At 47.5% G+C, this 233,787-nt stretch overlaps 1 protein-coding gene across 5 annotated transcripts; it reads right to left on the bottom strand.

Annotated features, from left to right (window-relative positions):
* Positions 1-5,013: 5,013 nt before the first annotated feature.
* LOC140425258 (secernin-1-like) lies at positions 5,014-164,366 on the bottom strand. 5 transcript variants are annotated; one of them, XM_072509378.1, is made up of 9 exons: positions 164,153-164,366; positions 132,511-132,670; positions 68,136-68,317; positions 45,474-45,676; positions 41,375-41,524; positions 28,113-28,272; positions 20,047-20,227; positions 10,680-10,839; positions 5,014-6,671 (listed from the first exon to the last, which is right to left on the bottom strand). In XM_072509378.1, the coding sequence occupies exons 2-8, from the start codon at positions 132,667-132,669 to the stop codon at positions 10,681-10,683; spliced, it is 1,194 nt and encodes a 397-aa protein (XP_072365479.1). In that variant the 5' UTR covers position 132,670; positions 164,153-164,366; the 3' UTR covers positions 5,014-6,671; position 10,680. The 5 variants fall into 5 exon arrangements, with proteins under 5 accessions (XP_072365479.1, XP_072365477.1, XP_072365478.1 ...); XM_072509376.1 differs by having other exon boundaries at positions 41,375-41,578; positions 164,153-164,364; XM_072509377.1 differs by lacking the exon at positions 164,153-164,366 and adding an exon at positions 163,942-164,056 and having other exon boundaries at positions 41,375-41,578.
* Between the last annotated feature and the right edge of the window lie 69,421 nt (positions 164,367-233,787).

Genomic DNA, 233,787 nt, shown 5'->3' with positions numbered 1-233,787 from the left:
GGTGGCGATTTGGCCTGTTCTTCAGCCAGATCTCCAAATGAACAATTCACCGAATGCCATTCCCGTCTTCTCCCTATAACCCTGCAGATAATAATCCAATTCCTTCTTGATGCTTTGACTGAACCCGTCAGAAATGGGGGAATTCATAACTGGGAACAAAGAAAAGGCTGAGGAACGAAATTCATACTTTGCTTCCGTCTTCTCAAACAAAGACACAAATAATGTACCGGAGGTTCTGAGAAACATAAGTTTTAGTGAGGAGCTGAACGCATTTAATATTAGTAAAGACATGGTTTGGGGAAATTAATGGGATTGACAGCGGATAAATCTCCCAAGGCCTGATAATCTTCATCCCAGAATACTTAAATGGCCTAGAAATTGCAGATTCGTTGATGGTCATTTTCCAAAATTCTTTGGACTCTGGAATGGGTCCTACAAATTGGAGGGTAGCTAATATAATCCCGCTATTCAAAAAGGGAGGTAGAGAAAACAGGTATCTATAGAGCTGTGAGCCCAACATCGGTAGTAGGGAAGTTGCTAGTGTCCATTATTAAGGATTTCATAGTGCATCTGGAAAGCAGTGGTACCATAGAACTCCTACAGTACAGAAGGAGGCCATTTCGCCCATCAAGGCTGCACCGACTCTCTGAAAGAGCACCCTCGCTAGGCTCACCCCCGCCCTCTACCCGGAACCCTAACACATCTTTGAAAACTAAGGGGCAAACAAACATGGTCAATCCACCTAACCTTCACATCTTTGGACTGAGAGAAGAAACAAAAGCACCCGGAGGAAACCCACGCAGACAGGGGGAGAATGTGCAAACTCCACACAGTCACTCAAGGCCGGGATTGAACCCGGGTCCCTGGCACTGTGAGGCAGCAATGCTAACCACTGTGCCACCATGCCGCCCCTTCAGACAAAGCATGGATTTACGAAAGGGAAATCTTGCTTTACAAATCTACTAGAATTCTTTGAAGACGTAACTAGTAGAGTTGACTAGGGATGTGGTTTATTTAGACTTTCAGAAGGCTATCGACAAGGTCTCACATAGCAGATTACTATGTAAAATTAAAGTGTATAGGATTGCAGGTAGTGTCTTGAGATGGATAGAAAGCTGGTCAGCAGACGGGAAGCAAAAGTAGGAATAAATGGGCCTTTTTCCAATTGGCAGGCATTGGCTAGTGGGGTACCGCAGGGATCTATGCTAGGATCCCAACTTCGCAGTGTATATTAATTATTTGGACAAGGAAACTAAATAAATGTATGATCTCCAAATATGCAGATGATACAAAGTTGGGTGGGAGGGTGAGCTTTGAGGAGGATGCAGAGATACTTCAGTGGGATTTGGACAGGCTTCTGAGTGAGTGGGTATATGCATGGCAGATGCAGTATAATGTGGATAAATGCGAGGCTTTCCGCTTTGGTACCAAAAATATGAAGGCAGATTATTATTTGAAGGGGTGTAAATTGAGAGGTGGATACTCAGCAAAGCCTTGGTGTTTTTGTGCAACAGTCGCTGAAAGTAAGCGCACAGGTACAGCAGGCAGTAAAGAAGTCAAGTGGTATGTTGGCCTTGATAGCGAGAGGATACAGGGTCCGAGTTGTCTAGCCGGGGTGGAAAGTTGGGGGGAAGGAACCGAGGTTGGGAGGAGGAGTTTTACAAGAGGCAGTGGACAGGAGGAGCTGGAGACCGGGGGTTTTGGGGGGGGGGGGGGAGCTGTGTAAGATTAAGGGTGACTACGGGTAATCCCTGATTCCTTTTTGTCATTTGTTTATGTAAACATGCAGGTTGAGGTTTGGGGGTTGGTGGGTAGATGGGATCGTTGTTATTATGGGGACTGACATATCTTGCTGATTATTGTTTATTGTTGATGGATGTAAATGTGGGCGAAAATGTGAAAAAGGAGAATTTAAAAAAAAAAATTTTTTTTTAAATTGATCGAGAGAGGATTTGGGTATAGGAATAGGGATGTTTTACTACAATTGTATACGGTACACCTGGAGTATTGTGCACAGTTTTGGTGTCCTTATCGGAGGAAGGACGTTCTTGCTATGGGGGAAGTGCAGCGAAGGTTTACCAGTCTGATTCCTGGGATGGATTGACTGTCATACGAGGAGAGACTAAGTCAGTTAGGATTATATTCAGTTTAGAAAAGTGAGAGGAGATCTCACAGAAACTTCTAAAATTCCAACAGGATTAGACAGGGTAGATTCAGAAAGAATGTTCCTGATGGTGGGGGAGTCCAGAACTAGGGGTCACGGTTTGAGGATAACGGGTATCATAGAATTCCTACAGTGCAGAAGGAGGCCATTCAACCCATTGAGTCTGCACCGACCCTTCAAATGAGCACTCCACCCATACCCACCCCCCTATTCCCATAACCTTTCATAGAACATTACAGCGCAGTACAGGCTCTTCGGCCCTCGATGTTGCGCCGACCTGTGAAACCACTCTAAAGCCCATCTACACTATTCCTTGATTGTCCATATGTCTATCCAATGACCATTTGAATGTCCTTAGTATCGGCGAGTCCACTCAGGTAAACCTTTTAGGACTGAGGCGAGGACAAATTTCTTCCCTCACTCTTTTAACCCAGAGTGGTTAACCTATGGAATTCACTGCCACAGAAAGTAGTTGAGGCCAAAATTTTGTGTAATGTCAAGAACGAATTAGATATAGCTGTTGGGGCTAAGGAAGTCATGGGATATGGGGGGAGGGGAGGGGGGAGATCAAGATATTGAACTTGATTATCAGCCATGATCATAATGAATGGCGGAGTAGGCTTGAAGGGCCAAATGACCTCCTCCTATTTCTATGTATGTTTCTATTTAATGTTTTATTGTTCCAAATTTGCATAGATATAATATCGATATGATTTTACCTATTTAGACGTAATTGACAAGATAAATCTCGTCGCAAGATTCCATTTTACAGATTTATCTTTTATCTCAATGATATATTTGCATTGCACAAAAAGGAAAAGTAGAGATTTTAGATTTTTTTTTAATTACAAAGTGAAACTCGGGAGCTTTGCTTTATTGAAAAAGTACCTACTGACTGAACAAACCAATGATCACATGCACCTGGTTTCAAGCAATTTCCAACATGATTCAGTAACCAGACTACCGAGGGCTCCATTTGAACATTCAACTGCTTCCCACACAGTGAAAAAGGCCCACATTGAGCAACTCTACTGCAAATGTCAATAAACTAGTCTCAGAAAAATTTCTAATCCAGATTTTTCTATCACCTCAACTCATGTGATGGAGTAAGAAAGATTGCCTACCACTGTAGATTTTTCTTGAAAACAAAAAAAACTATCAATACTTTAAGAAGTTTTGTACTTTCATTTGCTCCTCCATATTTCTATTTTACTTTATGACTTACCACTAGAGGATGCACAAGAGCAGCCTGGGGTTACTTCCCATGTTCTTCTTTCTCTTGTGAAGCTGCTGAATTCCACTTGGTGTCTCTCTATTACAGAAATGTTGCATTTAGTGCACTGTCATTACACAACAGTAGTGTTGCATTGGGTACACCTCATTACAACAGCAGTGTTGCATTTGATAGTCATATAATGGCAGTGTTACATTTAGTACACCGTCATTATCATAGGATCCCTACAGTGCCTACAGCACAGTGCCAACAATTTCTACAGCCCATCGGTCTGCACTGACTCTCTGAAAGGGGACCCTACCAAGGTCCACACCCCCACCCTATCCCCGCAAAGGGCAGCACAGTGGCTAGCACAGTTCCTTCGCAGCTCCAGGCTCCCAGGTTCAATTCGGACACTGTCCGTGCAGAGTTTGCACGTTTTCCCTGTGTCTGCATGGGTTTCCTCCGGGTGCTCTGGTTTCCTCCCACAATCCAAAGATGTTCAGGTTAGGTGTGTTGGCCATGTTAAATTGCCCTTAGTGTTCAAAAAGGTGGGGTGGGGTTACAGGGATAGGATGGAGGTGTGGGATTGGGTAGGGTGCTCTTTTCAAGGGCCGGTGCAGATTCGATGGGCCGAATAGCTTCCTTCTACACTGCAAATTCTATAACTCTAAAAAATCCAGTATCCCCACTAAACCTTTTGGACACTAAGCAACAATTTATCATGGCCAATCCACCTAACCTGCACAACTTTGTATTGTGGGAGGAAACCAGAGCATCCAGAGGAAACCCACGCAGACACAGGGAGAATGTGCAAACTCCAGACTCCCAAGGCCAGAATATAAATCTGGGTCCCTGGTGCTGTGAGGCAGCAGTGCTAACCACTGTGCCATTATACCACAGCAGTGCTGCATTTGGTACACTGTCATTATACAACAACAGTGCTGGATTTGGTACACTATCACCCCATACAATAACAGTGCTTAATTTGATACATCATCTCCCTACAACTACAGTGCTGAGCTTGGTACACCGTCACCCTATACAGCAGCAATGCAAAGATAGGTACAGCATTGTAGAGCATCGTGCATTTACATGGGAAATCTCAAAGTACAAACTTGCACACCACAAATCCACCAGAGCACAGTGGACCTATGAGCGACAGACTGTTGCACATTAATCATCTTTTCATGTTTTGCAATCCCAACAATGAGTAATCCTCAGTGAGAGATATAGAGCCCCCAATGAGGGAAAGCTGAAGTTGTGTTCTGTGGCAGAATGGCATATTGTGTTTTAAAACAATAAAATGAGGCAATAAAAAGGATAATACACATTTCTTAAAGTTTACAAATGTGTATGATGATGATTCAACAGCTTTAGAGAACATTTATCTCTTAGTTATTGGGTTTATTTTGTATAATAAATGCTGGCAAGGTTTTTTATTATAAAAGCTGGTGTATGCTTTTCAAATGTGAACTAACAGGGTGCTGAGATAATCATGAATTTGTCGTCTCAGGATTTGGTAGCTAGTTATAGAATACAGTTATACAAATTTTTGTATGAACAAAAAAGGCCTACAAATTAATGGAAGCTTCCACTGTCCATTGACCCAGGAGATGTATATATGCACAGCGGCAACGCAAAACATTAATGCTTTAATCAGTTTATTATTCTCTGCATATCACTATTCTGCCAGAGGAAATACCGTCCAATCCACATCATGGTTGTTAATAGAGAAAGTGATTCTGACATCAGTTCTAGTGAGGTACTGAAATTTCCATCATCTTGACAGACTTCAATCGTTAATTTTAAAAATGGTCAGACCAGAGCCAACATGACGAAAGAAAGAATAAAACTAATATCACTGTAATAGCCAAACAGGGCACTCAATCTTGCCACGTAGTACATATTCTTCAGTCTTGCTGTCCACAGATTGGAGCTGCTGATTATAAGTACAGGACTCACATCTCGACACGATATATAACATGCAATCCGGCTTTCCAAGTTATACTACAATTGAAAATATACTGATCATGTGGTGTTGTAAAGTTAAGAGCCAATGATGCCGGTTAACTATCGTCCAATTGAGACTGATCATTTAAAATCATCAAATGTTGACACAAAGTTGCTCATTATGGATTATTTTAGTTAATGATTAAGCTGGAACTAATTTACAAATCAGTAATCAATATAATTGCTACAAAGTCATCTTGAACTATTACAGGATTCAACTCAAATTTATTATGTTATTGAAACAATGTAACTTGGGATAATTGGGATTCAAAAGAAGAAGATCCATGGATGATCACTAATTGCGCTGGGTTCATAATTACGTGATAGCAGCTGAACAATTCATCATCACTCAACAGGTAGCTGAGAAATTAACTACATACATCATGTTTACTTGAACAGTAACCACAAGCTGCAGTTTAGGAAAAGCAATTAGTAAACCAGAAAATATCCTGAATGCATCGGTCATGGAAACGATATTAAAGAACAAAGGATAGCTAGAAGTGATGCTTAAGGGTGCAAATACATGAAATGTTGATATCAATTGCAGGAGCAAAGCTTGGAACAATTTATGAATGCAGCTGTAACCGACAGCCAGGAACAGGACGTAGCACACTCTCCCTTCACAATATATACTATGTATGGAATTTTCATTTAATTATGATATTTATCGGTTTCCTAAGTTCTGGAATTTTTATTCATATTAAAGGAATGTTCATGTCCCAATGCTGTGGCAGCTGCGATATATTGAGTGACACAAGACTCAATAGCTATTAAATGTAGTAAATAAGAAATTCCAAAGCACAACTTGTATGTTAACCATGGACAGAATGAAGGTCTGTCCAATTCAAATTTGACAAGAACCACCACAAACAAATTTACAAAACTACCATACAAAGAGCATCAATCATAGCTCAATGCAGATTACGCTGTTTCTTTGTCACCTGGCTATTATTCTTTACTCGATTAATGATTTTGAAGAATGTAAATGCCATTGTCACAAACATAAAGCATTTAGAATAGGCTGCTTTATATCTAACTGCATGCATACACTTAAAAAAACAATATTTTCTACCACTGGACACAAAGATTAGGACAATACACAATTGGATGTATGAAATTTTCACTCAGAGAGTAGCTGAAATATCTGGAAAAGGAGACCAACCAAGCATGTGTAAATCTTCGCTTTTGTATTTCATTTGAAGAGACAATATTTTGTCTTGAAGAACCCTCTCACCTTTTTCCAGAGAGGCCTATAAAGACCAATGGGGCAACTGCTACCAGCTGCAAAAGAAAAAAAGCATTTCAGAACATAATTAAAAAAATAGGGATACAGGAAGTTCATGGAGGCTCATTCCTCTAATGCGATAATGTTGGCATCCAATTGGTTTTGAACCACCACAATATTTTGCGCTGAGCATCTTGTTATATTCACCCATTCATTTGTTGCTCTTGTAGTAGACACTTTCTTCATAACTGTTAAAAATGTATTTTTCACTAATTGCTATTTATGCCTCATAGTCATACTTAGAATATTTTGAAGAAATCAAAGTCTTTTTAGGGCCCAACATGAATAAAACTGGAAATTATCCTCAGACGTTTAATGAAAGAATTTGAGTTCATCATGATAGAATTGGAATGTGCGTTTCCGAGACTTCCGGTGGCGCCCTTGAGGAAGCAGGTCGCAGGTCGGATTGCTCCCGCCCGCAATGGGCAAACGGACCTGTTAAACGGACTTTTGCGGGACAAATGACCTGGTTAGGTTGAGGAGACGAAAGGGAAGAGGCTTCCCCACACCAGAGTATGAGCAGCTGGACCAGAAGTGGTCGAGTGGAGCGGCATGGCTCGAAGCGGGAGCAGCGGGGACCACAGGCCAGGCGGCGAAACATGGCGGACGGCAGGGACCGGAGGCTCACTGGCCAAGGGAGCAGCAGATGGAGTTTTTTAAGAACTGCTTTGCCGACTTGAAGAGGGACACGTTGGACCCGATGAGGGCGGTAATGGACCGAATGGTCGAGGCGCAGGCGGTCCAGGAGAAGGCGGTCAGAGAGGTCGAGGTGAAGCTCTCCAGCCAGGCGGACATGGTGGCGGAGCTGGAGCACGAGGTGGAAGAGCTGAACGCCCGTCAGAGGAGGATGCAGGAGCAGCTTGAAGAGCTGAGGAACAGAACCAGGAGGCAGAATTTAAGGATCGTTGGCCTCCCCGAGGGCTGCGAGGGGTCAGATGTGGGTGCATACGTGAAAGGTATGCTCGAGGCGCTGATGGGGCCGGAGGCCTTCGCCCAATCCTCTGGAGTTGGATGGGGCGCATAGAGCCCCCGCAAGGAAGCCCAGGATGGGCAACCGACCGAGGGCCTTGGTGCTCCACTTTAACTGGCTTGCTGACAGGGAACGTGTGCTGCGATGGGCCAAGGCGGAGAGGAGCAGCAGATAGGAGAATTGTGAGGTGCGCATTTACCAGGATTTGGGGACGGAGCTGGCCAAGAGACGTGCAGGATTCATCAAGGTAAAGGCAGCCCTCTACAAAAAGGTGAGGTTTGGAATGCTGTATCCTGCGAAGCTGTGGGTTACGTTTGAGGAACTCCACTACTATTTTGAGACACCGGAGCTGTTTTGGACTTTTATCAAAGAAAAGAAGCTGGACTTGAACCGGCAGCACGGTAGCATTGTGGATAGCACAATTGCTTCACAGCTCCAGGGTCCCAGGTTCGATTCCGGCTTGGATCACTCTCTGTGCGGAGTCTGCACGTCCTCCCCTGTGTGTGCGTGGGTTTCCTCCGGGTGCCCCGGTTTCCTCCCACAGTCCAAAGATGTGCAGGTTAGGTGGATTGGCCATGATAAATTGCCCTTAGTGTCCAAAATTGCCCTTAGTGTTGGGTGGGGCTGCTGGGTTATGGGGATAGGGTGGAGGTGTTGACCTTGGGTGGGGTGCTCTTTTCAAGAGCCGGTGCAGACTCGATGGGCCGAATGGCCTCCTTCTGCACTGTAAATTCTATGATTCTGTGAAAGGGCGCTTGGTTTTTTCAGTGCTGTACGGTGGCGGTGGTCTGTTAACCTAACTTGCTCTGATTAGGAGTGATTTTTTTTTCTTGAAAGAAGAAGCTGGACTTGAACTAAGGGACTCTGGGCTCCCAGAGCTTTTGTGTGGTGTCGGTTTGTTAGATTATCATGTGCTGTAATGTTATATCCAAGATTGTTTTCAGCCGGGACAGGGAGCGGGGGCTGGAGGGCGCACAGTGTGGGGTGTTTGTGGGAGATTGCCTCGAGTGGGGGGGGGGGGGGGGGGGGGGGGGGGGTAAAGAGAGGGGCCCTGCAAAGGGGGTCCCGCGCTTGGTACCTTTTGGCGGGAGATCGGGGCCTCGGAGAGGGGGATGGGCTAGGGGCTGAACAGGGGACATGGAAGGGCACAGGGAGATACGATCAGGTTAATGGGTCCTTGGTGTGCGAGGGGAGGGCCCGAGCACTCAGGTAGGAGACAGACAGGCGCCAAGGGCAGGGGTCAGCGTAGCTAGCGGAGGTCAGGGGGCACCAGGGAGAGTAGGAGGAGGGGCGGGTTAGGGCCAAGCGCAGGGCTGGCCTGGCAGGTCGGGCCTCGGGGGGTGGGGGAGGTTGGGGGGGGGCAGACGGGAAGGGGAGCAGAGGAGACTTATGGGGCAAGGGGGGGGGTGTCGAGGGATCCCCTGAGGGAGGTTGGGGGGGGGGGGGGGGGGGGAGGCAGACGGGAAGGGGAGCAGAGGAGACTTAAAGGGGGGGGGTGTCGAGGGATCCCCTGAGGGAGAGAGTCGCACCGATAGCAGCAGCACCTGAGGGGGGGGGGGTTAGAGCCACGTTAGTTTAGTTGAACACATGGGGCATGGCAAACAGAGGTGATAGGGGAAATGTTTTGTTAACATGTTTATTCTTTCCCATGTTAAGGCCCTTTGCATAGGCCATGTGATCTCTCTGGATATGTTACAAATTTGTTTTAAACAAAAAATTATTAAAAAATTAAATTTAAAAAAATGATAGAATTGGAAGCGTCAAGATATACAAGCCTCCCCGACTACCATCACTGACTGGTGAAGGTCATCTTTCATCTCTTTGTACAAATGGACAGCTTTAAATGTAGAGCATATCTTTAGTTCCTCTCATCTTATGTAGTCAACGGTATGTATTACATGAAGGAAAAGGGTTCTGGGATGGCAGCTACCGATGTATTCTAACTCCTTTCAGCATTATACTTTGCAAAATAGCTGTAAGCATGGTTTGAAGAATTTTGAAAAGAATTTTTTTTTTAGATGCGTTAAACCCATTTATATTCAGTTTTCCCGATTACAAACACTTAAATTTTTAACCTGAAATCAAAAATGCGTTAGTTCACAACTGCATTCATTAAAATATAAAACCAAATCCCCAAGAATCTGAAATTATAACAGGAAATGCTGGAAATACGCAACAGGTCAGGCAACATCTGTGGAGAGAAACAGAGTTGACGTTTCAGGCCTATCACGTTATTAACTCGCTTTCTCACCACAGATGCGATCTGACCCTTCAGTATACCTTTGCTGTACATACATCAAAATCCTCCACTATACATGTTACTGAATTTCATGAACATGTTATTTTGTTATCCTGTTTCAAATACTTTTATAAAACATTTCATATTTCAACAATCTAACCTCACTACAGTTGTTTTCTCGGATAGATCACTTTAAGAATACTTTAGCATTGTGTAGAATCCCAAGTTTCTTTACCCGTCAGTCTGGCCTCAATAAAAGTCGAGATGGATTTGCAGGTACAGCATTAGTTATTTTATTTAGCTTGCAAGCTTGTTTCATTTCACAGAAGCATAGGACACATCCAGTCTCCTACATCCCGGAAAGCAAATGAACAAAGAGACAAAGGGATCTCTGCAAATCAACTCAAATGGTATCAAGTTTCACATACACGATTCCCATAGGTCAGCCTATACCCCTCCTGACCTAGTCAGACATTCTGATTGGCTCACTTCCAATCCCTTCCTCTGGCCCCTATTACCCAGCATCCTTTTCTCCTCCTATGGTGGACACACCTCTTCCTGCTTTGCCATGCGGTCTGAAATCCTTTGTCTGTGAACTCACCAGAATGAGACTGGCCTATCTCTACATTACAGTAACTAATATCTCTAAAGTAACTATTTTATATCACATTCGTCATTGTGCTCAAAAATGTTTCGCTATTCGCATTTCTATAAATAAAGTTTGAAGCACATTTGGTGCTGTATTCTAAGAACTAATTGTTGTTTGTTAGCATAAAACAAGAAGCTTGCACATACGTCACTTGTAAAATTTTATTTCGGTGTCCACACAATCATAAAAGAGGTCCACCACTTCCGAAGGATCAACAGGTCCTTCACACTTCAAGATATCCTGCATGGCTTCCACACCTTGTTTTTCCAGATCCAGCATAGTTTGCCAAAGCTTCTGTCCAGGCTCCTATGGAGAAAAATGGTTATATTGAAAAAGTTGTTTTGAATATATCGGTTTCACTAAATCAAAGTAAATTGGCTAAAGAGTGGCATCTGAGATGTTGGGGATCTAGAGGAGTTGAGATGCACCATCCATTCAGCTCTCCTGGCTGAAGATAGTTTGAATCTCGGCTCTGGGTCACTGTCCGCGTGGGGTTTGCACATTCTCCCCGTGTCTGTGTAGGTTTCACCCCCACAACCCAAAGATGCGCAGGTTAGATGGATTGGCCACGCTAAAATTGCCCCTTAATTGGAAAAAACAAAAGAATTGGGTACTCTAAATTTATTTTAAAAATAATAGGCTTGTTTCTGAAACTGATTGTAGAACCAAGCATGGCCGAAACATGAAGTGTAGGTAATTTAGCCACTCGACTCCTCTTAATTTCACTGTGGATATATTTAAACCACAAGGACTGCAACAATTCAAAGTGGCGGCTCACCACCACCATAAGAGAGCAATTTGGGGTGGGTAATAAACACTGGCCGAGCCAGAGATAACCACACCACGTAAAATAATTTTTTGAAGAAACCTCCACCACCATCCACGTCACATGCAGCACACCCTAACCATAACCATGGTCAACAATAACCAATAGCTTGGACCATGTGGTAGTCACCACTAGTGGTATACTGTGTGTATTACGGCACTGCCCGTATATTACTGGTACGACGGTAAATCCCTGCCTGCTGGCTCCGCCCAGCAGGCTGCGTATAAAAGTGTGTGCTCTCCTGCGCTGCAGCCATTCTGGTTCCAGCTACAGGAGGCACAACATCTTGTTCAATAAAGCCTCGATTGTTCCACCATTCTCGTCTCGTGGTAATTGACGGTCCATCAATTTATTGAACAAGATTTTAAAAGAGGATTTTAAAAGATGGATCTCCTCATCAAGCCTGATTGCCTGCAGCTGAGCCCCCAAACAGCCAACGCCACGTCCACCTTTGACCACTGGCTAGCTTGCTTCGAAGGCTACCTCAGAGCAGCCGCTGAATAACGCTTGGACTCGCAGAAGCTCCAAGTCCTCTACTCACGGGTGAGCCCTGACATTTTCCCCTCATCCGGGATGCGCCCACCTACTCCGAAGCAATGAAGCTCCTGAAGGGACCGGTGAATCAAGTGTACGCCAGGCACCTCCTGGCCACGAGACAGCAACTCCCCGGGGAGACTCTGGACGATTTCTTGCAGGCCCTGCAGATCCTAGGTAGGAACTGTGACTGCCAGGCAGTTTCGGCATTCCAACACACCAAACTTTTAATTTGAGACGCTTATGTCACGGGCATGAAGTCAGCGTACGTCCGCCAGCGGCTATTGGAAGGGGGTACGCCCGATCTTGCGGGGACTAGGCAGCTCGCTAATTCATTAGAAGTGGCCTCCCCTAACGTGCAGTCCTACGCCCCTGACCGCGCGGCACCCTCATGGGCATCGCGGGCCCCACCAGCTGCCGACTCCAGCTCACCGCAAGCCTGCGCTGCGCGGCAGCCAGCCAACTCTGTGGGGCCTCCCCCAAGTGTTGTTTTTGCGGGCAAAACAAACACCCCAGGCAGCGCTGCCCGGCGCGGGGCGCGACCTGCAACAAGTGTGGGAAGAAAGGACACTTTGTTTCTGTTTTCCAGGCCCGGTCGGTTGCCGTCGTTTCCAGGCCCAGCATTTCTACACCCCCCACGTGCGACCCAGGGGTGCCGCCATCTTCCCCTCCGCAAGCCACGTGCGGCCCCTGGGCGCCGCCATCTTCACAACCGCAAGCCACGTGCGGCCCCTGGGCGCCGCCATCTTCACAACCGCAAGCCACGTGAGGCCCGTGGGCGCCGTCATCTTTGATGCCGCTCGCCATGTGCACCCCGTGGGCGCCGACGTTTTGGACCGCGCCTCAGGACCTCTGCTTGTCTGACCGTTCGCCGCCTACCGCTACCTCCGCCACTGCGGATCAGCCTGGGACCTCCCAGCATCTTCCGCAGCTCGCCTCCGTCACCCTGGATCAGTCTCGGACCCGCAACCTCGCGACCGCTACGACGACGGTGAAGATCAATGGGCACGTGACGACCTGCCTCTTTGACTCCAGGAGCACAGAGAGTTTCATCCACCCCACTACGGTAAGGTGCTGCTCCCTCCTGGTACACCCCGTCACCCAGAAAATCTCCCTAGCCTCCGGATCCCATTCCGTTTAAATCCAGGGGTGCTGTATCGCGACCCTCACCGTCCAGGGCGTAGAGTTCAGCAACTTCCGGCTCTACGTCCTTCCCCACCTCTACGTCCTCCCCCACCTCTGCACTGCCCTGTTGCTCGGCCTGGATTTTCAGTGCCATCTCCAAAGCCTGACTTTAAAATTCGGCGGACCCCTACCCCCCCTCACCGTCTGCGGCCTCACGACTCTTAAGGTCGCTCCACCTTCCCTGTTTGCGAACCTCACCCCGGACTGCAAACCCGTCGCCACCAGGAGAAGATGGTACAGTGCCCAGAACAGGACCTTCATCAGGTCGGAGGTGTAGCCGACGCCCGTCGGTGAGTAGCGCCCCCCAGACCCCCCAGCACTCAATGTGCGACCCGCAGACGCCGCCATTTTGGGTCCCGACCACCACGAGGGGAGGAGGGGACCCGCCATCTTGGACCGCCCCCGACCTGTACGACGCATGGGGGCGGCCATTTTGTCCACCCCCGACGCCATCTTGTGACCCCTCATCTACGGGCGAGGTATGGGGGCGGCCATTTTATCCATCCCCGACGTCCTCTTGGACGGCAACAACGGACCCCACCCCACTACTACAACCACGGCTCGCTTCGGTTACACTCGATCAGGCTCGGCCCCGGACTCTCCAGACGACGACGACAACGGTCCTAATTAACGGCCACGAGACGCCATGCCTAGTCGACTCCGGGAGCACGGAAAGTTTTATACATCCCGACACGGTAAGACGCTGTTCCTTAACTACCTACCCCAGCGCACAAAAGATTTGCCTAGCCGCAGGATCCCACTCCGTACAGATCCAGGGATTCTGCATAGTTACCCTAACGGTACAGGGGAGGGAATTCAAAAACTACAAACTTAACGTCCTTCCCCAACTCTGTGCCCCCACCTTGCTGGGCTTAGATTTTCAATGTAACCTACAGAGCCTTACGTTTAAATTCGGCGGCCCCATACCCCCACTCACTATCTGCGGCCTCGCCACCCTCAAGGTGCAACCCCCGTCCTTGTTTGCGAACCTCACCCCGGATTGCAAACCCGTCGCCACGAGGAGCAGACGGTACAGCGCCCAGGACCGACCTTCATTCGCTTCGAAGTCCAGCGGCTACTAAAGGAGGGCATAATCCAGGCCAGCAATAGTCCCTGGAGAGCGCAGGTGGTAGTAGTGAAGACAGGGGAGAAACAAAGGATGGTCATTGACTATAGCCAGACCATCAACAGGTACACACAACTAGACGCGTACCCTCTCCCCCGCATATCCGACATGGTCAATCGGATTGCCCAGTATAAAGTCTTCTCCACCGTGGACCTCAAGTCCGCCTACCATCAGCTCCCCATCCGCCCAAGTGACCGCAAGTACACAGCCTTCGAGGCAGACGGGCGATTATACCACTTCCTAAGGGTCCCTTTTGGCGTCACAAACGGCGTCTCGGTCTTCCAACGGGAAATGGACCGAATGGTTGATCAACATGGGTTACGGGCCACGTTCCCGTACCTCGACAATGTAACCATCTGCGGCCACGATCAGCAGGACCACGACGCCAACCTCCAAAAATTCCTCCAGACTGCCAAAGCCTTGAACCTCACGTACAATGAGGACAAGTGCGTTTTTAGCACCGATCGGCTAGCCATTCTGGGCTACATAGTGCGCAATGGGATAATAGGCCCCGACCCCGAACGTATGCGCGCACTCATGGAATTTCCCCTCCCGCACTGCCCAAAAGCCCTGAAACGCTGCCTGGGGTTTTTTTCATACTACGCCCAGTGGGTCCCCCAGTACGCAGACAAGGCCCGCCCCCTAATACAGACCACGGCTTTCCCGCAGTCGACAGAGGCTTGCCAGGCTTTCAGCCGCATCAAAGCGGACATCGCAAAGGCCACGATGCGCGCCATCGACGAGTCCCTCCCCTTCCAGGTCGAGAGCGACGCCTCTGACGTAGCTCTCGCGGCTACCCTTAACCAAGCGGGCAGACCCGTGGCCTTTTTCTCCCGAACCCTCCACGCCTCAGAAATCCGCCACTCCTCAGTGGAAAAGGAAGCCCAAGCCATAGTGGAGGCTGTGCGACATTGGAGGCATTACCTGGCCGGCAGGAGATTCACTCTCCTCACTGACCAACGGTCGGTTGCCTTCATGTTCGATAATGCACAGCGGGGCAAGATCAAGAACGACAAGATCTTGCGGTGGAGGATCGAACTCTCCACCTTCAACTATGAGATCTTGTACCGGCCCGGAAAGCTGAACGAGCCGTCTGATGCCCTATCCCGCGGGACATGTGCCAACGCACAAATTGACCGCCTCCAAGCCCTCCACGAGGACCTCTGCCACCCGGGGGTCACTCGGTTTTACCACTTCATCAAGTCCCGCAATCTCCCCTACTCCTTGGAGGAGATCCGTACAGTCACAAGAGACTGCCACATCTGCGCAGAATGCAAACCGCATTTTTTCAGGCCAGATGGAGCGCACCTGATTAAGGCTTCCCGTCCCTTTGAACGCCTCAGTCTCGATTTCAAAGGGCCCCTCCCCTCCACCGACCGCAACGCGTATTTCCTTAATGTAGTGGACGAATACTCCCGCTTCCCTTTTGCCATTCCCTGCTCCGACATGACCGCGGCCACAGTCATTAAAGCCCTGAACAGCATATTCACACTGTTCGGTTACCCCGCATACGTCCACAGCGACAGGGGGTCCTCTTTCATGAGTGACGAGCTGCGCCAGTTCCTGCTCAGCAAGGGTATAGCTTCAAGCAGGACGACCAGCTACAACCCCCGGGGGAACGGGCAAGTAGAAAGGGAGAACGGCACGGTCTGGAAGGCCGTCCTACTGGCTCTACGGTCCAGGGATCTCCCAGTTTCACGGTGGCAGGAGGTCCTCCCGGACGCTCTCCATTCCATCCGGTCGTTATTATGTACGAGCACTAATCAAACGCCTCACGAGCGTCTCCTTGTCTTCCCTAGGAGGTCCTCCTCTGGAACGTCGCTGCCGACCTGGCTGGCGGCCCCAGGACCCATCCTGCTCCGAAAGCACGTGCGGGCACATAAGGCGGACCCGTTGGTCGAAAGGGTTCACCTCCTCCACGCAAACCCCCAGTACGCCTACGTGGAGTACCCCGACGGCCGACAGGACACGGTCTCCCTGCGGGATCTGGCGCCCGCCGGCACCACGCACACACCCCCGGCACCATCAACCCAACCGCCCCCCTTCCTGCCACCGCCGCACCCCGCGACCGCCCCCTTCCCAGGAGGATCAGCCCCCCTCCCCTTTGCACCGACAGCTAAAACCGTGCGGTTCCCGGAGGCGACAACGCTGGTACAAGCACTACCACCACCGCCGGGGCCGAGGCGATCGACACGGACGACCAGACCGCCCGACCGACTCGTGGCGTCGATGTAAAACAAAGATGGACTGTCCAATGAACATTTTGTTTTCACATATCCTCTGTAAATAGTTGTAACAGGACGATACTGTCCAATACGGTCCTACCATGTAACTGTTCTCTCCTCCCAGGACCAGTACTGTAAACCCTTACCACCATACGAAGCATCACCCCGCCGGGTTCATTTTTGACAAGGGGTGAATGTGGTAGTATGTATTGGGGGTCATGTGGGACTGGAAGCCCTAATGTCATTGGCTGACAGATCCCGGGTCCTGGTTGGCCGTTGACCTCATACTCCGCCCTGAAGGCGAAGTATAAGAAGCCGGTGCCTTCCCCCGCATGCCAGTTTACTATTGGGCTGCTGGGGAACAGACACGCTTAATAAAGCCTCATCGACTTCACTCTGTTTGTCTCACGGAGTCTTTGTGCGCCACAGGAGGTCCAACGGCTTCTGCGGGAGGGGGTCATTAGGCCAGCAACAGCCCCTGGAGAGTAGTGGTAGTGAAGACTGGGGAGAAGCACAGGATGGTCACTGACTACAGTCAGGCCATCAATCGGTACACGTTCCCCCTCCCACGCATATCTGACATGGTCAATCAGATTGCGCAGTATCGAGTCTTTTCCACAGTAGACTTGAAGTCCGCCTACCACCAGCTCCCCATCCGCCCGGAGGACCGCCAATACACTGCGTTCGAAGCAGATGGCCGCCTCTATCACTTCCTTAGGGTTCCCTTCGGCGTCACTAATGGGGTCTCGGTCTTCCAGCGAGAGATGGACCGGATGGTTGACCGGTACGGACTGCGGGCCACCATCCCGTACATAGATAACGTCACCATCTGCGGCCACGATCAGCAAGACCACGACGCAAACCTCCAAAAATTCCTCCAGACCGCCAAACTCCTTAACCTCACATACAATAAGGAGAAATGCGTGTTCCGCACCAACCGCTTGGCCATCCTTGGCTACGTCGTGGAAAATGGAGTCCTAGGGCCCGACCGCATGCGCCCCCTCCTGGAACTCCCTCTCCCCCACTGCCCCAAGGCCCTGAAACGATGCTTGGAGTTTTTCTCCTATTATGGCCAGTAGGTCCCTAATTATGCGGACAAGACCCTCCCACTCATTAAGTCCACAGTTTTTCCCCTGACGGCTAAGGCCCGCCAGGTCTTCAACCACATCAAGGCGGACATCGCCAAGGCCACGATGCATGCGGTCAACGAGTCCCTCCCCTTTCAGGTGGAGAGCGATGCATCGGACATAGCTCTGGCTGCCACCCTCAACCAGGCGGGCAGACCCGTGGCCTTCTTTTCCCGCACCCTCCATGCCTCCGAAATTCGGCACTCCTCTGTCGAAAAGGAGGCCCAAGCCATTGTGGAAGCTGTGCGACATTGGGGGCATTACCTGGCCGGCAGGAGATTCACTCTCCTCACTGACCAACGGTCGGTTGCCTTCATGTTTAATAATACACAGCGAGACAATATCAAAAATGACAAGATCTTGAGGTGGAGGATCGAGCTCTCCACCTATAACTATGAGATCTTGTATCGCCCGGGGAAGCTCAACGAGCCCCCTGGTGCCCTATCCCGCCATACATGTGCCAGCGCACAAGTGGACCGACTCCATGTTATCCACTATGACCTCTGCCACCCGGGGGTCACCCGGTTCTTCCACTTTGTCAACCTGCCCTACTCCATTGAGGAATTCATGACCGTCACCAGAGACTGCCAAGTCTGCGCAGAGTGCAAGCCGCACTTCAACTGGCCAGATACAGTGCACCTGGTGAAGGCCTCCCGCCCCTTTGAACGCTTCAGCGTGGACTTCAAAGGGCCCCTCCCCTCCACTGACCTCAACATGATTGACGAGTACTCCCGGTTCCTTTTCACCATCCCATGCCCCGACATGACTTCTACCACGATAATCAAAGCCCTGCACAGCATCTTCACGCTGTTCGGTTTCCCCACCTACAACCACAGCGATCGGGGATCCTCTTTTATGAGTGATGAGCTGCATCAGTTCCTGCTCAGCAAGGGCATCGCCTCGAGCAGGATGACAAGCTACAAACCACCGGGGAAAGGGGCAGGTGGAGTGGGAGAACGGGACGGTCTGGAAGGCCGTCCTGCTGACCCTGCGGTCTAAACATCTCCCGGTCTCCCGCTGGCAGTTGGTCCTCCCCGACGCGCTCCACTCTATCCGGTCGCTTCTCTGCACCGCCACAAATGAGACCCCTCATGAACGTGTGTTTGCCTTCCCCAGGACGTCGAACTCCGGGGTCTCGCTCCCAACATGGCTGACATTTCCTGGACCCGTCCTCCTCCGGAAGCATGTGCGGACCCATAAGTCGGACCCCTTGGTCGAAAGAGTCCACCTCCTACATGCAAACCCGCAATACGCCTACGTGGCACACCCCGACGGGCGCCAAGACACAGTCTCCCTCCGGGACCTGGCACCCGCTGAGTCCCCACCCACGACCCACGACCTGACATCGCTCCCCCCCTCCGGTTGCTTCATTCACCCCGGCGCCACTCACCCTCCAGCGAACCTCACCGCAGTCCCCACCCCAGCAGGATCTGTCCTCCCACTGGATCCACTCAGGGGTGATGAAGACGAGGACAACACGCTCCCGGAGTCACAGGTGACCAAGTCGCCGCCCACATCACCACCAGGACTGAGGCGATCGTGACAGACTTAATTTGTAATGTTCCCATCACCCCTGCTGGACTCTTTTTTTAACAGGGGGTGAATATGGTAGTCACCACTAGTGGTATATTGTGTGTATTACGGCACTGCCCGTATATTACTGGTACAACGGTAATTCCCTGCCTGCTGGTTCCGTCCAGCAAGCGGCGTATAAAAGTGTGTGCTCTCCTGCGTTGCAGCCATTCTGGTTCCAGCTACAGGAGGCACAACACCTTGTTCAATAAAGCCTCGATTGTTCCACCATTCTCGTCTTGTGGTAATTGACGGTACATCAGACCAAAAATCAAAGACTGAACCTTCCTGTTTCACGTGGTTCAGGCGATCACTGCATAAAGCTTTAAGATGTCAGTTACCAGAAGAAAAGGCAAGGCCAAGGTTTTGAGATTTGGAGGCAGGGACTTAAAAACCTAAAACAAAGAGACTTGTGCAAATGTTTCCATTTTTCTTAGTTCGAAACATAGTGGTGGTGTATCAGCATAACAGTTGAATCAACAAACCTGTACTGCAGAAATCAAACAGCACGACATCAGGCCCAATTTGGAGAAATAAAGCAAAGTCAAGCAAGAACAATGAGATATCTTTTCTTTCATATGCAGCTAGCGAAATAAAAGATTGTTTCAAAATCATTAAAGGCCATATCTAAAGCTGAAATATGTCAGGCAAAAGTCCACAATATTATTAATCAAAAATATAATTTCAACATAGAACATTTAAGAAGAACTTGACCCGTGACTGGAAGCAGCTATCGAATCCTCCATAACGTACATCACTCATGTATAAATGCTCATCATGAGCATTATTGGGGGTCTTTCTTTAAGTGGCACTTAAAAATCATATTTATGTCTGATCAAAATAAAATCTTAAGAAAGCTAGGAGTTTGTGTGGGGAGCAGAAACAGTATGGCGTAAATGCCATCAGGAAATCTCCTACCTCTTCAGCTTTCATAAGTGATCTGGCACATTGGTGTGCCTGGTACAGCTCATGCCTGCGGTCAGGTCTGTTCTGGAAACGAGGCTGCTGCTTCGCAGGGTCCTCATCACCAAAACTTGGAGATTGTGTCTTAGGGACTGGCTTGACATTATCTACAAAGATGAAGGGTTTGAAGATGGACCTGAAAAGGAAACCATTTTTTAAAAAATGAATAGTGCAAGGATCTCTTTTCAATCTTATACAACTTTAGGAAATGAAATGAAAATCGCTTGTCACAAGTAGGCTTCAAATGAAGTTACTGTGAAAAGCCCCTAGTCGCCACATTCCGGCGCCTGTGTGGACCCGGTTTTAGTTATCATACTAATGGCATTTTTAAATTGCAGACTTCAGCAATGTGTTATGGTTTATGGTGTTCTAAAATAATCCATTTACATTGGAAGATGCATCCTGAGTGCAGGTGCCAAAGCTGGAATAACTGTATGTAAATTCTGTTCAATGGAATGCCGGACCCCACCTGCCCTTGTCCTCCACTCAAACTACCAGCTCATCCTCGACCTTGTAGCCATCTAAAATGGCCGCCCGCAAAGGATAATGGGAATTGTGGTCAGGTTGGGACACAGACAATACACAGCCCCATGAACGTAGAGCTTGGATTAGTACTTGGAACTATGATGTTGTTGCCATTACAGAGACCTGGTTGAGGGAAGGACAAGTTGGCAGCTAAACGTTCCAAGATTTAGATGATTTAGGAAGGATAGAGGAGGATGAAAAAGGAGTGGAGGAGTTGCGCAACTGGTTAGGGAGAATAACACAGCTGTACTGCAGGAGGACACGTCAGAGGGCAGCGAGGCTATATGGGTAGAGATCAGGAATAAGAAGGGTGCAGTCAGAATTTTGGGGTTTACTACAGGCCTCCCAACAGCCAGCGGGAGACAGAGGAGCAAATAGGTAGACAGATTTTGGAAAGTAGTAAAAGCAACAGGGTTGTTGTGATGGGAGACTTTAACTTCCCCAATATTGACTGGGACTCACTTAGTGCTAGGGGCTTGGATGGGGCAGAGTTTGTAAGGAGCATCCAGGAGGGCTTCTTAAAACAATGTGTAGATAGTCCAACTAGAGAAGGGGCGGTACTGGACCTGATATTGGGGAATGAGCCTGGCCAGGTCGTAGAAGTTTCAGTAGGGGAGCATTTTGGGAACAGTGACCACAATTCAGTAAGTTTAAAAGTGCTGGCGGACAAGGATAAGAGTGGACCTATGGTGAATGTGCTAAATTGGGGGAAGGCTAATTATAACAATATTAAGCGGGAACTGAAGAACCTAGATTGGGGGCGGATGTTTGAAGGTAAATCAACATCTGACATGTGGGAGGCTTTCAAATGTCAGTTGAAAGGAATTCAGATCCGGCATGTTCCTGTGAGGAAATGGATAAATATGGCAAATTTCGGGAACCTTGGATAATGAGAAATATTGTAGGCCTCGCCAAAAAGAAAAAGGAGGCATTTGTCAGGGCTACAAAGCAGGGAACAGACGAAGCCTGTGTGGAATATAAGGAAAGTAGGAAGGAACTTAAGCATGGAGTCAGGAGGGCTAAAAGGGGTCACGAAAAGTCATTGGCAAATAGAGTTAAGAAAAATCCCAATGCTTTTTAAACTTATATAAAAAGCAATAGGGTAGCCAGGGAAAGAGTTGGCCCACTGAAGGACAGAGGAGGGAATCTATGTGTGGAGCCAGAGGAAATGGGCAAGGTACTAAATGAATACTTTGCATCAGTATTCACCAAAGAGAAGGAATTGTTGGATGTTGAGTCTGGAGAAGGGTGAGTAGATAGCCTGGGTCACATTAAGATCCAAAAAGACAAGGTGTTGGGCGTCTTTAAAAATATTAAGGTGGATAAGTCCCCAGGGCCTGATGGGATCTACCCCAGAACACTGAAGGAGGCAAGAGAGGAAATTGCTGAGGGCTTGACAGGAATCTTTGGATCCTCTCTGTCTTCAGGTGATGTCCCGGAGGACTGAAGAATAGCCAATGTTGTTCCTTTGTTTAAGAAGGGTAGCAAGGATAATCCAGGGAACTACAGGCCGGTGAACCTTACGTCAGTGGAAGGGAAATTACTGGAGAGAATTCTTCGAGACAGGATCTACTCCCATTTGGAAGCAAGTGGACGTATTAGCGAGAGGCAGCACTGTTTTGTGAAGGGGAGGTCATGTCTCAGTAACTTGATGAGAGTTTTTCGAGGATGTCATAAAGATGATTGATGCAGGTAGGGCAGTGGATGTTGTCTATATGGACTTTAGTAAGGCCATTGACAAGGTCCCTCATGGCAGACTGGTACAAAAGGTAAAGTCACACGGGATCAGAGGTGAGCTGACAAGATGGATACAGAACTGGCTAGGTCATAGAAGGCAGAGGGTAGCAATGGAAGGGTGCTTTTCTGATTGGAGGGCCGTGACTAGTGGTGTTCCGCGACTAGTGGTGTTCTGCAGGGATCAGTGCTGGGGCCTTTGCTGTTCGTGGTATATATAAATGATTTGGAGGAAAATGTAACTGGTCTGATTAGTAAGCTTGCAGACAACACAAAGGTTGGTAGAATTGCGGATAGCGATGAGGACTGTCAGAGGATACAGCACGATTTAGATTGTTTGGAGACTTGGGTGGAGAGATGGCAGATGGAGTTTAATCCGGACAAATGAGGTAATGCATTTTGGACGGTCTAATACAGGTAGGGAATATACAGTGAATGGTCGAACCCTCAAGAGTATTGACAGTCAGAGAAATCTAGGTTACAGGTCAACAGGTCACTGAAAGTTGCAACACAGGTGGAGAAGGTAGTCAAGAAGGCATACGGCATGCTTACCTTCATTGGCCGGGGCATTTAATATAAAAATTGGCAAGTCATGTTGCAGCTGTATAGAACCTTAGTTAGGCCACACTTGGAGTTTTGTGTTCAATTCTGGTCGCCACACTACCAGAAGGATGTGGAGGCTTTGGAGAGGGTGCAGAAGAGATTTACCCGAATGTTGCCTGGTATGGAGGACATTAGCTATGAGAAGAGGTTGAATAAACTGTTTGTTCTCACTGGAATGACAGAGGTTGAGGGGCGACCTGATGGAGGTCTACAAAATTATGATGGGCATAGACAAGTGGATAGTCAGAGGCTTTTCCTCAGCGTAGAGGAGTCAATTATTAGGGGGCATAGGTTTAAGGTGCGAGGGGCAAGATTTAGGGATGTACAAGGCAAGTTTTTTTTTAAAGTTTTTTTTTACACAGAGGGTAGTGGGTGCCTGGAACTCGCTGCCAGAGGAGGTGATGAAAGCAGGAACAATAGTGACATTTAAGGGGTGTCTTGACAAATACATGAATAGGATGGGAATAGAAGGATACGGACTCCGGAAATGTAGAAGATTTTAGTGTAGACGGGCAGCATGGTCGCCGCAGGCTTGGAGGGCCGAAGGGCCTGTTCCTGTGCTCTACTTTTCTTTGTTCTTTGTTCTTAAGTACTGTAATTCTAAAAGTTTCTGCAAATGAGCCCTTCCCATTGTGTGTTCATGGGCTTGGAGTTATGGATATCATTGGTAACCATTGAATATTTCCTTCTGTACAGGTTTAGCTCCAGGATCTAAGCAGACATCGAGCTGAAGAGAAATTCCAAGGTTTCTAAAGAAAACAGCTTGACTGCGTTCATATTAAGAGCACCTTTGAAAGCATAATAAACTGAAACGAACATCTGCTCATCTTACAGGCACAATTAGTTATCATCTCTCCCCACAGAACTGAGAAGCTACACTGTGCATCAGTCTGTCTTCATACAAGTTAATTTAGTTAACAAAAGACCCTAGCAGGGGTCTGGCATTAGACTGATTTTACACCCGTAAACTCTTCACAAAAAATTATTGGAGTCCAATTAATCACTGAATACAGCCCAAAATCTTAACACAATGTTGTCTTTGAAATTTAGGCAAGTGATGACAGAGGCAGAGAACAGATACTCTTTCTGGTTTGCTCAATAGATAATACACAATATAGCATAATTAGTTACACAAGAGAAAAAGTGCATCAACCTAGAATAGCTGAGCAAAGCCTAAAATATTGTGCAGACACCAAATAACAATCCAATGTGGCTGGTTAAACACATTTCATTAATAGGTTTGATCAATCTCAAATGAGGGGTGAGGGATGGGGGGTTGTCATTCTACAGTTCGGAGTTCCTGAGTTCTTTATCTTTTCTAAAGAGCCTGACTTTGAATAACTGTTTTATCTATTAAATATTGGAATACCTGTAACTTCTACAAATACGGAATTATGAAGCATCATAATTTTACTTCAAGTACCAAAGACTAAGAGGAGAAATACAGTCTCCAACAATGAAATCATAGCCAGAAATTTGCAGTGTGTGTGAGGATAAGAGCCTACAAATAAATAAATGTGGATGTGGTGTACTGAACCTCTAATACTGTAGAATATGGAACAAAGATGAGCATTAAGCAGAAATTCTTCACAGTGGGCTGGATTTACACTACGTGCAGAGGCATGTTTCAGCATGTGAATGTTTAGTTTTTGGGAGGAGGGGCGGAAAGGGGACCCTGTATCATTTTCCTCTGCACTTTCTTGCGGGTCGACAATGCCGGTGTGTAAACTGCACACCCACCCCGCTGAGTCGGATTGGAGGAGGGAAACAAAAAACAGACTGCGATTTGAATAGCTCTTGCTGGTAAAAAAAAGAAAATCTGATTTTGACACTTGGAAAAAAATCTAACCATGCTTGTTTACAATGATCGACAGGCACTCTACTTTGAATTTGAATTGAGCACCTACTTTTCTTTCCCTCCCAGAGAGTAATCAATTATTTGGATAGCTGTGGCAATTATCAATGCTTGGTTGAGTTTCAAGTGCTAATTGGTTTCAGGACAGTAGGTGTACCATTTATTAGAGAATGCAAGGCAGAAGTTGCAATTATACACTGTCCACAGAATTTCTACAGTGCAGGAGGCCATTTGACCCATCGACTCTACACCAACCCTCCTAGAGAGGGCCCACTCCCCTGCCCTATCCCCATAAACCTGTAACCCCACCTAACCTGCACATCTTCAGTGAGCGGCAATTTACCATGGCCAATCCAGCCAACCTACAAATCTTTGGACTGAAGGAGGAAACCAGAGAACTTCGAGGAAACCCACGCAGACGGGTAGAATGGACAATCTCCACACAGTCACCCAAGAATGGAATTAAACATGGTCCCTGGCACTGTGAAGGAGCAGTGCTGACCACTGTGCCACATGGTTTCTGGTTTGCTGACACAAGTTAACAGGATTACAAATATTACAAAAGTTTTATTCAGATGGCGGAATGCACTTACTTTACTCAGAATCAATGATGTGGAACCCCCCCCCCAAGAAACGCAAACTATTTTCCATTGGTATTGCATTAAATCGGAGGACTGTAAATAGTGTTTACTGAGTGAGTGTCTATGGAGAATAGATGGGAGGCATGGACAATGGGTGGTGGATGAGGTTCATGTGGCTTTAATACACTGTCAGAAGCTGGAATACTAGAGAATATAGGTCCATCTCTATACCCACGCTGCCCACACACTCCAGCCCGGCTCACAAACTACGAACCCAACCCCAGTGTGAAAAAACAAAAATGGCGCATGAAGTCACAGTTTTGAGCTGTGAAAGACCCATAATGAGACTTGGTCGAGAGCCCAGAAAAACACCAGAGCCCCAGAGAAAATAGATTCATTCACAACTCAGGCTCAGGCGTCTGGGGCGGGATTCTGCAGGAATCAGCAGGGCGGGCATCTCCAGCGCCGAGTAGTGGCGTGAACCACTCCAACTTCGGGCCGCCACAAAGGTGCCGAATCCTCTGCACCTTCAAGGGCTAGGCCGGTGCCAGAGTGGTTTTCACCACGCCGGCTGGCGGGGAAGGGCTTGGCGCCACGCCAACCGGCGGCGAAGGACCTCCACCGGCTCGAGTTGGCGCGTGCGCGCGAGTGCCAGCGTGTGCTGGCGTCATCCCAGCGCATGCGCAGAGGGGTTCGTCTCTGCACTGGCAATGACGGACCGGTACAGCCGCCGGTGCGGAGGAATAGAGTGCCCCAACGGCACAGGCCCGCAGATCGGTGGGCCCCAATCGCAGGCCAGGCCACCGTGGGGGCACCTCCCGGGGCCAGATCCCCCCGTGCCCCCCAACCCCCCCTCCCCCAAGGACCCCGCCCGCACAGCCAGGTCCCGCCGGTAAGTACCTACTCTAATTTACACCAGCGGGACCGGCCAAAAACGGGCGGCCGCTCGGCCCATTGCGGGCCGGAGAATCGCCGGGGGGGACCGCTGCCAGCGGCCGCTGACCGACACGATTCCCCCCCCTGCCAAATGCCCAGCGCCGGAGAATTCGGCAACTGGCGGGGGCGGGATTCACGCCCCCCCGTCGATTCTCCGACTCGGCGGGGGGTCGGAGAATCCCGCCCCTGATCTTTACTGTCAATTTCACAATGTTTGTTTATACAACATTATTTCTACAACATTAATTTGTTTCAAGAGTTTGTGGTTTTTGTTATTGATATTTTAAAGTGTCTGGATGATTGATACTTATTGGCCTGCAGCGAAATTACTTTTTTCAACAATGGATGAACATAGAATTTACAGTGCGGAAGGAGGCCATTTGGCCCATCGCATCTGCACCGACCATTGGAAAGACCATCCCGCTTAAGGCTACACTCCCACCCTATCCCCGTAGCCCACCCTTATCCCTATAGCCCCTCCTAAACTTTTTGTTTTTGGACACTAAGGACAATTTAGCATGGCCAATCCACCTAACTTGCACAGCTTTGGACTGTGGGAGGAAACCGGAGTACCCGGAGGAAACCCACGCAGACACGGGGAGAACGTGCAGACTCCGCACAGACAGTGACCCAGCGGGGAATCGAACCTGGGACCCTGGCGCTGTGAAGCCATAGTACTAACCATTATGCTACTGTGCTGCCCACGGTATGAATTATCTGTTTAAAACTTTTTTTCAAACATTTCTTCCTGTCGGTACGGGGCTCCTTGGTTTGGTTCTGGGCTGTGTACAACTGGGTCAATGAACTTGGAAATGCCATAGCTTGGCACAGAGTGCTAAAGGAGCTGTGGGGAGTGGGTGGAAGGGCGTGAGGTGGGATGGGCCACTTCTGCACCTGGCAGCTCCTGTGGGTGGCCTCCAAATTTCTTTCCATGTCAACTGGCTTAACACCAGCCACACCTGCCCAACGACAATGAAAATCCAACTTTTTTTAAGCACTTTCTCCAGAGGTGAGAAAGCAGATCCTGGAGTTTTCCCAACTCTGGATACCCACCTCGAGGAAGAAAATCCATGCATGAATGTTCATTTTCAATTCAAGTATGCAAATACCTTAGATTGGAATTCCATCGCCCTTTCTATTTTCCTTCAGGCAACGATTAGTTTTTGCAGTAGTGTTACACTGGTGTCCCACCAGTACCTTGTCATGCAGCCACTATTCAAACTAGCCCCCCAGGCTGATTGACTGGCCTCACCTAATCCTCACACCACAGTTTCAGGAGGGAATTATATTCAGCAACAGGAATCCTGGCTCATTTTCTCCTCCCTAATCCAAGGATGCGAGACCAGTCAGAGGTACTAACATCTTTATCTGGTTGAAAAGCAGACTATTGAACTTGGGACCATTCTTGTTTGTGTGGTTCAGTCTCCATGTTGAGCATGGAGGAGCATAATATTTATTCACCTGGGAAAACAAACTGTTTAAGAGCAGATATGGAATAACATCTTTGGTATATCTTTGCCCTTCACTCAAGACCAACCAATGATTCGATAATGTTGTCTGACAACACCAGGTTAAAGTCCAACAGGTTTGTTTCGAATCACTAGCTTTCAGAGCACAGCTCCTTCCTCAGGTGAATGGGAAGCTAGTGCTTCCTATTCAGCTGTGCTCCAAAAGCTAGTGATTCGAAACAAACCTGGTTGACTTTAACCTGGTGTTGTAAGACTTCTTACTGTGTTCACCCCAGTTCAACACCGGCATCTCCACATCATTGATAATGTTGAACAAACCTTGTGGGGTCAGGAGTGGCCGTGAAGAAGTGGATACAAGGTGAACTGCTGCTGCTCTGAGGCAGGATGGACACCATGCTCCCTGTGATAAAGTAAGAATCCAGATCCTTGTTGTCCTGGTCACGGAGCGCATCCATCATCATTTGCACAGTGATATTTCCTAAGGATATTCAGAAATTGATGATGAGCTGTAACAATCATTACCACTTTACAATTCAAACAAACAATCTGGAAACAATTACTATGTTGTTAGAAATTTACAAGTTCTACTAATATCACAACAGTCATTAATATACTTTATTCACACATAACTGTACAAAATATTCACGCAGCCAGTAATCACACGAATCCCCAAAAAGAAGACGGACCCGATGGAATGTGGGTCGTATAGGCCCATATCACTATTGAATACGGATGTGAAAGTATTGGCTAAGGTGTTGGCGGGGCGGATGGAGGAGTGTATCCCCGGGGTGGTGACAGAAGATCAAACAGGCTTCATGAAGGGCAGGCAGCTCGCGAGTAATATAAGTCGGTTGTTGAAGGTGGTGATGAATCCGTCGGGGGTCTGGTACCAGAGGTGGTGGTGTCCATGGACGCGGAGAATGCATTTGATCAGGTGGAGTGGAGGTACTAGTTCCAGGTTTTGGGAAGGTTTGGGTCGAGATTTGTGGCATGGGTATGGTTGCTGTATGTGGCACCAAGGGTGAGGGTGAGGACGAATGATATGAGCTCACAAAGCTTTGACTTTCACAGGGGTACGAGGAAGGGATGCCCGCAGTCAGCGCTGCTGGCTGCGCTGGTCATAGAGTCATTGGCGATGGCTCTCAGGGAGTCAGCAGGGTGGCGAGGGATTATGAGGGGACAGAGGGAGCATCGGGTGTCGCTCTATGCCGATGACCTCTTGCTGTATGTTTCGGATCAATTGGAGAGTAAGGGAAGGATAATGAGCCTGCTGGGGAGGTTTGAAGGGTTCTCAGGATACAAGCTGAATGTAGGGAAAAGTGAGATATTCCCGGTGAATGAGCTGGCACAGCGGGCTGATTTAGGGGCGATGCCATTTACAGTAGCGAGGGATAGGTTTAGTTATTTGGGGATTCAGATAGCGAGGGAATGGACAGGGCTCCATAAGTGGAACTTAACAAAGCTGGTGGAGGAGGCCAGGGAGGATCTTAAGAGGTGGGATATACTGCACTTAATGCTGGCGGGGAGGGTCCAAGTGGTGAAAATGAATATTCTGCCGAGATTCTTTTCATCTTTCAATCTCTCCCGATCTTTATACCACAGGCCTTTTTTCGGATAGTGGACTCGATCATTTCTGACTTTGTATGGGCGGGAAGGTGCAGAGAGTGGGGAGGACCCTGCTACAGAGGCAGAAGCAGCAGGGAGGGTTGGCGTTGCCAAACTGGAATCATTCTTATTGGGCAGCGAATGTGGACAAGGTGCGGCAGTGGTGGAGAGAAGATGGAGTAGAGTGAGTTAGGATAGAGGAGGAATTTTGTAAGGGGTCTAGTTTGAGGGCTATGGTGATGGCAGCATTGCCAGTGGCTCTGAAAAGGTATTCAGGGAGCCCAATGGTGCACTCCATAGTGAAGATATGAAATCAGCTGAGGAGGCATTTTAGGATGGAAGGGATGTCGGTGCTATCACCGCTGTGCGAGATCATGGGTTTGAGCCGGGGGGGGGGGGGTGCAGTGTATACAGGAGGTGGAGGGAAGCGGGGCTGGTCAAGGTAAGGGATTTGTATTTAGAGGAAGGATTTGCCAGTCTGGAGGAGCTAAGGGAGAGGGTAGAGCTGCCGAGGGGGAGTGAGTTCAGGTATCTGCAGGTTAGGGACTTTGTGCGAAAGGTCTGGAGAGGGTTCCCTAGGTTGCCGGGATACACCTGCTGGAGCGACTGCTGTTTCCGGATGTGTAAGTGGAGGGAAGAATTGGTGACATATGTAAGTGCCTTGGGGTGCAGGGAGGCGAGCGGGTGGTGAAGATCAAGAAGAAATGGGAAGCGGAGTTGGGAGGGGAGATCAATTGGAGAGTAAGGAGTGAGGCAGCACGTAGGGTAAACGGGACCTCCACTTGTGCAAGAATGAGCCTGATACAATTTAAGGTGGTGCACAGGGTGCATATGACTCGGGCGAGAATGAGTGGGTTCTTTCAGGAGGTAGCAGATAAGTGTGTGAGGTGTGGGCGGGGGCCAGTGAATCACACGCATATGTTTTGGGGTTGCGAAAAATTGAGAAGATTCTGGGCGGGAGTGTTCGGGTCTTAGCCAGGATAATGGAGGAGGAGGTGGACCTTGACCGTTTGGTGGCGATATTTGGGGTTTCGGAGAAGCCAGAGCTGATGGAGAGGAGGAAAGCTGTGTCCTGGCCTACGCCTTTCTGAATCCATGGCGGCGATTTTTGCTGGAGTGGCGGTCAGCATTGCTTAGTTGGGTGACTTATATGACTTCCTGCAATTAGAGAAGATAAAGTATGAGTTAAGGGGCTCTTCAGGGGGGGTTGGAGAAAGGTGGGGGATGTTTGTGACCGTGTTTGAAAGGCTGTTTTTATGCATCTGCCGTCCTTGTACTTCTGGGTGGTAGAAGTTGGGAGTTTGGAAGGTGTTGCTGCAGTCCACCTTATAGATGGCATACATTGCTACCCCATTACACCAATTGTGGAGAAAGGGAATGTTTAAGGTGGTGCACAGGGTGCCAGACAAGCCGGTTGGTTTGCCCTGGATGATGGCAAACTTTAAGTGCTGTTGGAGTTGCAAATGGTGGGGATTCCATCACACTCCTGATTTGTGACTGACAGGCAGTGGAAAGGCTTTTAGTAGTTGGTATCTCAGTTTCTCCTTACGGTTCAAGCCAATACAAGGAAAAGATGGTACACCATGAGAGATCAGCAACAGTAAATGATCATCCATCTCTGTATCATGCGAACATAAAGAGGGCATATTTCCCAATCCAAACGCAATATTGTATTTGTATGTTGCCTCCCAGTAGAGATCCACCATTTTAGGTGCAGCATTTGCTTCTTGGAATGGTGCAAACACGCTGGAGTAGCTTCAATCATTTATGTAGGAATTGGCATACTAAATTAGTGAGACTGACATGAAATATACACTCGTATTAGTTGGGTTCTCGGGCTTCATCATTCCATAAATGAATGGAGTTGGTCTGAGGTGGCAACAGAGTACATGCCAAAGCATTTACTTCCTCGAAGAGCAAAAAAGGTTTCTCGATGGGAAATCACAGCAATATTTACAGTATGGCAATAAATAACAGCGTCTCAATGGTTGATCTCCAGTTAATTTAACTTTTCCCACAAAGTGAGTTTTCTCATCTGTGTAGTTTAATGAATAGGTCAAATAGTTTGGTGGAATCTACAATTTGCCGACAGACTGGTGCATAACTATATTCAATCTGAGGAAGTCACTTTGATCAATACATTAGATTTGAAGATAGATGTATTGGTCGAATTGTCTTTCCTTATTCCTTATTGTGATTTGCAGAGCATTTACAGATTTAATAGTATTCAGTAAACAATGCGTAACCAGCTGCTATTTCTCAGCCATGTGCCGAAGAACCAACTAGAGAGCAGGTCATCCTAGACTGGGTATTGTGCAATGAGAGGGGATTAATTAACAACGTTGTGGTGCGAGATCCTTTAGGGAAGAGTGACCATAGTACAGTAAAATGTTTCATTAAGATGGAGAGTGTTACAGTTAAGTCTGAGACTAGGGCCCTGAACTTAAAAGAAAGCTAACTTTGATGGTCTGAGACGTGCATTAGCTAGGATAAGCTGGCAAAGGATACTTAAGGGGTTAATGGTGAATAGGCAATGGCAGATATTTAAAGAACAGATGGATGAACTTCAACAGTTGTATATCCCTGTTTGGCGCAAGAGTAAGACAGGGAAGGTGGTTCAATCATGGCTAACAAGGGAAATCTGGGATAGTGTTAAAGCCAAAGAGGCATATCCATTTTTAAAAAATAAGTAAACATTCTAATGAGGTATTTTTGGTATAGTAACAACAACAAAATAAATAAACATGAAACCATAAACATAGTGCAAAAGCCAGGTCTCCGACTTCGGGGGCTTTGAGTCCCTCCATGCTAATAGTATCCGTCTCCGGGCTACCAGGGAAGCAAAGGCTAGAATGTCTGCCTCTTTCTCCTCCTGGATCCCTGGGTCTCCTGACACCCCAAAAATCGCTACCTCTGGACTCAGCGCCACCCTTGTTTTTAACACCGTGGACATGATGTCCGCAAACCCCTGCCAAAATCCCCTAAGCTTTGGACATGTCCAAACATGTGGACATGGTTCGTCGGTCCTCCCGCACATTTTGCGCACCTGTCCTCCACCCCAAAGAATCTGCTCATCCAGCCACTGTCATGTGAGCCCGGTGAACAACCTTAAATTGTATCAGGCTGAGCCTGGCACATGTTGCTTACGCGTTGACTCTACAAGAGGCATATAAATTGGCCAGAGAAAACAGCAAGCCTGAGGATTGGGAGAAATTTAAATTCAGCAGAGGAGGGCAAAGGGTTTAATTTGGAAGGGGAAAATAGAATATGAAGGGGAAAATAGAATAATAGAAAATAGAATAGAATATGCAGAAAACATTAAAACTGACTGCATTAACGTCTATAAATATGTGAAAAGAAAAAGACTGGTGAAGGCAAATGTCGGGCTCTTGTAGTAGAATCAGGTGAATTCATAATGGCAAAGAGATGGCAGACCGGTTGAACAAATACTTTGGATCAGTCTTCATTAAGGAGGACACAAATAATCTTCCGGAAATACTAGGGAACAGAGGATCCAGCATGAAGGAGGAACTGAAGGAAATCCTTATCAGTCAGGAAATTGTACTGGGGAAATTGATGGGATTAAAACCCGATAAGTCCCCAAGGCCTGATGCTCTGCTTCCCAGAGTACTTAAGGAAGTGGTCCTAGAAACATGAATGCATTAGTGATCATTTTCCAGTATTCTATAGACCCTGGAAGAATTCCAATGGATTGGAGGGTAGCTAATGTAGCCCCACCTTTTAATAAAGGAGGGAGGGAGAAAACGGGGAATTATAGACTGGTTAGCCTGACATCGGTGGTGGGGAAAATGCTGGAGTCAATTATTAAGGATGAAATAACTGAGCATTTAGAAAGTGGGGATAGGATCGGCTCAAGTCAGCATGGATTCACTAAAGGGAAATCATGCTTCGACAAATCTACTGGAATATTTTGAGGATGTGACCAGTAGAGTGGACAAGGGTGAACCAGTGGATGTTGTGTATCTGGACTTTCAGGCTTTTGACAAGGTCCCACACAAGAGATTAGTGAGCAAAATTAAAGCTCATGGTATTGGGGGTAATGTATTGACATTGGTAGAGGACTGGTTGGCAGACAGGCAGCAGAATGAGAATAAATGGGTCCTTTTCAGAGTGGCAGGCAGTAACTAGTGGGGCAACGCAGAGTTCAGTGCTGGGACCCCAGCTGTTTACAATATACATTAATGATTTGCGCGAAGGAATTGCATACAATATCTCCAACTTTGCAGATGACACTAAGCTGGGTAGCAGCATGTGCTGTGAGGAGGATGCAAAGAGGCGTTGGGTGACATGGACAAACTGGCTGAGTGGGCAAATGCAATATAATGTGGGTAAATGTGAGGTTATCCACTTTGGCAGCAAAAACAGGAAGGCAGATTATCTGAATGGTGGCAGTTTAGGAAAAGGGGAAGTGCAAAGAGACCTGGGTGTCATGGTGGAACAGTCGCTGAAGGTTGGCGTGCAGGTACAGCAAGTGGTGAGGAAAGATAATGACATGCTGGCCTTCATAGCAAGAGGATTTGAGTACAGGAGTATGGATGTCTTGCTGCAGTTATACAGGGCCTTGAGTGAGGCCACACCTTGAGTATTGAGAGCAGTTTTGGACTCCTAGGGCGTCATTCTCCGACCCCCCGCCGGGTCGGAGAATGGCCGTTGGCCGCCGTGAAAGCCCGCCCCCGTCCCCGCCGAAGTCTCCGAAGGGAGAAAAGTCGGCGGGGCGTTAATGGCGCCGCTGCCGCGGAGAATGTCACGGGTCTGCGCAAGGCAGCCGATTTTCGGCCTGCCGATATTCTCCCTTCCGGATGGGCCGAAGTCCCGTCGACGTGATGACCGTTCACGTCGACGTCAATCAAACCTCCTTTTCATCGGCGTGACCCGGTGCTCCAGGCTCACGCCGACCAGCGAGGAGGTGAGTGACGGCCTGGGGGGTTGGCTCTGGGCAGGAAATGGCGTGGCCGCAGACTGATTGCGTGAGGAGAGGTGTGTCTCGGCTTGTGTGTGTGTGCGGCGGGTGGGGGGGGGGGGGGGGGGTGGTTAGAGTAGGCTGGGCTCCGGGGGAGTGCCGGGAGGGGGTCCGTGCCGGGGTGGAGGTTGGGGAGGGGGTCCGTGTCGGGGTGGAGGTTGGGGGGGGGGTCCGTGCTGGGGTGGAGGTTGGGGAGGGGGTCCGTGCCGGGGTGGAGGTTGGGGGGGTGGGTCCGTGCTGGGGTGGAGGTTGGGGAGGGGGTCCGTGCCGGGGTGGAGGTTGGGGAGGGGGTCCGTGCCGGGGTGGAGGTTGGGGGGGGGTCCGTGCCGGGGTGGAGGTTGGGGGGGGGTCCGTGCCGGGGTGGAGGTTGGGAGGGGGGGTCCGTGCTGGGGTGGAGGTTGGGGGTTGGGGAGGGGGTCCGTGCCGGGGTGGAGGTTGGGGGGGGGTCCGTGCTGGGGTGGAGGTTGGGGGTTGGGGAGGGGGTCCGTGCCGGGGTGGAGGTTGGGGGGGGTCCGTGCTGGGGTGGGGGTTGGGGGTTGGGGAGGGAGTCCGTGCCGGGGTGGAGGTTGCGGGGGGGGGGTCCGTGCTGGGGTGGAGGTTGGGGAGGGGGTCCGTGCCGGGGTGGAGGTTGGGGGGGGGGTCCGTGCTGGGGTGGAGGTTGGTGGTTGGGGAGGGGGTCCGTGCCGGGGTGGAGGTTGGGGGGGGGGGTCCGTGCTGGGGTGGAGGTTGGGGGTTGGGGAGGGGGTCCGTGCCGGGGTGGGTGATGGGAGGGCAAATGAGTTGGTCCACATGGCCAGGTGCCAGCCTCCAACAGTTGGACCCATGCGGTCCATGCCACCTGGCTGGGGGGAGGAGGGGATATGGGCAATGATGACATGTCGTCGTTCCCCTCCCCCCCACCAGGCCGTCATGTTTTCAGACCATCCAGCGATGTTGGCCGCCGTGGTGGCAGCCGCTCATGTCTATGTTGCCCTGGATGAGGAGGAGGAGGAGGAGGAGGAGGAGCGTGCCAGAGAGGCGGCGCAGGCTGCCGCAGAGGGGCAGGCGGCAGCCGCCCAGGCTGGAGGGACACCTGACCGACAGGACGAGGAGGGGGAGGAGGACGTCGTGGCCCCACGGCAACGGAGGCACCCGAGGGCGCCCCGTGTGTACCGGCCCCGGCAGTCATACCAGGATCTCACGGACCGGGAATGCAGGAGGAGACTCCGGATGAGCCGGGAAACCGTGGCACACATCTGCCACCTGCTTGCACACCTGTCACCGCGTGGCACTGGCGGGGGACACCCTCTCCCCGTGTCCGTCAAGGTTACGGTGGCCCTGAACTTTTATGCAACGGGGTCATTCCAGGCACCGAGTGGGGACCTGTCCGGCATATCGCAGACATCGGTGCATCGGTGCATCCGGGCAGTGACAGATGCCCTTTATGCCATGGCGCACCGCTACATCCGCTTCCCCGTGGACCGGGCCAGCCAAGATGCCCGGGCCGTGGGCTTCTCTGCCGTTGCGGGGTTCCCCATGGTCCAGGGCGCGATCGATGGGATGCACGTCGCCGTGCGGCCACCTGCAGAGAACAGGGCCGTGTTCACTAATAGGAAGGGGACCTATTCAATGAACGTACAGGTGGTCTGCGACCACCGCATGATGATCCTGCACGTCTGCGCCCGTCACCCAGGCAGTGTACACGACTCATTCGTGTTGTCGCGGTCATCCATCCCCGGCATGTACGAGGGACGCCATCCCCGGCTGAGGGGCTGGTTGCTGGGCGACAGGGGCTACCCATTGCGATCGTGGCTGATGACGCCTATACGGAGGCCACGCAATGAGGCGGAGAACCGCTACAATGATGCCCATGTAGCGACAAGGGGAGTGATCGAGAGGTGCTTTGGCGTGCTGAATATGCGTTTCAGGTGCCTGGACCTCTCTGGGGACGCCCTCCAGTATCGGTCAGATAGGGTCGGCCGCATCATTGTGGTGTGCTGCGTCCTGCACAACATAGCCCAGCAGAGGGGCGATGTGCCGCAGGCAGAGGAGGGCGGAGTGGAGGAGCAGCAGGAAGAGGCCCAGTCCTCCCCAGATGAGGGGGATGGGGGCAATGGTCAGGGCAGACGGGGTAGACACAGGCGGGTGGCTGTCCACCATTACTGGCTGGCCCAGCGGGCACGGGACAGACTGATAGACGCCCGCTTCACTGACTAGATGGGCGTGGGAATCGGGTAGTATGGCCACAGACCGCACACCATGACAACAGCCGACCACCCACAACCCCCACCCATCCACCCACCCAGCACCCTCACCCCCCTCCCCAACCCCACACACCCCACCCGCATGCACACCACCCCCCCACCCCCAATTGCCGATCCACCGGCGGCACAACGGGCCAGGCTCACCCAGTTGCGGGTGGACGCGTGTCTATCGCAGGCCATGGAGGATGATGACAACCCGCCTCCGATGAGCTCCTGGCTCTACATCGTTGGACTATGTCTGACCCATGGCCACAGTACCACCATCCACCCGGACCATCCCTGCATGCGGCTGTGACACTGCAGCGCACGGTCCCGTCCTCTGCCCGGGGCATGTTGATGGCGGCCCAGGGGGAAGGGGGCAGACTCACCTGGGGCTGAGGTAAGACCACCCGTCACACACACACTTGCGCTCAACGTACATGACACGCCCGCACACTTTGGACAGAGCACAAAGGCAGCTTCGGTAGGTGTAACATTGACTTTAATAACCAAAGGAGTTCATGCACGTCCCCTAGCCCCTAAAACTCATCTGTGCCCTGCACCCGTGCCAACTTACTCAGTGTCTAATTGTTTGGCCTTACGGGCCCTTTGACTACGTCTGCGTGGTTCCCCAGACGGTACAGCAGAACTGGAGGTGGACTCCTGTGATTCCTGCCCTCTGACACCGGATCCCTTTTGCGGCCGTTTCCTGAGGCGTCCTGGCCTAGATGGGCCAGGCTGCGGCCCGGGCGACTGGGATGGCGAGCTGCCAGCCTGTCCTGCCCGTTGCCCACCCGATGCACCTGGGACGGAAGGGGGGGGGGGGGGGGGAGTCCGAGGTGTCGCGGTGTACCGGGACCTCCCCTACAGAGGGAGCCGGGACGGACCACACCACCTCCTCCTCCCTCGGGGTGCCCGATGGCCCCAGGCCTCTACATGGGTAGGGGATGCGAACGGACTGGCCATCCGACGCGCCCCCGACATCTGGCGCTGCCAGTCCTGGAGGCCCGTGCTGGTATCGACAGGGGTCTGCAGGTTTGCAGCCATGGAGCCCAGGGGGTTGTCGAACCCTGTCTGCGACAGTGCGACACCAGCTCGCACATGGCCACTGGCGCCGATGCCCTCAGCGATGGCCTGCTGAGACTGGGCCATGGCCTGCAGAGACTGGGCCATGGCCTGCAGAGACTGGGCTATGGCCTGCTGAGACTGGGCCATGGCCTGCTGAGACTGGGCAATGGCCTGCTGAGACTGGGCTATGGCGTTGAGCGCCTCTGCCATCTGGCGCTGGCACTGGCTCATGGCCTCCTGTGAGAGGGCAGCCATTTCCTGGGCCACAGACGCCGCCTGCACGGAAGGCCCCAGGCCTCGCAAACCGTTCCCCATGTCTGACACCGTCGCACCCATTGCCTCCACCGCGGACGCCACCCGTGCGGTGTCAGCCTGGGTGGCACGCATGACCGGGACCACTCCCAGCTCCTGGACGCGGGTGGACTCCTCCACCTGCGACCGCAGCCGCCGCAAGCCACCCGTCACCCTATTCGCTCGTCTCCGTGTCGGTGGTTGCATCGGATCTATGTGTGGGTGTGGTAACTGCAGGAACCCGGGATCCATCTGGGCGGCAGATGTTCGCTTGGCCTGGGCTGCCCTCCGACCGCCCGGTCCCTCTGCTGCTCCTAGCTCCACCTGCTGTCCCGGGACGGCTGTGTTGTGCGCACCAGTGAGTGTACCAGACGCCTCATCACTAAAGTGCCCAACCGTGGTGAGTGTTTCTGCGATGGTGGAGGGTGTTGGTGACAGCAGTGGCGTTGTGTCGTGCTCTTCGTCCCACTCTGAGTCCATGGCACTTTGGGGTGGGGGTTCGTCTCCACCCATCCACTCTGAGTCACTGTCCGGTATTTCGTCTTCCCGGGTAGGGGTGTCCTGGGTAGTGCTGTCCCGGGTAGTGCTGTCCCGGGTAGTGCTGTCCCGGGTAGGGGTGTCCTGGGTAGTGGTGTCCCGGGTAGGGGTGTCCTGGATAGTGGTGTCCTGGGTAGTGGTGTCCTGGCTCGGATGTGACGGGGGCCTGTGGCTGCCCCCCTCATCGCTGGGTGGTCGCTCCCGCACGTGACGGGGGTGTCGTCTCCCTGTTGCTCCAGGTCTCTCCGTCTCCCGTGGTGTGCGAGGGGCATCCTGCGGGCGTCGCATGCTGGAGGGTGCGGGTCTCTCCGTCTCCCGTGGTCTCCGAGGGGTATCCTGCGGGCGTCGCATGCTGGAGGGTGCGGGTCTCTCCGTCTCCTGTGGTCTCCGAGGGGCATCCTGCGGGCGTCGCATGCTGGAGGGTGCGGGTCTCTCCGTCTCCCGTGGTCTCCGAGGGGCATCCTGCGGGCGTCGCATGCTGGAGGGTGCGGGTCTCTCCGTCTCCTGTGGTCTCCGAGGGGCATCCTGCGGGCGTCGCATGCTGGAGGGTGCGGGTCTCTCCGTCTCCCGTGGTCTCCGAGGGGCATCCTGCGGGCGTCGCATGCTGGAGGGTGCGGGTCTCTCCGTCTCCCGTGGTCTCCGAGGGGCATCCTGCGGGCGTCGCATGCTGGAGGGTGCGGGTCTCTCCGTATCCTGTGGTCTCCGAGGGGCATCCTGCGGGCGGTCTGCATCTGCGGGGATGGGTGCCTGGACGTTTGGGCCTGCGATACACAATGAAGCATGCATGGTTAGACATCAGGCAGTGATCAGGTGATACGGGGGAGGGGGATATTGGGGAGGGGGGATATGGGGACGGGCTGTTGGTGGCTCACTTGCTCGTGGGGCCCCGACCTCTGCATCAGCAACCTCCCGGTCCTCAGGTCCGCCAGCCAGTTCCAGGGCCCTTTCCTCGTGTACGGTCAGTGGCCTCTCATCAGCGGGCCCTCCTCCAGTCCTCACATGCTCCCTATTGTTGTGTGCGCGCTTCTCCTGTGGGGGGGGGGGGGGGGGGGGGGTGGTGGCAGGGGTAAAAGACAACAGTGTTAGGCAGGTATATGAATGCACGCCATCGGTTGCGCGTGCATTGCAGAGGTTAAGGTTAGGGCTGGATTCACTTGGGGATATGGGGGATATGGGGGAGGGGGGATATGGGGAGGGGGGTATGGGGGACATGGGGGAGGGGGGATATGGGGGATATGGGGGAGGGGGGATATGGGGAGGGGGGATATGGGGGAGGGGGGATATGGGGGAGGGGGGATATGGGGGAGGGGGGATATGGGGGATATGGGGGAGGGGGGATATGGGGGAGGGGGGATATGGGGGATATGGGGGAGGGGAGATATGGGGGAGGGGGGATATGGGGGATATGGGGAGGGGGGATATGGGGGAGGCTCACCCTGCCTGCTCTGACGAGGTCGTTCACCTTCTTGTGGCACTGGGTGCCTGTCCGTGGTGTTAGGGCCACAGCGGTGACGGCCTCTGCCACCTCCCTCCACAGACGCCGGCTGTGGCGTGGGGCAACTCTGCGGCCGTGCCCGGGATACAGGGCGTCCCTCCTCTGCTCCACCGCGTCCAGGAGCGCCTCCACATCGCGTGACTCGAACCTCGGGGCTGAGCGACGGCCAGCCATGAAGTCGGGTGTTGCGGTCGGGTGTTCTGGTCGGGTGGGGGGGAGCTGCGCGGCCTTATGAGCCGTCACGCCGTGCAGCGCGTATGACGCTGCACGGCGTGAACCACTGCGCAAGCGCGGATCCCGTTACGTCGCTGCTAGCCCATTTCGGGCCGCAGACTATCGGCCCATTTTTATGACGTGACGCAAGTGGGATTTGCGCCGTTTTTGGCGCCGATCGGCGGAGTTTCCGCCGATAACGGAGAATTTCGCCCCTAGTTTGAGGAAGGACATTCTTGCTATTGAGGGTGTCCAGCGAAGGTTCACCAGACTAATTCCTAGGATGGCAGGACTGACATATGAAGAAAGACTGGATCAACTGGGCTTGTACTCATTGGAGTCTAGAAGAATAAGTGAAACATACACAATCCTGATGGGACTGGACAGGCTAGATGCGGGAAGGATGTTCTCAGTGTTGGGGAAATCTAGAACTAGGGGTCGCAGCCTAAGAATAAGGAGTAAGCCATTCAGGACTGAGGTGAGGAAGAATGTCTTCCCTTAGAGTTGTGAAGTTGCGGAATTCTCTACCACAGAAAGCTGTTGGGGCCAATTTGTTGGATATATTCAAGAGGGAGCTGGATGTGGCCCTTGCGGCTAAAGGGATCAAGCGGTATGGAGAGAAAGCGGGCGTAGGATACTGAATTTGCAGGATCAGCCATGATATTGAATAGTGGTGCAGGCTTGAGAGGCTGAATGGCCTACTCCTGCACCTATTTTCTATGTTTCCATAGTTCCACAATTACAGTTCAATTGTGGATTGGTGAGCTAGAAATCATGTGGTGCTGGAATTAACCCAAAGACCAGATACCATGGGGAAGGTTTCCACTTTCAGCAGTGCGTGAACTGATTGTTACACACCTGATTGGAGTTTCTTTTTCAGCAGCTTCACCTGGTGTGAACCCAGTCAGAAGAAAAGCATTGTTGACCTAACACTGAGCTTTGAAAACTACTTTTATTGTGCCACTAAGCTGTAAGTTAAACAACTTTCAACATTCTATTGCTTTCATAAATTATCTACAACTGGGGTGAATCTTTTCTATCCAACAATCCATAACCATCTACTTCAGCCTTTTGTAAGACTTTGCTACCTTTTGGAATGATGCAAACCATACCACACCAAAGAAATAGTTCCCAATGCTGCAAGCTCCACCATGATGCTCTCACCTACCTGAGTGTTTCTGTAGGAGTTCTTTGCCAGTACAGTGGTGACCCAAAGCCTCATCGCCACCTGGTGCTGAGAACACTGCACTAAAGTTGAATTCTTCTTCTCCATTCCACCACCCCTGACTCTCGGCGTAACCTCTAAGCTCTGGGTGTTCTGCATCAATGTTGGTGGTTATAGACAATTGGTTACAAATGCTCCTTAAGCCCTCTATGAACAAATATTTACATTATTAATTTCAAAAACTTTATATCAATGGCCAATTCTTGTAACAAAAATAGTTGCCACACATTGAAAATTTTAAAAAGTACACGTTTAACCTGCTCCATATTTACTTTTCACGGTTTATATGAACTTGTTAGAAAACACTTCTCAGTTTTTATGGGTGTTATACATGGGAGACCAGAGTATGAATTTCTCAGGCTCAATTCCAGCCTATATAAATCAATTTCCTCCAGGAGAATAGAATCTTGGGGAGGCAATATCAGCATGGATATAGGATTGGTTAAAGATGAGTAAACAGTAGGAATAAACGGGTCCTTTTCAGTTTGGCAACTTGAGTGCATCCCCACAAGGATCAGTGCTGGGCCTCAGCTATTGAAAGCTTTTTTTTAATGACTCTGAGATGAAGGGACGCAATATGGTATTGTTGAGCCTCTGCTGGTCACAACTAATAATAATAATCTTTATTGTCACAAGTAGGCTTGCATTAACACTGCAATGAAGTTACTGTGAAAAGCCCCTAGTCACCACATTCCGGCGCCTGTTCGGGTACACTTGAGGGAGAATTCAGAATATCCAATTCACTTAGCAGCACGTCTTTCGGAACTTGTGGGAGGAAACCAGAGCACCCGGAGGAAGCCCAGGCAGACACAGTGTAGGAATCTACCGTGCGGTTTAAGTGTAGTCTCGTATACACTTCAAAACTCAGTGGAATTTAAGTTACACTTCTCGGATACGAAATAAAAATATTTTATTGTGTCTATTGATTATAATTGAGAGACTGAAATCTTCTTGTGATTACAAATCAAATGTTCTCAATAAAGCCCTTGCCAGCAAAAAACTTTAAGAGAAATAATTGGCTTAATGGTTTACAACAGATTTAACTTTCAAAATACAGTAATGGTTCTTGCTCAAAGCAAAGCAAAAAAGGCACAAAGTTCAAGAGTTAGAGTGGAAATATGAAAATATGAAATAAGGATAGCGAGTAGTCAGGTAAAAGGTATAGAGTGATCCTGGATGGAAAATGGTTGCCCGGACCTCCATGTTTAAGGAGAATGTTATCAGTCTGACTCCATCTGTCCCTACCCCTGCAATGTGTTGATTGGCTTGGATTGGTCTCAAATGCATTTGGTTGGATGGTCAGTTGTCAATCATCAATGTGCAATATTATCTTGTTGAACTTTCAAAATTAATATAAATGTTGCATGTGGAATTCTTAAATGTATGTTGGAATGCAAACTCTGCTCTCACCATTAAACTGGTATATGCTGAACTCTGCGATTCTGTTCATTTGAACAATGGCAGAGCTCATATGAACTATAATGTCAATTTGACCTTCAGTATAATGTTGCATTTCATTCTAGTTAGACTGTAGATGTTTCAAATCCATGCTTAGGGTCAAATGGAAGTCAGAAGACTGCATTGTGGGGGAAATCAGTCACTCGTGATTGACCCTGGAGCAGAAAATTAATGGCCAGAGGGTGAGGTCACTATCTAATTAAGGACGGTAGATCTGTTCGTCCTTCCAGCTTGAAAGCTGCAGCAGGATGCCATGGCAGGTCATTAGAGAGAGTATGCTTCAAAATGGAGGTGCATGCACTCTCCAACTTTAAAATATAAAATAAAGTGTTTTTTCAGCCAGGCCACCGCTGTGGCCTGCCTGGAGCAGGCTTCCAGTGAGAACTGCTGCCAAGAACCTGCCTTCAGGCAGTTAAACTGGCTCCCATTGCCTCTGGGAACGTGGAGGGCAAGTGGAAAAATTAAGTTGGCCTCCTTCACTTAGTCTTAAGTGATTTAATCAGACACTCACTGCATGCAGGTGGGTAGCTCAGTTGCCCCATCCCAACTCCAGGAAAATGGTCTCTTGGGTCGGGTGGAGCTGGGAAACCCAATGCAGCTCAGTGGCACTCTTTTAAATACCTGTCTTCCTTCCTTCCTGGCTCCAGCTGGCCTGAAATTTGTCCCAGGGAGTCTGCAATGGGATTTGGATTGGTATCGATGGAGTATAACGGAATTAAGTAGGGAAAACAAAATCAGAATATTTTTTAAATGGTGATACCCTATTATTATCGTTCAGATAATGTGGGTGTCCATGTACATAAAACACAAAGTTAACATGCAACTACTGCAAGCAATTAGGAAGGGAAACAGTATGTTGGTCTTTGGTGGAATACAAGAGCAAGGAAGCCTTAATGCAATTGCGCAAGGCTTTGATGAGACTATGGGCGCGATGGTCCAGCCACGCTGCAACCGAAAAGCAGCTCACCGCATCACAGTTGACCGGTGAATTCGGGAGAACCCGCTCCTGGAAACCACCCGGCTCGCAATGCCTCACGAGATTCAATGCAATCTCGCGAGATGTTGCAAGGATAATTCCGCCCGTTTTTGGCAAATTTGCATATTAGAGCGAGGCAATAAGCCTTACTTTAATGTGCAGATTCCAGAGGTACCTGAGGCTTTGGGATTCAATCCCTTCGGGGACCTCAGGCGACCAGGCAGAACGGCACTTGTGGGGGTCTCCAAGGTTACCGGAAGCCCCCAGCTGCAAGCCCTTTGGACAGAGTGGTGCCCTGGCAAATGAGCTCCTACGCCTGTTTGCTATTTATCAACTTCTGCTGGAAATAAATATCAACATGGTTCACACCTCAAATCAATTTCAAAAGCAAAAAAGGTGCAACCGATGCAGAAAAATAGGACAAACATCTGTGGACATCACCATATCAAATTTTAGAAATCACATCATTAATGGTGACTCGGAATTTAGACTGGAAATACAAGGTACATTTAGACTGCAGCTAATTGAATGAGACTGGTAGATGCAGTTCAAGTTTCAGCCTGACATCAGACTACTGGAGTTCTTTTATGCAAACTTTGACACTGGGCTATATTTGCAATCCATACCAGATCAAGTTCCCTCTTCCAGGGCCCAGATTCCAGATACGTATTATTTTAGTACTGACACAATGCAAAAATCACTTTATGCTGATACTGAAGATGTGGTGCAAGTGCTCTTTAGCATTGATTGCATAGAATCCCTACAGTGCAGAAGGAGCTATTCAGCCTATTGAGACTGCACAGACCCACCAAAAGAGCATCCTACCTAGGCCCACTACCCCACCCAATCTTTGGACACTCAGGGGTAATATAGCATGGCCAATCCACCTAACCTGCACATCTTTGCACTGTGGGAGGAAACAGGAGCACCCGGAGTAAATCCACTCATACATGGGGAGAACGTGCAAACTCCACATAGACAGTGACCCAAGGCCGAAATTGAACCTGGGTTCCTGGCGATGTGAGGCAGCAGTGCTAACCACTATGCCGCCATGCTGCCCATCCGTTGTAAGACACCCAAGGGTTGCTCCAGGGTGATCATTCCTAAAAGGTCACCATATTTAGTCTGTCAATGAATGTTTTAAAATTACGTTTTCATTAATGCTAAAAGAAAGACTCTATTTCAATCATATGTATCTGAGAACTGGTCCTTTGATGGACTCGAATGATAAAAATGCCATTTGAGGAATATACGGTTGTTGATAAGTTTGCAACTACCAGCAAAGGGCAGATGTAGGTCATGTGCTTACGGCTCAAACTCAGAATATAGTTGTTTTGATGCAAGAATTGAACCAATCACACGAGTTGTACAATCTACTCAACAACTGGCAAATTTAGGAAATATTCTTTTGCTTCCAACTATTGGGGATCGACTCTACCAACTTGCATCGAATTGAAATAGCATGATTCAACCATCTCTTAGTGATTTGTTCTGCTCAACGTGTCTGGCAAGTGTACAATGGTGAATGGAAAATGGACCGCATGGATCACACTACTGTCGTTAATCCTTACACAATGTCAGTAATTCATCCATACAAAAACCACCAACCTGTGATTTTCTCAGCAGCCCAATATCTGTCAGCTGTTTCCAAGACCCAGGCTTCTGTTCTGTCCACAATGAGGAACGTACTGTGGAATGTGTGGAGTGTAGCTCCATCTTCAAAATTATTGCCACCTTGTCCATGTTCTTCTAAAAGGGACACCATAATATCCAAGGACTCTTTTGCTGTTGTGCCTCTTTCTAAACCAAGTCTGTGAGGAAAATCCAAACACACAAAGATGGAACTGGCTTGACATTGTATATATTGTAATATTACAACACATTCATATTTGGAATGGATTTCATTCTGTGAAGGCATTACAGACAACGTTTTTAAAAACACTGTTCTCGATTGCATGATAATCAAAGTAGGTCTTGAAAATTAGGTTGCAGCTTTGAAATCAGGGTTTCAAAAAAACCCAAACACAAACATACCAGTTTATGACATTTGGTGTGTCAGAGCTTTTGAGATATTTTTCTACTCAAAAGTTAAAGAGTAGTGAAAGAGCAGTGAGCTAATTCACTTCAGACATGTTAAAACATTCATTTGATTCATAACAAAATGGAAGGCATTAAAGACTCATGAAATTCATTAAGGCAATAATAATAATCTTTATTATTGTCACAAGTATGCTGACATTAACAAGTTACTGTGAAAATCCCCTAGGCGTCACACTCCGACGCCTGTTCAGGTACACTGAGAGAATTCAGAATGACCAATTCACCTAACAAGCACATCTTTCGGGACTTGTGGTAGGAAACCGGAGCACCCGGAGGAAACCCACGGAGACACAGGGAGAATGTGCAGACTCTGCACAGACAGTGACCCAAGCTGGAATCAAACTTGGGACCCAGCCGCTGCGAAGCAACAGTGCTAACCACTGTGCCACCATAAAGAGACATTATAAAATAACCTGTGAATCAATATCAGGTTCTTTTTCTTAGATAACTGTGTATTACTATATCCACCAGGAAAGGAATTGTTTCTGGTTATAATTCAAATGCATTCAATGTAGCTCATGCCAGGAAGAATAAGGGAATTAAATAACAAAGGGTGAAGTAATGTGAGTCACATCATTCTCTTCTTCACTGACATGCTGTTTCAGTGACAGCCAGCAGGCCTGTTGGCATGGTTCTTCTCGATGGTTTTGCTTCAGATAAGAGTTGGTAAAAGTAGTGGGTATGTCAGAGACAGGTGTGGGTTGGAGGTTAAGCAGGTTCACCTTGCTGCTGCCACAGTGGCTTTTGAAGGAATTTCTATGTTTTTCTTACAGATAACACAATCCTCTTTTTCATGTTTAATTACCCATATACTTGTCAATAAATATTTCATGATTGCTTCCTCCAAATATTCACGAGACAATACGCAAGTCATATGCCACCTTAAATAATGTTAATTAAAGGAGGATTAATGACCGTAATATAAATGAACTGGAAATAATATTCAGGGGAAAGAAAAGTGCTCAGAAATGTTCACAGGGATAGTATTTTGGTAGAGTACAAAGAAAGGGAATAAAGCAAATTAGTTGAGCATAAAGGAGCTAATCAGAAATGGGAAGGTCCCAGTATCTAGGAAATGACACTTCATGGATGTACAACGGAAAAATTCCAGCCCTCGAGGCATTGTAGAGAGATTTTTTTTTAAATGACCAATTTTATTAAAGACTGAAATAGGGGAAAATATCAGAAACTTTGAACCTTCCAGCCTTTAAAAGGTGACCAACAGGATAGTCAGAGTTATGTAGGAGATTAAAATGCATTTACCCCAGATCCAATGTTGTATTGTCAGCATACCAATTGTGTTGCCTCCCTAAAGTAAAGTCGCCATAGTCCCAAATGACCATAGACTGCTATCCCCTTTTGAGAGGAAGAGCTGACTGGGGGTGATTTAACCTGAGGATCCACACCTCAGGCAAGGGGCAAGGTTGAGAAGGCTGGGCCTTCATGAATAACCTCAGCCAGTACGGGAATTGAACCCGTGCTGTTGGCCTTGCAAGCCAGCCGTCCAGCCACCTGAGCTAGACCAGCCTGCCAATTATAATGCAGTCAACCTCACTGTTCATTGAGGACCACTGCATCAGCAGTGGACCCCATATTATACATACTAGCTCTACTTTAAGTTAGCCTGTACTGCTTAAAAGCTACCACGCCCCGCACTTCTACATTGACGGGTCTTGTGGCCTCTTAATGTGCTGACATGTAATTTTGTGCAACAAAGTGCAATGGCTGAATATCGAAGATAGTGTGTGCCAAGATTTTGGATAATGTACTGGGGGTCTTGGTGCAGGAAGTGGAAAGGGAGAGAGATGTATTGTATTGTGGTAAGGAAGCCCGGACAAATGATAACGCAATGGGAACTGATAGCTACAGAGGTGAATGACATAAATCGATCTGCAGAGTTTGGACGCCATGCAGAAAGAAGTTCAGTACACTCACAACTGGACACAAGTCAGTGAATGCATTATCAAATATCATATTCTCACAACTACAACATTAGCCTGAGCCACTGCTCAATGTACCACACTGCGACTCCTGCACCGACTTTACACCATCTTTATCAATCAAGACTGGTACCCAACATTCATAGCTTCACCTCACTCCGGCACATTTTATCAATTCTACATGACACCACCCACATCACACAGCTTGCAAACATCACCAGTTATTCAACCATGCCAGCCACATCATCTAAACATATTGCACAACATTCTCTCACAGGAGATGGTGGCAAAGAACCAGAGACAGCAATAAGTAACTGGAGGGAGCATACCAGTATGCCCCAACCCACATGTAGACAACAGGATTGGTCTTTACTGGAATGTCCACTGTTGAGGCAGTGATCAGTGGTGAGGTTGAAAACAACGGGATGATGGTATTCTCATATCTAACCCAACTTCTCACATCCCACTTTCCCCTCATTGCTAAACTCTTCTGACACAAGTGCAGCAGATGGTGTAAACATGTACATTTTTACTCCCCCTCAACACAATCGTCCTCTTGTCCCTCCCCTTTCAGATATCCAAGAGCTGCAATCTGGAGGAAGACCAGTACCGATGAAGATTCTCTGGCACTTACGTTCACACTCTCTGCCACCCACTCAGGTACTGGCATTCTGCATAGTGGATAACATAGCAGCCGAGTACCTCAGAGAGCTCAGATGAATACTTTGATGGAGCAGGCTACAGAAATAAAATGGGTGTACACAACAAAATACTTGGTGCACTGGGATGCCTGCCAGAAAGTCTGCATTCAATGCTGGAAACATGGCCAATAGAGCACCAACTTTGAACAGGGCTTTGCAGAGTTTGGAGTTCATTCTTTGCAACTTGGAACTGGTTACCAAATCGCCAAGCTTGTGGATTCACTCATGTTGCAGCATCTGACGGTTGATGTCTCCGCTTTGATTGCAGCACAAGCAGTTTTCATCAAAAATCTGGGCCCTGCAGGTATCATGCAGTCTTTTTAAAAAAAAATATTTATTAAAGTTTTTTAACACAATTTTTCTCCCTTACAAACAATAACCCCCCCCCCCCTCGTAACAAAAAAAAAAAGGAGAAATTGCGCAGAGGAAGATATATACATGGCAAAATGATATATTTACACAGCTTTGTACACTGGCCCTCACCCGTACGTGCCAGACTCCCCAACCCTTCATGTTATCTCTTGCTCATCTACCCTCCCAGGCAGTCCCCCCTCCACCCCCCCTACCCCCGCCCCCCCTCCCAGGACATCCCCTCCACCCCCCCCCAAGGTTGCTGCTGCTGCTGACCGACCTTCCTCTAACGCACCGCGAGATAGTCTAGGAACGGTTGCCACCGCCTGGAGAACCCCTGCGCAGACCCTCTCAAGGCAAACTTAATCCTCTCCAACTTTATGAACCCAGCCATGTCATTTATCCAGGCCTACAGGCTGGGGGGCTTTGCCTCCTTTCATATTAGCAAGATCCTTCGCCGGGCTACTAGGGACGCAAAGACCAGAATGCCGGCCTCTTTCGCCTCCTGCACTCCCGGTTCGTCCACTACTCCAAATATTGCTAGCCCCCAGCTTGGCTTGACCCGGACTTTCACCACCTGAGATATTGCTCCCGCCACTCCTCTCCAGAACCCCTCCATTGCCGGGTATGACCAAAACATATGGACATGGTTCGCCGGGCTCCCTGAGCACCTTCCACATCTGTCCTCTACCCCAAAGAACCTACTCAACCTCGCCCCCGTCAAGTGCGCTCTGTGGACCACCTTAAATTGTATCAGGCTGAGCCTGGCACACGAGGAGGAGGAATTAACCCTACCTAGGGCATCAGCCCACAGACCTTCCTCGATTTCCTCCCCCAGCTCCTCCTCCCATTTACCCTTCAACTCTTCTACCAGTGCTTCCCCCTCTTCTTTCAACTCCTGGTGTATTTCCGACACCTTGCCCTCCCCGACCCATACACCCGAGATCACCCTATCTTGAACGTCTTGTGCCGGGAGCAACGGCAATTCCCTCACCTGTCGCCTCACAAAAGCCCTCACCTGCATATATCTAAAGGCATTTCCCGGGGGTAACTCGAACTTCTCCTCCAGTGCCCCTAGGCTCGCAAACGTCCCGTCGATGAAGAGGTCCCCCATTCTTCCAATCCCCGCCCGATGCCAGCTCTGGAACCCCCCGTCCGTCTTCCCCAGGACAAACCAGTGGTTACCCCTGATCGGGGACAACACCGATGCTCCCATTGCACCCCGGTGCCGTCTCCACTGGCCCCAGATCCTTAGCCTTGCCGCCACCACCGGGCTCGTGGTATACTTTGTCGGCGAGAGCGGCAGTGGTGCCGTCACCAACGCCCCCAGGCTCGTTCCTTTACAGGACGCCATCTCCATCCTCTTCCATGCCGCCCCCTCACCCTCCATAACCCACTTGCGGATCATTGCCACATTTGCTGCCCAGTAGTAGCTCCCCAGGTTTGGCAGCGCCAACCATCCTCAGTCCCTACTGCGTTCCAGGAACCCTTTCCTTACTCTCGGGGTCTTATTCGCCCACACAAACCCCATAATACTCCTGCCTACTCTCTTAAAAAAGGCCTTAGTGATCACGATGGGAAGGTACTGAAACACAAACAGAAACCTCGGAAGGACCCCCATTTTGACCGACTGCACTTTACCCGCCAGCGAGAGCGGTAACATGTCCCATCTTTTGAAATCTTCCTCCATTTGCACCACCAACCTCGTCAGATTCAGTTTATGTAGGGTCCCCCAACACCTGGCTATCTGGATCCCCAGATACCGAAAGCTCCCCTCCGCCCTCCTCCGCGGTAGGTCCCCTATTCCTCTTTCTTGGTCCCCCGCCTGTAATACAAAGAGCTCACTCTTCCCTACATTGAGCTTATAGCCCGAAAACTCCCAAAACTCCCTTAGAGTCTGCATGACCTCCACCATCCCCTCCATTGGATCCGCCACGTACAGCAACAGGTCATCCGCATATAGCGACACGCGATGCTCTTCTCCCCCTCGGACCACCCCCCTCCATTTATTAGACTCCCTCAATGACATGGCCAATGGTTTGATCGCCAATGCGAACAACAGGGGGGACAGTCGAAAGTACTCCGACCTCCGCCGGTTTGTCACTGCACTCGCCATCGGGGCTCTGTAAAGGAGCTGAACCCAATTGATAAACCCTACCCCGAACCCAAACCTACGCAGCACCTCCCAGAGGTACTCCCACTCTACTTCGTCAATGGCCTTCTCCGCGTCTATAGCTGCCACTATCTCCGCCTCTCCCTCCTCCGATGGCATCATTATCACGTTTAAGAGCCGCCGCACATTGGTGTTTAGTTGCCTGCCCTTTACAAATCCCGTCTGGTCCTTGTGGATTACCCCTGGGACACAGTCCTCGATCCTCGTGGCCAGCACTTTTGCCAGCAACTTTGCATCCACATTGAGGAGCGAGATCGGCCTGTACGATTCACATTGCAGTGGGTCATTGTCCTGCTTTAGGATCAAAGAAATTGTCACTTCCGACATCGTCGGGGGCAGGGTCCCCTCCTCTCTTGCCTCATTAAAGGTCCTCACTAGTAGCGGGGCCAACAGGTCTGCGTACTTCTTGTAGAACACCACCGGGAATCCGTCCGGTCCCGGGGCCTTCCCCGCCTACATGTTCCCCAAACCCTTGCTCAGCTCCTCCAACCCAATTGGTGCCCCCAAACCAGCCACCTCTTGCTCCTCCACCCTCGGGAATCTCACCTGATCTAGGAATCGTCTCATCCCCTCTTCCCCCGCTGTGGGCTGGGATCTGTACAGCTCTTCATAAAAGGCCTTGAATACCTCGTTTATTTTCGTCGCACTCCGAACCGTGGCTCCCCTTCCATCCTTGACTCCCCCTATTTCCCTCGCTGCCATCCTCTTACGGAGCTGGTGTGCCAGCATCCGACTAGCCTTTTCCCCATACTTGTAGGTCACCCCCTGCGCTTTCCTCCACTGTGCCTCCGTCTTCCCTGTGGTCAACAGGTCAAACTCCATCTGGAGCCGTCATCTTTCCCCAAGTAATCTTTCCTCCGGGGCCTCTGCGTATCTCCTGTCCAATCGCAAAATCTCCCCCACTAACCTCTCCCTTTCCATACCCTCTGTCTCCTCCCTATGAGCCCTAATGGAAATTAGCTCTCCCCTGATCACCGCCTTCAACGCTTCCCATACCACCCCCACCCGCACCTCCCCGTTGTCGTTGGCCTCCAAGTACCTTTCGATACACCCCCTCACCTTCCCACACACCACCTCGTCCGCCAGCAGTCCCACATCCAGCCACCACAACGGGCGTTGGTCCCTCTCCTCTCCCAGCTCCAGTTCCACCCAGTGCGGGGCATGGTCCGAAACGGCTATAGCCGAATACTCCGTCCCCTCCACCCTCGGGATGAGCGCACTACCCAGAACAAAGAAATCTATCCGGGAGTAGGCTTTGTGTACATGGGAGAGGAAAGAAAATTCCCTGGCCTGCGGCCTTGCAAACCGCCATGGGTCCACTCCCCCCATCTGATCCATAAACCCCTGAAGTACGTTGGCTGCCGCCGGCCTCTTTCCAGTCCTTGATTTGGAGCGGTCCAGTGCTGGATCCAACACTGTATTGAAGTCCCCTCCCATTATCAGGCCTCCTATCTCCAGGTCTGGAATGCGCCCCAACATGCGCTTCATGAATCCTGCATCATCCCAGTTCGGGGCGTATACGTTTACCAACACCACCCACGTCCCTTGCAGCCTACCGCTCACCATTACATATCGCCCTCCATTGTCCGCTACAATAGTCTTGGCCTCAAATGACACCCGCTTTCCCACCAGTATTGCCACCCCTCTATTCTTCGCGTCCAGTCCTGAGTGGAATACCTGTCCTACCCATCCCTTTCTTAGCCTGACCTGGTCCGCCACATTCAGGTGGGTCGCTTGGAGCATAACCACGTCGGCCTTCAGTCCCTTTAAGTGCGCGAACACTCGAGCCCTCTTCACCAGTCCATTCAGGCCCCTCACATTCCACGTTATCAGCTGGATTGGAGGGGCTCTCAGCCCCCCCCATGCCCCGCCGACTAGCCATCTCCTTTTCTGGGCCAGTCCCGTGTCCACACCTCCCTCACCCTCCAGTCCCCCAGAGGGGGGACCCCCGTCCCGACCACCTCTTCTATGCCCATTCCCTTTCGGTCAGTGCAGCAGCAACCCTTCCCCCCCCCCATTCCCCCGCTAGACCCCTGTCTAGCTTTTTTGCTCCCCCCATGTCACTCCCGTAAGTCAGCTGACGCCTGCTGACCCCGGCTTCCCCGCCGTCCCATTGACCTCCCCGCGTGGGAGTCTCCCAATCCATATGCATTCCTTTGTTCCCTTTCCAAAGCCCGCTCCGCCCCCTCTGGCGCAGCTCCTGTCGCGGCCTTGTCTCTCTCCCCCAGCCCTTGTAACATTTCCTGCATGTGATTGACCCCCTATATACAACAACCATCACACATCAAACCCCAAAACATCCCCCCCACCCTCACAAACCCTCAGTTAGAGTCCAACTTTTTGGCTTGTACAAAGGTCCACGCCTCTTCAGGCGTTTCGAAGTAATAGTGTTGGCCCTTGTATGTGACCCACAGTCGCGCTGGCTGCAGCATTCCGAATTTCAGTTCTTTCCGGTACAACGCCGCTTTGGCCCGGTTGAAACCTCCGTGCTCCAGTCCGGGTATATTCGGATCTCTGCATTGTCCCACTTACTGCTCCGCTCCTTCTTGGCCCATCTCAGGACCCACTCTCTGTCCGTGAACCGGTGGAACCTCACCACCATCGCCCTTGGCAGCTCATTTGCCTGGGGCTTCTTCGCCAGCACCCGATGTGCCCCGTCCAACTCCAGCGGCCTCGAAGGGGCCTTCGTGTGCATCATCGCCTCGAGCATCGTGCTCGCGTATGCCCCGGCATCAGCCCCCTCCACTCCCTCAGGGAGACCCAGATTCTTTCTCCTCGACCTGTTCTCCAGGTCTTCGAGTCTTCCCGCCCACCTCTTGTGTAGCGCCTCGTTCTGCTCCACTCTCAGCGCCAGGCCCACGAGCTCGTCCTGACTGATTCTTTTCTGTACCTCCTGGATCTTAGCTTCGTGGGCCTTCTGGGTGATCCCGAGTCCTTCAATTGCCGAAAGCATAGGCGCCAACATCTTCTTGCGCATCTCCTCGCGCTGCTCCTTGAAGCAGCGCTTGATGAACTCCTGCAGCTCCCCTTTGTCCCTGGCCACCGCCATTTTGTTTTCTTCCCCTCGTTTCTCCCCTTGCTCCAGTGCCGCTCCTTTGGCCGTTACACTTCTGGTCCGTTTCATAGAAGTTGGAGGGGGACCTCTCTCTTCCCTTCCCCACTGGCTGCGTCAAATAACAAAAAAAAATTTTAAAGTTCCGTTGGGGCTCCTCTAACGAGCCCGAAAGTCCGTGGTAGCGGGAGCTGCCGAATCGTGTGGCTTAGCTCTGCATAGCCGCAATCGGAAGTCAAGAGGGAATCCTTTTGGCAGTGTTCGCTTCACCAGCCTGCCCCAAAAGGTCTATGGAAACTCCTGAAAAAGGTCTGGGAGTCCGTTCCAGACGGGAGCTGCCGAATGCGCGACCTACTCCTCCATGGCCGCCACCGGAAGCCTCGTCCCTGCTTCTTCAATGGCCTTGGTAGATCTTTTCACAGTTGTTCCCTCTGCTGCTAGAATTCACCTTTGATAGAGTCAAGTCAGATTGCAGCTTTAAGCTTGCCCTTCCCCCGCCTGCATGCTGGAAGAGGCCCTGTTTATCCTGTTTCAGCCAAATCTTTTACTGTTTCTGCCGGGTCTGGTAGCCAAAAGACATAACATTCCTGGGACACTGTCAGGGGAATGCTGCAGTCTTCTTCCCACACCGGGAAATGTCAAACTAATGCCGTGGGGGCCCTGAAAAAGAGCCCAAAAGTCAGTTCCAAGCGGGAGCTACCGAATATGCAACCTAGCTCTGCATAGCCGCACCCGGAAGTCAGTATCATGCAAAGTCAGCTTGCTGCCATGCAAACTCTGACGTTAGACATTACGGCTGTGAGCATTAGTATTGAAAGAGGTGTACGGATTTCACAACAATCCCTCTTCTGCCTGCCAGTCAGCCACCCAGATGCAACCATTCTCACCCAGATGGTGCAGTGGTCCTGGGCCTTCTAGACACAAGAGCTTTGGAGATAGTCATCCAGAACCATCTGCAGTCTTCCCCAGTTAAAGTCAGGATCCACCATCCAAGTCACAGTCACTGCGATAGCAACAAATAACAGCATTATGACAGTACAGGCACTAAGGGAATGCACAAGGGTGAATAATTAAAGCTGAATGAAATATGGAATAATTTAATTTTAAGAATCTGGTTGGGAATACATACTTTGCCTTGGCTTTTAATATTTACATTGTTGCCGAGCAGACAATATGATGGTGCGTGGCAAGGGGTAGGGTAAGAGTGAGGGACCATTGGTGAATGGGAAACTAGGGTTGTATTTACTGATTTGACCTTGAATGAATTCTTCAAGTTGAGCTTGAGCAGTAATCACCTGTCTAGGTTGCAGTCCAACTTTCTCTTCTCCTCAGGCTCTGCTTCACAACTGCTCATCTTGTAGGCAGGGGCAAAGTCCGTACTCTTCTGAAGGCAAGGTTGTGCAGAATTCAGCATACCACCACACAATCTTGAGACCCAAGCACTGCAGCACTCCTCTCAAATAGCCGAAACCACGCAGAATCATTGCTCAGCTGGCTAATAATTTGTTTTTTTATATTTCTTGTAGCAGCATGATTCATACTCTACATATATTCTGTGTATGTGTCTATGGGTTGTGAACTAGAATATGGGTCATGTTGTCAGTGCATAGCCCATGTTTCCCATTAGCCACTCTTTGTTTTGTTGTCTGTTTGCCACAACGGACTGTTGCCAGGACACTGGGCATTATCCTGCATAGCCACACTACCCCGCCCTGGGGGCACCACACTCCCCCGCCTCGGGGGGGGGGGGGGGGGGGCTACACTCCCCCGCCATATTGGGGGGGGGCACACTCTCCCGCCCACAGTCCCCCACCCCGGGGCCACACTCCATTGAGGTAATGGAATTCTTTTCAGTTTTGTTACATGACAGAGTTGATGTGGTTCTTGCAAAGCAGTGTGCTTTGTTGGCGTAGTGGCAAAGTCACTGTGCAAGTCATCCATCTGGGACACAGGTTCACATCCCACCATGGCAGCTGGTGCAATTTAAATTCAATGAATACATCAGGAGTTAAAAGCTATTTTCAGTTATAGCGACCATTAAACCATTGTTGATTATCATGAAAAACCCATCTGATTCACTAATGTCCTTTCGGGAAGGAAATCTGCCTACCTGTGACTGCAAACCCACCAAAATCTTAAATACTGACTGAAATGGTCTGACAAGGCGGTCAGTTGTATCAAACCACTACGAAGTCAATAAAAATGAAAGAGGACAAACCACCTGGCATTCACCGAGGCACCAGAAATGACAATGGCACACACTCTATGCTATCTCAAACCACTTTTATTCTTCCTCTCCCTCCCCTCGATGACTTGTAACCCATTACATTTCTACTGCACCCTCCTTCAGTTCTGAAGAAGTTATATTCAACTCAAAGGGGGGGGGGGGGGAATGGTGGCGGGCGGGTGAATTGAGGGGAGTCCCAAAACAGCTTTCACGCTGGCAGGATTTCCCCACTCGACTGTCCCAGCCCCCTGCCAATGACTTAAATGGGGGTGCTATCATAAAAAGTAAGGAACCCCGGACTTCCGGTGGCGGCTAAAAGGGAGGAAGTCGCACACTTGGTGGCTCCCGCTCTGGCCGGGCTTTTGTACCTTTTTCCCTGACTTTTTTGTGGCTTTAAGTTTTGGTTTTGAAAGTGTGGACACTTAGGTACTGGATCCACATGGAACGGAGAACCCCAAGGGACCGTAAAGGAATAAATAGAAAGATAAGCAAGGGCTGGGTAGAAGTGGCCGCTGAAGATAACATGGCCGATGTTCGGACCCCTGCTGCGAAGGCCCAGCCATCGATGGAGGAGCTGATGCAGGTCAGCCAAGAGGGCTTTGCCAGACAGAAACGAGACTGTCTCGACCCGATAAAGGAGTCGATCGATCGGCTGGAACGTAGGCTTGACGCCCAGGATCGGAGTATCCAGAAGTTGGAGAAAGCGCTGGCGGACCAGGAGGAGCATCAAACGGTGGTCGAGCTGGAGGTGGGGATGCTGAAGGATCAGCAGAAAAGGCTGTTAGAAAAGGTGGAAGATCTGGAGATCAGAGCGCGCCGGCAGAACTTAATTGTCGGTCTCCCTGAAGGGGCTGAGGGGGCTGATGCGGGCGCTTTTGTGGTAAATATGTTCCAGAAGCTTCTGGGGGAGGGGGCTTTTCCCCGACCGTTGGAGGTGGACAGGGCGTACAGGGCGATGGCAAGGAAGCCACGGCCGGGGGACCATCCAAGGGCGATGGTTGTTCTGTTCCACAGATTTTTAGATAAAGAGTGTGTCCTCCAGTGGGCCAAATGTGTGGTGTTGGGTGCTCTGATGCACAAATGGACCAACACAGTTGTATTTGGTACAACTCTATTTTATTTTAACTTTTATATACAGTTCGTTCTGGATACTCTGCACGTGGTGTCTCCCTGAGTATGTCGTGTAACAGGTCTGTCCTTGTCCTGGTCTCCAGCTAATACCCCCCACCAGGTGTCGTGTTTGTCCTTTTATACTGTCCCTGTCTTTGTCTGTGATTGGTTGTGGTGCTGTGTGTTCTGATTTGTCTGTTGGTGTGTCAATCATGATGTGCGTGTTTGAATAACATGACATCCCCCCTTTTTACAAAGATATGTGCCTACGTGGTTAGATATATAATCGTGTCGTGAGTGCATCTAAGAGTGTGTGTGTGTGTTGTGTACAGCATGTGCATACGACGTAACTATTTACATGGGGCGATGTCGGGTGCGTCACGCTAACGAGGTTGTACCATAACAAAACATGAATGCGAAAAAAAACTTTGAATAGTGGTCCGGTCAAACGATATCTGGAACAATAAACAACAACAGGTTATAATACAGTAATGTTTAACTTTTTAAACGTATGAACAGTGTTATAAGTCCAGTCTAATGGGTGTGCGACGAATTCGGGTTGACCGCCTCAAGGGTGGGTCAAGAACCACCGGCTGATGTGCAAGCCTGGCCATGGGTGGCGATGGAAGGGGTGTGATCTGCGGCAGCTCCACAAAGTCATCCTCGGAAGCCTGTTGAGGATCCGACGTGTGTGTACAGTGTGGCTGCGAGCGTGGAAGTCGGCGAAAGGCGCGCCGATTGCGGCGACGCATCAATCCATCCGCCCTGCATACCAGGAACGAGGTGGAGTCTTTTTTCTTTTTATGTTTGTGGTGGACGGCATCTTGTAGCCGATGGGTCATTGCCATTGAAGAGGCACCATCACTAATGTCATGCAAGGCGATGAATGTGCCATATGTTGAAGTCGGCCGAGACCATGCACGCTGGTTCCGGCCACATGCTGTGCTGGAAGGGCGACTCCGCAGAGGAACGTCGAAGCATGTCGCCTTGGAGAGAGAATTGTTGCTCGCATCAACGTCTGGCGATGGCGCAAATTGGTGTGTCCGTCTTGGACCGCCGGTGCTGGTCGCCACTGCCGACCCAGTGTGACTGCCACGCGATCCATTCCCTGTCGCCGTGGCATCCGCCGTCACCCTGAGCGTGCCATCACCGAGGCCGCGACACTGCCCGTCCGGAGCAAAGTCTGGCGTACGCGAATCAGAGTCGGCGCTTGGCTGCTCCCCATCTGGAGTCCGGTCTGCCTTCTGTCGATGCTCCCCGTCCGGAGTCCCAACAGGTTCACTGGAGGCAGCCGAGATTCCCTGAAGCTGCACTTCTGGAGTCGGAACATGCAGGAATGCACCAACCAGTGGAGAGGCTCGAGTCATCGAGGGTGGAAGCCGTGCGGCGCCACCGCAGTCATCAGTGGTCCCACCATGATCGTCGAGTGCCTCTGTACGCACTAGGCGAGGTCTGTCACCTTGCACCTTTTGCATGGGAAGTGGGATGCTGTCGTCACTCGTCTCACATCCTGTGGATAGATCCTCATTAGCAGCTTGCTGTTCACTAGGGTTGGGTAAATTGTCAGAGTTTTCATCTGGTGGTGCAAACCATGTCGGTGGACTGTCATTGTTTTGCCGTTGTCCTTCATTTGGGCTTTTCTTCTTTGGAATTTTAAATCTTCCCCCAGACATTGCAGAACCTTGGGCGAAATTCTCCCCCAACGGCGCGATGTCCGCCGACTGGCGCCAAAAACGGCGCCAATCAGATGGGCATTGCGCCGGCCCAAAGGTGCGGAATGCGCCGACATTGAGGGGCTAGGCCGACGCCGGAGGGATTTCCGCCCCGCCAGCTGGCGGGAATGGCGTTTGTTGCCCCGCCAGCTGGCGCGGAAATGCGGCGCATGCGCGGGAGCGTCAGCGGCCGCTGAAAGTTTCCCACGCATGAGCAGTGGGGAGAGTCTCTTCCGCCTCCGCCATGGTGGAGGCCGTGGCGGAGGCGTAAGGGAAAGAGTGCCCCCACGGCACAGGCCCGCCTGCGGATCGGTGGGCCCCGATCGCGGGCCAGGCCACCGTGGGGGCACCCCCTGGGGTCAGATCGCCCCGCGCCCCCCCCCCCCCCAGGACCCCGGAGCCTGCCCACGCCGCCTGGTCCCGCCGGTAAATACGAGGTTTGATTTACGCCGGCGGGACAGGCAATTTCTGGGCGGGACTTCGGCCCATCCGGGCCGGAGAATTGAGCGGGGGGTCCCGCCAACCGGCGCGGCCCGATTCCCGCCCCCGCCCAATCTCCGGTACCGGAGACTTCGGCAGGGGCAGGATTCACGGCGGCCAACGGCCATTCTCCGACCCGGCGGGGGGTCAGAGAATGACGCCTCTTGTTTATTACCCTCAAATTCTCCCATATGTATGGTCTCGAATGTAGGATCCAATGTTTCTTTCGACATTGTACTATTTTCCAAAGAACATTCCGTTTCACTTTTCTTCTCAGGTACCTCATATGTAACTTTGTCTAATGTACATGCCTTCATAGTCTCTGGGTCTGATTTTGCTGGGACTGGCATGGTCACAGTCTCTCTTTTACTGTTCTCACTTGCCCACATTATACTCCCCAGACATAACTGCTTAATCTCTGGGGTTAGTGTGGTACAATGGATAATCGGGTCGACCTTATCTGCATCTTCACCATTCGTGGAAAGCACACTTGGTTCACTTGAAACTGCTGCGGGTTTTAAGTTCTTTATCTGGCTACTCGATGTCGGTGTCCTCAGGATTCTTGCTCCAATGTTCTGCTCATTTATCAGTGGAGTGTGTATAGATTCAATGCAGTTAATGTTCCCCTCAAGGTTTGAAGAGTCATTACTGACTAACTGCTGGTCTCCGAAGTTGGGACTTTGCGGTGTTGTGTTGAAGGGAGACATTTGTCCCTGCTGTAGGTATGATTCAGGTTGTGTTATTTCCATTAACTGAGGATCAATGTATTGTCCATTTTTTTTTTTGTACTAAAACACTGGCAATTCTCAGTCTGCTCCTTGCAAGTTAAACATACAAGTAATTTCTTTAGCAAATCCTCAGCATCCTTCTGTGACCGTGCAGCATTATTAATCTCTGTTCGGCTATAATGATCCTGAAGGTCAGCGCATAAACCTTTTTCCTTCGGGCTTGGAAGAGGAGATTCCTTTGGCTTGTCTTCAGTTGGGCTTGAACAGTCATCAGCGCTGTGCCCTTCATTGTAGCATGAGAGATCGTCATGGTCATGCTGCTGTGCAGTGGAGCATGGTAGGCTGTCATAGCCTTCTTGCTGTTCACGTGAGCATGGCAGACTTGCATCGTCTGCCGCTGGTTGGTCAGGAGAGGTTGCTAGACCCTCATGGTCTTGTTCCTGCAAGGACGGCGCATATGAGTCAAGCGTTTCTTCTTTCGTGGAGGCTGTCCACGAGCTCTCTGTGGAGGCTTGTGACACTGGAGTCACTTCTTGTTCATGCAAGGACTGCGCTCTGGAGTCTTGCATGTCTTCTTTCATAGAGGCGGGAATGCTGAGCGGGACGTGGACCATGCTCTGTGTGGCAGCAGGCCGCTCTCTGTGGGCTTGCACCGCTCCCTGTCTGTTAATTTCCGGCTGCGGCATCATCCTGCACTGATGAGTTGGGACGTCATATCTGCTGGGTTGAAGATCTTCAAATCCGAAAAATGAATCCGCATCTGCGTCGGATTCAATGTGGGGGTCGCCAATGTGCAACACGAAAGGTTCGTCCGAGTCGTAGTCGTCTAGGACCATGGAGCTGTCATTGGGCTCGCGAGGTCCAGAAACAATGTAAAGATCGTTATCAAAGTATTCGAGGTCGGAATCATCGGCTTGTGCGTAGGTAACTGCTTGTTGCAGGGTTCTTCGGAGGTCAAATTCATCTCCTGGGTCAATTTGCGGCAATGTGCTGTCATTCCAGGTGAGGGAAGGTTGTTTTACAGCTTTAACAGATTTTTGTTTTTTTGATTTGGGACGTTTCCCTTTTAAATTGTATTTGGGGCGTTTTCCCTTTAAATTGGTGCGGTCTGGGGCCTCTGACATCCTGACGCTCGGTATGTAGCACGTAGGAAGCAACTGCGCATGCGCAGAACGCTGTTCCTTTACCGATGGCCGGTTTCTTGACTGCGCATGCGCAGCATCTCGCGCATGCGCAAATGAAACTTCCGGTTCTGCGCACTGCTCGCGCAACTGTGCTAGCATGATACCTTTAGCAAGATGGCCGCTGACCTCGACCCAGCCCTCTCTCAGGCCCGGGATTTCGGAATCTGGGAATTCGGCCTCCGGGATCCCGGCCACGAGGTGAGTACTGCCGCTTTTCTTACCTTTACTTGCCGATTGGAGTGCGTTTTCCTCACAGTACTTGGCGAATTTGTCCAGGACTGCCTGGTAATCGTACCTTTGCTGCCTCCTGAAGAACCTGAACCTTGTGAATATTTCTTTTGCCCTTGCACCGGCGATGGTGAGGAGAAATTCAATTTTTTCATTATCATCCAGGTCTTGGAGTTCAGCTGCCACCAGGAACAATTCAAACATTTGCCGGAATTGCCGCCAGTTTTCGCGGAGATCGCCGTGGCACTGGAGCGGCTGCGGAACAGGGAGCTCGTACATCTTGACTGGGTACTGCTGGTTGTCTCTGTACACTGAGGTATGCCGGCAGGTATCGATCCACTCCTGTACCATGTGGTGTTGGGTGCTCTGATGCACAGATGAACCAACACAGTTGTATTTGGTACAACTCCATTTTATTTTAACTTTTATATACAGTCGTTCTGGATACTCTGCACATGGTGTCTCCCTGAGTGTGTCGTGTAACAGGTCTGTCCTTGTCCTGGTCTCCAGCTAATACCCCCCACCAGGTGTCATGTTTGTCCTTTTATACTGTCCCTGTCTTTGTCTGTGATTGGTTGTGGTGTTGTGTGTTCTGATTTGTCTGTTGGTGTGTCTATCATGATGTGTGTGTTTGAATATCATGACAAAACGTACCAGGAGCTGCAAGTGGGACAATATCATATTGCGTGTCTATCAGGACCTGAGCGTGGAGGTGGCCAGAAGGAGGGCAGGCTTCAGGCAAGTGAAGGAGATCCTGTTTAAGAAGGTGAAATTCGGGCTCCTCTACCCGGCGCGCCTTTGGGTCACACATGAGGACCAGCATCACTATTTTGAGTCTCCCGAAGAGGCAATTTGCCTTTTTTCTGTTTTTGAAGTGTGGGTGAAGATGGGGGAGTAAAAGTTATTTGTTTTTTGTTGGGTTTTTCGGTGTTTTGATGGGGGTGGCTGGTGGGGGCTTTTTATTTTGTATTACTTTAATTTGCACTATTGAGGGGGTTCTTTGTGGGGTCTCTGTCTCTGTTTTGGGCTGTCTCCTATGGTAATTAGGAGATTGTTCGGTTTTGGTTTGATGAGGGAAGTGGTTTTGATGGGCGGGGGGGGGGGAGTAGGGAACAATAGGTGGGAGACATTTTGCCACCGGAGGCGAGGGTCACCAAGCTACCTGGGTGAGCTAGTCTACGGAAGCACAGTGGGAGGGGGGGGGTGTATTGATTCAATACAGGGCAGGAGTTGGGTTATAGGGTGATGTTGCTAGGGGAGGGGGGGGAGGGGGGAGTTACTCTGCTGATGAGCGAGGGACCTAGGTTCGGGGACAGAGAGGAGGTCGGGGGTGGGGGCTACCTGGAGGCGGGCAGATGGAGGTGTGGCACATGAGTGAGAGGCGGGCCCAGGAAAGGGGATGGCTGATCGGCAGGTTGGGGGGGGTGGTCGCGGTGCCCCCCAACCAGGCTGATCACCTGGAATGTTAAATGGTTGAATGGGCCTGTCAAGAGGGCCCGTGTGTTCGCGCACCTGAGAGCTCTGAAGGCGGATGTGGTGATGTTGCAAGAGACACACCTGAAAGTAGCGGATAAAGTTAGGCTGAGGAAGGGTTGGGTCAGTCAAGTCTTCCATTCGGGGCTGGATACCAGGACGAGAGGGGTGGCGATTTTAATTAATAAGCAGGTGCAATTCCAGGCGGGTAGTATAGTCTCGGACAGGGGGGACCGTTATGTCATGGTGAGTGGTAAGCTGGAGGGGAGGAAGGTGGTATTGGTTAACGTGTATGCGCCGAACTGGGACGATGTTGAATTCATTAAGAGGGTACTGGGGAAGATACTGGATCTGGACTCACACAAGCTGGTTATGGGAGGGGATTTTAATATAGTTATCGACCCTGGCCTGGACCGGTCGTGCTCGAAAACAGGAGGGTGCCAGAGATGGCAAAGGAGCTGATAGGGTTCATGGAGCAGATGGGAGGGGTCGACCCATGGAGGTTTAGGCAGCCGATGGTTAGGGAGTTCTCTTTCTACTCGCATGCACATAAAGTGTATTCCCGGATTGACTTTTTCATTTTGAGGAAGGATCTGCTGGCGGGGGTGGTGGACTTGGAGTACTCGGCCATCACTATCTCGGATCATGCCCCACACTGGGTGGAAATGCAGGTTAGTGAAGAGAGCTTCCAGCGCCCACAGTGGCGATTGGACGTGGGCTTGTTGGCGGACGAGGCGGTGTGCGAGAGAGTAAGGAAGTGCATACAGAACTACCTGCAGGTCAATGACACGGGGGAAGTCTCAGCAGCTGTGGTCTGGGAGGCGCTGAAGGCAGTGGTGAGAGGGGAGCTGATCTCAATCCGAGCTCATTGGGACAGGACGGACAGGGCAGAGACGGACCAATTGATCAAGGAGATCTTACGGATAGATAGGAGGTATGCGGTGACCCCGGGGGTGGAACAGTTAAGGGAATGCCGGAGGCTGCAGGCTGAGTTCGGGGTGCTGTCTATGGGCAAGGCAGTGGAGCAGCTTAGAAAGGCGAGGTGGACGTTGTATGAATATGGGGAGAAGGCCAGCAGAATGCTGGCACAGCAGTTGAGGAAGAGGGAGGCGGCCTGGGGAATTGATAAGGTGGTCGACGGAGATGGGAACCTGGTACGGGATTCGGCTTAATGTGGACGCTAAGCTGCTGGCCAAAGTGTTGGCCTCCAGGATTGAAGATTGTGTGCCGGAGGTGATTATGGAAGACCAAACCAGATTTGTCAAGAGTAGGCAGTTGGTGGCCAATATAAGAAGGCTGCTTAGTGTGATTATGATGCCCCCGGAGAGAAGGGAAGTTGAGGTAGTTGATGCCATGGATGCAGAGAAGGCGTTTGACCGGGTGGAGTGGGACTATCTATGGGAGGTGCTGGGACGGTTTGGGTTTGGTAGGGCCTTTATCGACTTGGTCAGGTTGTTGGGCCAGGCCCCTGAGGCTAGTGTAAGGACGAACAGGACGACCTCGGACTATTTTAAGCTGCACCGGGGGACAAGACAGGGATGTCCACTCTCCCCACTGCTGTTTGCGTTAGCCATAGAGCTGCTGGCAATTGCTCTGAGAGCTTCAAGGGGTTGGAAAGGGCTGGTTGGGGGGGAGGGGGTGGAGTGGGGGGTGGAGTATAGGGTATCGCTGTATGCGGATGACCTGCCCCTATATGTAGCAGATCCAGGGGCAGGGATGGGGGGTGATTATGGCGATTCTTGGGGAATTTGGCATGTTTTCGGGATACAAACTGAATATGATGAGGAGTGAGATGTTTGTAGTCCAGGCAAGAGGTCAGGAGGGTCGGCTGGGGGAGCTACCATTCAGGTTGGTGGGGGACAATTTTAGATATCTGGGGATACAAGTGGCGCGCGACTGGGGCCGGTTACACAAGTTGAACTTGTCCCAGTTGGTTGAGCAGATGAGGGGCGAGTTTCGGAGATGGGATGCGCTTCCACTGTCACTGGTGGGGAGGGTGCAGATGGTTAAGATGACGGTATTGCCGAGATCTTTATTTGTGTTCCAATGCCTCCCGATTTTCATCCCGCGGTCCTTTTTTAAGAGGACCAACAAAATCATTTTGGGCTTTGTTTGGGCGGGTAAGTCCCCGCGGGTGAAGAAGGTGATGCTCGAGAGGAATCGGGGGGAGGCGGGGCTTGCCCTGCCAAATTTTAGTAATTATTACTGGGCGGAAAATATTGGGATGGTAAGGAAGTGGGTAGTGGGGACGGGGGCAGTTTGGGAGCTGATGGTTGCACTTCATGCAGGGGCACCAGCTTGGGGGCGTTGATAACGGCACCTTTGCCGTTCCTGCTGGCGAGATATTCCACCAGTCCCGTGGTGGTGGCGGCCCTGAGGATCTGGGGTCAGTGGAGGAGGTACGTTGGTGCAGTGGGTGCATCAGTTTGGTCCCCAATATGTGACAACCGTTGATTTACTCCAGGTAGCTTAGATGGGTGGTTTCAGGTCTGGCAAAGGGCGGGAATTGAGAAGATGGGGCACCTGTTTCTGGAAGGGAGCTTCCCTAGCTTGAGGGCGCTGGAAGAGACAGGAAAAGTTCGGGCTGGCAGCAGGGACTTTCTACAGGTGCGGGACTTTCTGCGCAGGCAGATATCATCCTTCCCACTCCTGGCACTAAGAGCGATTCAAGATAGGGTAGTGTCTGGGGGCTGGGTGGGGGAGGGGAGAGTCTCGGACATCTGCAAAGAATTAATGGGGGCGGAGGAGACGCAGATAGAGGAGCTGAAGCTTAAGTGGGAGGAGGAACTAGGGGAGATGGAGGACGGCCTATGGGCGGAGGTATTGAGCAGAGTCAACGTGACCGCTACTTGCGCAAGGCTCAGCTTGATCCAATTTAAGGTGGTGCACCAGGTGCACATGACAGTGGCCCGGATGAGCAGATTTTTTGGGGTGGAAGACAAGTGTGTCAGATGTGCGGGTGGACCAGCGAACCATGTCCACATGTTCTGGGCATGCCCAAAGCTTAGAGGTTCCTGGCAGGAGTTTGCGGATGTCATGTCCAGAGCATTGAAGACAAGGGTGGAAATGAGTTCAGGGGTAGCAATTTTTGGGGTGTTGGAAGACCCGGGTGTCCAGGAGGAGAAAGTGGCAGATGTTCTGGCCTTTGCCTCCTTGGTAGCTCGGTGACGGATATTACTAGCTTGGAGGGATCCTAAGCCTCCGAAGTCAGAGGCCTGGTTAACCGACATGGCGAGCTTTCTCGGCCTGGAAAAGATCAAGTTCGCCTTGAGAGGGTCAGTGTCAGGGTTCGCCCGGAGGTGGCAACCATTCATTGACTTCTTTGCGGCGAATTCATCGTCAGCAGAGGGGGGGTTAGGGTAGCATAGAGTAGGGGGTTAAATTGGCAGGCCTTGGAGGGACGGATGTCGGTAGTTGCATTATGACAATTGTTCTTTGTACTCTTATTTTTTTTATACTGTGGTTGTTTGTAATGCCAAAAAATACCTCATTAAAATTGTTTGTTAAAGAAAAAGTCAGGAACCCCATTACCACACATTTAATTATCTTTAGAGGGCTTCCCCAATATAAGGTTTCACGTCAGTGGGAATTACAATGGGTACTGGCAAATGGTCCCCACCAGGGAAACAGGCAAGCAGAGCCCCAGAGCGCAGAACCCTGACACTGTGGGCTGGGAGAAGTGTTCCCGTGTCCAATGGATAGGGGGAGATGGGTCCCTTTTTAAATTTAAATCTTTTCAGATTGAGGCACCCTGTCAGCAGCTGAGATTGCTGGTGGTGTGGCTCATTCAGAGCTCACCCCGCCAGGATGACGTTGTGGATCCTGTCCCTTCAATTTTTTTTTCAGAGCTGAAAATGTGGTGGAAAAAGCCAACAAGGCACTGGCCTCTGCTTTTCAAGACAACACAGTGAAAAAAGAATCAAAATTCTTCCCAAAGTGTTTCTCTTTACACAGATGATGTCAGGCCTGCTGATAATTTCCAGCACTTCCTGTTTTTATTTCAGATTTTCAACATCTGCAATAATGTGCTTTTACTACAAAACCTGCTAACATGAGGACCAAGAGGGGCAGTTCAGTGGTCAGCAGCAGAAAAGTTCAAGAGTGATTGCAACTGGACACTTGCCTTGTTCAATCGTTGCAAAGTAACAATCAAACTGAACAGAATATTTAACTGCATTGACACAACCGAGCAGGTCACCACAATGCTATATGGTGCTCTGGTCAAAACTGGAATACTGCATTCCATTCTGCTCATAAGGAGAGCAGAGAAATAGACAAGATCTGAAAGCAATGTAGTCATGGGTCAAAAACTGACTGCCCGCTAACCAAAGCTGATGTAGGGAAATGGAGTCATTCATTTTAAATCTCAAAAACAGTTGGGATTGGGTTGCGGGGAATTTCAAACACCACTCGGACGTGCTTCAAATCCATCGCTTTCATTTTCAAATAGAGGTGGGATGAGGGACAGGAGGCCATGCAACCGACTCTCAGGAGGCAAGTTGGACACTGAAACCTTTTTAGTAAGTTAAGTGGCTGCATTTCAACTAAAATTGTAACCTTGTTCATGTCAGCCAGGTTTCCCTGGCCTTGGGAAACCAGACAGGAGAAGGGAAGGGGAAAGGACTTTCCTGAGGCAATGCCAATTTTTGCCATTCTAATATATAATCAATTCCTTAAAAAGATCTGTATTCCAGCCAGTAGTTAGAATGCAACATCTCTATGTTCCAAAACAAGGCATTTTGTTAATTTTTCAGAGCAGGAAAAAAAAAAAAATCAAAGGACTTTTGCTATTCTTTCCAATAATAAATTACCTGACAAGATCCGTCCCAAGTAATGCTTCTGTCTCTGAAGCGGTCTCTCTGGTCACCACAGCCCCATTACCAATACAGACTCCATGGTCGTTGGCTCCCATTTCTGCCCCCCACATCCAGGCTGATTTGCTTAGTGTTACAGCAAGTGTCCAAGGTGCTTGATCAATAGCAATATATGTACACTGCCGAGACAAAAGAGATGAAAGATCAGTCATTCACTATCCTTTAGCCTGACATAAAGGATCAGTCATTACTGGAATGCATCCTAGGTTGTGGAGGGAAGCAAGGGCCCAAATTGCAGAGGCCCTGGCGACAATCTTCCAATCATCTTTGTATATGGAAGTTCTGCCAGAGAGCTAAAGGATTGCAAATGTTCTACTCATTTGGAAAGAGTTGTACAGTCATAAAGTGCAGAAAAGGCCCTTCAGCCCATCGAGTCTGCACTGACAAGAACTAGACCTAATCTCATGTTAATCCCATTTACCAGCACTTGTCCTGTGATGATGTTTCAAGTGCTCATCCAAGTGTTTTTAAAGGTTGTGGCATTTCCAGCCTCCACTATAATCTTTATTATGGTCACAAGTAGGCTTACATTAACACTGCAAAGAAGTTACTATGAAAATCCCCCAGTCGCCACACTCCGGCCGTGTTCTGGTACACTGAGGGAGAATTCAGAATGTCCAATTCATGTAATATCACGTCTTTTGGGACTTGTGGGAGGAACCGGAGTACTTGGAGGAAACTCACGCAGACACGGGGAGAATGTGCAGACACCGCACAGACAGTGACCCAAGCCAGAAATCGAACCTGGGACCCTGGCATTGTGAAGCAACGGTGCTAACCACTGTGCTACCTTCCCAGGAAGGGCATTCGAGATTCTCACTACCCTTGGAATGAATTTTTTTTCTCAAGTACCCGTGGAATCTCCCGTCCCTCATCCTAAAACTATGCCCCCTTGTGATTGGTTCCTCAACCAAGGGGAATAGCTGATTCTTATTGACACTGTCCAAACCCCTCAATCTTATACACCTCAATCATATCCCCCCTCAGCCTTTTCTGCTCTATATAAAACAATCCAAGCCTATCCAATCTATCTTTACAGCTCAAATGCTCCATCCCAAGTAACATCCTGGTGAATCTCCTCAGTACCCCCTCCAGTGCAATCATTCCCTTCCAATAGTGAGGTGACCAGAACTACACAGTGCTCCAGCTTAACCAACATTCTATACAGCTCGAACATAACTTCCCTGCTCCCATATTCTTTCCTATATTATGTGACAAGACTGATAAAGGCAGGTGTCCCATTTGCCTTAACTATTTTATTCACCTGCTCTGCCACCTTCAGGGATCTGTGAACAAGTACCCCAAGATAGATTACCAGCCTCTAGTGACTCAAACAGCCTTCTAATACCACACTTTGTCCTCTCACGAAGCTAGTTTTGGATCCAGCTCAACAGGTTTCCTTGAATTCCATGTGCTTCAACCTTCTCAATCAGACTCCCATATGGGACCGTGTCAAAGGCTTTGCTAAAATCCATATAAACTACATCAACTGCACTTCGTTCATCCACACACTCGGTCACCTTATCAAAAAATTCTATCAAATTTGTGAGGCATGACCACCCTCTGACAAAGCCATGCTGACACATTCCTAATCAACCCATGCCTTTCCAAGTGGAGATTAATTCTCTCCCAGATTTTCTCCAGTAGATTCCCTACCATAGACACAAGACTCACCGGTCTGTAATTCCCTGGTTTATCTCGACCTTGAAAAGCGGGACCACATTATATGTTCTCCAGTCGTCTGGCACTTTTCACTTGGCCAGAGAGGAATTAAAAACTTGCATCAGAGCCCCTGCAATTTCCTGCCTCACCTCCCAGAACAGTCTGAGATACAATTCCTCCAGGCCTGGGGATTTGTCTATACCTGGCTATACAGACAGTCAGTAATGTTGGTAGTGGGAAAACTTGACTTAATCCAGGATGGCAAAACAAATTTATTAAATGTAAATTGAGTCTGAAGTAGTAACAGAGAGTACTGATCTGTATATGGGCTTTCAAAATGCATTTGACCTAGTGCCACATCAGGTATCTTAGCAACATAAAAAGGAGCAGCGACAGTCTGGACACAAAACTGAAGGGATAGAAATTGGAGAGATGATCGCTAGATTTTCATCCTGTAGTGACGTGTACTGTGTCACCGTGCGCAGTTATGATATTACATTTTTTAGAAAAAAAACTTTCAAAGGTTCTTTGGACTGGTTTAAAGACAGTTTCAAAATGTCTCCAAGCCACCAGACAGAACTGCGAATATCAGACTGGGTTTTCTCTTCCAAGAGGACAAATCCTTAATTTAATTATGGTTCACTGTGGTCTTGTCCAGGAGATAAAGTTTTGTCGCTGCCTCATTGTTGGAAAGTAAATTATTGAGGCACGATCAATTTGGCTGGAGACGAAGTTGAATCAAACTGAGGCTTTATTAGTCTCTGAAGTGTGGCCTCCTACAGCAGCTGACGAAATGGTTGCGAGCTGAAGGCCACGCATATTTATAACCCGGCTCCTGGGCGGAGCTAGCATGCAGGGGCCCAGGTGAACCTGTAGTGCAGGTTCTACCGTACAACCCGTAATAAAGGAACACAGTGGTTTACCACAATTATGCCTTGGTCAGATGAAACGGCAAGTACCACAGGTGAGAGAAGGGCTGGTTGAAGGGCTGATGCCTTACTTGAGAGACGATTTGGCATCTTGCACAGGTCACATTACAGCGGCCATCTTAGCGTGCTTGCTAAGAATACAAAAAGGGCAAGGAGCTACAACGTAGGCATCTATCAAGAGCCATCTTGAAGCTTTAACCCAGAGAGAGAGAGATAGGCATCTAAAACAGCCACTGGTCTGCTGTCGAGTAACTAGGCAAATAAAAGTGTCATTCCTGCAGAACGGAAGGAATCCTCTCTCCATGTAAAACTTGCTAAGCTCACCTGGTAAAGTTACCACTAGTAATTCAACAGTGGAAGCCATCACAGCTGCAGAGACAACTTAAGACCAAAGAGAAAATGATGGAAAATCTCAGCAGGTCTGGCAGCATCTGCAGGGAGAGAAACAAGCTAACGTTTCGAGTCCAGATGACCCTTTGTCAAAGCTGGAGCTATTTTCTCTCACTACAGATGCTGCCAAACCTGCTGAAAATTTCCAGCATTTTCTCTTTGGTTTCAGATTCCACCATCCGCAGTAATTTGCTTTTAGCCACAACTTAAGATCTTTACTTCAACCGAATTGTTCCAATTGTTATAAATATCGTTCCATCTAATCTTTACGTATACAATTTAATTTTAATAACTTAATTTTTTTTATGTAGCTTCCAGAATATTAGAATGAAATAATCTAAACCGTTCCTGGATTCTTTTTACATTGAATGAATGAGTTACTCCCACGAGTAAAATATATACATTCGCTTAACAATACATTGTTCGTGGACAGCTTTGGAGAAACATTAAGCATCCACTTGGAAACATTGTAAACAATGATGAGCATAACAGCAGCATTCAGGAGACATATGAACTGATGAACTGGGCAGATGCAATAAATGAAATCTAATACTTTAAATTGATACATTTTAGAATGAAGAAGGGCAAAATAAGCTAAATGATGTGATGTTAAAGTGCATGCGAGAGAGAGAGAGAGACCTAGCAGTATGCGTACATAAATCTTTGAAGGTGGAAGGACAAGTTGAGAAGACTGTTAATAAAGCATACAAGAATTTTTGGGTTATTTGAGCCATAGCATACAAAGTTTTTAGGCCTGAGCTACAGAAGTATGTTCAATTTTGGGCATCACACTTTAAGAGGGATGCCAAGATCTTAGACCAGGTGCAAGAGGAGATTTTACTGGAATAGTGGGGTGAGGAGACTAGTTGGATGCAGAGACTGGAATTGGCGGGGTGGCTCTTCTTCGAGCAGTGGAGGTTGAGGAGAGACTTTATGTAAATATATTTACTGAATTTCAGGAACAAACAGCAACAACATCAACACACAAAAGTACAGAACTTATAGGTTTAAAAAAAAATCGGAAAAGTGATATACACACTGAACTGTAACCATCAAACTATTCTCATTATAATCTAACCCCCTTAAGAGTCGACCATGTCCAGCTCTGTAAAGAATTAGATAAATGGCTGCCACCTCAGGTAGAACCTCCTCACCGAGCCCTTCATGATATATTTAATTTTCTCCAGGTGAGGGCAGCATGGTGGTGCAGTGGTTAGCACTGCTGCCTCACAACGCCGAGGACCTGGGTTCGATCCCGGCCCCGGGTCTCTATCCGTATGGAGTTTGCACATCCTCCCCAGATCTGCGTGGGTCGCACCTCCACAACCCAAAAGATGTGCAGGGTAGGTGGATTGGCCACACTAAATTGTCCCTTTTGACATCAAATCATCCAACCAGATGGATGCTTTAGGTGGTGTAGGTGATCTCCAGTTAAGCAATATTCGCCTCCTGGCTATCAGAGGCAAAGGTGAGAATGTCTGTCACCATCCCCGAATGGAATGCAGGTAAGTCAGAGACCCCAAATATGGCTATTAGTGGGCAAGGATCTAAAGCCACCTGTAGAATCTTAGATATTGGATCAAAAAAGGAAACCCAGTAGCTAGCAAACTTAAGACAAGACCAAAACACAGGAGCGTGATTAGCTGGTGTAAGTGAGCAGTGATCACACTTGTTCTCCACATTTCACATCACCTGTAATTTGACTTCATTGTCTAATGTTGCTTCATATCTCCAGTGTCCCGGGTTCAATTCCCGGCTTGGGTCACTGTCTGTGTGGAGTCAGCATGTTCTCCCAGTATCTGCGTGGGTTTCCTCTGGATTTCACCCAGTTATCGGCAGCTCTTTTCTTCACCAGGTCCACTGGTCTTCGTATAGTTGAATGGAGTCACCTTCCCATTTTATCTCCCGGTGCTCCCTGGCCCAGCGAAGGACCTGTTCCTTCCTCTTAAACTGGTGGAACTTAACAATAACTGCACGCAGGATTTCTCCAGCACGCGGTCTCAGCCGTAATGACACGATTTGGATATTTTGTCTCCGTGAACGATTTTCCAATTCACTCAACTTAGTCCTAAGGTTTTTATTAGTTTCCACTGATGACAGGCCAGGTTCCAATGCTGTGACTGGATAGAGCGGTCTCCACTTTTTTTTTCTTCAAATCATGGCCCCAGTGTGATTCTATAATTACACTCATATTTTCCAATTTTACGGACATATGAGCTAGAGCTCCATCTACTGACCTCTTCAACTCATCCGCTAAACGTAGACGGTATTTTGCCAATTCAGCCGCTACATTGCGGCTGATGTCGGCGGCTGTTGGCATCGTGGTCTGTGGGGAAGGAGAGCCCCCCCTCACCGTCTTGCTAACAGAGTCCAGCGAAGCCTGTTTATTTTCTATTTTTATCTTTTTGGGGCATTATCTTGGAGTTAGGGTGCTAAATATAGGGATTGAGAGAGGTTTTATTATAAAAAACTTTTGCGAACAATCACTGGGGCTTAAAAGGCAACTTTTGTGCAGAGAGCCTCCTCATGCTTCTCCCTTCCTTACATTCATCACCGGAGGTCCGGTTGAGGAGAAACTAAAAACCTTAATAAAGTAATATCTGTGCTAGAGCACAGAGAATTAATCTGATTCCTACCTCCTTGGTGGAGACATCCAGACTGGAGAGATTGAAGAGCTTCGTAGAACAGAACATAATGTTCTGCAAATGTGTGGTGGCTTCCTTCTGCTTTGCAGCAAAGAGATTGAATCGCTGGAGAGCCACAATGCATCCTGTTTTACGCTGCTGGCTACTGCAAAGACATCAGACGTCTGACCACGGGCACAAACACATCAAATCATGTCATCGTACTGTGATATGGTACGAATTAAGTAATGGCATGATGGGAAAACTGGTCAATGGGAAGACTGGTCAAAAGGTTTGATGCTACACAAGAAAGACTGAAACTACTCATTCCAGCTCCCTAGGCCCAGGTAAAGAATGCTGCCCTAACTATTTTCAGAGCTGTATGGCCATAGGCCAACTCTGCATAACTTGAAGTCTGAAAAGATCAGCGAAGGTCGAGCCATTCCAAAACACCGGACCGCGGCAACTCCTGATAAAACTAACTCGTCATAACCCAGGGCCGTAGGAATTTAAAACAAAGATAGGTTCAGGGAGAAACAAGTCTATTCCGACCTTTCAATGTTCCCTCCGAGGACTAAATAATGGTATGAGTGACATGACCAAACATGGTCTGGTCTTTGCTTCCGTTTGTATTTCCGATCAAACTCCTGACCAAACCGTTGTCACATAATCTTGATAAAGTTAATGTATAAATATTAAGCTAATTCTCCGCAAAGCGCGGAACTTGTGACAGACTGAGCAGTTTTGTTGACACCCTCTGACTTCAAGTTTCAGCCATTACTGCAAACAGTTGTTTTCGAAAATCATTTCGATCAGTTTTTAGGATCACAGCAAAGATTGTGGGATGGACGTTCTGCAGCCTTCAACATATTGTTTCTATTTCTAATGTGTACATAGAGAATAGGAGCATTCGGCCCTTTCAGCTAGTTCCGCCATTTATTATGATCTTGGCTGATCATCCAACTCAATAGCCTAATCCCTCCTTCCCCCCTGTAGAAAGAAACATAGAAAATAACTGGTACGGTAAAGTCGCTATAATCCCAGGTGACCATGGGCTGCTTTCCCCTTTGAGGGAGAGAGCTGACTGGTGATGTTGAACCTGAAGATAACCATACCTCGGGCAAGGGGCAACATGGGCATGGGGCAAGCGGAGAAGCGGAGCCTTCATGAATCTAAGCTACACACTGTAGCTCATCAGCCTGTGTGTTGCATTAGTTATTTGGCATTTCTCTAGAGCTTATATTTAGCGCCTTTATAGACTTGATGCTTGGTTGTTGATTGTGGGGGGCTGCTAGAAGGCTTGCATGTGTAAGTTATTTCTGTTTGACAACAGTGGAAATATATCTCAATATTCTCATGAAACCAGTTTTCCTCAGGGTAAGAAATAGGATCCTTGAGAAATCGGATATATAACTTTTCGGCCTGGTAAATTGTTTCGCTGGATCTTTAGACTCAGCTTGGTGCGGATAAGGTGGTGGTCTGCCCAGTCAGCTTCTCGTATCACACTTGCCTTTGCCTTCTGTCTGACAAACAATATTCAACAAGTTGCCAGCTCTTAGATCCTGGGGTATGCCAGGTGTCTTGAAGTTTCCAGGTGGATCATGGTATTAGTTATGGCAAAGTCATGCTTGACACAAAAGTAGGACAATTTCATTTGAGTTTTCCTTTCCAACTTCAGGTTAACCGAGGATGTCTGCCCCTCTGTGGGCATGTCCAACTCTGGCAATGAAATCACCCATAAGAATTTTATTACCTTTCGGGATTGATTGTTGGAGATGGTCCAGATCATCATGGAACCTCTCCTTTACACCGCCATGGCCCGACACTGTGGGGACATTTGCACTAGAATGTTGTAATGTCTTCCATGTTGTTGCTGGGAAGGCATAGGATCATCAGTCATTTATTGGTGCCCTTGGGGAGGTTTTCCCAGATGCTTCGCAAACTTTTTCCTGAAGGCAAAACCAATCGGTGCTCCCATTTGTTCAAGCTGGCCTGCTAGTTTTGTCTCGCTAAGGGTTGTTGTATGCACACCATATCAGCCAAGTTACTGGTTACTGGAGCCGAATGGCTTTCAGGTTAATTGTTCGTTTGATGATCGAATAAGGTCAGTCGGTTATGTTTGGGGACTTGTTTTTATCATCTTCTGCAGTTTCTTGTCATTGAATTAAGTCCCTCCAGCCACTGTGTGCTGGGAAGTAATTCAAGTAGGGGACTTTGTTCAGGCCTCATTTTATCAGCCCTTATTGTCATAAGTGAATGGGCAAATATTTGGCAGATGAGATTATAATGTGGGAAAATGCAAACTTGTCATTTTGGCAGAAGAACAGAAAATCAGTATACTATTTAATTGAAGGGAGGTTGAAGAAACTGATGGTAGAAGGAGCTGAGTGTTCTGGTACATCAATTACAAAAAGTTAGAATGCAGGTACAGCAAGTGATTGGAAAACAAATGGGATGTTGGCATATAAAAGTAGGGATGTTTTACTGCAGATGCCTTGATGAGCCCAACGTCTAGAATACTATATACAGTTTTAGTATCCTTGTTAAGAAAAACATAATTATGTGAGAAGCAGTTCAGAGAAGGTTCACTCGATTTATTCCTGTGATGGTCTCTTTTTAAGGCTGAACAGGTTGAACCTACACTCATTGGAGCTCAGAAAAATGAGAGGTGATCTTATTGAAACATAGAAGATCCCGAGGGCATTTGATAGGATAGATACCGGGAGGAGGAGTTTCCACTTGTGGAAGAGACTAAAACCAGGAGACGAGGAGAAGGCTTTTCCTCCCAAATGGTCATTAGTCTGTGGAATTCTCTTTTCCAGAAAGCCTTGGAGACTGGACACTGGGTCATTGAATTAATTCAAGGCAGATTTTAGATAGACAAGAGTGTTATAGGGTTATGGGGGTAGATGGCAAAGTGGAGTTGAGACCACAACCAGATCAGCCATGATCTAACTGCATGGCAGAGCAGGCCAAAGGGCCGAAGGGTCTACACTTGATCCTCAGACCAAAGGTCTGAGGGCAGCTGCTGGGTCATCGCACAGTGCTACCTGATGCTAATAATGCTTCCAGGTACATCTAGTAACTGACCATCATCTAAGAACAACCTACCCACAGTTTTAGGACTATGACTTGCAGCATGACTGCACGTGTCACGTTGCCCACTTCATATCACTGCAGAACTTGGTTGTATATCTGTAGGCTGCACTCGAGAGCTAAACCTACACTAAGGAATTTGATTATAGTGGATGGTGTGTTTTGTAGTTTGATAGCTACAGTGGATAGTGCAGGGCATGTCTGCACTTTCACTCTTTGCCACCATCCACATTGCATTGCCATTAAGCCATGTACGTTGAAAGTACCAAATATATTTGTAGGTGCCATAATGGATTTTGTTAACCTCTACCTCACAATGGAGGGACAGATCTTGTACGGGGGTTGTGTAGCGCACAAAGATTGACTTGTTCACCGCAGTTCAGCAACAGACTGGCCTGCGGGGGAGAACTCCTGGTTCTTATACGCCGCCTTCAGGGCGGAGCTAGGGATCAACAGCCAACCAGGACCCGGGATCTGTCAGCCAATGACATCACGGCTTCACAGTCCCACATGACCCCTAATGCATACTACCACAGGTTGCCATGACTACTATTGTATGTACAGTTGAACAGCTAGATGTCAAACGTAAAATTCCGAATTCTTCAGATGGTTGACCGTCTCATCAGCTGGATGTCGGGCAGTGAGACCACCACTGAAGCACAGGCCGGGACATTTGTCGATTATATGCACCATGGTTTGCATTTCCCCACAGTTGCACAGGGGTGAGTCACAGTGTCCTCAGTGGAAGAGGTTGTTGTGGCAGGGTCTGACACAAGTGCAAAAACTGTTTAGTATGACCCAGTTGCCGCATGGGAGGTTGAAGCCTGGGATTTCCAACGTAGGATCATCAACTAAGTGCTGATTCTGGGCTGTATTATTGATGTTGTGCCACAGGTCCTTCCACAGGTCCGCAGAGCTGCCTAGCTCGGGGACATTGGTCCAGATTGGCCACCTTGAAATGAGGCATTTGCTGCATGTGTGGATGATGCGCACCTTGCGGAATACAGATTGGTCTATGGATAGTGCATAGTCCACAGTTGGTTGGATAGGGTGCAAGATAATCCTCTCCAGCAGCTTATAACCCATGGATAGAAGAGAAATTAGTCTGTAACTGGAAGCTTCTTCCAGGTCCTTGCTGGGCTTGGACATTGCAATGATCTGAATTTTCCGCCGAATGTTTGGCAGTTGCTTCTTCTGGATGATTCTTGTCAGGAATAGAGAACCATTGTCACCACAGGGCCCAGGTGTTTTAGGAATTCAGTATAGATGTGGTCATAGTCCACAGCTTTTCCACGTTTCAGTTTGCTGATTGGACCTCACCTGTGTTTATGGCTTTGACTGTTTGGTCTGATTTTCCCTTTTGGAGGATCTCCTTACATTAGCAACATTGCATCAATGACTGTGGTGGGTTAGCGATCACATGAAAATGAAATGAAATGAAATGAAATGAAAATGAATGAAATGAAATGAAAATCGCTTATTGTCACAAGTAGGCTTCAAATTAAGTTACTGTGAAAAGCCCCTAGTCGCCACATTCCGGCGCCTGTTCGGGGAGGCTGTTACGGGAAAGGTTGGATCGGATTTGAAGTGTGAGACTATAGATCCAGAAAAGGACTTCCGATCAGAGATCAACCTCTTTTTCGCTAACAAGTCATCAGCTAGGACCACCTGGTAAACAAAATGACAGCTGCTTCACACCCTGGCTAGTGTGAATATGTGGAATGCACATCAGTTCTACAGAACTTTCAGAACACTTGCTGCAGTCTGGCCATTTAAAAGGTTTAGGCAATGTGAACCAGCTGGTGTGTCAGCAGGTTGGATGAACTAGTGAATCCCTTCCCACACGCAGAACAGATGAACTTAATTGTTTCGCAGGTTGGCTGAATGGTGTGGAACTGGTATGAATATGCTGGAATCCATCAGGGAACACGAGTTCCCTCTCTATCTCACTGTTATGAGCTCACTGGCATGTTTGGAGGCTGGTTGACCAAGTGAATCCTTTGCCAAATGTCGTGCAGGTTATTGGCCTCTCCCTGGTGTGGATGTGCCAATGAATTCACAGCTTAGATGGGTAATTAAATCCCCTCCCACAAGTCCTCACATTTACATGGCTATCCGCAACATGACTGCATCTTAACAGGCCTGATGCTTGGCTGAAGCCTTGTTTACAGATATAGCGTGGGTATGGTTTGAACTCGCTAAGAGAGCTTCCATGTTCAAAGGTCGATGGATTGAGTCACCAGCAGATCTCAACGTGATGTTTGGTTCGAGTTCCATGGGTGAAAGTTTTCCCATTCTCACCTGACAGTCGCCGACTCGTGGCAGCCACAGTTTCCACAATTTTGTGCCCCAGAATCCATTTTACCCTACGCACTCATTTCTCCATATGCGGAGAAGGTGAATGCTCCCCACGGCCAACTGTGGGATACAGAGTAGTCCTTGGCCCTGTGGAAAATGAAGAAGAAGCTGGGAAGGGGTTTCCTGAATTGGGGAGATGCTGCAACATTGATTTCATGGTATCGTAGCCCATCAGCCTCCATTCCCGAAGGTTGCACTTGGTCCTGTATCGCTGCAGTAATGAGCCCTCAAGAGGAGCTCACAGTAGTTTAGCAGTCAGTTTTGCAGATGACAACTAGGATGGTGAGAAGCACACCTGGGGGGTGGGAGAAGCAGTGGTACCTACCCCATTGAGCACAAACATGCAGTCTGAGAGTCATTCGCCTTCTCACCCTTCCTCTTTGCAGTGCCCTTGTTATTTCCTGTCCTTCCACCAGCCACCTTGCAGTGCGCAGGACACAAGAATCAAGAACAACCCTGTACAGAGATTTGTGCAGAGCTCAGAGCCCATCTGTTGGATACCGGGGCTGGTTCATAAGACTCATTTATAGCTCAGAAAGAGGCCATTAGGCTCTGTAGAACAATCCGTTCTTGTGGGGAGCAGGAATTGACCAACTCCATCATTGTATTTTCAGACCCAACATCAATGGTGGTCAATGTCTCCCCTCCCGTTGCAGCACATACTGCTTCGAAATGTCTGGGTGCTGCACTGAAAACTCAGACTGATACCCTGCAAGGTCAACTTGCTGCAATCCAAACTCTGGCTGCTGTCACGATGGCTACGGGAATTAGTGTTCAAAGTGGTTTGCAGGTCGTCACAGCAGTAAGTGCAGAAATCTGTCTTCCAGGAAATTAGCAGGATTGCTGAAGCACAACTCTGAGAATTTGTGGTGCCATGGAGCAGGAACTTGTTTTACTCACAGAATGACAACATTCGTGATCCTATCCCTGCCCATCAGTCAAGTACCCAGGTGCAGCCATACAGGTCCAGATGCTGCAGGGCAAATCTGGCCTGCTTGAGATCTTCCTGTCTCCTCCATGAAAAGTCATAAATCTTCTCCTAACCATGCTGCATGGGGTAGCACAGCGTAGGAGCACAAGGGTATACAAAGGAGCCACAATGCCAGACAATGGGGCTGATTACATCATGGCTGTTGCATTCAAATTTCAATTAATGTACAAGTTTGGTTTGAAATGTTAGTTTTGCAGTGGCTTTCATTTTTGCATTGTGGTCAAGCAAACATTATGCAGGTCAGCTCCGGAGGGAAGATGAGGTGGGAGACTGTAAGTGAATGAGGAATTAGGATTGTTTACTGTTGTCACAGATTGAGGAGCTGTTCACGCACAGTCCAACCAGACAGGGTTACATTGTCTATTTCTTTCTTCAGCTCTTTCTCTTCCTCCTGCTCCTTAGGTGCTTGTGGCATGTTTAATGGGTTTGTACTCCCTTGATGGCGTGTAGGCCACCAGCACTCAACATCTACTCTGCTGAGTACTATTCGGCTCCTCCCATAATATTCCTGTCAGTGCAAATATATGTTTTTCAGCAATTACGGTGGCACTTGTGGAGACAAACATCGACTTCAAAAGTTAACTCTGTTTCCTTCTCCACTGGCGCTTCCTGACCGGAGTATTTCTAAACTATGTCCAGTATAAATTTTAAATTGCCTCCCGTCTTACTGCTGAATGTAATGAATTTCTGCAGGAAATGACTGAGACTTTGTATTGATTGAGCTATTGCAAGGTTTTTTTTTAAATTCCTGTTTAAAATTTTGATGCTTTTAATCCTCGTTAAGTGCCTCTTTGTCAGTATTATTGTCTTTTAACACATTCAGTAAAGCTAAATTAATGACCGAAATGTTGATGCATTTCATCAGCTACTAAAAATTCGATCAAAGCTATTTGTTTTTATTGGTACCACAACTATTTTATATTAAATTCATGGAATTGAAAACATCTGACTTGTTTAAATTAGCAAAAACGCTATTACTACCTATGAATATAGACGTGCAAAATTCAGACCTTCAGCACTAATATTTTGCACTAACGTTTTGGCACTAAAGTGATCTTAGGAGGTCCAAAATGGCACCCACCGTACACATACAAACCTTTGACGGTCACACCGCAAAGATGTGCAGGTTAGGTGGATTGGCCATGCTAAATTGCCCAAGTGTCCAAAAGGGTTAAGTTGGATTAATGGGTTACGGCGATAGGGTGGAGGTATGGGCTTTGGTGGGGTGCTCTTTCCAAAGCTGGTGCAGACTCGATGGGCCGAATGGCCTCCTTCTGCACTGTAAATCCTATGATAATTCTATGATAATCTATTTCCAGTTTTTAAGATTTCCAATATCAACATTCCATTTTCTTTTCCGTGTCTTTTTAGGATAGACAACCTGTATCTAAATTGAAACAGTTCAATAGTACAGATTCGCTTTGGGAACGATCATATTTATAAAACTTCAATTACATAATTCCATGGTACTTTAACAAGTTAATAGCAGTCCCTTGAATTATTTATGTAGAATGGAAGTGTAGCCATCGCAGATGCCCACCTGCAAAGGACCATGGGAATTATGGCCAACCCAGGACTCAGACACACTCAGAGCTTGTGTGTGTTTTTGCAACCCAGGTAGCTGGACGCGATCGAAACCCCCGCTCGTTTGCATTCTAATGGCCCATTTCCCCAGAACGAAAGGACTGTACTCAGGTAACCAATATAGGTGCAGACTAACCGGTGCCACTCCCTTTGCTAAGAAAGCCCAAACAGCCAAGGTCAATGACTGCTCAGGACACTCCCAGCCATCAAGGCACCCGCCCCTTTATTGGCCAAAATCGAAGGCAGTGATCGAAGCCTGTCGAATTATTGGGTCCAAAGCTAAGGACCACCCCAAAGAGTGCAAATTCCCAGAGGGATAAAAAGAGACACAGCCACGTGTTCGGTCTCTCTTGGCCCCGGCCTACGCCTAAAACCAAGTGTAGCATTACGACCAGAAGAAGGGTTCAAGACCAACGATCGCTACCAGATGGATGAGCCCAGCAGACAAAGCCACTTCTTCTACCCAGCCACGCAAGAGCCGAACAAAGGTCTTGTTCATCTGCAAAGAGCCGGGTGACCTGAAGTTAAATATAGGTTATTGTAGTTGTTAGGTGTAGTTTAACTTGTAATGTTTTATGTTACATGTCGAAGTAATCTTTGTGTATAAATAAACTATCCTTGAACTTGAACTGACTAACTGGTTGTTTGGGTAAAGCCTTGTGGTGGTATCATTTGATACCTGGCGACTCTGAAAAGCAATATTATCATTAATAACTGCCATATCTAGTTAATGTGGCAACATTATTGGTGACGCTGGTGTGATAGTATTCCACTCATTAAAAAAAGCAACATTATTGGCGACTCTATTGGTGATTGGCAACATTATTGGCGACTCTGCCGGGATTCAACCTAGAAGTGATTTTGTCACTCCGAGAGAACCCACAAAACTTTGCATTAGAAATCCAATTGAGGAAAAGTGAAAGAAACCACATGTATAAGGCCCGTATTGATCAAATCACCAAGATTCGGAAGTGTGTATTAACTTGCACGCAAACTAACAGGAATATAAGGTAAACTCATTAGATTTTGCTTTAAACTATTGGGAGTATTGTGAACCGGAAAATAGTCTAGGCCATACCCGCTGTTCGAATCACCGCCTTATTCCCTCTGTCCCAAATTAACGGTAGGAAAAGGGAAGTTAGAAGCAGAGCAAAAGAGAACTTTAGAGGTAGGAAAACAGAGATTAATGGTAGGAAAACATAGATAATAGTAGCAATAGCCACAAAAGCGATGGAACGCCTAATGAACCCGCAGGAACCCGAGGTCGCAGCAACCAACAGAGCAGAGCAGTGCCCCATATGAGAAGGGGAATTGAGGAAGTATTTGAAGGGGAAAGAGTGGCCCCTTTGGTCTGAGTTTTGTTCAAATGATGGAAAGATAGGACAAACTTGGTGGGACAACCTAACCGAGGTACACAAGAAGAATGCAGCGAAAGTTCGTAAGCCGATGGCAATCGTGTCCTGTTTGGCACAGTTGCGAGGCACAGAGGAGGTTGTGAGGACGCTCCGCAGACAGCTAGTTGAGAAAGAGGAGAAGAATGTGGGAATCTATAGTGAATGTGAAAAGATTAATGAGCAAGTTCGGGAACAGTTGGCAGCTAAAGATAAAGAGATGGCTGATGCCAAACGGGCACACCAGTCTTGTTTATTTCACCTTAGCAGCTTTCAGACCCAGTACAATAAAGCCGACCAAGATACACAGTGCGCAATTTTGGTACGAGAAGAGACAGAACAGCAGGTAGCACAGTTAATAAGACAATGCACAGATTTAAAGGCAGCTTTATGAGCGCTCCATAGCTCCACGACAGAACAAAGACAGAGCACAGTAGATCACGCGAAATGTAGACGACAGATAGAGAAATTGCAGTCACTGCTGTCAGTGCAAAACGGATTCAGAGATACCTTTGGACAAGATTTAGATGAGGAGAACGGCCCCAATTGGCAAGAACTAAATGAAACTGCCCATAGATATGTGGAGAATACCGAAAATCAAATAGAGCCCCCCATGACCTGAAAAGGAAAGCACCCCCACCACTGACTGCACAGGCAGCACACACCCCCATGAATACAGTCACCACACAGCACAAGTCATCGGATCGGGATGAGCCTGATTTCGTTTACACCACCCTACTAACCATCACCCAACTGAGAGATGCCTGCGCCAAAATTGACCCAATCGAACCTACCGAAGACCCACATAAATTCTTTGAGAGAGTACGACAGCAAATGGTTAGGTACGGTATAGACGAACCGGTGGAAGTTAAGCTTATAGTCATGAGCCTTGACCCGTCCAGTAGCTCAGCTTTACCAGAACCCCAGAATGTAGGAGGAGGAACCCTACAGGAGATGAAAACGGCCATTTAAGATGTGATCGGGTACAACAAGGGAGTCCCAGTAGAAGGTTTGAACCGTTGTAGTCAAAAGAAGGGAGAGCATCCGACTGCATTTGCAGGTCGCCTTTGGATCCATTTTAAAGCCGTATTTGGGGATTTGAACCGCGCACACTTAGATAACGACGACACAACTAAATGGGCCCGCACTTTAGTCTCCCATGCCACAGAAGCAGGTCAAAAGGCTTGTGAAAATTACGACCCCGCAGACGCCACACATAATGAAGTTTGGTTTTAAAGCTGTTCTCCAGAGCTTGGCAACAATCCCTACATAGGAAGGCAGATCAGGAAAAGGCAGAGGGGAATATGCACCCAGTCAGGACTAATCAGGACCCAGCATGGGTAAATGAGGGCAGACATGAAGGACAGCACCCCAGAGCACAAGCACTACGAGGTTGCTATAATTGTGGACACATGGGACATTACGCCCACGAATGCAGACAAAACCCCCCGAACCAGCAACGGCACTAGCAATCGAACGCCCCACCTAGGAACAATGTCAGGCCCATACATAGCATTAGCGCCCGAACAGATAATACAGTAATCAACACCACAGATTGACGGCGTTCGGACTCCCCAACTTGGGTCTGCAGCACACTCTGGGACAAATCAGGCAGACCAGTAGTCACAGGCACAGTCCGGGGACATCCAGTAGAGTTCCTTTGGGACACAGGAGGGTCCCGCACCACTTTAAACTCCTCCACAATGTTTCAGTGCGACAAATGGCCCACCACAGACACCATCACCCTTAGTGGATTTACAGGACATGTACAGCAGGGATACGTTACAGCCCCCGTAGATATTCAGAAAGGAACCATAAGCACCAGACACCCCGTTGTTTTAGTCGATTTGCCCCAAACAGCCGAACACATTCTAGGAATCGACTTTATGAGCTCCCACAACCTTTCCTTTGACCCCATGAATAAGTGGGTATGGAAAATGGCCAAAACAGCGAGAGTCCCTGCTATGCTCACAGTAGGGGACTACGAACATAGGATTTGCTCAGTAGGAGACTATTGATTTGATCCGCAAACAATTAGTACAGATCAGACAATTAGAGATGTTCTCTGAAAACATAAAGCATCCTTTGCCCAACACAAACACGATTGTGGGAAGATCCCAGGCATGGTCACAATTTCAGGTCCCGATCCCAAGCCCCAGAAGCAATATGGTTTCCCACAGCAAGCCGAGCGTGAGATCTCAAAAGTCATCAATAGCTTACTAGATCAAGGAGTAATTTGGCCCGTAGCCTCAACAAACAATGCCCCAATTTGGCCCGTAAAGAAACCCGACGGTTCATGGAGATTAACCATTGACTGCCGAGAGCAGGACAAGGTCACCCCATTAGCAGCCCCCACCGTTGCCACGAGTCCCGAAATCATACTCAAACAGGGAGTACACGCAAAGTACTTTACAGTGCTGGACATTAGCAATGGCTTCTGGTCCATTCCCTTGGATAAGGCCTGTCAATACAAGTTCGCGTTCACATTTCAAGGACAGCAGTATAGTGGACATGCCTCTCGCAAGGTTTCCAGAACTCCCCCTCCATTTTTCACCGACAATTGGCCTACGGACTTTCCATATTTACCCGCCCCGAATGCATTATTCAGTATGTGGACGACTTACTCCTACAGATGGACACAAAGGAAGAGCATGTTAAGCTTCTTTCAGAATTGCTAGGTCTCTTACAATCAATTGGATGCAAGGTTAAACCGAAAAAAGCCCAGATCCTAAAAGAAAAGGTCCTTTATTTAGGCACCATTATCACCCACGGGAAGAGAGAGATTGAACACGAACGAATTGAATCAATAGTTAAATTGCCCCTGCCCCACAATGTCACTGCACTCCGGTCATTCTTAGGATTAGTTGAATATTGTAGGAACCATATAGATGGTTTTGCCACAAAAGCAGCCCCACACTCAAGAACTCCTTAAAAAGAACGCCCCATGGGAATGGCTTCCTCAGCACACAGACACCATCGATGAATTAAAACACGCCCTAGGCACAGCCCCCGCTTTGCAAGTTCCAGGCCCACACTCTCCCTAGGCCATAAAAGTAGCAACCACTGACCGAACCCTATCAGCAGTACTCCTACAGGTAAGACATGACCGCTTAGGACCCGTAGCCTATGCCTCACGAATTTTGGATCCCGTAGAGCAAGGATTTACAGCCTGCGAACGGCACTTGCTCGCAGTCTTTTGGGCGGTGCAGTATTTTGCACATATCACAGGCCTCAACCCAGTAACTATTTTAACCCAGCACACCCCAACGCAGCTATTGTTAGATGGTAGGTTAAAGGACGATTCAGTCGACTTACGGGTGCGGTGATGACCAGCTAAGCCGCACGTTTCGGCAGCTCCCGTTGGAACGGACTTTTGGGCTCTTGATAAGAGCCCCAACGGCAATTGTAAACGGCCAAAATCACTGTGCGGTGAAATAGAAGGGAATCCCCCCCGGACGTTGATGGACAAAGGAGAGGATAGCGGCAGGATTGGAGTGGGTCCTTCGGAGCAGCGGCAAGGAAGGGAAACTCGAAGCAAGATGGCGTCGGAAGGTGGCAGTTCAATATGGGGCCCGGAGCAACAAGAGTTCCTGCGGCGCTGTGTGGAAGAGCTGAAGAAGGAGGTGTTGGCCCCGATGCTACAGGCGATTGAAGGGCTAAAGGAGGCACAGAGGACCCAGGAGCTGGAGCTTCGGGTCGTGAAGGCAAAGGCTGCTGAAAATGAAGATGAAATTCAGGGCCTGGTGGTGAAGACAGAGATGCACGAGGCGCAGCACAAGAGGTGTGTGGAGAGGTTGGAAGCACTGGAGAATAATTCGAGGAGGAAGAATCTAAGAGTCTTAGGTCTTCCTGAGGGCGCAGAAGGGGCGGACGTCGGGACATATGTGAGCACGATGCTTCACTCGCGAATGGGATCGGAGGCCCCGACGCGCCCTTTGGAGGTGGAGGGAGCTTATCGAGTTATGGCGCGAAGACCAAGGGCAGGAGAAAAACTCGAGCCATAGTGGAGAGGTTTCACCGCTATAATGACAGAGAGATGGTCCTAAGATGGGCGAAGAAAACTCGGAGCTGCAGGTGGGAGAACGCGGTGATCCGCGTATACCAGGATTGGAGTGCGGAGGTGGCGAGAAGGAGGGCAAGTTTCAATCGGGCTAAGGCGGTGCTTCACAAAAAGGTGAAATTTGGAATGCTGCAACCGGCGAGACTGTGGGTCATATACCAAGGGAAGCACCACTACTTTGAGACGGCAGAAGAGGCGTGGACATTCATAGTGGACGAGAGGCTGGAATAGTCTGGCGAGAGAAAGAGCTTCTGGGACAAAGTGGTGGGGTGACTATGTGGGACGAGGAAGGGGGGGGGGGGATGATTTTTCAATTGTTGGCTCTTTAATCCTGTAAATTTTCTCTCTTCCCCTCGTTTGTGGGGGGGGGGGGGGGGGGGGGTTGTATGAGGAACTGTGGGCACCGGTGGGTAGGAAAGCGGGGCTGAGTGGGAAATGCGGGCCTCGTTCCCGCGCTATGGTAATTATGGCGGGAACAGGGACGCAGGAAGGTGGGGGCCTCGCACAGTGAGAGGCCGAGGGCAAACGGGGAAGCCGAGGTCATCCAGAGTTCGCTGACTTCTGGGAGCAACATGGGGGGTGTAATTACGCTAGAGGGGGATCTAGCGGAGGGGGGGGGAGGGAGCTAACTGGGTTGCTGCTGCTAAGGGGAAGGGAGAGCTGTTATGGGGCGGGGTGGTCGAGGCGGGAGGGTACCGTCGGTGGGATATACGGGTACGTGGGAACCAGGTGAGGAGCTGGGGTAAAAAAGGGGATGGCTAGTCGACAAGGGGGGGGGGGGGGGGTAAAGAGCCCCCCAACCCAGCTGATCACGTGGAACGTGAGAGGGCTGAACGGGCCGATTAAAAGGGCGCGGGTACTCGCACACCTAAAGAAATTAAAGGCAGATGTGGTTCTGTTGCAGGAGACGAACCTGAAATTGACAGATCAGGTCAGACTACGTAAAGGATGGGTGGGACAGGTGTTTCATTCGGGTTTGGATGCGAAGAATAGGGAGGTGGCTATTTTAGTGGGGAAACGGGTACTGTTTGAGGCAAAGACCATAGCGGCGGACAGTGGGGGTAGATACGTGATGGTGAGTGGCAGACTGCAAGGGGAGGCGGTCGGTGGTCCTGGTGAACGTATACGCCCCGAACTGGGATGATGCAAACTTCCTGAGGCGTATGTTGGGGCATATCCCGGACCTGGAGGCGGGAAAGTTGGTAATGGGGGGAGATTTCAATACAGTGCTTGATCCAGGGCTGGACCGGTTGAGGTCCAGGACCGGGAGGAGGCCGGCAGCGGCCAAGGTGCTCAAGGACTTCATGGAGCAGATGGGAGTAGTAGATCCTTGGAGATGTATCAGACCGAGGAGTAAGGAGTTCTCATTCTTCTCCCATGTCCACAAGGTATATTCACGGACAGACTTTTTTGTCCTGGGAAGGGCACTGATTCCGAAGGTGACAGGGACAGAGTACACGGCCATAGCCATCTCGGAACACGCTCCACACTGGGTAGATCTGGAGGTAGGAGAGGAAAAGGAACAGCACCCACTCTGGAGAATGGATATGGGCCTGTTGGCGGATGAGGGGATATGTCTACGGGTGAGGGGGTGTATCGAAAGGTACTTGGAGCTTAATGACAATGGAGAGGTTCAGGTGGGAGTGGTCTGGGAGGCGTTGAAGGCGGTGGTCAGAGGGGAATTGATATCAATAAGGGCACATAAAGGGAAGCAAGAGAGTAAAGAAAGGGAGCGATTGCTGAGAGAACTTCTGAGGGTGGACAGGCAATATGCAGAGGCACCGGAGGAGGGACTGTACAGGGAAAGACAAAGGTTACATGTGGAATTTGACCTGCTGACCACGGGTAAGGCAGAGGCACAGTGGAGGAGGGCACAGGGAGTGCAGTATGAGTATGGAGAGAAGGCGAGTCGGTTACTGGCCCAACAATTGAGGAAGAGGGGAGCGGCGAGGGAGATAGGTGGGGTGAGGGATGAGGAGGGAGAGATGGAACGGGGAGCGGAGAGAGTGAATGGGGTGTTTAAGTCATTCTATGAGAGGTTGTATAAGGCTCAGCCCCCGGAAGGGAAGGAGGGAATGATGCATTTCCTGGATCAGCTGGAATTCCCGAAGGTGGAGGAACAGGAGAGGGCGGGACTGGGAGCACAGATGGATGTGGAGGAGGTGGTAAAGGGGATTGGGAGCATGCAGGCGGGGAAGGCCCCGGGACCGGATGGGTTCCCAGTGGAATTTTATAGGAAATATATAGACCTACTGGCCCCGCTCTTGACGAGAACCTTTAATGAGGCCAGGGAAAGGGGGAAGTTGCCCCCGACTATGTCGGAGGCGACAATATTGTTACTTTTGAAGAAGGATAAAGACCCGCTGCAGTGTGGGTCCTACAGGCCCATTTCCCTTTTGAATGTAGATGCTAAGCTCCTGGCCAAGGTAATGGCGACGAGGATAGAGGATTGTGTCCCGGGGGTGGTCCATGAGGATCAAACTGGGTTCGTTAAGGGAAGACAGCTGAACACGAACATACGGAGGCTGCTAGGGGTGATGATGATGCCTCCACCAGAGGGGGAGGCGGAGATAGTGGTGGCGATGGATGCCGAGAAAGCATTTGACAGGGTGGACTACCTGTGGGAAGTGTTGAGGAGATTTGGTTTTGGTGAAGGGTTCATTGGATGGGTACAGCTGCTATATAGGGCCCCGGTGGCAAGTGTGATCACGAACAGGCAGAGGTCTGACTACTTCCGTCTGTATAGAGGGACGAGGCAGGGGTGTCCCCTGTCTCCGTTACTGTTTGCATTGGTAATTGAGCCCCTGGCCATAGCACTGAGGGGTTCCAGGAAGTGGAGGGGAGTACTCAGGGGAGGAGAAGAACACCGGGTATCATTGTATGCAGATGATTTACTGTTGTATGTTGTGGACCCGGTGGAGGGGATGCCTGAGATAATGCAGACGCTCGGGGAGTTTGGGGAATTCTCGGGGTACAAATTGAACATGGGGAAGAGTGAGTTGTTTGTGGTACATCCGGGGGAGCAGAGTAGGGGAATAGAGGATTTACCGCTGAGGAGGGTAACAAGGGATTTCCGGTACTTGGGGATCCAGATAGCCAGGAGTTGGGGAACCTTACATAGGCTTAATTTAACACGATTGGTGGTACAGATGGAGGAGGATTTTAAGAGATGGGATATGGTGCCCCTGTCACTGGTGGGGAGGGTGCAGGCGGTCAAAATGGTAGTCCTCCCGAGATTCCTTTTTGTGTTTCAGTGCCTCCCGGTGATTGTCACGAAGGCTTTTTTCAAGAAGATCGAGAAAAGCGTCATGAGTTTTGTGTGGGCTGGGAAGACCCCGAGAGTGAGGAGGGGGTTCTTACAGCGTAGCAGGGAGAGGGGGGGACTGGCACTACCGAGCTTAAGTGAGTAGTATTGGGCCGCCAATATTTCTATGGTGTGTAAGTGGATGAGAGAAGGGGAGGGAGCGGCGTGGAAGAGATTGGAGATGGCGTCCTGCAAAGGAACCAGCCTACAAGCACTGGTGGCGGCACCGCTGCCGTTCTCCCCGAAGAAATACACCACAAGTCCAGTGGTGGAGGCAACACTGAAAATTTGGGGGCAGTGGAGACGGCATAGGGGAATGACGGGAGCCTCGGTGCGGTCCCCGATAAGAAATAATCATAGGTTTGTCCCGGGGAGAATAGATGGGGGATTTGGTGCATGGCAGAGAGCTAGGATTGTGCAACTGAGGGATCTGTTCCTGGACGGGACGTTTGCGAGTCTGGGAGCGCTGACGGAAAAATATGGGTTGCCCCAAGGGAATGAATTTCGATACATGCAACTGAGGGCTTTTGCGAGGCAACAGGTGAGGGAATTCCCGCAGCTCCCGTCGCAGGAGATTCAGGATAGAGTGATCTCAGGGACATGGGTGGGGGGTGGTAAGGTGTCAGATATATACAAGGAAATGAGAGATGAGGGGGAGAACATGGTGGATGAGCTGAAGGGAAAATGGGAGGAAGAGCTGGGGGAAGAGATTGAAGAGGGGCTGTGGGCAGATGCCCTACGTAGGGTAAACTCTTCGTCCTCGTGCGCCAGGCTTAGCCTGATACAATTTAAGGTTTTGCACAGGGCACATATGACCGGAGCAAGGCTCAGTAAATTTTTCGGAGTAGAGGATAGGTGTGGGAGATGCTCGAGAAGCCCAGCAAACCACACCCACATGTTTTGGTCATGCCCGGCACTGCAGGGGTTCTGGGTGGGGGTGGCGAAGGTGCTTTCAAAGGTGGTGGGGGTCCGGGTCGAACCAGGCTGGGGGCTGGCTATATTCGGGGTTGCAGAAGAGCTGGGAGTGCAGGAGGTGAGAGAGGCTGGTGTTTTGGCCTTTGCGTCCCTAGTAGCCCGGCGAAGGATACTGCTTATGTGGAAGGAAGCCAAGCCTCCGGGCGTGGAGACCTGGATAAACGACATGGCAGGATTTATAAAACTGGAACGGATAAAATTTGCACTAAGGGGTTCGGCTCAGGGGTTCACCAGGCGGTGGCAACCGTTCATTAACTACCTCGCAGAACGATAAAGGAAATGGGAAGGTAACAGCAGCAACCCGGGGGGGGGGGGGGGGGGGGGGGCGGGGGGGGGGGGGGGGGAGAGGGGGGGGCCCAGGTGGGTCCTCAGGGGTGTTTTTGTAAAGATATTGGTACTTGGTTATGTATATTGAATTGCTGATTTTATTATTTGGGAGAGCTATTATTTTTGTTATGGCAGTTGCCATTTAGTTTATATATTATTTATTTATTTGTTAAAATACGGTCACGGTTATTTATATTGTTTTGCTGTTGTAAAAAGGGGAAAAACCTTTGTACTGTTTTGTTTGGCCGAAAAAGTTGAATAAAATATATTATTTTAAAAAAAGGACGGTTCAGTCAGCCAGATTAGAACAGCTCGCTGGACACTGTTGTTACAAGGAAGGGACATTGCAGTTAAACGTACAAAGACCCACACATTTTTAGCAGACAACCTTCAGTATGCAGGAACCCCACATGAGTGCCAGATCATTGCAGGCAAACACAGGACCCTTTATTCCAAAGTCACTACACAAACGAGCAGGCATCAGAACACAGAATCCCCAGACCACGGACAACGCTTAAAACATTTATGTAGACGGTCCTTCCACCATTGAAAATGGAAAGACAATAACTGGTTGTGGAATTTATGTGGAAGATGCACAGGGACGCGCATTAGAGAAAATATCTTTAAAATTGCCCGGCCACCTAGGATCACAAGCAGCCGAATTAGCAGCTATAGCATATGTAGTGCAGCACGCAGTTTCCTTTCCGACCCCAGCGGACATACATTCGGACAGTTTATATGTCTGCAATAGTTTGACAGAATTCCTGCCCCTGTGGGAATCTCGAGGATTCGTATCCGCTGATGGCAAACCCCTACCCTCAGCCCCATTGTTGAAGCGTATTCTTAAGACAGCAAAAGACCGCATATATGGCATAATCAAAGTGAGAATCCATCATCGTTCCTCCCCACCCGGTAACGTAAAGGCAGGCACCTTAGCCAAGTCAGAGTCACGCCAAGGACAATTTTGGCAACCCCCAAAAGTGAACCGATACGCGCAGTCCAGATTTCACAGACCAGGTTTCACAGACCGATATCGAAGATTTAGCCCAGGCCTAAAAGGCAGACGACACTCTTAAGCAAGTTTTAGGCAGTAACTTCCCAGCCCCCTACGACAAATTCAAGGACTCACTGACGGTACAGGACGATATAGTTTTGAAAAATGGAATTTGTGGTCCCCACCCAGGGCAGAAACCAGATAATTTGCCAGTTTCATGACGGACACGGACATCAGGGGATAGACAATACCATTGCCCATTTAAGACTTTTGTGCTGGTGGCCTGATTTAAAAGCAAACGTCACGCATTATGTTGAGAATTGCTTAATCTGTGCACAGAACAGTCCTGACAGGTACTCTAAGAAAGGACAATTGAGACACACCCGACCTGTTAATGGCCCAAGAACAAATTTACAGCTCGACTACATTGGTCCCCTCCCCCCGTGCAGAAATGGTTTTAAATATGTACTAGTAGTAATCGACACCTTTACAAAATGGGTAGAAGCATTTCCCTCCTGGACGAACACAGCGAAAGCCACAGCTAAGATTTTGACCCAACAGATATTTACACGCTGGGGTCTTCCCCGCAGCATTGAGTCAGACAAAGGTTCCCATTTCACCGGCAGAGTTATGCAAAATGTCCGAAGGATTTTTTGAATCAAGCAAAAATTTCACATAGCGTATCACCCCCAATCCAGCGGCATTGTTGAACGACTGAATCGCACCTTGAAAGCGACCATTAGAAAAATGGTGCAACAGCATAACACCATATAGGTCACAGTCCTCCCATTCGCTCTTATGTTGATTAGTATCCAGTTCCACAGGTTTCACCCCCCACACTCTCATGACTGGACGGCCCATGAAAGGAACTGAATATTTATTAGGTCTCGATTTGGCAAACCCCACAGTCACCGCCCTCACCCATGAAATAGCAGTCCAACAAGTCACGGAAAATATTAAAGCAGCACATCTCGCTGCAGCTGTCCGACTAGGTGCTAGGAAAAAGCAGAGTAAGGCCTGCTTTGATAAAACAGTCCACCCAGTAGTGTATACAGTCAGTCAGCAAGTGATGGTTTCCCTGTACAATCCCAGTCCGTTCCTCTCCCCTAAATTTGCAGGACCCTACTCCATTTTGGACAAAGTGAGCCCCTCTGTGTCCAAGATAACGCACCCCAATGGTAAAACTGGTTGGTTCCACATCAACCAGCTCAAAGTCTATGGAACCCAATGTAGCCACTCCCACCACATTTCCCTGGCAATAGCAGACGATTCCGCCCAGCCCATCGACAACCTAGTCCAACCCTCTCCCAGCCATGACAGCACGTCCACGGCCACAGACCCGACCTTGTCTCCGTCCACAAGTGCGACTTTCCACCTTGAGGTTGATTCAGACGATAGCGCCAGCCTTCCCGTATTGACCATGATCACTGACCACTGGTATAACCTCCCCAGCCCCAGTCACTCCAGCCCCTGGAACCACGACCAGGACATGTTTGGCCCCCAATATCCCCTTCCACAGCCAGAGCCACCGCCACCACCCGACAACAGTAATTTGCCCTTCACTGCCACCGCCCCTGCGCCTCATGACAAACGAACCCCTTTTTGGCACCGCGACAACTCTTGTAGATTGGCAAGACATGACAATTCGGATTCCACACATGACGATTCGGATTCCACAACGGCCCATGCGGCCACGGCACAAAAACGGCAGACACGAGTCTGGCAACCGGGAGATGGTGACGATTCAGAGTCTGACTCCCGTTACGGTAACCCTTTTACAACGCTTTTTGATACAGAACCCGGAGGTGACCAGATGATGAGAAAAAGACCCCGCATAAGAATTACGGTGTCCTACTTTCTGATGGAGCCTGCCCGCATTTTTATTTTCCTTCCTTCTTGTTACATGGTTTTAATTAATGTCGGCCTGACACCCAATTTCTTGATACAGTCATAGTTACTCTCCCGGTGCCATTTACTGGCCAATGGCCTTTAAAGGAACAATTGTTGGATCTCACATGTGCTACAAATTCTTTCCGCTCATTTCGGTCACCCAGGTAGGGAGCAATGGCACTAATCCCCGCCCTGCCTGAGGACCCCAAATGCATCCGGTCAGTTAAGCTTGGGTAGTGGAGCAATGGCACTGATCACCGCCCGACAGGCCCACACGCACCTCATGTTCCCGTCACTTTGAGTACTCTGGAATGGCTCTTTCCACTTTTCACTGTCTTTGGCAAGTCTTAGTTTTCCCTTCTCTGCTCTTATTGTGGTTTAAAGAATGCCCTTTGCCACAGTCTGTCCACTTAACTCTTTACTTCCGCGACTCTTTGGTTGCTTCCCCACCTGCTATTTACATGTTTGACACACTTGATTGCCACGTATATGCTGCTGTACGCGAACTACCTCCGGACCCTGGGACGAAGAAACTTTGTAAAACCGGCCACCCTAAAATTCGGCTGGTTTAGAGGAGCCTCAACCTCCCATGGTTGTGATTTAAGAAAGACTGGTCGGAAAAATTGTCCGCCCACTCCAAGCATCGACCACAAGCTGCGAGAGTCTCTGTACTTTAAAAATTTGCATGTCTTGTCTCTAAAAAATGGTATTTTTTTAAAAAATGAGGGAATCACACATGGTGACGATTCTAATGGGTAATTGAAGTTAAGCAGAGCAAGGCAAACAAAACGAGATGTTAACCAACGGTAATAACAGATATTATGCTTGCACCCCCAGGAATATACGAAGAACGAAGAACAGAAGCCAAGATGAAGAGAGGACTGATGACCTACATTATGATCATCGCTGGACTCCTACAACTGCGCGCGTTACAAGCCTCTGTACCACACACCACACCAGCCCCAAACACGACCACACAACATGATACCCCGAGCCCGGACACCACACAAAGAGACAAACACTGATACCCCCACTTGGTGCGAAAACATTGTTAAATGGTTCATATACAGTAGAGGCCCTTCTGGTGATACCGATAATCTGCAGTGTCATCCAGACACTTAGACCCCACAAATGGCAAAAAAGGAGCCTCCCGCTCCCCGATATATACACTCCGAGCCCCCTTTTTCGGAATTCACCCAACCCAACAAACAATGTAACCACCGATTAAAAATAAAGATTGTACACCTCTGTAATGTTGATAAGTTAAGTAGAAATGTGATGCTGCCGTTGGTTGAAAAATTTTGTATTCTATATAAGTTCCTTTTTATATTTGCCAGCAGCATGAGAGTAGCTTAGATAGTGATAGTTAGATATTCCCTTGTGCGAGTAAGTTAAATGTGTAATAGTTGAATGTTTTAGAGTGACCCCTTAGAGATTATGAATGTATTATGTGTTAATGAAACTTAGGTAAATGCTCCAAAACATAGGACAGAGTAGTGAAGAACCTGTCTCTGACCAAGGGTAACCGGCACACCAAGGACGGATGAGGGATCAACAGTATGATCCACCATGCTTCATGTTCAGGATCAAGAGGACGGGATGTAGCCATCTCAGATGGCCACCTGCAAAGGACCATGGGAATTATGACCAACCCAGGACTCAGACACACTCAGAGCTTGTGTGTGTCTTTGCAACCTAGATAGCTAGACGTGATCGAAACCCCCGCTCGCTTGCATTCTAATGGCCCATTTCCCCAGAAAAAAAGGACTGTACTCAGGTAACCGATACAGATGCAGACTAATCGGCCCCATTCCCTTTGCTAAGAAAGCCCAAACAGCCAAGGTCAATGACCGCTCAGGACACGCCCAGCCATCAAGGCACCCGCCCCTTTTTTGGCCAAAATCTAAGGCAGTGTTCGAAACCTGTCGAATTATTGGGTCCAAAGCTAAGGACCGCCCCAAAGAGCGCGAAACCCCAGAGGGCTAAAAAGAGACACAGCCATGTGTTTGGTCTCTCTTGGCCCCGGCCTACGCCTAAAACCAAGTGTAGCCTTACGACCAGAAGACAAGTTCATGACCAACGATCGCTACCAGACGGATGAGCCCAGCAGAAACTAAGCCACTTCTATCCAGCCACGCAAGAGCCGAACAAAGGCCTTGTTCATCTGCAAAGAGCCGGTTGCCCTGAAGTTAAGTATAGGTTATTGTAGTTGTTAGGTGTAGTTTAACTTGTAGTGTTTTATGTTGCATGTCGAAGTAATCCTTGTGTATAAATAAACTATCCTTGAACTTGAACTGACTAACTGGTTGTTTGGTCATTGATCGATATCCAGTAAAGCCATGTGGTGGTATCATTTGATACCTGGCGACTCTGAAAAGCAATATTATGATTAATAACTGTTATATTTAGTTAATTTGGCAACATTATTGATGACGCTGGTGGGATAGTATTCCTCTCATTAAAAAGAGCAACATTATTGGCGACTCTATTGGCGATTGGCAACAGAAGACATGTCCAGAATCCAAAATGTAATCAATAATTCACAAGTTTAAAATATTTCTCATTCATATTCTAGGCACTCAAGTCAGAATAATAGATAACAGTTTTGTAAACTTCATGTAGCGTAAAAGTAAAAATCTCAGTTCTTGTGTACTCCGTAGCATGCGCCATCGGTTCTGATATTTTTACACTATGGTGCAACATAACTACATACTAGACTTGCATGAGGCTGTACTACTGTCCTCAATAATGACTAGGTGCACAAATGTTACAACAATTTTCCTTTTCAACAAGCCAAGGAACATATTTCAGGTTGAATATGATTTATTAATTTTTTTTAATGCATTTGTGATTACAGGGGCACGAATACCTAATATCTGATCCTGTTTCAGTCACATGAGTTTGAATTAGCTCATAGTCTCCAAGACCCCAGAGGATTGTGACTGTACAATCTTTACCGGATGCATTCTTTAAAAGATTTACAAACCAGGCGTTCCTAGACATTGTCATGTGAGAGTACCTTTAAGAAATGGGTGTTTATAAATGGGTGTGTATATAAATATCTGTAGTGAGAGTACCTTGAAGAAATGGGTGTTTATAAATGGGTGTGTATATAAATATCTGTAGTGAGAGTACCTTGAAGAAATGGGTGTTTATTACTGCAGTGATGTCAGAGAGTGGGTGGAGCTGGGCTGTCTGTCAGCTTTTTACTTTTGCTTTAGGCTTTTTGCTGCAGGGTGGGTTTGGTTTCATTTTAGTTTTGGAGAAGCTGCAATCACAGCAGGATATGTGTGAATCTCTGCAAGCTTATGAATGTCCATTTGCTGATTTCAACATGGTAACTGTTCTCAGTAGTGAATTTAAACCGGAGGTGCTTCTGTTAAAAGGTTTTGTTTTAAATCTTATGGATGTTAAAAGGAAAGCTCAAGGATTACTGAGTGTCGTATTCTTTGGGGGTTGTATTTGAATTGATGATTGCTAAGATGTTCACTGTATGTTTTAAAAAGGTTAACTGGATTTCATAGAATAAACATTGTTTTGCTTTAAAAAATACTTTTCCATTTCTGCTGTACCACACCTGTAGAGTGGGCCGTGTGCTCCCCATACCACAATCTATTAAAAGTTGGGGTCAGGTGATTTCCATGATACACTTTGGGGTTCTCTAAACCCTGACCATAACAACATAAACGTCTGTTGTGACACATGACAGTGTCTCAGAAGAAACAGTGATCTTTGGGATGTTTTACCATCAAAAGGAGGAGGAAAGATGCTCGTTTTAAGGGAAAAGTGCAAGGGAAAGAGCAAATTGGAAGCCTTTGCTATAAAAGGAAGGCATATTAGGAAATTCACGGCAAACAATAAGCATGGCCCTGGAAATTTCCATCCAAAAAGTCCGAGTGGAGAGGTGAACCTCCAGTGGTGACATGTAGGACAAGGTCACACATTGGATAGCTTCCACCAGAGTCCTCGGATTTTGTCGTTTTTCACCCGTTTTCTGGGGAGAATTCGCATGAAAACCTGCCCCAATTTTAAAGTTGGTTACGAGAGGATGTCTGAGAACCAAAGAAGAAATACTTTGAAGAAAGGTGGGAGCGTTAGTCCGCCAGCAGGATCAAGTTCAGTGAGGAGTGCTGTGGGCGGAAAGATGGTGGAGGTGAACTCTCCAGGTGGGTCTGCTTCAGTAACGATGGGTGTGCTGGGGGAGGTGATGGTAGCTGAGTTTGAGAAGCAGTTCAATAAACATGGAGTGGCATGGGAGTAAAATACTGGAGTTTTTAAGCAGTACGTGGAGGACCTGTTGGCCCCGGTAAAGGAGACATTGGAAGGACTTCTGAGACGGTGCGGGAGCATAGTATAGTGTTGAAGGGGGTGGAGACGGCGCTGTCAAGGCACAATGACCAGCTTGCATCTCTGCCGAGCTGTTGAAAGTGGGGGACAGTAATAAGGGCCTGAGAGCAAAGGTCGAGGATCTGGAAAACAGGTCACGACGGCTGAAATTGCGGATTGTGGCGCTGCCAGAGGGTACGGAGGGCCCGAAGCTGACGGAGTACTTTTCAATAATGTTTGGGAAACTGTTGGGGGAGGTGTAGCCACGTAAACTGGCTGATTCCTGATTAGAATGGTCAAACACCGATTTAAAATGGTGAACGAAAGAGGCTGATGGGAAAATCAGCCAACAGGACTCAAACGGACAGCTGCAGGTAAAACAGTGTATTCGCCTCTGGGGAAGTCAGTCCGGACCGATACCTGCAGCCATCAACATCACAACAACCCAGCCATCTGCATAGTAAGCAGCCATCCCCGGGAACAATTGCTACAAATTAGCAACTCAAAGCCGATCCAGACCTGTCGGCGCCAGTAGGGGCTGACACAAAGAAAGGTAAACGACCACCCCCCGATCAAGGAATCGCCCCATTATTGGAGCATATCGAACCAAGTGATTGGGACCAAGTCCAATCACTTGGAACTAGGTACGAGGTCCGCCCCGAGAGTCGGGAAGCCCCTGGGGATTATAAGAATAGGGGCCAAGTTCAACTCGACCCTTCTTCTACTGCTCGCAACCTTCAAGACCCTTCGACAAGAAAACTGTAAGTCTTACTCCAGCGATCGCTACCAGATAGGCGCTTCTGACTATCGACTTGTACCAGCTTTTGAATCCCGCAGGCTCAGAACCAATTCGAAAGACCATTCGTTTCCCTGACCTGGTGGGCCATTTCCAAAGTTAAGTATTGGCCTTTAGTGGTAGGTAGTAGTCTAGAAGTAGGATTATCGTATAAGTATTTATTGCTGTATATAATAAATGATCGTTGAGCTTGGACTTGAACCACGTGGCGGTATCAGAAAGATACCTGGCGACTCATGAGCAAAAGTGACAGAATAAGAATAAAGTAAACTAAGGCTTAAATGAGCAACAGAGGGGTGAAGCCTCCCCCGTCAAGTTGCATAGGGCACATCAGTCTCTCCGGCAGAAGCCAAGGACTAACAAGCCACCCAGAGCTGTGATAGCCTGCTTTCACAGTGACAGATGAAGGAGAAAGTGCTGCGACTGGCTAAGCATAACCGTGAGGAGAAGGCAGTGGTATTCCGATATACCGGGATGTCACGGTGGAGATGGCGTGAAGGTGGGCGGGTTTCAATAGGGCGAAGGCAACACTCAACAAAAGTGGAGTGCATTTTGGAGTGATCTATCCAGCAAAACTGAGGGTCACTAACTTGGGATCACTTATTTGAAGAGGCGGAGGCGCTTGTGAAGGCAGAGGGACTCAGACTGAACTGAGAATGGTGGAAGTTATTAGAAGAAACTGCAGAACACTAACAGAAATCCTCTCTAAAGTTTGTTGGGAGGGAATTACCTCTCATTCTTTCTTTCTGGATGGTACACACCAGGCTAAAATTAGGCAAAATTCACTATTTCTTCAAGATAAAGGAAACAAGCACAATCGTCCTCAAAACTGTCAGCCGTCAGCCTTAGCAGTTCTCTCTGTTCAGGAGTGTAAGGTTTCGGGCAATTCGGCCCTTTTGGAAAAACTCAGAGACTGTAAACTGACTTTTCAGCCAAGATAACAGAACCAGTTTTCCCAGCAGGCTTGGCCCGCTGAGCTGAGTAGGGACATAAGTACATAAATATTTACAAACACCCCCCTAGGAGCTACAAGGAAGAAGGAGCCAGACAACAAGATAACATCAAGACACAGACAAAGGGGCACGGGAATACACAGGAGGCTTGCATGCAAGCAGGACAATGGGATGGTCATAGCCCCATGCAAATGTAAATGACCTGGCCTCCGTCAGAGCAGAATCCAATTAACACCCCATCAACATAGCGAGGTGAGAATAGCAGCCATCTCCGGAGCAGCTGGAAGACACTGAAATTCTCCACAGAAGAGCCTGACCTCGTTAAACTAGAAATCAGACTGTCTGAGTCCAGCATATTGCGCTGGAAAAGCCCCTAGAAAATCAGCGGTAGAGAAAAACCAAGTTGGAGGCGGACCTGGGGGAGGTACTCCAATCTTGACAGGAGCTACCGGCAGAAACTCACTGGGAGGAGGGGGGCGGAGCCAGCGCCAAATTCAAATCGCGCAGGTCTGAAAAAAACCAAGTTGGAGGCGGACCTGGGGGAGGTACTCCAAGCTTGACAGAAGCTACCGGCAGAAAAACCAAGTTGGAGGCGGACCTGGGGGAGGTACTCCAAGCTTGACAGAAGCTGCCGGCAGAAACTCACTGAAAGAAGGGGGCGGAGCCAGCGCCAAATTCAAATCGCGCAGGTCTGCCTAGCTGGAAGAAGCGGACCTGCAAGGAATACCCGGAAACATACAGCTCTGACCGGCTCAAAGGGGGCGGGACCAGCGGGAACTTTAAAACTTACCTTTTTCAATGCAAAAGGGGCTGGCCGATCACAGAACAAAGCCAGGTATAACAATATAAAAGGGGCTGTGTTTTCGATTGGGGGTCTCTTCGTTCTTGGCTCGACCTCTGCACCCCTGACTTGACCTCTGCAGCCTGTGACCGTAAGTACTCTGCAGCAGCTTGCGAAACTCCCTTGACTTTAATAGTGGTTGAGGCTTTGGGGAAGGGAACTTGTTTTGTGCCTTGTGATATTGCTAAAACCTGTGTAATCATAAGAATTTTCGTTGTGTCCGCTATATTACTTTTGAATAGACTTAGTTGTGTTAGAGCATAAGATTTTATTGTGTTTCTTCTGTTGATGATTTTGACCTGGGTTTTACAATAAACCTTGATTTGATGATAATTGGAGTCGTTTAAATTCTTCAATCCTTCACCAGCGATCTCTGACCAAGTCATTGTTAAAATACTCCTCACCTTAATTCCGGGTTCAAGAATCGAGGGTCATCTTGAGCGATTCACTCAGGACAGACTGCTGGTTAGGAAATAAACAGCAGTGTCCTATTCTCTCTCTTGGGAAAGCTACTCTAGTGGAGTAGGAACCGGGTGGGTGTTGCCCCACCGGCAAGAGAGAGAATCACCTGGGTATTGGTAGGGGTCTGGAGATCTGTGTGATATAAGTCTCAGGCTGTCGGTTAGGAATAAACGGCAGGCTTGAATCAGTGCTCTCTTCAGTGGAAGTGTCCCAGTGCGACATCCCCTGGCCTCTGAAGTTTCAGTGCCAGCTGGAGAGAGACACACACAGACATCCAAACCCCAGATATCGGCCCAGTAGTGGAGTAGCGGAGATGGCACCCTCTACAGGAGTGACCCCGAAGCTGCCGAGGAAAGGGTGTATGTCTGCAGTGAAACACTGTTGAAAGTGGATGGACCTATCAAGAAGGGCGGTCAACAGATTTACTTCAATTACAAGCAGCTTGTGAATAATGGATGAGCCAAGTGTAGATATGAAAAATACAGTTTTTAATTTCCCCTTGTTTTGAGATATGTCCAGTGAAATCTGGAGCTAAATCTTGGCTGTACTGCATGAAGGCAACAACTATACTGAAATCAGTAGCCTAGGGTGAGTCAGCAGCTCCCTAGTCATGTAAAGCTACTGAAATAATAAGTGATCTCCACTGTGTCTGATTCATGGGCCTCTATATTAATTTGCCCTGGTTTTACCACCACGACCTGAATCCAAAGTTGGCTTCATGGCAGGAAACTAAGAGTAATGGCCTAGATGACTGTTACCAGTGGAGTTCTGCACGACTTATTCATTTCCTTTCTTTTCGAATTTTATATTGATGATTTAGACTCAAACAGTGGACACAATGCAAATGAATCAAAAATTGGGCTGTGTGGTCAATGGGGAGGAGGAAGGCTTTAGCCTGAAGGAAAATAAAGATGGTCTGGGCAATTGGGAAAATGGAATCTAATCTGAAGTGAGAGGTAATGCATTTTGGAATGTGGAACAATTCAGAGGAATTCAGAATAAATGGGAGGATACTGAATAGTGTGGAGGGAGAGAGCAGCCTTTAAGTGCATATCTACAGATCCTTAAAAATAGGTGTGGTATAAAGGGTCCAGCACAAACAGGGCTAATGTGGGATTGTACAGTTCATCCACACAGTAATGCAAGAAGGAACATGGCCCAGACCCAAGGTCAGCTTAGTGTTGAACAGAGACAAGTTAACATTGAAGCATGGAGATAGTAGCTCTGCACCCGTACCCTTTACTTTACACGTGTAAATAGTTCTACTTGCTAATAAAGACTTAGTTACCTTACACTATTAAGAGGCACCGCTGTAACCAACACCAGCCCAACACAATGGCAGCTGGGCATCTAAAACCCTCAACCTTGCTAAAATGCTGAAACAAGCCAAGATTCTGGAAGCCGAAAACAAAACTTCCAACAAAAATTTTGACCTGAGAAATGCATTCAAAAGTCAGCAGAAAATGCTCCAGAGAAAAAGCCTGGAAGCTGAAAGCGAGATTTTTACTGCAGCAGAAGGCGTAATCGAATTTCCACCTCCAGGGTGTAGAGACCACAAGAGCCAGAAAGGGTGAGCCAAATCTGTTCAAGTTACAGGGTTCAGCCAGCCCCGAGAACCCTTTCTCTATATTCAGTGCTAGAGGTGCCAAAACTGTTGCCCCAACACATGGCCTCTGAACTCGTATGGGCAGAGAAATAATTATCGATTGAAAACTCTCATGAACATTTTGACAGTCCAGCTTGGGAAAATGTCAAATTGAACTTTAAATTTGAATGTATCATTACTCAGCATTGCAAACTATGGAACAAAATAAGTCGGCACACAGCCAACCCAGGCAGCCATTATTAAGAATAGTCTTCAAGTGTGCCATCGCTATTTTGCAGAGCGACCAAAAAGCAGCAAGCGCAGCAAATCCCTTTTGTTTCAGAACCAAAGGTGACCCGATCTTGAAAGCTCTTAAAGCTGCGCATTCAACTAAAAACGTTTTAATACGGGTCACAATTTAACACTTCAACTCCATTTGAACTAATTCAAGGGGCAAACCCAGAAGGAAATTGGGAGAGGCGATGGCACAGTGGTGTTTTTCACTGGAGTCATATTCTAGAGACCCAGGGTGATGTTCTGAGAAACGTGTTCGAATCCCACCCTTGCAGATGGTGAAAATTAGTTCAATAAACATCTGGAATGAAAGGTCTAACGATGACCATGAAACTATTGTAGACTGTCTTAAAAACCCATCTGATTCACTGATGAACCTTCGGGATGGAAATCTGCCATCCGTATCTAGTCTGGTTTACACATGGCTGTATGAAATCGGAGGTTGGCTTCTTCAGAAGTGTGGGCAGGGGAGTGATGGCAAGAGAGGGCCACTGAACGGAAATTGGAGCGGGTTCCTTAGTACGGAGGGGAAGGAGGGCATCCAGCCCAGGTGTCTGGGGGGTGAGTCTGCATGTGAGAGTGAAAGGAAAACATGCATTTGTGCATGGGTTTGAGAGAGCGAACAAAGCGGCGAGAGGGCGAATGAGGTGGCGAGCAAGAGGCATGTGTGTGAGAGACAGCAAGAAGTGTTTGTTCCCAATTCAGTTTTCCACCATCACACCTCCCATTAAAAAGACAAAAGGTAAGACTAAACATTTTTTCATAAGAGTTTTTTATTGATCAGAATACCCGTTCCTAAAGCGGGTACTACTTCCAGGGGTTATTGTTAAGTGACATGGGGAGGATGGCTTGGCCAGGGATTAAATGTGAGGGGGCTATGTAGTTGGTGAATGCATTTGTGATTATCTACCACTTCCTAATTCCTAACATGTGCATAACATATATCCAGAAAAGACTTATGTACATTTGATTTTTGTGTTCGCACATATTCCGCAGCAAATAAGGAGCATCGGCATTGTGAGAATGCTTGGGGTTCCTTGAAGCACTTGGGTGGTCACTGAGGGTTCCACGGCTTGAAACGTTTGGGAAACCCTGTTCTACTCCATCTAGTCCTGATTAAAAAATTCTGGGGAGACCTAATGCTAACCTAATTTAAGCGCAAATTAATTTAATGCCAGATACATCCGAAAAGTTGAAGGAGCTTGATCATGTCGTCATAGGCAGAGGGATGATGTAACACAAATACTAAAATTGGCCAACAAACAACAAATTCTCAAACAAACAGTCGTAAGTGCAATTGGTCCTATTCAGAGGTTATTTAAAAGGCCAAGTGCTTTTGACTTGTGCTCCAGCAAAATTGGTGGAAGCAGAGAAACACATTGCTTGGTATAAATATGGGGGCAATGGTTGCAGTGCCACTTACCCTGCACCATGAGTAAGACATACAGAGTAGGACGCAGAGTGGGGAAGGTCTCGCCTCACCAATGTCTCACAGGGGTACCGGCTCTACATTGGAATGAGCCCGGAGCAGTTCCTCAGCAGACATTGCTTCATTAACGGAGGTAGCGATGGAGTTGTGCCATCTCCTTCCCCATGACCTGGAACCTGAAACCAGAGCGTGAATGGCCCCCCATTGACTATGATGTTCCCATCACCCTTCGTTTCTCTGCAACAGCTCTTTCCAGACAGCAGTTGGTAACATCAGCAAGTGTCACAAATCACTGCCCCTAGTATCCGGGAAGTCACAGGGACACAACGCATGAGGAGAAAGATTCACCCTCTTCTTTCTGAAGAGGGAAATCCAGGAAGAGAGAGCAGGTGGATTTGTCAGGTTAGCGAGCCTTCTGATAATGCAGGATGTCAATGACGGCACACATATGGCAGGCATAGTGGGCCTCCCAGGTCAATGGGAACAATACCGTAACTGCAAAGGCCGTCACTCGGCTAATGTGAAACAGGTGGATGACCACACCAATAAATTTATCTTGGTCAATATCTTCTATCTTTGCAGCACAAATGTCGTCATTATTCTGCGATTCAGCGATTCCACCACCTTTGGCCTCCAAGACAGATCATAGGATGGTTGCCAGGGACTGCAGTTATCCCTTTCAAACATGATCCCGAAGTATCCCAACAAAAGGTCATAGGGCTTTCAATGAGAATGAGGAGCCACCCGCAACACCATAGAGCAAGCCATCGGTCTTCCGAAGCAAGGTTTTACAACTCACCACTCTTGAGGGTTGGTATGATCTTTGCAGTACATGCCCAAGAGACCTCCATGTGGTGCGGAGGGCCCAGCCACTGCCCCCTGGGATCCTGAGGATGGAGGAAGAGGAGGAATGGAGGGAGGAAACTGCATGCACTTGACAGAGTGTCGGAGCTGCATAGTGAGGCTTCGCTTCAGTTTAAATAAGCTTCACCATCCTGAACATAGACTCCACCATTCCCTCTCAGTACCATCTATTTCAGACTCTCCATCACAAATTGCTCCTCGACCAACATCGCTCACAAATGGCCAGCAACAAAAACCTGCACACAAGAACTTTATCCATCAACACATCAATAACATTAAAGAACCACCCTTGTGCAACCTCTTCACCTCTGTCCTGCATATAACCTTGCCTATCCTAACATTTATTCACAGAGATGGGTAAGAGGTGCAGGAAGTTGAACACGTAGGAAAGCAGAACATCCAGAGCCAGTCTATCTGCATTTTCCTTTGGATTAGGATGAGGAGTTAATGGAGAAAGTATGATGCAGCAGCTTAACGTCATCCAGGATGGCCCTGGTAATGCTGGGTGCCTGTGACCCACATGGACCATCTGTATGAGGGCACTGGAGGCATCGATCCTTGGTGGGACTGCACCCATAACTTGCCTCTCTCACATGCTGTGGGCCACCTGGTCCTTCAAGAGAAAGGGCAGAATGTCAGTGGCTGTGTGTCTTGTGCAATTTGGTAATGTGTCTGCCATAGCTGAGTAACTGTAGGTTTGTCGGTGTGCTTACAGCTGGCATGATTGGTAGATGCTAGTAGGTGAAGTGCAATATAAGGATGTTAGGGCTGAGTGATGTGCAAATACATTCGTTCACCTTGACAACCCAATGGAGATAATTAAACGTCCTTCTATACTGCTCTCTCGTCCTGGGGATAACATACTGGGCATTCACTATCCTCACTGGAAATAATGCTCTTTTCTGGCCTGGAATTCTTGGCAGTGCATGCAGGTCAGCATCACAAAGTCCAGGGCCATCTCCTTCCCTTGTGGTGACATTTCTTCTCCAAAACATTTTGGCAGCCTGCTGAAACGTTCCCTTTTTAAAAGGGAAGGCTGCTGGATGAATGTGATTTCTTCAGAAGATGATTTGCCCCCTGGAGTGTACAGTAAATGCTGCACTGAAATGGATGCTGAGGTACAACACATTGTGGCCACACCACAACTCACAGAAACGGTTCAGTAGAATTGTGCGTTTTACCCAACTCCTGTCAATGGGCATGAATCATGGCCCCTGCGTCCAAATATCCACAAATATTGTGCACCTCCTATTCTGTGGTGTTGCTCGTCTCTAGAATGAATAAATATGATCCTTTCCTCAGTGTCCTCAGTAGTCAACAACTCCATGATTTTCATCTTTTGCAGCTCTCCTATTTGGTGGAAGGGGTCTCAATTTACGAAAGGATAGAATGGACGGTAAGAGCGGTGGTGTAGCTTTGTTGTTTAAGGATGGCATCCGGGCAATAGTAAGGGATGATATTGGTGCTATGGAGGACAAGGTTGAATCAATTTGGGTGGAAATCAGGAATAGTAAGGTGAAAAGGTCACTGATAGGAGTAGTCTATAGGCCACCAAATAGTAACAGGATGGTAGGGCAGGCAATAAGCAAAGAAATAACGGATGCATGTAGAAATGGTACAGCGGTTATCATGGGAGATTTTAATCTGCATGTCGATTGGTTTAACCAGGTTGATAAAGGCAGCCTTAAGGAGGAGTGTATAGAATGTGTCCGGGATAATTTCCTGGAACAGTATGTAATGGAACCTACAAGGGAACAAGCAGTTCTAGATCTGGTCCTGTGTAATGAGGCAGGATTGATTAATGATCTCATAGTTCGGGATCCTCTTGGAAGGAGCAACCACAATATGGTGGAATTTAAAATACAGTTGGAGGATGACAAGGTAAAATCAAACACTATCAAACACTTTGTGCTTAAACAAAGGCGATTACAATGGGATGAGAGAAGAACTAGCTAAGGTAGACTGGGAGCAAAGACTTCATGGTGAAGCAGTTGAGGAACAGTGGAGAACCTTCCGAGCGATCTTTCACAGTGTTCAGGAAAGGTTCATACCGACAAAAAAGACGGTAGAAAGGGGAAAGATCGACTGTGGATATCTAAGGAGGCGAGGGAGAGTATCAAATTGAAGGAAAAAACATACAAAGTGGCAAAAATTAGTGGGAGACTAGAGGACTGGGAAGTCTTTAGGGGACAACAGAAAGCTACTAAAAAAGCTATAAAGAAGAGTAAGGTAGACTATGAAAGTAAACTTGCTCAGATCATAAAAGCAGATAGTAAAAGCTTCTACAAATATATAAGACAAAAAAGGGTGGCTAAGGTAAATATTGGTCCTTTGGAAGATGAGAAGGGAGATTTAATAATAGGAGACGGGGAAATGGCTGAGGAGCTGAACAGGTTTTTTGGGTCAGTCTTCATAGTGGAAGACACAAATAACATGCCAGCGACTGATGGAAATAAAGATATGATAGGTGAGGACTTTGAGATGATTGTAATCACTAAGGAGGCAGTATTGGGCAAGCAATTGGGGCTAAAGGTAGACAAGTCTCCTGGCCCTGATGGGGTGCATCCCAGAGTGTTAAAAAAGATGGCTAGGGAAATTGTAAACGCACTAGTGATAATTTATCAAAATTCACTAGACTCTGGGGTGGTCCCAGAGGATTGGAAAGTAGCAAACGTGACACCACTGTTTAAAAAAGGAGGTCGGCAGAAAGTGGGTAATTATAGGCCGGTAAGCTTAACTTCGGTTGTAGGGAAAATGCTGGAATCTATCATTAAGGAGGAAATAGCTGGGCACCTGGAGGGAAATTGTCCCATTGGGCAGACGCAGCATGGGTTCATAAAGGGTAGGTCGTGTCTGACTAATTTGGTAGAATTTTTTGAGGACGTTACCAGTGCAGTAGATAACGGGGAGCCAATGGATGTGGTATATCTGGATTTCCAGAAAGCTTTTGACAAGGTGCCACACAAAAGGTTGCTGCATAAACTAAAGATGCATGGCATTGAGGGTAAAGTGGTAGCATTGGTAGAGGATTGGTTAACTTCCAGAAAGCAGAGAGTGGGGATAAATGGGTGTTTCTCTGGTTGGCAACCTGTGTGGTAGTATGTATTAAGGGTCATGTGGGACTGTGAAGCCGTGATGCTATTGGCTCACAGATCCCGGGTCCTGGTTGGCTGTTGACTCCTGGCTCCGCCCTGAAGGCGGAGTATAAGAACCCGAGCGTCTCCCCGCCGCTCCATTCTGTTGCTGAACTGCTGGGGACAAGTCTCGCTCAATAAAGCCTCATCGACATCACCTCTACTCGTAAGTCATTGTGCGCTACAATTTATTGAGCGAGCTTAAAGGACTATGGAGCTCCGGATCGCCCCGGAATGCCTGCGGATCAGCCCCCACGCAGCGAACTCGGCAGCGGTCTTTAAACAATGGCAAGCTTGTTTCGAAGGCTACCTCAGAACGGCCCCCGGCCGGATCACAGAAGACCAGAAAATAGAGGTCCTGCATTCGAGGGGAAGCCCGGAAACTTACCCTCTCATAGAAGATGCAGAGGATTTCCCGATGGCGCTCGCAGCACTGAAGAGCATTTATGTTCGCCCCGTGAACCAGGTCTACGCACGCTACCAACTCGCAACGAGACGGCAAAGTCCCGGAGAATCGTTAGAAGAATTCTACGCCGCGCTGCTAATTTTGGGACGGGGCTGCAGCTGCCCGCCGGTGAACGCGATTGAACACACGGACATGCTAATTCGCGATGCGTTTGTGGCAGGTATGAACTCTCCCCAAATCCGCCAAAGACTATTAGAAAAAGAGTCGCTAGGACTCTCAGAGGCACGGGCCATTGCAGCTTCCCTAGATGTGGCCTCGCAAAACGCCCACGCCTACGGCCCTGACCGCGCGGCAGCCCCTTGGGCTCCGTGGACCCCCGTCGCAACAAACCCCCCCCCTCCCTCACAGGCTTGCGCGGTTAAAGCGCCAGATCATCCCGGGGGGCCCGCTGCTATTTCTGCGGGCAAGCGAAACACCCCCGGCAGCGCTGCCCGGCCCGCGCAGCTATTTGCAAAAGCTGCAGCAAAAAGGGCCATTACACGGCTGTGTGCCGGTCCCGGGGGGTCGCCGCAATCCCCGGAGAAGAACGAGCCTAGCGCATCCCAAACGCTCCCCAACCCCCCCCCCCCCAGCGCCCCATGTGCGACCCGCGGGCGCCGCCATTTTGGGTCCCGGCCACCACGAGGGGGGGATGGGCGCCGCCATCTTGTGACTCCCCAGCCACGTGCGATTCATGGGGGCGGCCATTTTGTCCACCCCCGACCACGTGCGATCCATGGGGATGGCCATTTTGTCCACCCCGGCCGCGTGCGATTCATGGACGCCGCCATCTTGGATGACAACAAAGGACCCCAGCATCGACGGCTCCACGGGGTCCGAAGAAGACGCCGAGACACTACGACCACGACTGGCTTCGGTGACGCTGGATCAATCACGGCCCCGGACGCTCCAGACGACGACAACAACGGTGCTGATCAACGGACACGAGACATCATGCCTGATCGACTCCGGGAGCACCGAAAGTTTCATTCACCCCGACACGGTAAGACGCTGTTTTCTGACCATCCATCCAAGTACGCAAAAGATTTCCCTAGCTGCAGGATCCCACTCCGTAGAGATCAAAGGGTTCTGCATCGCGAACCTAACGGTGCAAGGAAGGGAGTTTAAAAACTACAGGCTCTACGTCCTTCCCCAACTCTGCGCGCCCACATTACTAGGATTAGATTTCCAGTGTAACCTGCAGAGCCTAACATTTCAATTTGGCGGCCCAATACCCCCACTCACTATCTGCGGCCTCGCAACCCTCAAGGTTGAACCGCCGTCCTTGTTTGCAAACCTCACCCCGGATTGCAAACCCGTCGCCACTAGGAGCAGACGGTACAGCGCCCAGGACCGGATATTTATTCGGTCTGAAGTCCAGCGGTTGCTGAAGGAAGGCATAATCCAGGCCAGCAATAGTCCCTGGAGAGCCCAGGTGGTAGTAGTAAAGACCGGGGAAAAGCAAAGGATGGTCATAGACTATAGCCAGAACATCAACAGGTACACACAGCTAGATGCGTACCCTCTCCCCCGCATATCCGACATGGTAAATCGGATTGCCCAGTATAAGGTTTTCTCCACCGTGGACCTCAAGTCCGCCTACCACCAGCTCCCCATCCGCCCAGGTGACCGCAAGTACACAGCCTTCGAGGCAGACGGGCGTCTATACCACTTCCGAAGGGTCCCATTTGGTGTCACGAACGGGGTCTCGGTCTTCCAACGAGAGATGGACCGAATGGTTGACCAGCACGGGTTGCAGGCCACGTTCCCGTATCTCGATAACGTAACCATCTGCGGCCACGATCAGCAGGACCACGACTCCAACCTCCAAAAATTCCTCCAGACCGCTAACGCCTTGAACCTCACATACAACGAGGAAAAGTGCGTCTTTAGCACAAACCGGTTGGCCATCCTGGGATACATCGTGCGCAATGGGATAATAGGCCCCGACCCCGAATGCATGCGCCCCCTCATGGAATTTCCCCTCCCCCACTGCTCCAAAGCCCTGAAACGTTGCCTGGGGTTCTTTTCATATTCCGCCCAGTGGGTCCCCCAGTATGTAGACAAGGCCCGCCCGCTAATACAGACCACTATCTTCCCCCTGTCGACAGAGGCTCGCCAGGCCTTCAGCCGCATCAAAGCGGATATCGCAAAGGCTACGATGCGCGCCATCGACGAGTCCCTCCCCTTCCAGGTCGAGAGCGACGCATCCGACGTAGCTCTGGCGGCCACCCTTAACCAAGCGGGCAGACCCGTGGCCTTTTTCTCCCGAACCCTCCACGCCTCAGAAATCCGCCACTCCTCAGTGGAAAAGGAAGCCCAAGCCATAGTGGAAGCTGTGCGACATTGGAGGCATTACCTGGCCGGCAGGAGATTCACTCTCCTCACCGACCAACGGTCGGTAGCCTTCATGTTCGATAATGCACAGCGGGGCAAAATTAAAAATGACAAGATCTTAAGGTGGAGGATCGAGCTCTCCACCTTCAACTATGAGGTCTTGTACCGTCCCGGAAAGCTGAACGAGCCGTCCGATGCCCTATCCCGCGGATGTGCCAACGCACAAATAGACCGTCTCCAAACCCTCCACGAGGACCTCTGCCACCCGGGGGTCACTCGGTTCTACCATTTTATAAAGTCCCGCAACCTCCCCTACTCTGTGGAGGAGGTCCGTACAGTCACCAGGAACTGCCACATCTGTGCGGAGTGCAAACCGCACTTTTTCAGGCCGGATAGAGCGCACCTGATCAAGGCTTCCCGCCCCTTTGAATGCCTCAGTCTGGATTTCAAAGGGCCCCTCCCCTCCACCGACCGCAACACATACTTCCTGAACGTGGTGGACGAGTACTCCCGTTTCCCCTTCGCCATCCCCTGCCCCGACATGACAGCGGCCACAGTCATTAAAGCCCTTGGCACCATATTCACACTGTTCGGTTGCCCCGCATATATCCATAGCGACAGGGGGTCCTCCTTCATGAGTGACGAGCTGCGCCAGTTCCTGCTCAGCAAGGGCATAGCCTCGAGCAGGACAACCAGCTACAACCCCCGGGGGAACGGGCAAGTAGAGAGGGAGAACAGCACGGTCTGGAAGACCGTCCTACTGGCCCTACGGTCCAGGGATCTCCCAGTTTCCCGGTGGCAGGAGGTCCTTCCGGACGCTCTCCACTCCATCCGGTCGCTGCTGTGTACCACCACTAACCAAACGCCTCATGAGCGCCTCCTTGTCTTCCCCAGGAAGTCCTCCTCCGGAACGTCGCTGCCGACCTGGCTGGCGGCCCCAGGACCCATCTTGCTCCGGAAACATGTGCGGGCGCACAAGTCGGACACGTTGGTCGAAAGGGTTCACCTCTTCCACGCGAACCCGCAGTACGCCTACGTGGCGTACCCCGACGGCCGACAGGACACGGTCTCCCTGCGAGACCTGGCGCCCGCCGGCAACACACACCCCCCCGACACCGATCATCCCCTCCCTGCCACCGGCGCACCCCGCGACCACCCCCTTCCCGGGAGGATCGGTCCTCCTCCCGTGTCCGCCCAGGAGTGAAACAGGAACAAACACCGAAACGCTCCCGGAGACGACAACGCCGGAACAAGCACCTGCACCACCACCGGGGCTGAGGTGATCGACGAGGAAGACCAGACCGCCCGCTCGACTCGTGGCATCGGCGTGAAACCAAGAATGTTGTTGGACTGTAACAAAAAAAATGTTCTCTTACTAATATTGTAAATAGTTTCACAAACCTTGTACATAGCCCAGTGTAGGGCGAAAACTGTAATGACATGCCCAAAATTTTCCTCCCAGGACCAGCCTTGTAAACCCCTACCACCATGCGAACCATCACCCCGCCGGGTTCATTTTTAACAAGGGGTGAATGTGGTAGTATGTATTAGGGGTCATGTGGGACTGTGAAGCCGTGATGCTATTGGCTGACAGATCCCGGGTCCTGGTTGGCTGTTGACTCCTGGCTCTGCCCTGAAGGCGGTGTATAAGAACCCGAGCTTCTCCCCGCCGCTCCATTCTGTTGCTGAACTGCTGGGGACAAGTCTCGCTCAATAAAGCCTCATCGACTTCATCTCTACTCGTCTCTCTCATAATTCATTGTGCGCTACAACCTGTAACTAGTGGGGTCCCTCAAGGATCAGTGTTGGGCCCGCAGTTGTTCACAATTTACATAGATGATTTGGAGTTGGGGACCAAGTGCAATGGGGCAAAGTTTGCAGACGACACTAAGATGAGTGGTAAAGCAAAAAGTGCAGAGGATACCGGAAGTCTGCAGAAGGATTTGGATAGCTTAGGTGAATGGGCTAGGGTTTGGCAGATGGAATTCAATGTTGCCAAGTGTGAGGCTATCCATTTTGGGAGGATAACAGCAGAATGGATTATTATTTAAACGGTAAGATGTTAAAACATGCTGCTGTGCAGAGGGACCTGGGTGTGCTGGTGCACGAGTCGCAAAAAGTTGGTGTGCAGGTGCAACAGGTGATTAAGAAGGCTAATCGCGTTTTGTCTTTCATTGCTAGAGGGATGGATTTCAAGACTAGGGAGGTTATGCTGCAATTGTATAAGGTGTTGGTGAGGCCACATCTGGAGTATTGTGTTCAGTTTTGGTCTCCTTACCTGAGAAAGGACATATTGGCACTGGAGGGAGTGCAGAGGAGATTCACTAGGTTGATCCCAGAGTTGAGGGGATTAGATTATGACGAGAGCTTGAGTAGACTGGGACTGTACTCATTGGAGTTTAGAAGGATGCGGGGAGATCTTATTGAAACATATAAAATTATGAAGGGAATAGATAGGATAGATGCGGGCAGGTTGTTTCCACTGGTCGGGGAAAGCAGAACTAGGGGGCATAGCCTCAAAATAAGGGGAAGTAGATTTAGGACCGAGTTTAGGAGGAACTTCTTCACCCAAAAGGTTGTGAATCTCTGGAATTCCTTGCCCAGTGAAGCAGTTGAGGCTCCTTCTTTAAACGTTTTTAAGAAAAAGATAGATACCTTTCTAAAGAATAAAGGGATTCGGGGATATGGTGTACGGGCCGGAGAGTGGAGCTGAGTCCACAAAGATCAGCCATGATCTCATTGAATGGCGGAGCAGGCTCAAGGGGCCAGATGGCCTACTCCTGTTCCTAGTTCTTATGTTCTTATTTGATCCTTCGATTTTCTATAAAAGCAGGTGATTTTAAAAATTGGGATAGCTTCTGAAATGTCATTTGCTTTCCACACCAGAAAGCACAAGTTAGGCAAGTTTGTATTTCAGTTAAGATCAAAGATGAATTTTGCAGCTCCGTTTTATAATTGTAATGGACCCGAGCTTGTTTCAATTAGGAAAGACCATTTTAACCGTACAATTTCAGCGAGGAATGGACGGTTAATTGCTCTACTGTTGCTAAATCATCAACCAACACTGAGCTCTGGGTAGGACAAACCACAATTATCCATTGTGCCCACCAGACTCCATTGCCGTTGCAATACTACCAGTTGGAAATGATAGAACATTTGCAAATATTCTGGATTAGCCCCATTTTCCTGTCATATTGATCCCAGGAAGTCAGGTCCATCAGTTATCTCTTTATGGTGCTGCATATAGAAGTATAATTGAAATATAAATAGGACATCTGCCCGATTTCATTGGAATGAAACACTGGGAATTGTTTCCATTACTTTTCATCCTGATCTCAAAACTCCCATGTACATATTGGGTAATTCAAGAGTTTTCCTTAGTTTAATCCTGGTTGAGATTCTCGCCATCTCTTAACTATCTGCATATCATTAAAATGATGGGCAGCGCGGTAGCACAAATGGTTAGCACTGTGCCAGGGATCCAGGTTCGATTGCCTGCTGGGTCAGTCTCTGTGCAGAATCTGCACGTTCTCCCCGTGTCTGCGTGGGTTTCCTCCGGTTTCCTCCCACAGTCCAAAGATGTGCAGGTTAGGTGGATTGGCCATGATAAATTGCCCTTAGTGACCAAAAAGGTTAGGAGGGATTATTGCGTTACGGGGATAGGGTGGAAGTGAGGGCTTAAGTGTGTCGGTGCAGACTTGATGGGCCGAATGGCATCCTTCTGCAATGTATGTTCTATGTTTTAAAATCACATTGGTTGTCATAGGTCAATGCTCAATGCTCTGTCCGTGCAACACACCGTGATTCAACAGTGAAAAGGCAGCTGTTTGTATCTTTGCAAATGACACAATGTTGCATTCTGGTATAAAATAAGAAGTCACATTCTGTACTTCACAGTCTCTTCACTGACGGAGGTCTTGCTGGCATCATTCTCAATACTTTCTCCTTCCCTTTAGAATTAGACCTAGCAAAAAAAATACTTGGATGCAGGGCTATCCCAATATTCAATTAAATTAAAGAGCTTGCTAAAATGTGTGACTGAAATTTGCTTCAGCATTCAGCATTTGTAGACACGCACAGAAGTCCATCTGTTTTTTTAAATAAATGTTGAGGCTCACACAATTAGGTTATGCTACCACTTTATTACTCATTTAATATGCAATTTTAAATGCTTCATAACAGCATTTGTTGGCAGTATAAGTGTAGTTACAGTGGCTGATGCATTAAAGCACAGCTGACACCTGCCTATCATTTAACTGCACCAGCACTCAAGATAATCCACTTATTTAGTAATGTCGCAACGTGGCACATCAACAATTGATGAGAACAACTAGTCCCAGTCAGATCAGACTCTCATATCTAATGCCAAGCACAGCACTATTCCAAATTAAACACCAGAATGTGTGCAGATTTCCAATAATTCTATATTGTACAAAGTTCTGTACTCTCGACTGGACCGGACTAATATTATTTGTGGATCATTTAATACAGAAATGTAGCAATTTGAAAAGAGCTTCTGGTAATTATTATAAAATCGATTTATAGGGAGGAGAAAATTATCTTGAAGTAATGGACCATTTTTGTTTATTTAAATGTCAATGGGGGGGTGCGGGGGGGGGGGCTGGGGGTTACCTGATGTGATGAACAAATGAGCAGCTGTGTTTTTGTGAGCGCTGGTTCCGCTCATCTTTTAATCCTTTACTTTCTCTTGTGAACATTTCATCAATGTCTTTTTTTGAGGCATATGCTTGGTAATATGTCCCTGTATGATCCTGACTGTGGTCCCCCCTGTCCACTGGTCTTATATTATCCTGTTTCCGACGATCTTTGAGAGGGGATGGAGGTGGCTGGTTGTATTGAGTCACCCTGCTCTCACAACCAGGGCCTAGGTTGCTGGTTGCTTGGGCACCGCAGTGACGACTTCTGTGGAAATGAAGGTGCTTCATCCTGAGAAGCGTTCAATGATCCTGTCATGGCTTTTTCAAGCAACACTGACGGGTTCATTATCCTGCAGTTCTTCAATAATCCTGGATGTTGCTCCCTTGTGATCATGTTGCTGATTATTTGTTGTCTTTTCTGCTGCTAAGAAGGCGTGTGAGCATGAGGGATAAAGTCATCTATTACCCTGCTCTAGCAAATATAGGTGATTTGTGCACAGTTTTATTCATTTTCTTTTTATGTGCAGTTATCCTTGCCGTTATGGGAAGGAAGTATGTTTTGGACTCCCCTCGTCTTGTTAATAGTGCAGATGAGTGGAGCCACAGCAGGGTGATGGTTGGTGTAGAGTTAGGTAATAGTTAAGTCCACAGTAAGATTGAGGATAGTCCTCGGTTAGAGCTAATCGTACTGGGTTTTGTTATTTTGAATTTAAGAATATATGCCTACCTCAAGTCAATGGCAGATTACATATCCTGGGGAGGATTAGGTTCCTTCTAATTTTTCTTTTGAGGTTGGTGTGCTTTGAAAATGAGTAGTGGCACATGCTGAGGTGGATCAGTTAATCCTCAAATAACGTGTTGACTGTTCCGAGGTCAATTTGGCATGTTTTCCTTAATTTCCCCCTTCATCAACAGCAGTGTGCTGTTCGGTGGGGAGGTGTCGCACTGGCTGAGGTATAGGTTTTGGGGTGTGCTGGGAGCTGCTTTTGAATCGTCAGAGGGTGCCTGGCTAGGCCCGGTGCTGTGGTTGTTGGTATGCTGTTGTCCCCCCGGAGCTTGGGATGTCGCTTCTTGAAGGCACTTATTCGGGACATCCAGAGAGGACTCTTCTGTGCACAGGGACCTGGACTGAGCAGAGTTCTGTATTTTCATTGATATTCTGTTGCCCCCGCCCCTGTGGTTGGGACACCTCTTATTTGTTTGAGCAGTAACGAGGGTCGGCGTGTGCTGGGGGAATTATAAGTAAATAAAACACCTCTTTAGAACTGGGATTCTTGTAAATGTTCTTTGTTTGGAGGGGGGTGGAATGATAAATCCTGCAGGGGTACAGAAGGTTCTGGTATCCAAGGGAACGCGGTGTGTCATTGGTGGCTCTGCCGCTGCTGCACTTGAGCGAGATGCATTCCCGAACAGGGTACGCAAAGCTTATCCTGAATTCTTGTGGTAATTACAAGCAATCAACGTGTGCGAAGGTGTGCCCCATTTTTAAATGTTTTCATGGCTTTATCCTGTTCGCCCTCCTTCTCATGGCTTTAAGAGGTATCAAATTATGTCTAATAATTCTGCATTCATGATTGTTGATCCTTTACTTTTTCTTGTGGTGCTGCACCATTCCTGTGGTTTTGTAGCTTTACTTGTTAAATTAGGTTTATGGAGATGAACTATTTTTTAAAATAAAGTCACTGTCCTCTATTTCTTTCATTTCATTCCTCAGCAACGGTCACTAGCTTATCCCATGTGGAAACTCCCAGTTGCTCCACCTCCTCTGCATTTGTTCTGATGATGCAAACTTCCACACCAGCATTGGAGATTTTTTTCCTCAATTGAGAATTTCCCATCCTGGATGTGTGGAGAGCTTTCCCGGTCTTCCTGGCATGTCGGACCCTTGCCACCATTGTCAAGGGCATAGCTGAATAGACCAACATTTATTATCCATCCCTATCCGCCCTTGAGAAGGTGGTGGTGAGCTGCCACCTTGAACCACTGTAGATCATGTTAAGAAGAAAATTCCAGGATTTTGACCCAGTGACAGTGAAGGAGCAGCGATAGATTTCCAAGTCAGGATGGTGAGCGGCTTGGAGAGGATCCTCAGGGTGGTGGTGTTCCCAGGTATCTGCTGGCCTTGTCCTTCTAGATGGTCATGGGTTTGGAAGATACTATCTAACGAGCCTTGAATTCCTGCAGTGCTTCTTGTAGATGGTGCATAATGCTGTGGTGGTGGAGGGAGTGAATGTTTGTGGAAGGGGTGCCAATCAAGCAGGCTGCTGTGTCCTGGATGAGGTCGCACTTCGAGTGTTGTCGGAGCTGCACTCATCCTGGCAAGTGGGGAGTATTCCATTACACTCCTGGTTTGTACCTTGTAGACGTGGACAGGCTCTGGGGAGTCAGGAGGTGAGTTACTCACCACAGATTCCTTGCTTCCGACCTGCTATTGGAACCACATTATTTGTATGGATCGTCCAGTTCAGTTTCTGGTCAAGGATAATCCCCAAGTTGTTGATAGTAATACCATTGAATATCCAGGGGCGGGTGGTTAGATTCTCTCTTGCTGGCAATGGTCATCGCCTGCCGCTCTTGTATGATGCAAATATAACTTGCCACATGTCAGCTCAAGCCTGGATAGTGTCCAGTTTTGCTTCATTTATACATGGAGTTGCGAATGGTGCTGAACTGCAAAATCCCCATTTCTGCCCTTATGACGGAAGGCAGGCCATTGATGAAGCAGCCAAAGATGGTTGGGCCTAGGAAACTACCCCGAGGAACCCCTGCAGTTCAGTCCAGGAACTGCTTGTGCTAGGTATGGCTCCAAGCAATGGAGAGTCAAGGCAGCCACCCTCATCTCGCGTCGAGTCCAGTTTTACAATCTGCTACATGCAGCAAATGAACATAAAAGCTGCTTAATGGTTTGTATTAGTCTAATCTTTGACATGTTTCTCTGTCTTCCTTTTGAAAGATTTGATAAATGTATGTGCTGAAGATGCAATATCCAGTTCAGGTAATCTCTGTTACACCATCTGAGTTTGGCAAATAGATAACTAAATATAGGACAGTTCAGGCACACCACTGAAAGTAAGATGCTCGGATCATTCATGGGAATCAGAGAAAGTGAAACTTTTACAATCAATTTGTTGAGTTCAGACTTTCAATTTTACTAAAGACTGGTGGATCTCTGTGGTGCCACTCACAATAGGTGAGAGGAACTGCTGTTCCACAAGGCTGGAATGATTGATAAACTAAACCATTGAGAGCATTATTAAACAAAATATGACACTGCGCCACATAAGAAATAGTGGAGCCGATAATAAAAAGCTTGGTCAAAGTGGTAGGTTTTGATTAGCATCTTAAAAAAAGAGTTGGAAGAGATTTTAGGGAATGAATTTGGTAGTTTATATATCCGTTGCAGCTGAAGGGATGGTCACCAATGGTAAAGCAATTAAAATCCAGGATATTCAAGAAGCTAGAATTGGAGGAGCACAGATATCTTGGAAGGTCCTAGGGCTGGATGAGTTAGAGATGGGGAGGGGGAGGCCAGGGAGGTATTTGAAAACCAGATGAGGATCTTGAAATACAGGTAATACCTTACTGTGAGCCAGTATCGGTCGTGAACGAACAGGATTGGTGCAACTTATAATACAAATGTTTTATATAACCTCAGGTTATGGAGGGTAGAACATGAGGAACCACATGGTTGCATTGGAATAGTTGTCTTTGAATTCACAAAGGCCGAGATCAATATTGCTTCCACAATCCGAGCCTTTAAAAAAAGATTGTTCATGCACACCATTGATCTTGGGTAATATTGCTGGCCTAGTGGCCTGACCTTCCAATAAATAGTTACTGTGGATTGTTTTTGATTCATGTGTGTATATAAAACACTCCTGAAATAGCTTAATGGTACAGTGCTATAGCAATGCATAGTGCTAAAGGATAACTTTATATTTCTGGAAAAGGTTTCATATAAAACATTATTTGAATTAGGGGTAGGAGGAGGCCATTCGAGCTGCTTCTAATGCAATTATGTACATTATTTAAAAAAGGAGACCAAAACTGTACACCCCTGATGTGGTCTGACCAATGTCCTGTACAACTATAGTCCCAAAACATCCTTATTTATATATTCCATTCCCTTTGCGATTTCATTTATTTATATTATCTTAAACAGCAATTTATTTGTTCGTTAAGCCTTCAATAAACTGAAAAAAGTAAACTTAATTGTAGTATTCTGATGTGTCACATTTAAGGGCACAGCAAGAACTTCTTACTGTGCTCACCCCAGTCCAACGTCAGCATCTCCACATCACATTTAAGGGCAACACGGTAGCACAGTTGTTAGCCCTGTTGCTTCACAGCTCCAGAGTCCCAGGTACGATTCCTGCCTTGGGTCACTGTCTGTGTGGAGTCTGCACGTTCTCCCAGTGTCTGCGTGGGTTTCGTCCGGGTGCTCTGGTTTCCTCCCACAAGTCCCGAAAGACGTGCTCTTAGGCAAATTGGACATTCTGAATTCTCCCTCTGTGTACCCGAACAGGCACCGGAATGTGGCGACTATGGGATTTTCACAGTAACTTCATTGCAGTGTTAATGTAAGCCTACTTGTGACAATAAAGATTATCAAGATTATTATAAAATGAAGTTGAACTGTTTTCAAAGCAGCATTTCTATTTGAATAAAGTAGAAATTCCTCTCGTCATTGAGCTTATGCTTGCCTACTCAAACATGCATATTGTTGATATGAGCCTCCTAGTTTTGGTCCGTTAAAAAACGGGAGGATGAAATGAGTCCAATTTGCATATCATTAAGTGGTTTGAATTATGTAACAATCTGAAGTGAAGTCATGGTACCTTTTTCAACGGTTTAATTATTCAGTTGCTTTAAACTAGTACTTTAGCCATTTTTTGTGTCATGAAAAAAGAACAGGCTGGCCCCAGAATAACATTTGGGCGCAAGTCTCATTGCCGCATGATACAACGAATTAAGTACCTATTAAATGCAGCAAACAGTATTTTGATGCTTTAGTATCTGAATTTTTTTCATGCTCAAGTCTGTGTTGACCTTGCAATAAACAACCTGGGGTAGTGATGACTGTAAAACCAGAAAGAAAACTGAGCCCACTTGCTTTGCTGGATAAAAATATATGGGAATAGAATGCACAGGTGGGGTTAAGACACGTGGGCTTGTGTGGTAATAGGCATCAATGTGATCTGGCTGGTTCAAACAACCTGTTTCTGTGTTATGTTTCCTGTGATCCTTTGCCATTTATTTGCATTCCTTTTCTAGATTTATTTTTGACATGTATTTCTGTAGTCCGAATTACCCCATTGGCCAAAACAAAGTTGCTTTTAAACTAATCTACACAGTGGAAGCAGGTTTAAATAGGGTGCTTTCTGTTTACTGATAACTGGAGGAGATCATTAGTTGCTTTTTGCCACTCTTATTTGCAGTGAGTTCATTCAATGCCAGGAATGAAGACTTTTAAATGGAGATCTTTGTAAAATTAGAATTCTCTACGTTAATTGGAAAATATTTTATTGTATTTGATCCTTTTGGCATGAAAATAAAAAACGTGAACCAATCTCTTTCAGTTTCAAATGAGCGAAAATCGCATCACATTTGTCAGGACAGAATTATACTCTGGCAGTACAGAGCAGCCAGATGTGCAGTATTTGGGTATTAAGTGCTGGGAAAAGTGTTAGGTCTGTCAGTAACATAAATCTACTTTTAATGGTGTAAAATAAAATCGGTCACTTTTTGCCACCATTCAGTTTTTAAATCCCATATATTTTCAATGAGTCAGTGGAAATATTAAAGGCAGTAATTGATGCATCTTTCACATATTGGAGTATTGACGTCTTTCCCACTCTGGTGAAATATTATTTTTTAATTCATCGGCTGGAAACAGGAATTTAACATTTAAAAGGACAGACTTTGTTGAAATAGATTTCAACTCACAGCTTAAGATGGCCACCCCTAATTTACCTGACTGTATGTTCCACCTTCCAACCCTAATGCGACTGAGACAGCAAATCCACGAACCCCACCAACAATAATGAACTGCCCCCAGCCACCATCCCGAGACCTCAAGCTACAAACTGACTTTCTGATATATGCTCCCTTACAAATGTATTTGTGTCTTTTATTATTTTAATAAAATTGGTCGTATAAAAAGAAAATCACAGAATGTAAGCAATCAAGTACTTCTAACTAAGCCCCTGTTGTAGTCAATCAATGAGGGGGAAGCCATTCTACCCCTCCACACCCCAGTCATAACACTGTTAAAATGTGAAGAAGGCATCAGTGTAATATAGTGTAACTGGATATAAAGCCCTATGAGGGCTGGTTGATGATCATACAGTTTCAATAGTGTGGAAGGCTTTCCAAAGTTTTATTAGCAGAAGCTTCATCTTGATTATCAATATTACACGTGGCCTGGGAAGTTGGATATCAGGGCATATAAAATGAAAAATAGGCTATTGCACAGCAGAAAAATCTGAATCCAAACTTCACATTTGGTTTCAATTTGACTGCATTGTCTAATGTTCCACAATACAATTCAGAATTTTTTTTTTGGGGGGGGGGGGGGGGAAGTAAAATCTCCACACTCCTTAACCAGTTAGGTATGTACATTGTGCCATCTATAAATGAATAGATTTTGCATTTATATAATTTGTTTTCAAAGATGCATTTCCAGTTTTGAAAAATATAACTGTCACCACCCTCATTTCAAATATAATATGGCTCAGCTGGTCTATTAACATCAGACCGTGATTTTTTCATTCATTCACCATTAATTTTTTTAACTTTACTGTTTAAACACAGTGGCACTTAAGTGTCATTTTAGGTGTGAAAATCAGTGTGGCGTAAATCTGAACCCAATCTTCCCACAATAAACTAAGAAAACTAGTGCAATAAACAAACCCCCACGTGAATCACACTGATTTAGCGTCCCGAGGAACCTGAGTCATCTGGCATTGGGGCTCACCCATACACGATTAACAAGGGGAGCTAGCAAAAACCAAGATGGCGTCGGAAGGTGGCAGTTTAACATGGGGCCCTGAACAACAAGAGTTCTTGAAATGCTGTGTGGAAGAGATCAAAAAGGAAATGAAGAAAGAGCTGTTGGCCCCGATACTACAGGCGATCGAAGGGCTAAAGGAGGAACAAAAGACCCAGGAGCGGGAGCTTCGGGTCGTGAAGGCAAAGGCAGCCGAGAATGAGGACGATATACAGGGCCTGGTGGTGAAGACGGAGACGCAGGAGGCACATCAGAAACGATGTGTGGAAAGGTTGGAGGCACTGGAAAACAACGCAAGGAGGAACAACCTGAGGATTCTTGGTCTTCCTGAAGGTGTGGAGGGAGCGGACGTCAGGGCATATGTGAGCACGATGCTGCACTCGTTAATGGGAGCGGAGGCCCCGGCGGGTCCGTTGGAGGTGGAGGGAGCATACCGAGTGATGGCGCGAGGACCGAGAGCAGGAGAAATTCCCAGAGCCATAGTGGTGAGATTCCTCCGTTTTAAGGATAGATAAATGGTCCTTAGATGGGCGAAGAAAACTCGGAGCAGTAAATGGGAGAACGCGGTGATCCGCGTTTATCAAGACTGGAGTGTGGAGGTGGCGAGAAGGAGGGCGAGCTTTAATCGGGCCAAGGCGGTGCTTCATAAAAAGAAGATAAAATTTGGAATGCTGCAACCGGCAAGACTGTGGGTCACATATCGAGGGAGGCACCACTACTTTGAGACGGCGGATGAAGCGTGGACTTTTATTGTGGAAGAAAAACTGGAATGAGCGGGTTATTAAAAAGAACGTTTGAACAAAGTGGTGGGGCGAATGTGGGGGGCAAAGAGGGGTTTTATGTACTAATCCTGCGATGTGGTAACTTTTCTCTCTCCCACAGGTGGTGATGGGGGGAGGAGGGGAGGTGGAGGAGATGGGGCGTTGGCCATTGGGGGCGGGGCCAAGGGAGAAGCGCGGGCTTGGTTCCCGCGCTATGATAATCATGGCGGGAATAGAGAAGCAGGAAGGAGGGGGCGTCGCACGGTGCGAGCCGAGGTCACGGGGGGAAGCCGAGGTCAGCCAGAGTTTGCTGACTTCTGGGAGCAACATGGGGGGAGTAATTACGCTAGCGGGGGATCTAGCGGGGGGGGGTGGGAGGGGGGAATTACTGGGTTGCTGCTGCTGGGGAGAGGGGGGAGCTGGTATGGGAGAGGATGGGCGGGGGGGCACCGCCTGGGGGGGATACAGCTGCGTGGGAACCGGGTGAGGAGCTGGAAAAAGGTGATGGCTAATCGACAAGGGTGGGGGGGTAGGAAGCCCCCCAACTCGGCTGATCACGTGGAACGTGAGAGGGCTGAACGGGCCGATAAAGAGGGCACGGGTACTCGCACACCTTAAGAAACTTAAGGCAGATGTGGTTATGTTACAGGAAACGCACCTGAAACTGATAGACCAGGTTAGGCTACGCAAAGGATGGGTGGGGCAGGTGTTCCATTCGGGGCTAGATGCGAAAAACAGGGGGGTGGCTATATTAGTGGGGAAGCGGGTAATGTTCGAGGCAAAGACTATAGTGGCGGATAACGGGGGCAGATACGTGATGGTGAGTGGCAAACTACAGGGGGAGACGGTGGTTTTGGTAAACGTATATGCCCCGAACTGGGATGATGCCAATTTTATGAGGCGGATGCTAGGACGCATTCCGGACCTAGAGATGGGAAAGCTGATAATGGGGGGAGATTTTAATATGGTGTTGGAACCAGGGCTGGATAGGTCGAAGTCCAGGACTGGAAGGAGGCCGGCAGCAGCCAAGGTACTTAAAGATTTTATGGAGCAGATGGGAGGTGTAGACCCGTGGAGATTTAGCAGACCTAGGAGTAAGGAGTTCTCGTTTTTCTCCTATGTCCATAAAGTCTACTCGCGAATAGACTTTTTTGTGCTGGGTAGGGCATTGATCCCGAAGGTAAGGGGAATGGAGTATACGGCTATAGCCATTTCGGATCACGCTCCACACTGGGTGGACTTGGAGATAGGGGAGGAAACAGAAGGGCGCCCACCCTGGAGAATGGACATGGGACTAATGGCAGATGAGGGGGTGTGTCTAAGGGTGAGGGGGTGCATTGAAAAGTACTTGGAACTCAATGATAATGGGGAGGTCCAGGTGGGAGTGGTCTGGGAGGCGTTGAAGGCGGTGGTTAGAGGGGAGCTGATATCAATAAGGGCACATAAAGGGAAGCAGGAGAGTAAGGAACGGGAGCGGTTGCTGCAAGAACTTTTGAGGGTGGACAGACAATATGCGGAAGCACCGGAGGAGGGACTGTACAGGGAAAGGCAAAGGCTACATGTAGAATTTGACTTGCTGACTACAGGCACTGCAGAGGCACAATGGAGGAAGGCACAGGGTGTACAGTACGAATATGGGGAGAAGGCGAGCAGGTTGCTGGCACACCAATTGAGGAAAAGGGGAGCAGCAAGGGAAATAGGGGGAGTGAGGGATGAGGAAGGAGAGATGGAGCGGGGAGCGGAGAGAGTGAATGGAGTGTTCAAGACATTTTATAAAAAATTATATGAAGCTCAACCCCCGGATGGGAGGGAGAGAATGATGGGCTTCTTGGATCGGCTGGAATTTCCCAAGGTGGAAGAGCAGGAAAGGGTGGGACTGGGAGCACAGATCGAGGTAGAAGAAGTGGTGAAAGGAATTAGGAGCATGCAGGCGGGAAAGGCCCCGGGACCGGATGGATTCCCAGTCGAATTCTATAGAAAATATGTGGACTTGCTCGCCCCGGTACTGACGAGGACCTTTAATGAGGCAAAGGAAAGGGGACAACTGCCCCCGACTATGTCTGAAGCAACGATATCGCTTCTCTTAAAGAAGGAAAAGGACCCGCTACAATGCGGGTCCTATAGACCTATTTCCCTCCTAAATGTAGATGCCAAGGTCCTGGCCAAGGTAATGGCAATGAGAATAGAGGAATGTGTCCCGGGGGTGGTCCACGAGGACCAAACTGGGTTTGTGAAGGGGAGACAGCTGAACACGAATATACGGAGGTTGTTAGGGGTAATGATGATGGCCCCACCAGAGGGAGAAACGGAGATAGTAGTGGCGATGGATGCCGAGAAAGCATTTGATAGAGTGGAGTGGGATTATTTGTGGGAGGTGTTGAGGAGATTTGGTTTTGGAGAGGGGTATGTTAGATGGGTGCAGCTGTTGTATAGGGCCCCAGTGGCGAGCGTGGTCATGAATGGACGGGGATCTGCATATTTTCGGCTCCATAGAGGGACAAGGCAGGGATGCCCTCTGTCCCCATTATTGTTTGCACTGGCGATTGAGCCCCTGGCGATAGCATTGAGGGGTTCCAAGAAGTGGAGGGGAGTACTTAGGGGAGGAGAAGAACACCGGGTATCTTTGTATGCGGACGATTTGCTACTATACGTGGCGGACCCGGCGGAGGGGATGCCAGAAATAATGCGGATACTTGGGGAGTTTGGGGATTTTTCAGGGTATAAATTGAACATGGGGAAAAGTGAGTTGTTTGTGGTGCATCCAGGGGAGCAGAGTAGAGAAATAGAGGACCTACCGTTGAGGAAGGTAACAAGGGACTTTCGTTACCTGGGGATCCAGATAGCTAAGAATTGGGGCACATTGCATAGGTTAAATTTAACGCGGTTGGTGGAACAGATGGAGGAGGATTTCAAGAGATGGGATATGGTATCCCTGTCAATGGCAGGGAGGGTGCAGGCGGTTAAGATGGTGGTCCTCCCGAGATTCCTCTTTGTGTTTCAGTGCCTCCCGGTGGTGATCACGAAGGCTTTTTTTAAAAGGATTGAAAAGAGCATCATGGGTTTTGTGTGGGCCGGGAAGACCCCGAGAGTGAGGAAGGGATTCTTACAGCGTAGCAGGGATAGGGGGGGGGCTGGCACTACCGAGCCTAAGTGAATATTATTGGGCCGCTAATATTTCAATGGTGAGTAAGTGGATGGGAGAGGAGGAGGGAGCGGCGTGGAAGAGATTAGAGAGGGCGTCCTGTAGGGGGACTAGCCTACAGGCTATGGTGACAGCCCCATTGCCGTTCTCACCGAGGAACTACACCACAAGCCCGGTGGTGGTGGCTACACTGAAGATTTGGGGACAGTGGAGACGGCATAGGGGAAAGACTGGAGCCTTGGGGGGGTCCCCGATAAGAAACAACCATAGGTTTGCCCCGGGGGGAATGGATGGGGGATATGGAATGTGGCAAAGAGCAGGAATAACGCAACTGAAAGATCTGTTTGTGGATGGGAAGTTCGCGAGTCTGGGAGCGCTGACCGAGAAATATGGGTTGCCCCAAGGGAATGCATTCAGGTATATGCAACTGAGGGCTTTTGCGAGGCAACAGGTGAGGGAATTCCCGCAGCTCCCGACACAAGAGGTGCAGGACAGAGTGATCTCAAAGACATGGGTGGGGGATGGTAAGGTGTCAGATATATATAGGGAAATGAGGGACGAAGGGGAGACTATGGTAGATGAACTAAAAGGGAAATGGGAAGAAGAGCTGGGGGAGGAGATCGAGGAGGGGCTGTGGGCAGATGCCCTAAGCAGGGTAAACTCGTCGTCCTCGTGTGCCAGGCTAAGCCTGATTCAGTTTAAGGTATTACACAGGGCACATATGACTGGAGCACGGCTCAGTAAATTTTTTTTTGGGGTGGAGGATAGGTGTGCGAGGTGCTCGAGAAGCCCAGCGAATCATACCCATATGTTTTGGTCATGCCCGGCACTACAGGGGTTTTGGATGGGGGTGACAAAGGTGCTTTCAAAAGTAGTAGGAGTCCGGGTCGAACCAAGCTGGGGGTTGGCTATATTTGGGGTTGCACAAGAGCCGGGAGTGCAGGAGGCTAGAGAGGCCGATGTTTTGGCCTTTGCGTCCCTAGTAGCCCGGCGCAGGATATTGCTAATGTGGAAAGAAGCCAAGCCCCCGGGGGTGGAGACCTGGATAAATGACATGGCGGGGTTTATAAAGCTAGAGCGGATTAAGTTCGTCCTAAGGGGGTCGGCTCAAGGGTTCACCAGGCGGTGGCAACCGTTCGTCGAATACCTCGCAGAAAGATAGACGGAATGGAAAAAAGAAGGCAGCAGCAGCAGCCCAGGATCCGGGGGGGGGGGGGGGGAGGGAGGAGGAACCAGAAGGACTCTCAGGGTTGTTAATATATACTGTATAGTATGTATAGGTCGTTGCTACAGATAATTATATATTGGACTGTTAAATTATATTTTTGGAGAGTGTTACTTGTGACAAGGCAGTTGCCAATTAGGGCTAGTTTTCATTTTTGTTATTATTATTTATTCATTTTTTGTTTATAAAATAGGTCATTGTTATTTGTGTTGTTATAATATTGTGTAAAGGATGCACAATGTACTGTGTTGGTTGACCAAAAATTTTCAATAAAATATTTAATAAAAAAAAACAAGGGGAGCTGAATTTAAATAGGGTCTCTGCATCCTCTTTCAGTTGAGCCAGTAGGATGGTAACGTGGAGCCTGCACATTGCTTCTTGGAGGGAGACCTGAAGAGGCTTCTGGACACCGTGGAGGAGAGGTGGGGCACCCTGTACCGCTGAGTGAGTAGAAGATCCAGAAGCAGCAAGGTTAAACCAGCCTGGGATGCGGTGCTGTGGCAGTCAGTACCATCAGCCTGACTGGGAGAACTGCAGTCCACAGTGAATAACCTCATTCAAGCTGCAAAGGTGAGTGACCACCTGTCTCCTCTTGGCATCAGTCCCATCTGTTACACCTGAAATGTTGACATCAATCCACTCCCTGACACCTCGCACCCCCCCGCCCCCAAGCACCTTCCTCCAATTCCCCTAGCACTCCGTATCACAACCCCTTCCTGTTTCAACCGCAGGAGACGACAGCCCATGCTAAAAGTGACAGGGAGAAGACGGACGGGGAGTTGTGTCTCCTAGTCCCCAATGAAGATGGGGTGGTAGAGATAGCAGGGGAGGCACAGGAAGAGCCATGACCTGCACCACTGGAGTGAGGGTCCACTGAACCTTCATCCATATGACCTGCTTCGAGTGAGCTCTATGCTTCCCTGACTCTTGTTCCTCCCTTTCACTGAACCATGTTTCTTGTCTTGCAGGATCACCACTGATAATACCGGGACATCTAGAGTCACCACTTTCCCTGTAATGCTCGGCACCTCGGTGGAAAGCTCGGAGGGATGCAATGATCAGGCATGACTCATACCACCACCAGCATAGAGATATGTACCTTGGTAGGCAAGATTAACAGGCAGGCTTCTTGGTCACTAACTGACGAGCACCACTCAGCTGCTGATGCACATCAGGTGGAGGTAGGAAGTTTTGATGGGATTGGGCAGTCGGAGGTCTGCTGGAACTGAGGATCCAGCTATCCTCACAGACGCCGAGTCTCTGGAGAAATTCTTGCGGAGCTGCGGGAGATGTAAAAGCAGAGCTGGGAAATCCAAATCGGGGAGAAAGTTAACAGTGTTGCCGAAGGTGAATGGAAAACTGGCCTTTGTAACTGGAGGGATAGAATACAAAGATCTGGAAGTTATATTTCAGCTCTAGCCGAATTAGATCACACCTGGAACAAAGTGGGAAATTCCACCACGGGTGGGATTCTCTCAGCCCACGCCAGGCCGGAGAATCACCGGGCAGGGCGGCAATTGCGCGACGCCACCCCAACGCCGGTCCGCTGATTCTCTGGTGAGCGGAGAATTGGAGCCATTGGCGCCAGCGCAGTCGGTGCGGCGCCAGTCGGGGGCCACTCTATGCGGCCCCCCCCCCGGCGATTCTCCGCCCGGGATGGGCCGACTGGCCGCAAATAAATCCGAATCCCGCTGGCACTGTCCAGGTGTGGTCTTACACGGCGGGACCTCGGCGTGCATCCTTTCGGATGCGGCCTGGTGGTGGGGGGCGGGGGGGCCTCCGCTGTGTCCTGGCCCGCGATCGGGGCTTACCGATCAGCAGGCCGGCCTCTCGGGCTGGGGGCCTCTTTTGCTCCGCGCCGGCCCCTGTAGCCCTACGCCATGTTGCATTGGGGCCGGCGTGAAGAAGGAGGCTACCGCGCATGTGCACCGGTCGCAGCGCACATACACAGACCTGCAGCGCACATTTGATGCCGGTGTCGGCAGCTGGAACGGCGTGTGTCGCTCCAGTGCCGTGCTGGCCTCCTGTAGGGCTCGGAATAGCTGCTCCTGGGGGCCTGTTGACGCCGTCGTAAAACCCAATACCGTTTACGACGGCGTCAACACTTAGCCTCAGGATCAGTGAATCGCGCCCCACATCTTCAGAAAACTATACTGACCTTGAAAGGAGCATATCACAAAATTACCAGAATGATAATGGACCTCCATAAATTAAACTACAGGAGAGATTAATACCAACCAAGGTTGCAACCCCTGAAATATGGAATGTTAAAGGATGGTTTGATTGAAATTGAAGATGTTAAGGGAACAGATTGGTAGATAAAAATAAATATGTTTGCTGTTTAGGCAGCCTTAGACCATGGAGATATATTCTAAAAATAAGGAGCCAGATCTTCCAGGAGTGAAATTAGGATACACTCCCACATGCAAAGGGTGGTAGAATTTTGGAACTCATCTTCAATCGCAATTGATGCTAGATCTATGTCTGTTTAAAATTGGAGATTGGTAAGCTTTTGTTATCCAAAACGTATTAAAGTATATTGGGCAAAGTTCAGTCACAGATTGGCCATGAACGATGGTGGAACAGGTTAGAGGAGCTCAATGATCTATACCTGACCCCCTATGTCACTATGAATGCTTTCCACTTTCCTTGATGACCATTTCCTCTGGAAGAGCCTATTCCCTCCACGGAATATTGAGATTTCCCAATTTAAATTTTTCAGAACAAAAAAAAATGTTTAAAGAATACTCAGGGAAAAGCTCATGTATTTCAGCAACCCCCAATACGTCCAAGTTCATCAGGTAAGAAATTAAGCTTGAATTTACCTGGATTTTACAACAGAATTTTTTAAGGCTACTCTTGATATCTAATTGTAGGACAATGGTACTTAAAACAACCTAGAAATGATAGACATCAAATACAGCATTTCCGTGATGAGCCGAGCTTAAAGCAGAAACATTCAAAAGGAACATAGGGCCATAATGTTGTATATTAAAAGGATAATATATCCTGGTACTAGTGTTTTACACTTTTCATTAGATGAAGAGAAAGAGTTATCCACTGTGAGAGCTTTTCACGGACAGAATCTCATCCAAATTCTGCTCAGCGCTGAAGTGGATGCCAGATGTCAGCATCCTACAATACTACACCATGATCTGCAGCCTTTGAATGCTCTGACAGCAGGGAGAGTATAAAACCCACAATTGTTCAGGTAATGGGCCAGCCATTTGAGAGTTTAAAACCAACAAACGAGTGCCATGTCATCTAAACTTTCTTATTTATTGAAGTGGAAGCTGGAAGCAGAATATTCCTCAAGGCAACTTTGGAAATGGATTTCTAGGATTATTTTAAATAAATGATTTCTGACATATGTTACAAGTTATTGCAAAACAAAACAAAATGAATCGGTGCATATTTTAATGATGAATTAAACGGAAAATAACTATTTGCAGATGAAAAAACAAACTATTTCTCACCTGAACCTTTGATCCTGGTTCATGAGAAGCAGTAGGAAAATAAATGACTTCTTGAACTTCATTACCAGGCCTTGCTGAATTTTTTCCAAATATCGTATATGCATCCTCGGTGGTTGATCGTAGAGCTGCAAAGCAGGAACTGGAAGGTGGCATGGCCATTCTAAAGATTGAGAAAAGTCAACAGAATCATTACCAAGCATAAATTTGCCATTGCTTGCCGTAGTAGAGGAGGGCTGATTTAGCTCAGTGGGTTAAACAGCTGGTTTGCGATGCAACCTATTGTTGCCCCCCCCCCCCCCCCCCCCCCCCCCCCCCCCCACTCGGACACACATGTGCAAGAGAAAACATTCCCAGCCCAGTTAACCGAAAGAAACAAAAAGAAAAGAAAAACCCTACATCGAAAATTCATACCTTCATTCCCTCACCAGTACAAATGCAAACTTTAACTTACAAAAGTACGCGGCGGCTCCAGGATCGATACAGAAGGCATTACAAATATAGTGCAAAAACAAAAGTACTTTTAACGTGAACACTGCAACAAAGTTCAAACACCTCAGTCCCCTGCCAGCCCTTTCCTTCTGGCAAAGTCCATCGCTTCCTCGGGTGACTCAAAATAGAAGTGTTGCTCCTCATAACTCCTCATAGGTGACCCAAAGACGGGCCGGATACAGCAGTCCAAACTTCACCTTCTTGAAAAGGGTCGACGTTACTTGGTTAAATCCCGCTCTTCTCCTGGCTTCATCCGCGCTCAGGTCTTGGTAAATGCGCAGGATGCTGTTCTCCCACTTACAGCTCCGTGTCTGCTTGGCCCACTGTAGAATACGCTCCTTATCCAGGTACCTGTGCAATCTCACTACCATTGCCCTGGGGGTCACCTACACACGGCTTCTCGCTAGTGCTCTGTGCACCCTCTCTACCTCCAGGGGTTGGGTGAACGTCCCATTCCCCATTAGCTTCTCAAACATACCAGCTATATATGCCCCCTGCAACAGCTCCTTCGGACCCCTCCAGGAGACCACTCCGGGAGACCAACGATCCTCAAGTTCTGCCGGCAGGACCTATTCTCTAGATCCTACACCTTCTCCTGGAGTCTTTTCTACTGGTCTCTCAGCATGCCCATCTCCACCTCCATTGCTGTTTGGTGTTCCTCGTGCTCGGTCAGTGCCTTCGCCACTTTCTGGATTGCCCGATCTTGAGCATCCAATCTCTGTTCCAGCCGAGCAACCAATTCCCTAATCAAGTAGAAGCATTCCTGTTTCTGCTTGGCGAAGCCCTCTTGGATAAACTTCATCAACTGCTACGTCGACCGCTGGGTCGTCGAGTCAGAACTCCCCTCGTCCGCCATGCTTTTTCCCGCTGCAGCTTCAATCCAGGCCTTCTCTGTTCGCCTATTTCTTCCTTTTGCGAGCACTCGTGGTCTGCCTATCCATGCACTGGTGTGGGACTTCTCCTCACAGTCGCCTCCATAATCGATTTTTCCGAGAAAAAAATCGGGGGAAAGGACCAAAGGTCCGTCCTGAGCGGGAGGCACCAAATGTGCGACCTACTCCTTCATGGCCGCCACCGGAAGTCTCTGTTTTCCCCTCCTTAAATCAATCCCTTGGTCCTTCTTTGCTGAATTCGAAACTGCTCCCGGACCTGTTGCTTTTCTTAGTCAATTTGCTTCTTCCTTGGATCGAATACAATCTCTAATTCCCCTTGTAAGCCATTGTTTGGCCACCTATCCAGTTTTACCTTTGCTGCAAACAGGAATTGAACAATTGTTGCAGTTCACCCACATGCTCTTTGAATGTTTGCCAAACAACATTTCTCCAATCAATCATAGCCAACTTGCGCCTCATATCATCGCAGTTTCCTTTATTTAGATTCAGGACCCGAGACTCAGAATCAACTAAGTCACTCTCCATCTTGATGAAGAATTCTATCATATTATGGTTGCTCATCTTCGCAGGGCCTCACAACTAGATGCTAAATTATTCCTTTCTCATATGCTGGGCAGGATGGTGGCAGTGGTTAGCACTGCTGCCTCACAGCGCCAGGGACCCGGGTTCAATTCCAACCTTGGGTGACAGTTTTCCCGTGCCTGCGTGAGTTTCCTCCAGGTGCTCTGGTTTCCTCCCACAATCCAAAGATGTGCAGATTAGATGATTGCCCCACAGTGTCCAAAAGGTTAGGTCGGGTGCTCTTACAAAGGGTCAGTGCAGACTCGATGGGCCAAATGACCTCCTTCTATACTGTAGGGATTCTGTGATACTATGATTTATTATACAATACCCAATCTTGAATGGCCTGTTCTCCAGTTGGTTCCTCAACATATTGGTCCAGAAAACCATCCCATACACACTCCAGGAATACCTCCTCTACAGTATTGTTACCAATTTGAAAAGCCATCCATAATTACATATGTTCCTTTATCGTATGTCTCTCCAATGTCCTGTTTAATGCCCCCCCAAGATCACCACTACAGTTTGAAGGTCTATATTCAACCCCACCCCCTTGGTGCTTCTCAACTCTGCCCATACAAATTCCATGTCGGAGCCAATATCCTTCCTCAGTATTATTACCAGCAACGCAACATCACCGCCTTTTCCTTTTTATCTGCCCTTTCTAAATACTGAATCCCCCTGGATGCTCCCATCCCTGGTCACCCTGTGGCCAGGTCTCCATAATCCTGACCATATCACACCCGTTTATTTGCAGGATCAATTAATCCACCTGATTGCGAATACCCATACATTAAGGCACGAAGCCTTAAGGCGAGTCTTTTTAACATTCTTTGTCCCGTTCCCATTATTTTTCACTGTGGCCCCGTTTGATTCTGGCCGTTGGTTTCTCTATGTATCACTTCTCTTATTTCCCTTTCTGTCTTTTGCTCTTCTCCTCGTTTCCTCTTCCTCTGACTCCTTGCATAGGTTCCCATCTCCCTACCATTTTAGTTTAAACCCTCCCGAACCACTCTAGCAAATACTCCCCCTTCATCCATCAGTCCCGGTCTTGCCCAGGTGCACCTGCCCAATTTGTAAATAGTCCCACCTCCCCCAGAACGGTGCCAATTTCCCAGGAATCTGAAACTTTTCCCCTCTGCCCATCTCATCATCGGGTATATCCGGCTATTTCTGCTCTGACAGCACTGGTAGTAATCCGGAGATCACTACTTTTGAGGTCCTACTTTTCAACTTACTTCCCAACGCCCAGGATTCTGCTTTTAGGACTTGCCCCTTTTTAAAAAAAACCTATGTCCAATGTGTACCACAACCACCGGTTGTTCACCCTACTCCTCCAGAATGTCCTGTTGCTGCTCTGAGACAGCCTTGAACCTAGCACGAGGGAGGCACTTCTGGAGTCTCATCTTTGGCCACAGAAACATCCATCTATTCCCCTTACAATTGAATGCCCTATAACTACTGCATTCCCGTGGGAGATTTATTTATAGAGGGGACGTTTGCGAGCTTGGGGGCATTGGAGGAAAAGTATAAGTTGCCCCGGGGAAACTTCGTTAGATATATGCAGGTGAGGGCGTTCACAAGACAACAGGTGAGGGAATTTCCGCTGCTCCCGGCACAGGGGATTCAGGACAGAGTGCTTTCGGGGGTGTGGGTCAGAGAGGGCAAGGTGTCAGAAATATACCGAGAGATGAGGGAGGAGGGGGAGGAGTTGGTGGGCGAATTAAAAGGAAAGTGGGAAGAAGAGCTAGGGGAGGAGATAAAGGAGGGTATGTGGGCTGATGCCCTAAGCAGGGTAAATTCCTCTTCCTCGTGCGCCAGGCTTAGCCTGATTCAATTCAAGGTGCTACATAGAGCACACATAACGGGAGAAAGACTGAGCAGGTTCTTTGGAGTGGAGGACAAATGTGGGAGGTGCGGCGGAAGCCCGGCAAACCACGCACATATGTTTTGGTCGTGCCCGGCACTGGAGGGGTATTGGAAGGGAGTGACGGGAGTGATTTCCAAGGTGGTGAAGGCCCGGGTCAAACCAGGCTGGGGGCTAGCTCTATTTGGAGTTGCGGATGAGCCGGGAGTGCAGGAGGCGAAAGAGGCCGACGTTGTGGCCTTTGCGTCCCTAGTAGCCCGGCGTAGGATTCTACTCATGTGGAAGGAGGCGAAACCCCCCGGACTGGAGGCCTGGGTAAACGATATGGCGGGGTTCATAAAACTGGAGTAGATAAAGTTTGCCCTGAGAGGATCGGCTCAAGGGTTCACCAGGCGGTGGCAGCCATTCCTCGACTACCTAGGGGAACGTTAGAGGGAAGACAGATGACCAGCAGCAGCAGCCCAGGGGGGGGGGGGTGGAAGTTTTAGTTTGTTAAATGATTAGATTACCATGTTGATTAGCCATTTGTTTATTGTTAAACTTTCTTTACTGTTATGTTTGTAAAGGGAAAAAATTTTGATCGAAAACATTTTCAATAAAATAGATTTATTTTTAAAAAACTACTGCATTCCCACACTTTATACTCCTCTCCTATGCAGCAGAGTCAACCATGGTGCAACAAATGTGGCTGTTGCTGCTTCCCAGAGGGGTAATTTCCCCCTACAGTATCCAAAGTGGTATATCTGTTTTACAGGGTAAGAAGTCTTACAACACCAGGAGTCCAACAGGTTTGTTTTGAATCACTAGCTTTCGGAACACTGCTCCTTCCTCAGGTGAATGAAGGAGGTGGGTTCCAGAAACATGTATATAGGCAAAGTCAAAGCTGCAATACGATACTTTGAATGAGAGTCTTTGCAGGTAAACTACTGGTTAGAACCAGGCAAGTTACTGGTTCTAACGGTGCTCAGTTCTCAGAGAGGGAAACCTGGTTGGATCAGATGTTTGCTGCCTTAAAAATAGTTACCGAGGAAATATGTTATTTCCTTCAGACTTCATGGAATATTCCAGTGACACAGAATAAAGAAGTCAATGATTGCCGGATTTCAAAATGGCCCAAAGACTGGACACAGGAGTCACTACAATGGATGGACAAGCAGAATGAGGATGAAAGCATCTTTAGCAGATCTAGCTATTACAGAAAATATAACAGCATTAACAATAACAAATTAATGAATATGAAGTAAGCTCCAAGGATAGATAATACTGGGGTGATTGAAGCACCATTATGCAGTGACCTGTCTAAAAATGAGAAACAGGGTCCTCAAAATGGCAGTGAATTTTGATGAATGTATTAGTCCTGGATTCATTAACTGTAGAGCTAGATTGTACTTTTACAGCATGTGGTACAGATTGGTTACAATGTTACTTTGATTCGTGAAGATTCTATTTGTCAAAGGTTAAAAATAACTTGCTAAAAGATGCAGGCGTGGTTGATGAAGAGGCTAATTGACAAGATTAGTAATAAATGTAATACTCCAGGAAAAGTAACCAGAGGACAAAACCACGTTCTATTGGAAGCCTTCTATTGTCAGAAGACTTTTAATGAGCTAGCTGTTGCTATGGGTCTAAAGGACATTCTGTAGACTTTGAAACCAGATTTAGGCTTCTTACGATAATACTTAAAAAGGACAAAAGGGTTGATAGGGAAAAAATCATAAGAAAGGGATATGGACTAGGCTCGGTGCAGTGACAAACGTTCAGACATAAAAATATAAACATCATGGTCATGAATAAAGCAGCTGAAAGTTTCTGATGATGAATGTAGAAATTTCAATATATTGTATTATATATATTTGGTGTAGTAAGGGTTAAAAGTATGGCTTTGTATGTGGCAACGACAGTCATATTTTTAAATATCCTGATTTGAAAGTCAGCTACACTTTTTGGAGACAAGAGGTGCAATTAAAGCATCATAAAAGTAAGATCATTCATTCCATTCATGGATATTGTTTCCTGAAGTTGGATGAAGTTTTGTTTAGATTAAGAGGGTTCCCTAGGGAACAGATAATAAGAGACATTGTGTTTAATTTTAGCAAGGTGTAGTTAACGGGAGGAGCCAAGGCCTGAATCAGTGAGGTGTAGAGTTTCAGGGGTTTTTCAGTTTAGTTTTAGATTGGGATGTAAACAGACAAGCTGCGCTCTCAATACAGTTCAGTTAAAGATCTGTCTGTGAGCAGACCAGTAGTTTCTAAAGAAATAGTCAGTTTAAAGATTTGACCAGCAAAGATTTTACCTGTGAATAGAACATGGGTTGCTGAAAAAGTTGGCAGTTTAAACTGTAGTTTGATACAGGCAAGAATCTGCAGCTGGTTTCTGAAGGATCTCTCTTTCTCAAAGTGATTTCTCCAAGATATTGCTTAACTGCAAGTATTCCTGGGTAGGCTAACTGTAATTAAAACTGGATTGTGATCAGAGATGGGTTTTGAGAGAGCGGTGATAAAGTTCATTGTATTGATAAGCATTGTTTGACTGGTAATTAAACGTGATTTGTCTTTGTGATACTGAAGTTAGTAATACTGTGTTAAATATTGATAATGTTTAAATATTTAAATATACCATATCCCGATTTGTGTGTGAAATCACTCAAGAGTGAAGCATCCTTTCCTCCGTCTTAGAAATTAAATAAAATATTGGGGTTTCTGCCCAGTATCCTAGCAACAGTTGGGCTCTGATCAAGGATCATAATACTCTGTAAAAGCAACTGTTCAGTGATCAATGAAATACTGCATTAAATTTTAGTTGATCAATAAGACTGCAAATTGACAACCCACCTGGCATGGTAATTCATGCAAAGAATTCACTCCAATGAGTGAAGATATAGCCCATATCAATTAGTCTGTCAGCAAAATTCCAAGTTCCTTATGTGCTATCCAATAGTTGCCCTGCTCTAGAAGTACTTCAATTAGTCCCATTTCTTTCTGCACATTTGAACACTTTATGCAGAGAGGCAGGTTTTCATTGATGCCAAAATCTTCGAGTAAATTCAGAGCGCACTAAGACAGCAGATAAATTCTGTCCCAGATGAGATGTATTCAGGACATTTGGTGTATAATAAAAGAGGATAAAAGAGTGTCGCAGAGAATGACAAGGTCCTGACAAGGTCATTATGGTAAGGTAATACTAATCAAACGTGGCAAGTTCCTCATGATGAATTGAAATTAGTTAATCTTAAATAATTAAAGATTAAATCATCTTGGGCTCCAAGGAGCTGTTTGAAGTAAATGAGGCACCTTGTACCTCAAATGCTCAAGTGCTTTATGGTGAAGTTCTTGAGTAATGGAATATGATGGATCAAGGGTTGCGTGGTGGCAATGCGAGTGATCTTAGCACACACAGCTATTATAGCAAAAGACCAATTACCAGAATAGTTATTCAGGTGACATATTCCAGAGATGGGGTATGAAACTGGAATGTGCTGAAAATGCTACTGACATACGGACCATGTTGTCTGTGGGGTTTTTTTGGGGGGGGAAACACCGTTAATGTATCTGCTTCCACAACCTCCCCTGGCAAAGCGTTCCACCCTCTGCGTAAAAAACCTGCCTCTCACATCTTCTCTAAATGGACCTTAAACCTATGCCCCCTGGTGACTGACCACCTTCAAAGATCTGTGGACCTGCACGCCCAGATCTCTCTGACTTTCTATATTCCCAAGAATTTTACCATTTATGGTATATTTACCCTCTATGTTAGACCTACCAAAATGCATTACCTCACATTTGTCCAGAATAAACTCCATTTGCCAATTCTCTGCCCAAGTCTCCAACCTATGTCCTGCTGTATCTTCTGACAATCCTCAACATTATCTGCCACGCCACCAACCTGGGTGTCATCCGCGAACATACAATCAGACCCGGAGGCCCAAGCACCGATCCCCGTGGAGTTTATTTGGAAGTATAAGAGTGACCAATTTTATCACATACGTGGATTTATACTGAAAAATCTGGCAGATAGGATATATTAGGACAAGGTGAGGTTGGTCACTAGGATATTTCACATGTTAGAGCGCACTCTTCCACAGCTGGAAAAGTAATCTTATCTTTTTAATCTCTTTTGGTCATGAGTGTAGAACAATTAAACAACTTGCATTTCCATAAGTTAATACTTTTGTGGGGGAAATAGGGGAACTATGGAAACCAAACAAATGCATCTATGGCCTGAATGATATTTCCTGGATGTGGCATTTTTAGCAAGATTTTTTTGCTGAAACGATATTGGGCCTGATTCAGTTTTATTTGAGCGAGAGTGCGACGAGGCCAGTGAATAGTGGGAGGCCTAACACAAGAACCGCGCCAGGCACCAAACTGTTTGTGATGCAACTGGCCCTCTCCCGTAGCCAAAATCGGGATCCCGCCGTAGCATGGTGAGAAACCAATCATCACCACTTACACCTGTAACCATCTGAGTTGGCCACGTCCCGCCTTAAAATGGAGAACCGCAAAGGCTGAAGGGAAATTCAGCCAACACAGGCAAAAACTAGCAGGTGCAAGCTTACTGTGTATTAGACTCTGCAGAAACCCAGACAGCATCGATACAAGCAGCCATCTGCATAGTAATGTAGCAGCCATCTACATAGTAATGAACGATCCCCGGGAACAATCGAAACATTTTGAGGTAAACAAGGCCAAGCCAGACTCCTCGGCGCCAGCAGGAGCCAACACAAAAGAGGTTAACGGACACTTAAAGACCGCCCAACGATCAGGGAACAGCTCCAGTATTGGAGAAATCAAACCAAGCGATTGGAACGAAGTCCAATCACTTGGAACCAGGTACGGAGCCCGCCCCGAAAGGCGGGAAGCCCCTGGGGGCTATAAAGTAAAGCCCCCAAGTTCAAATCGTCCTTCTTGACAGGGTCACTCAGCAATGCAAAGCAACCCCCGAGAGTGAACTGTCTGGCGTCCTCCAAGAAAGTAAGTCTCAAGTCAACGCTCGCTAAGAGATAGGCGCTCCTAGCTACCAGTCCGTACCAGCTTTTGAATCCCGCAGACTCAGAACCCGAACGAAAGGCCATTTGTTCTCCTGACCTGGTGGGCCAGTCCGAAGCTAAGTATTGGCCTGTTAGTGATAGAAATAGCTTAGAAAGTAGAGTTTATGCATGAGTAGTCATTTACTGTGTATAATAAATGTGCTTTGATTTGAATCTTACTAATTGGTGTGTTGAGTTATTGATCATTACTTGAACTTGAACCTCGTGGCGGTATCATAAAGATACCTGGCGACTCTAGAGCAAAGGTTATAAAACAGAGCCAATTGAACCAACCAAAAGTTAGCAACAAACCCCATTGCCATACAGGAGCCACCCCATATCCAACAGCTTCCATGATCCAGCCGCCTCCCCAGCAAGTGGTCACGCTGGCGCTGATTAGTACTCCTTATGAAAAACGTGAAGCTGGCCAAAGCTTCTTCAATATTGTGGCCTACCATTTGTCTTCACAGATCTGCATGCCTTTTCTCTTAATTTGATATCGCAAACATTTTAGCTAGCCATAGATGGTGCATTATTCTTGTAGAGTCTTCTTCCTCAATGGAATATATCATTTTCTACTCTCTTTCCTTTTAACCTATTTTCCAATTCTACTTTAGTGAACTTGTCTTCATACCTGCATAATTGTCTTTAAGTCACTTGTTACGGACCCACATTGCTCACTCTCAACAGAACATGAAATTTGATCATAGTGTGATCACTGATGCCTCAATGGTCTTTTAATAAGAGGTCTTCAATTAATCCGGTCTTATTATACATTACCAGCTCCAAAGGCCCGATGGGTTCCAGAACATATTGTTTGAAGAAATTGTCCCAAATACACTATGAACTCATCCTCCAAACTACCTTTGCTAACTTGAGCCTATAAACTACTTCCACCAGTGACTTCTTTCATTTGCTATTTCTTACCTCCACCCACATAATTCTACTTACTGATATTCTGAAGGATTGATCTTCTGAAAGAAGATTATTCCTTATTATACTGATCTCATCCCAACACCTTTTCCTTGCCTCCTGTCCCACTTTGGCCTGTCATGTCTGAACCAACTCTCCAATTCTAATTGTCTTTTTACCATTTTGCCCACTTTGGCCTTCATTTGCTGGTGCACTTATGGTTTTACACCCCTTCCTGCCACACTCCAGCTATTATTGTATCATTAACTTGCACTATTACCTTCCCTTCTCTTTAAATTTCCAAATCTCTTCTCACATGACCTCACCCACAACTGTTTAGTTTAAAGTCCATCTCTGCAGCCCTAGGTTTACAATTTGCCAGTACCCTGGTCCCAGCCTTTCCTCAGTGCCAGTGTTCCATCAACGCCAACATCTCTCTAAAGTTGCCCATTTCCAGGCTTATTACACCTCTCATGCAATTCGTCTAGCCACTACTGGAAAAAAATAAAATTGTATTTTCAAGCACAATAACTAGGCTTCGGGCCTCCATTCACTGCAGTACTCCTGCAACTATTGAAATGTTCAATATACTGTTTCACTATTATTGTTGAAACTGACTATCCAAAACCATGTCATTGTATTTGATTCCAAACTCTTTTTTCTCTTAAGACTCCAAATCTCTATCACAAAGATCACTTACTTTCATCTCCACCAACATTGCCAATTCTGCCCCTGCCTCATGCCAATTCTGCCCCTGCCTCAGCCCATCTGCTGCCAAAAACATCTTCCAAGTCTTTATCACCTCCAGGCCAAACTGCTTTGATGTGCTCTCGGTCAGACTTTGATATCCTTCATCTCATCCAAAACTCTTTTGCCTGCAGCAAGTCCCATTCACCCAATTTTCTTGTGTAGCAAGGCCAATTTGTTCAGCTGCACACACCCTTGAAATTCTTTCTAATGTCCATCTATAATTGATAACTTTAAAGGAACCAATTTGTGCGCATGGTCTGTGTAGAAATGGAAGGCTGCTAAGTAGCCACGTGTAGGAATGTCCTACACAGATTCCTGGTCCACCAATATCTTAATTTTAAAATGCTCAAGGCGTTCAAATGCCTCTATGATCTGGTTTTGTGACCATATCTCATCTCCTCCAACTTTATAATGCTCCAAGCTTCATGCCCTCTCATGCTGGCCTATCCCTCCATCCATTTAACCCTTCCATCAGCTCTGTGCCTTCAACAATCTCGTCCCTGAGCTCTGAAATTTCCTCCATAAACTTCTCCTCTTGAGTCCTTCCTCAAAATCTAACTCCTTCACCTAGTTTTATAATCACACCTAGTATTTCCTCCTTGGCTCAATGTCAAATTTTAACAGTTTATATGATTACCGCCACCTCAACTTTAAATCAACCTGATGTGCATTTTCAGTATAGCATCTTGTTTGCAACGAAGTTGAAATTCAATGTAACTGCTATTTAGTTTGTGTCTCACAGAATGGAAGGTAAAATGGTCAATTTTAAATTAATTAAAAGTGTCCAACATAAACATTAATCAAGTTTCATAAGAGGAGATCAATTTATTTGTAGTGCTTAAAAATCGAGCTGTTGTACTACTGCAAACAAATCCATTACTTAAAAAAATAGATGTCACCATGCGCCTTCACAACATGTGCACTTTTTGATTGATTTGAGTGCAGGTTTTAAAGCTACAAGGTGCATAGTTTATTTGGCACACTGAAAACAAAACGCAGGAAGACTCATTTTGCTCTAAAAGATCTGTGCTTGAACACTTTGTATTGCCAATCAATGTCACATCATGCACATAAATGAAAAACAAAATACTCAACAGATCGGTCAGGATCAATAGAGAACTTGTTAACTTTCCAGGTCAGCTCACTGACTCAAAATGTTAACTCGAGTTCTCTCGCCACAGATATTGCAAGTCCTCTGAATATTTACAGAATCCATAACATTTTACTGTTAGGTATAGAAGGCCAAGGCAAAAATATGGAATGGTGACTGATCGATCTCTTCTGATATACGAACTGTATGTCATGTTTCATTCAAAGTGGTGATAGGCATGTACAATCTACATTCAGTCAATAGGAGCGAATCGAAGCTTAGGGGAAATTGGCAGGGATTTGCGGTTGTCATGTCCACGGTACCAAAAACAAGGATGGCGCCGATTTTTGGAGTGTCGGAAGATCCGGGAGTCCAGGGGGCGAGAGAGGCTGCCATTTTGGCCTTTGCTGCCTCGGGAGCCCGGAGACGGATATTATTAGCGTGGAGGGACTCGATGCCTCCAAAATCAGGGATTTGGGTTAGTGACATGGCTGAGTTTCTCAGACTTGAGAAAATTAAGTTCGCCCTGAGAGGATCGACATTAGGGTTCGTCCGGAGGTGGCAGCTGTTTATCGACTTCTCCGGAGAAAACTAAACTGTCAGCAGATTCAATAAGGGGGTAGGGGGGAGTTAGGCTATCTTGTGTTTAGAGTAGGCGGGAACAATGGGAGATGGAGGAATGTATTACGCACTGTACATTTGAATGCCTTAATAAAATGTTTTTTTTTTTAAATAGGAGCGGAATGCAGGATGGGAGGCAGATTTTTTAATCTGCATTACAAAATTGATATACTTATGAATTCAGGATCACTGAAACTATACCAATTGACAGTATTACACATCCTGTAACTGCAAGAAATAAAGAGTTTTCACGTCAGTACAGTCTTGCTCAATGATTTTGATGATCCGCGTAATGATAAAGGGTCCAGTACTTGGTCAGTTTTGTGACCACTGATGTCGAAGTGCACTCAAGATGCTCTTTGATATGCATAATTGACAAAGTTTTAAAAGTTTAATATTGCAGCATTTAACTCATGCAAAACTGCCCACATGCCATCTGGATACAAAATGCCACTTACTCAGCAATCCTGTCCTCACGGATCTAGATTGGCTCCCTGTCCACTGCCTCCCAATTTAAAATGCTCACTTTCATGTTCAACTTCAATCATGGCCTTGTCCCTCCATCAGTAACTGCCTTCATAACTCGCTATTCCTCCAACTTGCAGTAACAGCACAGAAGGATGCCACTGAATCAATTCCAGCTAGCTCTATGTACAGCAATACCAGCAGCCCATCTGTTTTTTCTTCTGAAATTAATAATGTCCACTTCCACCACCCTCACAAGGCAAGGAATTCCAGGTCTTTACCACTCGCTGCATTAAAAATATTCTTCCTCACATTTCCCCTGCATCTCGTTCATCTTTAACGATGGGAAAACCCAGTACACAACAGTGCCAAGTGGACGATACATCACAATGTTATCCAAAGGTCCCGAGCATCATAGAATCCAGCCTTCAGCCAATTTGGCAGCTGAAATGGAGAGAGAGGGATACAGAGGGATCTGGGTGTCCTAGTGCATGTATCACAAAATGCTAGCATGCAGGGACAAGAGAATGTTATCATTTGTGAAGGGAATTGATTACAAAGATAGGGAGGTTATGCTTCAATTGTACATGGCACTAGTGAGACCACATCTGGAGTACTGTTTACAGTGTTGGTCACCTTATTTAAAGGAAGGATGTAAATACCTTGGTAGCAGCTCAGAGATTTACCAGACAATGCCTGGAATGGGTGGGTTGTTTTAGGAGGAAATGTTGGACAGATTAAGCTTGTATCTGCTAGAGTTTGGAAAGAGTGAGAAGTAACTTGACATGGTGGGTGTGAGAGAGTGTTTCCTCTTGTGGGAACGTAGAACTAGATCACCATTTAAAAATTAGGAGAATTTTTTTTCTGTGTCTTTGGAACGCGCTTCCTGAAAAAGGTGGTGGAAGCAGAGACTTTGAATATTTTTAAGGCAGAGGTGAATAGATTCTTGGTAAGCCAGGGATGAGAGTGCGCTGGGGGTAGGTTAGATGTAGATTTGAGGTTACTATCAGATCAACCAAGATCTTATTAAATGGAAAATCAGGCTCAAGTGTCTGAATAGTCTACTTTTGCTCCTTGTTTGTATGAAAGCATTGGATACCGTGAGGGCCATGGGCCCCGGCAACATCCTGGCTGTAGTGCTAAAAACCTGTTCTCCAGAATAATCATGCTCACATTCAAGCAGTTCCAGTGCAGCTACAGCACTGATATCTATCCTACAATTTGGAAAATTGCCTTGCCACATCCTTTCCAAAAAAATCCCAGGGCAAATCCAAACAGTCCAACTGTTGCTCAGATCTACTTTCAATCAAAGTAGTGTAGGGGAGGTTAAAGAAAGTGCTATGAAGTAACACTTAGTAGCAATAATATGCTTACTAATGCTTAGTTTGGGTTCCACTAGGGTCATTTGGCTCCAGATTACATTGTAGTTAATCATGGGAAAAAGTGCTGAATTTTAGAGAGGAGATGAGGGTGACTTGCCGTGACATCAAAGGCAGTATTTGACTGAATACAGCATTAAAGGAGCCCAATCAAAATTGAAGTCAATCGGAATGAGGGATAAACCGCTCCATTGGGTGCAGTCATACCTAGCACAAAAGATGGCCTGTTTGTTGGAGGCCAAACATCTCAGTCCCAGGAGTTTCTTGTCCTGGGTCCAAAGAATTCACCAATGATCTTCTCTACATGAGAAGGCCAGAAATCAGGATGTTTGCTGATGATTGCACAAAGTTCAGCAACATTCGTAACTTCTCAGATACTGAATGCAGCAAGACCTGGACAACAGGGCTGATAAGGGGAAGGTTATATTCACGCCACACAACTGCCAGGCAAGGACCATCTCCAGCAAGAAAAAATCTAACAATCTCCCCATGTTCAACTGCTCATCATCACCGAAACTCCCCCTATTGCAATCCTGAAGGTGACCTCCTTAAACCACAAATTTAACTGGACCAGGCACTTAACTATGGTTAGAGAGGTCAGAGTTTAGGAATTCAGCAGCAAGTAACTCACTTCTTGACTTTTCAAAGCTTTTTTATCCTATACAAGGCACAAGTCAGCATGCAATGGAATACTGTGCACTTGCCTAGATGAGTGCGGTTCCAACAGCGCTTAAGAAGTTCAACACAATTCAGGACAAAACCACCTTAAATATTCACTTCCCCTGACTGTAGTCACACTGTTCCAGCAATGTGTATCGTCTATCTGATGCAGTGGAGCAACTCGTAAGGGCTCCTTTAACGGCACTTCAACCACCTAGAAGGACAAGGGCAGCAAACGCATAGGAACACCACCACCACCTGCATGTTCCACTGCAAGTCACACATGCCTTCTAGACTTGCTCTTTCACTGGGTCAACATCCTCAAACTTCCGGCCTAGCAGCACTGGGGGTGTAACAACATCACATGGACAGCAACAGTTCAAGAGGTGGGTCACCAGCAACCTTTAAAAGGCAACTAGAAATGAGCAACAAATGTTGACCTTGCCAGTGACACTCAAGTCCTGCAAACATTCTAGTCATTCTTCAGATTGCCATCAATCTATGTCCAGGGAATCACATCGAAAAACTGGAAGGTTGGCATCATTTTTACTGATCTACCCATCGGATTGTCTTGTCTTTCAAGTATAAGATGTGAGATCATTTCTCCATTTTAAAAGCGACAGAAATGTCAAAATAGCATTGCAGTTCTGCATTTACCATCACATTATTTATATTCAAATACATTTTCAGCAAATTGAAGGCTAACACCAAGATGTTGATCCACAGTCACACATCTGACAAACAGTTTGTGGCACATTACATACACACATACTATTGGGCATCACTGCACAATTTTCTCCTGGTATGTTTTGACCTGTAAGCAGGTGCCACTAGACCGCTGATGCTCTATCCAGATATCCATTTGTCAGGTCAATGTAAACAATGATTTCCAGGAGACTATTTGATCATATAGAGCAGCAAAGCACTGCAAGGTTTATCACCAAAGGCAAGTCTGCTTTACAAAAATATTTGCTAATAATAGATCGGTGTGAAGAATTTCATTCTCACTCCCACTCTCAAAAAAGCCAGAGCCTATTGCTATCATCAACTGTGGCTATTTACATAAATCAGGTAACAGAATAGGAATTCAACTGGGAACCTTCTGGTCCGGTTACATAATAAACCAAAGGGTGTCCTCATTCGTTCATCATATGAACCCAATATAAAGTGTGAAGTGGTCAAATATTGGCAATTTCATATTTTAATATATTTTCTCCCACATAAACATAACTTAATAATATATTGGAGATGCAGATTTATCTGACAAGACCGATCCAAACAAGAAATGAAGCATCAAAATGCTTACAGGTCCATTTGGTGAATCAGGGTATCATATTTATTCAGAGTTTTTTGTTTTAGTGTTCTTTCAAGATTATTTCATGGGATGTGGATCTTGCTGGCTAGGCCAGCATTCATTGTCCATCGCTAATGCCGTTGGAGAAGGCAGTGGAAATGAGCTACCTTCTTGAACCGCTGCAGTTCATGTGTTGTAGGTACACCCACAGAGGGTTGGTAGTATTGTTTCAAGTTAGCATGGTGTTTGGCTTGGAGGGGAACTTGCAGGTGGCATTCCCTTGTACTTCAAAGTGAGAGAGGTCATGGGCTTGGAAGTTGTCAAAGAACAAAACAGCACAGGAATAGGCACTTTGGCCCTCCAAGCCTGCACCGACCATGGTACCTGCCTAAACTAAAACCGTCTGCACTTATGGAGTCCGTATCCTTTCATTCCCACCCTATTCATATATTTGTCTAGATGTCCCTTAAATGCCACTATCGTACTTGCTCCCATCACCTCCCCAGGCAACGCGTTCCATATATTTACCACCATTTGTGTAAAAAACGTGCCTCGCACATCTGTTCTAAACTTTTACCCACGTATTTTAAACCTATGCACTTTGTCGAAAGGGTTTGCTGAGCTACTGCAGTCATCTTGTAGGTGGTACACAGTGCTGACGCTGAAGTGGTAGTAGAACAGGTGCCAATCAGACAGGCTGCCTTGAATTGTATGTTTTCAATAAGGAGTTAGATATAGATCTTGGGGCTAAAGGGATAAAAGGTTGGGGGGGGGGGGGGGTGGTAGAGAAAGCAGGAATGGGTTACTGAGTTGCATGATCAGCCATGTTATGAATGGCAGAGCACGCTCAGATGGTTTAAGGTCCTGAAATACTGTTGGAGCTGCACCCATCAAGTGGAGAGTATTTCATCACACTTCTGACTTGTGCCTTGTCGATGGTGGACAGGTTTTGGGAAGTCAGGAGGAGATGCTCATTACAGAATTCCTAGCCTCTGACCTGCTCTCGTAGCCACAGTATTTATTAGGCTGGTCCAGTTGAGTTACTGTTCAATGGTAACCACCAGGATGTGGGGAATTCAGCAATGGTAAAGCCATTGAATGTCAAAAAGAGATGGCTGGATTCTCCTTTCTTGGAGATATCTACACTGTTGGGCACCCATTTTCTTGCCAATTATAAGCCATGCCTGAATGTTGTTCAGGTCTGCATATGAACATGGACTGCTTCAAAATCTGAGTCCTTGTGAATGGCAAACAATCATCAACAAACACCTCCACTTCTGAGAAATGAGAGAGGGAAGCTCATTGATAAAATAGCTGAAGATGGTCGGGCCTAGTACAGTAACCCAAGGAATTTCTGAGAAGGTTGAACTCCATAACCTCAACCTCTTCCTTTGTGCCAGGTATGGCTTCAACCAGCAGAGAGTTTCCCCCAGATTTCCAATTACTTCAGTTTTGTTAGGGCTTGTTTATGTCATACTCAGCCAAATACTGCCTTGATGTAAAGGCAGACTCTCACCTCTGGCGTTCTGCTCTTTTGTCCATTCTTGGATCAAGGCTGTAATGAGACCAGAGTGGAGCATTATGGAGGTTAGTGTTGAGTAGTACTTGATAGCACTGTTGGCCACATCTTCCATGACTTTGCTGTTGATTGCAAGTGGGGTGGCAATTGGCCAGGTTGCAATTATGCAGCAAAGGCAGAAAAATCTTTGCAAAGTCTTTGAGCATGGAGTCATTGTTCTGGTAGCACAGAGAATCAGTGTTCTGCAACAGTGATTCACAAGCACTCCTTACTTGGATCAATTCCACATTTGCATTCTCAAAGACAGAATCTGAAAAGCTGATTTCATCACATGTTATCTTATTAATACGTAGGTCCAATATCAAAAAATAGTAGCACTGTGAGAATAATGACCTTTGAAAAATTGAGGGGGAAAAAATGGATCTCAGCTGGTTCGACTTCCATCCATCAGGAGTTACAACTACATAAAAGCAAAGTCCAGCAGATGCTGGAAATCTGGAAACATAAACTAAACAAAGAGCTGGAAATACTTCACCGATCTGGCAGCTTCTGTGAAAAAAGGAACAGTTAATGTTTCAGGTCAATGATATTTCATTAGAACTGGGTAAAGTGAAGAGGTGGATGGAAATCAGGAGAGATTAATGACAAAATGGCTGGCGGTGTAAGGCCAAAGGTAGTGGTCATGGGACAAGAAAAGCAAGATAGGTTGAAAGGGGGTGTGAATACCAGGATGCTGAAATGCTTCCACGCTTGCTGCCCTACAAAAGCAAAATAAAGAGAGAAAAACAAGAGTAAACCCCAAATCAGCTAAGTAAAAGGGAAACAAAATGAGGGCAGAAGGAAATTGTTGAATTGAATGTTGAGTTTGGCAATTGCAAAGTGCCTGAACGAATGAAGAGGTGTTCCTTGAGATTGCATAGAGGCCGAATATGCAGGAGGCAGAGGTCAGATATATCCAATCAGGAGCAGAATGAATTAAAATAATAGGCAACCATATGTTTGAGGTCATGCTTGTGATCTGAACAAATGGCTACCCAGTTGTTTGCATTTGTTCTCCACAGTGAAGCAGGCAGCATTGTGAACTGTGAATACAGTATACCAAATTGAAAATACATGTAAATTGCTTTTCACACGGAAGGAGCATTTGTGGCCTTGGATGCTGAAAAGGTAAAAGGGCAGGTGTTTCATCTCCTGCATTTGCATGGCGTGGTGCCATAGGAAGGTGAAAGTATGAAGGTTGTTGGCAGTAAACATTGCACAGGATGATCCATTGAATATGAAGGTTGGTGGTGTGGAAAGTAAGGATGAGGAGTGTAGAAATGAGAGAAGTTGCACAAGAAATGGAACACAGATGCAGGAGAGACCTGTCAGCAATGAAAAAATCCTCAGTTAGAGAGAAAAGGAAGACTTAATAGCTGCATACCATCAGAGCAGAGGTGACGGAGAGGGAGAATGTAATGGGAGTCCTTGCAGGAAACGGTATGAGGAAGTACAGTTGAGGAACCTGTTGAAGTCAGTGGGCTTATAGTAAAAATGTGTTGAATCTATTTAGCCTACCCCCCCAGCAATGGAGTCAGAGAAGTAAAGGAAGGAAAAAGTCAGAAATGGACTATATGGAATGTGTGAAGGAGGGAAGACATTAATGAAGCTTTCCACTTCATTCTCCCTTCACCTGAGCATGTCCCTCTGGCCTTCTGCCCACTCTAGATCGTTTCATAGAGATCGGCTGACGTGATATTGACTGCCTCAATTTCTCAACTCTCATTCATAATTATGCCCAGTGAAGGCATATCCTGTTCATAACTTCAAACATGGACTGTGCTCATAAGGAAGCTTCTGGAACCATTTTTTGTTTATTTTTTAAAAAATAGACACTGACAAGGTGGTTAAGATAGCTGCCAAAGGTCAGCTTTAAGCCATTCTTGGGTGGAGTGTAACAGTTGATCAGGTGGCCAAAACTGGATTCTGGGGATTCAGGGGATGTCCCGGAGGACTGGAGAATAGCCAATGTTGTTCCTCTGTTTAAGAAGGGTAGCAAGGATAATCCCGGGAACTACAGGCCGGTGAGCCTTACTTCAGTGGTAGGGAAATTACTGGAGAGAATTCTTCGAGACAGGATCTACTCCCATTTGGAAGCAAATGGACGTATTAGTGAGAGGCAGCACGGTTTTGTGAAGGGGAGGTCGTGTCTCACTAACTTGATAGAGTTTTTCGAGGAGGTCACTAAGATGATTGATGCAGGTAGGGCAGTAGATGTTGTCTATATGGACTTCAGTAAGGCCTTTGACAAGGTCCCTCATGGTAGACTAGTACAAAAGGTGAAGTCACACGGGATCAGGGGTGAGCTGGCAAGGTGGATACAGAACTGGCTAGGCCATAGAAGGCAGAGGGTAGCAATGGAGGGATGCTTTTCTAATTGGAGGGCTGTGACCAGTGGTGTTCCACAGGGATCAGTGTTGGGACCTTTGCTGTTTGTAGTATATATAAATGATTTGGAGGAAAATGTAACTGATCTGATTAGTAAGTTTGCAGACGACACAAAGGTTGGTGGAATTGCGGATAGCGATGAGGACTGTCTGAGGATACAGCAGGATTTAGATTGTCTGGAGACTTGGGCGGAGAGATGGCAGATGGAGTTTAATCCGGTCAAATGTGAGGTAATGCATTTTGGAAGGTCTAATGCAGTTAGGGAATATACAGTGAATGGTAGAACCCTCAAGAGTATTGAAAGTCAAAGAGATCTAGGAGTACAGGTCCACTGGTCATTGAAAGGGGCAACACAGGTGGAGAAGGTAGTCAAGAAGGCATACGGCATGCTTGCCTTCATTGGCCGGGGCATTGAGTATAAGAATTGGCAAGTCATGTTGCAGCTGTATAGAACCTTAGTTAGGCCACACTTGGAGTATAGTGTTCAATTCTGGTCGCCACACTACCAGAAGGATGTGGAGGCTTTAGAGAGGGTGCAGAAGAGATTTACCAGAATGTTGCCTGGTATGGAGGGCATAAGCTATGAGGAGCGATTGAATAAACTCGGTTTGTTCTCACTGGAACGAAGGAGGTTGAGGGGCGACCTGATAGAGGTATACAAAATTATGAGGGGCATAGACAGAGTGGATAGTCAGAGGCTTTTCCCCAGGGTAGAGGGGTCAATTACTAGGGGGCATAGGTTTAAGGTGAGAGGGGCAAGGTTTAGAGTAGATGTACGAGGCAAGTTTTTTACGCAGAGGGTAGTGGGTGCCTGGAACTCGCTACCGGAGGAGGTGGTGGAAGCAGGGACGATAGGGACATTTAAGGGGCATCTTGACAAATATATGAATAGGATGGGAATAGAAGGATACGGACCCAGGAAGTGTAGAAGATTGTAGTTTAGTCGGGCAGTATGGTCGGCACGGGCTTGGAGGGCCGAAGGGCCTGTTCCTGTGCTGTACATTTCTTTGTTCTTTGTTCTTTTGATAGCAAAATCCATCAACATCCAAAGACCCAGGCAGACTTGGGCAGTCTACAAAGAACACTACTGCAAAATAAAGCAGCAACACTGGTGCTTTTTTAAGCTCGTAGGTTGCTACATCATAAAAAACATCCCAAACAAATTCCTAAATCATAATCTAGCTGTGAAGAAATTTGACCTTCTGGTACAAGGGTCACAAATATCTAACTTTGTGACCTGCTGAATATTCATCGCTTTCTGGGAATGCTGCAAAAATCCTGATATTCAACATCAGTTATCTGAATTTATCGATACCTTTCTCAAGTTGCTGGACTTCTTTAGTGGGAAAAATGCTTGAATCTATCATCAAGGAGAAAATAGCGAGACATTTGGATAGAAATAGTCCCAATGGGCAGACACAGCATGGGTTCATGAAAGGCGGGTCATGTTTAACTCATTTACTGGAATGCTTTGAGGACATTACGAGCACGGTGGACAACGGGGAACTGGTGGATGTGATGTATCTGGATTTCCAGAAGACATTTGTCAAGGTGCCGCGCAGAAGGCTGCTGCATTAGATAAAGGTGTATGGCATTATGGGATTGAATTAGCATGGATAGGATTGGTTAACTAACAGAAAGCAAAGAGTGGGGATAAATGGATGTTTTTCTGATTCACGATTTCTGGCTAGTGGTGTGCCTCAGGGATCAGTGTTGGAACCGCAATGGTTTACAATTTACATAGATGATTTGGAGTTGGAGACCAAATGTAATGTGTCAAAGTTTGCAGAAGACACTAAGATGAGTGGTAGACCAAAGTTTGCAGAGGACACAAGTCTGCAGAGGGATTTGGATAGTTTAAGTAAATGGACAAGGGTATGGTAGATGGAGCACAATGTTGGTAATATGTTGAGGTCATCTATTTTGGTAGAAATAACAGCAAAATGGACCATTATTTAAATGGTTGAAAAATTCCAACTCCAATTTTCCGATTTCAATTTCCTTTTTAGAAGCCCTCTTTCCTTTTTGTCTGCCTTTGCCTCTTTCCTGGTCTGTTTTTCTTTGCTTTTAATTTAAATTTAAGGGGTCTCAGTTCTATTTTTTTTCTATCTTTCCCTGCTTTCCAATGATTTGATTTGTAATTGAATTTGAGATAACAGCAAAATGGACTATTATTTAAATGGTAAAAAATGGCAGCATGCTGCTGTCCAGAGAGACCTGGGTGTCCTTGTGCATGAATCGCAAAAAGTTCAGGTGCAGCAGGTAATTACAGAGTCAAATAGAATTTTGTCCTTCATTGCTAGAGGGATGGAATTTAAAAACAGGGAGGTTATGTTGCAGCATTATAGGGTGCTGGGTGAGACCACACCTGGGGTACTGTGTACAATTTTGGTCTCCTTACTTGAGAAAGGATTTACTGACACTGGAGGGGGTGCAGAGGAGATTCGCTGGGTTGATTCTGGAGTTGAGATGATTGGCTTAGGAGGAGAGACTGAGACTATACTAATAACAATAATAGTAATAATAATAGTAATAATCTTTATTAGTGTCACACATTAACACTGCAATGAAGTTACTGCGAAAATCCCCTATTGGAATTTAGAAGAATGAGGGTGTGGATCTTATAGAAACATAAAATTATAATAGAAGCAGGGAGGTTGTCCCACTGGCAGGTGAAACTAGAACTAAGGGACATCGCCTCAAAATAAGGGGGAGCAGATTTAGGACCGAGTTGAGGAGGAACTTCTTCATCCAAAGGGTTGTGAATCGGTGGAATTCCCTGCTCAGCGAAGCAGTTGAGGCTACCTCATTGAATGTTTTTAAGGCAAAGATAGATAGATTTTTGACCAGTAAAGGAATTCAGGGTTATGGTGAGCGGGCGGTTAAGTGGAGCCAAGTCATCAGCCATGATCTATTGAATGGCGGAGCAGGCTCGAGGGGCTAGACAGCCTACTGCTGCTCCTAGTTTTTAATGTTCTCATGCAAGTGGTTATGAAACTCGGTCGTGGGTTGTATATTACATGTATTTCATATGTTTAATATTTTAGAGCATTCAAGCTTTCCACACTTTCCAATACTGCATTCCAGAACAAACATTGCACTTCATTCTATGAATAGCTCCATATTAACAGGTCAACGTGACAGTGAATGAAATTTACTGCCAAGAGCTCCTCCAACCTAGAGTCATTCTGATCCCCTCTCAAAACAAATATTTTGAGTTCTGAAATGCTATTTTCGGACACTGGGTTTAAGCATTCTATAACTCATCTTCAAATAAAAAAAGGAGAGTTTACAAAAAGGAGGTCTTACTGCTGAGGCTCCATCAGCAATTACACAAAGCAACACTTCCAAAGATCATAAAATACTTACACAAGGAAGGACACTTATAACTTGCATTCCTTCTTGCCTCCAATCTATTCAGAAATCCACTTTAAATGTTGATCACTCTCTGCATGAAAAATCTTCAGCTCTACTGCTGTCCTTTAATATTTTAAACCCATGTCAAACTTGGTCCAACACAGAGTTAAATTTACAGTAATAATCCTGCAACATTTTGCATACCATGTATTATCTTATCCAAAGATAAGATCGTCTTTTAAGTCCCTTCTTTCCAGGCTGAAAAATCCAAATCTGTCTGGCCTTTCCAAACAACTCAGACCCAATACTGGAGCTCTTCTTTTGAATGCCTTTATTGTTTCTCAACAACCAGATCTGAAGAATCAGTCTCAAAGTATCATTAAGTTTGATCGCCATTGCATCGGAAATGTACTGGTTTTGTCCATGTCGTGCTACATTCTCTGGTCTTTGTTGATTTCTACTCTGCACAAGTTCCATAGGAACCCTTTGCAGCTTTTGGAAAGTATGAGTTTCTTATCTATAAAACGTGAAGTAATTTTGTATGTGCAATAAGTCAATGACTAAAAAAAAGTCACCCTGATCATTTAGCACATATGGATGCTTTTTTTGGTTTAAATGGGACTGCTTTTATGTGTTTCCACTCCTACCTGTTCCATTTGAGCCAATGCATCTCCATCAACAGTTCCTCCTCACAGCAAAGCTGTGGATAAGTTACATTTTCTCCAATTGATTTAAGTCGACCAAGGATATTATTTTCAGCTCTCACCAGAAACTCTTGTCCATTGCCACTTCTATCAACCACATCACTACGACTATTTGCACAGGAAAAACTAGACTCTGAAATCTTTGGCAACATATTAGTTTTCAGGCTTTATCTTATTAATTGCCAAAGTCTTCTGACTTCCCCCTCTACCATACCTCCATTGTCTGTAGACTATGTTCTCCATGGTTCAACTTCACTTTCTGATTTCTAATCTCCACTTTAACTTGCACCAGCACCCACCTTCACTGATCTGCACTGATTCCTGAGGGGGAATGGGACCCTCAATGACCGGTAGCTTGGGATGTGTGGTTCATTAAAAATTGATCTTTGGATTGTGACTGCCAGCTGGTTCCAAAGAACCCACTTCATTTTCTGGATGCCTGTGTAACCTATTTGCTGCAATTTTGACATTAATTACTGCTGCAGGGAAATTACTGAGGTGTTAATTAGGCCTTTTTAAATTACATTTCACTGAACTTTAAGTTCAACATCTCCAATATGGGTTTCCCCCAAGGCTCATTAATCTCACCAGTGAAATAAGAGTTAGAGCCACAGTTCTCCAGGGTACTAAAATTGTGATTTCCCTTATGAATAAAAGCTCCATAATTACAGGTGTTTTTGTGCTTGCTGGCAAATATTGGAGATTTCCAAGCAGGTGAATTCAGAATGGAAGGTGTACCGGATGGGTTTGACAGCACATCAGCAGATGAAGATCAACACCATTCATAGTAGCAACAGTATGTTTTGGTGAACGAGTAAGTGCATAGGCAGCTTTGGGAACCAGTTTAGCTCAGTTTTCTGGACAGCTGATTTGTGATGCAGAACAAGAACAATAGCGTGGGATTAATTCCCGTACCAGCTGATGTACCGGCCTTCTCAACCTTGCCCCTCGCCTGAGGTGTGGTGACCTCAAGTTAAGTCACCACTGTTGTGTTGTGTTGTGACCAGGGTAAAGATGCACATAAACTATATCAAGGAACTAGATGTTCTATCAACAAAATGAACATGTGGAAAGATAACTAACGAACTATGATACAAACAGTAACAAATAAATGCATTCTCCTGGAGCTACTTCTAATGCAACTACCCTCTAGTACGACTTACTACCAACTGCCAGATATCTTGAGTCACATGATGGATCTCCATCGCCACTTGCTGGTTGGAGGTTGTATTGATAACTATATACATTAATAGATAACCATGTACATTACTGTGTACATGCATACCACCACAACCACCAGTTAGTACTCCCCCTCAAAAAGATGACAGCTTAATGTCATCTGGGACTTTACTTACTTACTTAAGGCAGCAATACACATGTATTAAAGTGTGCAAACAGACACAGAGCTTCCTTTAGCTCTCAGAAGGGCAGTGCCTCTGCAGGCTAAGATTGTCCCATCAAGAAACCATATATCTAAGTGTCCTAGAAGATCTATTTGTTGGACACAGTGGTCATATATTACCAGTAGCTGTGAAATTCACTACCACCCTCCATGTCATAGAATTTACAATGCAGAAGGAGGCCATTCGGCCCATTGAGTCTGTACCAGCCCTTGGAAAGAGCACCCTACCTAAGCCCACACTCCCACCCTATCCCTGTAACCCCACCCAACCCAACCTTTTTGGACACCAAGGGCAATTTAGCAAGGCCAATCCACCTAACCTGCACATTTTTGGTCTGTGGGAGGAAACCGGAGCACCCAAAGGATACCCACGTAGACACGGAGAGTGCAAACTCCACACAGACAGTGACCCAAGCCAGGAATCGAACCTGGGACCCTGGAAGCAACTGTGCTAAAGTGCCCCCCCCCTTCCAAGTGTGCTACTGGAGACATTGAGTTTTGCATCCTAATCCACATAAATGCATTACGCCATTTGCCAGGGCTGTAACTTTCCTGTGGTGACAAAGCTCAGAGACTAGATTCCCACAGCAAAAGGTGTCATCAATTGCACACTCATGGTAATCTAATTAAGCATCATCAAAGCAACAAGGATTTTTTTGAAACATCAACCACAAGAAGTATTTTTCAATGCGACCAAAGGTTCATTGAAGATGTCGTGATGCACTAATGCTATAGCAGTTCAACATTCCAGACCTTCTTTGTCCCAATGGGCTGGCTCACAGGAGATCCATGGGCTGGCTCATAGGAGCCAGGAGATATCCCCTTTTACCAGTGAGGAACTGGTTAATGGAGGTGCAAGATCACAACGATCAATGCCAAATGACCATCATGCACATCATGGAGCAAATCATCAGAAATGGGGAATTTTCACTTCAGACTTCGACTTGGAGACACGTTTCAGTATTCACCAGAGGGGGGATCTGGACAAACAGTGGTGCACAAACCCCGGACATAGATAGATTGGAAATGGAGGTGAATTAATTCATTCATCAGGCATCTTCAGATCAGGACAATATTAAAAAGGAACATGAAAATACAGCAACATACACATACACTGCTACCCGAGTTGCCCGAATGGCTCGAAGTTTCAGCATGGTGACACACAGGAAACAAACATTACAAGTGAAATTCTCCACTCCACTGTCCTTTAATCACAATCAGCTCAATGGATGCTGTCATGTATTGACATTCATCATAAAACAAATGAAAGGGTGAGTTAACATTTGTGACAGAATAAGCAAGATGTGGAAGTGGTGCTAAGCATAAATTGAGTGTTTTATAAGAAAACAGAATTTTGCAAGAAAACAGAAAACATGTGCATAAACTTTCTTACGCTTCTACATGATGGTTTCAGCAGAGGTAGATGCAGGTTGCTCAAATCTCTACTGCCCAAGGATCCCAATGACAGCACAGCGAGTTGTCTATGGAGAGATCAGCCAGAATTTGGGTAGTCACTTGGCTATGGCAGGTGCAAGAGCTGAGAAATGAGAGCACTTCCGACAACATCCCTCTCTTGGCTCCAATATCGCATCATTCCCACTTCTCTGCTACAGGCCAGTTTGGTGAATATCAGTGACACATAAGGCCATGGACAAAGTATGTAATCTAATTTAAGGCGACACATGTTGGCATCCACAGTTTGTAAGGCCGTGCAAATGGTGTGTGTGCATGAGTCAATTTGAAGCTTCACAAAGGTAGCCACTATCTCCGAGGTAGACATTCTTAATGCCCTGTATCAATTCACTAGTGATCATGTTGAACTCTTCCATCCTCTTTGCCACGGTGGCATGTCTGTTGATAGCTGGTCACAATTCTGATGCACCTAGAGCATTCTCCTTCTCAACCAAAATCTCACAGCTGAGTGCGTTTCTTGAACAGAGCTTGGTATGAACCGCATCACCCTGGTGGACACACCGCACAAAAATGTGCTGTGTGCAATGTGGAATATTACTCGTTAGCTTCAACATCTGCTGTAATACCTTAGATTGTTTTTTAAGGAAAGGAAACATCTAGAACGGCAAAGACAGTTTTAAAATGGCTGTAGTCACCTGACTTACAGATTGGGCAAGTTTCTAGATACCCCTGAACCATGATGCAAGGAAGGTGCCAAGGACTTGCCATCTGTTTTAATAGTATCTTGAATACTTTTGACAGTGGAAGCTTCTTTGTTAATATTTTGTGGCAAATGACCAGCTATCATCTCATTTGGGTAAAGCTATGATCATAAAATTATAGAATTTACAGTGCAGAAGGCGGCCATTCAGCCCATTGAGTCTGCACCGACCCTTGGAAAGAGCACCCTACTTAAGCCCACCCTATAAACTGTAACCCAGTAACCCCACCTAGCGTTTTGGGTACTATGGGGCAATTTAGCATGGCCAATCCAACTAACATGCACATCTTTGGACTGTGGGAGGAAACTGGAGCACCCGGCGGAAACCCACGCGGACACGGGAACTTAGTTTTAAACAATAAAATTAACACCTTATTTGTTAATTCAAGAGATCTGTCTGGCTTATTTTTCATTAGCGTTCCACAAGGTCAAATAAATATTGAATTGGGAAAAAAAATTACAATTTTCTAAAAATGTAAACCGTGTTGTAGCCAACCTCAGGACTGGAAGATTCAGGAATGTATTCACCCGTCCATACTTGGTTGCAACAGGCTGCCCCTGCCAGTGTCTGCTCATATTCACTTGTGAAGTGTGAATCACCAGGTGAAAATCCAACTGCTTGAACCCACCAAAGTGCAGGTAACTATGCTGGTGCATAGCTATATGCCCTTTAACAGTGCTTCCTTCGAGTATTGAGGTCCTCAGAAAGTGTCTCTACACATGCCCAACAACATCAGGTGACTGTACGAAAGACAAAAAGAGATATGGATTGTGCTTCGCAAAATCACAATATTGACATTCACCATCTTATCAAAGTGCAATTGTTGATGAAATAAAGGCAACACGTGTAAGAGAAATATTTATAATTCTGTCACCAGCAATGAGAATTCTTTGGTGTTGAAGGATACGATTGTGCTACTTATCTCCATGGCATCCTCTTCTGCATTTGAGATGAACTATTTCTGGTTGTCCACCTCCATTCCCTCCCCCCCCACCCCCAACCCACCACTCCCCCCAACTCATTCTCATTTAACATTCTCTTTTACTAAAAAGGTCAAAATAAAAATGATCTTTGAACGTCTGAAGGTCAGCTATTCGTCCAATAGAATAAGAAGTCTTACAACACCAGGTTAAAGTCCAACAGGTTTGTTTCGATATCACCAGCTTTCGGAGCGCTGCTCCTTCCTCAGGAGCTCCAAAAGCTAGTGATATCAAAACAAACCTGTTGGACTTTAACCTGGTGTTGTAAGACTTCTTACTGTGCTCACCCCAGTCCAACGCCGGCATGTCCAATTCATCCAATAGAGGGCAGGCAAGTGAAGGCTCAAACACGAGTGGGGGCAAGATGGTGGACATGTGGCAAGTCAGTCCCATTAGATGGGATGGAGGGTTGTGTGGCACTGGAAGTGAATCTGCAAATGTGTTCACTTTTCCTGACCTGTTAAGTCACGTCATTACAATAAACCACTTCTTGCACCACTTCCAAGACTGGGGCACAATGCCCCGGTTTCTCAACTCCTCAGCTTCCTCCAACCGTGCCTTCGGAATAAAACTGCAGGTTTCTCCTTCCCATTGCAGGCCAAAGTATGCCCTGCTTGCTTGCAGCGGTAGTTCCACAAATTCATTATCCAAGCTGCCTTTGCTGCTAAGTGCATTCAACCCCACACATCTCCACCAGCTTCCATTTCTGCACTGCTTTCTGAAATAGAGTTGAAATTGCCGCATGTAGGAGCCCAACACGCCCATTGTGCAGCTTAGAGACATGAAACATAAAAGTCAAAATTTATAACCTCAGAAAATCAAGCGGATGGGCTGACTTGATTTCAGGGTTTTTGCCTCCAATTCCATCCTGCACTCAGAAGTTGCCTTCACATGAATATCAGTGCCTTTGACTCACCAAAATCCTGTTTTAATCATCTAACATCCCTCAGGCATGCTCTAGGAATATGAATTATGCAATTCATATTAAGTTAGACATTAAATTCAGTTAGAATAATAAAGTCCACGGATATTTATTTTTCCCCTGAGCCCAAAAATATTGGAGATAATTGCAATGTGCTATTGCTCTCTTGCTTAAATAACTGGACTCAGCACAGACCAACATCAAACCTGCACTCTTTATGTATTCTTCAGTATAACACTGGGTAGTGCATGAGGCATTTTGGGGAATAACACAAGATTTTATAAATAATATTTTACTGCACTACTTGTTCTACAAAAAGATTCTCCAACTGTTAAATCAAACTTAGTAAATTGACTGCTACAACTAGAATTGATCAAATGTAGCAGATATTTGAAAATGTGTTTTCAGCATTGATGTAACGGGCCTGTAACCTCATTGGCTGAAATGCTTCATTCCCTCAGTCTCATGTTATTAAAACTGCCCCATTTAAATGGAAAACTGACGGTGCGTTTTATTCAAAAACCAATATATTTAAAACACTGCTGTATATCTGCAGGAGCTGCATTTGATCCAAGCACCAGACATCCAATGACCCTACAGGGGGGATTTTCAGCCCATGATCACAGTCAGAGAGAACAGCGGTGCAGGCAGAAAATTCGGGAGACTTCGGAAACGCAATTGTCTCTTGTCTCCGGCGAGATCAAAGACTGGATTCTCCGGTCGCCATCGCCGAAATCACGTTCGGCCGGAGAATCACAGTTCACAACCAAATCGGGGGCGCGCCCCTTTTGTGATGCTCCGCCCCCTCCAAAGTGGCATACATCGGAGGGGTACGCTGCGCAAGATATCGACAGCCTCAGGACATTTGCCTGAGGCCCGCCCCCCGATGCTCTGCCCCCGACCGGTCGAGTTCCCGATGGCATGGGTCTCCCATGGTCTCATCTGTCAGAAACTCGGCGTAGCGGCTGCGGACTCAGTTCAACACCGCCACAGTCAGGGGAGGGACGATCCGCGGGAGGGGGTAACTTTATCAGGGGCTGGGAGCACTGGGGGGGGGGGGGTGATCCAGAGTGTGCAAGCCGGCCAAAGGGGCACTATTTAATGGGCCAGGTCCACGAGCGGCCGGTGCCATGTAACACGGCGCGGCCGCTGCAGGCCTCCGCCGTGCACATGCGCAACCACAATCTCAGCAAGTCTCTGGGCCGTATTGGCAGCTAGAGCCGGGGGACTATACGCTGTCTTACTGCTAGCCCCCAGCCAAACGGAGGATCGGTGGCCGTTTTACGCCATTTCTTCTGTCATAAAACGCCACCGTTCCCACGCCGGATTTTAATAAATTTAAATATTAGCCCCCACCCCCCAGCCCGGCCACATGATCATTAAATATGCATACGGTCACGTCGGCAAGGTTCATAATAGGTTTGCCAAAACAAAAAAACAGTCAAGGGGATCTTCTGTGGCGGGGTCTGGGGCATCTGAAGAGAAAAACTGGTCTGTGCAACTGAAGACTCACACACCAGTTATCAATCTGAGACTGCCAAATTCTGGAAGAATTCTGCTCTACATTTCCCTGCAAGTTATAAAGCCATAAATTACCTCAGGTTGCATACATCAACTAACAATCACGATATTTGATTGGGGTAAGGTTGGAGAAGGGGCAACAGTGCTAACCGGCGGGCGGGGGGGGGGGGGGGGGAGAGAAAGGTGTGAAAAAGGGGCACCTGTGAGTTGAGCAGATGGGCAATAAGGAAGGTCAGGGAGACACAGTCAGACGGCAATGAGGAATATGTCCAACAATTAGATTTGGACAAATCCTTTTCGAAAATTTCCCCAGGTTCCGCCTGCCCCTACCTCCCTCCCTCAACTCGAGACACAGAAAAACTAAACCCTTCGCAGCCCGTCTGCTCCCAGCCGCTCTGGTTTACAAGAAAAGTCAAACCTGGCTCCTTAAGGCAGACAATAATCTCCCCCGCCCTCTGGGCTGGATTTTGGACAGAGAAGGTTTATAGCCGCCGAGGGTCCAGCTCCTTCCCAACTGGCAAGCAGCCACCGCCCCACCACCGGCCAAACATTCCCGCCGGGGGAGGGAGAAAACATTTCAGCATCAGCTGCACCCCCCTCCCCTCCCCTCAGTGAGGACCGCCACTTACCTGAGTGAGCGCTGATCTCTCGGTAGCGGCTGTGTTCCTGCTGATGTGACCGCAGCAGACAGGGCGGAGATCACTCACACAGCAGAATAAATGGTTCTCTCCTTGATTGAGTCGGTGCCCATTAAATGTAACGGTGCCCATCCATTGGTGCCACTCGGCGTTCAAGGGTTGACAACGCCGGAGGTTTGCTCCTGTCTAATAGGCAGCAACTTGTTCACATTCCTGCAGCGCCGTCTGCTGAACATGCTTCACTTGGAAAATCGAAAACTCAGGCAAGCCGGTGTATTTTCCACCCGCCTTTACATTGCCGGGTCTTTAGAGTCATACAATCCAGTGTAGAAGAGGCCCTTCGGCCCATCGATTCTGCACCGACAAAACCACTACATCTACACTAATCCCACTTTCCAACACTTGGCCAGTAGCCTTGAATATTATGACATTTCAAGTGCTCATCCACCTAGTCCCGAAAGTTGTGCTTGTTAGGTGAATTGGACATTCTGAATTCTCCCTCTGTGTACCCGAACAGGCACCGGAATGTGGTGACTAGGTGATTTTGACAGTAACTTCATTGCAGTGTTAATGTAAGCCTACTTGTGACAATAAAGATTATTACTTTTTAAAAGATTGATGTTTCCTGCCTCTAATATCCTCCCAGGCCATGCATTCCAGACTCCCCTCTGGTTGAAATTTATTTTCTTCAGATAGTCCTTTCCCTCAGTTTAAAATTATGTCCCCCTCATTATCGACCCTTCAGCTAAGGCAAACAGCTGCTTCCCATCTACACCGCAATCTTATACACCTCAATCAGGTGTCCCTCCCCCCGCTAGCTTTCCCTGCTCTAAAGAACCTATCAAGCTGCTCTTCATAGCTCAAATGCTCCATCTCAGGCAACATCATGGTGAATCTCATCTGCACCCTCTCTGGCGCAATCACATCTTTCCTATAATGAGGTGACCAGAACTGCACGCAGTACTCCAGCTGTGACCTAACCAAAGTTATTTCGGAGCTGTACAAAACTTGCCTACTCTTTAGTTTGGTGATGCTAGTTTCAATATCATCCTGGAAAGTTAGCATCGAAAAGGAGGATGGGACCACCAAAAGTGAAAACACTCAACAGGAGGAGACCTAATTTCAGTGAGTTGAAGGGGGATCGAAGTTGAAGGGGGATCTGCCTCAAGTGAACTTGGACTGGAACCAAAAATTGGTTGAGAAATGGGAACCTTTCAAAGAGGGAATAATTCATGTACAGATCGCATACATTTCCACAAGGGGGTTCTGTTTGGACACGTCTTCTTCTCACACAGTGGAGAGAGGGGATCCCAGTGAGGACTTTCATGTTGTGGATCCAGACTGAACAGTGTTGCAAGGAGCAGTTCTATTCGACAGGCTTTTAATCCACTCCACAGACTCTCATGCCAAGATGATTAAGTGTTTCACATTTATACCAGGCGTGAGATGCTGCTAACCCTGTTGTGTTTTTTAAGGGGATGCTCTTCATTTTTTGGCTCTACTTCGCTTTCAGCTCCTGATCTTTGACTATTCAATGCAGAGAAATGGAGGGAAAGGTGGGGAGGCTTCTCTGGGGGAAACAAGATGGCCACCCATGGGTTCAGGTTGATCATTGTCATCTGTTTGCTCATTCTGGTTGCACTGACTTCTCTTCAGCTGCCTTGTTCATACCAGGAGGCACTGGAGATGTATGCTTGAAGCCATCTATAAACAGTGGTCACCACAGGAATTGGAGATGTTTAATATTCTTACCTGTAAGCATCAAAGTTACAAGTTTACTTCCTTATTTCAGCTAGTTGTAACCCTTAAAGGGGGAAATATTGTTTGATGGCGCTGCTGGTTAATTAAAGGACATTCCTGCCAGGGTGTCAAGGGCATCCAAAGTTAGAGGTACCTGGATGACTAACAACATCATCATCACAAACTGGAAAAAAAAGAGCTTTACAATAAATATAATTCAGTTGAGAACCAAGTTGAAGACAGAAAATATGAAGGACAAGTAGGAAGGAAATGATCGAGGCAAACAATGAGAATAGAATAACAAGGAACTTAAGAAATAGGAACTTGCTCTGCATTCAATATAGTCCTGACTGATCTCAACTCCACTTTCCCATCTGTTCACTATATCCCTTGATTTTCTGAGTGACCAACATCTGTCCATCTCAACCGTGGAACATCTGCAACCCACGGGGGCAGAGAATTCCAAAGATCGAAAATTCTTTTGGGTGAAAAAGTTTCTCCTCATCTCAGTCTGACATAATCAAGACCTTGTCATGATATGCAGACACACACATAATGATATACTGTGATATGGTACGAATCAAGTAATGGCATGATGGGGAAACTGGTCAATGGGAAGACTGGTCAAAAGGTTTGGGACAATACCAGATAGACTGAAACTACTCATTCCAGCTCCCCAGGCCCAGGTAAAGAATGCTGCCCTATCCATTTTCAGAGCTGTATGGCCATAGGCAACTCTGCATAAGTTGAAGTCTGAAAAGATCAGCGAAGGTCGAGCCATTCCAAAACACAGGACCTCAGCAACTCCTGATAAAACTAACTCGTCATAACCCAGGGCCGTAGGAATTTAAAACAAAGATAGGTTCAGGAAGAAACAAATCTATTCTGACCTTTCAATGTTCCCTCCGAGGACTAAATAATGGTATGAGTGACATGACCAAACATGGTCTGGTCTTTGCTTCCATTTGTATTTCCGATTAAACTCCTGACCATACTGTTGTCACATAATCTTGATAAAGTTAATGTATAAATATTGAGCTAATTCTCCACGAAAAGCACGGAACTTGTGACAGACTGAGCAGTTTTGTTGACTGCCCTCTGACTTCAAGTTTCAGCCATTACTGCAAGCAGTTGTTTTCGAAAATAAAGCTAGTTATTCTGTCTTAATGAGTGTGTTGAATTTTTCTCTCACAGAAGCGAAAATATTGACTTTCACATACAGACAAGCAGCTAATGGACACAGAGAACAGGACATGACCAATAAGCAGGCAGGACACTCAGGGGTGGGATCTGACTATAAAAGACACGAGGCACTCACACTCCGCCTCTTTCCACTGATGAACATCTAGAGAGTCAGTCCATGGTGTTGTTACAATCTCACACCTCCACCACGTGGCTAAGAGCTAGTCTGGTTCAGTCAGACAGAGTAACCACACTTAAGTTAGCAGAGAGTCGAACTCAGAGAACTGTGCTAACTGCTATTAGTTCAATAAACTTGATTGAACTAACTTCAAGGTCTGGTGTATCTTTCTGATCTAAGCTGCATCCAGTTGCAGCCAGTGTTAGGCCAGTGTACCTAACACGACATGATACCAGGAGACTACTAATTTAAGGTGGCTTACCTCAGTCTGTTCCGTGGTGACCTGCAAATGTATCCCGGCACCATGGATAAGATTCAGGCTCCTCACCAGCTCAGGACTTCTGGCAATCTCAGTGCCAACTGGTGGATATTCAAGCAAAAGTTTCTGATGTACATCAAAGCTTCAGACCTCGAGGGTGCGTCTGATGCAATAAAGATCCCGCTTCTCCTCTCGACAGCGGGTGATCAAGCCATCAAACTCTTCAACTCGTTTAACTTCACCGAAAGCCAGGACAAGACAAAGTTTCAGACCATCCTGGACAAGTTCGACAGTCACTGTGAAGTGGACACCAATGAAATCTTCGAGCGCTACATATTTAAACAACGCCTTCAAGGTAAAGATGAATCTTTCAGTGCCTTCTTAACTAGCCTCCGCCTGCTAGCGCTGTCCTGCAACTTTGGTGATCAGAGACCAAATCGTGTTTGGAGTTCACTCTGATCCTCTGAGAGAGCAGCTCTTAAAAATCAAGCATATGACCCCGCCAGTCGCGATTGAAACATGTGCACGAGCACGCATAAAATCGGTATTCCCAATACAAATCGGCTGTAAATGAGAAACTTGCCTCCCATGAGGCAGAGAGTGTGCAGGCCATCTACAGCATTGAAGACAGCGGCCACCTCACGCACTTTTCACGGAGCCCCACGCATGCGCGATGCAATTGGGATAACAAAGTGGCCAACACCCATACTGCGTAGGTGCAGATGTCTGCCGACCGCACTGCGCATGTGCGACAACGTACTCCACGCCACGACGCCGACGTCTTGACGTGCCCGAACTGTGGCAATGTCCATTTAAAGGGACACTGCCCTGCAAGAGACAGGCGAGGTTTAAACTGCGGGAAGCCTGGACACTATGCAGCCTTGTGCAGGTCTGCACCACCAGTCAGAGGGCAGCGCTCCCAATTCCAACGACGGCGCGTCCAGAATGTGCAACGACGATTACAGGATTCTGATCCCGGCAGTACAACGGATCCAGAGGATGAGTGCCTGGAGTCCGCCTACCGAGTGGGCATCATTATCACACGTGAACATGCCACACCTAACTCATCTGGCATTCAGTCCACCCTCGCTGTGGATTCGGAGGACGAATGGCGTGCGGTGAGGCAGGTCAACCGCTGCTCCATCCAGTTCAAGCTGGACACAGGTGCTTCTGCCAACCTCCTCTCACAGGCAGACTTCAAACGCATCAAGAAGCCCCCCCAAGGTCCTTCCTGCAGCCTGCCAGCTCCTGGACTATAACGGTAATGCCATCACAGCACTGGGGTCCTGCCATCTACTCGTCTCCAACAGGAGCACCCATGCACGGCTAAGGTTTGAAATTGTCAAGCCGGACAGGACATCCCTACTGGGCGCGCATGCCTGCAAAAAGCTAAACCTGGTGCAGTAGATTTATTCAACGACATCCTCCAACGTGGATCTTCAAGCTGGCATTGACGACATCCTTGCTCAGTATCAAGATGTGTTTGACGGGATGGGCACTTTGCCATATCGGTACAAGATTCTACTGCGACCTGATGCCAAGCCAGTGGTCCATGCACCATGCCGGGTCCCGGCTCCGCTGAAGGAGCGCCTGAAGGAACAGCTCAAGGAGCTGCAGCAGCAGGGGATCATTTCCAGGGTAGCCAAACCGACCCTCTGGAAACCTGCGCATCTGCATTGATCCCAAGGATCTCAACCAGAATATAATACGTGAACACTACCCCATCCCGAAGCGTGAGGAACTCACCAGTGAGATTGCACATGCACGGTTTTTCGTGAAATTAGATGCGACACATGGGGCAAAATTCTCCCCCAACGGCGCGATGTCCGCCGACTGGCGCCCAAATCGGCGCCAATCAGACGGGCATCGTGCCGCCCCAAAGGTGTGGAATGCTCCGCATCTTTGGCGGCCTACTCCCGACATTGAGGGGCTAGGCCGGCGGCAGAGGGATTTCCGCCCCGCCAGCTGGCGGAAATGGCGTTTGTTGCCCCACCAGCTGGCGCGGAAATGCGGCGCATGCGCGGGAGCGTCAGCGGCTGCTGACAGTTTCCCGGCGCATGCGCGGGAGCGTCAACGGCCGCTGAAAGTTTCCCGCGCATGCGCAGTGGGGAGAGTCACTTCCGCCTCCGCCATGGTGGAGACCGTGGTGGAGGCGGAAGGGAAAGAGTGCCCCCACGGCACAGGCCCACCCGCGGATCGGTGGGCCCCGATCGTGGGCCAGGCCACCGTGGGGGCACCCCCCGGAGTCAGATCGCCCCGCGCCCCCCCCAGGACCCCGGAGCCCGCCCACGCCGCCTGGTCCCGCCGGTAAATACCAGGTTTAATTTACGCTGGCGGGACAGGCAATTTCTGGGCGGGACTTCGGCCCATCCAGGCCGGAGAATTGAGCGGGGGGGTCCCGCCAACCGGCGCAGCCCGATTCCCGCCCCCGCCCAATCTCCGGTACCGGAGACTTCGGCTGGGGCGGGGGCGGGATTCACGGCGACCAACGGCCATTCTCCGACCCGACGGGGTGTCGGAGAATGACGCCCATGGATTCTGAAAATCCAGCTGGATGAGTCCAGCAGAAGGCTCTGCACCTTCAACACATCGTTTGGCAGGTACTGCTATAACCGTATGCCGTTTGGCATCGTCTCGGCGTCAGAGATATTTCATCGCATCATGGAGCAGATGATGGAGGACATTGAAGGGGTTCGTGTGTACGTGGATGACATCATCATATGGTCCACAACGCCTGAGGAGCATGTTTCCCGTTTCCAGCAGGTATTCCGCCGTGTCCACGCCAATGGCCTGAAGCTGAACAGGGCCAAATGTTGCTTTGGCATGTCGACACTCAAGTTCCTAGGAGACCAGATCTCTCAGCAGGGTGTGTGCCCGGACACAGACAAGGTCAAGGCCATCGCAGCCATGAAGGTCCTGGAAGACAAGAAGGCGGTATTGCGCTTCCTGGGCATGGTCAATTTTCTGGGCCAGTTCATCCCAAACATGGCCTCACACACCACAGCCCTACAAAACCTAGTGAAGAAGTCCACTGCCTTTGAGTGGAAGGCAGCCCATCAGGCAGAGTGGTTGAAGCTGAAAGCCAAGCTCACCACTGCACCCGTATTGGCATTTTTCGACCCAGACTGGAAAACAAAAATCTCGACAGATGCGAGCCAGGATGGCATCGGTGCAGTCCTGCTACAAAGTGATGACACTTCATCCTGGGCACCGGTCGCCTACGCATCAAGGGCAATGACTCCCACCGAACAAAGGTATGCACAAATCGAGAAGGAATGCCTGGGTCTTCTCACTGGCATTCTCAAGTTTCACGACTATGTCTACGGCCTGCCGACATTCACAGTCGAGACGGATCACAGGCCCCTGGTCCACATTATCCACAAGGACCTTAATGACATGACGCCTTGGTTGCAGCGCATCCTCCTCAAACTCAGAAGGTACAACTTTGACCTGGTCTACACGCCTGGCAAGGAGCTCATCATTGCTGATACACTGTCCCGCTCCATCTCCATTACCGTGCCTAGTGAACCACTGAACGTCATCCGGCAAATTGAGTCACAGGTTGAGTCACAGGTGCAGCTGTGTGCTAGCACCCTCCCGGCATCTGATGAGAAGGTGATTTGTATCCGTGAAGAGACAGCCAAAGACCCCCTCTTGCAGTGTGTTATGCAACACCTAGTCAATGGCTGGCAAAAAGGGCAGTGCCTTCAATTTTCAATGTAAAGTACAACCTGACGGTGGTTGATGGTACCCTCCTCAAACTGGACCAGATTGTAATTCCACACAGTCGCCAGAGCTTGGCGCTCCATTAAATCCATGAGGGCCACCTGGGGGTGGAAAAGTGCAGAAGCAGAGCCAGGCAGGCTCTCTACTGGCCCGGGATCAGCCAGGACATTGCGAACATGGTCCTTAACTGTGCGACCTGTCAACGCTTCCAGCCAGCGCAGAGTAAGGAGACACTTCAGCAGCATGAATTTGATACCTCTCCGTGGTCCAAGGTTGGCATTGACCACTTTCATGCAAATGGTTGTGATTACGTGTTAATCATTGATTACTTTTCCAATTACCCTGAAGTCGTGAAGCTCTCAGACCTCACATCTCGGACCGTCATCAAGGCCTGTAAGGAGACGTTCTCCAGGCATGGTATCCCACTCACTGTCATGAGTGACAATGGCCCGTGCTTCAGCAGCCATGAATGGTCTCCGTTTGCCCAGTCGTATCAGTTCAAACACGTCACTTCCAACCCACACTATCCGCAGTCAAACGGTAAAGTTGAGAAAGGGGTGCACATAGTGAAGCAGCTCATCTGCAAGGCCACGGATTCTGCGCCTGACATTCACCTCGCGCTGCTTGCGTACAGGGCGACCCCACTGTCCACTGACATGTCGCCGGCTCAACTCCTGATGAACAGGGACCTGCGAATGACACTTCCAGCCATACACATGTCCAACCTGGATCACCTCCCGGTGCTGCAGATGGTGCAGCAACTCAGAGACCGGCAAAAACAGGGCTATGATGCTCATGCCACCGATTTGCCCGTGTTATCCCCGTCAGACACTGTTCGGGTCAAGATCCCTGATGGAGGCTTGTCAGCTCCAGCTGTCATTGTTCGACAGGCTGCCCCCCGCTCGTATGTTAGACGTCTGGCTGATGGTACTGTTGTGCGATGAAACAGATGGGCACTGCGCAATGTTGCCTGCCCCCAACCACATTCTTCTCCATTTCCTTCTGTTATTTTGCCATCTCCTGATACATCGACTCACGAGGCCACCAGTCAGGCTTTAATCCCATCCATCAAGGCGCTGTCGACTCCACCTTCACCTCTCCGGCGGTTGACCAGGATGAGACGCAAGCCACAGAGACTGGACTTATGAACATTTGTTCTGTTTGCTATGTTCTGTGTTCTCGCATTAGACAGCTGTTTTCACATGTACATATGTTCACAACCATTGCATGTATATATGTTAATATTGGCCTATTCTTGTAAATACATTCACATATGTTATCCAAACATTAAAAAAAGGGTAGATGTCATGATATGTGGACACACACATAATGATATGCAGACAAGCAGCTAATGGACACAGAGAACAGGACATGACCAATAAGCAGGCAGGACACTCAGTGGTGGGATCTGACTATAAAAGACACGAGGCACTCACATTCCGCCTCTTTCCACTGATGAACATCTAGAGAGTCAGTCAAGGGTGTTGTTACAATCTCACACCCCACCATGTGGCTGAGAGCTAGTCTGGTTCAGTCAGACAGAGTAACAACACTTAAGTTAGCAGAGAGTCGAACAAACAGAGAACTGTGCTAACTGTGCTATTAGTTCAGTAAACCTGATTGAACTAACTTCAAGGTCTGGAGTATCTTTCTGATCTAGGCTGCACCCAGTTGCAGCCAGTGTTAGACCAGTGTACCTCACATGACAGACCTAACCCGGAGATTGTGCCCATATTCTAGATTTCCATGCCAGCAGGAACAAAGTCATGTCTACTCTGAACTTCATTCAGAATCTTGTATGTTTCAATGAGGTCACCTCTCGTTCTTACCTCCCAAGAATATAGACCCAATTTACTCAGCTTCTCATCAGAACAAATCTCTCACCCCAATCTAGTAAAACTTCACTGTACTGCCTCCAATGAAAGTATATCCATCCTTAAATATGGAGATCAAAATGGCACACAGTATTCCAGGTGTGGGTTCAAAGCCTGTACAACTGCAGCAAGACTTAATTATTTTTCGACTCCAATCTCCCTGTAATAAAAAGGAACCTAGAAATCTTTTGAATGCTGGATCAGGAGATGGACCCCGACAACATGCTGGTTGTAATACTACTTACTAGCTAGCTGTGATGCTAGCCAAGCTATTCTGGTGCATCTGCAAAAGTAGCATCTACGCAACACAGTGGAAAACTGTCCAAGTTATGTTTTGTCCAAGAAAAAACAGGGCAAAATCAGTCAGACCAATTACCACCCCAGTCTACTCTCAAGCATTGGCAAAATGATGGAAGGTGCCATTTAGAGTGCTATTAAATAGCACTTACTCACCAATAACCTACTTATTGAAGATCAGTTTGGGTTCTGCAAGGGCTACTCAGCTCCTGACCTCATTATAGCTTTGGTCTAAACATGGAAAAGTGTGTCTGCTCTTGACATCAAGGTATGATTTAACAGTGTGGCATCAAGAAGCCCCAGCAAATTTGAAGTCCGTGGGAATTGGGGGAAAATCCTCCACTGGTTGGACTCAAACCTAGGAATCAGACCTAGCACACAGGAAGATTGTTTTGGCTGTTGGCGGTCAGTCTTCTCAATCCCAGGACATTGTTGCAAAGTTCCTCAGGGTAGTGTCCTAGGACCAAACATGTTTAGCTGTTTCATCAATGATCTTCCCTTCATCATATGGTCAGAAGTTGGGATGGTTGCTGATGATTGTCTAATGTTCTGTATCATTTGTGACTCTTCAGACACTAAATCAATACTTTTTCACGCGCTGCAAGATCTAGATGATATTCAGGTTTGGATTGATATGTGGCAAGTAACATTTGCTCCACATAAATGCAGGTGATGAACATCTCCAATAAAAGACATCTCACTGTCTGCTCTTGGCATTCAAGAGCATTGCCATTGCTGAATCCCCACTACCAACATCTGGGGGTTACAATTGACCAGCTATGGGCAGCACGGTGACCTAGCGGTTAGCACTGCTGCCTATGGCACTGAGGAGCTGGGTTCGATCCCGGCCCCAGGTCACTCTCTGTGTGGAGTTTGCACATTCTCCCCGTGTCTGCGTGGGTTTCACCCCCACAACCCAAAGATGTGCAGGTTAGGTGGTTTGGCTACGCTAAATTTCCCCTTAATTGGAAAAAAAAAATTGGGTACTCTAAATTTAAAAAGTAAAAAAAAACAATTGACCAGCTATATAAATACTTTGGCTGCTGGAGCAGGTCAGAGGCTATGAATTCTGCAGATAGTAACTCGTCTCCTGGCTCCCCAAATGTGTAAACATCCTCCTGTCCACCATCTACAATGCACAAAGTGGGAGTGATTGAATTACTCTTCACTAGCCTGGATGAGTTCCGCTCCTATAACACTTGCCTGGATGAGTACAGCTCCAATTACACTCGAGAAGCTCAATACCATCCAGAAAAAAAGCCGCTCACTTTATCAGCACCTTATCCAACGCATTAAACATTCACTCCCTCTGTCACCAGCACACAATGTCATCCGTGCGTACCATCTACAAAATGCAATGTAGCAGCTCGCCAAGCCTCCTTCAACAGTGCCTTCCAAACCGGCAATCTCTACCATTCAGAAGGACAACGGCAGCCAAGGCATGGGAACTCCACTGTGACAAGTCCCCCTCCAAGCCACACATCTTACAAAATCATAATCTTGCCAGTGACACTCGCATTCCATAAAATATATATTTTTTAAGTACTCTGCAAAGAAATTTCCCTCAACAAAATATTGGGAAGATTGAAGCCATTGCCTGGAATTTTCTGACCATTCACAGGGTGGGGTCTTCTGGTTCTGATGGTGAACCCTCACATGTGGTCACTGGAGTGGGGATTGCAAATAATGGGAAACCCTGTTGACCTTGGATGGACCAGAAGATCCCGCCACTGGCTAATGGTGGACACTGGGAAACGCCACGGGGGCCTGCGGAGAATCCAGCCCATTGTCTTTAATCCTGCTGGAAACCCTGCACGCTAGTCACTAGTTGCATTGCTTTCCCTAACAACTGTCCAAAGCTGCATCAGACAGTACAAAACCTTGTCAAATTCCGCCTCAAGATGAGATTTCACCTACATATTTACGTTATCACTAAGACCACTTACTTTCCCCTCAATAATTTTGTCCGTCTCCAACCCTACCTCAACTCTTCTGCTGCACAAAGCATCATCCATGCCAATGTTACCTCCGGACTCGACCATTCTAAAACATTCCTGGCTACTGCTCTCTGTAAACTTGGGAACATTCAAAATCCTCTTGCTCATCCTAAACATGCACCAAATGTGCCTGTGTTGTTTTTTAACTTTATTCTTTCATGGGATGCAAGGCCAGGATTTGTTGTCCATTCCTAATTGCCCTTCAACTGGTACATCCTTCATTTCTTGAAGCAAGAAATTCTTTGTAAAGCAATGTCGTGAAGATGCGGCATGGTGGCAGAGTAGTTAGCCCTGCTGGCTCACAGCGCCAGGAACCCAGGGTTCAATTCCGACCTTGAGTCACTGGCTTTGTGGAATTTGTATGTTTGCTGTGTCTGCGTGAGTTTCCACCTGGTGCTCCAATTTCCTCCCACAGTACAAAGATGTGCAGACTAGGTGTATTGGCCATGCAAAATTGTCCTTAGTGTCCAAAGATTAGGCAAGGTTACAGGGATAGTGGAGTGGGCCCAGGTAAGGTGCCCTTTCAGAGGGTCAGCATAGACTCAATGGGCTGAATGGCCTCCTTCTGCACTGTCGGGATTCTATGATGTACTTTATGCCAACCAATGATTTTTAATTCATTAGTTGGAAACATGAATTGAACTTTTTTTTTCCAGGCTTTACAAAAAAGCGGAGTAAAAGTGACTTGTACTGACAGCCAAGATGTTAACCTAATTTGCATTAATGTATATTCCAATCATCAATGAAATGAAGGCAGTCAGAGAGCCACTAAAGACAATAACTCTCTGGGGAATGTGGAGGAATCATATCTTCTGTCTCATTGAGAAGGCGTCTATGACAATCACCCAAGGTATTCAACATTTGGAGATGGACCGTTAAGATCAGTTGCTTGGACAATGGGACCATGGTTTAAGAAAATTGTCCAGGCATGAGCTGTAAGTTCAAGGTATTATATGAGCCTAAATTTTAATTGTATTCATTTGAGACTTGAACCATTTAGGTGGCAGGATACAGTTTGGCAAAGTAACTCAGGAAATCTTTAATAAATTCTAGATTAATACCTATTAAAGACAGAGCAGGACTTGACCAGTGTGCTATGGCTCTTGCTTTCTTTGGGTTTGTATTTTGGTGTCTTGTAAATGCTTTTAGCATGTTACTGATTTTTTTGCGTTCTTGAGTTGTTGATAAACTAAAATATATTCAGATGGTCATGATCAGTTTCTAATTGGTTTCTCAGGTCATCCAGTGATGCCATTTCCCAGATCCCTGACTAGCTGCCCATTACTTGTGGGACCAGCCCTCATTAATTACTTTACTTATTTCTTGTTAAGACATTACTTATTTCTTGTTCAGATAAAATATTATGATATTTCCATTGCCCATTTGTCTAGGGTGGGGGAAATATTCTATCATGCCCCCCTGATTGAAATCTTGAGCTTATTGTTTCAAAACCTCATTTAATTGATATTAAATTGGTCCCCTTTAAGTGACTCCATGTTTTGTACAGGTGATTTGAACAAACTGTTACTTTATTTTGGATATAGTTGCTCTTAAAACTAAAAAAGAAGTTTACCAATTTTATTAATATAAAATATATAGAATATAAGTGAAATGGTTTTCATGCCTGCTTTTATTTGAGATAAGATAGCATGCAATGTCTGAGAATATGGATTCATTGAGTGTCTAATTGATTTATAGGTAACTTCATTAAAACAGGCACATATCAATATAGATATAGAACATACAGTGCAGGAGGAGGCCATTCGGCCCATTGAGTCTGCACCGACCCACTTAAGCCCTCACTTCCACCCTATCCCCGCAACCCAATAACCCCTCCTAACCTTTTTTGGTCACTAAGGGCAATTTATCATGGCCAATCCACCTAACCTGCACGTCTTTGAACTGTGGGAAGAAACCGGAGCACCCGGAGGAAACCCACGCAGACACTGGGAGAACGTGCAGACTCTGCACAATCAGTGACCCAGCGGGGAATCGAACCTGGGACCCTGGCGCTGTGAAGCCACAGTGCTATCCACTTGTTCTACCGTGCTGCCCATATGTTTTTGGTGAGACAACTACTTTGCTATAGATTTCTTTGTTGCATCTGTCAGTGCTTGGGACATGTCAATTAAAAATTTAGAATGGTTTTGCACAACTAATTACACAGCCTGTAGAAAATATATATCAATACTTGAAAGTGATTGCTGTGCCAAACATAATACATTCAACTAACATTAAAATTAAAAACTATAGTTACAAAAGCTAATTATGCTCAAAGATGGTTACATATTGTGAAACAAAATGACTTCTTTTAAACAACACAAATTAAACTGCACTAATTTAGTGCACAAGGCTGAATATTTTCTTGCATAATAGGACTTTGAATTAAGAGAACAAAGTTGATAATTGATTGCAAGAGTTATGATGGATGGTTCCATACCAGTAATTGTTCAACCTTAATGTCTTGTATCAATACTTTAAGGGCCATATGCTCTTTCTCTTTTGTCAACGTGTGTGTGTGATGCAAACACCAAGTCAAATGATGAGCTTGTGGTGCAGAGTTCAGCTTGAAACCATATTAGGTTGACATACTTCGATTGTGTGAAAACTAAACCAAAACTACTCATTAAACATCAATTTCCCTACAGAGCTAATCAATTGGAATACAAGATCATGTCTGAGTTATTTGCAGTTAGACAGGGCAGTCACATGAAAAGCAAACTCCTTTGTATGTTTTAAGCATATGCTTTCTCTGCAGAACTGAGTAAGAAGCCTGTGAGGTCCTACCTGCCCCTCTCTCTACACCACTTGCAAACTTTGGGCCCTGCTTACTATTGTTGACTCTCCATGTTCAGCAGATAGAGATTTTAAAGAAATAACTTAATCCACAGCATCTCAGCTGACGCTCGTTATACACCAAATAAGCAAATTACTTAATCGACAAATTAGTAAATTAACTGCTCCACAAAAAGGTACTGTGACAAAAATCAAAACTTTAAAAGGAAACTTATTAAAATAATATTCCAGGGGCGATGGTGCACCCTAGCCCCTACAGTGTCCACCAGCCATGGAACGCCTCAAGTAGACCCATGAACGCCAGGTGCTTTTTCTGCAAGGACATCCCAGCATGGATGTAACCACAGAAGAGAGGCAGACAGGTTGAACACTGTTATGTTTGAAGTCATTTTGTTTTTACTTCACAGTAGAAACAAAGGGCGGGATTCTCCCAATGGGAGTCTAAGTGCCGACGTCGGAGTAAAAACCGTGTGTTTTACTCCGGCATCGGCGCCCGTTCCCAGACCCCTATTCTCCCCCCTCTGTGGGGCTAGCACGATTTACGGGGGCAGGGCCTCGGCGTGACGTCAGAGACCCGGTGCCGCGTAAAAGACGCGGCACCTTGGGTCCTGCGCATGCGCAGTTGGGCCAGCGCCAACTAGCGCATGAGCGGTAGCCGTCCTACCCCAGGCCACCCTGCACAAACATGGCGGACGGATCCAGGCCCGCCGGCGGAAGAAAGGAGGCCCGCCGATCGGTTGGTCCTGATCGCGTACCAGGCCACTCCGAGGCCCCCCCCGGAAACGGAGGCCCCCCTCCCCCCCCCCCCCAACAGGCCGCCCCACATGCCTTTGTGACGAGTACCCGCTGGCAGCGACTAGGCCGTTGTACGGCGCCGGCGGGACTAGGCCATTTACGCGCGGCCGCGCGAGAATCGCCGCTCGCCGTTTGCAGCGATTCTGAGTGGCCCGGCGCGATTTGCGGGGTTTCGGGGGGGGGGGGAAGAGAATCACGTGCGGGGGTCAGGGTGGCGTGGCGCGATTCGCGGGGAGGGCAAAGTGTCCGAAATATACCGGGAGATGAGGGACGAGGGGGAGGCGATGATAGAGGAGCTGAAGGGAAAATGGGAAGAAGAGCTGGGGGAAGAGATTGAGGAGCGGCTATGGGCTGATGCCCTTAGTAGGGTAAATTCCTCGTCCTCGTGTGCCAGATTTAGCCTGATTGAATTTAAGGTTCTACATAGAGCACATATGACGGGAGCAAGACTGAGCAGGTTTTTCGGGGTGGAGGACAGATGTGGGAGGTGCTCGGGAAGCCCGGCGAACCACACACACATGTTCTGGGCGTGTCCGGCACTGCAGGAGTTCTGGGAGGGCATGGCAAGGGTAATTTCAAAGGTGGTGAAGGTCCGGGTCAAGCCAGGCTGGGGGTTAGCTATATTTGGGGTTGCGGAAGAGCCGGGAGTGCAGGAGGCGAAAGAGGCCGATATTTTGGCCTTTGCGTCCCTAGTAGCCCGGCGTAGGATTTTACTCATGTGGAAGGAAGCGAAACCCCCCGGCGTGGAGGCCTGGATAAACGACATGGCAGGGTTCATAAGATTGGAACAAATAAAATTTGCGTTGAGAGGATCGGCTCAGGGGTTCTCCAGGCGGTGGCAACCGTTCCTTGACTATCTCGCGGAACGATAATGAAAAGATAGAAATGACAGCAGCAGCAACCCAGGGGGGAGGGGGTGGGAGCACTCTTTTGCTATTTTTCTTTTGTTAGTTGTTGTTATTAGTTCACCATATAATTTAAATAATGTTATTTACCAGTTAATGTATAATCCCTTGTTGAGTTGTAAAAACGGAAACATTTTTGTTTGAAAAATTTTAATAAAATATATTTTTTTAAAAGTTAAGCCCCCAAGTTCAAATCATTCTTCTTGACCGGGTCACTCAGCAACGCGAACCAACCTTGACCGTGACCGGTTCAACTGCCGTCGATATCCAGTAAATCTTAAGTCAATGCTCACTACGAGATAGGTGCTCCTAGCTACCAATCCGTACCAACTTCGAATCCCGCAGACTCAGAACCCAAACGAAAGGCCATTTGTTCCCCTGACCTGCTGGGCCAGTCCGAAGCTAAGTATAGGCCTGTTAGTTGTAGAAGTAGCTTAGAAGTATAATTTGTGCATGAGTAGCGATTACTGTGTACAATAAATATGCTTTGATTTGAATCTTACTAATCGGTGTATTGAGTTATTGATCATTACTTGAACTTGAACCTTGTGGCGGTATCATAAAGATTACTGGCGACTCGAGAGCAAAGGTTATAAAACAGAGCCAATTGAACCAACCAAAAGTTAGCAACATATTACTGGCGACATCCTGACGGGAACCGAGCTAGAAGTGGCTTAACCACTCCGGGAGAACCCAAAAATTTGAATTAGAGATCCAATTGGGAACAGAAAACCACAAGTGTTCAAGTAGTTCTGACCAATCCTCATAATTCGGAAGTGTGTTAAATGCATGTGTAACTAACAGGGCTATAAGGTAAACCGATAGATTTTTTGTTGCGACAAAACTGTCGGGAGTTTGTATTTCGGAAATTAGCGAAAGCCGTACCTGTATTTACAGCACCGCCTTATCTCCCCTGTTCCAAATTTAAAAGAAGCATTCAGATAAGAAAGATGGCAATGCAGGCCATGCAGCACCTCATGAACCCAGAAGAATTTGCGGTCGCAGCGACCAGCAGCAGTAGAGTAGGACAGTGTCCCATATGGGAGGAAGAAATCAGGAAGTACCTCAAAGGGAAAGGATGGCCCCTTTAGAGCGAATTCTGTAGCAATGAGGAAACAGGTCCCGGGAGTAGAGGACATACTTGGTGGGAGAACCTGAGCGAGGTTCACAAGAAGAGCTTAGGAAAAGCTCGCAAGCCAATGGCAATCGTGTCCTGCTTGGCACAATTGCGAGGCACAGAGGAGGTCGTTAGGATGCTCCGGAAAGAGATAGAAGGCATACATCGAATGAGCAAGGTCAATGTTAGTGAGGTAGAAAGAGGGAATGGAGAGTTAAGGAGGAAGTTGGCAGCAAAAGACGGAGAGGTGGATGATGCGAAGTGGGCACACCAGTCTTGTCTGGCGCACCTAAGCAGCTTCCAGTCCCAGTATGAAAAGGCCTATCAGGATACGCAATGTGCAGTCCTGGTACGAGAGGAAACCGAGAAGCAGGTAGAAGCATTGCAGAGGCAGTGTAGTGACCTGAAGGCAGCGTTAAGAGCACTCCATGCTGCCACCACGGAGCAAAGACAAAGCTCATAAGACCACGCAAAGTGCCGGAAGCAGATTGCAGAGCTGCAATTTCTGCTTTCAGTTCAAAAAGGATTCCAGGAAACCTTTGGAGTAAAATTAGATGAGGAAGACGGCCCTGATTGGGAAGAGTTAAATGAAACAGCACAGAGATATGTTCAGGGAACATGTGCGCAAAGCCCCAAAAGAGGAAAGCGCCCCAACCCCCCACAGAGCAGATAGTTCAGGCTCCAATGAACCCAGTCACCACCCACCGCACAGCCACATCGGACGATACGGAATTTCTGTACACCACCCCCTCAACAGTGACCCAATTACGGGACGCGTGCGAGAAAATCACACCGTTCCTCCCCACCTCAAACCCCCACCACTTCTTTGCCAGAGTAAAGCAGCAGGCGACCATGTATGGCCAGGATGAGCGAGAGCATGTAAAGCTCACAGTTTTGAGCCTAGACCCTTCGGTCGTAGCAGCCCTTCCCGACCCACAGAATGTAGGAGGAGGCACCCTTGCAGAAATGCATACCGCGATCCTAGACGCGATCGGGTATAACCGGGGTGACCCCGTAGATGGCCTCAATAAATGCAGGCAAAAGAAAACCGAGCACCCCACAGCGTTTGCTGGACGCCTGTGGATCCACTTTGCAGCAGTTTTTGGAGACTTAGACCACGCCCATTTGTCCCCAGACAACATGGCCAAATGGACCCGCACCCTTATCTCCCATGCCACAGAAACAAGACAAAAAGCTTGTGCGAATTATGATCCCTCAGAGGAGGCTCATAATGAGAAATAGGTCGTAAAAAGATTGTCCCGCACCTGGGAGCAGTCTGTACAAAACAAACCCGCAGTTAAAAATCCCGAAGAAAAGCAGGCAGAAGCAGACATACAAGCAGTAAAATCACACCAGAACCCCGCATGGGTAAATGAAGGAAAGAACAGCCCCCCCCCAAAAGTCACAGGAGTGTTACAACTGTGGCCATTTAGGACACTTTGCAAGAGAATGCAATGCCCCACAAAAGCCACAGAGAGCCCAGCAGACGGGCACTCTAAGTAAGAATAAGACAGGGCCCATACATAGTGTGAGCACCCGTTCAGATCAGGCGTACCTGAACGGAAAGGACTGACGGTGTTCGGGCTCCGCCAGTTGGGTCTGCGACACCCTTTGCGATAGGTCCAGACGACCGGTAGTCGCAGCGAAAATACAGGGACAGCCCATCGAGTTTCTCTGGGACACAGGAGGGTCCCGCACCACAATAAATTCCTACACCATGTTTCAAAAGGACACGTGGCCCACTACAGCCACCATCACCCTCAGCGGCTTTACAGGCCACTAACAGCAGGGACACATCACAGCCCCTGTACCCATTTAAATCGGCAACATCACCACCAAGCACCCCATAGTTTTAGTCGATCTGCCCCACACAGCAAAATACATTTTGGGTATAGACTTTATGAATTCCCACAATCTATCCTTTGAGCCAGTCAACCAGTGTGTCTGGAAAATGGCAAAATCTGCAAGAGCCCCCGCAACGCTCACAATAGGTGAATACACCAACAAAATTAGCACAGTAGGCGAATTTTGGTTTAACCCGACGACAATTAGCATTCGCGACCCACAAACACGACTGTGGCCAGATGACTGGTTCAGTACAAATCACAGGACCTCACCCTAGACCCCAAAAACAGTATGGATTTCCCCAAGAGGCAGAGGGAGAAATCTCAAAGGTAATCGACGGCTTATTAGAGCAGGGCGTACTTAGATCGGTAGCCTCTACTAATAATGCCCCGATTTGGCCAGTGAGAAAGCCCGATGGATCATGGCGACTGACCATCGATTACCGGGAACTCAACAAAATCACCCCCGTAGCAGGCCCACAATAGCCACAAGTCCCAAGACCATGCTCAAGCAGGGTCTCAATTCCCGCTACTTCATGGTTTTGGACATCAGTAATGGATTCTGGTCCATTCCATTGGCAAAGGTGTGCCAGTACAAATTTGCCTTCACCTTTAAAAGCCAACAGTACACGTGGACATGCCTTCCACAAGGATTCCACAACTCCCCCTCCATTTTCCACTGACAGCTGGCAAATGGTTTAGCCAAATTTTCTCGCCCCGAATGTCTGGTCCAGTACGTAGACGACCTACTACTGCAGACAGACACCAAGGAAGAGCACATCGAGCTTCTGTCCGAACTCCTGGAACTTTTCACAGTATCTTCATTTGAAGCCTACTTGTGACACTAAGCGATTTTCATTTTTCATTTCATTTTCATTCCTACAAGCAATTGGATGTAAAGTTAACCCCAAAAAGGCCCAGATTCTGGAAAATAAGGTGATATATTTGGGTACAATTATCACACATGGTAAACGTGAGATCGAGCACAAAGGATTGACTCGATTGCTAAATTGCCCCTTCCCCAGAACGTTTCAGCCCTCCGGTCCTTTTTAGGACTGGTTGGCTACTGCCGAAACCACATTGACGGTTTTGCAGCAAGGCAGCACCCCTCTCAGGCCTCCTAAAGAAAGGAGCCCCCTGGGAATGGTTTCCGCATCATACGGATGCTGTGGACTTGTTGAAACAAGCACTCATAGCAGCCCCCACACTACAAGTTCCAGACCCGCTTTCCCCCTATGCGATAGAGGCAGCAAGCACAGACCGCACCCTTTCGGCCGTGCTCCTCCAGGCACGAATAGTTAAGGCCCATGGCTTACGCCTCCAGAGTTTTAGATGCTGTGGAGCAGGGATTTTCAGCCTGTGAAAGGTACCTGCTCGCAGTTTTTTGGGCAGTACAGTATTTTTCGTACATAACCGGACTGAACCCCATCACAATCCTCACAGAACACATCCCCACCCAACTTTTACTGGACGGACGACTCAAGGACGGTACAGTTAGTCAGATAAGAGCAGCCAGATGGACCCTTCTTCTGCAGGGACGGGACATCACTGTTAAAAGGACAAAGACCCACACCTTTTTAGCCGACAACCTACAGTACCCCGGAACCCCCCATGAATGTGGAAATTATATCTCCACACCACAACACATGCTTTAGCTTTATTGCTAAAACCCCCCCCCCCGAAAGATAGGTAGTTCAACCCAGAGCCCCAAGCACACAGACACGTGCGAACCCATAGAGATATATGTGAATGGATCTTCCACAATATTAGAAGGGAAGCGCATAACAGGATGTGGTATTTATGTTGAGGACGCGCAGGGACGCGCATTAGAAGAAATAGCAATAAAACTTCCAGGACACTTAGGCGCGCAGGCAGCAGACCTTGCGGTCATTGCATACATAGTGGAACACCCAGATTCCTTCCACAGCCCAGCAGACATATATTCGGACAGCCTCTATGTCTGCAACAGCCTTATGGAATTCCTCCGCCTGTGGAAAGCAAGAGGATTTGTTTCCGCAGACGGAAAACCCCTCCCTTCAGCCCCATTGCTCCGTCACATTTTAGAGCGAGCACAGAACAGGACTTTTGGGATAGTCAAAGTTCGTAGTCACCATCGTTCCTCCCCCCTGGAAATATAAAAGCCGACGCACTGGCTAAAGCAGGTTCCAGGCATGGATATTTTTGGACACCCCCCGAAAGCGCACAGTGAATGCAGTTCAGGTCTCGCAGACTAATATCGAGGATTTAGTGCAGGCCCAGAAGTAGGACAGCAATCTCAGGGAGATTTTGAAAGGAAACTATCCAGCCCCCTATGAGAGGTTTAAAAATGCTCTGACCACACATGATGGTGTGGTGTTAAAAGACACCCTTTATGTGGTTCCTGAACAGGACAGGAATCAGCTGATTTGTTTATTCCATGACGGTCATGGACATCAGGGAATCGATCCCACTACAGCCCACCTCAGGCAGCTCTGTTGGTGGCCGAGTTTAAAGGACGATGTAAATCATTACATTGAGAATTGCCTCATCTGTGCCCAGAACAACCCGAACAGATATGCCAAAAAGGCTCAGCTCAGTCACACCCGACCCGTTTAATGGCCCCTGGACTAACCTCCAGATTGATTTTATAGGACCATTGCCCCCTTGCCGGAATGGTTATAAATATGTACTCATGGTGATAGACACGTTTACAAAATGGGTGGAAGCATTCCCATCCAGAACAAACACGGCAAAGACCACAGCCAGGATCCTAACCCACCACATCTTTACGAGATGGGGACTCCCCCCCCAGCACTGAATCAGACCAAGGTTCCCATTTTACGGGACGTGTCATGAAGACCGTCCTCACAATATTTGGCATCACCCAAAAATTCCACATAGCATACCACCCACAGTCAAGTGGTATCATGGAGCGCATGAATCGGACCCTAAAATCAACCCTCAGAAAAATGGTCCAGCAAAACAACACCACTTGGGACTCGGTCCTCCTTTTTGCGCTGATGTTTTTGCGAAATACGGTTTCCACATCCACAGGTTACACCCCACACATCCTCATGACCGGACGCCCCATGAAAGGCACAGAATTTTTATTAGGATTAGATTTGACCAGCCCCAAAGTGACGGCCCTCACACACGAGAACGCTGTCAAACAATTAGTGGAGAATGTTAAAAGTGGCTCAGCTAGCAGCCGCAGTGAAATTGGGCACAAGAAAGAAACAGAGCAAGGCCTGTTTCGATAAGACAGTGCATGTGACTGAGTTCAGTGTAGGGCAGCAAGTCATGCTCTCCGTATACAACCCCAGCACATTCCTGTCACCAAAGTATTCGGGTCTGTACTCCATTGCGGACAAAGTAAGCCCTTCCGTCTACAAAATAAAGTACCCCAATGGAATGACTACGTGGTTCCATGTCAACCAGATGAAGGCATATGGAACACAGTCTAACCACACACATCACGTCATGCTCGACGCAGCAGACCACGCCCCGCCCACAGCCAACGTAACTCTACCCTCCCCCAACATGTCCAGCCCAGCCACGGACTCAACCTCGACTCTACCCCCGAAATATACACTCCGCCCCGGAACGCCCACAATCAGCAGCAGAGACAGCGACTGTGACTCAGACAATAGCCACAGCATGCCACCCTACTATCCCCATGCAACAGGCCCCACACCCACCGAATCGGAGCACGATTCGAGTGGTCCCTTCATGATCACTTTCCTAAACAAACCCCACCACCGACCTACAATGAAGACCCCGATTCTGTCCCCACAGAACTAGACACCACCTTTTGGCACCAAGATAATTCGTACAGACTCGTCTGGAACGACGAGAGCGATCCAAAATCACACCATGCAGCCCTATCAGCCCTGATACACTTGAGAGTTTGGCATCCAGGTGAAGATGACAACCTTGAGTCTGACTCCCAAAACGAGAACCCCTTTGCGACCCTGTTCGCAACCGATAACGGAGGTGTCCAGATGATGTTTTAAAAGGAACCGCTTGGGAGAAACGGTGTCCTTTCTGATGGAACCTGCAGCCTGTTTGATGTTGTTTGTACTTGTACTGTTAAATGTTGTACGTCAGACCGGAATTTTTTTTTCCACGGCCCCACGCCTTTTCGGCCGAAACCTCTGAGAATTTGTCCGCAGAGACTTGTCAATGTCCCAGACGCCAGTTCAGAGGAACTCGTCTGTCGACAGATACTCAGACCCCCGTTCATAACTGCCCTTCTGGTTCGAGGGAAGAATCACTATGGCAGCCCCCCCGTGATGACTACATTTCTTGCCCGTTCTTGTCGGTTGCTCAGGCAGTGGAGAAACGGCATTGGGACCTGCCCTGCCTGGGAACCCACCCTCTGGTCAGCTACGCTCGGGTAGAGCACACACGACATTGGTCACCGTCCTACCCGGGGACTCAATCCAAATCGTACCCGTCGCAGCCCATACGCACCTCATTTCGGCAAGTTTTGTTCAAAAAGTTTTCTTTTGTTTTCAGGTAACCCTTAGGTTGCCAACCTTATGCTGCCAACCTTATGCTATTTACATCCTCAACCATTTGGATGGTAAAGCGCACAGTCTGCGAGATGGCACGCACTGGTTCATTAGTTGTAAGTGTGTCTTGTCCTGAAATTCGGTTTTTGAAAAAAAAATGAGGGAGTCACACATAGTGACCAATTATAAAGGGAGTAATTGGCACTAAAGGACAGACAGGCTATCGTACGAGATATTAAACCAAGATAGTAACAGACACTATGCTTGATCACACAGAACTCCAGACGCTCCAGGACCAGAGAAGAGAAGAGAAGAAAAGAGTGAAAGACGAAGAACCATGAGGACATCCCCCACGTGGCTCATAACCCTAATGGACATTTGGTTGCGAGCGAACGTGAACCCCGACCTCAACCCCCCCCCCAGCCGTTAATGATTCAATTCCCCACAGTACCCAGAGCTCTGTCACAAGCGACACCACACCATCGTGGTGTGACAGGTTTATAACCTGGTACTCCCTGTCCTACTTGATAGAATCCCTATTGGTATTGGCGATACTCTGCTGCATCGTGCAGGCAATTTGTCTGAGAAAACAGAGGAGAGCCTACCGCGCTCGCACCCCCGGTATATAGGACAAGATCACCTATTTTCGGATATGACCAGACCCCCGCGATCTATAATAAAGAGCATTCGTTTGCGATTTGTTGTAAATAAAGAAATGTTCATGAGCAATTGTACAATCCTCAGCTTGACTGCCAAGCCAGAAAATGTGTATAAAACTGCTATGATTTTGTTTGTATGGTTTAGGAAGTTAGTGTGATGAAATGTTTGAGTGAGTGTAGTTTATTAAGGATAGTTAGAGGTTCCGATTTTCCTGTTTTGTAATGCATGTCCCTGTTTGACATAGCGCCCCTCAGAATTGTCAGGTAAAAATATTTTGCATTGTTATGGTCAGTGTAGAGGCCATGGAAGAGTGCTCGCCGGGTCAGGGGATGACAACCAACGCAGTTATGTGATCCTCCATGCTTCGCGTTAGGATCACAAGGAGGGAGTGTAGCCGCCTGGGTTGGCCAACTCCCGATGTAAAATGGAGAACAGCAAAGGCTGCAGGGAAATTCAGCCAACACAGGCAGAAACCAGCAGGTGCAAGTTACTGTGTATTAAACTCTGCAAAAGCCCAGACAGCATCGATACAAGCATAAAACATAGAACATAGAACAATACAGCGCAGTACAGGCCCTTCGGCCCACGATGTTGCACCAACATGGGAAGTCAAAAAACAAAAGCCATCTAACCTACATTATGCCATTATCATCCATATGCTTATCCAATAAACTTTTAAATGCCCTCAATGTTGGCTAGTTCACTACTGTTGCAGGTAGGGCATTCATCTGCAGTCATCTGCATAATAATGTAGCAGCCATCCACATACTAATAAGCGATCCCCGGGAACAATCGCAACATTTGGGACAAACAAAGCTAAGCCAGACTCCCCGGTGCCAGCAGGAGCCAACACAAAAGAGGTTAACGGACACCTCAAGACCGCCCATCGATCAGGGAACCGCTCCGGTATTGGAGAAATCGAACCAAGCGATTGGAGCGAAGTCCAATCACTTGGAACCAGATACAGGGTCCGCCCCGAAAGGCGGGAAGCCCCTGGGGACTATAAAGTTAAGCCCCCAAATTCAAATTGTTCTTCTTGACCGGGTCACTCAGCAACGCGAACCAACCTTGACCGTGACCGGTTCAACTGCTGCCGATATCCAGTAAGTCTTAGGTCAATGCTCGCTACGAGATAGGCGCTCCTAGCTACCAATCCGTACCAACTTCGAATCCCGCAGACTCAGAACCCGAACGAAAGGCCATTTGTTCCCATGACCTGCTGGGCCAGTCCGAAGCTAAGTATAGACCTGTTAGTTGTAGAAGTAGCTTAGAAGTAGAATTTGCGCATGAGTAGCGATTACTGTGTATAATAAATGTGCTTTCATTTGAATCTTACTAATCGGTGTATTGAGTTATTGATCATTACTTGAACTTAAACCTCGTGGCGGTATAAAGATACCTGGCGACTTGAGAGCAAAGGTTATAAAACAGAGCCAATTGAACCAACCAAAAGTTAGCAACAATGCTTACCTTCAGTGACTGGTGCACAAGGACACCCAGGTTCCTCTGCACACTTCCCTCTCCCAATTTATAACCATTCAGATAGTAATCTGCCTTCCTGTTTTTGCTTCCAAAATGAATAACCTCACACTTATCCAAATTATACTGCATCTGCCATTGATTTGCCCACCTGCCCAACCTGTCCAGATCATGCTATAGGATCTCTGCATCCTTGTCACAGTTCACCCTCCCACCTAACTTGATATCATCTGCAAACTTTAAGATGTTACATTTTGTTCCCTCACCAAAATCATTATATATTGTGAATAGCTGGGGTCCCAGCACCGATCCCTGCGGCACCCCACTAGTTACTGCCTGCCAATTTGAAAAGGACCCATTAATCCCTACTCTTTGTTTCCTCCCTGTCAACTAGTTTTCTATCCACCCCAATACATTTCCACCAATCCCATGTGCTTTAGTTTTGCACAATAATCTCTTATGTGGGACTTTGTCAAACGCTTTCTGAAAGTCCAAATACACCACATCGACTGGCTCCCCCTTGTCATCTGTACTGGTTACATCTTCAAAGAATTCTAACAGATTTGTCAAGCAAGATTTTCCCTTCATAAATCCATGCTGACTCTGACTGATCCTGCCATGGTTTTCTAAATGTTCTGCTTTAAAGTCCTTGATAATGGATTTAAGAATTTTCCCCATTACTGATGTTTTTTTATGAAAATATTTTATTGAGGCATTTATATTTTTAACATTTTAAACAGAGAGATCCAAAACACGCAAGAACCTCGCAATAACATACCCAACTCCCCCATCCCTAAACCTTAACTACCCATACATTAAATTCTCTGCCCTTATCCGCCCTTCCATGCCTCCCCTTCCCCCCCGCTGACAGTGAATGTTCCTTGAAGAAGTCGATGAACGGCTACCACCTCCGAGTGAACTCCTGTAACAAACCCCTGAAGGCGAACTTAATTTTCTCTAGCTTAAGAAACCCTGCCATATGACTGACCCAAGCCCCCGACTTTGGGGCTTCTGAGTCCCTCCATCCCAGCAAAATCCATCTTCGGCAAAGGCCAAAATGTCGGCCTCACTACCCCCCTGGACTCCCGGATTTTCCGACACTCCAAATATTGCCATCTCTAGACTCGGAGTCACCTTTCCTTCCAGGACCTCTGACATGACCCACTACCGATGTTAGGCTTACTGGTCTATAATTCCCTGCTTTCTCTCTAACTCCCTTTTTGAATATTGGAGTGACATGAGCTACCCTTCAATCCAATGGCTCTGAGGAGGTTGTCAATGAGTCGGACATGCAGCTCAACTGCCTGGCCGCGCCCCGTGTCGATTCTATTCTGATTCCACTACGTGTGAATGAACACCTTCTCTGAATGAAATTGGATACCAGTGCGGCTGTCTCTGTGGTCCCCCGCAACAGGTTTGACTTCATCCACCTCAGGGTGAGTGAATTGCCTTAACCAATACGGCCCATCTTGCAACATATACTGGAGAACGTCTGCCAATCATGGGCTCCACTATCATCCCTGTAACCTACGAGTATCAGTCCCTTCACCTTTCCCTTATTGTCGTGATAGCCCCAGTCTGTTAGGCCGTGACTGGTTGCACTAGTTGCACCTCGACTGGCCGCATATTCTTTTGAGTGGAAACAAGAGGGTTGCATGGAGTATTGAACAGTATTTTACTAAATGGTCAGTCCCAGTGATCCCGGTATTGAAGCTGGATCAGGCTCTCCACCTTTGCGCCGATTACAAGTTAACCATAAATAGGACATCCCGTCTGGATGCTCATTTGCAACTTCAGTTGCACAAGGCATCAAGAAAACTCGTCACCATTAATACGCATAAAGGGTTGTGCGAATATACCAGGCAATTAGGTTTGGCATTTCGTCTGCCTCCATTTTACAGCCCGTCATGAAGGGTATTCTATGTGGTTTACTCCGACAACGTGCTCATCACGGGAGCGACAGAGGCCAAACACTTGGAAAATCTAGCGGCCGCTCTGTGGCGTTTCTCTGAGTGCGGTGTCCATCTCCACAAAGCCAAATGTGTTTTTAGTGCAAAAGAGGTTGACCGCGAGGGCTTTCACTCCATGGCTGACAAGGTGCAGGCTATCAAACTGGCCCCAGCGCCAGTGAATTCTATGGAGGTTTGCTTATTTTTGGGCCTCATTAATTACTACAGCCACTTTTTCCTGAACCTGGCTATGATCCTGGCCCCCATTCATTGGTTGCTGCAGAAAGACAGGCCTTGGGCATGGGGAAAAGAACAGGATGCTGCATTTCGTCTCGTGAAGCGCACACTGGCTTCTCCCAAGATCCTCACACATTTTGACACCGCCAAGCCGCTATTCCTGACGTGCAAAAATTCAATGGCAGGATAAGCAGTCCAATATCACTGCCCTCTCTCAGGCCAACATCCCTGATGTTGAGACACTGGCTATGGTTGATCAGCTACATTGGGTGGGCCATATTTTCTGCATGCCTGACACAAAACCCCTCTAACAAGCTCTCTACTCCGAGCTTCATCACGGCAAACAGTTACGATGAGGGCAAAGAAAACGTTTCAGGGACATTCTAAAAACTTCCCTGAGAAAATGCAACAGCCCCAATAATTTGTATGAATCACTTACTCAAGACCACCCAAATTGGAGACGAAGCAACAAAGGTACCAATCATTTTGAACAGACAGACCCAGGTGGAGACCAAGCATAAGCACCAGAAGGAGCTTACCTAAATCCAAGCTTCTCACCCAACCGTCTCATCAAAAACTATCAACCCCACCTGTGGCAGAGTGTGCAAATCCAGCATTGGACTTTTTAATTAGTTCAGGACCCATGCCCTGGAGTGACAGAAAGTAATCTTCGGTCCATAGGGACTGCCTAAAAAGAAAAATGGACCATGTAAGGATACCAGATTTCCTTCTCTGAAGGGCATTAATGAACCTGATGATCTTTTATGACAATCCAGTTGTTTTAGTTGTTCTGGTCACCATTACTGGCACTAGCTTTATATTCCAGATTAGTATTCCTTACATCAAATCCATTCACCCATCCTCCCTATGCTCACTGTCCTATACTGGCTTAAACAATCCTACAATTTTTCAATTGTTTTCAGATGGTCTGGTATTACACAGATCCAAGCCAGTTGGTGAAGTTAAGTCTAAAACAGAGGGTGGGAATGCCTTCCCAACTCTCCAGAATGTTTGGTGGCAGTGAAGGCAGTTCACCATTGGCCACTGGCAGGATCTCCTGTTAAAGGGGTTTCCTGCTACTCACCTTCTCTGCCACTGTGAAACCTTTGGCGGAGGAGGGGGGGGGGGGGGGGCAGTCAATGGCAGCAGGACAAGCCAGAACATTTGAAAATCCCACCCAGGGAGTCTTTCCTTGCAGAGAGAGTTTGTTGACTGAGTACAGACTCAACATTCCTCGATCGGACCAGTGTCCCTGCTATCCCCAGTTATAGGTGACATGGGCAGCATGGTAGCACAGTGGTTATCACAGTTGCTTCATAGCTCCAGGGTCCCAGGTTCAATTCCTGGCTTGGGTCACTGTCTGTGCGGAGTCTGTACATTCTCCCAGTGTCTGCGTGGGTTCCTCCAGTTTCCTCCCACAGTCCAAAGATGTGCAGGTTAAGTGGACTGGCCATGCTAAATTGTCCTTAGTGTCCAAGAAAGATTAGGTGGGGTTACGGGGAGTCGGTGGAGGCATGGGCTTAAGTAGGGTGTTATTTCCAAGGGCAGGTGCAGACTCGATGGGCCGAATGGCCTCCATCTGCACTGTAAATTCTATGATTCTATAAAATACTCATCACCTGTATAACTATGTAATTGCCATTAATGCTGACACCTGGCCCCTCCTTGAAATGAAAATGAAAATCGCTTATTGTCACAAGTAGGCTTCAAATGAAGTTACTGTGAAAAGCCCCTAGTCACCACATTCCGGCGCCTGTTCGGGGAGGCTGGTACGGGAATTGAACCGTGCTGCTGGCCTGCCTTGGTCTGCTTTAAAAGCCAGCTCTTTCGTCCTGTGCTAAAGCAGCCCCTAACTTATCTCTGTAATCTCCTTCAGCCCTATGCCCCTCCAAGAATTATATGCACCTCTGATACCCACTTCTTGACATCCCTAATTTTAATCACTCCAATCGTCAACCCTACACCAGAGCTCTGGGATTCCCTCCCTTCTTTGCAACTGAAGCAGGTCTACTTTTGATTGTCAACTTAATTCCAAGTTTCTGTCGAAGAATAAATTTGGTAGGATTTTAATTCAGACCTGACAAAATCATAGAATTTACAGTGCAGAAGGAGGCCATTCAGCCCATCAAGTCTGCACCAGCGCTTGGAAAGAGCACCCTACCTAAGCCCACACCTCCACCTTATCCCCATAACCTTTTGGACACAAAGGGGCAATTTAGCATGGCCAATTCGCCCAACCTGCACATCTTTGGACTGTGGGAGGAAACAGGAGCACCCAGAGGAAACACACGCAGAAACGGGGAGGAAGTGCACACTCCACACAGTCACCTGAGGCTGGAATTGAACCCAGGTCCCTGGAGCTGTGAGGCAGCAGTGCTAACCACTGTTGCCCACTATATTCCGTACAGTTTTTGAGATATGCTAAGGAATTGAGGAAATAAAGACATTAGATAATATTTTGGACTAGAGTGAAGTTTGTCCTGGGACAAAGAATTAAAAGTGAATTGAAATTGCTTGGCAAATTAATACAGATGCAATTCTTTTCTTGCACATATGAAAACACAATCATCCATGAATGGTTGTTGGTGATTCTGTGTTTCCTGGAATGTTCTTTGAACCATTACAATGACACTCTCATGTAAGAAATTACTTAGTATGAAACGTTTGAGTCTATATTGAGTCATAATTGAACAGTTGTTCAGGCTTAAGGCTGTACACACTGAAGTAAGCACCTCTTCTTGTTCACTCTTTGTACTGAAATTCTAACAGAAATCTGGGAAAAGGGGTTTATAATTTTGCTATAAATGCTGCACAAATCAAAGCTCTTCCTTTAAAGTGCTTAGAAAAGCTTTTAGCTAATTATCTCCAAACAAAGCTATCTTCCTTTTCCTAATCTTCCATTGACAGAATGTAACTATTATAACATACATATAAATGAATAGCATTTTAGTGGGAGTAAATGGTGTTGAGTTTTATTTGATCCGGTAACTACAATTCAGTGGTCTAGATTCTATATTAGTGTGCTGAATCTGAAAATTTTACCTGCCTGTGGTAATATATTCCAGGATGCCCATACTTCCCACATCAGTGATACTAACAACCAGTCTACAGTTACCTTATGCTGCAAATACATTAGTAAATTGATCTACAAAAACAATTTATGATTGGGACACTGTCATGAAGGAGCCTAATAAGACCATTTAAACAATATTTATTTCCAGCAGAAAATAACTTGGGCCATTACTGACATGTTAGAGGCCGGAAAAAAGCTTTTTAAAAAATCATTTAATTAGTACAGCCTATTAGTGCACCAATAGTATCAGATCTAACATCTGCCTTACCGGTACTTTGCTGGTGGCCTCTAGTGATTGTACAGTTATTAGACAATCGGTCATATATTCCTGGATTGAATAAGCTAGTTTAGTTGGTGAAAACGGCACCCTCAAACATGCTGGATTAAAACTCAACAGTAGTAAGAGTAAACATCAACAGTATTGTGCTTTGTCTTTGAGTATTTTTCTTAAAAGATAAGATGCACTGCAGGAACTAACCAAGTCCTTTCAAACCCACGACCAATATCATCCAGAACAGGGTTTTTCAAACTCACAGATGGGTCATGGGCAGGTGTAGGGAGGGTTGCTGAGCAATCGGTCCCGCTGTTCCCAAGGTGGTCCCGGTCGTGGGAGAACAACTGCTGCCGGCTTTTACATGGAGAATTGCGGCTGTTGCCACCTTTTAAAATGAAGATAGAGGTTAGACCAGGCATTTTCAAAGTCGGGGTCGTGACCCGCAGGTGGGTCGTGGACGGGTGTCGGGAGTGTCGCGGAGCCGTCGCCGCGCTTCCGATTGCGTAAATTTGCGCGCAACAGCCGCAGCAGCCAGCTTTTAACAATGCTGTCTCTGAGCGGCCTTCAAAATGACGGCCGCGACCATATAAAAAAAATGTGGGCACATTGAGCGGGCACGCATGCACATCGATGCGCATGTGCAGAACCGCGTGGTTCTGTAAGCTCCAATAAGGAAAACTGACCAGCTAGCATTTAAAGGCAAGATTCCACCCAAAATGTGCAGGTACTTTTTTTCAAATTCTGTTATGAATTTCTTTTCTATTTCTGATCTCAAAACCGACTGAGCTACCAGCCCCTAAGTAACTAAATACTTTGTTACACTGAATTTCATTGAATATACCACCACATTCGGCCAACCAGCCCATGTCCACATTTTTGCTTCATTCGGAACATAATTGAGCATAAGGCACTACTCACAAAGGAGAGAAAACAAGTGGAGAAACAAAAGAACATTCTGGCCAGCCAATCAGCCCACACCTCGGAACTGAATGAAATGCAAATTGATACAGGAGCAAATACTTTATCCCTCATGTCTTTCAAAATATGGTCTGGCCAGGTGGACAGAAAAGCTGCAAATGGAATACAACCCAGGGAAGTGTGAGGTGAGGCATTTGGGGAGGTCAAACAAGGCAAAGAATTACACATTAAATGGGAGGATACTGAGCAATGTAGAGGAAGGGGCCTTGGAGTGAATGTCCACAGATCCCTGAAGGTAGCAGGACAGGTTGCTAAGGTGGTTAAGAAGGCACCTGGAACCTTCTACCTGTCCCCGGTGTTACGAAGGATGGGCCTGGCCTCATTGTTGCGGAACGCTCCAAGTAGCTGGACCGTGCTGTACCACCTGTCCCTCGTGGAAAAGGTTTTGAAGAAAAACACCTTTGACCACAAGGCAATGAAACAGTGGTCAGCACGTAATGTCCTCGAGGCCCTCAGGGAAAAGCAGACTGTGGAGGACGTTGGATGGTTCCCTGAGCAGACTGTCAGAGTCATCTGGCAGAACGTCTCATCACCAGAACTTACAAACAAGCACCAAGACCTAGCTTGGCTGGTGGTGAGAAGGGCCCTTCCCGTCAGAGTCTTTGTGTACACCCGAAGGCGCAGCGCCATTGCACGCTGCCCTCGGAGTGGCTGTGGGGGAAATGAGACCGTCACCCACCTCCTTGTGGAATGGGCCTTTGCAAAGAAGGTCTGGAGAGAGATGCAGTGGTATTTGTCAAGGTTCATCCCGAGCAGCTCTGTGACACAGGACTCTGTGCTCTACGGACTGTTTCCAGGGACACACACCGAGACAAACATCAACTGCTGCTGGAAGGTCATCAACTCGGTGAAAGACGCTCTTTGGTCTGCCCGAAACTTGCTGATCTTCCAGTGCAAAGAGCTGTCCTCGACCGAGTGTTGCAGACTGGCACATTCCAAGGTCCAGTACCAGGTGCTGAGGGATGCACTCAAGCTTGGGGCAGCTGCCGCCAAGGCGCAATGGGGAAAGACCATTGTGTAAGGTCTTACCAGCAAATGTACACCGAGGGGCGGGTAACAGTGTAAACCCCCCTCGGTCTGGGTCATTAACACTCCAATGCATAAAAGAAACATGACAATGTAAATGTTTAAGAAGGAATTGTAACGTAAAGAGCGATGTGTGTGTAAGGTTATCAAAATTGAATGGAAGAAAGTCAAGGGAATGTGTAACTCTGATGGAAATGTACAGTCAAGACAATTTGAAATGTTCTGTAATGTTTATGATATATTTTATTCATAAAATCTATTTTTTTTTTTTTAAATAGAAGGCATCTGGAAGCCGTCCATTAATTAGCCAAGATAGGTTTGCGCAATCAGAGAAGCAGGAGAAGATTTTTTTTTAAAATGCAATGTAAACTTCCTGCCTGAAGGGAGGCAGAGAGCAGGTCACCCTCCCCTCCGAATGTCGATGTCACGTGCTTTGGGCACGATTGCGATTCCTCCATTTTGTCAGCCGTAACAAGGTAAGAGAAAATGGTGGGTCGCAAAGGTTGGCCGCGTGGGTGGTGAAGGTCGGCTGGTGTGGGTCCCGGAGGCTGTCCGATTGGTAAAAAAATGACCCCAGACGGGGGCAGAGCTTGTATAGCATCCGCTTCCCCTCCTAAAAATATTTTAAGCTTATTGACAACTCAAGAATACAAAAGAATCAGCAACATGCTAAAAACAGTCATGAAAATCAGTAATATGCTAAAAACATTTGCAAGACACCCAAAAAAAAAACAAACCCCCAGCTCTCAAGCCAGCACACACCCACCACCACCCCCAGCCCCAACGGTAGCCCCACATTTGCAGCACAGAACCACCAGAAAAGGACACATGGGTGCAGGGCATGGTGTGAGAGAGAGAGAGAGGGGGCACAGTTCAACCCAAAACAGTTCCTTTACACAAAACACCACCAACAAAGCCAGTATACGGCCACCTCTCCCCGCCCCCCCCCTCTCCCAATGGTAGCCCCACATCAGTGGAAAGGCGCTAAAATGAGCAGCACAGACCACCGAAAGAGGACACACCAATGCCCTGCCCGAACAGCTGCCCCATATCGGTGGATATGCACCCAAATGAGCAGCACAGATCACCGGAAAAGGACACACCGATAGTGGGCATGGTGGGAGAGAGAGAGAGAACTCCCTTCACAAACATAAAACAAGACAAAATACAGAGCAACCACAAGAAACCCAACAAACAGTTAAGTACTAGACAAAGTCACCTGCACGCAAGCCAATGCACACTCACACCCTCCCCGGGCTCCAGCAACAGTCCCACATCGGTGGAGAGGTGCCTTCAAGCAGCACAGTTCACTGGAAAAGGACAGGCAGCACACGGTTGAGGAGAGAGAGAACACCCCTCCCCCTCACTCGCACCATGAGGGACACATCAGCCCCCATTGCACAGAAGCAGGGGGCCACTACTGGCGAGCACCAAGCCGCTAGGCACAAAGGAAACCATAACAAAAATACAATAATAAATCGAACAATCCCCAAACAATAAGACAAAACCAACATCAGTACAAGCAGTGCACATGGTCATTTATGCCACCACCCTGCTGCTCTCAGTTCCAGCATCCGGTCTCCGGACACCATCCAGTTCAAAATTGCAAAAGCAAGTCGTTCTCCTCCACTTTCAGCCCGGCAGCAGGCCGACCAAAATATGCCCCATGCTCCAGTCCCAGTGAATAAGCAGGAAGGCAGCCAATACAAGCATGAGTCCCAGGCGTGGTAGCTGCAAGCTCTCTTCTCTCTCTCCCCTGCAGGCAACTGGCAGCAGCAATAGGCTCCTCTTGCCCTCCATCCAACTGGTCGTAGAAATGTTCTCCCTTGCTGTAGTTCAAGTTTCAAAGTCTGAAAAAGGCAGTCAGCGTTCAGAATAACACAGCAGGCCCAGAAGCAGGGTTACAGTCAGAAGCAGCAGGAGCTCAGAGAAACACAGCCTGATTGTACCTCAGAGTAGGAGCTACTTAGGGGACTGGGGACAGAGCTTCCTCCTACTTGGAGGAGCTCACCACGGAATATAAATCCCGACCTGGAAGTGTGGTGTTGGGTGCTCTGGTGCACAGATGAGCCAACACAGTTGTATGTGGTACAACTCTATTTTATTATAACTCTTATAATACAGTTCGTTCTGGATACTCTGCACGTGCTGTCTCCCTGAGTGTGTTTGGCAATAGATGTGTCCTGGTTCTCCTCTGCAGCTAATACTGACCACCAGGGGTCGTGTCTGTGCTTTTATATCTTTCTGTCATTGGTTGTGGTGTTGTGTGTTCTGATTTGTCTGTTGGTGTGTCTATCATGATGTGTGTGTTTGAATATCATGACATCCCCCCTTTTTACAAAGACAAGTGCCTACGTGGTTATAAATATAATTGTGTCGTGAGTGCATCTAAGAGTGTGCGTTTGTGTTGTGTACAGCGTGTGTTTATGACGTAACTATTTACATGGGGCGATGTCGGGTGCGTCACACTAACAAGGTTGTACCATAACAAAACTTGGATGCGAGAGAAAAAAAAAACTTGAACATTGGTCCGGTCAGACGATATCTGGAACAATCAACAACAACAGGTTATAATACAGAAGTGTTTGACTTTTTGAATGTATTAACAGCGTTATAAGTCCAGTCTAATGGGTGACCGCCTCAAGAATGGGCTGGTCCTCAAGCCGGTTCAGCTGTGGAGATTTGGGGTCACACTGGTTCACCTTGGACTGTTGGAGGTGATGCTGTTGCCGAAGTCTCTACTTTACCATTTGTTGTACTTCGTGCAGTGCTTGGTTTTTTCATTCGTGCAAATATAACATTCAACATCTTTGTTAGTGGTGCCCTGGCTGTGGTTTGGTTCTGGTGGCGATGGAAGGGGCATGATCCGTGGCATCTCCACGAAGTCATCCTTGGGAACCAGTGGAGGATCCGGCGTGTGCGTACGGTGCAGTTGCGAGCGTGGAAGGCGGCACAAAGCCTGCTGATTGCGCCTATGCACCAATCCATCCGCCCTGCATGCCAGGAACAAGGTGGAGTCTGTTTTCTTTTTATGTTTGTGGTGGACGGCATCTTGTAGCCGATGGGTCGTTGCCATCGAAGTAGCACCATCACTAATATCATGCAAGGCGATGACTGTGCCAGATGTGGAAGTTGGCCAAGACCGTGTACGCTGGTTCCGGCCACCTGCTGTGCCGGAAGGGCGACTCCGCAGAGAAACGTCGAAGCATGTCGCCTTGGAGAGAGAATTGTTGCTCGCATCAACGTCTGGCGATGGCGCGAGTTGGTGTGTCCATCTTGGACCGCCGGTGCTGGTTGCCACTGCCGGCCAATGGGAATGCCACGCGATCCATTCCCTGTCGCCGTGGCATCTGCCGTCACCCTGAGCGTGCCATCACCGAGGCCGCGACACCGCCCGTCCGGAGCAAGGTCTGGCGTGCGCGAATCAGAGTCGGCGCTTGGCTGCTCCCCATCTGGAGTCCGGTCTGCCTTCCGTCGATGCCCCCCGTCCGGAGTCCCAACAGGTTCACTGGAGGCAGCCGAGATTCCCTGAAGCTGCACTTCTGGAGTCGGAACATGCAGGAATGCACCAACCAGTGGAGAGGCTCGAGCCATCGAGGGTGGAAGCGGTGCGCCGCCACCGCAGTCGTCAGTGGTCCCACCGTGATCGTTGAGTGCCTCGGTACGCACTAGGCGAGGTCTGTCACCTTGCACCTTTTGCATGGGAAGTGGGATGCTGTCGTCACTCGTCTCACATCCCGTGGATAGATCGTCATTAGCAGCTTGCTGTTCACTAGGGTTGGGTAAATTGTCAGAGTTTTCATCTGGTGGTGCACACCATGTCGGTGGACTGTCATTGTCTTGCCATTGTCCTTCATTTGGGCTTTTCTTCTTTGGAACTTTAAATCTTCCCCCAGACATTGCAGAACCTTGTTTATTACCCCCAAATTCTCCCATATGTATGGTCTCGAATATAGGATCCACTGTTTCTATCGACATTGTACCATTTTCCAAAGAACATTCCGTTTCACTTTTCTTCTCAGGTACCTCATATGTAACTTTGTTTAATGTACATGCCTTCATGGTCTCTGGGTCTGAATTTGCTGGGACTGGCATGGTCACAGTCTCTCTTTTACTGTTCTCAATTGCCCACATTATACTCCCCATCCATAACTGCTTAATCACTGGGGTTAGTGTGGTACAATGGATAATCGGGTCGACCTTATCTGCATCTTCACCATTAGTGGAAAGCACACTTGGTTCACTTGAAACTGCTGTGGGTTTTAAATTCGTTATCTGGCTACTCGATGTCGGTGTCCTCAGGATTCTTGCTCCAATGTTCTGCTCAATAATCAGTGGAGTGTGTATAGGTTCAATGCAATTAATGTTCCCCTCCAGGTTTGAAGAGTCATTACTGACTAACTGCTGGTCTCCGAAGTTGGGATTTTGCGGCATTGTGTTGAAGGGAGACATTTGTCCCTGCTGTAGATATGATTCAGGTTGTGTTATTTCCATTACCTGAGGATCAATGTCTTGTCCATTTTTTCGATCCGTACTAAAACACTGGCAATTCTCAGTCTGCTCCTTGCAAGTTAAACATTCAATTAATTTCGTTAGCAAATCCTCATCATCCTTCTGTGGCCGTGCAGCATTATTAATCTCTGTTCGGCTACAATGATCCTGAAGGTCAGCGCATAAACCTTTTTTCTTCGGGCTTGGACGAGGCGATTCCTTTGGCTTGTCTTCAGTTGGGCTTGAACAGTCTTCAGCGCTGTGCCCTTTATTGTAGCATGAGAGACCGTCATGGTCATGCTGCTGTGCAGTGGAGCATGGTAGGCTGTTATAGCCTTCTTGCTGTTCACGGGAGCATGGCAGACTTGCATCGTCTGCCGCTGGTTGGTCAGGAGAGGTTGCTAGACCCTCATGGTCTTGTTCCTGCAAGGACTGCGCTCTGGAGTCTTGCGTTCCTTCCATCGTGGAGTCCGTCCACGAGCTCTCTGTGGAGGCTTGTGACACTGGAGTCACTTCTTGTTCGTGCAAGGACTGCGCTCTGGAGTCTTGCGTTGCTTCTATCGTGGAGGCTGTCCACGAGCTCTCTGTGGAGGCTTGTGACACTGGAGTCACTTCTTGTTCGTGCAAGGACTGCGCTCTGGAGTCTTGCATTTCTGCAATTGTGGAGTCTGTCCACGAGCTTGCTGTGGAAGCTTGTGACACTGGAGTCACTTCTGGTTCATGCGAGGACTGCACTCTGGAGTCTTGCATGTCTTCTTTCATAGAGTCGGGAACGTTGAGCGGGACGTGGACCACGCTCTGTGTGGCAGCAGGGCACTCTCCGTGTGCTTGCACCGCTCCCTGTCTGTTAATGTCAGGCTGCAGCATCATCCGGTACTGATAAGTTGGAACGTCATATCTGCTGGATTGAAGATCCTCAAATCCGAAAAATGAATCCGCATCTGCGTCGGATTCAATGTGGGGGCCGCCAATGTGCAACACGAAAGGTTCGTCCGAGTCATAGTCATATAGGACCACGGAGCTATCATTGGGCTCGCGAGGTCCGGAAACACTGTAAAAATCGTCATCGAAGTATTCAAGGTCGGAATCATCGGCTTGTGCGTAGGTAACTGCTTGTCGGAGGGTTCTTCGGAGGTTAAATTCATCTCCTGGGTCAATTTGCGGCACTGTGCTGTCATTCCAGGTGAAGGAAGGTTGTTTTACAGCTTTAACAGATTTTTGTTTTTTTGATTTGGGACGTTTCCCTTTTAAATTGGATTTGGGACATTTCCCTTTTAAATTGGTGCAGTCTGGGGCCTCTGACATCCTGACGCTCGGTATGTAGCACGTAGGAAGCGACTGCGCATGCTCAGATCGCTGTTCCTTTACCGATGGCCGTTTTCTTGACTGCGCATGCGCAGCATCTCGCGCATGCGCAAACTAAACTTCCGGTTCTGCGCACTTCTCGCGCAACTGTGCTAGCGTTATACCTTTAGCAAGATGGCCTCCGACCTCGACCCAGCCTTTTCTCAGGCCCGGGATTTCGGGCTCCGGGATCCCAGCCACGAGGTGAGTACTGCAGCTTTTCTTACCTTTAAGTCCCCATTGGATTGCGTATTCTTCACAGTACTTGGAGAATTTGCCCAGGACTGCCTGGTAATCGTGCCTTTGCTGCCTCCTGAAGAACCTGAACCTTCTGAACATTGCTCTTGCCCTTGCACCGGCGACGGTGAGGAGAAATTCAATTTTTTCCTTATCATCCAGGTCCTTGAGTTCAGCTGCCGCCAGGAACAACTCGAACATTTGCCGGAATCGCCACCAGTTTTCGTGGAGGTCGCCGTCGCACTGGAGCGCCTGCGGAACCGGGAGCTCGTACATCATGCCTGGGCACTGCTGGTTGTCTCTGTACACTGAGGTATGCCGGCAGGTATCGATCCACTCCTGTACCATGTGGTGTTGGGTGCTCTGGTGCACAGATGAGCCAACACAGTTGTATGTGGTACAACTCTATTTTATTATAACTCTTATAATACAGTTCGTTCTGGATACTCTGCACGTGCTGTCTCCCTGAGTGTGTTTGGCAATAGATGTGTCCTGGTTCTCCTCTGCAGCTAATACTGACCACCAGGGGTCGTGTCTGTGCTTTTATATCTTTCTGTCATTGGTTGTGGTGTTGTGTGTTCTGATTTGTCTGTTGGTGTGTCTATCATGATGTGTGTGTTTGAATATCATGACAGGAAGCAGTTCAGGGAAGGAGACCCAGCAGGGAGTGGAGTGTGGAGAGTGGAGAGGAATGATTATTGTGACTAGTGTGGAATAAAGTGAGTTGTACCCAAGTCAGCATGGCCTCTTGTGGAATCTTTGCCTCAACTGTGTGGAGTCTTCCAGAAGTGGCAGCAGAGAGTAGGTAATGTGTCATGCACATAGAACGGATGTGAAGCACGGTCTAGGGACATGCTTTTGGCGCCAGACCAGGGAGCAAAGTTGCTTCGATTTTGCAACTGCTGGCAAGCAAGGCAAGTGAACGGTGAAGATCAATGTTTTTGTTAAAGTAAGAGATGGCCAGAGACTCAAATAGGCAGTTTACCTATTGGAAAGGAGCTCACAACAAAATCTACTGCCGAGAGCTGCTCAAGAGAGTTCAGGGCAGGACAAAGCAATGATACTCTTAGAGTTCCTGGGCCTCTGGTTAACCACCCTGAAAAAAGAAACTTAACTCAGAACAAAGAAGTATTAAAAGGTAAGTGAACATGGCTTGTGTCAAGAAGGTCGGTCAGTGTGTGACGCGGAGGTCGATTGGCGTATGTCGCGAATGTCGATTAGCATGGGTCCCGAAGGTTGGCCGGTGACGAAGGTGGATCCTGGGAAAAAACGTTTGAATAACACTGATCTAGAGGGACAAGGGCAGCAGATACATGGGAACACTGCCACCTGGAGGTCCTCCTCCAAGTCACTCACCATCCTGACTTGGAAATATATCGTCGCTCCTTCACTGTTGCTGGGGAAAAATCCTGGAACTCCCTCCCTAATAGCGCAATAGGTGTACCTACACCACATGGACTGCAACGGTTCAAGAAGGCAGTTAACCACTGCCTTCTCAAGGGCAATTAGGGATGGGCAACAAAGGCTGGCCTAAGAAATGAATTGAAAAAACAGAAGGCCATTTTGCCTCTCATGCATGCTCCACCATTCAATAAAGTCATGGTTGATTGCTATCCTGACACCTGCCTTCACTCCAAATCCCTTAATATCTTCAGACAGCAAAAATCTATTGATCTCAGATTTTAAAAACATTTCAGCTTGTATTTGCTGCTTTCTGTGGGAGAGATAGCCACTCTACCACCAGCCTTTCCAAGAAGAACCTTTTCCTTATATCTCTCTTGAATGGCCTGGCCCTGAATTTAAAGTTGTGGGCACGATCTACTGGCCATGTCCCACCCAAACTGGGGCACGACACGGCTGGTAGATGCCGGAGAGGCCTCCCCTGGGCTTCCCGACAGCTGGTACGCTGTGTAGATAAATGTAATGGTATATTTGGCAGAAAGAATAAGGAGGCCACATACCTCTTGTATGGGGTAGAGGAGCAAAAGATCGAGGGACACATTAAACAATCTCTAAATGCAGTGATGCAGGTTAATAAGGCATTAAAACACAAAGCAAGCTCAGAGGTTCATTCCTTGAGGAATATTACTGAAAATCAGAGAAATACCACACTGGAAGTTATAAAACCAAATTGAAGCGTTGGAGATGCTGCAAAAAAAAAACTCACAAGGATGCTACCAGAACAGAGAGGAAAGATAGAACAGGCTGAAGCAGTTTTCCCTGGAAAAAAGAAGGATGAGGGGTGTCCTGGTAGAAGTCTTTAAAACAGAAAAGGTTATTGTTTATTCATTCATGGGATGTGGACGCCACTGGCTAGGTCAGCATTTATTGCCCATACCTAATTGCCTTTGAGAAGATAATGGTGAGCTGCCTTTTTGAACCACTGAAGTCTATGTGGCGTAGGTTCACCCACAGTGCTGTAAGGCAGCATTTTGACCCAGAGACAGTGAAGTACTAGTGATATATTTCCAAGTTCGGATTGATGGGTATCTTGGTCAGGAACATCCAGGTGATAGTGTACCCATGTGTCTGCTGCCCTTGTCCTTGTTTGGTAGGGTAAATATGATCAAAATATTTCCAATTGTGGGAAATCCAAAGCTAAAAGTCATAAATATAAGATAGTAACGAATAAATCCAATAGGGAATTCAGGAGAAAATTCTTTATGCAAAGAATGGTGAGAATGGGGACTGTTCTTTAAATCTCTCCTAATCCCTCGGACCAACATTATTTTTTGCACACTTGAATGCACTTTCCTTTAATTTTGTGCTGTCTTTCACGTTTTCATCAACCTTGTTGTTTTAGTTGCTAAGTAGAGCTCTTGGTCCTTCAGGGTATATACTGGTTCCGAATTAAGCTGTATTAACTTTTGAACACCTCCCACTGTTCATTTGTCAATTTACCCAATAACAGTTTTAGTAGTTCATTGTCATCAGTCTCTATCCATCTATCCCATTAAAGATATGTTACAAGATCACTCAGGGAATCCGAGATGCTATGGCAAAATATATGCTGTAGTTGGTATGGTACCAAACCAGACTCCAATTTATATTAGGAAACCAGACATAAAAAACCCAACAATTTTTCAATTTGTAAATTGTGAGGAAAGGATACTTCGCTCCAGGAGAGATTCCACTGACATATAGGGATCTTTCATATTAAAACAAACATTATTAGCAACACAGGATTAAAAGAGGGCAGCACGTGGCACAGTGGTTAGTATTGTTGCCTCACGGCGCCGAGGTCCCAGGTTCGATCCCGGCTCTGGGTCACTGTCCGTGTGGAGTTTGCACATTTTCCTCGTGTTGGCATGGTTTTCGCCCCACAACCCAAAGATGTGCAGGCCAGGTGGATTGGCCACGCTAAATTGCCCCTTAATTGGAAAAAATGAATTGGGTATTTTAAATTTAAAAAAAAAGAAAAAAAAAACCCACAGGATTAAACACATTAATGTCACAGAAAATAGCTTTTCAATTAAAGGTTAAACAATTCTTAAAATAAAAGGACACCCTTTAACTACTAACTTATACCGTCTCTCTCTCCAATTAAATAAAGTCCATTATAGATCAAAAGCAACTCGTTTAAAAAAAAAAGTTAACAAACACAGGGATACTTGCTGTACTATTGTGTTGAGATTTCCTTTCAGAAAAATAGAGAGATATCTTTTCAGGCACAACATGCAAATTCTTCTGTCTCCGTCAGACTCCTGGTCAACCTGCCAGCATTATGCAAAACTGCTGCTCAACTAAAAAACACCAAGCAGGCTGCAAAACCTATATCAAACTGCAAAACTACTACAGACAGACCTGGCTCCTTCCATTGATTACTTCAAGTTTATCACACTCAATTCCCAATACCTGCTTACCTAAGTCTAAACAGTGTCTCAAAGTATCTACTCTCCAGGGAAATTCCAGAAATCTTAACAAAATTCCGTTAGGCATCTCTGTGTAAACAAGTACATGGTTGGAATGAATGATTATCTCACTTTTACAACATCTTAACTGCACATTTTGCAAATAAACCATTTATCTGTATGTTAAGCCAGGATTTTTAAAACTATTACTCCAAGCGAGATATATATACATCCATATCTTAACCCAGGATTTTAATTACGTTACTGTAACAGACATATACAATACAATCTGTGTAAAAAGTTCCTGCATTCATCACAGTAGTATGGAGGTTTCTGAATAGTGATGTTAGAGGGTCCAACTTTTTTCCCATCACATAGCTGACCAAGCATCTCCCCCAATTGTATGATATGCCAGCATTGGAAGGATTTGCAAATTCATAATCAGCCTGTTTGGCTACGTTATGAACACACCTTTCTTGGACATCAAGTCCTGGGTCGGACCCAAATCCTAAGCTTCTGGATCAGAGGCAGGGACACTACACATTGTGCCACAAGACTTCTCCTATTCAAGGTAGCCATACCAAGTTTTAGAATCTTAGTAACAGTGCTAGGATTCTCCTTCACAAACCTAACATTGAATTTTACCATATTATGATCATTGTTAGCAAAATATGTCTGCACTGTTAGGTAATTAAATAATTTTGCCACATTACCCATTACTAAGTCTAGTATGTCCTACCCTCTTGTGAATTTTATTCCAGAAAACTATCTTGCATGTACAAAATAAATTCTCTACCTTATGTCTTGAGCTACTCTGTTCTTCCCAATCAATATAAAAATTAAATATTCGCATTAAAACATCTGTTTTTTTCCTCAAGGCTCTCCAATCTCCATATTAATGCATTCCACCACTTAATCTCTGCTGTCAGGATATCAGTAGACAACATCCAGTAGTGGTTTCAGTCCTTTGTTATTCTTCAATTTTAACTGATCGCTTTCCATTATTTTTACCTTTTTTTACTAACATTGTAATGGTATCTTTAACAAATATTTCTTCCATGTCTCCTCTTCCGGCTCCCCAGCCTTTCTATGTACCTTATAACCTAAGTATCTTAAGACTGAGACCTCAAATGCAGCACCAAGCTCATGGTCTACAGAGCAGCCGTGGTCCCCGCCCTCCTGTATGTATCAGAAACATGAACAGTGTACAGCAGACATCTCAAATGTTTGGAGAGATATCACCAATGCTGCCTCCACAAAATCCTGCAAATCCGCTGACAGGATAAGTGCACCAATGTGAGCATTCTCTCCCAGGCCAATATCCCCAGTATCGAGGCACTGATCATGCTCAACCAGCTGCGATGGATGGGCCACATTGCCCGCATTCCCGACACAAGACTCCCTAAACAAGTGCTCTACTCGGAGCTCCGCAATGGCAAGCGGTCACGAGGAGGGAAGAGGAAATACTACAAGGACACTCTGAAAGCCTCCCTAAATAAATGCAACATCGCCACTGACACGTGGGAATCGCTTGCCTTAGAACGCACAAGCTGGAGAAAAAGCATCCGCGAAGGTGCCAATCAACTTGAGCGTCATAAGGTGGAGCAAGCAAAGGCCAAGCATAAAAGAGCATAGAATCCAGAGTGTCCCACCCACCCACCTCATCAAACACCAACTGCCAAACCTGCGGCAGAGTCTGCGGATCCGGGATCGGACCTTTAAGCCACTGCAGAACCCACCCCCCACAGAGTGGAAGCAAGTCATCCTCAACACTGAGGGACTGCCCAAGACGAATAACCTGGAACATTCAACTTCCAATCATGATAAAACTGCAGCCATATCCCAGTAATGGTCACCACGTCATACCCTCGATGATGTAATTGAGCTTCTCATTCACTCATTCTATTTATTGTACACCATGCATTGACATATACAAACTTCAGTTTGGGCAAGCGACTTCAGCCTGTCCTATTCTGATGTTATCTTTTTCACACCAGATAGGTAACATATGCTTCAGGATTTTTGATTGTGGTTACAGGAATTCGGTCTGTCCTCCTGGAATCCCCTGTAACAACTTTATTTCTAATCTGCTTCCTCCTTAGCACATTCCCCATCATGCCTTTATCACAGTCCACTGTTTCCATCCTTCCGACAGTCTTTTTTCCTTATCGTCATGGATATCAAGTCCATTGTATGTTGTTTTGGATCGGACCATTGTCTGTGGTCCCTCTTCCTCTACCTTCACTCAGTTCTACCTACCCTGTTGCCAGCTGTCGTTCTCTACCCTTCCTGTGCTTTCCCCAGAGGTGTGACTGGACTCTGGAGAAAACTATCCAGAAATTTCTCTCCCTTATGAACCTGGCTGTCGAACTCACACACCAGCTCAAGGGCTTTGAGCTGAAGTGGCTGAAGGCAGATTTTTGGCAGAAGTGGCAATTCCAGGTAGTCTCACTGTTCACAAACTAACAAATATTGCAGTCCTGACACATAGTCCTGCACAGGTATTTCTAGTTGTTTATTTTTCAGTAGCGGTTTAATCCTAGATATCATAGAATTGCTTGAGATGTTTTGAAATAAAATGCTTTAAATCATGAGCATTTCTCAGAATCATTGCTGGAAACCCAGCTTTTTGTTGGCCTCTACTGATAACAGTTAATCTGGAGATGTATGAAAGCTGTGGCTTCCAGTATCCTTAGTTCTCTTTGCCTTCTTAATTTGGTTTGGCTCAGATTAGGAACAATTGCTCCTCATTAATATCAGTGATATGAACTGATAAATTCCACGAGTAAGCTAATTTTACTGAGCACTCAATGCCACCGAACAACATTGCCATTACACTTCTTTCAGTATTTAATGCAATGTTATATTTTTATATGATGACAAATCTTGGAGATGGCAAAGCTGACTCTAATTCCTTTTGACTGGTTAGATTTCAAAAGTACAGCAACCCCTGTAAGGCTTAAAACAATCACTGGCTCACAGGAATTGGATAAGTGACCTAGGTTGCAGTAACCTGTCAATGGTGTTACCTCTCGATGAGACATTAAAATGAATAAAATTATATATATATATATATATATATATATATATAGATGCTGAAACTATAATGGGAAGAGAACAGAATTGACATTCTGGAATAATAGAATCAAATGACTTTTTAGTGTTTATCCAAATCTATATTTAATTTATTGTCAAGGGTTTTACTTCTAAACAGTAAGTACTAGTTTGTCCACTAGTGGGACAAGTAAATACATTCCAAATGACAGAATTAAATAGAATGTACTGCACAGCAACTAGTTTGTGTTGGTGTTTATGTTCCGTGACTGTCTCCTCTCATTCCGTCTATCTCAACCTTTCAGTATATATCTCTATTCCCTTTTCTCTATGTGCCTATTGATGGATATTTAGTTTTATTTACCCTATTTTCATATTTAATTTTGATTTAGTTTTGCTTACCCCTGTTAATAAATGCATCTTAAATTACTGTCTTGCTTTTTTAGTGATGGTCAAGTCTTGTGACTTTGTCATTGCAGTTGGGCCGCTGTGCACTTTATTGGTGAATGCCAATAATTTATTTTGATTACATGAGCTTTTCTGTTTTAGATTGGCTTCTGGTTATGAAATCAGATTGACCTCCTGTAATAGATAATGCTACTTGTTGTAGTTTTTCAAAAATGAAAGCCGAAACATTATTTGGTTCAATTGTCATCATAAATTAACTCTTACAAAAATTTTAATTTTTTTCGTGGTGTTTGCGATTAAAATGAAAAATTACTGAATCAAATAAAGAAATGGACACGAGAGCCACAAGGCGGCAATTATTCTGTGTATTGAAGAAAACTCTTAATTGCACACCATTCTTTGAGAATTTATTCAGAGATATTTTTAATGCAGTTTTGCATAATTTTATAGGTTTGAATTACCACGACAAATAGCTTACCATTATAAAAGCTGGAAAATATTTGATTTATATGTGGAACGCAAGTTATTGTTATTCTTTGCCACACAATGGGAACTCTGCTCCAATAATTAATTTCAAGTAAAGTAACAGGTCAGACGTTTAGCTTTGAAAAATGGATGGTGGGGGGCTTAAAATCGCGGAGATCGCATCAGGTCGGGACCCCAATGTCATTGGTGTCAGGAAACAATTTCACCAAGCTGAGTGGGGGCTTTGCTCATAATTTCTAAATCATCAATTAAATATCAATTAAGATAATTGAGGAGGCAAGTGACAATGATTTTACGATTGCCTCAAGAGTTTTATAAGGGCACAGGCGGCACAAGGTTGAAACCTTGGTAGCATTTACAGGGCGGCAATGGGAAGGCAGCTGTTGGTGTTGCTGCACTTGGCAGCCATTCACTGATACCTTTTATTTTAATTGAAAAGCTCGAGGCCCCACTGAACAGTTAGTCCTCCTGGCAGGGGACAAATTGGAGTGGGACTTGAGTGAGGGTAGGACACAGTGGCATTTCTGCATTTGTGGGAAGTGTCCTTCCTTTATGGTGGCAGTGCTCAGGTGGCATAGGGATTATGCATTCCAGAGGAGGTTCCTCCAGGGAAGAGGAGAACTGTCAGAAATGGGCAACAGCTACCTTCTGGCCACTTGCAGTGGCAATCTCATGATGTTGAAAAGGCAGAAGACCACAGAATGACTGAATGCAGAGCCCAGCATGGAGATGAGTGTTGCTGAAGACTGCACCTGTCCCAAGGGGCGATGACCAATCTGTGCATTATAATAGCCGAGGTGGTGAATTCCAATTGCATTGGCGGTCATCCAATGCCAGAGGTTCTCAAGGTCACAGTCGCCCTGAGTTTCTACATCTCACGTGTATGCCAATGTCCCTCTGGAAACATCGGCAATGCATCAAAGTAGTGACTGATGCCTTTTTCAGGAGGAGCAACTAATAAACCAAGTTCAGAAACAATGTGGACAGTCAGGCCAAGAGAGCCAGCGATTTCGATATCATTTTTAAAAATAGAAATTTGGAGTACCCAATTATTTTGTTTTTCCAATTAAGGGGAAATTTAGCATGGCCAATCCACCTAACCTGCACATCTTTTGGGTTGTGGGGGTGAAACCCATGCAGACACGGGGAGAATGTGCAAACTCCACATGGACAGTGACCCAAGACCGGGATTCCAACCCAGGTCCTCAGCGCTGCAGTCCCTGTGCTAACTATGGCGCCACGTGCCGTCCTGAGGTTTCGGTATCATGACTGAATTCCTCCAGGTACAAGGTCTCAGAGACTGCTCGCATGTGGTTTTCAAGGCTCCACCAGGCCAGCCAGCGTCCTTCATTAACTTTTCACAGAAACTTCATTTGAAGCCTACTTGTGACAATAAGTGATTTTCATTTAATTTCACTTTAACCGATAGGGATTTCATTTTCTCAACATCCAACTAGTCTGTGACCACTAACAGCGGTATGTGCTGGTACAGTTCACAGGGCTCGGGGAAGGAGTTTCATAGATTTCCTACAGTAGAAAAGGGAGCCATTCAGCCCATCAAGTCTGCACCGACCCTCTGAAAGAGTACCCTACCTAGGCCCACTCACCTGCCATACACGCACGGCGACACCTAATCTGTAGGTCCTTTGACACTAAGGGGCAATTTAGCATGGCCAGTCCATCTACCTTCCACATCTTTGGACTGTGGGAGGAACTGGAGGAAACCCACGCAGATACAGGGAGAAAGTACAAACTCCACACAGACAGTCACCCAAGGCTGGAATTGAACCCGGGTCCCTAGTTCTATGAGGTAGCTGCGCTAACTACTTTACTTCCATGCAGCCCACAGCGACCGTGCCACAGATATAGTTTGACATCGAAGTTAACAATCCATTCAATAGCTTCAGCTGATGGAATGTGAATAGTCGCAATGCCAGCAGAAGTGGGTGATGGTGAACCTGCCAGTGTGTGCTTGTTATCCTTGGAGCAGGCACAAACTTGCATTCTCCAGCACTCCCAGGAGCCACTGCTTTTCACCCCTGCTACGTGCATGAAGGGATGGGTATTTATAGCAAGGGTTACCCACTGAAGAGATGACTGCTGACACCAGTAAGGAACACTAGAACTGAGGCAGAGGAAGACTAAGGCTTGGGCGATGCTGCAACCAGCACATTCTCCCCATGTCTGCGTGGGTTTCCTCCAGGTGCTCCGATTTCCTCCCACAAGTCCCGAAAGACGTGCTGTTAGGTGAATTGGACATTTTGAATTCTCCCTCAGTGTACCTGAACAGGTGCCAGAATGTGGCGACTAGGGGATTTTCACAGTAATTTGATTGCAGTGTTACTGCAAGCCTACATGCGATAATTATAAAGACATGGGGAGTCCATACCAAGTAAAGTAAGGAATTTAGATTTATTCACAATAACGGTATATACGCTATTCCATAGATCCCTACCAGGTTCCCTCTCTGGTCGGTGCCTTACAGGCCTACATTTTATAGAATGGTTAATAGAGTTCCCCGCCCCTCAGATGTGGGGCTCGTACTTCGCGAGGGCGACAGGGAAGACAATCATTCCCTCTGGGATATTGCAGAAGGGCCACGTTGTGAGGATCTACCAGGAAGTTGGAGTGGTGCTGGCCAGGTGGTGTGCAGCATTCAACAAGGCCAAAGCCACGTTGTATCAGAACAATGTTCAATTTGGCGTGGTTTACCCGGCACACCTTCAAGTGATTTATGGATCGAAAGATAATGACTTTGAGACTCCGGAGGAGGCAGAGGCATATGTGCAGAAGTATGAGAGATCGAGATAATTGTGAATTATATTGATTGGGTGATGTCTGTCTGGGGACAGGAGTGTGATTTTTGGGATTTGGTGGGGTGTTTATTAGGTGGTTTGCAGTTTTGTGGGATGGGTGTTGTTCTTGGTTCTTTCTTTTTTCCTGGAACGTTTATGATTGGATTTAGGCTCGGGGGCTGGTTGACATTATGTTTTTTTATGTTTATTACTCTGCATGGGGGTGTCCAGCTAGCTGTAGCGCACAATGACTTACGAGAGACGAATAGAGATGAAGTTGATGAAGCTTTATCAAGCGTGACCTGTTCCCCGCAGTTCAGCAACAGACTGGAGCTGCGGGGAGAACTCCTGGTTCTTATACTCCGCCTTCAGGGCGGAGCTAGAGATCAACAGCCAACCAGGACTCGGGATCTGTCAGCCAATGGCATCACGGCTTCACAGTCCCACATGACCCCTAATGCATACTGCCACATTCCCCCCTTGTTAAAAATGAACCCGGCGGGGTGGTGCTTCGCATGGTGGTAGGGGTTTACAAGGCTGGTCCTGGGAGGAAAAAAACTTTTTGCATGTCATTACAGTGCCCTACACTTTGGGCTACACTGGGCTATGTACAGGGTTTGTGAACTATTTACAATATTCGTAAGAGGAACAGAACCTTCTCGTTATAGTCCCACAACATTCTTGTGTTACACCGATGCCACGAGTCGAGCGGGCGGTCTGGTCTTCCTTGTCGATCGCCTCAGCCCCGGTGGTGGTGCAGGTGCTTGTTCCAGTGTTGTCGTCTCTGGGAGCTTTACGGTGTCTGCTTCTGCTTCACTCCTGGTCGGACATGGGAGGAGGACCGATCCTCCCGGGAAGGGGGCGGTCGCGGGGTGCGCCGGTGGCAGGGAGGGGGTGACCGGTGTCGGGGGGGTGTGCGTGTTGCCGGCGGGCGCCAGGTCTTGCAGGGAGACCGTGTCTTGTCGGCCGTCGGGGTACGCCACGTAGGCGTACTGCGGGTTCGCGTGCAGGATGTGAACCTTCTCGACCAACGGGTCCGACTTGTGCGCCCGCACATGTTTCCGGAGCAAGATGGGTCCTGGGGCCACCAGCCAGGTCGGCAGCGACGTTCCGGAGGAGGACTTCCTGGGGAAGACAAGGAGGCGCTCATGAGGCGTTTGATTAGTGGTGGTACACAGCAGCGACCGGATGGAGTGGAGAGCGTCCGGGAGGACCTCCTGCCACCGTGAAACTGGGAGATCCCTGGACCGTAGGGCCAGTAGGACGGTCTTCCAGACCGTGCCGTTCTCCCTCTCTACTTGCCCGTTCCCCCAGGGGTTGTAGCTGGTCGTCCTGCTCGAGGCTATACCCTTGCTGAGCAGGAACTGGCGCAGCTCGTCACTCATGAAGGAGGACCCCCTGTCGCTATGGATATATGCGGGGCAACCAAACAGTGTGAATATGGTGCTAAGGGCTTTAATAACTGTGGCCGCTGTCATGTCGGGGCAGGGGATGGCGAAAGGGAAACGAGAGTACTCGTCCACCACGTTCAGGAAGTATGTGTTGCGGTCGGTGGAGGGGAGGGGCCCTTTGAAATCCAGACTGAGGCGTTCAAAGGGACGGGAAGCCTTGATCAGGTGCGCGCTATCCGGCCTGAAAAAGTGCGGTTTGCACTCTGCGCAGATGTGGCAGTTCCTGGTGACTGTACGGACCTCCTCCACGGAGTAGGGGAGGTTGCGGGACTTCATAAAATGGTAGAACCGAGTGACCCCCGGGTGGCAGAGGTCCTCGTGGAGGGTTTGGAGACGGTCTATTTGTGCGTTGTGGATAGGGCATCGGACGGCTCGTTCAGCTTTCCGGGACGGTACAAGATCTCGTAGTTGAAGGTGGAGAGCTCGATCCTCCACCTTAAGATTTTGTCATTTTTAATTTTGCCCCTCTGTGCATTATCAAACATGAAAGCTACCGACCGTTGGTCAGTGAGGAGAGTGAATCTCCTGCCGGCCAGGTAATGCCTCCAATGTCGCACAGCTTCCACTATGGCTTGGGCTTCCTTTTCCACTGAGGAGTGGCGGATTTCTGAGGCGTGGAGGGTTCGGGAGAAAAAGGCCACGGGTCTGCCCGCTTGGTTAAGGGTGGCCGCCAGACCTACGTCGGAGGCGTCGCTCTCGACTTGGAAGGGCAGGGACTCGTCGATGACGCGCATCGTGGCCTTTGCGATATCCGCTTTGATGCGGCTGAAGGCCTGGCGAGCCTCTGTCGACAGGGGGAAGGTAGTGGTCTGTATTAGGGGGCGGGCCTTGTCTGCGTACTGGGGGACCCACTGGGCGTAATATGAAAAGAACCCCAGGCAGCGTTTCAGGGCTTTGGAGCAGTGGGGGAGGGGAAATTCCATGAGGGGGCGCATGCGTTCGGGGTCGGGGCCTATTATCCCATTGCGCACTACATATCCCAAGATGGCTAGCCGGTTTGTGCTAAACACGCACTTGTCCTCGTTGTATGTGAGGTTCAAGGCTTTAGTGGTCTGGAGGAATTTTTGGAGGTTGGCGTCGTGGTCCTGCTGATCGTGGCCGCAGATGGTTACGTTGTCGAGATACGGGAATGTGGCCTGCAACCCGTGTTGATCAACCATTCGGTCCATCTCCCGTTGGAAGACCGAGACCCCGCTTGTGACGCCAAATGGGACCCTTAGGAAGTGGTATAGCCGCCCGTCTGCCTCGAAGGCTGTGTACTTGCGGTCACTTGGGCGGATGGGGAGCTGGTGGTAGGCGGACTTGAGGTCCACGGTGGAGAAGACCTTATATTGGGCAATCCGATTTACCATGTCGGATATGCGGGGGAGAGGGTACGCATCTAGCTGTGTGTACCTGTTGATGGTCTGGCTATAGTCTATGACCATCCTTTGCTTCTCCCCTGTCTTTACTACTACCACCTGTGCTCTCCAGGGACTATTGCTGGCCTGGATTATGCCTTCCTTCAGCAACCGCTGGACTTCGGACCGAATAAATGTCCGGTCCTGGGCGCTGTACCGTCTGCTCCTAGTGGCGACGGGTTTGCAATCCGGGGTGAGGTTTGCAAACAAGGATGGGGGTTCAACTTTGAGGGTTGCGAGGCCGCAGATAGTGAGTGGGGGTATTGGGCCGCCGAATTGGAATGTTAGGCTCTGCAGGTTGCACTGGAAGTCTAATCCCAGTAATGTGGGCGCGCAGAGTTGGGGAAGGACGTAGAGCCTGTAGTTTTTAAACTCCCTCCCTTGCACCGTTAGGGTCACTATGCAGAACCCTTTGATCTGTACGGAGTGGGATCCTGCAGCTAGGGAAATCTTTTGCGTACTGGGACGGATGGTCAAAAGACAGCGTCTTACCGTGTCGGGGTGGATGAAGCTTTCTGTGCTCCCGGAGTCGATCAGGCATGGTGTCTCGTGTCCGTTGATCAGCACCGTTGTTGTCGTCGTCTGGAGCGTCCGGGGCCGTGCTTGGTCCAGCGTCACCGAGGCCAGATGTGGTCGCAGTGTCTCAGCGTCTTCTTCGAACCCCGTGGAGCCGTCGATGCTGGGGTCCTTTGTTGTCATCCAAGATGGCGGCGGGGGTGGACAAAATGGCCGCCCCATGCATCGCACATGGCTGGGGGGTCCCAAGATGGCGGCGGGGGTGGACAAAATGGCCGCCCCCATGCATCGCACATGGCTGGGGGGTCACAAGATGGCGGCGCCCATCCTCCCCTCGTGGTGGCCGGGACCTAAAATGGCGGCGCCTGCGGGTCGCACATGGGGCGCTGGGGGGGGTTGGGGAGCGTTTGGGATGCGCTGGACTCTTTCTTCTCCGGGGACAGCGGCGACCCCCCGGGACCGGCACACAGCCGCGAAATGGCCCTTTTTGCCGCAGCTCTTGCAAATCGCTGCGCGGGCCGGGCCGCGCTGCCGGGGGTGTTTCGCCTGCCCGCAGAAATGGCAGCGGGCCCCCCCGGGATGACCTGGCGTCTGAATCGCGCAAGCCTGTGGGGGGGGGGGTTTGTCGCGACGGGGGTCCACGGAGCCCAAGGGGCTGCCGCGCGGTCGGGGCCGTACGCGTGGGCGTTTTGCGCGGCCACATCTAGGGAAGCTGCAAGGGCCCGTGCCTCTGAGAGTCCTAGCGACTCTTTTTCTAACAGTCTTTGGCGTATTTGGGGAGAGTTCATACCTGCCACAAACACATCGCGAATTAACATGTCCGTGTGTTCAGCCGTGTTTACCGGCGGGCAGCTGCAGGCCCATCCCAAAATTAGCAGCGCGGCATAGAATTCGTCTAGCGATTCTCTGGGACTTTGCCGTCTCGTTGCGAGTTGGTAGCGTGCGTAGACCTGGTTCACTGGGTGAACGTAGATGCTCTTTAGTGCTGCGAACGCCGTCTGGAAATCCTCTGCGTCTTCTATGAGAGGGTAAATTTCCGGGCTTACCCTCGAATGCAGGACCTGCAGTTTCTGGTCTTCTGTGATCCAGCCGAGGGCCGTTCGGAGGTAGCCTTCGAAACAAGTCTGCCAGTGTTTAAAAACTGCTGCTGTGTTCACTGCGTGGGGGCTGAACCGCAGGCATTCCAGGGCGATCCTGAGCTCCATAGTCCTTTAAGCACGCTTAATAAATTGTAGCGCACAATGACTTACGAGAGACAAATAAAGATGAAGTCGATGAGGCTTTATTAAGCGTGACTTGTTCCCCGCAGTTCAGCAACAGACTGGAGCTGCGGGGAGAACTCCTGGTTCTTATACTCCGCCTTCAGGGCGGAACTAGAGATCAACAGCCAACCAGGACCCGGGATCTGTCAGCCAATGGCATCACGGCTTCACAGTCCCACATGACCCCTAATGCATACTACCACACTAGCTATATAGTTAGTTAATGGGAGCGGAGAGATGAGGGTAGTGCCAACTCATAATGTGGGGGGGGGGGGGGGGGGGGGAGGGGGGAGGTTAAGCGTGAGTTTTCATTTTGGTTGGAGTCTGGGAGGGAAGGGTAAGGGTGGGAGTCTTTCTCTGCCTTGTTTTTGCTGGGTTATTTGGATGTGGTATTGATGGGAGGCAGGGGGAGGGTTAGTTTTCTGACAGTGGGTATAAACTTTTATTTGTTCTGTTTTGATGGCCACCCAGCATGGGCCTGGTGTTGGCTCTCTTTGAGGAGTTGCAGGAGTGCTCCAGTGGGTGAGAATGGCTGACTCTGAGTCGGGGGGAGGGGCAGGGGGGGGGAGATAGACTACCCCCCTATTCGGTTAGTCACCTGGAATGTGAGAGGGTTGAACGGCCTGGAAAAAGATCCAAGATATTTGAACACCTAGTAGTTTAAAGGCTGATGTGGCACTGTTGCAGGAGACCCATTTGCGAATTAAAGATCAGATAAGGTTATGGAAGTTCTGGGTGGGGCAAGTATTTCATTCGGGATTTGACAGTAGGGTCTGAGGGGCAGCGATTTTGGCAGCTAAGATTCTGATAAATCTGAAAGGGAGTTATGTAATGGTCAGTGGGCCGTTGGCGGGTACCCCGGTGATCTTTTAAATTTATTTGCATCAAACTGGGATAATACAGCTTTTGTCAGCACGTTGTTGGGTTTTATTCCTGATCTGGATTCGCACCAGCTAATTCTGGGAAGGACATTAACTGTGTACTGGACCCTCAGATGGGTAGATTGAGGCCTACGTCTTTAAGTCCTTCAGAGGCAAAGGAACTTTTGGCCGATATGGAGCAAATGGAGGAAGGATGGCAGACCCGTGGAGGTTTTTGCATCCAAATGAGAAGGATTTTTATTTTTCTCTCGGGTGCATCAGGTGTATTCTTGGATTGACTTTTTGTGGTGGGTAGGTCTCTGCTTCCAGGAGTGGTGGGGGCAGGGTATTCGGATCATGCTCCACATTTTGTGGATTTGATGTCGAGGTCAGGCCCCGCTCAGCTGCCCCCATGGAGGTTGGAGACGACGTTGTTGGCGGATAAGGGGTTCTGTGAGAGGATTTCCTTCACCATTGGGGAAGAGTGATGAGATTTCGCCATCCATGTTGTGGGAGGGTATGAAGGGGTCATTAGGAGGGAGATAATTTCTTATAGGGCACATAATGGGCAGCACGGTAGCACAAGTGATTAGCACTGTGGCTTCACAGCGCCAGGGTCCCAGGTTCGATTCCCCGCTGGGTCACTGTCTGTGCGGAGTTTGCACGTTCTCCCCGTGTCCGCGTGGGTTTCCTCCGGGTGCTCCGGTTTCCTCCCACAGTCCAAAGTCGTGCAGGTTAGGTGGATTGGCCATGATAAATTGCCCTTAGTGTCCATAAGGGTTGGGAGGGGTTATTGGGTTGCGGGGATAAGGTGGAAGTGAGGGATTAATGTGGGTCGGTGCAGACTCGATGGGCCGAATGGCCTCCTTCTGCACTGTATGTTCTATGTAATCTATAATGAGAAGAGTGAAAAAGAGCGATCCACCTCGAGGTGAATCGCCAATACTCGCTTGCCCTGACGTTGGAGCTATTGGTAAGCAGGAAGAAATTGCAGTTGGGATTTGGGCTGCTTTAGATGGACAGGGTGGTGCACCAGGTGCGAAATCCGAGGGGGGGGGGCATTTTATGAGCATGAGGAAAAGGTCAGTCACCTGTTAGCACACCAGCTGAGGCAAGAGGCAGCCGCTCGGGAACTAGTACAGGAGAAGGACTCAAGTGGTAGGTTGGTCTATGCCGAAGACAAGGTCATTGAGGCTTTTGATGCTTTTTATCGTGGTCTTTATAAGTTGGAGCTCCCAGAGGATGGGTTGTCTATGATGGAATTTTTGGATGGTTTGTCTATCCCATTGTACAATGAGAGAGAAGGGAAGAGTTGGAGCCCCATTGAGCCCAGAGGAGGTAATGAAATGCATGTGTTCAATGCAGTCGGGTAAAGCGCCGGGCCTGGGTGGATTCCCGATTGAATTTAATAAGAAATGTGCGGGTCAGCTGGTCCCATTATTGTTAGAGATGCTTAATGATTCCATGTCCCGGATGTGGGGGGGGGGGGGGGGGGGGGGGGCAGGGCGCAGGCATAGATTTCCTTGATTTTAAAGAAGGATAGGTAACTGACAGAGTGTGGGTCGTATTCCTATTTCATTATTGAATGCCGATATGAAGGTTTTGGCGATACGCTTATTGCCCTGCCTCCCAGGGGTTATTATGGAGGAACAGACTGGGTTTGTTAAGGCAGCCAGTTGTTGGCCAACATTCGGCAATTGCTTAATGTTATTTTGCCCCCCTCTACAGTCCCTGAAACAAAGGTAATTATTTTGATGCATGCTGAAAAGGCATTTGATAGGGTAGAGTGGGAGTGTCTTTTCGAGGTCCTTGGAAGGTTTGGTTTTGGACCTAGATTTATATCTTGGATCCAGCTTTTATATAGAGCCCTCACTGTGAGAGTTCATATGAATGCCTTGGGCTTGAAATATTTCCAGCTGAAGAGAGGTACGATGCAGGTTTGTCTATTGTTCCCACTGTTGTTTGTCTTGGCAGTATTGAGGTCATCTATGAGGTGGCAGGGAATAGAGAGAGGGGGGGGGGGGGGGGGGGGGGACCATAGGGTGCCTTTGTACATGAATGATTTGCTGTTGTATGTAATGGAACCTCTCTCCGTGCAGAGGAGATAATGAAGATTTGGTTATTTCCCGGGATATAAATTGAATTTGGGCAAAAGCGAATACTTTCCGGTGAATCCTGAGGGAACGTAGCTGATCTGGGAAGGTTGCCTTTTCGCCTGGCTAGGTCTAGCTTCGGTTATCTGGGAACTGGGTGACCCATGATTGGACCTTGCTCTACCTCCTCCTGTGCTAGGCTCAGCTTGATCCAGTTCAAGGTGGTGCATAGGGCACATCTGACCAGGGCACGGATGAGTAGGTTTTTTCCAGAAGTAGAGGATAGGTGCAGGTGTTGTTCATGAATCCAGCAAATTATATGCATACATTCTGGTCTTGTCCTAAACCTGTGAGCGTTTGGGTCTCCTTCTTCAGTGCCATGTCAGGGATTATTGGGATTGAGTTAGAACCTTGCCCTTTGGTGGCCTTCTTTGTGGTCTCAGATTCACCAGAGTTGCAGACGGAGGTACTTGCCTTCACTTCGCTAATAGCCAAAAGACGAGTTCTGTTTGAGTGGAGGGTACCGGTTCGGCCCGGTGCTTTGTCTTGGTTAAGTGACCTTATGGAGTTCTTGCACTTAGAAAAGGTCAAGCATATCATGAGGGGTCGGCAGAAAGGTTCTACTCGAGATGGCAGACTTTAATTTCCTATTTCAAATAGCTGGTCACCGTCAGATGTTAGTCGAGGGGGGGGGGGGGGGGGTGTCTGGTTTCGGTTTCATTCATTCGGATTCACTGTAGATTCAGAAAAACAACAGCTCAAAGCATTTCTAGAGAGAGAAGAGAGGGTGAGCAGGCATTCAGTGCACCTTCTTCCTTGAGTGTTCAGGACACAACTCTGCTTTCCTTGGGTCCTGGAAATCATCCCACACGGGTAGGACCCAATCATGACCTGTTACCTGGAAGAATATGGTCTTTTGGCCAATGCATTGGACACCAGCCAACCAAGAGAACCGAGTCTCACCCCATCTCTCGGGTGTCACAAAATCTGAATTCTGATTTTTGAAAACTAACACCACATATACTTTCTGATTTCCTCATTCTCTCTGCTGCTTGACTTAAAGATAAATGTTCATTAAGAATACACGGATCAAAATGATAACAGCAAAGAAAAGGGAAATAAGGAAATTATCAGGAAGGACCCTGACATAACACTCACCCCCGGCCACATCAGGAGCCCCTATACCCTAGACTTCTGCCAGTAACATTAGGAAGAACGTGCACAGGTGCCCTCCCTTGATCGGCACACTTACCCTTTGGTTGCTGGAGGATCCTCAGTGCTGAAGGTCTGTTCTTTAGTGTTTGATTGTTGGCAGCTGCCTCTATGGTGCTGATGCTCCTAGAGTTCAGGCACACAGTTCAGGCATCAAAGTTTGCTTGACATGCATTGCACTAATCATCCTCTGAGACATGGCACATTTACCCTTGAGGGGGCACTTGAGCGTTGTGAAGAGTGAAGTGCTATCACACCTAACAAGACTAATTTCTCAGTTTAAATAGCCTTCTGCTGTGAAGCTAGAAGCTGCTCACAGTCAAAGGGAGTGAAAGTGACTTTCAGGAGAGAAGCTGCAGCAGTGCTCTGTCCTGGAAGGGTTTGGTAGGACAGACAGGCTGCAGCTGTGGTTGCCCCGGTTATGGGTCTCCACAATATTTAAAGATGGCTTGAAAGCCTCACAGACGCAAAGTCCCTCAGACCCCGGCCTGGGGCAACACCCGACCAACAATGCTTCAGCCCCCTGTCCAAGCCCAACCCCCTGAGGGGTCCCCACCACCTCCCCAAGCATTGGGGCAGCAGTTCTGGTGCCCTTGAGCTGTGTGCCGGAAAATGGCCATGGTCTACTCACCTCCTCACTTCCCCTCAGCAGCCATTGCGCCAGCTTCACATTTTTGAAAAGGAGTACTAAACGGCTCCCGTGTGATTTCTTGCTGAGGAGTCAGATAATTTCCAGGAGGCTGCTGCATTCGACTTCAATCTCGCTAATGAAATTGAAATGAAAGCAAATGAGGGTTAATGATAACCTCGTCATTTTAGGGCACGATTTGGAACTCGCCATCGGGAGCGGGCTGGGTGAATTGCAAACTGGTTCGCACCCAGCGTGAATCTCAATTATTTGCCTTTCCTGCTATATACCCAGCGCACCTAGATCTGCACCGGGCACAATGGGATGGCTCAATCACACCCAATATTTTTACCAGTACCGAACATTGTCACCATCCCAGCTGATATTAACTACTAGAGAAATCAGATCCCAGTAGGGAACCTAGCTTGATACATCCTATGCGTAATTTAAAAAAAAAAAGTATTTATTCAAACTTGTTCAATAATTTAAAAAAACTCCAAAAAAGGAAAATAATACAAAGAAAGGGCAACATGCCAACAAAACAAAACAACTTAACCCGCTAAACGATAAACAGTTTAACAAACTAACACCCAACTCAAAACGAAACCCATGTGTAATTTTAACTGCAACTTATCCGCAAACTCCGTTAACTGACTGTTGGTTACTTTCTGTAATACAGTCATGGTTATATCTTCCATCTTTAGAAAAGTCTCAGCAACTTCCAATGCCATTTTTTATTTCAACCGTTACAATATACCTCACAGCAACTGCGCTTCCTATGTCCAGTACCTCAGTACCCCCACGTACACGTTTATTTTTAAGTATTCACAGATCCCAGTAATGTTCTAGGACTTTTAATCCCAGGCCAAGTATTTTTGTTTGGCGTCCAATAATCCATTTTCCATGTTTTGAAATATAGCTATGAATTATTACTTATCAACACCCAGTGACCGCCCCCCCTCTCCATTTGTCAAAGAATCATTATGATGCCTCGTCAGTTTCTTCCACAATGCGGACTGACCCCGGACCTTTTGTCCATCTTTCCAAGCATTCCCCCCCCCCCCCCCGTGGCGCTCACCCACCCGCCGGTCGTGGACATGTCCACGGAGCTGGGTGCCATCCCCTGGGTGTTGCATGCGTGGTGTTGTCTCCCACCGTGTTCAAGATTGGGGTTGGCTTAGTGAACTTAAAGACAGTGAGGGGTGGGCATATTTGTGTTCGCATTTCAGATGTGGTATTCCAGTTTAAGTAGGGAGTGTGTTGTGCATAATGGCTCTTTCAGAGGCTCGGAAGTGACACCAGGCATCAAGGTGTGATTGGGAGTCGAGGCAATAACTCTCACATGCTACGGTGATCCACTTGGGTTGTGTGAAGTGCTCACTTAACCATGGTTGCCAGAGAGAGAGACAAAAGGAGAGAGAGAAAAAGAGAGAGAGAGAGAAAGAGAGAGAAAGAGAAAGAGAGCGAGAGAAAGAGAAAGAGAAAGGAGAGAGAGTGAGAAAGAGAGAGAGAGAGAGAGAGAAAGAAAGAGAGAGAGGGAAAGAGAGAGAGAGAGAGGGAGAGAGAGAGAGAGAGAGAGAGAGAGAGAGAGAGAGAGAGAGAGAGAGAGAGAGAGAGAGAGAGAGAGAGAGAGAGAGAGAGAGAGAGAGAGAGAAAGAGAGAAAGAGAGAGAGTTGCCCTCAGCCCCTACCCCTCCGCCGAGCACTGGGGTGGCAAACCCAGTGCCCCCCCCCCCCGTCTCTTTGTCTGTGAGAAAAGATGGCAGCTCCCCTCCTCGACTCCCCACAGATGCCCTTCCGCCAGCTTCACGTTTTTCAAAAGGAGTACTAATCAGCACCAGCGTGATCACTTGTTGGGAAGGCGGCTGAATGATGGGAGGTCGTTGGATATGGGTGGCTCTTGTTAATTGTATGGAAATTGGGCTTAAGTGGTGATAATTGGTTTCTCACCACGCTAGATCCCGATTTCACCTGGGGAGCGGGCCGGTTGTATTGCAAACTGTTTGGTGCCTGGTGCGTGTCAGGTGGATGTACCTTTAAGAAATGGGTGTTTATCAAATAACTGCAGTGATGGCAGAGTGTGGGTGGAACTGGGCTGTCTGTCTGTTTTTACTTTTGGTTTTGAGCTGAAAAGCTGCTTTGTGGCTCTGTTTTTGGTTTCATTTTCAGAGTTGGAGAGCTGTTTTCAAAGCAAGCAGATGTGGAAATGATTTTTCTCTCTACAAGCTAAAGAATGTCTTCAGCTCATTGATGATTTCAAAGTAATACCTGTTTCTGAAGAAAATTTTAACCTGCTGTCTTTGTTTAAAAAAGGGATTTTTGACTTATGGATGTTGCTTGAAAGGTATTAAGGGTTACCTATAGAGTATTGCATCTGTGGAGTTGTGTGTATTGGTGGTTGATAAGATGTTTACTGTGTGTTTATAAAATGTTAACTGGGTTCATAGAAGAAACATTATTTTGTTTTACAAATACTTAACGTCTCCGTTGCAGAACACCTGGAGAGTGGACTCTTATGCTCCCCATAACCAAAACTATTAAAAGTCGTGGGTCAGGTGAACTCCATGATATACTTTGGAGTTTTCTAAACCCTGGCCCATAACAAATTGGGGGCTCAGCCGGGATAAAAGTTTATCTTTCATGATTGGGTTGCCTTAGTAAACTTAAAGACAGTGAGAGGTGGCCATATTTGTGTTTGCTTGCTTTTCAGGTGTGGTATTCCAGTTTAAGTAGGGAGTGTGTTGTGCACATTGGCTCTTTGAGGCTCGGATGTTTTTGGGGGTACCTTACATACAGAGACTAAAAAAGGCTTTTAGATTTGGCAAAGACAGTTAACATTACCTGACAGCATCCAAAAAGACGACGTACTTACGGCGGTAGCTGAACATTTAAAATTGCCTGAGAAAATGTCTGACGCATTAGAACTGGCAAAAATTCAGTTACAGATTAAACAGCTGGAACAGGAGATAGAATTAAAGCAGCTTGAATACGCAATGAGGGACAAAGAAAAAGAGAAAGTGATATAGAGGAAAAAGAAAAAGAGAAAGAGAGAGAGAGAGGAAGGGGAAAAAGAGAGAGAGTTTGAACTTCGGAAAATGGCCATGAAACATGACAGTCAGTTAAAGTTGGCGGATGTAAAGGGAAACGTACAGTCTGAGGAGAGTGATGAGGTTAATGAGCCTGAGCGTCACAGTCGAATGCTTGGTGGGAATCTATTTAAATATGTCAACGCATTGCCAAGGTTTGATGAGAAGGAAGTAGAAGCCTTTTTCATTTCATTTGAGAAGGTAGCTAAACAAATGAAATGGCCACAGGATATGTGAGTATTACTGATTCAAACAAAGTTGGTAGGTAGAGATAGTGAAGTGTTTGCACCACTATCAGAGGAGGTATCTGAAACGTTCGAGGAGGTGAAAAAAATCCATCTTAGATGCATATGAACTAGTGCCTGAAGCCTATAAAGGTTTAGAAATTCAAGGAAAGAACCTGGTCAAACATACATGGAGTTTGAAAGGATCAAACAAGTAATTTTGATAGGGCTTTGAAAATAGACCAAACGTATAAAGCTCTCAGATAAATTATAATTTTGGAGGAGTTTAAAAATTCAATTGCTGATGTAGTGAGAACTCATGTGGAAGAGCAGAGGGTTAAAACTGCAAGGTTAGCAGCAAAAATGGTAGATGATTATGAATTAGTTCATAAATCAAAGCTTGGTTTCCGACATAAGTTTCAACCTGTGAAGGATAGAAACTGGGGAAAAGAGAAATATAAGTGGTAGAGGTCAAGGTGATCTGATGGGAGATAACAAGGAGTGTGTTCCTCAGATTGAAAAAGAAATCCAGGAGGGTGGAAGAGACATGAAAAGTTTCAAATGTTTTCACTGTAATAAACTAAGCCATGTAAAGTCACAGTGTTGGAGGTTGAAAAAAAGCACTGGGAAGGCTGATGTGGTAAAACAGGATGAGACAGGGTTTGTTAAAGTGGTAAAGGAAAGCCCAAGTGAAGCAAAGGAGGTGCAAAAGAGTGTACAGCCTGATCAAGAGGTGATAGAGAAGAATGTGCCAGATCTCTTTAAAGAATTTACTTGTATGGGTAGTTTCCTCATGTGCATCAGGAGGAGCAAGTAAAGAAGTCACAATTTTAAGAAATACGGGAGCTAGTCAATCTTTGATGGTAAAAGATGAGGAGTTATGTAGTTTGGGAAGAATATTGCCAGAAAAGGTGGTAATATGTGGAATTCAGGGTGAGAAGAGTAGTATTCCATTATATAAGGTAAGGTTGGAAAGTCCAGTGAAGAATGGTGAAGTGGTGGTAGGCGTAATAGAGAAACTATCTTGTCCAGGAATACAGTTTATCTTGGGTAATGATATAGCTGGATTGCAGGTGGGAGTGATGCCTACTGTGGTTGATAAGCCAGTGGAAAATCAGACAACTGAAGTGTTGAAGAACGAATATCCTGTGATTTTTCCAAATTGTGTAGCAACAAGGTCGCAAAGTCATAGGTTAAGACAAGAGAAGAAATGAGAGATTGAATATAAGGTTGAAGTGCAATTATCAGAAACTATTTTTGATCAGATGATTGGCAAAGAACAGGTGGAGATTGAGACGGATATTTTTAGTTCAGGAAAATTGGCGGAATTACAACAGAAAGATATAGAAATAAAACAGATGTATCAGAAAGCATACACGGCAGAAGAATCTGAGTGTATACCAGAGTATCATTACCGTAAAAATTATGTCGTGATGAGGAAATGGAGACCTTTACATATGCAGGCGGATGAAAAGGGGGCAGAAGTTCATCAAGTGGGATTGCCGGTAGGGTATAGAAAGGAGGTGTTGCGAGACGTACATGAGGTACCAGTGGGGTGTAAGGAAACCTCAAGCTAAAATCCCAAAACAATCTTATTGGCCTGGACTACACAAAAGATGTGGTTAAATTTTGTCGATCATGCCACACATGTCAAGTGATAGTGAAACCTCAAGTAGTGTTAAAACCAGCACCCTTAATACCCATTCCAGCATTTAAGGAACCTTTCAAAGGGTCTTAATTGATTGCGTAGGACCGCTTCCTAAAACAAAAAGTGGGAATCAATATCTTTTGACTATAATGGATGTGTTTCCATAGGCCATTCCAGTACGCAATATTACAGCTAGGAAGATTGTGGAGGAGCTACTTAAATTATTTACTAGATATGGACTACCCACAGAAATGCAATCAGGTCAATGATCAAATTTTACCTCAAGGTTATTCAAAGAAGTTATGGATAGCTTTGGAATAGAACAATTTAAATCAACTGTGTACCATCCAGAATCGCAGGGGGCATTAGAAATGTGGCATCATACATTAAAGACAATGTTGAGGGCCTATTGTCAAGATTATCAAGAGGATTGGGATAAAGGAATTCCATTCGTACTGTTTGCAATTAGGGATGCACCTAATGAGTCATGAAAATTCAGTCCTTTTGAACTAATTTTTGGTCATGAGGTAAGAGGACCACTGAAATTGATTAAGGAAAAATTGGTGAGTGAGCAGTTGGAACTTACATTATTGGATTACATGTCAAATTTTAGGCAACAATTAAATAGAGCAGGGGAATTGGCTAGACAACATTTAAAAGTTGCACAAAATGTGATGAAACGGGTAGCGGACTAGAAAGCAAAAGTTTGTCGTTTTGCCAGTGGAGATAAAGTTTTAGTAGTATTACCAGTGGTAGGTTAACCTTTAAAAGCAAGGTTTTGTGGACCTTATCAGATTTAAAGGAAATTAAGTGAGGTGAATTATGTGGTAAGAACGCTAGATAGAAGGAAAACTCACCGTGTGTCATGTGAATATGCTTAAATACGTTGACAGGGAAGGAGAGCAAAAGGTTTTAATGATTCTAACTCAAAGTGAAGAATCAAATCCAGATGACTTTGAATTTGAATTCCTCAAATTAAATTGGATAACGAGGATGTTCTTAAAAATTGGGATAAATTGTTGAGTTAACTTCCAGAGGAAAAACAGATTGACCTGAAAGAATTATTGATATCATATGGGCAAGTTTGTGGATATAAGTTGGGAAGCACTAAAATGGCTATACTTGATGTAGATGTGGGAAATGCTGTTCCAAATATCCACATAGACCTAACCCTTTAAAATTGGTACAGGTTAACAAAGACATTGAAAGTATGCTTACAAATGGCATAATTGAAGTGGGTTGCAGCCAATGGAGCTCACCATTAGTGATGGTACCGAAATCAGACAGTACCCAATGGTTGTGTGTTGACTGTAGAAATGTTAACGTAGTTACAAGAACGGACTCTTATCCTATCCCACGCTTGGAGGATTGCATTGAGGAAGTGGACAGTCAGCTTTTATTTCCAAACTGGATTTACTTAAAGGTTACTGGCAGGTACCTTTATCCGAAAGGGTGAAGGAGATTTCAGCTTTTGTGACTCCAGATGCTATATACCAATTCAAAGTTATGCCATTTGGCATGAAGAACGCCCCAGCCATATTTCAACGGTTAACTAACAAAGTCGTTTCAAGATTACCCAATTGTGCGGTATACATCGCTGATTTGTAATTTTCAGTCAGACATGGAAAGAACATTTAAAGCATCTGATGGAGTTATTCGATCAACTTCAGGAGGCAGGGTAGGTGGTAAACCTAGCCAAAAGTGAATTTGGAAAAGCCCAAGTTACTTTCCTTGGCCATACAATCGGACAGGGTCGAATGGTCCCACGGGATGTGAAAACAAAAGTTATTGGGGAATTTCCAGTACCCTCGACACGAAGGAAAGTAATGCAATTTCTTGGCATGAGTGGATTTTACTGGAAATTTGTGCCAAATTTTAGCAGCGTGGTTGCTCCACTGATAGACTTGCTGAAGAAGTGTCGCAAATTTCAGTGGACAGCGGACTTTCAACAGGCATTTGACTGCCTGAAGGCTGTGTTAACCAATGCTCCTGTGTTGGAGAATTACAAGGGGCTCTGTGATCGGATTGAATTAAAGTATCTGACCTTAAAAGAGAAATGCCGAGGTGTAGAGAAAAGAATGGATCGTGCAGAGACCTTCTTGTCCAAAGAGACTGTCAATCAAGAGGGATTCCAGTTGGAGGAAGAACTAATTGAAGTTGATGGTTTTTTTTTCTTGGTGGGGGGGGGGGGGGGGGAGCGTCAGGTGGATGTACCTTTAAGAAATGGGTATTTATCAAATAGCTGCAGTGATGTTAGTGTGGGTGTGGAGCTGGGCTGTCTGTCTTTTTACTTTAGTTTTTGAGCTGAAAAGTTGCTTTGTGGCTCTTTTCGTTTTCAGAGTTGGAGAGCTGTACTCAAAGCAAGGAGATGTGTAAAATGATCTTTCTCTCTACAAGCTAAGAATATCTTCAGCTCATTGATGATTTCAAAGTAATACCTGTTTTGTATAGAATTTAAAACTGTTAAAAAAAGTTTTTTTTGACTTTTGAATGTTGTTTGAAAGGTTTGAGGGTCAGCATGGTAGCATAGTGGTTAGCACAATTGCTTCACAGCTCCAGGGTCCCAGGTTCGATTCCCGGCTTGGGTCACTGTCTGTGCGGAGTCTGCACGTTCTCCCCGTGTGTGCGTGGGTTTCCTCCGGGTGCTCCGGTTTCCTCCCACAGTCCAAAGATGTGCAGGTTAGGTGGATTGACCATGCTAAATTGTCCTTAGTGTCCAAAATTGCCCTCCGTGTTGGGTGGGGTTACTGGGTGTGGGCTTGGGTAGGTTGCTCTTTCCAAGTGCTGGTGCAGACTTGATGGGCCGAATGGCCTCCTTCTGCACTGTAAATTCTATATTAAGGGTTACCTACAGAGTATTGCATCTCTGGGGTTACATATGTTGGTGGTTGATAAGATGTTTACTGTGTGTTTATAAAATGTTAACTGGGTTCATAGAATAAACCTGGTTTTGTTTTAAAAATACTTGGTCTCTGTTGCATAACACCTGGAGAGTGGACCTTTGTGCTCCCAATTACCAAAATCTGTTAAAAGTCGTTGGTCACATATTCTCCCCATGTCGGCGTGGGTTTCACCCCCACAATCCAAAGATGTGCAGGTTAAGGTGGATTGGCCACACTAAATTACCCCTTACTTGGAAAAAAAATAATTGGGTACTCTAAATTTTTTTTTTTTTAAAGTTGTGGGTCAGGTGAACTCCATGATATACTTTGGAGTTTTCTAAACCCTGGCCTACAACGAGAGGCCGAAAATGAGATCCGCACCAGCTATTCACCGGCCTCCTTACGCTTGAGTGAGAGTGTAATGAGGCCAGAGAATCGTGGCCCTCGTCTCTTGGTAACTGATGACTTGACCACTCATTTCCCATTCCTTCCTGTGGTAAGATGCCTGATTTTTTGCCAATTATATTTAAACAAATGTCAAAAAATGGAAAAGGACTATTTCCTAGAGACATTTTAGGAGTTAAGAAGGAAAGAAAATCAATGGTTTTGTCACAGTACATAAACAACAAACTTTGTGACTATTACACACACTCCTTCATTATTTGGAATAACTGACTTTTAAAAAGAGCTTTCTTTTATATAATTGGTGAGACATTTATACCGAAGCTTGTTATATTAGAAGCATATCAATTCCTTTCTTTAAAATTGAAAAACATATAATTGCAAATATGTTTAGAGTGCTTCAATTTAGCTTGCTCATGGAAGAAATGGCAGTGATATAGTCAGTACTTCAAAACGAATGCCGACTCATTTACTTAACACTATTCATGAGACTGTGGGCTGCAAAGTAGCAATACAAATACAGCTTAAGGATACAACTGTAATGGGCAGCATGGTGGCGCAGGTTCGATCCCGGCCCCGGGTCACTGTCCGTGTGGAGTTTGTACATTCTCCCAGTGTCTGTGTGGGTCTCATCCCCACAACCCAAAAAGATGTGCAGGGTAGGTGGATTGGCCACGTTAAATCCCCGCTGCTGTTCACCCAAGCGATCGAGCCACTGGCTATCGTGCTCAGGGCGGCAAAGTATTGGAAGAGGATCCGGAGAGGAGCCAGAGAGCACAGAGTCTTGCTCAATGTGGATGATCTGCTCAAGTACATCTCGGACCAACAAAGCAGAATGAAAGGAATCATGGTGCTCTTGAAAGAGTTTGGAGCCTTCTTGGGCTCCGAACTCAACCAGGGCAAAAGTGAGGATTTTCCCGGTGAACCCGCAAGGAGAGGGGCAGAACTGGAGGGACTGCCATTTAAACAAGCCTGGCACAAATTCCGCTACCTGGGGATCCAAATCGCTCATGACTGGACAGGGCTCCACAAGTGGAACCTGACCAGTCTGTTGGCAGAAATAAAAAAGGATCTGCAGAGGTTGGACACACTCCCACTCTCCCCGACAGGTAGACGGGGAGAATGCAGATGATCAAGATGAACGCACGGCCCAGGTACCTCTTCCTGTTTAGATCCATACCGATCTACATCCCCAAGGCCTTCTTCAACCCTTTGTAAAAACTGGTCATGGCGATTGTGTGTGTGTGGGGGAGGGGGGGGGGGGGGGGGGGAACACGAAGAACGCAAGGATCACAAAAAAGGTGTTGCAGAGAACGAGAGCCATGGGGGGTGACCGACTAGCATTCCCAAACCTACAATATTACCACAGGGTAGCAACTGCAGAGAGGGTAAAGGGGTGGATAAAAGAGCCAGAAGCAGAGTGGGTACGAATGGAGGAGAGTTCCTGCATAGGGACCTCCCTCCAGGCCTTGGTAGCGCTCCCATCCCCACCAAACAAACACTCAACATGCCCAGTGGTGCTTGCAAAACTCCGGTCATGGAACCAACTGAGAGAGCATTTTGGATGAACCAAAATCTCTGTTAAGGCCATCTGCAATAACCACAGGTCCTGGAGGCCACCTTCAAAAGGTGGAGACAAGATGGGGGGACGCTGACAGTTGCGGACTTCTAAACTAACAACAGACTGACACCACTCAAGGAACTAACAGAGAAATTGCAGCTGATAGTGGGGAATGAACTACGGTCAAAAACTTCCCACGTAGGGAAATGAGGACATTCCCACGTAGGGAAATGAGGACATACCCACGACCATTGCAAGAGTCATTGTTTTTTTAAAAAAAAAATTTTATTCTCCTCCTTTGTCACATTTTCTCCCACATTTACATCCATCAACAATAAACAATAATCAGCAAGATATGTCAGTCCCCATAATAACGATCCCATCTACCCACCAACCCCCGAACCTCAACCCGCACGTTTACATAAACAAATGACAAAAAGGAATCAGGGATAACCCGTAGTCACCCTTAATTTTACACAGCTCCCCCGCCCCCCACCGCAGGTCTCCAGCTCTTCCCATCCACTGCCTCTTGTAAAACTCCTCCTCCCAACCTCGGTTCCTTCCCCCCAACTTTCCACCCCGGCTAGACTCATCGGAACCTGTTCTGCCAGGCTCCGATGGCCGCAGCCCCTCCCCCCACCTCACTCCCGTTCACTGGCCAGCTTAAACCGGCCAGCGTGGAGGCCCCCACCCGGGTCCCTTTCCCACTTGCCCGGCCCTAGGAAAGCCCAAAGATCCCCTTTTAGCACACAAACCCCACATATCCACCTACACCCCAAAGAACTCTCATTTCGAGTGAAAGTCCCGTCCCTTCCCTTCTCCAAATATATACCACATTGGCTCCTTTAATCTCTACA

The sequence above is a fragment of the Scyliorhinus torazame genome, chromosome 6, assembly GCF_047496885.1.
Source record: "Scyliorhinus torazame isolate Kashiwa2021f chromosome 6, sScyTor2.1, whole genome shotgun sequence".
NCBI lineage: Eukaryota > Metazoa > Chordata > Chondrichthyes > Carcharhiniformes > Scyliorhinidae > Scyliorhinus > Scyliorhinus torazame.
This window is presented reverse-complemented; position numbering and strand designations above follow the sequence as displayed.

Excerpts from the sequence above, each read along its gene's own strand:
- LOC140425258 (XM_072509376.1), bottom strand. The coding sequence starts at position 132,669 with ATGGCCATGCCACCTTCCAGTTCCTGCTTTGCAGCTCTACGATCAACC. Across the intron at positions 28,273-41,374 it reads ACTCCTACAGAAACACTCAG|GAAATATCACTGTGCAAATG; the intron begins GTAGGTGAGAGC and ends GAATATCCTTAG. Across the intron at positions 20,228-28,112 it reads GCCACTCCTGACCCCACAAG|GTCCATCTTCAAACCCTTCA; the intron begins GTTTGTTCAACA and ends TTTCCTTTTCAG.